The 288,358-nt window shown below is 43.0% G+C and overlaps 11 protein-coding genes across 23 annotated transcripts in view; 6 read left to right on the top strand and 5 right to left on the bottom strand.

Annotated features, from left to right (window-relative positions):
• mecom (MDS1 and EVI1 complex locus) overlaps positions 1-116,781 on the top strand; it is a 131,336-nt gene extending 14,555 nt beyond the window's left edge. The window contains exons 2-18 of one of the 8 annotated variants that reach the window (XM_069668344.1): positions 28,899-29,245; positions 91,209-91,343; positions 97,670-97,772; positions 97,867-97,980; positions 98,604-98,715; positions 98,819-98,966; positions 99,096-99,249; positions 102,316-103,702; positions 103,867-103,954; positions 105,337-105,363; positions 108,843-109,009; positions 109,196-109,273; positions 111,142-111,311; positions 112,169-112,313; positions 114,240-114,482; positions 114,590-114,776; positions 114,876-116,781. In XM_069668344.1, the coding sequence (XP_069524445.1) occupies positions 28,899-29,245; positions 91,209-91,343; positions 97,670-97,772; positions 97,867-97,980; positions 98,604-98,715; positions 98,819-98,966; positions 99,096-99,249; positions 102,316-103,702; positions 103,867-103,954; positions 105,337-105,363; positions 108,843-109,009; positions 109,196-109,273; positions 111,142-111,311; positions 112,169-112,313; positions 114,240-114,482; positions 114,590-114,776; positions 114,876-115,010 (3,740 nt within the window). In that variant the 3' untranslated portion in view covers positions 115,011-116,781. Of the gene's footprint in view, positions 1-28,898; positions 29,246-89,157; positions 89,814-91,208; positions 91,344-97,669; positions 97,773-97,866; positions 97,981-98,603; positions 98,716-98,818; positions 98,967-99,092; positions 99,274-102,315; positions 103,703-103,863; positions 103,955-105,336; positions 105,364-108,842; positions 109,010-109,195; positions 109,274-111,141; positions 111,312-112,168; positions 112,314-114,239; positions 114,483-114,589; positions 114,777-114,875 lie in introns of those variants that run through there. The other 7 variants (XM_069668343.1, XM_069668338.1, XM_069668342.1 and 4 more) reach the window with 7 other exon arrangements.
• A 6,708-nt stretch (positions 116,782-123,489) lies between these two features.
• Positions 123,490-179,181, bottom strand: egfem1 (EGF-like and EMI domain containing 1). The gene is made up of 36 exons (XM_069668623.1): positions 179,105-179,181; positions 177,961-178,095; positions 177,441-177,550; positions 177,180-177,284; positions 156,622-156,744; positions 152,341-152,463; positions 150,695-150,820; positions 150,383-150,505; positions 149,505-149,627; positions 148,232-148,369; positions 148,008-148,130; positions 147,595-147,717; positions 147,247-147,489; positions 146,998-147,126; positions 144,876-145,004; positions 144,325-144,453; positions 139,723-139,857; positions 139,103-139,237; positions 137,923-138,048; positions 137,422-137,553; positions 137,063-137,191; positions 136,802-136,933; positions 136,333-136,461; positions 132,673-132,801; positions 131,862-131,990; positions 131,209-131,337; positions 130,901-131,029; positions 127,936-128,067; positions 127,630-127,758; positions 127,386-127,514; positions 126,386-126,514; positions 126,070-126,198; positions 125,781-125,909; positions 124,276-124,404; positions 124,000-124,128; positions 123,490-123,569 (listed from the first exon to the last, which is right to left on the bottom strand). The coding sequence occupies exons 1-36, from the start codon at positions 179,179-179,181 to the stop codon at positions 123,490-123,492; spliced, it is 4,608 nt and encodes a 1,535-aa protein (XP_069524724.1).
• LOC138597123 (EH domain-containing protein 2-like) lies at positions 140,793-143,627 on the top strand. Its single transcript, XM_069668669.1, has 6 exons — positions 140,793-141,013; positions 141,123-141,299; positions 141,561-141,658; positions 142,087-142,499; positions 142,580-142,744; positions 142,824-143,627. Exons 1-6 carry the CDS (start codon positions 140,793-140,795, stop codon positions 143,379-143,381), a joined length of 1,632 nt encoding a protein of 543 aa, XP_069524770.1. The 3' UTR covers positions 143,382-143,627.
• A 917-nt stretch (positions 179,182-180,098) lies between the features above and the next one.
• On the top strand, positions 180,099-184,804 carry mffa (mitochondrial fission factor a). Of its 2 annotated transcripts, XM_069668454.1 has the most exons (8): positions 180,099-180,265; positions 180,942-181,159; positions 181,526-181,695; positions 181,810-181,901; positions 182,796-182,960; positions 183,783-183,839; positions 184,056-184,140; positions 184,237-184,804. In XM_069668454.1, the coding sequence occupies exons 2-8, from the start codon at positions 180,946-180,948 to the stop codon at positions 184,366-184,368; spliced, it is 915 nt and encodes a 304-aa protein (XP_069524555.1). In that variant the 5' UTR covers positions 180,099-180,265; positions 180,942-180,945; the 3' UTR covers positions 184,369-184,804. The 2 variants fall into 2 exon arrangements, with proteins under 2 accessions (XP_069524555.1, XP_069524556.1); XM_069668455.1 differs by lacking the exons at positions 182,796-182,960; positions 183,783-183,839.
• Positions 184,805-185,028: 224 nt separating this feature from the next.
• On the bottom strand, positions 185,029-186,887 carry dnaaf1 (dynein axonemal assembly factor 1). The gene is made up of 2 exons (XM_069669135.1): positions 185,942-186,887; positions 185,029-185,858 (listed from the first exon to the last, which is right to left on the bottom strand). Exons 1-2 carry the CDS (start codon positions 186,885-186,887, stop codon positions 185,029-185,031), a joined length of 1,776 nt encoding a protein of 591 aa, XP_069525236.1.
• Positions 186,888-187,183: 296 nt separating this feature from the next.
• Positions 187,184-189,367, top strand: mrpl44 (mitochondrial ribosomal protein L44). Its single transcript, XM_069668870.1, has 4 exons — positions 187,184-187,364; positions 187,802-188,270; positions 188,441-188,619; positions 188,856-189,367. The coding sequence occupies exons 1-4, from the start codon at positions 187,189-187,191 to the stop codon at positions 189,028-189,030; spliced, it is 999 nt and encodes a 332-aa protein (XP_069524971.1). The 5' UTR covers positions 187,184-187,188; the 3' UTR covers positions 189,031-189,367.
• A 734-nt stretch (positions 189,368-190,101) lies between these two features.
• On the top strand, positions 190,102-210,183 carry agfg1a (ArfGAP with FG repeats 1a). Of its 4 annotated transcripts, none has more exons than XM_069668652.1 (13): positions 190,102-190,427; positions 196,416-196,509; positions 198,731-198,846; positions 199,635-199,800; positions 200,188-200,350; positions 201,460-201,579; positions 204,853-205,068; positions 205,705-205,876; positions 206,077-206,156; positions 206,267-206,389; positions 208,620-208,772; positions 209,006-209,100; positions 209,330-210,183. In XM_069668652.1, exons 1-13 carry the CDS (start codon positions 190,261-190,263, stop codon positions 209,387-209,389), a joined length of 1,725 nt encoding a protein of 574 aa, XP_069524753.1. In that variant the 5' UTR covers positions 190,102-190,260; the 3' UTR covers positions 209,390-210,183. The 4 variants fall into 4 exon arrangements, with proteins under 4 accessions (XP_069524753.1, XP_069524751.1, XP_069524754.1 ...); XM_069668650.1 differs by having other exon boundaries at positions 206,077-206,168; XM_069668653.1 differs by lacking the exon at positions 204,853-205,068 and having other exon boundaries at positions 206,077-206,168.
• A 193-nt stretch (positions 210,184-210,376) lies between these two features.
• On the bottom strand, positions 210,377-212,704 carry slc19a3a (solute carrier family 19 member 3a). The gene is made up of 7 exons (XM_069668710.1): positions 212,558-212,704; positions 211,989-212,224; positions 211,369-211,891; positions 211,199-211,277; positions 210,867-211,059; positions 210,608-210,749; positions 210,377-210,526 (listed from the first exon to the last, which is right to left on the bottom strand). The coding sequence occupies exons 1-7, from the start codon at positions 212,702-212,704 to the stop codon at positions 210,377-210,379; spliced, it is 1,470 nt and encodes a 489-aa protein (XP_069524811.1).
• A 492-nt stretch (positions 212,705-213,196) lies between these two features.
• slc19a3b (solute carrier family 19 member 3b) lies at positions 213,197-216,877 on the bottom strand. Its single transcript, XM_069668670.1, has 8 exons — positions 216,728-216,877; positions 216,419-216,598; positions 216,039-216,204; positions 215,498-215,813; positions 215,229-215,380; positions 214,121-214,313; positions 213,596-213,737; positions 213,197-213,349 (listed from the first exon to the last, which is right to left on the bottom strand). The coding sequence occupies exons 1-8, from the start codon at positions 216,875-216,877 to the stop codon at positions 213,197-213,199; spliced, it is 1,452 nt and encodes a 483-aa protein (XP_069524771.1).
• A 754-nt stretch (positions 216,878-217,631) lies between these two features.
• daw1 (dynein assembly factor with WDR repeat domains 1) lies at positions 217,632-225,631 on the top strand. The gene is made up of 13 exons (XM_069668847.1): positions 217,632-217,671; positions 217,860-217,932; positions 218,384-218,525; positions 219,313-219,371; positions 219,475-219,597; positions 219,701-219,800; positions 220,096-220,203; positions 220,629-220,735; positions 220,881-220,983; positions 221,448-221,562; positions 221,772-221,848; positions 225,247-225,409; positions 225,597-225,631. The coding sequence occupies exons 1-13, from the start codon at positions 217,632-217,634 to the stop codon at positions 225,629-225,631; spliced, it is 1,245 nt and encodes a 414-aa protein (XP_069524948.1).
• A 1,172-nt stretch (positions 225,632-226,803) lies between these two features.
• On the bottom strand, positions 226,804-257,851 carry sphkap (SPHK1 interactor, AKAP domain containing). 2 transcript variants are annotated; one of them, XM_069668888.1, is made up of 12 exons: positions 257,677-257,851; positions 255,395-255,497; positions 254,096-254,206; positions 241,500-241,559; positions 240,976-241,116; positions 239,360-239,624; positions 235,217-238,607; positions 232,466-232,627; positions 231,434-231,517; positions 228,825-228,874; positions 228,152-228,336; positions 226,804-228,006 (listed from the first exon to the last, which is right to left on the bottom strand). In XM_069668888.1, exons 1-12 carry the CDS (start codon positions 257,709-257,711, stop codon positions 227,860-227,862), a joined length of 4,734 nt encoding a protein of 1,577 aa, XP_069524989.1. In that variant the 5' UTR covers positions 257,712-257,851; the 3' UTR covers positions 226,804-227,859. The 2 variants fall into 2 exon arrangements, with proteins under 2 accessions (XP_069524989.1, XP_069524990.1); XM_069668889.1 differs by lacking the exon at positions 232,466-232,627.
• Between the last annotated feature and the right edge of the window lie 30,507 nt (positions 257,852-288,358).

Below are 288,358 nucleotides of genomic sequence, written 5' to 3'. Positions count from 1 at the left end.
TTTTGGTGTGTTTTATGCACTGCTATCAGAGCGCAGGGGGAGGGAAATGAGGAGAGGAAGAAGGGGGGGCGATGGGGTTTAGAATAAGCAAGATAATGAAGAAGATTAATGTGATTGTTGGAGGAAATAAGAGAAGAAAGACTGAGTAATAGAGAGTGAGAAAGAACTCTTATTCATCTGTGTGTGTTCCTCTACTCCACTCCATACCTGTAAACCAAACAACCTAGTCAGAAAATAGGAAATTGTGGTTAGGTAGAGGATTTTTGAGGATTGAACTGAGCTCAGAGGATGAGGTCCTACAAGTCTCACAGCGCCCTCACCACGGAAGCTGCCGGCGGCATACATGACTGGTGTTTCCTGACGTTAAACACAACATCTCTAAATAAAGTCATTAGGAGCGGTCTAACAGAAGTCCATTCATTCATTCATCCTCTCCTGCTCACTCACACACACAAACTCTCTCTCTCCCTTTCTCTCTTTTTCTCACCGTATCACATACACACACACACATAGTGTACAGACTGCGTGCCAGCATGGGGACATGATACGCTGACATGTGACAGAAAGCAAAGCAGGAGTGTGCGTGCATGTTCAAGTTCAGCCTTAGAGGTCAGAGAGGTGTGTGTGTGTGTGTGTGTGTGTGTGTGTGTGTGTGTGTGTGTGTGTGTGTGTGTCGGGGCGTCAGCTGGGAGCAGTCAGGGGGACACTGGTGATGCAGACTGACATGGGACATAAACACTTAGTCGCACAGTGAAGGGGCCCATTGTCTCAATGGCCGCCATGTCAGCCTCCGTGTGTAATGGAACGATCTGCCTGTGTGTGTTTGCCTAATTGCCCAATCTGTCTCTCTGTCTGTCTGTCCTCTGATATGTCTATCTCACTCTCTGACTGTGTCTTTCTTTTCCTCCTTCACATTGCTTCTTTTGTATATTTACACTTACATTTCGGTCATGAAGCAGATCATCTTATCCCACATGTCTGCTGGACTATCTGCATATTCCTGGATGGCTGAGTCTGTTTCTTGTACGTGCGTGCTCTTAACATGTGTTTGTCTGGATCTCCTTGTTAAGTTAGGTTATGATTCCAATGCACATTCGCACACCAGGTGGCTCAGTGAACCTTAAATTAAAAGAGTATACTGTTAATTAACATCAAAATATTAATGTTACAGCAAACATTACAGCTTGTTCTCTAGATTCTTGCAAACTTTGCTATGTAAAGGTGGAAATATTTCCTCACGTAACGTTTAAATTAAACTATGAATTGCAATGTTTAGACATACCAAAGTAAAGCGTACACAGGCATACACAGGAAAATGTTTTGCCTGGCAAGAGTCCACTTTCAGTCAACATGCAGAGCTAGTTGTGTTGGAGGAGCCAAATGAGTGATTTCATAAACAAAAATAATATAATCTGTTGTCGCTTATTAGTATTTTCCATAGACTGTATAAAAAGGTGGACGACATGAAAGCTCCTTAAAAGTGAAGCCAAAACATCTCTATCGCCCCCTGCTGACTGGCTGCAGTATAGGTCATACAGCCCACCTCCTCCATGTTAACAGATGGGACAACAGTCAAACTATAAAAACAAAATACACAATAAATGTTTCTCACGTGGTTTGTGTCATTATAGTTAGTTCTTATCATGCTGATTTATGTCCAAGTGTTCATTTTTCTGACAAGTTTATTTTTAATTTGTTATTTGATGCTGTTAAAAGGATGATTGACAGTTCTGTTGACAAATACCGCTCCTGCTACCGATCTGCTCCAGCAAAGCAGAGCAGAGAAGGAACGACGAGAGGAGACATGACTAAAACAATCACTACAGTCATTGAAGTTTACATATCTGCGGTAGTTGCTTCAGACCAACACAAGAAGCTGTTCTGCTGTTAAACACACCTGCATGTGGGCTCCTGACTGTTTTTTTTCCGTAATTTAAGTGTGTGTTTTGGTTAGTGGAAGTGGCTGGCGGCTCCATCTGCCGATCTCTACTGCGCAACTGTGGTTCCAAATGACGTCAACATCGCAAGATGGCAGCACCCGTCACAGGGGCTGTTTTGGCATCAATTTCGTACAATGAGAGCAGATGGAGACGCGTCGTCCATCTATATATACAGTCATTGGCATTTACAGATATACAACGCTTGTAGAACTGTTGTATAAAAGCAATATAACACTCAAGGTCGGGCTGCTGTACTGAATATCAACACGGCTGTGACACAGCTGTATACATATAATAAGAAGACAGCATAAATAAATGAACTGGTTTGACATGAGTAAGAAAAGGATAGCACAGGTCTTAATGCATTCTGAGTCTCAGACCTTAGGATAGCAACACATGCAATAGTTAATGGCAGGTGTGGCTGTTAATAAGTCCTGTGGTCCAGAACCTGTACGGTAGTTATTAGCTGTGGGATTTCAGAGCTGTGGCCAGGCCCAGAAAGGAGGTAAAGGTGTGTGGAGGATATGAGATCTTTTGGGGGTGAGGTGCTGGGACCGTGATGAGGTGTGTGAGACTAATGGGAGTAAAGTCGTAAGAGAGGGGAGGCAAGTGAGGGTGAGGTGCTGAGGACGTACCAGATGGCTGTTGAGGATTTGTGTCTCGGTCTCTCTGTAAGCAGAAACTCTCAAAGACATTCCTTTTTCATAGTTTAAGTGATGTTCTCACCCGAATTCAAACTTGACACCCTTAACCCGACGTCTTGTAACATCAACTCAAAACTGTACTGCGTAATCTGAAAAATATATGGTTGTCAAATCCACACTTGGCTGTTTTATGCCTGTTTCATTCAACAGTAGAAACATGTGTATAAAAGTAAGACAGAAAGTATTAGGATGTCAGACTGGAGGGGTTTAAAGGCAAATATGGAGGTGTTTAAAGAAGGCCAGAGTTCATCCACGTCTCTGGGCTGTTATATGTGCTTACCGCCACGCTACATCTTAACACACAGCAGCGAGCACCTTTTTTCTTCTGCTGGTTCGCATTACAATGACGGAGTCACGTTTTTTATTTATACAGTCTTTAGCTTACCATAATTTACGTTTGAAGTAAGTGATTTACATTCTTAAATAGTTGTAAAAGTGACCACATTACTAACAAAATGTATGTAACACCAGTTATGTTTTATGTACACGAGAAATACTTCCAAGTGCTTTTTCACCGGCTGGTACACTTTTACTAAGACTCATTTTTCTTTCCCCTTTTATTTTCTTTCTTCACACAGTTAACAGCTAGAGTTACCGGCACGGCCATGTTTAGAAGCAGAGAGGCATACAGGGGGCTAAACTGTAGTAATAATCCAATTAGAGTAATAAGTAGCCCTGTGATTGACACTTCAGTCAAACACTGAAGGGCTTTAACGGCCATGTCTCTTGAAGGACATGTTTCCGTATGTAGGCCTCCTGTTCACACACACACACACACACACAGTGGTGTCTATTTGGACAGCTTCAGCTTAGCTCTCTCAGTAGTGCACACTGTCTGTTTATTGTAGATGAGGTGTGGATGTTTATACTCTCCTAAGAGCAAAACAAACTCGTCTGGAGTGTGAGGTGATTCTAAAATAATCCACCTACCTCTTTGGCAAATTGACACTGAGTAGTCCTTACTTGTAATATGTGTTACTGTTGGCCCTAGATATGTACATACTTTTCCATGTACTTAGGTAGATCCTCTTTTCCTTTAGATAAAAGCAAAAAAAAGTACAATATTTTTATAAAGGTATATAGACGAGGTTTGTTTTTGCACATTGTCCCAAAAAAGCATGTGCTAAAAACATCAATCCCTTGGTAGCAGGCGTGCATCACACTAAACTAAACGAATAAGTAACTTCATCATCCTGCTATTCACTCATCAATAATAATCAGGGTCCATTCTTCTCAATTTCATAAAAGCTTTTTATTAAATATATCCTGTTTGTCACTGAAGCAGATTCAGTGTGGAAGGTGGCAGAGGTTACGTTGTATCATGAAATCAAAACACACGATTTTGTTTGGATATCTTTTCACACTGTCTAGCTTCTTTTCCCCCATTTGCGCGAGCATTAGCGTTTGTATAAATACATCATAGAAACACACACAATGGCTGAGGAGGGATGGATGTCAGTGGTCAGGGCAGATAAGAATGACAAAGCTCTACACTAAGCCACGTCACCAGCAGGCCTCTCACCTGCCTGTCCGTCACACAGACGCACTCAACCATCACCGAGTGATTGTTTGTGCCCGTGCGTGTGTGTGTGTGTGATTGATGCGCTTTGCCTTCCGTCAACTTTACCTCCCCCTCCCTCCTCCCTCGCTCTTGTCCCACCTCGGTCTGGACTGTCAAGGAAACATGAGGCCTTGGGAGATAGCGGCGCGCTCTCGCGGCCGGCCCTCAGCCCGCTCTGTCTCTTTTTCTCTTCCTTGTGCCAGTCACCTACTGCTGTGGGAAAAGCAGAGGAGATGAGGCCTTAAAAAACAGATCATTGTCCGCCTCCTAGATTAAAGCCAGAGAATGTGAGCATTGTCCACTGAATGGCTAAACCTTCCTGCTGTCACTCAAACGCTGCTCTGAGCGCTACTTCATGTCTAAGAGGCTTATCTGCACTGAAAGGCCCCTAGCTGCTCCGGGGAGAGAGGACGTAATGAAGCGTGTTTTTTTTTCCTCTGTAGGGAGAAACCTGCTGCTGGGGGGGCGGCGGTGGTGTTGGGTGGTTAGGGGATTCAGGGGGTGGACGTGGCCAGTGGGACAGCTGCAGCACCAGACCCCTCCACCCCACCCCTCCCGCTCGCTCCTTCTAACTGCCTCTCTCCAAAGAATTGTCATTTATCTAGTCTCACATGAGAGGGAGTGCCGACTACGCCGCATACAGGCCTGGACTCAGCGCTAGCATGATGGGGGGACATTATGTGGGGACTCGCCCAGGGACCTGCCTGTTGTCCGCGCTCAGCCGTCTGTGGGGACGATCAGCAGGCCACTGATGTGGTCCTCTCTTTGTGCTCCTCTGTTTGAAAAGGGGAAAGTTTAAGTGCTGCACACATTCAGGGCTGAGGGCCGGCCAGGCTGGGAGGGTTAGCTAAGCCCTGAGGCCTCTGTGCGTGCGTGTGTGTATGTGTGTGTGCTTACATTATCATAGCCTGTATAAGAACAACTGTAGATTCCTTGATCAGCATCATAAGTGGTATATGTACAATTTCATCACCAGTTTATCACTTGATCCACGAAAAAGTGCATTTTTAGCAGATAAAATGTTTATTGCATGTCGTCTTATCAAGTATTATTCGTCAAACAAGATCACACAAGAGGGAGTTCTGTTGTACTGAATATCAGCACGGCTGTGCCAAAGATAATCACAGCCGTGCTGATGTTCAGTGCAGCAGCACAACCTCCAGTGTGATATTGCTTTTATGCAGCAGTTATGCAAGCGCCATACATTAGTAAACCCTGATAAGAAAAGGGCCTGAATCACAAACATATTCTTAAGCTAAAACTTTGGAACATTTGTAAGAAAAAATTCACTATTGTTTTCTTAAGAACAGTCTTATTTTGTATGAACTCTATTTTCTTACTTATTAACTTCTTTGATGAGATGAGCTATGTATGTAAATTAGACCTGTCATTACTGACTACAAAGGGCTTCAATTTATTAAAATGTTAACTGTCACAGTTGCTAGCTTAACTTTAGTAGATACGAGATGTACAGCAAAAACAATAGTGACATGCTAACATTCAAAATAAATGTTTAACTAAGTGCCAGCCATTGTAAAACATTGTGAACCTATAAAACAGAAATTCACTGAATTGATTGTCTGAAATATGTTTAAATTAATAAATGTAGAGGCTTACCTTTTCACTGTCACAATTTTAAGACATACGTAAGGTCTTAAAGTTGTGAAGAAACTTGAGAACTTTTAAGAATCTCTTGTTTAAGTTGTATACGTTTTTTCTTATGAAGAAACATACAATGAAAGTTAGGGAAAAAAAACAAGAATTTAATTCAGGAATATCACATTTTCTTAACTTTTTTTCTCATTACTTAAGTTACGAAGAAAATTGCATTTAAGAAGATTTTTTTCCTAAGAATGCTTTGTTAATCCGGCCCCAGATTATTATCTTTTGTTTATTTAATCATTCATTTGGTTCCAACGACACAACATGTTCTGCAATTTACTGGAGCTGGACTGTTGTCAAGCAACATATTATCATTTTTCTGAACACGTTACTTTGTGTATGTCTTAATGTTACAATGTATAGTTTTATTTAAGTGTTACTTTAAAAAATGTACGACACGATGTGAAATTAAACTTAGGAAAGGTTGGATTGTCCGTCTTTGCAGTGCAAACTTGACCACAATCTAGACGACAACCTGTAACTTTTGCTATAATGTTAATTATGTGATGTTAATTAACAGTATTATGAACAACTGAGGTAGAGTGATAAGCATAGATAAAAATCCCATTACACACACACACACACACACGTTCAATGACATGTAAAAGAAGCTTCTGCTTATTGAAATACTCTTTGTTTAATTTTTGGTCAAAGTGCTTTAACCACTCTTTTTTAATATCCTTATCCTTGCCAGTGTTAACACCATCCTCCACTTGTTGTCTTATGGAACATCTGCCTCGATGGCACGTGTGGGTTTCCCCCAGTGGGCCCGCATATTCATATCTGGCTAATTTACAGAAGCCATCAGACCCTGAGCCCTGCTGTCCTGTCTGCCCTCTGCAACTCCGCTAGTCTGTTTCTGTGTCGTGACGGACACACCTGCATCCTCAGCGGCACCCTATAACCCGTAAGCGCTGTCCACTTCCTGTCTGCAGTCGCACTACTTCATTGACACAGACTGTAACATACAGAGACCCAGCTGGACGGCCGCAGCTGGCATTAACACTTTATAAGAGTGTGTTTGAGTTTTCAGAATATCTTTCACACAATATTGTTTTTATCACCTCTCCAAACATGGCTGTTTAAGAGTTTGTTTGCCCACCCCCAACCTCCCACTAGGCGTTCAGTGATCTCTGTGTTGTTAAAGGGATGTTTAATACATGACAGAATGATTCACTTTATGAGCACAGGGATGGTGTTTGCTCTCCCTTATCCCTGTCAGACCACGAGCCTTGCATGCACTCTCCTAATGTGATCTCTGACCTGGGTATCTTGTGGGGTTAGTGCTGCCTGCGCCTATTCTGTGCAGTGTCAGGAGGTCGAGTGGGCTGGAGAGCCTCGGAGAGGACCAGAGGACTTGTCGGCTGGAAGGGGATTGGAGGGGGATGTTAAGTGGTGTAGCCCAGCTGTGACGGGTGGCCCAGTGGTCCATTTAGAGCTCCAACCCCACGCTGGGAGATGGTACATCCCGACAAGCTGAAGGGACCGAACCCTGGTAAAAATGTCAAAATATGAATGTCAAATTGTAGGAACATCACTTCTAGAGCATGTTAAAATGGAAGCTCCGGGTGTCCTCTGTCATGTGAGGCTTCAGGAGCTTCAGAAAAGCATCTAAAGATTAAAATAGTACTTTTATATTTACTATGCTGTCTATACTGCTGATGTTCCCTATATTTCTACACTGTGTAACAAAGTCACAGTATTCTTATCATGCAGTTCATCTCACAAATAGTTTTTGTCCATCTCAAGAGGATGATAATCGGATTCCTGAGCATTTGAATGTTAAATAGAAAAAGATTCATGGGAATGATCGCTTCATATCAATGATTCACATGATACAATGTGTCCACGCACCCAAGAGTGATAGGTGCCACATTGTTTGGGAGACGGAGAGTGGATTTGAAGGTTCTTTTTCAGTAAACATTTAAAAGAGTGGAGAAGTGAACAAAAGCGTTAAGAAGGAGCTGTTTTGTTGCCCCTTTTTTAACCTAAATAGGCGGTCTGTCCGACCGAGGCCTTGGCTTCAAAGTATTATCCCACACACGCAATTACCATTTCTATCAACTGGGGAGAAAGATTATGCTTTTTGGGTGTTCTTCTGCGTTTCTTCCAGTGGATTCACTTGGTGAATGTGACACGTTTTGTGTCTCCCACCCCCTATTGAATTTTAAAGTTCTCTATTCTCTGAGCGAGCTGAGGAGAGTCCTACACGCGGGCTGAATAGACACTAAATCTTTCAAGGTTAGGACTTAACCTTCTCCCACTCTAATTCATCTTCAAACTTTAGTCTGAAACCAATCAATATCAGATGATTGGTAAACAATGTGCAGTGTCTGATAGGCAGGTACCAAGGGCCCTCAATGGGATTGCAAATGCTTTGTGCGTCCTGAGTCGCTTTTGCTCTAAAGCACTGTCACAAAAAGTGAAATTACCATTCGCTTGGAATGATGCCATTCATCTTTGTCAGAGCGCCAAGCTCAGCACGCAAGCCGCTCCCCTCAAATTAATTCCTTGTTTTGCATCAGCTGAATTTGCCCAAATCCAGGAGGATGGCTCCGGCTGCACCTCGCCTGCATTCTTTAATGTGGCAATTCCAGCTGATTTCACTCTGCACAGGGCCCTGTGGCTTTATTTACCGCCTAATTCACAAAGAAAAGGAAATAGATATGAAAATAAGTTGGGAAAATAAGATAAATCTGGTTGTGAAATTCCAGAGGCCCTGCATGTTCCATCCAGGAGAGTCGGAGCAGCATACAAACAGAGCTGGCTCCTGAGAGCCCGGTGCGATGCTATAGTCAATTTGTCATTTCATGTTGCAAGAGCTCCTGTACAAAGGTAATGTCCTCCCAGAGGCTCTTACCCATGTAATATGAAAGGAAAGCAGTGTCGAATGAATGTCTGAGGGATTCATTTGTTATCCTGCGTGAGATATTCCACAATATGTCAGGACAGCTCAAGTATAATTTGGAGGGAAAAGATTATAAACAAAACACAGTCATTTGTTTTCCTGTTTTATCAACTTATTTATTTGCAACAATAAGTCAATTGTGTTTATTTGCATATCACTCACATTTTTTTCAAAGAGCAAAGACTTTTAAACAAGTCAAATAAAACAGTTAAATCTTCCTTCTTCTGAACTGCAAGATTGGGAACTAGTTAAAATATTCCCACTAGGGGGCTTGTGACTTGTTGGTTCCTTCCCTCTCTCATGTGACAGAAGCCCTCTCTGCTGCCGGGTAACCAAGCCCTGCCATCATTGGCCATCCGGCCTTGTGGTCACATCTTTGTTGTTTTCTCTCTCCAGCTCATGTAGATGTTATCCCAGTGTTGTTTCATGGTGCGGAGCCCGCAGTGACAGCAGTGATGAGATTTTAAAGAGCGGGTTGTCCTCTCCTTTCACTGTCCAACTTAGATGCTAAAAATGGTTCCGAGGCTAATTTATGGTTCTGCTGACCGTGACGACTGATTTGTGAGCCCCTATGTTTGTGTTTATGGAACATGGCTTATTTTCTTCATCTTATCTGCCGGCAGATGGACAACATGGTTTGACAGGGTTTATTTAGACGTTTGCTTTTTCCGGCACAAAGTATGATGGAGTGCAATTACCAAGAATTTCGAGTGAAGCCCTGGGGTCAAAGGCCTTTTCCTGTCTCCCTCCCTGGCATGGGTAGACCAAGGTCTCCGTGCCCAAGTCCATGTTTAGGTTAGACAGACATTTGTGGCATTTTAAACATAGCACAGTGAGGTGTATGCCTATTCAACGTGTACATTTTCAGAACGTGAAGAAGCGTTTGTTTGGAGGAATGTGACGAGGGATGGTCACAGTGGAAGAGAGGAAAAGAGAGGAGCTGCTGGAGATAAGTGGGTCTGTCCTGAGAGACCGTTCTTCACCTCAGACACCTGCACCTCTCCACAGATCCCTCATCAAGGACTCACTTTGTCCCCGGGCTGCACCATTGTCTGCTGAAGGGCTCTCCAGACTTTGCTCTGAATGCTTCCCTGTGCTACTCCAAGTGGACTCAGCCCAGCTCTCCCCAAGAGACAGACAAAAAAGTGGATTCCAAACCGCCGGCCCCTTGGCATTCCCCTGCCTCTGGGAGATAAAGAGGGGAACTTCGGCCTGATTCACTCCTCCACTCTTCATCCCACTCCACAGTCCCCCCCCCCTAAAAAAAAGCAGGAGATGAGGAGGAGGTGGAGGAAAAGAGAAGACTTGCAAGTGGATAGTGGAGGGGTGGTCTCAGGGTCACAGAGTGATTAGTGAGGAGCAGAGTGGCGCTCCTTTTCCCCTTTGGTCCTCCTCCTCTGTGGTCACTGAGAAATGACTTCCACTGGGCTTACTGGGGAGTGTGGGTGGAGAGGGAAGTGGAGGAATTATTCCCTTCTGTCTGTCTGTCTGGACTATATTTAACCTGCCTGACAAGATTGATGATTCCAAGGGGATTCTCCCCACAGCATAAATGAAGCCATTATACCCTCCTCTCCTGTCTGCTTCTTTGCTTTTCCTTAGAAACTGACATTCAAAATAGAAACATACAACCTGAGCACAAACCCAGACATGTCGGGTCACAGCAGGTTTCTGTAATAATGTGTATATTAATACTGCAAAGTAGGGATGCACAATAACATTATCGGTACATGGCTTGAAAATGACATATCGGCATCGACAGATATGTCATTTTCTGAGGATAAAACAACGCTTTAATTCTGCCGAAATGCTCGATGATTCCCTAAAAAAGCTAGACGTAATGCTACGACATTAACTCGGCGCAAGTGTGTGCATGCACTGCCTGCGCAAGGTCATCAACAATATACAAATAAAGACCAAAAAGTCACAGAAACTCGAGCCAATGAATAGAAGTTAAACAACTTTAACAACTCTTAACTAGCTAACAGTTAGCTCACATCAAAGCTGACGCTAACAGAGTGTAACATAAACATCAGTGCAAAACTAACTTCATATTACATATGCACATCATGTAAGTTCACACACGATAAAAAGAGTCCGTCAGCGATCACTGATGCCATAGTAGGTGCAGTAAACAAGTCCGGGCATGTCTCCCTCACTGCCGTGTTTTGGGGGGATGCTGCATTCAGGTGCGCTCAGAATCGTGAGTGATCAGACATGTGACCTTTTATACAACGCCTCTTCCGTCAAGCGTGAAGAAGGGTGCAAGACGTTTTTGGCCACTACAATAGGAGTAGGTATGATATCAATTCCACTACAGGGGAGACTTGATGTTCTCTGCAATTAGGTGGACAAAAAACATGTGCCTAATAAATCGGTATCGAAATCGGCAAAAAGGCTTGAAAAATATCGGCATATCGGATATCGGCCAAAAATCCAACATCGTGCATCCCTACTGTAATGTATTTCTTACTTTACAAAGCCAAGTGTAGACCTGCATGCTTATACATACACCAGGCAAAGTAGCCTTTTAAAACAGTACAACAAATGCACAAACTCTCTTAACATGCATAGCTATACTCGCACACATAAACGCATACACATGATTGTGGTGTGGCCAGCACGAGTTGGAAGTGATTAGGGAGAAATATGCCTGTCTCCCTGTAATGTCAGTAATAGGCAGCAGCACATCAAAGTCCAGGCCTGTCAGAATGATCCGGATCAAACCGGCCCCCATCTGGAAGCCATAACGGACTTTTCACTCATTTAAACACTCTTAAAACACACTGAACAGACATGGAGCTCCCGTCTCTGCTCACCACTCACCACCACTCATATCAGCACTCTCTGCCCTCTGCATCTGTGTGTGTTACTTTCTGGCTCCCTGCACATTGTCCGTCTCTGTATGTGTTTTCACAAGTAATGGTAACGCCATATGTTTGCCATTTGTGTATTAGGCTGCTAATTTTTGATGATTAATGTTTTCAGTCACACTTTCAGCCTTTTTTTTGCCGCAGATTTTAGAAGAAATAACGTCTGTGGTCCGCCAATGACCCTTAAGTGATACCTAGACATTGCCAGACAGATATTTTTAAAGCAGCATTTAAACATCTGCTGAAAGATGGAATCAAAGATAACATTGTTCTCTCTTTGGGGAATAAAAATGGGAATGAAGTGCTGGTCTGTTTTTCTGATAAGTATCTTGTCTGCGCGATAATGACGCAGAGCATTCTGAGACAATGATGCAGAGTACTTCCACCGGCTTGCTCGCACTGTGTTGACTGGACTCCTGGACATATATTATCTTTCCAAACACAAGTCGGACACAGCTCTAAGTGTATTTTAATTGGCTTCTAGCCGCCTTCCTAAAGCAAACAGCTGGTGGTGCTGCTGGTGGTGCGGTGTGCTCGGTCTCTGACGGGCGGCCCTGCAGCGCGGTGGGGTGGAGTCCGATTGCCTGTCAGTCCACCGACAATCAGTCCAATACAGGCCTCCATTGTGTCAATGTGTGTACGCGTATGTGCGTTTGTTTAATCTAACAGCATGTCTGCGAGCATGCACAGACCTCACTGTCTGTGTGGGTGAGGCCTATAGTACAGAGAATATCTGTGTAGCTCTCCGGGGTGTTTCACATTTAAGCAGTGCACACTTGCTTCTGTAAAAGATCTTAACGGCTGGCAGATAGCATCTTGAGTTAAAGTGCAAGTGATTTAATACTAACAATTAAAGTAGGCATGTCAGCGGGCAGCCCAGGCTCCTGCTGCGGCCGGACAGGGAGTGGGCCTTCTCTCATATCTCCACCAGACAGCGAGACAGGGGGCCTCCGGCTCCACAAACCACTGATGCTGCTACGCACGCTACTTTTCATTCCTATATTTCAGACTAACACTCGTCTTTCTTTCTTTTTTTAACTATGTAAAAATACAGCGTTCATGCATTTAAAATGCCAGTTCCTACTGACAAAATATGCCGCCTTTCTTTCATCGTCTATTCTATACATTTTGTTTTATCCTTCCTCCTTGACGGCTTCAAAGATTGACACATGCACACAGTGGCTTGCTATTACCGTTAATCTATCATGCCCATGCTGGTTGAAGAGTCAGAAACAAGACTTCTGATTCATGAATTGAGAACCAGTCAGAAACAGAGTGGAGAGGTTTGGAGAAAAGGAAAAAGGGTTTGCAAATAGAAGAAAAAGGTTTGTGTGAGCTCAGCATATGGAGAAAAGCCCTAAAAACGATTCATTTTACAAGAAGCAAGGATTTCACTCCTCACAAGCCAACTCCACTCTCATAAAACCTATAGACATCTATTATAAAACACCCAGGCCCTTATGAGCTGCTTTGCCCAAACCCAGCAACAGGGCCGTCTGCCTCCAAATCCCCTCTGGAAGTGTTTGAAAAACAAAGCGAGGCTTCACTTCAACCTCATTAACTAGTTATAATAAACAAAACAATGTGTTTTTAATGGATGGCGAGTCCCGTCTCCCCCTTCCCCTCCTCGCTCTGGTCCAGAGCGACTGGCCAGTGGTGGGTTTCCCATGACTGCAGCTTGTGGTGTCACGATGATGGATGGGTAAGGTTGGTGGGGGCTGCCTCTTGCCCCTCTCCTTTGGGACGTCCCATGGACTGACAGGCACATTGTGGCGCTCGACCCGCGCTGACGCACTGCTCCGCCCGCTGGCACGGCCACAGAGAGCCCGAGAAAATGCCCGCTTTTCCACTGTCGCGTTTCACGTGATAGAATGAGTGCGGAAGCATGTGCGAGTGTGAATGCAACAGGTCAGTAAAAGTCAAATGTAACATTTAATTTCTACGTTTAGATCATTACACAGAAGATTACGCTACATCGACCAGGTGTCCTGATGATCACTTGTAAATCGTTGAAATATTCAGTTGTGTTAGCGGGTTAGCGTGCAGAAAGACCGCCTGTACCTGAGGAGCCCAGCTGCTTCTCAGTGGGGGAGACATTAGCTTCCTGATGAATAAACACCAACAGAAGCTCAGAAGCCACAACACACACTCCTCAAGGCTGATCCACTAAAAGCGTGCCACACATGTGCGTACATCTCTTGGTCCGTCTGACTCAAACACGCGCCACACCACACAGAGCTCCTCTGGAATCAAATTCTCCCAGCTAGTGTAAAACAATCCAATAACAGGCAGCACCTCTCAAAATAAAACAATAGCTCAGCTCATGCTGGTGTTGTAAAACAGCTCAGCCCATTACATGCACGTACGTGTTACTGTACTGTAAATTTGCCCTTTGGGTAATAACACATTTTTCTTTCATTGGGTGATTTGGGGATTATAGTAAAGGAAAGGTTTGTGTGTGTATGCAAGTTCAGGTGTATGCGCAAATGTTTTTCTTGTGCATGTATGTGCTTCTGTTTCTAGTTGTTGCAGCATAATGTTGCCAAGTGAGAACGGCCTTTTTAGTTATTCTTTCCCCAGGGGAAGCCATGTTGACTTCTTTATTAGGTCAAAGGTCATTTAAATAGAAGGATAAGATATAAGAGCCAGACAGACAGAGTGTAAGGGTGTGAGCGACCGTGACCTCTGCGACACTGTTCAGCGTGTTTGTAAACAGGATGTCATTAACACTGGGAACTGGTCAGGCGCACAATGACTTTTGTCTCCTTCTGTGTGTGTGTGTGTGTGTGTGTGTGTGTGTGTGTGTGTGTGTGTGTTTTGAGAAGAGGTTGGAGCATGGGTGGGGGCCAGAGAGAGACAGAGAAGGCAGTGGGTGTGAGGTTGATAAAATATCAAATAAAGCACTTCGCGTACTTCCACTGATAAATCAGCGCCCTCACAGTTTTCTCGGAGCTGCCAGTGTACTTTTCTGTGCAAACAACATCCAGGTTAACTTTGTCACATCAGATAAGCTGCAGCTAATGTGATGAAATTTATGGCCTGGCGTGGCTGCTGTACTAATACAGCGGTGGATTGTGTGAAGCCGTACTAAGTGCACACAACTGTCAGCTCTCATTGTGGTGTCAGTCCTTCCTTCTAATTAGTGTCCTCAGCAGGCAGGAAGTGGGCCTGGGCTGGACTAATCTGTCAGTGAGGCCAGACCATCCTCGCCCCAGCGACTGTTTCCTTAGATAAACCCAGAGCCCTTTATCTAAAAGAGTCGCTACACTCAGGGGGTCTGGGAAGCCCCTAGCGATTCTGTTATTACTTCTTGGATCGACATTTTATACATTTAATCCAAACATGGGTGGAATTGTACATATAGTTTATTTAATTTTTATCATAGAAGCAGGAAGATTTGTGCACAAAGCTTCTTCAGGCGGTGCGTTCACATCGCCGTGCTGATTGCCGTGGTGACAGGTGTTGATTGAGCATGAGAAGGAGGAAACGTAGTGAAGGACACTTCCTGGCAGACAGTTTTATCAGCGAGGGAGCAGAGGGGTCAGAGAGAGGGTGGATGAGGTTATCGCACTCTGCTAGTCATGTACTGTATATGCGACTGGTGCACCCAGAGCCTTTGGAGGCCTGGCAGCGGCCCAGAGTTGCTGACCAAGGTAACTGTCTCTTTCATATAAACACGGTCGTGAGTTATAGCCACATGTTAGGACTATCAAGCACAGACTGTGTTTGTTTTCTTCTTGGGTTAGACTGTGCAGCCGCGGTTCAATAGGTCATGAAATAGGTGGAAGGGCTTTCTCCGGTATGTCCAAAAGGGGACCTCGGGTTCTCGGTGTATTGTCTAAGGGCACCGACACATCCTGCAGGGAAATCTCGAGCTTGTAAAGATTGCTAGGCTGTCCTTCAGTGACTAATGTGTGAAGCAAACACTCAAACTGGGAAGCAAGACATATAGTTTGAGTCTTTTGGCGCATCGTCAGATTACTCACAAAACAAAGTCAAGTAACGGGCAGGAAAAGAGGAAGTGAGAGAAGTGGAAAGGGAGAGTGATGGCGGTGCTTTTCCTACCCCGCACCTCTCCTCCCTTCATCCTTCTCTCCCTCCTTCCCTCCCTTCCTTCTCTCACCACCAGCGGGATCCAATTCCTCCACTTGAGCGCTCAGGGCCAGCAGCGGGCTGATTAGACCCGCACCCCCAGCCGCGCTTCGCCGAGGACTCTGCAGCGGGACGACTTCAAATGCACCTCGCTCCTGCCACCCTAAATAAAACCTGACTGGTCCTAATGGACACGTTTTAATCTCCCTGGGTTATTTGAAGATTTCTGCAGCCCGCTGCTGGCCACAGCAGAAACAAATTCCTCTCGCTTTGTTGATTAAACCGCTGCCTCTCCACCGTTGCTTATCGTCCAGCAACGAGCCGCTCTTTTTAATTAAAAGTGAGACACCACAAGTGTGCAATTAACAGCTGGTAATTATAGAGCTCTTCAGAAGTGCAACACTCCACCTTCATTTCAATTATATAATGGACAAGTGGCTGTTTGATCTCCAAATTAGTGAACTCTTGTAATATTTGTTTTGTGGCAGATTTGGAGGGTTAATAGTGGCCTATGGTGGCCTCCCTCTTCCATGATTGATGTAAGAGCAGAAAAAGGGATATTAAAAACTGGAACAGTCCATCAGGAAATGCAAATCGCACCTTCATGTTAATGAGCAGGCATTGGGCCGGGCTGGCCAGCCGTGGCGTTTCATGTGGGAAAAACAAGCGCCCACTCTGCTGCAAACTGATTAGTACATTTGAATTTGAAAGTTTAATTAAAAGCTTCTAATACCGATCGTTTTGGAGAGTGACACATAACATTAAATAGTTTGATACTTAATTCGGCTGCCTTTTGATTGCAGAGCAAGCACGGCTACATTTGCAATGCAAGTGTTGAAGCAGTGAGTGGTATCCCAAAGGAGGCAGAAGCATTTAAAACCTTTAACTGATAACTGATGAAAATGTGTTTAATGACCAATGCACTCTTTGAGTGTATAAAGCGGAACACTTGTTCACTTTTAATTACAATTGATTTCCATCTATGTACATGGCTGTGGCTTTGTTAGTTTAACGTTAGCATTCTTTCCCTCAACACAGTCCATCAATATGAGAAAAAGTGGACCTTGATTGATTTCTGGCTGCACGAGTGCATGCAGCAGGTTCAAATGAGGCCGTTATTAATTGGCTGCAGCACTTTCATGTCTTTGGGGGATGCTTTCCATGCTGGCCCTATTTTACTGGATTGTCAATGTTTCAAGACATTCAAAAGAAGTTTAGTCTGCGCGCCGTTGTGATTTGTAATTGCTTTATTTCCCTGGTCAGTACAGTTCTTTAAAAAAACGTTTTTCTTTTACAGTGCTGCTATAGAAGCTCTGCATTATAAGCCACATGCCTATCGCCTCTGCAGGATTCATGTTACAGATTGAAATCTAAACACTGTATTGAAACCAAATCAGTGTTTCTGTCCTCCTCATAAGATGTAAGAGACAATTAATTAGCTGTGGTAAAATAAGGATAACATGAATTAAATGTGCTTGTTCAATGAAATGTAAAGAAATTAGAAAAATAAGCCTCATTAAGTGCAACATACCGACGATTAAAACCCACTTGTAGAAATCATACCATCTCAAATGCACGCGTGTTAGATCTCCTGATAATCTGTTGTATTTAATGCTTAGCATGTTCCTGCTCAGGCAATCTGTCATTAATTCCACAGCCATGCCCCTCCAAATATGTACAAAACAGGAAAACCAAAGTCTTAAGTCACTCAGGCACTTTGGAATTCTTCATTGGTGAATATTGGCAGCTCATCGTGAAATAAACACCAAAGTATTTAAATTCGAACCAGGTCATTATGGACGGTTCTTAAACAAAATGTCAGTCATTAAGGGAGGCCATGTGGCTCTGCTTAGAGTCCCTGTTTGTTTGAATTAGGAAGAAGAAACGGGGCATTTCTCTGATCCCTCTCATCTGTCTGAATGACACACTGAGGACTCGTTACAGCACCGCATTTCCCATCTGCCCCCCACTCCGAGTGCTGAGCAGTACCTGCGATGTGCGTTGGATCCTGTGTGTGATCACAGTCTAATCTGAGTTGCTGTTACTGTCATGTCCCTCTCCTTCGCTCGTTGTCCCTGTGCTTTCCACCTCAATCTCACTGTCATTTGGCAGCTGTCACTCTCCATTTATGTCCACCCCCTACCCTCCTCTGCAAAGTCACACACACATACACACACATACACACACTCCTATTCTCTTACAGGCATTTGTTTGCATTCAGTTTCTAATATCTTTCTTGGTAAAATATCATCTTTGGGAAGCTTTTTTGTAATGAAAACTAAGTGCATAAATATATCAAGTAACCTGATAACATCCAATATTTTTTCCTGTCAGTAACATGTTTATGTTTTTATGATAAAGAAATGAAAGTAAAAACTAAACTAAAAGAAAGTCACAAGCTCTAAACATTCAGCTGTTTGCATAAAACTTTGAAGCGGCAGTCGAGCTGCCTGCTCCTCACAGTCTTGACAATGACCCTCACTGTTTATGTCCAGACTCCCATGCAGAGCTGTGTAGCGCATTACACAAGCAGACAACAATCCCTTCACAAGAGCACAATCCTACTGTATTCCCCACTTAAATCACCTCCTAAATAAAGGGAAATTGACATCCATAACAAATAACATAAACAGCTTCAGTGCTCCGAGGGGGATTTTGTTGCTCGGGGGGCGCTGGGCTGAATGTTAGCCTTCCAACAATCATTAAACAAACATCCTCTCCAGGACCTTTTCCATGCCCGGGTCTATTCCACATGTCGCGCTGTGGTTTGGAAAGCCTCTGCAGCTGCGGACGTTATTGTATGTAACAAGTTCTGTAACAAAGTTAAGGTGGAATTGGCCTGCTGCTGTGGTAGCGCTCGAGGCAAGCGGACCCTGAGAGTGGAAAAGCAACTTGCAGACAAAGTCTATTCACGTCCAGAAATATTAAATGGAGGATGTCAGGTTGGTAGTAGGTGGTCAGCTTGTCACATTAAAAAATACTCCTGCTTTCCAATAGTCAGTTTTTCTTTCTTTACCATACGCAGACCTGGTTTCTGATTGAACGCAGCTTTTTAAAGGCCCGGCTGTGTCGAATCTGTGGAAGACTTTCCTAATTCGCTCTGTGTATGCTCAGGCTTCCGAATAGTGCAGAAGGGGGTTTTTGTCTGAATTCATGTTGCCCATTGTGCATGTTAAACAATGCCAGTATTGATAACCTCTGACCTGACAATGTGGTGTCAGAACAGCAAAATTAAGGGCTCTTTTGTAACAGTTTGAAGAGGCAGCCAAAGGTGAGAGAAAAGATTCATTAACTGAGTCGGAGCTTCGAGCACCTCGACTTTACAATGTCCATATTTAAATTGTTACATTTAAAGATTCCATACGTTGAAAGATTGTGTACACATCTCTGATGCTGCACAGATTATCCACGTGTCTGTGTCTGTTGTTGCCCATGTGTGTGTGTGTGTGTGTTTAAGGTGTCCAAGTGATGAGTTTGAGTTTGTCAGATGCCTCAGCCCTGACTTGAGGGCCATTTGTCATTGGTGGGATTCATTATTCGTGTCCCTAACCCCCCCTATCTGGGCAGTGTGATCACCACTGACCCCCTGTGACAACCACAGCACCTTCATTATGTCACCGCGGCCACCCTGTCACTACAGCAACTCTCTAACTGTCTGGGTGACACCCCTGGGTGGGACTCCAATCTCTCATCTGGAGGCCTGCCTGTCTCTGAGCTTGTCACTGTGTGTGTCTGTGTGTGTGCGTGGGCCATGTGTTTGTTATCTGTGTGTGTGTGTTTACACATTGTTCTTTTCACAGTAAATCAGAATGTTTTTCGAACACTTTGGTGGCTTTGTCGGTCGGTTCAGTTTAGTTTCCTGCGACTAACAGATTGTCTGGCTCAATTATTCTAATATATTCATCCATCTGCTTCCTCAAACAGGTACAAACAACACTTTCCTATTCCAGCTTTTGCTCCGTTTCATGTCCGTAACAATAATTCCAGGAATATAAACTGAGCCCTAAATTAATGACATAATTCCCCAGTAGGTGTTAGCTGCAGTAGATACATGTATATGTTTTGTTACCGGTTCCTGTGCCATATTATCATATTCTCCTTCCCATTGGGATCATTTCAGATAACACACTGGACACTGTTATACTATTACCTTCCCCCGTATTTTCTAATCAGCAATTATTCAATTATGTCCCATTAGTTGGAGGGTGTTGCCAATGTCGCCGCCCTGGGCGTTTAGCCCCTGCTCTCTGTCAAGGGGAGACCCAGAGGGCCCCGCAGAACGCCTGTGATTAGTGTTGCGTCTGCAGAGAGGTGACAGAATCCCTCTTCAAATATTTTGTCTTCATTTTACGGCTCTGAGATGCAATTATGGAGCAGCAGTTCATTACGGCAGCACGGGGCGCTTCATGTTTTATGCATGCTGCCTCATTTAGGGCCTTTATTAACGAGCCAGGTCTGACCAGGCTGCCGGAGACTGCACTGCAGGCTGCGCGGTGGCCGCCACTGCTTGTGTTTGTGCAGGTGTGTGTGTTTGTGAGCCGGCAATATGAGTAAGCAAGAGTGAGTAAAGGAAATGGAGTGAGCAAGAATGAAGGCTAGATGGAAAATAAAAAAAAGGAAAGAAAAATGTGATTGAGAGAAAAGTGAATGAAGCAGAGAGCGTGTGTGGTCAGTGTAGTGGTCACTTCACCGCCGTGCCCTCTTTATCCCAGCAGCCGGCCTCATAACGGAGCTCTATAGTGCTGCGACTGGCGCAGGCTGGCTGGGCTCTAAGGCAGTAGATTGAAGGGGTGGGGGCAGCAGGGGTGACTAACTGCACCTCCCTCAGCAGAAGAAACTCCATCTGCATCCAACATTGAGACAGATGAGGCCAATTTGGCTCCTTAAATTTCTGGGCTGTGATGGATGTGGGGCGGCTGTGCACACCGAGAGGTTGGTAGAAGGGTGTGAAGGGGACAGGGGGGAGAGAGGAGGAAGACAGGTGAGGAAAAGGGAGAAAGGGGGAGACATCCAGGGTGCGAGAGAAAGACAGAATGAAGGGGGAAAGAAGGGTGAAGGAAAGTCATCTCTGAGCATGAGCAGTTTAAATGATTGTTTAAATTGATTATTTACTGTCGGCATTCCTGCTTTACATTTTAATGTATTATTTAAATATACAAGAAGTTAGAAGTAGAAAAGTATAACAATAGACCTTAATAAAGTATGATATGTTTTAAGTGCACACGTGAGTTATGTAGGCCACATGAGGTAAACATTGTGTCCGATGGAATTATCCATCCCTCTGAGTGGACAAATTGAGATATATTTGTTTCAGATGCGAGGAAGTTTGCTGACACGCATTCCAGGTTTGAGCTGAGGCGGATCTTAAAGCGCCAGTACACTGACTTTCAACCTCAGTCCTATCAGGCCATTATGGGGAGCTAATGCCATTATGGTAGGAAAAATAATGCAACTTCGCTCTGTGCCTTTGGAGGACGCTAGCCACTTGTCCAATGGGCCCCGGAAAACCTCCGCTACGACTAAACACGCTACGTAAAACACGTCATCTGGCAGAGGCCAGAGAGCTTGCTAAACTACACTTCCTCAATCTAGAGCATCCGCCTCCGATATTATGCCTCGTTCAAAATCAGGTTTGAAATGTAGACTGCAGACCTGAAGACTTTTTAGGTATATTCTCTGCGTATTTTGGATTTCGGAGTGTAAACGGTAGTATTTCACTCCAGCGTCTCTCGCTGGGCCGTTCCTTTCAGAGGGAGGAGCGCGATGCACGCTGGGTGTTGTAGGAATGTAGGAATGTGTGAAACCAAGAGCTGTTTGTACAACTTTCTCACAATTTCAAATATTATTGCTTCTATCGATTACAGAGAACATCGCTTTGCGAATCGCTCCTTTAATGGGGGTTCAGACTAAAGAGAACATGTACATGATAGCAATCACACTATTGACCATATTCAGCGGGTGGCCGACCTCATATGCTGTTAGTACAAGAATAACGTTGAGTGGCAAAACGTATAAAAGTAGGTAATCCAACGAATCCTAACACCAGCTTTGACTGACAGTGGCTTTTTCCACGGGTGAATTGGTCCTTTAAGCTTGTGTGGCCAAAAAGGTCCTAAATCAACATATTTTCAGTCGGGAGCGATGCCAAAGGAATAATGCGCTGAATGCCCACCATGCTCATTCTTTTTTGTAGCGTTCAGTGTTTGTATTACGCACAATGCAAACATGTGGGGACAAGGTCTCATGCATATGATCTGAATCAGGTGTGCCCGATTATTCATGTCAAACACTTGAATTTACTCAACGCTGGTTGCATGACTTACAAAATAACAATTCTATGTTACAAATAAGAATTTCAAGCAGTCAGCTTCTATTTGCCGACATTTTATCCCAGCTTGAACTGACTGATTGGCCTGCTCACTGCAGACCAGAGCTCCCATCTGTGCTGCAGATCCGCCCCCTCTGATAAGAACTACCATCCTCAGGCCTACATAAATATTTTATCAAGTATAATGGAAATTGTCAAATCCATCTAATTGTGTAATGCATTATGAAGACATCAAACTTAAACAAAGCACATATGCTATCATTTCTTTTAACGACCGGGACAGGCTGGGCCGGGCTGAGCTGGCGGTTTGGTACCCAGGGGGCCCTCCACAGGGCTGGGGGCGGGGAGGGGGCTGGCAACAAGCACTCTGGATATACGTCTCTCTCTGCTCTGCCCAGACCTGCCTCGCTCACATTTCATCAAAGGAATCAATTTCTCAAATGTGCACAACTGTGAGCCATAATTATATTAGGGCCCAATGGCAGTTAGCCATGACATGAAAGCAAAAGAGGGAGAGAGACGGGAGAGGGAGAGAGGGTGCATCTATGCATGTTTGCACTGACATGTATTGTTACTAATTTAAACATCAGGTTTACTTTTAGATTAGGTAGTACATGAGGCATCTCATACAGTCTCTTTTTTTGATGATTATCACGATTTATGTACTGGATTCTCGTCCCAGCTTTGGTGTTGATATATTCTTTGGTGGGAGATACCGCGGTTGTTGCTGTCTGAAAAGATACAGGGATTAGGATGGAGGAACTAAAGATAGATGAAGGTAAAGGCACAGGGGACAAGAACAGACAAATCAAAAGCTTAGGATGTGTGACATGTTTGGGGGGTTGCTGATTTAGGATTAAATCAGAGCTGAAGACGCAAGAGATGATGGGATTAATGACCTTTGTCGACACATTCTCTCTGCGTGTCATTTGGAGGAGAAACAACCAAATCAATACTTTTACAAGTGTGCTAATATGCAGATGATACACACTCGTACATCAGTGACTCAAGCATACGACAAGCCAATCTCTCAAGTGTACTTGCAAAACATAGAAAGGCTGAAATATAGTTAAAGATTGCCGCCCCAAATAAAAGTCCCAACACTGTTTCTTATAGCTTGACAGTCCCACGATCACCGATAGATTTCAAGGCTGAACAGAATATCTTAGATCGTCTTCAATTTTACCTCCCTCTTTCCTTCTCTCCCACTCGTTCCTCTCATCCTCTCAATCCCAGGGTCAGTGTGGGATTCGGAGACCCCTCCCTCTACGTCCCGGCTGATGTATGGCTTGTGGAAACAATGTGAGCGCCTGGGTTGTTATTCTGTTTGCTTTACATTGGACAGGCTTGAGTTAGCGTCCGACTGGGATCCTATCTCATTAGGCCAAACGTGGCGCTAAAACAATCATAAAAATCATTTGGCAACTGGCATCCCACTTAGCAACACCTGTCAACGTACAGGCGGCAGATAAACTCCGCAAATTAGAGTCAGGAGTGAGATTGAATCAGGAAGAGAGATATAACAGAGGGATAGAGATGGATGAGGAGAGAGAGGCCCATATGCTCAGTGTTGTTAAAGAGTTAATGATATGAAGTGGTTGGGTTGACGTGGAGGCTTCCTCCTTGATGATATTGATTGTGGTTTTCGGACATAAACTGAGCGTGTGTGTATGTGTGTGTGTGTGTGTGTGTGTGTGTGTGTGTGTGTGTGTGTGTGTGGCACATCCATCTCTGTGTTCATCAGGACTTCATTCATTTGCATTTCATTAAAAATAAATGTGCTTTGTTAATCCTTCATATTGATTAACCCAAACAACCACACTATTAAAAGCACAGTGATTTGTTGATACTAATGTATTAAGAAGGTACGTTTTTTTCGGACATACTGAATAGTTTGCTCCTGCGTCTGTTTGCATGCGCGTCCTACAGTTATGAATATGTCCATGTCTCCGCTCACTCTCACACTTTATTTTTCTTCCTTTACACAAACACCCACCCACCGCTCGTCTCGTTCACGCTCGCTGCTCTCTTTTTCCTCCCGCTGTATCTTCCCCTCCTCGCCCTGTCCAAACATACATCTTTATCAAGCGCCTGTTGTCAGACAACATTAGATAATTAATAGGCCATTTGTCAGGCCTGTGAGAAACATGTTAAAATCCCCGAGCAGCTCCCCAGATAAATCCTGCCGCGCACACAGACGCCTTTGTTGTGTCAGCCTGCCATCGGAGCTGCGCATTTACCATTAAAGGACCCTCATTATTAATCACAACTAATGCTAATTAATTAGGTGTCTCTGTGTGTGTGCGTGTGTGTGTGTGCACAGAGGGACCAGCTCTAAGTTTCAGTTTGTTGTGCGGTGTTAATTGGTAACTCGGCCCAGGGCCCTTAATGGAGTGTTTTCCATTTGGAACGCGGAGCATTTGACTAACACAGGGGTGAAAAAACACAGACAATGCTCTCATTAATTAAGGCTGTGTAAAGAGCTCTGCTCTTGTTAGTCTTCGGAGTGTGTCTCTGTGTGTGTGTGTGCTTAAACAGTTTGTACAATGATGGCTGTTGGTGAGCATATAAAGGAGATTTGTGACTACAGCTGCAGCTATTGTATTTTAACCGACCCTGCAATACCTGCAGCTGTTTTGTCCCCACTCTTAAGGTGATTTATAAAACTTTTTCTATAAGTTTATTTCTTTAAAAAGTTAGGATAATTTTAGTGATCATTTTACATCTATGCTCTGATGGCTTTTTTACAGAAATGTAAAAGAAAAGACCACAAAGCTGACTGATGGTTTATTTTATTCTGAAGTTTACATCTTTACAATTAATTTCTTATTGGTTGAAGAAACAAATCTTGACAGTGGGCCAAACCTCCGCGTACGCAGCTTACCTGAGGCTGTCAGTGTTTGTGGTTTGTATCACTCGCTTCCACAGTCACCCCAACGGGACCCGCGGACCAAAAGACTCCCCAAAAGCGGCGCTTAGGCCTCCATTAAGCACAAAGACAGAGTTAATTAGGAAGCTTATTGCCTCTCCCGAGGGCATGGGGCTCCAAACACTGTCGATATACACCCTGCTGAGGGAAAGTAGGCAAAAACTGATGCACTGTAATTAACAGTGCTTAGCAAATCAACAGCAGCCATTTTGTGTCTGGCAGTAGCTGTGAGAGCGTTAAAATTAAGCGAATGAAAGATAATTATTTTATTTTGGATTCAGGCACAGTTGTCCCAGATGTCCGCGCCTGCCTCTCCCTCAGGGTGTCCTCATTTTTCCAGCTAATTAATCGATATACAATAACAGCAATGGTTTAACAGCAGTGCAGCAACCATGCTATAACATGTATTATATTTCTGGTTCTTGTGTTTACTGTTGGAACAACACAATGGACATAAACAGCAAGCAGAGGGATGATGAAGGGGGCAGTTTGAGAATGTGGATGTGATGACTAATGGAGGGGATCATGTGTGATTATGTTTGACCTGCAGTACAAGGGTAAGCCCCCCCGTCCAATTTGTCTCTTATCACAGGCAACAAATGATGTGTACAGATAAGCATAAGGGCCGGTCCTCGTGAGGTTAGGAGTTCATTTCCATATTTCAGGATCTCAGATCCCATCGGTCAGCTGTTAGACATCTCTATCTGCTAAGATAAAGGGATCTGTGAATTGCTTGCGGGCTAAGTACATGAATAATGTTCTCACCATGCAGAGTTGGGAATCTGTTCATCATCATGCCTACATTTTACTCACTTAAAAGCCGGAAAGGCTGACATAAAATTATAGGTACAGGTGAATGTATAGGTAGAGGATGAAAGAGAGTAAAATGGGTAAATGTTAGGACGACAGCAATGCAGTTAGAGCGAGAAAGACAGCAGTACAGGAAAAAAAAGGGGGAGGGGGGGTTAACTATGTCCACAGGTAGGTTATTTCTCTCTGTAAACATATGTATCCATTTGTCCCGTGGGTGCGTCCCCTTGCCGTCCCGTCGGCAGTGGCTGGGTCACACCTCCATTAGGGGCTTTGTCACAGTGATTAATAGCTCCTTCTATCATCTTTAATTCACTCCCTGATGATGGCGGCCCTGCTCGCCGCTCGGGGTAATCGTGTGATGTATGAGCCGGCCCAACACCTCGTGGCAGAGGTGAAAATCATTCCACCCATGCAGATAGCGGGCCCGGGAACAAATGTTTTCCCTCTTAATAAAAATTAATGAATTCGGCGTCAAGTGTGAACATTTTAAATACATGGAATAAGCGTGAATATCTGTGTTTATGCAAGTGCTGTGATGCATGTTCCTCTCGTCCTGAGTGATGCTGATAAGCTGATAATTTTGTTTTCTTCATTATTTTGCACTTTATCATCTGTGTTGTCTTTTAAATCCATCAACATCAAAGTTTTTTTTTTTTACGCTTGCTTTCTTCTCCTATCTTGATGTGTCATCTCTGTTAATAAAGCAGCTGAAGTCATGATTCTGCTCCCAGCTGGAGTTCCCCTTCTCTACCCAGAATCCCTTTAGGGCTCCTTCTTGATGAAGGGCGTCAGCTTGCAGTGATGAAGTAATGTCCATAACTGAACAAACAAACAGGACTGTTTGCTTTAAGTAGGCAGAGACGCACAGAAATGCAAACACACACACACACACACACACACACACCCCAACTGATCATCTGTGTTCAGTATCTGCACCGCCCCACACGTCTAAGCACGGCTACGCTCTTTGACTTATCAATCATCTGCACATAAAACCACAATTTTCAGAACTCTGAGCGTAGCATATTTGCTTTCGGCTAACGTTTACCTTACAGAAACATATATGTTTATGAGCTGAAATGCTCTCGCTGAGTCCACTGGACGGGGGGAATTTCTGGTCTAAATCAAATATAAACTTGGAGACCAGCGTGAGGGGGGAAATGTCAGAGGAGAAACAGCTATGGAGGGATACAGTTACCTTTAAAAGCTCTCGTCCCTCCACCATATGGCAAGCCTCACATTCAGGTCTGTAACCGCGTTACCCAGTCTCTGTGCTGAAAATCATTATGTTGACTCCCAGAGCCACATAGGGTTTCATACCCGGCCCGGCTCAGCACAGCCTTTAAAAGACATTTCCCTCCAACACGCTGGGCCCACACAGTGTGTGTGTCAAACACAATAGTTGCGCAGACACTGTGATCAGGTATTGCTGCAGGGAATGACTCTGAGAAATACTTAGTCCTAGATCAGGTTCGACAAAGAAAGGCAGATATCTGACAGCTAATTGAGCACAATGTGTTCATGCACGTTTTTATCTCTGCAGCAAACACACATCCTGACAGCATTTATGATCCTTAACTCTCAGAGGACAACAGCTCATGTACTTCTTGTGCAGTAGTTGACAGTTTAGCATTCCTTGTCACCAGACAATGTGCTTTGTCCCTGCCAGACTGGAAGTTGCAGTTAATCTAAGGACGTCTCCATACAATGCACTTGGCTTGTCTTGTGCTTTAAGTAATGTGTCGACGTTTGCAGCGGTTTAGAGGTGAGAGCACATGAAAAAGTTCACTGCCTCTGTCCAGGTCTTGAGTTAATCTCTCAGGTTAGTTTATGACCACCTGTGGCCAATCACGGTGACCCGTCCAGTCAATCAGAAGCGCTGTTACTTCATGGCCAGTGAACAAGACGTGTGTGTGCGTATCTGTTCGGATCAAAGGTTCCTTGGCTGACAGCGCAGCGGTACAGTGTCACACAGGCAGCCCTTCAGGAATGTTCCTCAGCCCAGGGATGGGTTAGAGCCTCATTAGCGGAGCCCCCTCTCCCCCTGCCCTGTCAGCCTGCGTTAGGCACAGCCCCTCTCAGATGCACGCTGGGGAAGCAGCGGCTTCCTGTGAATCATTTCCGGCTTTGGGTGTCTCTCGGCCTCTCTGTGTGACACCTGGCTGGCTGTTCTTCCTTCTAAATGGCGTCTTCATCAGCTCGCTTGTCTGAAAGCGTATCTCTCTGCGGGCTTTGGTGACCGGTCTTGACTCTCTGGCGTCTGACAGCTTTTGTGAATGTATCTTTCTCTGCTACTTTTCACCTTTTACAGAGACAGATCTATCGCAGCACTAACACTTACACTGCACTGTGTCAACGCTGAATGATTCAATCTCTCTTTCATCAAGATCAACCAGGCACTTGTGCCAACCCAAAGAAGCCCAGTGTGGGTTCAGGGGTCGTACTTCTATGTCCTGTCTCTCTCTATTCACAATTAACCCCAGAATGCTTCCCTGTGTTTTCACTGTGCAGTGCAGAGAGAGTTCAGGAAGAGGAAATATAAAACAGTCAGGGCAGTACAATGCTGAGCAGACCCTGCTTTCACACCTTGGCATTAGCTCAAAAATATGGCAAACAAGCCAAAGTTGCTGCTGTACAGTTTCTTATCTTAACTTGATATTTCAAGACTTGTTATAATTTTAAAGTTGGATTTTCAGTTTTTCCAAGGCCAAGATCAAACCCAATGAATAGAGATGTGAGGCTTTGTCACATGACATGTCTTTAGTTTCATCCATACAGTAGCCGACAGGGGCAATCGCGCGGTGAAAGGCCAAACGATTTCAGTTGTAAGAAACTGACTGCAAATTCAGAAACAATGTAAATTCAACAAATGCAAAGACGGAAACGCGCTGCAAATACAAAACGTGCTGCAACAAGCCAAAACAAATGCATTTTTACCTGTTCGCTTTTGCAGGTCAACTGCTCCTATCAGCCACCGTACATCCAGAATAAAAAGGGCTTCTTTGGAGCTTCCGCTGGCGAGCTCCATCGATCCATCACAAACACGCCACTGAGCATCACCCTCACAAGACTCTCTATCTTTCCACAGATGACGGTGACGATGACTTCCCCCTCTACCCATCTGACATCTTAGACGATGTTTGCGTCTCTGACGGTGACCCTGCACCCTCTTCGGCCCTGGCAGAGGACCCAGCGTCCCCCCCGCTCTCTGACGACGAGGCTTCACCACAGGACCCCCTGTCATTCCGACACCCGGGCATCTTTTTTCCACAAGAAGATCTGAGCGTTCCCCTGGACTTTGAACTGCGAGAGTCTGCAGTTCCAGGTGGAGGTTTGGGCATCTGGAGCAACAGGAGGGTGAACATCGGGGAGCGCTTCGGACCGTATGAAGGAGAGCACAGGCCTTGTCTCCAAGACCCCACACAAGGCTGGGAGGTAGGAGCATGACACATACAGAAGAAGAAGTGCATATTCTTAATCATTGCTTTGCAGAGTCAGTACCTTCATAAACATACATGACTGACACAAATGAATGTTTTATTAAATGCGCTGCAACTGTTTGCTTGCGGTTTTTACAATGCACCATATTTTTCACTGGTGTTGGAAACATTTCATGACAGAAGAGGGAGAGAGCAGCTTAAACTCTGGCTCAAGACTACACAAGAACATTTTCTGCTAACAGCAGTAGCACGCTTTCTGACAAAGGGGGGTTTTCCTTGGCTAATATACACTTCAGCATTCACATCAGTCCTCTTTTTATTTGCTCCCATGGCGTCATGCACACATTTAGCCCAGTGACCACAGGGCTGTTGTTGCCGTTTGTTGCCCAGTGATGTCATGTTAGCTCAGTGCCATCGAAGGAAAGGCAGTCGAGGGTTGCGCTCTTAACTCAATTAAAATGAAAAGCCATAAATCCCCTTTTCATCCTGGTTAGGGACCCAGTGCGGCCATTGGCAAATCACATATTGGTCAGCCGGCACAAAAAATCGAAGGCAGGGTCACAGGACAAGGTCAAAGGTTAGATGTGGCCTCAGTCAGCGTCAGGCTGGTTGGGTTTTATAGAGCAGGAATAAGGGGCCGGCAGAGGATCGGCCTCATTTAGTCGACCAAAATAGATCCTCTAATTTGGATGTGAGGATTTAGCCCTTCAAATTCAAGCCTTTGTCCTTTTGTAGCACAGAACCAAGCTCATTAAGAATCGCTGACCGTGCAGTTCATGAAGTGAAAGTCACAGGTTTAAATAAAACAGGATTAATCACAGAATTCTTAATCTTAGCAGATTTTCACGACCCCTTGGAGTCCAGTTTCATGCTGCAGGCTGACGGAGAACGTGTTGGTCGAGAATCAACATTCGGCTCATATAAATAGTTTTGGATTTGGACTGCGACTCGATGGGTTTGGATCATAGCGGATTACTCCAGCCCATCAGCTCTGACTCAGTGGTTTTGGCTCGGACCAAAACAAAATAAATTTCTTTTTCGCCCCGCAAAACATTTCTCCAGGATACGACTGCTCCCTCATTATCAACTGCCGGGTGAGACCCAATATATAAACGTCTCCTTAATTGAAGTGAGGAAAAACTCTTCCTTTTTGCCCATTTTCATAACACAATGTCTTAATAAAACGGCTCTGTCCCCAAGAAGAGATTTACAGCCGGTTGAACAAGCTCTCTGGGTTATTCTTTTTCCCAGGGAAGGAAATAAAGGAAAAAGAGGTTTCATGAATTTTAATCCGCTGGTAATTTATGGGGAGCTTGAATAATAATATGTATTTAAAAAGCTGAGGAGCTGGGATGTGAGTGTGCATGTGTGTGTGTCAGGGGCAGGCGGGTGGGGGGATCGAGGGGAAAGATGAGATCCCGGCGAGGCAGCACTGTATCACAATGTTTAATTACCAGGCTGACAGCGAGCCATAACTCTTTCCATTAAGTAAATAAGTTGTAAAGAATTTATGATGAAATGCCACATTATTCAGAATGGATATTCAGTGATGACATCCCTCTGCATTAAATATGGTAAACGCCATTAAGCCCTCCTGACCCCCCCCCCTTTTCTCCCATGCCCACCCGTTCACCATCCCTCACCCGTTGCTCACCCCCCCTCTCCCGCCTGCAAACCGTCAATATGCCAATAAGCCTGCCGAGGGTCTGTAAAAATAAAATTGATTTGGCAAATGTGAGTTAAGATAGATATGTTTGCTTTCATCATCAATTCCTTGCCGCGCGGCGAGGTGATGTCACCGACTGGGGAGCGCTAAAGTGGCGCTCCCATCTGGAGCGTTTGATGGAGGGCCCTGAGCGGCCCAGGCCAGTGGTGACAGACTGGGGGAAGTTTGTCACCAGGGAGGCCACCGCTCCTCAGCGCCATCACCATAAATTTGGGGGCTTTATTCATAAAGGGGGAGAGTGAGTTATGGCGCCCATGATGCTTTATGAATACAGGAATGGTGACTTATGGGAAAGATAGCTTCGGTAAATAAGAGGTAGAGAGGCAGCGGTGAGAGGTCTGTCAGGCCGAGGCGCTCACCTACAGCTTCGTATGCAGAACTGCAGTGCTGAGTGTGCCGGGAGTCCTCAACTCACTGGTGTGAGTGTGCATGCGTGCGTTTGTGTTTGTGAGCTGAGACAAGCAGTGAATGCTTTAACTATACGTTTACTATTTTTAATTTGAACTGTGCGTGATATAAGCATGTCCTGTTAAAGCCTGTTATATAGGGCTGCACCTTACAATAATTTTTTTATCGATTAATCTAACAATTATTTTTCCGATTAGACGATTAATCTGACGACTAATTTATCGATTTGTCTCCAATTTGCAGGTGATGTTATTATTATTGTTTTTAATATTAATAATAAACTATTTGTTCCATAACAGAAAAATACTGGACCTCAAATTGAAAAGGATTTATTTAATCATTCGGCCTATATGTCATAGCAACGTGTCCCTGAACTGAAGAATCAGTATTTTGACTTAAGTAGGCTACTTAAATTGAATAGCGTGAGCAAATGAAACGACAGAACGTGCGACTACAAAACATAAATCAACAACACTACTTCTTACCCTCCCCTCTATTAAATGATTGAGTTTGAGTTTTTCCACCTGGACCTGAACGCTCTCACATCTCTCCTCCCCTCTCATGTGTCGGGAAGTGCGCAGCGAGCGAGTGAGTGGTCGAGCAAGTAAGGGAGAGAAAGCGGCAGAGTGACGGCAAACGCGAGTGGAGAAGAGAGAAAGTTAGGCTTATATTTAACATCGTACCGGTGCTTCATTCTCGTTTGGAGGCTCGAGCCAGCACTCTGTAGCTGAAGTTTCTTTGAGAGAGAATCCATGCTTCGACCAAGGCGCAGCCATCTTGTCTTTGCGACGCATCGTCGCACATTATACAAATTGACATATTTCCATAGTCGAACCTAACAACTGATCCATTTATGATATGTAATTGATCGTTGATTTAATTTGTATTGTATTTAAAATGAATGATTAAAAGTTACTAGATATAAGAAGGATGAGAGGTGTGAAATAGATCTAAATAGCTTTGAACATCTTAATGGAAGTTATCTGACCCTTTAACCCTGTTGAGCACCCCCAAATCTCCATGAACTGCCTGAACAAAGCTGGTGACACTTTTTTTTTTTTTTTACCAAAGTTTTATTCAATTCAAATTAATTTATTTTACAGCTCAAACAGTCAATGGTTTAGTGTTTTCTAACAGCAAATTATTGCTTTCCATCTCCAGGTGACAAAATAAGCATGAGGCAGCCTGCACAGTATTTGCATGCGTTTCTCCATGCCTTCCTTGAAAATGCTCTTTAACGCCTGGATGCCCACTAGTCCATATTCTGCTGTCTCTCTCTCTGAGTCGTTAGGCACATTGAAATTCAAACTCCATTTGTGTCCGTCCTCTTCTCAGCAGCGGCAACAATAAGACAGAGAGCCAGAGTCCGGGAGAGAGTTATCCAGCACTCAATGAGCCTTTGGGCTCACCCAAACTCGCAGCCCCACGGGATTATGGGTCCTGGGCTTAGAAAGCTGGGTGCCTCCTGCTGTAGGAGCAATGGGCGGAGCAGGTTAGGGGTGCGAGAAGGGTTGGGATGGTGAGTGGGGCGGGACAGGGGCGCTTAGGGCCTTTGTGCACCTCTTGAGTGAGAGGCGGAGGTGGAGGTGGAGGCGATAGTGTTGGCGGTGGGGAGATGGTGGAGGAGATTAGCAGTGATGGTGAATGGGAGTAGAGGATTAAGTGGCTGGGCAGGGCCTGTCTCCTGAACCTCCTGGTCCTGAGAGGATGGGAGGATGGAAAGAGGAGAGGCAGATGCCGAGCCAGGAGGAGACCCATCATTTAAACTGTTGTCTGCTGGAAAGTTGTACTGCTAATGATCTACTGAGAGGAATTGTTTGTTTCAATGACTAAGTTTTGTATCAGGCACTTGCAAAATAGGATTCTGAAAAGCATTTTAATGATGAACTTAAGCCTGTAGAGTCTGTGGTTAGGGAGCGAGCACGGATTTCTCATATTTACAAAACAGCAAAAACTACAACAAAAATCTAACGAGAAAAGTGATGTCCAACTGTGGTTTCTGCTTTTCCTGTTTTTCTTTCATATATATAGGGACAGTGTGAACTCTAGGAAAGGTCAATCCTAGAATCAGTGTTTTGTGTGTCTCAGTGTCTCTTGTGTGTGCATGCGTGCATGTGTGTGTAACACAGAGTGTGAGAGCGTGGATGGAGGGCGTTTCGAGAGGGCGTGCTTTTTGTGCGCGGATAAGCCGCTGTCCTGAATGAATGCAGATGTCTCTGGCTGGCTGTCCGCCTGTCCCCTGTGCGCTGACGGCCCGTCACCTCTCTCTGTCACAGGGAGAAAGAGCCACTCTCAGTCCCGGCAAAAAAGCCCCCTAATCCCCGAGCCCCTGCCACATCCCATCCACTGTCAGCGGAGATGGCCCTGCCCACAGCAGCGCTTAGAAAGGCAGGCGCTGGGGATGAACCTCTCTGTCACTCACGCACCTCTCAATGGACACACATCTTCACATTTTCTCACACACACACGTACAAGCACACATATAGTTTTTAGAAATTCAAAGTGAAAAAGTCCTGCTTCTGAAAAGGCCATGTGAATGGCGTCTGTCAATGTATTGTGCTGCATGAACACAACGGCTGCGCTGACATCATTGTGGGACCTGTTTTCTCTCATGAGAGGAGCACTAACCGGCTGCTCGGACACTGTGTGTAATAATGAAGGAGCCCTTCGCTAAATACACTTGGGTCTCATTGGAAGCTAATGAATAGTAAGGAAGACAATTAACACCATTAAAATTGTGTGAGACCAGATAGTGTAAAGAGGGAAATGTGTCTCTATGTAGGCAGAAAGATCTGAACAAGAGACGGTTTGACTCTGGTATGTTTGTGCTGCTGATGAAACACATTTAACTTCCTTTCTGCAATTAAATACAACAACGCATGTTGTTGTTAGGGAGACCCAGGGGAGGCTCAAAGTAAATATAGTGATGGGTGTTGGCTAGATTTGGGCTAAGACCGAGGCTTACTAAAGATATTGTACTTGGACTTAGAGGTCTTAGGTTGTAGGAAGGACTTATCAGTGAATGTTTTCAACTTAGTTCAAAATGTTCTCATAAAATCTTAAGCAGTTAGTATCCAGTGGTGCTGTGTCACTGTCCTGCTTAGAAGCTGGCCCGCACACAACAAACTACATTAAGTCATTCTAAGCTATGTCAAGTCCAGCTTTCACTAAGACAGGTCAAAGTGAGAGCAGGGAACTTGCAGTGTCTTGTCTGATCTGTACTCTATACAGTATAAGTCAGTGCAGAGGACAGACGAGGGGACTTTTGGAGAGCGTCTTTTTTTTTTTTTTTTGCCTAACCAGATTTATAACTTGATCATTGTTTTATTTGCTATGATGGCGATCTGCAGCAAGTTCACCTCAAAATCCGTGCTAGATCAAAAATTCAACGTGAGATAAATTCCCTGACACTGTGTCACGGAAGTCCTTCAGCAGTTAGATTTCCCAACTTCCTCGAATGCATCAGAAATGATCGTTCCGACCTCCGTTCAACAAAAGAGCATTTTAAGAAGTAGTTTTCTTCATCTCTTGAGGACAAACCTGACAAAGCTTCTTTTTTACTTTTAACTAATCTGCATCATGATGTCATGTCGGCAAACTTAAGAGCCGTTAATTGAAGTCAATCACGAGAAAATCGGTTTCTTTTTCTTTAAACGATGCAGCACGCGGAAAAGGAAGTCCTGACTGGAAGTCGTTTACGGCTAACCGCTAGCTACACGCCCGACATGTTCACTGTTGTCCCCAGAATCATCGTCAGACTGTAGCCGATGGTATCCGAGTTTGTCAACGCCTCAACCTTTAAAACCTATTAAACAGTGTGCTCAATCTGATACACCTTTACTTACAATGTATTACTTTCTCACATGTCACAACAGCAAGTCAAAGTAAGCCTGTCAGCAGTCATATGCAACTGTTGAACATTTTCTATAAAGTTCTCTATTTAATCAATCCCAGGATTGATTGAATTGAATTGGCCCGGGTCCTGGAGAGTCGATATCGTGTGTCTGAACCTGCTGAGCTACAGAAACTACACGGGCCTCTAACTTCCTCCACATGGTGCAGAGTGTGCAGCCTCCCCTCTGTTAAAACAGCCGCTGTAATGCCTTCAGCCGAGTGTCTGTGTCTGCTTTTGTCTCCCCCGGTGTCTGTGAGAGAGATGAGCTTCCCATTCAGTGTAACTGGAGCTTGATTGTCTTGGACAGGGGCGATGTCCATTCACAATCCCAAAGACAAAACAAGCTGGGGGTCCGTCTCTCCGTCCTCTCAGCTGATTGGTAATCCCTTTCTTTGGGTTAATCTGTTGTTTGTTGTGCTTGTTAAGGCCGGTGTGTCTCTATTTGTGTGTGTTGATGTTCTAATCTCATGTGAGAGGAGTCGTTGTAGCACACTGATAAAGAGAGAGTGAGATGAAGTTAGACATGAGGCCAAAATATGAGTGCAGCTTCAATCAAATATTCCACTTTGCCTCGTCTCCTCCTGTTAAAGAAGAGGCATTCAAATTTCTGATTTCCCCTTCATTCCTCAGCACCAACCCCCCTCTTCCACCACCTTCTCCTCCTCCTCTCCTCCCTCTCTCTCTCTCTGTCTGAGTTCCCAGCAGGGAGGGGAAGCTAGGTTAACTAACTGAACAAAGTCAGAGTGAATTGCAGAAGGACAAAGGCGAGCGTGAGTGGGGGCTATGCCAGTTGGAAGGTGTAGCCGGCAGCACAATGCCAGGTGAAGGAGGCTCTCGTCGGGGGTCCGTCCAAGCAGGGCAAAGGTCACGGGCCTTATTAGATCTGAAGTGAATGGAAGGACTTGGTTGATTGAAAAAGGAGGGATGAGGAAGGAGGAGTTCACCTGTTTGAAAAGCTCAGAGGGGGGGCATGTTTCCCCCCCATCATTATGTCTGACCTGTCGGGATGCAAACAAAAATCAGACTAGCTGTTAACTCACGTTGGGACTCACAACACACACAAAACATTCCGAGATGAAAAAAGGAGGCTGATCTGATCGGAAACACACGCAGGGCAAACTCAATGACACAATGACACATGTCTAGACAGCCACAGATATAATAGAGTTTATATGCAGGTGCATTGACTCATCGGAGGGATATAAGTGCTACTGCCTTGTAACACACATTTACATCTTCGATCCTCAGCTGTTATTGCAAACCGAATACTCTGAGGAAACATTGCTTCAAAGTCGCTCTTAAAGCTACATGGCATTTCTGTGCTGTTAGATGATTTACAGAGGAAAGTAAAAGAGAGAAGAGAAGAGGGCATGTAGCAACGTTTACCAGCTTGAATAAATTTCCACATTAGATTTTGTGGTCCTTAAAGGTATTTTTGTCGGACTGTTCTGAGAGATCCTTTGTGTAAAAATGTGTAACACCCTCCTATTAATTTACAACTCTTTAAGCAGTAAATGTAGTGGAAGTACTGAGGTAACATTGGGGAAGGACTGAGGGGAATGTGCAAGAACTACACCCACGTTAGGAGCACTCGAATCAAAAGCACCTCGTCAGCTGTCACAGAGCTCCCCTGAGCTAAGAATTATACAAAAACAGTACTATTAGCTAGCACACACACACATCAGCACTGCATGTTCAGCATGCACACTCGCAGTTACCTACAAAACGTTTAAACGCACACACACATACCAGCACACAAAATGTGCCCCCTGCACTCTGCACAGATAGGGGTGAAAATGAGGGGACCCCTAAACAGCATGCAGGAAACAAAGGTGATGAATTCCGTGTGCAGGGCCACAGAGCCAGGCTCATAGATACCTTATCTAGGGGGATTGATAGGGGAAGGGCCTTCCTCTAAAACACACTACTGATTGTTTCCAAATGTCTTCCCAATGGGGAGGGTCAGAGGGAGGGAGAGACAGCGACTCAGGGGCAGAGCTCGCAGGCTTTTTATTGGTCCCGTCCAGGGAAACAGAGAGGCAACAGCAACTCTGTCCCAGCTTTCCTGCCCTGTGTTGCCGCTAGTGCTTAACTACCAGTCAGATCGCATTACCCAGGCAGTAAATCTAAGTACCGGTTAACGCAAATAATCAAGAGCTAATACCGCTCTACAAAACCACTTTCTCTGTGTCTGTGGTCAAAGCTATGCTAACAGGCACAAGCCAAGGCCCTGTGTTCTCTTAGCCTCTGCCAGACTCTCACTCGCTCTCTCACGGCTAAAATAACCTACACACACTCACAATCTCACTATACTTATGTATCCATGTATCCCATACGACGTGTGCTGCTCCATGTGTGTAGTGTGCGTGCAGTCATGTTTAAATCCCTCCTCTGCCTGCAGTTCAAAGGGTAATGTGACGGTGCGGTCTGCTTTGAGAGCTTATTACTGGGTTAAGCGCTAAAAAACGCAGGCCGGGCCACATCCAGCCCAGTAACACCGTCCCCCTCTTCCAATTACTCCATATTGCTGCTCCAATTAGAGTGGAGCAGGTCCAAAACCAGAACTGAGAGCTGCCAGGTTTGGAGAGAGAGAAAGCAGAGGCCCCGGGTGGCAGTAATGAGGTCTTAACCCCGACTTTGCTCTATTATGTCATAATGCTTTAATTCGAGCCATATGATAGGCTGCTGTGCACTCTCATGTTATTGGAAAGTCAATATTTGCGAGCTTGCCCTGTCTGTTCACCTCAGATGTGGCCTGGGAGTGAGTGCAAAGAGCCAAAGATGTGTGGGGAGTCAATGATTGACAGGAGGGAAGAGCACATCAGGTTGCTCAGGGAGAGTGTCGCATGTGAGGTGATGACATCTTGCCTCCTGACACAATTACTAAATGAGTGATAAATAAGTGTCACATGTACCCGAGCTGATGGATACTGTAGTCTACACAGCATGTGTCACAAATATAGTAGTATTAAATGGAAAGAGGATAGCACTATTAGCCAATCGTTGAAGACAGTATAATTATTAGCAGCAGTGTTGATTAATTATAGTTCAGTTTCTTGAAGGCAGTTCCTTATTTACCGTGAGATTAAACATGTGTGGTTATGATTCTAATTGTATGTTACTTTACTGTATTTAATTACATTTCAAGTTGGAAAACTGTTCTTTAAACCTTACTGTATTTCTTGAAATGACATAGTTACTAGGGGTGTGAATCGCAGGGTAACTCACAATACGATGATCACACTAATATCACGATACAGCGATTCAGCGATAATTGAATATTGCAAGTCAATCATATAATGATACATCCCGATATCTAATTAATCTTATCTAATATCTAATATTTATCTTAATAAATATTTACCATACAAACACATTATTGGTTTTTACAATATGATACGTTGCTACATGTAAAGCTAAACTTCCCAAAAGAAGAGGGTACATTTAGCTCCTAACCTGCTACCACGTTTTAACTCCTGCTTACACATGAATAAAAAAGTAATCAAATGATTAAAAACTATACTATATTATAGTACTTTCAGTAAATAAAAAACTTGAATTACTTGTACTTGTAAAGCTGTTTTAATTTATATGGTATTACTACATATGCTTTTGATCTGAACGTGTCCTTCCCCATTTGTTTTACTCAACACCGCACACTCGCCCACATTCCTGAGGCCGACCATTTATTGAAGGCATCACTTTGCAATTAAAAGCACTTTTTAGCCTACTGTTCAATCGAGCACCAATTAACTAACAGTGTATTTGTTAATCATTTGTACAGTGTTTGAAGGTCACATTTTAAATGAGTGTGGTTCTTGTATTTAATGGGGTTAATTACCATGGTAATAACCAAGGATCACATCCTGGTCAGTAATTGTTTTGTAATTGCTTTCAGGTTGCATAATAACGAAACAGTCCATCAGTTCCTGTCGTTGCATAATTACACAACAGGGTGTTTAATTACATTCAGACCAAACATGCATTTCTTTTAAATAATGAGAACTAAGTGGTAGATAGTATCTTTTGTAGTAGGGGGAAATTAATGCTCCTCTAATGAATCAGGATTATTTTAAACTATAAAAAACTACTTGTTGAGTCAATTTAGATCAATGGTACAGAACAGCTACAGACCATAATAACTCTCCTGAAAGCGTTACCTATACAATAAACTCTGCCACTGCACTAGAGGCTACATATGCTGCAGATCAGACTGTATTTGAGCTCTGCAGAGTTACATTTATTGTTTACACTCACAGTGACTCCAGGAATGTTATTCTAACTACATTACAGCAGCTTTTGCAGGGTATCTTTTTCATACTCTGCATTGTTCATTGTTTGAAGATGTAAATTGAGCAATAAAAGGGGTATGCTTATGGGATATATTGGATTAGACATCCCGCATACTGTACGCTCATATGTTTTGCATTATATAATTCAAAACTTTAGCGTGGGCTAGGGGATTGAGCGTTGCAGTCACCCTTAAATCCACAGATAAATGCAGCTCACTCATCCGAAGATGGCGGGGAATAGATAGTGTTTCTCCTCCTGGGAGAGAGCGGGGGGGGTAGGGGTGACTGGGATAAAAAAAGAGACTTTAAAACATGCCTTTGCATAGCGACTGAAGGGGTAGTCTGTGAGAAGATAGGATAGGCAAAACTAGACAACTAGACAGGCTGAAAACAAGAGTGATAGATGAGGCAGAAGAGAGACAAAGACGGATAAAGGGGAGAGAAGAGGACAAGAGAGAGAGACTAAATCAGTCAGAGTGAATGAAAGAGAGGCAGAATGAGCTGAGGAGGTGGCGAGAAAACTCCGTGTCCTGTCTCTCGTACGTGCCCAGGGAGACAGATTTCCCGGTGGAGTGTTCCCAAGTGTCCCCCTGCAGTCTGTAATAGGATTTTCCAGGCTACAGCAGGTAGTCTGTGAGGGAACTTTGTTCGTCGGCGCTCACAGATAAGGGTTAATGCAGCCCAAAGGTTCCTCGGCTATACAGGGCGCTCTGGGAGACTGTCGCTCCCTCCTCGTCGGCCTGAGCTGTCCGCACCGATCCGTCACAAAGGATTTCTTCCTGCAAAACTCAGCGGCCATTTCTGACATCTCCAACAAACTAATTGTTGTCTCCAGTCCTGGCCAGGCCTGTGAAGTCCTAACGAGTTAGCGTCTTCTGCACAGATGAAAAAAAATGTGCAAAATCAATTTCTCAGCTGAATTGCGCTTTGTCATCAGTCCAAAATGAGAGAGGAGACGAGAGGAGAGGAGACAAGACAAGGATGCCAAGACAGACCAGGCCAGAGTCCTGAGAGCAGAGTCTGTGTCATCTGTACTCTCTCGTCCAATTGTTCTCTTTCTCCAAGCTGTTTTATTGCTGCTTCCCTCCCTAACAGCCACTTTATGACAGGCATTGTAATGTCTTCAGAGTTCTGGGCAGCCTCTGATTGGGCCATGCAGAGCTTCTCTCTGGCCCTGAGTGACAGTGGGACCAGATCCAACCACCAACCAGGACACAGAGCCATAAATCATCCTGCTGGCATCAGGCTCCACTTCCTGAACAGCTACCCGTTCCTGCAGGGGACAAAAAGGCCTTTGTGGACTTAAAGCAGCCAGAACTTCTTCTCCTCCTCTTTGAGGACTCTGAGTTTTATGAGCGATGCTTAGAGAGAGATTGTAGAGAAAGAGAGAGAGAGAGAGTTTACACACAAACTCTCTCTCTCTCTCTTAAGTGTGTTTAATAAGGCTATGACTAAACTACAGCTAATAGCTACTGAATGGGAACACCTGTTGAACACCAGGGCTAAATCAGATCAGCCACTGTTTGTTTATGTATGTCACCATGGAAACTTCTCATTGACGTTACTTCACTAAGATAAAGTCATCAGCCTTCAGAGTCTGCAGGAGCCCGACTTGGCAATTTCATCACAGTGTAGTGATGTGTGAAGGCTCAGACTGCCAGAGCTGCGGCGGCCCTCGCCAAAGGTGGCCTCCCTCCATCTCTACCTCCCGCCTTTACATTCCTCATTTCCACCAGTCTCCGTCCTCCCCATGTGTTTGGATGGCTCCACCTCACTGTCAGGCTGTGAGGGACGGCTGTTTTCCTTGCAGGCCAGATCAAGACAGGAGAATGGCCCCGGGGGGCCAGAGGATGTGAAGCTTCTGACACGTCCTGTAAATCTAGGGTGTCCCATCTCCAGTGCTCGATCTGTGTGCAGCAATGAGAAGACCAATGAGGCGTGAGGATGAACATTCCTCAGGCCGTTCTCACACACAAACCCTCAGGTTTATGCTCGGGGAATAATACTTTGCTGCCCCTCTTTTTTGACTGGTGAGCTGTCCACCTCAGCAAAAAGTCTGTCTCTCCACCCCTGCTGAAACAAGTCCCCGAACCCCAACCTTTGAGCAATAAAAGTTTTCACAGCAAGGCTGCTTGCTTAGTGTATGCGCTTGTGTTTGTGTTAAATGATGAATATGAAATGGTGTGTTATTCTACTGTCTACGAGAAGCAGTTACCAACTGTATTTGTTGATATTCTTTATTCCTACAATCCTCTGCCCTGCCTGTTCCAAACCTACAATATCGATCAGGCAAAGCTCTGTAAACATAAGCAGAGTAACTCACATATTCACTTACATACATGCACATGTACTATAAGACAACATCATACTCCTATTTCTGGGGCCATGTGTGAGGCAGTATTAGATTTACCCTTTGAACTCTTGTTATATCAATCTTAAAATGTACTTTTACATTTAGTATCAGGTGTGGATGTATTTTTTGGGGCCATCCTGTCGTTTGTGTTCGGGAATTTTGCAGTCCACAGAGGGACTCACACACAACAGTCAGTGGGCAGAGGAAATTGAGACATTTAGACCAAAAAGATGGACGGAAAAGTAGACTGACCAGCAAACATCAGACGATCTGGGCCCCGACCAGCCCCTGTGGCCCCTTTCCCTCCTCACCCACCCGGCCACGTAAGCCACGTTAGCCAGATTTTTCACCCAAATGGAAATGCAGCCTGTCATTTCCACGCAGCCTCCAACCGCTCTGTCTGTCCAATCCGTCACAGCGTGCCGCCGGCCGCGCAAATAGGCCTGCCACTCTCACTGTCATCTGAGTAACGGATGTCCCATCGTTACCACAGGGTGGGACCAGGCAGCACTCAGGTCCACTTTCGCGCCTCCTCATTTTTCCTCCCTCCTGCACCTCTCAGCACCTCATCCCAGTGATGAGCCGTTTGGACCTTACTATGAGCTTAAGGTGAACGTGCGTTTGTGGGTGCTTTCTGAGAACACAGGCATGTGTATTTTTTTTCCCTCTGTACGATGAATGCTTCCCCCAATCTCCCATCAACAGTCAAAAGCAGAGGTATAATAGGAGCAGGGGTGGGTGGATATAAATTGTGTCCTGGACTGGTAACCTAACAGCCATCATAAATAATGTAGACCTATTTGAAGGGGAAGATGGGGCATTAGAAGCTATTTACACTGCAGGAGCTCCACTATCGATCAGCACTGGGCGTCACATAGATAAGAATGGGATGATGTCATGGTTATTTATGGTGATTCCCGATGGTAAGGCTACAAAGGGGATTTGGGGGCGACAGCATCATCAGTTATTTGGGGGTGTAGGGGGTGTGATGCATTCTGTCATCAAGGGAACAATCAGCAGAGTGGTTGAAGGAGGTGAGGTGCAGCAGTAGCCTGCCTCTGACATACACAGAACACACACACACATTCAGACACATGGCCCCCGTGCTTGCAGACATACATGGACAACACAACATGCACACAAGCACACACGCACAATGGTAAGATAAATGCGAGTGGTGCGATTAGGGTCCATAAAAGTAGTGAGAGGAGATGGCTCAGAGGAGATACAGTAGATCTCTGTCTCCCTGCTCCACATACAGCCTCACACGTACATACAAGTGTAATAAAACACTGGTTCTCCTCTGGTGTGCTGTGAAGTGAGCCAATGGCTATATCCAATACGAGTGTCAGACAGAATTACCATTCAGGGATCACTGGGCAGGTCACATGAGTACATGAACCTCACTTGTGTTAGATGAAAATTTAGGAACTGTGAGATACAGAGATTGGCTGAGGTGCGCCTCGGGATTTGACATGATGTCTTACATTCTGTAAGGCGAGAAATACCATGAAGACGTCTCTGAGGTAACTTAATTAGAAATTCAGCTATTGGCATTTCAGACTTAAGCAAGAAAAAAGCTTATACCATTTACACAACTGACACACAAGTGGACTAGCAATTGTGTACATTCTTAGACTTTGAATTGTGCCATAATGATGTTTTAGAATGCAACAAACACACTTCACTCTGCCATAAGCTTTAAAAATGTTTAAAGAGAGAGAGAGAAGGGTAGAACTAAAGAAAGATAGAGTCCCCAGAGCTGAGGGAGGTGTGGAGGGGCAATGGAAAGCGGAGAACAGGAGGAGAGGAAAAGCTGGCACGACTCCACAGTGTTTTCTGTCGCTGGCCCCTCAGAGCAAGAACATTATTGTGAATATTAGTTCAGAACTTCTGGCACCCATCCAGACACCGGCCTCTGCCTGTGCAGGGGGGGGTTTAGCAGCAGGGTTCAAGCCCCATCATACACACACACACACCAATACTGCCATTAACCACCCCCCCGCCCCCCATCTCCTCAGCACACTCTAGACTAGAAAGGCTCCACAACAACAAGATGTGTGGAGCCTAAAGTCCTGCCCAGCCCTGATAACAAGTCCCAGCTTTTTAAAAACAAGCAAACACATGTGGCCGTTTGATGTCCGCCTTATCTCTGCTAACTTTAAATTCTCTGAGAGTTTCTCCAGCGAGATCAAATTCAGTAATTAATCTGCTCGCGTTTTATGAATTATTATTGAGCAAAAGTTTTGCTCGAACTCAAAAGCTCACAGCTGTGTCCCTGTACCAGTGGAGTTTCCGGCAGGCTTCTTTCATGCCGCTAATGAGAAAGTGGCACAGAAGCCTGGAAAAGTCTGCTGAACTCCACAAGGACTTCTTTTGCTTAGAAACACTTAAATTGTGTGGTTATTCTTGGATTAGAGGTTAGGAAGTACACTTAGTGGTGATTTGTGTGTTTGTTATAATATAGCTGAGGGCCAGATCACACATAATATCCTGTGAGAAGAAGAAGACGGAAACAAATAAAGCTCATCAATTTTGAATTCATGGGTGGACAGAAATTCAAAATAACAGAGGCGGAGAGATTGATAATTGGAATCATGATACTTCAGCGGGCCAAAACCAACAATGCCAGTGAACGGGCAGATAGCAGCCTGGCACAGAGTTAAAATAACACAATAAACACAAAGAGACCAAAGCAGAAGAGTTGGGAGCTGTAGAAAGGGCACCTCCCTTACACGGGAGGAGGAGGGTGTAGGGCCTATTCAAGAGGAACAAGGAGACACAATGCAAACAGGGTCAATGCTGGGTCAGCAAAGTCCATGAACTGCAGGGTACAAGTGGTGGCAGGCAGCAGTGAGGCTGCACAAGATAGACAGGTGAGCTGTTTGCATGTTAATGCCACAGGAATGTGAAGCAGAGAGACATTTTCATGCTCAGCCAAGGGAGCCAATGTGGAGATCCATCCATGACAACATATAAGATAGAATTATAGCTGCATTAAAGACACTCTGACTGTGTGTGGTTGTGTATGTACTTAAGACATCTAAAGGGTTTGTTAAGGTCATGTATCTATAAGTATCTCTTTGACCTGTCACCCATGACCCCTCCGCCAGCCATCACAACAATGGGCTTAGAGAGGGGTTACCATGGTGACACGGTACCCGTGGGTCAGTGAGGGGACAGATGTGACACACATGTATGTGTGTATGTACTGATAGTGTTACACTTATATCTCATGTGAATTCCTAAATGCACCTGTATACATGAGAGTGTGTTCTTACAGTATGTGTGTGAGCGTATTTACCTGCTTCATATCTGTCGCCCTCAGCAGTGCACTCATTACGAGAGGGCACATCGAGGTCTCTCCTGCACTTTTGCCCCATAAAAAAACACAGGCGACCCCCCTCCCACCTCGCCGCCAAACGAGCCCGACGAGGATGAGTCGTTGGACTCCCAGGTCTCTATCCCAGCCAGCCATGGGGTGGGAGGGAAGTCGGGGTTTTGTCTCTCGCCCCCCTTTTGTTAGAGTACCCCCCGTAATAAATCTGGATCTGGTAAATAGCCCATGAATAAAGGGAGATTTTATCCTCAGTGGCACAGAGAAGATTTAGTGGGCAGAGGCAGCGTCGCCTCTCTTCTGAACAACTACAAAGTGGTCACTCAGCGAGCCTTAAGAGGCATAAAAAGCCCGCGGTAGTTCATTAAATCTCCAGCATGAAGATGGGACTGCTGCGGCGGTGATTTACGGCAGTCAGGTGCATATAGTGGCAGTGGCACTCAGCCCCACCTCTCATTCTCTGTCCGTCCCAATGAGGAAATAACTAAGCATGCTGCGCTATTTATTGGCAGCGTAGTTGGGAGACACACAGAGAGACACAGGGACGCTGTGAGGAGGGGGGGAAAGGGATGGGATGAGAGGAAGGAGTGATGTTTTTTCAACCCTAGTTTCTTTTTGTCACGGACTGAAGGAGCAAGGGATCATACCTGTGCTTTCTTTGATTGTGGGCCATTATGTGTGTGGCTCCTGGTGGACGTCCCAGATAAAGAGTCAGTTGAGAGTGAACTTTTCACTATGAGGCTGGTATCTAGTATTTAAGTATTTTAGTATTCAACTAGTATTTAATGACATTTGCTACTTGAATTATCACCTTTTATTTGACGCACGCGTGCATGCAAATACACGCCTCCCTCTCTGCCTTTACTCTGACCTTGCTGTAATCACCTCACCTCCTAATTTTCCAGATGAAATACCAAGTCGCACTCTCTCACCTTGAGCCGCTTAAGATGGGGAACATTAAATATTTGTTTCCAGATTCTCCCCGTGAATGATAGGGCCCTTCACTTACTCAGCATTGTGCTTGTATTACTCAGGTATTCACAGAGAACACAGATAGAAAGTGATCTTTCTTCACAGATAGAAAGTGCTGCGTGTATCATTATAATCTAGACCGCAAAGCATTTCTGATAGTGTTGTCATGGAAAGGAGTTATATCTGCCTGTCTGTAGCTTTCAGTATCAAGCCATACCCGTGCACTTTCTCCCAAACACTGAAGACTTGCCCCTTTCAAAGTTATTCCACATAGCTTTCCTGACAGCATGTTTACTTCTCTGCAAATGAGGTAAAAAAAATTACCAAACTCGTACTGTTTATATTTTTTCATTCCCCCTCCGATGCAGAAGGTCAAAGCAAAGCAATCCGTTAATCTCCACACTGAAGGACAGCATAAGGGCAGATAAATGCCATTTACCAGGGGAGTACTGGACTATGACTCTCCAAATAGGATGATTTAGACTTGTATTAATCAAATTCAGAAATGCCAAGTTTCCCTCTCCTTTATAGAGTTCCTCCCTGTTTCTCTCCTCTTTCTTCCTGTCCTCTCCGCTATACCCTTCATCCACCTCTCTTCCTCTCTCTCTGATGTCAGTATAAAGATGTAGGGCCTGATCAGTGGGAGCTGATGTCCTAATAGAGAAGTAATGAGAATAGATCTGCTGGCTGCCCGGCTGTCTGCGTGTCCCGGCGTGCCGCTGTGTTCAACCACTTATGAAAGACACGAGCGGGGAGAGAGCGATGTGCTCTGGCCCTTAGCACAAAGATAATATTCACTGTTTTATCCACCTCTGCCTGACAAATGGCTGTCATTAATCAGCAGCCAGAGAGTCCGCCCTGCGTGAGTGTGCGTGTGTGGGTTTGAGTGGTTAAAAAGAGAGTGAAGAGGTGAATACAGAGCATGTGCCTTCCTGGGTATTTGTGCAAGGAAGAAATGCAAACAGACACACACACCTTACAGATCTCGCTAGATAAGGATAAAGGACATTTGCGTACAGGCCGGTGGGGTTGTATCTCTCGCCTTCAAATTGTGTGTTTTATGTGCTTAACAGAATGGAACAGGATAGAGGAGAAGTTGAGCAGTGAGAGGAGAAACAGGGATAATGAAGTGTTTAGAAAGAAGGATCCAGAGAAAATGCAGAGGGACAAGTGGGAGGGTAAATAAACGCAGAGGTTACCGGGCACAAAGGGCCGGTGTGAGGGCCAGTCGTTGGCCCTCTCAGTAGATGAGGTGGCAGAGAGAGAGAAGGCCCGAGGAGAGCCTTTGTGTGAATGAATGCGTCTCACCCTCCAATGTTATCATGATGGCGAGTCATTAATCACAATCCTGACAAAATACACAGTGACCAAGAATCACACACTTGGCAGCCAAGCGTACACATGAGCGCGCACACACACACACACACACATTATATACAAGGACATACGAGCACCCAGTGCTAACTCATACAAAATGTGCATGTGCACGTCTGTATCGCTCAGTAATTCACCTGCCCTGCTCTGAAACATACTTCTCATCCCCTGTGGGCCTCGGCAGTGATTGCCAGATAAAAAGTAGTACAACAACGAGGCAGAGTAAACACAAAGAGCTGCTGGAAGTGGCCCAAACTGTAGCGTAAAGGAAATGTGCTCATTCTGATTTGTTTTCCATGTATTTTTACCAAAACATCAAAGCATTCTTTATGCTTCTGCCCTGCAACACCTCACCTATACGCAGTAACAAGCTACATAAAATCCTTTACTTAAATCAAATTGCTGTAAGGGAGGTCTAAGCACTCGTCTATGATAGGACTTGGCAGCCAAGAGCTGAGAGCTGTTGGCCTACAGAGCGGGTATCCTACACAGAGGCTCCACTCTCTGAGTTGGCTCTTGGCCCCGGTCCTTCCCTCTGGCCTCAGTCTGGCCTCGGTCTGGGCCTCGTTGTCCCCGGCCCTGCCAAACCTCCACCACATCCCAGAGGAGCATCGCTGCATCTCTGATCTGTGTAACGCTGCTGCGCCCTGCCAAGTACACACTCCAGCTGCCCGACCAAATCCAGGCATGACCTGAGAGGCACACTGCCCTGACTGTGAGCGGAGGCTGACCCCAAACACAACCTACCTCCTCTTGTGACCTTCTTCTTCTTCTTCTTCTTCTTCTGATGCTCATATTTTTTCAGCTCCATCTGTTGCTGCTTCTGACACTGTTTCACACACACATTCGGTCCAAAGTCGTTTGACACTGGCGAGCCCTTTCATATGCACTCATGCCAATAAGAGAACAAATGACTTGATGTTGTGTTGCATGTTGTCATAGTGAAGGCTCTTACGCTGCTCATTTACAGCTCTCTCAGGCTCTTTTTTCTGTGAGCCCCAGCAAGTGAAGAGAGGCATTTATTTTGCTGGTATCCCGGCTGAGGCAAAGGTCCCATCTTTCCCATATTTACTTTTTAATTTGTGACTATTTTTTTAAACTTTTTTTTCCCTGTTAAGAGTTGGTCTGTGGCACAGAGCTGTTGGTCTTCTGTCTTTCAACATTTGGTGTATGGGACTGCATCAACTTTCACTTTTCTCTCCCAGTTTGGTTGAGCATAATATCTAACCTGCATCTCAGGTTGGCTTTTAAAGGGCCTCTCTCCACATCATTCTTCCCCCCTCTCTCCTCTCATCCTGTGACTAACAGTGAGCCCGGAGTGGGAAAGCCCCAGCTGGGATGTGCCCACCAGGGAGCAGCCTGCTGCTGGAACAGTGCTGCAGCAGCTCAGCTTCAGGAGAGCGTTCCTGAGTTCCTGTGGTCATTTACAGGAGGGATCCCAGTCCCAGCTCATGGTCAGGCAGCATAGGTAGCCATTTAAAAAGAGAGAGGAAAAAAGAGCAGGCAAAAAGTGATAGGTGAAGTTGACCTGCAAAGAGATGGGAGCGTAAATGTGACGTTTTGATTTCTAACTTGACCCTTCTTGCTGCTTTCCTGTGACCTGCTCCTATATATGACTTTATGTGCGACTCCTCCTGCCCACTCATCCTCTCCCTCACCTCCGTCTGTGCCAGTGTTTGTGTCCGCCTGTCAGCCATTGTCCTGAGAAGAATGCGCGGCCTCCACATATGAGAGCATTTAACAAGGCTGTAGCCGTCGTGTTTAATAGTTCTGGTGATGATAATTGTGGGCTGCATGACGACTGGCTCGTTAAAGCCGCTGCAGTAAGAGAGGATTTCAGGGCTGTAATTGCAGCTCGTTAGGATAATGCCAATCAGGAGCTTTGGCCCGGCTCGATGCCCGTGTGTACTCACTGTGGCCCTTCATGCAGGCCCTACGTAGAACAGCAGCATGCTAAAATAGACAAAAACATACAGTAGACACATTTTATACAGCATGGTGTTTTGATTTGTTCTGTCATGTGGCACTCATAAAAGCCATTTTTTAATGTTTTTGGCATATTTTGCGATATAATTGTTTCCAGTTTTTATCAATATTCTTAAGAGATTCTTAGAATTGTACTTTATTGACCCACGTAATAAAATACCTCAATTTATTTTCACTTTAAAACATACAGAGGAGATTCATTATATATGTCTCCTCCAATATCAGTTTGCTTAATTTAACAGTTACAAGCAAATAAAAAGCACATATTTCATTCACACTGAGGCAAAATGTGGTTAAAGACCAAATCTTTGATGATTTTTTATTATCTTCAGCTCTGAAAATTGATGAAAATTGCTTCCTCATTAAATTAGGATTTGGCCTCATTGTTTTACGCACTGCGTCATGTGTGAGAGTGTGAGTCAGAGCCAGGTTTAAGGAGGCCTGGAAGCAGAGGCTCTGATGTGGCCTCTGTCCCTGCGTGGGGGTGCCCATGGCTAGTGTATAATTTAAGATTTCTGGTGAGCTAAATAGCACTCTAGCTCAATAGCCATCAATATGGCCGCTTGTAAAATGTGTCTGAGACCAGTTGGTGGCTGGCTGGCTTGTTAGGTGCTGGGAATATTTGAGGCAGGTGGTGGAGGGCCGAGGCCAAGGTCCATATGGATCTGATCACAGAACAGTAGTGGCAGCTTATGGGCTTTTGTTGCTTTATTCCAGCACATGGTGTCCCTCTAGTTCCTTCAGTCTGTGGCTCTGTTTCTCTGCATGTCTGGATATGTCTTTTTGTTTCACTGCGTGTGCACTGTCTTTCTGTTCCTTTCCATCACTTCACAGTCTCTAAATATAATTCTTTATTGTTTCATCCCCTTGAGGTTTATTTTCTATTTAGATATCAAAATATCATTTTGTCTGTTTTGTTTGTGTTAGACCTTTAATAAGCTGCTTGCATATTAAATGTTCCTGAGAACATCTGCAGCTTCACGTCGGCGTAAAGAACGAAACCTTTCCGCCTTCCAGACCGCCTGACTTTTAATCACAATGTCATGTTTTCAAATGAGCTAAATGAATCCCTTCTCCCCTCTTTGTCTCTAACCTCAAATATTTACTGTTGGCGTTGTCTGTTGGCGGCGGCGGCCGAGGGAGGGTTGGAGGAGCACACAACTCTGCAGTGTGCCTTGGCCAGAGCGGCAGAATGTGGGCCTAGCTCAGCCCAGCCCCGAGGGCCTGAGTGTGTAGCCGAGCTGCTTAATTGAGATCTCAACGTGACATTGAGCGCTTGTAAATTGCAATGTGCTCGCCAGACAAGAAGCCTTCATCTCAGCGGCAGCCCCACAAACATATGCTGTGTGTGTTTGTGGTGGTGTGTGTCTTCCTGCGTGTCTGTGAATGTAGTTGGCTACTTTTACTTTTAGGTGCTGTTTTTGAATCATTAGTATCTATTCCTCTTTATTCTATTTGGCTATTAAAAGCATGTGCCAGCCTTTATTACTGCAGCCAAATAAGCCCTCCTTAAACCACCAATCCACTTTTTTCAGTTAAACCTGCCTCAGCAACATCGTCAAATATACCATCTACTTCCTTTCACTGCTCCTCCCTTCTTTACTACTTTGACATTCTCGGATCCCATCGACTATAGTCTGACGACGATGTAGCCTCTGGGGACGCCTGTGAACATGCCGGGGCATGTAGCCGGCGGTTAGCGATAAACAACTTCCTTTTCCGCGTGCTGCACTGTTTACAGAAAAAGAAAGTGTTTTTCTTGTGACTAACTTTAACTAACAGGTCTTTCCTTTGCTGAAATTTCAACATCATGATGCAGATATGTAAAAAGTTAAAATGCAAGCTTTGTCAGGTCTGTCCTCAAGAGGAGAAGAAAACTACTTTTAAAATGGTCCTTTGTTAAACGGAGGTCGAATCGATCATTTCTGATGCATTCGAGGAAGTCAGGAAATCTGAACGCTGAGCGGCTTTCGTGACACCGCGTCAGGGGAATTTATCTCAAGATGAATTTTAGATCTGGTGCAGCAGCTGCAATTTTGGTAACCTCTATTTATGCAGCTTAGTTTACTGTGGATACATGAAGCTTATTAAGCAATGTCCTGTTAAGTTGTACAATAAAAAGTTTAATGAAATAACCGTAATATTCAGAGTCATTGATAGAAGAAAGCAACAATAAATAAGCAAGGGTTAATTAAAGCAATCAGGTAGAGAACGGTCTTAAAGTTGATCTTAGCCCAACCTGACATACATGTGTGGTACGCAGAGCACACACTTCCATGCGCACACTTATACACACTAATCAGGTTACATGAGAACCACAAACACACAGGCACACATGCATGTATACAGACTTGTCACTCAAGCAGTGTGACTGTTTATATTTAGAAGTTGTAATGAGTGTGATGTCATTTCTCCACGCTCCTGAGAACAATCTGGCAATCTGGATCCTGTCAATCACTCTGTGCCTGCAGGCGTTAGCACTCCGAGGTGGCTGCTTGTGTGTGTGTGTGAAGGGAGGGAGGGGTTAACTTTTGAGAATGTGTGTGCATGTGTTAGTTTAGTTTTGAGGTTATGATGAGCAACTCTTTAACAAAGACCCAACATATGAGCTGCACATGGTGCCTCACATGAGGAATGGGCTTCATCATTCTCACCTCATCACCGGAGCGACTGCACCCTCGCACACACTTCAACACACACACCCACACATACCCACTCTGAAACACACACCCTCACACGTCCAGGCTTACTGCTCCACACATACAGGTCCACCCTGTCATTCATACATGCAGCTGCTGCACACGAACAACACACACATTCACTTACCCACAAACACCCGCAGTGATTCTTTCCCTCCGCGACCACTGGAAAGGATAGAAACGTGTTTATTTTGTGCATTTTTCCCATGCTGCAGCAGACAGGAAATGTGTGAAGCAGCTCTTAATGGACGCTGATGACACTGACCCTCTGTGTGTGTGAAAATGGTGTGATGTTCCTCTTTGTTGAACATTATTAAGTAACTTAATGCAGATGCTATTCATTGGATTTGGCCACAACAACCTTGCCTGAAATACCCTGAAAGTACAGTTCCTCGTGTAGTGTAAGTCAAAGCCAATGCACATTAGCATAATTTAACAATTACTGATGACTTTCCTGGAAGTTTCTTGCCGAGTTTGGGGCAGGAAAGAGGAAGGAAGATCGTCGGTGGGGCTGGCGAAGCGGGCAAGACAAGCGGGAGACTACAAAGTGACCAGCCAAGCGACCGCCACTGTGTCTACGTCCTTGCTCTTTTTGTCAAGTGCATGTTAATGTATTAATGAAATGCAAAAGAGGAGGAAGGGGGGTGGGCATCCATATAAACGGCTAATTAAAATAATGAGGAAGGAAAAAGCATGTAGTGCAGTGTCACTATTGATTAATTCATTCATAAAGAACGGGCGGGCACAGCGGGCGTAGCCCCCTGACAGCCCCTCCACTTCACAGTGTTCCCAGAACTGCTCAAAGAAAAGGAGGCTGGCGGGAAACACAGGCAGACAGACAGGTACATTGTACAGTGTTCAACTGTCAATACAGTGCTTTAGTCACCTACACAGTGAGGCCAAGAGACTAACTATGGAGAGCGGATCTAATAGGGCAAAGATGTGAGAGGGAAAGATACCCAGATGGTGTACTCCTGACGTCATATTTGAATTAGCGTTGACAAACTACAGCATTAAAGGGCCAGTTTGCTGATTTTAAACCTCAGTCCTATCATGCTATCATGGGGAGCTAATGCCATTATGGTAGAAAAAAAATGCAATTTCGCTCTGAGCCTTTGGAGGACGCAATCCACTTCTCCAGTGGGCCCCTGGAAAACCTCTGCCAGACTACGTAAAACGCGTCATCTGGTAGAGGCCAGGGAGCTTGCTAAACTACACTTCCTCAATCTAGGACGCCCGCCTCCGATGTCATGTCTCATTGACAATCTTCAGGTTTGAAATGTAGACTGCAGACCTGAAGATTTTTAGACGATCCACCTGTATATTCTCATCGTATTTCGGATTCTGTGCCACTCAGAGCCATTGCCTGCAGCGCTCAATGTGCTTGACTCGAAAACGGTAGTATTTCACTCCAGCGTCTCTCACTGGGCCATACTTTTCAGAGGGAGGGGCGCAATGCATGCTGGGTGTTGTAGGAAAGTAGAATGGGTGAAACCACAAGCTGGTTGTACAACTTTCTCCACAGCTATGGTACCGTCAAATATTATTGCTTCTATCGATTACAGAGAACGCCAGCTTTGACAGTGGCTTTTTCCAGGGGCGAACTGCTCCTTTAAAGGACATATCTGTACAGAATTCCTAATCCAATAACCTTAAATAGCATCACATCAAATAGCAATCATATCATTCGTTTTTGTATTAATTTGACCAGAAAAACTTGTCAGAAATAATTCAGTCTCAGGCAACTGATTAAAGTTGCAGATTGTTCCAACACGGATGCTTTCCCACGCTGCCTGGTGTGTACATGAACGTGGTCTGACCCACAGTTATTTAACATTCAAGCATAGCGATAACGCCTTCCTCTTAAGGTGACTTTGAATGTTAAATGTCTGTTTGAGTGTTTCTATCAGGTCATTTGTATGTATCCTCGCTCTTTGAGTTTCTCCTGCAGACAGATTAGATTCTGATTGCTTTCTCGCTGTTACGTGCCCAGGCGTCTCGTCCCTGCTCCGAACAATGTCTCACCTTACTTCCTCGTTTGGCTCTCTAAAATGCAAACAGCGCAAATGTTTTCTGCCCATATCAGTTCTCTGTGCTCTTATTTGAAGCCTTTTCTCATGCTTCTCCAATGACTGTTTGTTGTTGTGCATGCACTAAATCATTGTGCAATCCTATACAGACAGTGTAAAGGACATTTTTTAAATGATGCATCGTGCACGACATCTTCCTACATATAGCTTTGTTAAAATGGAGCAAACAGGTCTGTAGTTAGAAATAGCTGTCAAACACTAACTCATGTAGCTCTGCGTCCTCTTTTCTTATTTCCTGTGAAAGTCTGAAATGTTTCATATTTCCATTTCCTCCCCTGTAAGTCTCATTCCCGGAGTCTGTCTTTGTGCGTCAGTGTGTGTGCAGGCAGCAGCGGGGCAGCCTGAGAGCAGACAGACGTTCTCTGCTCCCTGCAGAATCAAGGCCCATCAATCATGTTAACATGTTAATTAGTGGGATTTATTTTATTCAGCAGAAATAACAGTGAGGATCCTATTACAGAGACCGGCCTGAGGGCAGAACGTGTGTGCGAATGTGTGAGTGTGAATGTGAGTAAATGTATGAGTTGGGGGGAGGTCCTCTGGGAAAGACCCCCTTCCCTCCTCGTGTAACACCCAATCTCTCTCTGGATGGCACGCTGTGAGAAATAACGACAATGCTGTAATCAATCAAAATATTTAAGTCAATCAATTTTTGAGAAAATCAAACATCATGTAGTGTGATTTGTGTGGCCATTGCGCAACACACTACAGCACATTTCCAATATGTCAAACTCCATTCACTTAATAAAAGCGGAAATGCAAATCGCTGGCTCCGTTTTTATTGAGCCCAGTTAAGTGTGTTAGCAGCAACATGCCTGTGTGCGAAGTGGAGGCCGGCCCAGCTATGCAACTTAAGATTTACACTCCACTGCTCACTTTCAGAGTGTAAATACGATTAGCAAATAATACCCCGCGTTCAGGTTACGCCACCTGACAGTCTATGATAGGTTTCGTGTTGCGTGAATAGAAGGCAGGGACCGTGTTACAGCCGCGCTGAGATGCAGGAGCTGGCTGTGCATGTGCTTGTTCTGTGTGTCTGTTCAGAGGTGAGGGTGATGCCTATAAATGTCATATTAAGTTGATATAAGGATAAGTACCTGTAGACACAGATATGCAATGTGTCTGTCAGGATGTGTGTGAAAACACATAATCACTGCCTATGTCTTCTGCCTTTTTTTTCAATGAATGGATGAAATATTTGAGACACTTAGGCTATAACCCTGTCACTGATTTCATATAAAGTGATATGTGGAAAAAGAAGCTTGTGAGTTACAGTGTTATAAAGGTGTTCATTATAATTACAAAAGCTGCAGCTCATATGAGAGCTCCTTCAACCTCCTGACAGAGACAAACATTGACTCAACAGAGGATTTGGTACTGAATTAAATCCTTTTCCTTGTATGCAAATTAGGGATGCACAATATAAAGTGCTGTTTTATCGGCGGAAAATATCGGCAGAAAAATGTGCCACATCTGCCAATGCCGATATGTCATTTTCAAGCCATTGTCTGCAGATACCGATAACGTGCATCCCTAATGCAAATGTAGTTGTATTCTTTTTCAACGTTTCTGCAACTTAAAGTTGTTAATGTAAAAAGGTAAGTGACTAATTATCCTGTTTTAATTCATCTCTGCGTTTGTAGATATCACATAAAAACACATCAACAGGAAATATCAGTGTAAGAGGATAGCCACGATGTGTTAAAACATGTGTCACGGCTGTTAAAGACACCAGCGAACCCCTTAAGAGCATTTTTTCTCCGTTTAGATATATGACTGTGCACTTTTTTCAATCAGTGCTCCATCACTGCGGCAGGGCGTGTGCCACTGACGCATAAAAAGGAAGCTGCGAGGCCGGAGAGGGAAACAGGAGCTGGGAATCTGATCCACCTTGTCTTTATCTGGCCCTGTAAAACAACACCACGCTCCATAGCAATTCAGCCCGCTGCAGACGTGCACGTGTGTGTGTGTGTGTTTTTGTGTGTGTGTGTTGTGTTGAGTATGTGTGTTTTCCCATATGAATATTTCCATACAAGCCTGTATGCAGTTATGGGCATGAAAGTGTGGCTATGTAAACAGTTCTGCTTGTTGCCATTTTAGTTTTCATGCCTAAGTATTTTTGTGTGTGTGTGCCCTTGTGTGTGTGTGTGTGTGTGTGTGTGGGATAGGAGTGCGAGGCTGTTTGATTGTTTCACCACCTGTGCCCGCCATGTCCACAGATTAGTGCCTCCCACCCTGACACTCAAATCAAACACGGCTCGAGTTTCTCAGCTGTCTTTTGTGTCGAGCGTGTTAAGCGATTTTTAAAGTGGCCCTATCCGGTTTCTCCTCTGGGCTGGAGAGGGGGGGGGGGGGGTGCAAACTCTCACTGCCTCACTCTATCTCTAACTTTCTCCCACTTTTTAGTACATTCAGGTTCAATCTTTTGCTGCTTTCTGAGAATATGAGGACTAAGGATGACACAGTCAAGTGAAAAGAAGGTATAAGATGATTTTTCCAATCAGAAGTTTTCCAATGAGCGATCGGTCCCCCGTCCCATCGCTCCACAGGCGAGTGAAAAGCTCATATCTCACTCCTCATTCAGCATTTAACCGGAGTCTTATTTGCATAGCTGAGACCAGAGGAGGGGGGACAGCGGCATGTGGATGCGGTCGCTAACGAAGTGGCCCTGAGAGTGCACGCATGGATACTTGCCAAGCGGCCCCCTCCTTGCACCCACCGCTTACTCCCAGTCAACGCCGCCCCCCCCTCCACCCCCGGCACATCGATGAGTGTACCCACTTTAAAAGCTCACAAATTCTGCTCCCTGTGACAATGGTTAGGTCAGCCTAGATAAAGCACGTCCATTAGAGGCAATCGAGCCAGGCGGACAGAGAGACGGAGACGGACAGGAGGGCAGAACAGAGAGTGTGGAGGAGTGGAGGGGGGGCTTTGACAAATACCAAAGGTGGCCATAACTCTGCTTGTCTTCCTGGGAAATCTTAGCATTTTTCTTTCTTAGAGCCTGATAAGTGTCTTTGAATCAAATGGGTTTTAATTAGCAGTTGCTAAGTGGTGACGGTCATTAGGAAGTTCATTAGCATACTGCCCGGCTGTTTGGCTGTTTGGCTGTTTGGATGGCGATGCTGTCTGGAGCTCGCTCTGTCTTCTCTGCTTTTATCATGGCGGCTGCGTTTATGTGTCCGTAAAGGAGGCAGAAATACAGATTCTGAAAGAAGGATTAAATGAGAATGAACTGGAGAAAGAAAGAGACCACTTTCTTTCCTCTGCCTCATCCCTTCCTCCCCGGTTTCCCTCTCTCGGCGGTTAGCTTGTGGTTATGTGGTGATGGAATCTGATGGCTGGCGGTCGCTGGTTGTTCTGTCGGAGCTTTTGGAGGAATCCATCTGTGAGCGTGTGGTTGTGGTTTGGTCAGACGGTGCCGACGGGCCCGCTGCGATGGCGTTACAGAGTGGTAGCTGAGATTAAAAACGGGGGACGGGTTATCAATAGACATCTGTGATTTTGTGTGCAGGATGACTTCGCCTAGACATTTTGATGAAGAGAGATTTGCCCTGATAAGTCACTTTACAATTCTGCAAAAATGATGAAAGAAACGGCTGCATGTTGCTATTTTAGCTTATGTTCTGTTCATAGCATACAGGTATATTAGCCTCCATGCTGGCCTTACATCTGGCATTGCAATGTGTAAAAGTCAAACTTGTGATTGAAGCTTTTCTCGGTTGCAATTTAGTGACCACGTATCGATGGAGTTTCCTGTTCTCCCCTCGTGATCATGTTCTCATCAAATGAACTGCGAGGCGGTGACCTCGCCTTGACAAAAGCTTTGACCTCATTCTCAGACTAATGGCCGATAGTATCGACAGATGTATCAGCACCTGTCAATACGTTTAACAGAAACATTACAGTTGGGACATAAAGACATACACCAACACGGCCCCACATTCAAATGCAAGTACACACACACACACACACACACACACACGCTATTGGCCTTTGTTTAAGGAGTGACTGCAAACTACACGAAGGCCTGCACCAATGCACCTGCCCTCCCTCTCTGTGTCTTACTCCTGCACACACACACACACTGAGTAAGATAAGTAGTGCCTAAGGAATATATTTGTTGTGATTTGAATTGCGTATGTGAGCACTGTGAGAGATCAATAGCTCTATATGGAATGGCGGGAGATGTCGATGCCTCAGCGACAAGGACTGACTAATGAGCAAGGGGTCTAATGGCAAAGAAAGAGGGGGGCACATTGTGTTTTCCTTCCCTATCACCTACATCTTACTCCACAGCACCTTCTTTTTCCTTAAATCTTTTAACATTCAATCACTCACTCCTGCTTTTATCTGTCTTCCACTGACTTTTTCCTTCCTTCTGTCCTGCCCTTCCTCCTTCATTTCCTCCCTTCCTTGTGTCTTCTTTCTTTTCTATCCCTGTCTCCATACTGACGTCACTCCCTCCCTGTGTGGTAATGTGTAATGTTCTAAAGTTGGCCCGGCTCATGGCAGACTGCTGCCGATACAGAGTGATTAGCTATAAATCTGGCTGCAGTGACCAGTTACCTCATAGGGGTCACACGCGCGTAGAAAGACACACACGAGAGGAGGCTGAGAGAGCGCGTGTATTTGTGTTAGCTTGCATGTGGATACCGCAGAGGAATCCACGCTCCGTCTGACTTACAGGCCTTATTAATACAGCGATGACTGATAACACTCACTTTCAATCCATCTCGCTCCCAGTTTAAATATTAAGCCATAACTGAAAGCCGGGTGGTGACCTGAGCTTTTCTAAGGATCTGCTCTGTTTGAATGGGAAACACTTGATGAAATCTAATAGACTTTTGACTAATCCTAAAGGAATGTGCGTTCATATGTGTGTGTGTGTGTGTGTGTGTGTGTGTGTGTGTTTGTGTGTGTGCTGTTCTCACTGATTCAGATGTGTCAACATCATAAACTTTATCATATTGTTTGAGTCCACACCAATGCTAACATACACATCAACACTAGTCTGATGCAGATTTGCAATTTATAATGAAACGTTTTCATTAACTGAACTTTATTAAATGCTATGATGTACACACTTATACTGAGCAGATCTCACTTACTCTTTTTGAACCATTTGTGTCTATACTTAGAATCAGGGTTAGGAGGGTTACTTTAAAAAAGGAATTCCAAAGTAACGTAACTGATTATTTTCAGTTACTTTTGGATTCCTTTAATACTAACTCAGCGAATAAGAAATGTCAGTACTTTTGTGTGAATGTGTGAATGCCCGTTTAAAGTAATAGTGGTTATTATGCGCATCTAAATGTACTTTATTAAGTATGCTATTCACACTGCTTCACACTCAAACTTCAAGTAAACTGCCGTAAACTTATTCCAGTCTGCAGCTTGTGTTTTTACCCACACCATCCTGCCGTGGCCATCACCGGAGTCACAAACTATTTTTCAGTAGTAGCAGTAGAAGACGACAGGTTAGCTAATACATTTAACTGTAATTCCGAGCAGCTAACGTTAGCTATTGGTCTTACCTGTAAATGTTTCTTTAAATTAGAAGTCGAGTCTTGGATAATGACAGGCAGAAGGCAGAACTTACTCTGTACTGAGATGTTGACCCAGTGACAGCATTTTTTTCACCACAGGCCAGGGCAACTTTGGGGAGCAGTGTTGTGACACTTGTGTGTCGTGAAGTGTCGTGAAGTGTCGGAAAGTGTGCGCACAGGTGCATGGTATTATCAGAGACGGTCAGACAGACAGTTTAGAAATGAGGCGCCAGATGTTATAGAGCATCTTTGGTATTATATCGTCTTCATTTTAAAATGTATTTCAAATTGTAATCCTGCTAGTAATCCCCATTTTTAATAAATGTATTTGTGATCTAATTACCTCTTTTTTCCTGTTATTGTAACAGAATACAGTTGCCTCTTTTTGTATCCTAATTACGTAACGTCGTTACTCCCCAAGCCTGCTTAGATCACAGTACTTAGTGTGTAAAGTAGTGTGTAAAAAACTTAACAACTAAACAATTATGAGGGACATTAATATTGCAACTCTCCATTGGACTCTCTTAAATCTGAGCACTTTAAAGTAAGATGGATTATGTGACCAGTTTGTTAGCTGTTAAAGAATGTAGTGAAGTTAAAAAATCATGATCAAAAAAATAATTTCTTTATTTAATGGTCGTAAATGAGTTGATTTAGTTTGGTTACTTGCTGCTGGTTGTTTCATGACTATTCATAGGTTAAATGATTACTCAATCAATCAAAAACATTTGATGGGTTCATCAATAACCACACCATGTGACCCGCACTCACATTCATTACAATGCACCGTTTAAAATATTAAGTGAGCGACACATCTGTGGACTGTGGGAGGAAAGTGGAGCACCCAAAGGGAAACCTCTGTGAAAACGCAGAGGCCGTCCAAACTCCACACTCGCAGGCCAGCGTTTAAATCTGCAATTGTGGACTGACCCATATGGAAGCTCTCCGAAGGAGCTATGCAAATTCACAAGACAGAAACATGAAACTTTTAGAGAGTACTCATCATTAAATTTGGCTTTTTGCTCTTTAATTTTTTAAAATATTACAGATGAGTTTTGTGTTGACAGAAGGGAGGTGGAGATGAGAGGTATGGAGAGACAGTTTGACCGTGGCGCTCTGACTCCGGTTCTGCTCTGGTGAGCCCAGAGAATGGCCTGAAGCTGCTCCCACAAAGTGTTCAGCGCATGTCGAAGACAGCCCGGGAATCTGCTTTAATCTGGACTTTGATCACATCACATCTCCATGTATCACTCTGCAAATTAATATCTGGTGTGCATGTTTTTCTGCACGTCTTTTTGTGTGTGCATCATGCATAACTCACTGCTTTGTAGTGTTCTCGCCAGGATTGTGTCCATGGTTGCTCTGAGAAGAGAGCGCTACACGCTACAATCAAAGAAGTACTCATCCAGCTCCTTATAAACATACATGCACACACACACACGCAGGCTATCAGTATTAGCTGTCAGTTAATTGGGGGCGGCTGTGGCTCAGCGGTAGAGTCAGTCAGTTGTCTTTCAATCGGAAGGTCGGAGGTTCAATGCCCAGCTCGCTCAGTCTACATGTCGAAGTGTCCTTGGGCAAGACACTGAACCCCAAATCGGGCCCTTTACGTAGCAGCCTCTGCCATCAGTGTAAAAAGCAGCTTTGAGCATTTGCAAAGACTAGAAAAACATTATATGAATGACTATTAATGTTCACAAATAGACCAAATCTATGTTCTCGCCTGCAGGAAACTTACACCTAGTTTTAAAAAAGTGATGAGCAACAAAAAATAGAAGCTACTTAGTTTGAAAAAGCAGCCTGCAAACCTCAAGTTCCATGCGAAAAATACAGATAAAATAAAGTAAGTGCAACTATTGTGCCAGACCCATGCAAAATCATATATCATACTTGAAACCTCGCGGTAAATTGACAATGTATGAAGAGGTACGGTCTGAGGTATGCAGTCTTGCACGAGTCTTGCGGGTTGGAGGCGCGTCCGCACTGTGAGAGCCTGCTGTTCCATTCAGCACAGACGAGCCCCTCTTCACCCAGTGTGTCTCCATGTCTGTTTCTTTTTCAAATTGCATTAATATTAACACATGATAATGAAGGTCCAGACACAGACAGAGAGGCCTTTTCTCCCTCTCACTCACACTCACTCGCTCCCTCTGTGCGTCTCTGTCTCTCTCTTCCTGTGACAATCTAAACCAGATGCCACGGGTCACGGAGTTAAGGAAGAAGGTGATGGTGGTAGTGAAGTGTGTGTGTGTGTGTGTGTGTGTGTGTGTCAATGTCCAGATACGTGTGTGTGCATGTGTGATGTCGGAAAGGGATCAAAAGTCAAGACAGAAGGGGAGAGAGGGAGAGGAGAGGAGAGAAGGGGAGGGAGGTGCCAAGCCAGGAGTCAATCGTCAGGGGCCGGGGTTTGAGGGTGAGGCTGGGGAGGGGGGCACGGGTCATTAATTTGCTGTCCTTTGTTTTGTCAGTTTGTTTTCACGAGACCCTGGTCGGGCCGAAAGTAAAAGCAGTCAGCCTGAAAATTGTCTGCCTGCTCTGCAGCATGTTCTCCCCTCAGGGCTGACCAAGCCACCCCTGGGATGAGGGGGGGTGGGGGGTGCTCAGACAAGGAAGGAGGTGTAGAGGGAAGAAGGGGGCCGGGGTGGGGGGGGGACACAGGGGTCGACCCCACTTCCCTCTCGTACCAGCCACTTCGGCCAAGATTGATCACAGATTACAGATAGCGATCCTGCCCCAGTCCAGCGCTCCTCTGTGTCTCACTCTGTCGCTCGTGTCTCTGCTTCACTTCGCCTTCAGACAGGAGATCAGCCCGAGATAAGACCTCACTCCTCCAATTAATATCAGGAAATGAGTGCAAGCAGTAAAGCGCTCATCAATGCACACTCATGAACACACAAAGTTACTCTTTGGCTTGGCCAGCAAAGGAAACGATGCTTTGTGTTGTCTTTGTGTTGTGCAACGTCCTGCAGGACTTTAGAATGAACTTTCTTACAACACAGTGATGCTGATTGAGTGAAGTTTTTTTCCTCACACTTTCAGCTAAAAAAATAGTTTCTAAATGACTCTCTGGTTAGACTAACTGGCTCACTCTTTACTTAGATGTTTCACGACACAGTATTCAGACATGTTGGCAGGATTATCAATCACAGTTAGTCTAAATACTCTGGCCTGGCATGAGCAACATCAACAATCAACATATTTCACCGTTTAATGCATCATTAAAACCAGTGTTGGGGTCCTTACTCACAAAAACTTACTTACTTTTACTACTTTTTTAAAAAGTAATGCATTACTTTACTTAATTACTCCCTGTGGAAAGTAATTTGTTCCATTATTTTTGCGTCCAAGAGTCATCACTGTGATTGTGTCCGAATGATTGCACGTGACGAATGGAAACTTAAATGAGATGCATTGTCGCATAATTACCAGTTAACAATATAACGTTAAACCTTACATATGCCCACGTATCAGCACAAATCCCTATCCTAATAAATCCCCTCTTCTAAACGGTGCTACAAGCCTGTTAAACTCTGCGTTTGATACCTGTTGAAAAGCAAGCTTTGGCTGCTTGGTTAGGGTTGGCAAACACTCGAGCTTGAGCATCACTCTGGTTCCGGGGTCTTTCGATACCAGCTTTGTGTTCGCATGTTGCTTTGGCAGGTGCTTGATTATATTCCATGTTGTGTTCACAGCAGTGAATAGGTGCTCCTGGCCTGGACACATTTTGAACTTTACCGCAACATTATTGTCCTTTCGTGCAACAAATTCAAAGTAAAGTCGATATCTCCATCCCTCAAAAGTTGTAGGTCGCTCTGCTGTTTTGTCTGATTCCTGTTTGGACTCTAGTGACATGACGTGAGGTCAAGCGATTGTTGCGCGCAGCATGCACTGGGAGACATGTGCATGAAAGGCAGAAGAACTTCTATAGCGCAAGTAACGAGTAACGAACTGTTTGGTTAGTAACGGTAATGTGATTACTGAATTTAACACAGTAATGTGTTACATTACTCTTCACAGACAAAAGTAATGTGATTACACCCAACACTGATTCAAACTACACTTTATTTAAGAACATACGTGAACAAGAATTAATTGCTCACTAAAATCTAAATGGCAGAAGAAAGGATGAAAAGTCAGTATTTTTAGGCATTTAAAAACAACAATGCACTTTTTTGCAAACATTGATGCATTTCATGCATTTGTTACAGTAAGTGAATATGAAATGTGACTAAGTGTGTGCATGTGTGAGAGCCTGTGCATGTGTGTGTGAGCTCAAGCAGTGGGCTCGCTGGCCCGCTGCACGCTGAACCAATAAAACAGAAAATCTGTGGAGTAAAACACTTTCCTTCTCTGGTTTCACCCCCCCGTGGTTTTCTGCTGCCTGCTGGAATTCCCACCTCCGCACCCCAGGGTCCACCTGGATTTCCCACAATGCATTGCTCTTGGGGCAGAATCCCCCTGACACTCTGTCACAGGATAAAAAGTGAGAGCATCAGAGAGGCAAAGAGAAAGGCAGGCAGGATTAAAGATGGCGATGGAGTAAAGGAGGGCGAGACAGGAGCAGAGAGGACGAGATGGAGGCGAGAGAGATTTAGAAGGTGTTGGTGCAGCTCGGGGTGGGACTGGAGGTCGCGGGGCAGGTATGCTGAGCTGGGCAGAGTACATGTGTGTGGGGGGGAAACTTTCCAACACACACAGTCACATACAAACCCACAATGGCCTCAGAGTGAGTCAAAGCCTTCAGAGCTATGAAGTGTCGGCGTGTAAAAGAGCTGCGTGTGCGTGCGCTGTATGTGTGTGGCTAGTGTGTGTTTCAAACAATTTAGGTCTCAGGGTTGTTTAATGCAGCCTCATGGCTACAGAAGCTGTGTGTGTATGTTAAAGAGAGGTGTGTGTATGTGTGTGCATGTGGGGGGGGGGTTACCAGATTGTGGATGGAGGATATTAAGAGAAGGAGGGGAGGGTGCAGAGGGGCATATTTCACAGAGGCACCCCTGCTGAGTGCTGTGTACCCACATTGTTATGAGTGCACAGATCTTTAGGCCTGTAAAAATACCAGTGCTCCACTCAGCAGCGGCGTACAAAGGCGAGCCCTCGCGCTTTGTTACTCTCCCTCAAAAAACGCCAAGTGACATCAGCCTCCCTTCCTTCTCTCGTCAGTTCCCCCCCTCCCCACACGTCTCCGTCCTTCTCTCGCCCTTCTCTTCTTTTCTCGCTTTCTGTCTCTTTTCAAGTGTGTGTGTAATGGTGTTGTAATTTCTCTGTCTGTCTGTGCTCCGGGAGGCCCAGTGCAGCCGGATGACTGTGAGCCGCCTAAAGTTTCACAACATGTAATTAGGGCCTAAGTAGCGAGGTCAGCGCTGCCTGGCCCTGCGGCCGGCCCTCTCGCCCCTCCTGCCCTGCCCTGCCCCTGTGCAGCTATCTCTCCCTCTCTCTCCATCTCTCCTTTTCATTCACTTTTTAATTACATCTCTCTGCTCCCTCCATGCCTCTTTCTCTCGTATCTTTCTCTCCTCCCTTCCCTTCCCTCCCTCCCTTCTTTCTTCCCCTTAAATGAGGCACCCTGCTCCAGCTGTTTCACATATCCACACCATCTCATTTAGATAAAGCCATCTTCCAAAAAAGAATGGAAATGATGTGACTGCCTCTTTATAGAAACTTTTAATTTAATTGCAGTTTCTCCTTTATAAATGGTTAATTGAAATGCCGGAGGGTAGCCTGGCTTGAAAGTCAATAAAAAAGTCCCCAGAATAGAAGTTTATAGGGGTTGTCTATGTACATAATTAAACCCTTCAGGCGCTTAGGGAAGAAAAAAAAGATCTGTAAAATAAATGGTTATGCAAGAGCGGCCTGCTGAGGGAAGGGATCGGGAGAGACAGAAGAAGACAGATAAAGAGAGAACAAGAGACAGAGGCTATTAGGACAGTGGAACTCACAAATCAGTGGCCCTCCTGACACCTCGGGGATGCCTTCACGGTGGCTGACAAGAGCAATACTGCACAGCGCTCTGCCTCCCCGCAAAAACAACAAGGGAAGGGGGAGAAAGCGGCCATTGATGTTTATAAGGCAAAGGGGTGATGAGGGTGTTTTTTTTCTTTGGAGAAGACTAATATTTTTAACGATATATGTGCAAAAAGTGATCCTCAGTAATCTTTGTTCTGAAGGTGTCCACGTTTCTGGTTCTCCCAGGTTAATAGGTTGAAACGGTGCGCGCTACGTTAGGCAGTTTAGGGTTACACACGCTCACACCTACACATCCAAAAACAAAACTTATAGTTTTATGGTTACAGCATACTTCAGGGAACGTGGGGGAAACCGTAAAGACACTTTCGGGGCTGTAGGGCCGATGCAGGGAGGTCCTGACGATCACCACTTTGTTTGCGTGTGCTCGCAAGCCTATATTTCATTCCACATGGCTTTTATGACTTTTTTTGTGTCTCTTTTAATGACATGCCTAAATCCACCACATTTAGTCTACCCCTGCACATGTGTTTGTTTTTTATGCTCCTGTTGCCATTTTTGAACCTATGCGAGCACGCCAACGTGTTGTATTTGGATGTGCATGGGTGTATGTGTTTGCATTGTCTTTGCACATCTGTGTGTTCTTCTTATACATCTGTTAGTGTGTGTGAGTCTTTATATGTCGACCCCGTTGGCCAAAGAGGTGGCCCGGCTTCTCCTGACTGATGATAAATGACAGCGCCAGGAGCAGATAACCCTCCAGGAGTTTTTCGCTCTGGAGAACAGCGGTGGAGAACATTCTGGAACTCCCCGCTGACCTGACACACACTGCAGCCTCTGTCCTGTTTGTTTTTTCTACCTCGCTCTCTCTCTCTTTCTAACATCTCTCCCTCTCCCCCTCTCTCCTTCTCTCTCTCCCTCCGCTCTGGTCAGTGATAGAGGAAGGGCCCAGAGCGACCTGCTCACTGTGGGCAGCACACCGTTCTTGGCGCCAGCCAGTCGCAGGAGCCCCCCTTGCTGCTGATTTGGGAGGGGAGGGGGGCTTCTGCTGCTTCTCTTTCGCCACTGTCCTGTACAGAGGAGAGAGGGGAAAGCTAACAAAGTGGGGTTGATTTGTTATCAGGTAGCTGTGGCGTGGGTCGTGCCAGAGCTCCTGTCGTCTCACTGTACATTGGGGTCTTTGTTCAGATGTGTGCCATCTGTGTGTGCGTACAGCAGATAGTGGATTCATGCAACGTAGCCCGAAGCTGGAGACCAAAAAAAAACCGATACCACCGCCTGTTAAATCAAATGCTTAAATACATCTACTGGGGAATGAAGAGGAGTGTGGAAGGCTGCAGGCCAGGGTTTAAAGGGGGGTATGGAGGGGGGAGTGTTGAGTGGAGGACGAAGAGAAGGAAGAGGAGGGGAGGCGGGCTGCTTTTACAGCCGGGCAGCAGCAGCAGGCTCTGTTTAATATGAAGTAAAGAACAGATCCAACTGCGTCATTAACTCTCAATTACAGCCATGAGGCTAGCAGGCCGGGCTGAGCTGGGCACTGTGTAATATGTGTGTGTTTATGTCTGTGTGTGCAGGGACAGATAGGAGCACACAAGTGCATTGTGATTGAGAACATACTGCCTGGCTTGGTGTTAAATCGAGGCTGAATACACTCAGACATAGCGAGCATATTAAATTCTGCTTTACAGTGTTTGTGCACAATAAATATGGGCCGTTTTTGTGTGGTTCACTTCATCTTAAACCTTTTTTAAAAGACGTAATTCAATATTATTTAACATTCTCTTGATATTACTGTGGTGCAGCCGGTGGGTTCTTTATAACTTCAGAATCTTTGGTTTCTCACTTTTAACGTATTCCCTGCGAGAAACATTGGAAAATAGAGTTTTCACACCCTACAATATCTTTTCCTTAGCATTTTTCTCTGCAGTAAATCTAACCAGTTGATGAAGAGTTACAATTTCGAGTTTAAACATCGCCGTTGAGCTCCGCAACTGTCAGCCAAGCCGCTGGCAGAAGTCATAGGAAGTGCTGAGTGTATGAGGAGACAATTGTAAAATCTATAAATCTGAGCCAGCCTGAATAAAGTGGAAATGGATTTCCCACACGCAATAAAGGCAATTGCGAGAGGGGGAAGCACAGCTGTAGCCTGTTAGGATCATTTTGCTTAATTAAATGTTTCTATTAAAACAAAAAGCAGATTATGTTTCCTCAGGATGCTGTCGTTTAGAAAGTCAAAAACACTCTTAACACTGTATTTCTCGTTCTATCTCTTTCTGTCCCTCTTTCCTTGCTCTACCTTTCCATTCTTGGCGATGATTAAATGTTATAAAAGTAGCTGATCCAGTTGAGGTCCATTGCCCACATGAGACTGTGAAACGTGTGTGTGTTTGTGTGTGTGGTTTTATATAGAGTTTTTTCCACTTTGCAATAAAGTCAATGACAGCATGTCCAAATCAGCAGACAGAGAAGCCACCAGTGAGAGTTACTTTCTCGTTTATTAGAGGAGCACTGGAGGACTTGTGTAGCTTTTGATTACATGATTTTACCACTTTTTTTGTTTTTTTCGGAGCTGCGTGATGACAGACAGGTACCTTGACTGACAGACAGACAGCTGGCGAGAAAAACAGATGCTTAAATAGCCAGAAATGACAGGAAAGACGTTTAGAGCACAGATAAACAAGATAAATATACAGACAGACCGGACTCGTTGGGGTTTCAAAACAGTTGCGTGGTATTTTTGGATTATCTTTGCATGCGCTGCAAACCATCTAATTCAGCAGATGCAAACACTACAAAGTGGATTTTAAAAGACCTTCCTGAACTGTCTGGTCTCTGGGATGCCACAATGACAGTCTTGTTTTATTGGTTTTCTTTGAGGACATTCACATTGGGACTGGCTCCCTGTCAGTGTTTTGGGTTACATGGAGTTCTTCTTGGCACCCAAAAAGGGAGGTTGGACCTGACTCACATTATGCTCTCCTCTGGCGTGCCAGGAAGGGTTACAACGCGGGCAGTTTTTGGCTTGGCACAGCGCAGCTTGGCTTGGCACAGCTCGGACTGGCGTTTCCATCAATACTGCATTTTAATGAATGGCAGCTACATGAGCAGTGCTCATCAGCAGCTACAGTGAGGATGATCTTAAAAACTGGTCATAGTTTGATACTGATTCAGAGACAAAGAAGAAGAATAAAGAAGATAATACACTTATTAAATTCTCTTTAATGAACACAAAAAACGCACCAGTTTTAAGTGCGCATCCCTCAAACCCTGTGAACTCCGACCCAGCAGCTGCCGTGACCATTATCAGTTAGTGACAACGGACGCTCTCTCACCACAATGTCTGAAGTATTCAGTGTCTCATGTTCTCTCATTTTCACACTGTCCTTCAGAGCTTCCCTCTGTTCCCTCTATTGTAGCTCTCCCTGTCCCATCCTCTCATCCTCCCACTGTGTTTGTGTGAAGAAGCTTGTCTCCCTGCTGGGCCGGGGTGCATGGATGCCAGGCTGAAAAGCCCCAGGGGAGAACGCTTTTTGAACCCCTCTTGTCCTCCTGGTTTGATGCAGTGCATCTCTCTGTTGTAGGGTGTCTTTGTCCGGCACTCCAGGAGGTCCATTACTTCAGACCCCTCCAACGAACGACAGTGTTTGAGCCTCCCACCCTCCTTAAATTCCCCTCATCCTCTAAGTGCTGCTATCCTGTCCTCCTGGGTACAGCAACAGGGACATTGAGTGTTCCCAAGTGTCTTGTGTTGGTGATCAGAGACAACTGTCATGCAAGCTTTTATTCAGTCATATTGGAGCACACTTCAAAATCTTTGTCGTGTTATAGTGATTCACTCAACTGGTGTTGTGCAAAAGTTGGTCTTCATGGAGACACTGAACTAGAACAGTTAGAGGGGCTGTTTTATAGGAAGAGACTGAGCCCCAGATGTAGAAATATCATTCTTACAAGCATCTGGTCCTCAGAATGACTGGACCTCAGACTCCTCCTTCAAATCCTTCAGTGTAACAAGGACATGCAACACAGACTGGTCCTCACTTTGTAATTCAGCATTCAAACATTTCCAAGTGATAGCATCAAAAGTGCACTCCAGTCTGTGCAAGGGCAGCTACTCAGGAGCAGTGTGTAGGCCTGCCCTGAGGCCATGTGTGTGTGTGGAGGTTTCAGAGGGACCGTGCAGGCCTGAGAACCGGGGCAGCAGTTAGAGGGGTTCGCCGTGCAGACCCTCTCCCGGGGTATTTACTGGGGGATCTGACTGTTTGGATTGGTGATTTAGGATGTTCACCGGGTCAGAGGGCACAATTACACACCGAGGCCGGGGTCAGCTATGGATTGCCTTTCTACCAGGTCTTCTCAGTTTACCCATGACGCCAGGCCCCCAGTGCAACCTCTGAATCACACCACCCACATCACACAGAGCTCCATTGACTGTGCTGATAATGTGATAATCGCAACATTGTTGATGTATCCGAAATTCTGAACCTTTTCAGGCCTTTTTTATGGCAATTACATGCAAATAGAACTCATTAATTTACAGTTTCTAAGCAATGTCGGTTGTCATATTGTATCCCAACATCTTGACCTACAGGAACATTTTGCCACCCATCTTCCTCTAAACTTGCAGGGCACTTTTTTCATGCCATTCCTCCGGAGTTGAGGGTCTTCCCCCTGCGTGACCGCTGACAGGCCTTTACGGTAAAGAGCTGGAGAAGCTGAAAGGACGTGTGTGTGCGAGAACACCCTGACTCCCCTGCCCTCCTCGTGTGAATACATTAATTCATTTACCACTTCGAGGTCGCCAAACCCAAATATTTGCCTCTGCACATATTTAATATTTATGATGACGAAAGCAAATATTGCCTGCTGGATTGAGTGACACGGAGAGGTCAAGCTCTGGGCTTGGCCGGAGGGGGCAAGAGGGAATGCTATTGGTGTGTGCGGGTGGGTGTGAATGTGTGTGCGTGCTCTCCTGAGAGAGCCAGTCCACATCTTAGGAGCGGCGCGCACAGCTCTGTTTGCCCTGAAACACACATGCAAATATGACACGGTTCAGCAAACAATTTACATGAATTTGTGTATTATGGATTCATGAGCTTAAATCTCAACTTGTCTTCTCAGAAGGACAGCTGTGTTGATGAAAGGGTGTTAAAGTGTGCATGTGGGGATTAGACCAAGGGGGGTGTGATGGCTTTTGGTTATATGCCTTTACCAAAGTTTACATTCATTTACATCTGTGTGAGTATGAGTCCACATGATTGTGCGTGTACGTGCTGTTTGAGCGTACGTGGCCCAACGAGGTGATCCATTAGGGGGGACAGCTTTACGATCTGGTCCCAGATCTGGATCAGCTCAGATGAGATCCTGTTTCCTTTGGACAGATCTCCCTCACCGCTGATTCCGGCTCAGGAGCTGCATGACTAAATGACGCATACCTAATCTCCTTTGAACTGCAGCCCAAAAGAAGCAGCCTTAAATTGTAATATCAAGTTTACTGACAAGCTCTACTTTCAGATTGAGTTGCACGTAGCTTTTGTTAATTTATAGCCCCTTGCTTAAGAGAGACACTGTGTTGTGAACAAGACGGAAATAAAAAGAGACTTCAGGTACACATTTGTCTAAAAACAAGGCCCAAAAATGAGAACACACATGCATTGATATGTGTGTGGTGTTAAAATGACATTGACATGCACACGAGCTTTGTTGACATCTGCCTCCCACCCACCATTCAAGCAACCTCACCATGACCTCCGAGCCTGAAAGGGTTTAGGAAGCAAACTCAGGAGATCTCTTATACACACAGATCACCTCCTCACCTCCCGGCCCCTATCTCCACACATTTCTCCTTTTATCCTTTCTTTCATACGAGCTATCTTTCTTTTAGCCCTTCCTCCTTTCACCTCTGATAAGTTATTGTGCAGTGTTTGTGGAATGTACACAGGCCAAGGATCTCGATGAAGTGTCATTGTTCCGTTTGTTGAAAGGCACTCGGCTCTCTTTCTTCTCCTCCTTCGGATATGAGCGAGGGAAGAAAAGGCCTTCATGGCAGAATGATAAAGAGTCTTTCATTGAAAGAGACACAAAAAGATGAGGAAAGAAAGGGAGAAAATCCTGAGACAATATTTGACAGTGATTCACCCACAGTTGACACCACTCAGGAGAGATATGGACATAGTGACCTAGTCAAGGGGAAAGCAGGTATGAGTGTGTTTGTGCATGTGTGTATAAGAGTCTGACAAAGAGATAAAGAGAGCTCATGCATTTTTTATTTATTTAGTCACTTAGTGATAATTTCAACACACTTACCTCACTCGTGTGCAATTTGCTAGCAGATATATCAGACCCTTATGACAGAAGCAGAGGATTCAAACAGAAACAACGCCACACTTTCCTCATGCCACTGACAGCAAGTTATTCAAAAAAAGAGGGAAAAAATCCTCCCAACAGGCCAATTAGAGTCTTTCTGCAACAAATGTGACAACCCAGGGGACCAATAGCTTCGAATACTGGAGAAAGAGAGAGCCTATGACAGAGTCTGGCTGTGACTCCAAGGACTCATCATATTAAGACCCTCTTAAGGTTGGGGAAGATGGATGGATGGATGGATGGATGGATGGATGGGTGGATGGGTGGATGGATGATGGGTGGGCGGCAGGATGGTTGGATGGGTTGTCGGTGAGTGGATGGATGGAAGGATGGATGGATAGACGGGTGGATGGATGGATGGGTGGGAGGATGGTTGGATGGGTGGGTCGGTGGGTGGATGTATGGATGGATGAATGGATGATGGGTGGGCGGCAGGATGGTTGGATGGATTGTCGGTGGGTGGGTGGGTGGTTGCGTGGATGGATGGATGGGTGGGAGGATGGTTGGATGGGTGGGTCGGTGGGTGGATGGATGGATGGATGGGTGAGTGGGTATGTGTGGGTGAGTTGGCATTGCAGTTGCTATGATATACACAACATTGGTTTCATCAGCAAAGTAATGCTTTTGATGGAGACAAGCAATGATCATTTGCATTAATTAGAAAGTCAAGGGTCCTATGCTTGTTCCCTGTGGAACTCCATGGGATTTTGCTCTATAGCAGGGGAAATGTGGAGCAAGTCAATATTTCTGATATACGTATGTCTAGTGGGTATAATGAAATCTACAGGTCAATTTTAACAAGTATAGTATAGTGGGTTATTATGTACCACCATCCCTCGTATGCACTTTTGCCCTTGGTATTTTATAGTTTAAGAATTCAACATACTGGTTGTAACACCAGACTCGCTGTAACGTGAATTTAAAAGGCACCAATCCCCACAGTGCATCAAAGGATTGAGGGTGATGAAATGAATGTCTTTGGACGCGTCTAGTGGGCAATTGTAAAACGACAAGAGGAGTTACTTTTTGTAAATTAGTAGAATAAAGTAATTGTTGTGAAGTAGATGAGGTCAAGGCCATGTTCATGGTAGTAGGGTGAAAGCAAAAGCAAGAGCCTGTGTGGGAATGACCTCACTGGGGCAGCTGGCAGCACTCCCTCTCTTCTTTTGTCAACTCCAACCATTTGATGCCATTGAAACAGAGCACGGCAGAGAGATTGAGAGAGCAAAGGCGAGCGCGAGTGTGAAGGTGCAGAGCGGCGTGATGCAATGTGAGATAGCAGCTGAGTGAGCGCTCTCTGTGTGTAAGTGTGTGCGTGTACTTGTGCATGCATGAGAGTGTGAAGAAATGACTAAATTCCCGCTAATCGCACAAACCACTCTATTATAATTCTCTCTCCATTATTAGCTCTCACTCATCCCATACCCTCCTCCTCCTCTTCATCTGTCCATCTTTCAAGCCCATTCTTTCATTTTGCCAGAAAGCGGAGGAGGAGGAGGTGGCAGTGGTGGTGGTAGTGCTACTAGTGGTGGTGGTGGCATGGGGCGGGGAGCAAGGTGATGTTTTGAAGGCTTTGAGAGTTCCACACCTGTGGGTGTAAGGACAGTTTGTAACCTTATCTCCGATGCTTTGTGTGTCTCCCTTTTCTTTGGCGCTGGATGTGAACAAATTGAGCATTGTGTTTAGCCAGGGGCCAGGAGGATTTTGAAGGAAGGAAGCCAGCGAGTCCAGGCTCTGCACAGCAGTAGCCTGAGACGGGAGAGATCAGGAGTGATTCCATGTGTAAGATTCCTTCCTTCTCACGGACAGTGCTAATGAAGTGTGTGCACCCTTTGTTAGACAGTCTCCTCACGCAGGGCCAAGCGCTCTTTCAGACACTCCAGACATGACTGTATATTCACAATACTCATTGCAAATGTTTTTGCGTCTTTGGGGTTACCGCAAGCAGTTACTCCACTGAAACTTTGCCAGAAAGTTACAGTGCTTTAAAATATGTGCTTAAACTCAAATTTGCATGTCTCTCTGTTGTTATGCAATTTTTGAATTAATGTTTTGTATGTGCATATGAGGGGCATAGCTGCATAGAGCTATTGGGGTCTGTATTCCCTGTCACGCTCTCTTGTCTCTGCTCTGCTGAATGCAGATGAGGGGGGAAATTAGCCAGTGTGGGAATATCAGAAGAGACAGATACCCGTGTCACTATGCATCCTAATAAAAAGACTCCTGTTTCCAATTATAGCCAACAGTAATGATAACGAGATGTGAGCAGCAAGACAATAGTACAACTGCGTGTCTGCGTAGTCCCAGTCTTGTGCCTGTGAGAGAGGGTGCAGAAGGGGGAGGAAGGTGTTGAGTTGAAGAGTGAAAGAGGAGCAGGACGGGGGCAAAGATGAACCGCAGGAGTAGAGCAGCAAACCATGACAGTGAACCAAAGAGAGAAGGAACTTTTTGGATATTTTTAGCTTCGTCTAGTCCAAGAATATTCACAAACTGTCATGTTTGAAGACGTAAGAGCACAAACCAAGATAAAACAAACACATGTGTCCAAATGATAGCTTAAAGTATTTATAATGTGCTGTTGCTGTATCTCGCAAGACAGACCTTGGACGGACATGTCGATAAATAAAGCACTCCAGCTGGTGCTTTTTGTTTTCTTATTTCAATTGGACTCTTTTAACCTCTGCTTCTATTCATAACGTGGCCAAAGTCCTCATCCTGGTGCTCCTCAAGACTGGAGAAGCTACAGAGAAACTTCCAGGACTACAACTCGTGCTCCCTCAACCTTATTTTACTCCCAGTCCACACTCTATCTGTCTTTGCTCACCCTAGCGTGACCCAAACATGCGGCTAGTGAATCCAATGTGTTTTCTATGGACATACAGGGAAGGTATGGAGGCTCCAAACCAAACCTCAGCCATGCCAGGCCTATGAGGGAAGGACGGGCCCCTTTTTGAGGAAGTCATCACAGAGTCCAAATAACAGGGCCGTCCCCGCCTGGGGCCCGCTGTCAGGCCAATGATCGATGGTTTAAGTCTCAGATGCCTGCCCCAACTGGCCAGTGGTGAACAAAGAGGGGCAAATATAGAGACAGAGAAGGGGTCATCCCTGCCATGGCGGGAATGACAGTCGGCCAGAGAGAAGGATGGAGGGAGGAAGAGAGCAAAGCGGGGAGGGAGGTAGTGTAAACCCCAGCATGTTGATTGCTAGTCTCTTCTTTGATTCGAAAAACAGACATGTCGTGCTGTTTTATTTCGTTTGTAACATGTCCAGAAATTGCCGGCATTGAGACAGCGCTACGTTTTAGTGATTGCAGCTCCCGCAGCTGTGGCCACAGGAATGCAGCCTGCCTTCCTCGCCTCCTTCCTCTCCTCTCTCCGTCTACCCGTCTATCTCTCATTCAAGTCTTCTCTCGTTTCCTCACCTCTGTGCCTACCCTTCGCTCTCCCACTCTCTCTGCCCTGAGGCGATGACTCCGGCTCTTCTGGGAAATCTCTGATTAACACTGAGGCCTCTTTTATACCAAGAAGGCCGTCGTCTCTTTCCCCTCCCTTTCCTTGTCTCTCCTTTTTCTAGCATTCAACACGCTCCTGAGGTTTAGCAAGCATCAGTCAGACCACTGCTTGGCCTAAGAGGGAGGTACAAGACAGACTTTCTGTTGTACTAAAATGGTTGGTGATGACACACATTATCCACCTTCAGCAGGCATATCGAGTTAACTTGTCTGCCCCCAAAATATGGCTTTGAACTCAGCTGAAAGATGTTATTATTGGAGCAATTTTATGGAGTGTCCAAGGAAAGTGGTGTCCAATGCTTGAATATAACTGTAAAGCCCTTTGTTGTTCAGTTGTGATTTATAATTATGAGCTATACGACACAAAGGATGAACAGCTCAACATCTTTCTCATTAGCCACTTTCCCACAGCTATGCCAAGTACGATATTACAAGACCCAAGGCTGACTGTGCATGTGTTTCATTGGAAATGGACAATGTTATTTGGCTGTTTGAATATTTTAATCAGCTTTTAAACTGTTCCTCTAGCAGACAAACTCTGAAGAGCATCAGTAAAATGTAGCTTTAGGAGAAACCAGGCTGATGTTGATAAGTGAGCTCAGACCAGGCCGTGCTCAGCCCTGAAGAGGGAAGGAGGCCATTGTGAGAGCAGAAGAGCTTTGCTGCCTTCAAGTCCCTGACACACAAGTACTTATTGTTGTCTCCACTCTCCATATAAGTCAAACTAAGCTGACTGAATGTACTTGACCCTTCACCCACTCCCTCTTTTCTCTCGCACTCCTCCACTCTTCCTCTTCTCGGCTTCTCTCCTCGTCTGCGTGTGGTCTCGCTTTAACCACCTGTCTCCATTACTGTTGGATTGTCCTATATCTAGACTAACGTATAATTGAATGTGTTGTCACGCACTTGAACCAACACACAAAAGTGTGTTTCTCCCCCAAGACTCCAGAATTAATGTCGCTATTCTTCAGGCCTGTCTTCTTGAGATTCCTCAACTGAGCGGGAATACAACCCCCTATTCTCAAGGCCAAGGTGATCATCTTTATCAAGATGTAAGTTAGGATGTAAAGAACGGGCAGGAGTCTGTCTTGGATAACGGGACAAAAAAATAAACCCCTTTCCCACCAAAATTAGCATGTTGACTCAGGTTTTTCAGACCCGATAAAACCCGCTAATAAATGCCGTTTGTCTCTGTTCCCATTGCCAGTGGAGTATACTCCTGTCACCGCCTGATGTCACAAACACGCCAGAAACAGGGTTAGTAAACAGTGAAGATGTAACAGTGGTTAGGTCTTTATAGTATCTATTACTCATTCAGTCTGTGTAATAAACTCAGCGCTGACAAATTTGGAACACTGTTCAAGCACTGCTTGGACGGAGACGGGTGGAATTTGTAGCTGAGATGACGAGGAGTCACAGAAGTTACTGACGGAGCATAGCATCGCACCGGAAAGGGGGCGGAGATTAGCGTGCCGAGGCGATAATGCTCAGGTCTACTGCAGAGTCATTTGACCTGGGTCTGAATGCCGATTGTAGCCTTTCAAAAGCAAAAAAGTCAGGTGTTAGCAGGTGTTAGCAGGTTCTTTGACCAGTGGGAAAGGGGCTATAGATGGGACTCGAGGGGGCATTTCACAGAGGATCCACTGTGTTCAAATATGACTTCTTGATTCTTGATTAAATTGTATTACAATGAATCAATGAATCAAAGTTATCCTACAATACTCTTTTCTCAAGCAGAACTGATTACAGTTCATATTTTAATTGAGTTCTGCCAGCAGGGATTAAAAACATACAACAAATCAACATGTTATAGAAAAACTGCTCGTGCAGTCAAGCATCAGAAATGGCATTTGATAAGCCTGAAGACGGAGTCAGCTGAAAAAACAAATCACTCATCAGTGTAAAGTACGTAATGATAAATGAATCAATCACTGGTTCTTTTACTCTTCAGTTTAGACACTCTGAAGTGGCACCTTAAGGACTTCAGCTTTAATTGTCCTCCGGGGGGGTGACAGGGGGGCAGTCGATAACGGCAGCTGCCTTCCTCACCATGTGCCTGACAAAGATTTCAATCAGCTGTCCCCTGCTAGTGCCAGCAACCATACGTACTGTTTTCACTAAGCCTGCAGTGTTTTACTCGTTTTTTTTTTCATACTGTGTAATACCAAGCCAGGCTACACAAGTCAAATATAACGTAGCTGTCATTTTGCCGTTCAGATTTGATACCCACCTCAGCTAACAAAGCTGCGAAGCCAAAGATACTTTACTCAGTTTTTCATGTGGTACTTCCAAGAGGCTGTGTTTGTTGCCGCTTGTAGATAGTTCTGCTCACACATGTCGTGGTGTCTATATGTGGAGTATGACTATATTTCAGTGTGTCGTCTTCCCTTCCTCAAAGGGCCAGACAGAGCTAATTAGCAGACAGGAAATGAGTCAAGTCTGTGCTGCAGTGAGGATGATGTTTAGAGGAAATGACCAGAGATGACCAACTGAAGAAGAGTGATGACTGAATCTGGGAGAGTGCGTACGTGTTTGTGATCCTGCTGCTGACCATGTATGGCCACATGGAAACATTGCTTCCTCAGAAATGTGATGAGATGAAACAGTGCACTGTCTCTGAAGCATTTTCATGAGTCAGTCAGAGAATTATGTGATGCCCATAAGAACTTTTAGGACGTCAGAGAAAAATGGGTTCTGCAGCTGTGGTTGATAATAGAGCGTACCTGCACCACTGGGACTGTGCAGTTGTTTTTTATATGAAAAAAAGTCATTTTGCCTGACTTATTGTTGAAACTAATGCACAAGTAATCAAATATATGCTCCAGTTCTGCACTTTGTGACATTTTGTTATGATAAAACTCACCAGCATGCTTACAGGCTGTTTACTGCTTACATTGTGTCCACCAGCAGCCATGCAGGTGGGCAGCTTTAGAGCTGAAGTAGGAATGCTGATCAGATGAGATATGGTGGTGGGTATATGCATGCATCAGTGTGAGAGTATGTGGGTGTTTGTGTTATTCCTATAACGCGAGGCGGATCATTTGGTCTGCTGCTTTAAAACAAAGGCGCTCTGGTCCAGTTTACTCCCATGGGGAGGCTACCTTTGGCCAGGAGAGAGAGGGAGGGAGAGAGTGTAAGCACGTAGCTTGTTGGGTCCTCGAACGCTCACTCCTCCACACTGCTTTATGTGAGGGTCAAGGTAGTTAACTAGTGGCAGGCGTTCAGATGGGTTTGCTCTGACTTCAAACAGAGCACATTATGGCCGTGCGCACTCACAGGATATTGCACTGTAAGGCCACTGAACACAGTCGGGTTAGAGAGAGGAGGCTTTGTATCGAGCCCATTAGAGCCCTAAACCGATACTAATGAAGCTGTTTCCTGTACAAACGGAGCGGCTCAGGGGAAACTGGCTCTAGCCTTTAATAAGGCCCTCTCCAATCCCAGTTAAGATCCGAGGATCTTTTATCTGGGCACTGAGTGGGTTACCACTGGTTCCAAGCAGAACCTCCGTTTGGAAAAGTTAATTACGCATGATTAATGGAGCGTTTTCCTTCCAATGATATCTGTGACAGCACAAAGCTGTCGTAAGGCTTGTCAGGCCCAATTCGAGCTGAATAAGTATTTATGTGATCGCATGTGATGGGCCTCCTCTCACCAGCACCAGCCCTCATCAATCAAGCCCTACTGCTCGCAGTAGTGGGAAATTGGTCTATCAGTGCGGCTGCCTCCACCCCCCCCAACCCCCCCTGCTGCCACCTCCACCACCACTGCCACCTCCCTCCCTCCCCATTCAATCAGGCCCGGGGCTACAATGCTTCTTTAGCTCTTACTTCTGACCAACGCAGGGGTCACGGGGGGGAAAGTGGGAGCCAGAGCTGAGCCCATCCATTACAGCTCTTGTTTCTCTCGGTGGCAGCCGGACGACGGGATTCTATTAAGAGCTCCGTCTATTCAGCACTGAGATTACACCAGGGCCCTCTCTCCGAGCACACCTCGCCACCAACCCCCAAGCCCTCACCAAAACCCGTTACCCACCCTGGGGGCCTTATAGCCCCCCACCGCCGCCACCGACAGCCCACCTCAGCTTGGTCGTGCTTCCCCTCCCTTTTTTTTTTTACACTTCCCACTGGTAGTGTTGTTTTTTTCAGCAGCCAGAACAACAATAATCACAGAGAGAGCGACAGAGAGAGAGAGTGAGACGGACAGACAGGAGGAAGAGAATGAGAGCAGACACTCTAACCTGAAAACTGTTTCGGGTTGGATGTGGACACATTTACTGTCTGCCTGTCTGGACAGCATTTGCCCTAGAAGAACCACCACACACAGGCTCCTGGGATTTAACACTCACACACACACTGTCCTAAGCCATGAGCGTACTCTCTCTCTCAAACAGAAGACAAACAGCTTCAGCACCTGGCCAAGAGACCATCTCCACCACAGTATAAACACGCTCAGACGGGTAACATCACAAACACATGTCTGCCGCAGTTACGTCGTAAACACAGATCAAACCGCCACTCCTCGGACGTTTAAGAAGCTCGTTTGTCTCCTGCCAGCCTGAAGAGACTCTTCATTTACTTAATATGTGTTAGCACTCGAGAGAGAGAGAGAGACAGAGAGGGGAGTGCTGCTGGGGTCGCGCCCCCTGCTTGGATTGATGGGGGTCTTCCCGTCAAGGAGAAGGAGAGAGACAGAGCTTATGTCAAACAAACAGGAATTTAATACCTTGCCTTCTATCAGGATGTCCACAGTGTGTACATACTCTCTTAGGCATGATTATGAATAAGCCGCTCTATCTTCTAAACAGGGATGGAGAGGTAGGGGTGTGAAGAAGGTGGACCGTTCTCTTCTGCAAAGAGAGCCTGCTGTTTCTGTGCGGAGGGGACGATGTTGGAGAGGGGAGGAAAAACAAAGCAGAAGATGAATGATAGGACAGGAAGAATACAGAAGGGAGAGGGAAGAAGAGATGAGAAAAAGAAGAGAAAGTAAAGGAGGGGAAGAGACGGCCCTTGCTTGTCCCGGGCAGGCAGAGGGCACTCAGGGTGGGGCTGTGTGAGGTTTACTCTCCCAGTGTTTTGCTGCATGGTTTGGAGTTGGCAGCCAGCGTGCGGGTTAACAGGAACGGAATGCTTCTTCAGGGGCAGCGTAATCAGCACCAACTTCCTCTGATTCAGAAAGCATAGGCCCCGCTCTCCGCCTCTTTTGTTTCAGCCAGGCTCCGCTGACAGCGCGGAGGAAGCAGCCGTCTGACGGTCGGGAGAGAGGGTGAATGTGTATAAACAGCATATCTAAGGAGGGAGAAAGGGAGAAAGAAGCTGACAAACTCCAGTGCGACTAATGTGTCTGTGCGTTGATATGCGCTCGTGCCATCTGTGCGCACAGATGCACACACTTGTTTGTGCGTCTTGGCCGTGTGTTGCACCCACATCGCCCGGCCTCTCCCAGTGGAAAACACGCAACACATGAGTGAAAGAGGTTGTCTGCGGGATACTCTGCACACTAGCTTTGTGCTCTGTCAGGCCAGTCATCTCTAGCTTTTGTCTTTGTTAAATGTTGTGTGACAATGAGATTTTCCAAAGTGCCATCGAGATAAAGAAGTGGATTGAGAGAGCGGGAGGAGGAGGAGAAGGGGGAGTCTCGGAGAGAAGTCGAGATGGTCTGGTCATAGTCCAGCGGCCCTTCATCACCGCTGCAGCCTCAGATATATCTCCTCTCTGTCTCTGAAGCACTCACATACACACCTTCATCACTTTGTCCTCACAAACTCATACACACACTTCTACGACTGCACCCACTCTCACACAAGCACACCTCTATTCCATCACCACAGCGCTAGATCCTCAATCGATCCTCACAGCACTCCCCCCCCCCGGCAGACACCTGCAGGTGATTGATCCCCAAATCAGTCCCTCACAAACCCGGTGCCGTAAAAACCATAACAACCCATCATAAAAGCTGATTTATCTTCAGCCAGCCCAGGGCCTCACAGTTAGAATATTAACCCAAAAGTGTATGACACCACAATGATTGGTTTGGAATTGAATAAACCTTGGGAGTATTGACGCACATGTCTGATGGTTCATATCAAGTCTGACTGCTGAAATGTGCCAAGTGAGATTGCATTGTCTCAGGACAGAGTGCAGAAACAGGGTGCAGAAATACACACACACTGCACATGGAGAACTTTTGTTCAGGTACCTGCATCCGTTCTTCTCTTGCCTCAAGCCTGTGTGCACCAGTACGACGGAGAATTAGGGCCACGTTAAAGAAATAAAAAACACTGAGATTACGAGAAAAATAAAAAATCGTAATATAACGAAAATTAAGATGTAATTTTAGTCTGTGGTTAGCTTAAATCTGAATTTGAAGGGTCATATCAGAAGAGCAGCCACACGCCTGCACTGAAATGACTAAAATCACAAGTCGTTTTCAAATAAAATCACTTTTCAGTCCTCATAGTTGACAAAGTGGTGCTGATTTCGTATTTGTGAAACCTATACTAATGTATTGATAGCTGTTTAGTGTGCTTGTACATTACTCGGTAGGAGATCCCGCATGTTCTCGCGAGGTACATGCATGCTACCGAGTGGGTTCAATGAATATAGCTCTGGCTAAAGTTGTATTAAGTCTCCTGTGCAACCATTTACACGCATTACTTCACAGATGTAAATATTAATTATATTTAGGCTAACAATAGTCTAAAGTTACAACCTTATTCTCATATTTGTACAACTTTTTTCTCATAATATTACCACTTTCTTCTCTTATGACTTTCTTCTCATAATATTACCTCTTTTTATCTAAATCTCTGATTTTATTTTCCTTTAATGTGGCCCTTATACGCCATCGTACACCAGAGATGTGGGATAATCCATAGTATAGTTCACCAACTTTCAGCAGAATCATTTGGGATGTTTGTGGAGCCCTATTAAAAAGTAAATTAAACTAGTTTCCCAAATGTGACAGTGATGTTCTTATGTGGTTGCATAACTGCAGAAAAACATGGGTTTGATTGTTTTTATGTGATTGTGCTCACGTTTGTCATAAAATCCTATCTGATATTTTGCATATATTTGTCATATTGTGATACACTTTTTGTTAGTTGTTGGTAATATTGTCACATTTGCAAATACTTTCTATTATATCACCTACCTCTAGCATACACAAATAGTAAATACTTTGTATAATGAATTATAGATGAGTGAATATGGTTAGGAGTTTATAGAAACACCTCACACCTATTACATAGTTTGTTTTAAGCTGAAAAAAATGCATACAATTCAATATAACCCTGAATTAATTCTAAAGTCGCCATAGTAATTTCACTTTTGTTTTGTTGTGTTGTTGTGTCTCCGTGTGTGCCCATGCATGTGTGTGTTCCTGTAGGAAACGGTGCCAAAGCCACATTTTAATGAGAGCGTTGGTCTGAAAGCCAGAAGCATGGCGCACTGGCAGCAGCATCAGCATGTGCCCTGTACTCAGCGGAGCAACGAGCTCCCGGGTTAAATATAATCCCAGCCTAACTCAGGGGCCTCTTTGATGCTACTGAAAGCCAGTGAAGCCTTTAATGGGAGCCACTCCGTGTCCCTGTGTTGTGTGCGAGCGGCTCGGCTCTGCTTCATTTTAGGGTTGTTGCAGCTGATTTGTTGTTTTGCGAGTTAATTCTGACTTTAATCACGCCGGCATACACTGAGCTGACCTGTGCCGGGGAACAAATACCTGTAGGTGTGTTTGTGTGTGTGTGTGTGTGTGTGTGTGTGTGTGTGTGTAGGCCTGAACACACCTACTGAACACACTTCCACAATCAGCTTACACTTTGCACTTACTCAAGAACACTTTCTCACTTTCTCACACTGCAGTTTTTTGTCCATTGTGGATATGAAATACCTCTTAGTCTACTTGTCGTGCATTTTTAGTTTTTTCTCCTTAGTGCAAAAATAAAAGCCTTTTCTTTATTTGCAAAACTGGAAAACACTCAATAAAAGTAAACATATAAAAGGGTCTGTATATTTGTGAGCTTTCAGCAGCTCATTGCTCGCTCCAAGAAATACATTCACTGCTTTTTTAAGTTGTTCCATTTTCCAGTTTAGATTAATTGTAAACATAATACTATTACAGCTGTTCTGTATGTCTAATAAGCTTCTATAAAAGTCTAGTATGTTCTCATCCTTCCATAATATGGTACTAGTTGCCTTTCCCTTTAAGATTCTGTTTCTTTCTTTGCTGGCTATTCGATATCTACCTGACATGGCAGCATTTTCTACGCTCACGCTGAACAAGTACTACGTCTGTCTGATATCCGCCAACATTAAAATATTAGCCTTCCAGTTGGACACGGTGTATGAAAAGCAGGTTGGCATGCTGCAGCAGAGCGCTGACTTTAAACGTGAGAGGAGAGCTCAATAAACGTAATGAATGTGTGATACTTGAACATCTGAAGTGGCGTGTTCAGTTGCACACCGCTTTCCCTCTCGTACATAAAAAGCTCTTTTAAAGATGATATCTATGAGCGTTTTAGAGCCGATTTGTTCGCCCTGCGGCCGCAGCAACATGCTCTAATTACCTCCCCCCCCTTTCTCTCTCTGCGCTGGGCTGCAGTGGAGTGGAGTGGAGAGGGTTGTTTAAGTTTCCAGTGTGTCCCATGCGTATAGGAGCTGCGTGCCCGCTGAATTTATGCTCGGAAAACGTGACCTTTGACCCCTGTGCAGCTTTATCGCACCCCGTGGCCCACATACAGTGTGGCCCTGTATGCTGGGGCTCTGCAGAGGAAGTGTCTGCGATTACAACAGCCTGTACTACTTTCTGTACATCGCTGCCACCCCCCCTTACTCACCTCTCCTCCCCCCATCACCCTCTCGAAGGCCCTGCACTCACTTCAGCCACATTCCAGGCCCTGCTCCTCTAAAAAGCAGGCTGCTTAACACCAATTATCTTCAAATTAACTTATGAATGTTGCATCTCCATTTTTAATTGATGCTTAAAGGATTTTTTATAGAAGTTTACTCTTCAGTTTAAAATCCAGGGAGTGTGTCTGTCCATCTCTGCTGTCAGCACATGAAGCTATTTGTCATTCACACTTTGGAACCGTTAAGTAGCACATTTATTCAAATGAAAAGCTACATAGAAGACTAATTTTAATCTATTATAATTATATTATGTGGATTCTGTGCAAAATAATTTCTCTCCCTGCCTTTATTCTTCTGCAGCTTAGGTTAACAAATGCATTTTAGTGGTAGAAAGGAAACACATTATCCCTTTGTAAAAAAAAACCTCTCTCACACCTTCCTCTCTAAAGATGAGCTCATTTACCTGCACATAAATCCTGTGATGCCCTGCCTCTTTCAACACCTGTCTCTATAAAACTGATGTACAATATCTCTGTCCTTCTATAAGTGAAATAATTCCCCCACTGGTAGAACTATATAAAATACAATTATTATTGTATATCAAATAAAGATTTCTTAATAAAGCCATGTAAGCAGTGCTGTTACTGGCCTGTCAGAGCAACAAGCTGTCACATACAATCACAGTCCGGGCCCAAACAGAATGATCTGGTGCTAATTCAGCAAACACTCCGGGCCTGCTCCTCACAGGCCGCAGCATTTGTCAGAGAAATCATCCCTCTCTCTTTCTCTCTCTGTCGGAATGCCTGGCTGACCCCCGGCAAATGAAAATAATCCAAAGTAATTAGAAGTGAGCTGCTCTGGTCCTGAGAGCCCCCGGGCGGCCGGGTAAACATGGCGGAGGGGCCGGGAGGTGGAGGAAGAGGAGGGGGGTGGTGCTGACCTTGTCCACATAAAGCAGTGATTTATGAAGTGCAGGGCACAGCAGCAGGGCTTCTGTCTTCTCCCGCACAACCAAATTACTGAGGTGGAGATTAACACGCCGCTCACAACGGGCCTACTTCCAGACCCAGGGAAATTTTGTATTTACATTTTCTCCCTTCATTTCCTCCTCTCTGTTTTAATGCTAATTGGTCTATATGGACACCAGGTCTATCCTTGAATATGGGGACTTCAAGCTGCACACAGGCAATGAATTGTGCACTAATCTTGGCTGATGGATGTCTTAATTAGAGCAAAAAAAGTTGCAGAGTGTTGCGCAAACTGCAGGCTAACCGTTCGTTTGAGCTTCAAATGAGGTTTTACCACTTGATTGAATCGCCCACATTTAAGCAAAATAAAATGCGCAGGGGGGCTGTGTGTATACAGAGCCATGATGGAGACTTAATGCAGCCTTTCGCCGGTGTCAATGGGAGGTCTCGCCGTGAATGGTGGGACTATTTCATGTGGATTTGGCTGCTATATTTTCTTTCTCTCCTCTCTTACTCTTTTTTTTTCGTGCTTTCCGCTCTCCTGGAGGATGTGCTGGAATGCAGCACACAGGCCTACACACTGTTTCCATGTGGCCCCTCGGCTGCAGCAGCAGCAGAAGAGGCTCGCTCTGCAGCGCGCGAGCTAGCTGGAGTCAGTTTGCAACCCGCGCGGGAATCCCCCCCTCCTCTTCTCCAGCATGTCCCATCTGACTTCACGGCTGTAGATGGAGCAACAAAAATCCCAATCACTTTTTTTTTTTTTACACCACAATATTATTACTGCAAAGTTATTCAAAGGACTACAAAAAGAGCGCGCCAGTGTTACATCCATGAAGCTGAACATCAGATCAAGTAAAATATAAGGCTATTTGATCATAAAAAATCTCTACATTCATTTGTGAATTGCTTTTTTGCGTGACTTCACTCCTAAAACAAACAAGAAAGCCGCAAGCAAAATAAGCATGAGCCCATTTAAGCAATTTAACCTCCTTTCAAGAATTTCACCGCGCTTTAAAGCCTCGGCTCTGCACATTACGCGCGTGCTGTATGTTCTAAACAAGTATGAAATGCTGTGTGCCATGATATAGTCGGAACTAACATACCCTGCAGCCTGCGCGTGTTTGGTTTGTAATTTGTTGATAAACAGCTTTTCCACACCGCTATTTAGCAGCTATGTCCAAATCATTGTGACAAAGGCATGGCATAATTCAGATAAAACACATCTATTTCATCTCAGCACATCACAACACTGTTTACGGCGGATTGGAGGAATAGATATAAATTAGAACCGTGCCTTGCAAATCGCTCTCTTGGTTTATTAACAAATGAACAAGTGTTTTAAATTCACCCCCATCGGTCTTTTTTTCCAGTAGATTCAGGAACTTTACGTGCGCTCGTTCAGGTGATTATATATTCAAACCCATACTGCTGAATCTTTCATGCCTCCATCTGGCAATTTGACGCCTTAATGTAGATGTTTTGTGCCGCAGTTCACGCGCACGGGAAAGAAATGACCCCCATCTTCCAATAAGTCAAAAGGCTGCCCGATGGGGCAGACTGTTACAGAGAGAGATGGAAGCTGCAGCGCTTTCAACATCAAGTGAAATCCACAGCGAGGAAATAAAGGCCAACACGTGACCCATGCAGAAAAGTTGGATTGATTTTTTTTTTCTTCATTTCCTTTTCGAGTCAATTTACGCACGCCTGTTCCAAAAAGTTCGGTCATTATAACACCTCCGATACGGCTCATTTGTTGAGATAAAATAGTGCCACTGCTGATGTCTGACAAGTGGCATTGATAGACAGTTAAGTTGCCAAATTATATTTCACAGATGCACACAGTTACAAATTAATGTTATTATTTTATGCACCTTTTGATGGCAAACCCCCCCCCCCCCCCCCCCTCGCTTTACATCCTCTGATGCTCATAATTATGTGCAACTGTCATTTAGTCATCGGAAATGTTCAGAGATGTTTCAAAGTTCCGTCCAGTTGAGCGCGCCCTCTCCTGTCAGGGGAAAAAAGTACAACGCTTCCTCACTCTACCAGGCTTTCGGGGTCCTGTTACTGTTAACCCAATTTAGCCCCGGTGATACCACAAAGCCCGCGTGTTTATCCTCCTCTTTTCAGACATTTCCTCCTTTTCAGAAAGGAGCTCGGACCCCTCTCTCTATCAGGATCCTCGATCAGAGCCGGAGAGGCCGTGAAGCAATCACTTTCCCAGATTACTTGTATTTAATACACAATGCATCATAAAACAAATCCCTCATCCTGACAGGAAGAAAATAGAACAGCTCATTCGACTTGAGCTTTCCCAATTTATGGCTAAATTAAAAAGGCTTCCAACAATGGACAAGTCGAGGGGAGGCAGGAAATCAATGACCGGGCGGACCGGGGTCCCTCCTCGGTTCTCAAGGAGCGCGAGACGATGGGAATCGGTGGCGGGGTCCTGCCTTATTTACACATGATTTTTCCTGTCCTTCCTGCACATTTGCTCCGCGATTTCGCAAAAACAATAGGCATTATCTGGGATGGAAGGTCAATGTCACAGTGCGGGGCGTTATCCATCATCATCTGCTCTCATCAGCCAGAGCCCTGTCCTCTGCAGCTTTATGAGCTGACTAATAAACCGCGCTCACTGACAACGAGGACGTTTCTTTATTATCCCATACCCGTTAATTCGCAGCGTAGAGATCAGCTATAAAGTTAAAACTCTCTAAAAGAATGCTTTGAGCTTTCAGTAAAGCAGGTGCGCAGAGGCCAGAGCGCTGAGCCAGCCACAGACTCAGGAAGTAAATAAATAATGTTACATTTTAAAATGTATTAAAGCATGAACTGCTGCTCCCTGTCTTTGTTACAAAATAATTTTATGATCATTTTAAAATCGTCCATACTTTGCTTTTTGTGCGCGCGCGCGTGTAGAAGAGGGGGAGATTTGGGAGGAGAGAGCACAACCTAAAAACCGCGAGCTTCTTTTTTTTTTTTACAAGTCAGAGAAAAGCAGGTGATTAGGTCAATGTTTTCCAAATTGTGGCACAGGGACTTCCAATGGTCCTTATGGAGCTTCCTGGAGGTCCCCAGGAGGAACACTGAGTTGTTACATTACTACCCCAACACCAGAGCAAGGTGTTTTTTATTCTACTTCTCACTTGTCTTATTTTTGCGACGCGCATCCTCGAATAAATGCTACTTAAACACTAAAAGAGAAAAGAGTTCGGATCATCAGGTTAATAATGTCATAAAATGCTCCATGAACTGACGCGTCGTGTTGTGAAAAAGTTAAGGAACACGCAGATAATAGCACGCGCTTTGATGCTTATGTTGCTTCATTAAAGTGTGCTGCCTGTGTGTGTAGTTCATCCCTTTTAGAAGCCCCATCCCGACCTCTCACTGACCCCGCTCACCCTCTCCAACCCCGGGCCCCTGTCACTTTAAAATTTACTGCGGAGAGGAGTCGCTTCCGACCCGGGGACAGGGGCGCAGACAGTCCCGTGCTCTGAGCGTCAGGGATGGACGCGCTGGGTCCTTCTGTATGAGACAATGCGTAAAAAGAGAAACATGTCCGGGACGCGTATAAAGTAGGGGGCGATGCTTGAAGCCACAGCCCCCCCCTACTCTGAATCTCTCTGCTATCATCTAGACGACACATCCCGAGTGGCTGAGGAGGGGGGAGAGGAAGAGAAAAATGAAAAGTTGAATGGCTACTAGAGGACACCTGGGTGCGTCAGGACAGGAGGGGTGACAAGAGAGGAGCGGACGAGCCAAGCGAAGCGCACACACGGAAAAGTTGGGAGCAAGTTGATGTTCCGGAGGTGATTTAGTTCCGAGCAGCGATGTCTGTAAGACAGTGAGAGGAGATTTACAGATTCAGCGGTGTCTGTAAGACAATATAGTGAAAGAGGATCTACTTTTTTAACCGAGCGCGCACGGCGTCTGAGGGACAGTCGCACCGGAGAGAAGTCGACTCGTCCTGCTGCTCGGAGACCTGAAGAGACACCGGCACGGGAAAAACACAGCACAACACTGGTTTCTTTTTAACGCTAAAAATCTGGAAAGCGCGCCGAAGTAAAAACATTTTGTAGCTTTTTTGAACAGTTGAGTTTTGGTCGTTCACAGCTTTATTTTGTTTGTTTTATAAAACCGGAGTTTTCATCACTTTTCCTCCGTTATAAAACGCACTTCTTATCCCAAGAGGTTTAATCCGTCTCACGCCGAAGCGAAAGAGTTTTAACGGTAAGAGAAAACAGACTTTAGGAATAAATACGACATGTTTGTTTTTATCAAACAGTTTGCATGGAAAGCAAAATATTGTTCATTGTTCGTTTCGTTGTAAACTACGTTTAAAGATTAAATTCCTTTAAAGCTGGAGAGTATTTTTGCAGGGTGAATGGGCAGATCCAGTGTTAGTGCAGACAAAGGGCTTTATGCAAGCTAAATATTTATTCAGTGTCCGCTTATACAAAAGGCAGAAAGACACATTTGTGACCCGGAGAGAGAGTCCGCTCTGCATCGCAACAATCGGCTCCGGCTTCATCATTCTTATCGCTCGCGGTTTCCTGCAATTGATTTGTTTCCCTGTAAAGTTTACAGCTGCAGCAGAATAAATATTAACACATTAAAACACGTTACACAGGTTACTGTTCGCTGGCAGAAAAGCTGTATGAATGTTTGGAATAAACGATACAAGTTCAACGATCGTAATTTGCATAATAATTCACGTCATTTATTGTTATTTTCTTCTTCAGATGCTGAAGGTTGTGGATGTGTAGGAGAGTAAAACAATTGTTTCCTTCGTTTAATTATTTTATTATTGTTGTTTTTTATTATTAACTATTACTATTATTAGTGTCGTTTCGTTTTATAAATATAATTTAAAATGGCTGTTTATTTTTAAAAAATCGATAATTTCGATAAATTTGCGGATTTATTCGATTAATCCACATTTTTAAAAACATATTTAATCGTCAGATGAAGTCAGTTTCAATGGACAATAATTCAGCAGCATATAATTAAATTCGTTTTTATTGACTTAATTATAACAGGTTTGATTTGTAAGAATTCGTTCAGTCACATATTTGCTGCAATCTTTTTCAAATGTTATTATATAATTGCTTTATGTCTGGTGGATTTAAAGCGTTTTACTGGCACTGGTTTATTTTTGCTGAACAATATTTCAACATAATTTACTTTTTTTTAATTTGCACTGGAAATTACACAATTCATTGAGACCACCCTCAAGGGTAAAAAAAAAATCTCAAGACATTTCATACTTTTTCTTCTGTTTTATTCCATTTATTGTTTTTATTTTGTGGTTGTAATAAAGTTACCAGAATGTCCTTTTAAATGTCTGTGAAATAAGAACAAAAAAAATGCACAAAACCATTTTTATATTACAAGGAATTTTTAAGACATAGATTTGTGTGTGTGTGTGTGTGTGTGTGTGTGTGTGTGTGTGTGTGTGTGTGTGTGTATTGCGCCACAGACCAGCTCCTGACATGTGGGAGGTATGTGGTTAGTCAGTGTTTGGTCACAGTAACCTGGACTGATACTGATCAAAGTCTGATCTCTCTCTCTCCTTCTCTCTCTCTCTCTCTCTCCCTCTCCCTCTCTCTCTCCCTCTCCCTGCAGATCTTGGACGGGTCAGGCCATGTAAAATTCTGCGTGGATGCCAGCAAGCCAGATATCGGGAGCTGGCTGAAGCACGTCCAGTTTGCCCCTGCGGCCACGCAGCACAACCTGACAGCGTGCCAGATAGATGATCAGGTACGTGGAGACACTCGCAGGCCGCCTGGCAGGACAACCTCAGCTAAAAATAAGACGCACATGATCTGAAGACAAGAAAAAAAACAGAGAGAGAGAGAAAAAAAACGTGGATGACTTGATTTTGAACTCCCACATGGTGATGTATCTGAATCTGGCCGTCTGGCTGCATGAATCAAGTGTAACTGAGAGTCATTTAGATCTGTGAAGCAGCTTTTTTTAATGCCAGAAGGCTTCCCTGCATTTTCCGACGTCTGTCCTGTCTGCGTGCTGTTGTGTTAAAAGGTGTTATTGTGATCCAAGTCAGATAGTCCCAGGAGCGGCTGGCCCACCCTGCCTTCACTTCACACACACTCACAGATCTCCCCCACGCTGCACCGCAACAGCCTCCTCGCTATCTGTGTGTGTTTTCTTTCTGTAATTGTGCTCTGGCTTCTGCCGTGCGAGGACCACAGGGCAGGATCAGAGGCGGCCCCGCCGAGATGATAGTTCCACACACTTCCCGGTCACGCTTAGCGATATAAACTCTTAGATATGCCAGGAATGTCACAGTCCTTTTGCTGCTCACCTGGCTGTGCAGAGAGGTGCGTGCTGCACACATGGGGGCCGTTCACCTCGGTAATCCTGTGGCCCTCTTACTCAGACACAGGGAGACAAGAGGCTCAACTTTATTTGACATGCTTAGGGAGCATACTATAGTTTGACCCGAATAAAACAACATAATCCAGCCTGCATGTGTGTCATCACTTCTCACTGGTGGTCCAGCCAGATTACTTGTTGAGTGTCACCCATTGAAATTACAGCGAAAAGTACATGACAGCAATAAATCAATTAAAATACAGCAGCAGCAGCAGCAGCCATGTAACTGCAGGTAAAGAAGAACATTTTCATACTGTGGAAATCTTCTCACAAACAAACATCATGCTCTTCCTTCATATGTTTCTCACACTCAGCTCTAAGGAAGAGAGAGTGGCTAGTCTGTGCTGTTTGCTTTAATGGGCAAGCAGAAGAAGAGAGGCCTTCCATAAGTGCTTCTTCCTCACTCTCTTTAAAAGACAGAGCGAGACAAACAAGCAAGAGAGCGCTTTCCCCCGAGCTGCCCTCTCCCCGAGGTGTGACTCGCTGTCAACGCTGTGGTTCTGCTCGGGTGGCTGTGTAAGGCTCCGACAGGTCACGGACATGGCTATGATGAGGCGATTGTTAAGTATTACACACTGTCACAACAGAGCACAATGTGCCGTCTTTAAGCCTTCCGGCCAACATTGGGTGTTTTTGAAAACACACTGTAGCGTCTCACAATGCCTGTCTGTACGTGGAAAATGAATAGACTGAAGAGGGTGGTCTTGTAAAGCGGCTGTCAGTTTCTGGTAGTGTGAGAGTAAGTGTGTGTGTGTGTGTGTGTGTGTGTGTGTGCTTATGAGGGGGTTTTATCTGCATGTGTGCGCAGACTTTTATGTGCATTGACTTGTTGTGAGTGTGTGAAGTGTTTCATTGTGTCGTTGGAGCGTGTGCACACACCTGTAACTGCCTGTATTTCTTCATGTATGCATGTGTGAGCCTAATAGTGTGTGTGTGTGTGTGTGTGTGTGTGTGTGTGTGTCTGTGTGTGTGTGTGTGTGTGTGTGTGTGTGTGTGTGTGTGTGTGCACGCTCTGCAGGACTGTGAATTGTTCACTGCGGTTCAGATGGCTCCCCGTGCTCCTCATTGCGAGCTGGAAATGTTAAAACACACATTACCTGATTCCAGCAGGTTTTTACAGCCACAGAGAAGTGCTGAGTCTAAACCCAGCCTGAAACCACACATTACACACTCGCCGCACAGCGCGCAGCATCACCAGGTTTCCACAGAAGGGCCTGACCGAGCTGCCCAGGGCTTACACTTAGCCACTCTGCTAAATCCTCCCTCAGAACCAAATTTAAGCTCACCTCTCAGAGATGACTTGCTACGTGATTTATTCGCAGACAATGTCGTATGACAGCAATTTCCAGGTGTGTCGGTCGTTATTCGGCCCTGGTTCTTTTCAAGCACCAATTTACTCCTTCCAGTGTGAGGGTAAAACTGGCCCCCGTCCTCTTATTTCTGACCCAGTTCTGTTTATCATAAAACTTTATGAGCAATCTCAGGCGGGTGAGGGAGGGCGAGAGGAATGAATGAGTGAGGAGAGAGAGAGAGGAAAAGGCCTGTTTTGTCTTACTGTAGGAACTAATCCCACTTCTCCTTTTCCTCTCTCTTTAGTTCTTTCTTGCATTCATTTATTTCTCATTAGCTCTGACAGATGTAATGTGAAAACATCTGCAGACAACATAACCTTATTTATTGTGAAGTCTCTACCAGCGTAACAACTGCAATTTCACAATGAAAGAGCATGTTAAAATCCATCCTCTTTAGCTTCTTATATATATGGATTTTTTCTACTTTCAAAAGGAAATATTGAATAAAATAATGTAAAAAAAAATGTATTTGGAAAGTAAATAGCTCCAAAACTCTGTCACTGTAGATGTCCAGCTATTTAAATTTAATGGGTCTAAAGCTATTCTATAATTAGCTGCACATGCAGTATTTAAACTAAATTCAACAAGAGCAGCTTTATATTTATGACCTTTCAGGTTTTTACTGCTTTATATATTTGACACTGCAGAGCGGAGAGCAACAGGAAAGAACAGGGAGGAAGGAGATGGCAGGTGTCGCAGTTTGTGAGTCACACTGAGTCTGAAATTCACTCAACGTGCTGCAACTTGCAGGTTTGACTTCAGGCCTTTACAAATAAAAACAGCTCTCTGAAGAGATTGCGTGTTTTGTTTTTGTTTTCAAGTTACTGACAAAATGAAAAAAGAAAAACAATCCAAATCTAAATAATTCATGAGTTCTTAATTGTTAAATCTTTAACTTCACTCTGCGTGTGTTCAACTCCAGCCTTTTACTATCCACAGCACAATGCTTAAGCTGTCCTCATATCCTCGTACAGCTACTCGCACAGATCCCTCCACGATCAGCACGTTTTGTCGTTCAGATAATTAGGGCAATTAGCGCCTGAAAAAACCCCTCCGCCGCTCTCCTCACTCTACTGATTCAACTGAAAGCAAAATGGATTAAAGTGTAATTAACATCATCCAACGAGGCCCAGAAGAGCCTTTCATAAGACAGTGCGGACGGATATGAGCGTTAATCTCTTTCGCTCTATTGATTCTCACTCAGTATTGAGTGGGATGAAGTGGCTGAGGGGCATATTAGCAAAACACTGACAGTCATTCACTGTGTAAATACGCTGGGGGTGGAATCATGGAGGGATTGTAACTCGCTGAGATAACAGACGAGACCTGATTCAGTTATGGAAACGGCTTAAGAATTAATTTTAGAAAGAGGTCAGGCTATAAAAAACTTATTGAGACCCTAGAAGACTAAAACACCTAGTGTCTGCTTCTTTGTACCTTATACCAACTGGCCCATTCTAAAATAAGCATAGCCATGATTGCCCTCTTACATATTCATCCAGTTTGCTGGATCCATGGTCCTTATAGCTGCAGGGAGGTCATGTCTTCGGTTGGAAATAAGGAATAAGTGGATTTTTTGGTGAAGCATTATTGACAGTGCTGCATCTCCTGTCTTTGTTGCAGCATAAAACCTTGCTTGTGGGTCAGGTGCATGTTCCTTCACCGTAGTTTTTAGGTGTTGAATTGGTTTGTGTCTTGAAGTTTTTTTGCACCAAAAAGCAGCGTCCAGACTGAGAGTGCATTGTGGCCGGACAACGTCAGCGAGTGGCATACCTGTCCAATGAGCACTGTGTGAGCGAGGAGTCGGCCAACAGGGTGTGAGCGAGGAAAATGTGACTGTGTTTACTCTGCTAATGACTAATGGTGTCAAGGTAACAAAGTAGTCCGATTATAGCCTCTTATCCCCTCGTGGTTGTAACCTTTGACAGAGAGGGGAAAGAAAGAAAGGCAAATAGGGAATCCATAAATTATTTTACATAGAGACATTTTACATTAAATATTTATATGAGAATGATTAACTAGCATATCGGAGACAGTAAAATAAAGTCTCACTGGCTTCTACAAGCCTGTGCAGAGCAGCCTTTGTGTTAACGTGAAAGCTTGATTCAGGTCATGTGTGCTTCTAAAAAAGCAGCAGTTGGAGTAGAAATGGCCTTGATGCTGAGGCGGCTGGCTTTCTCAGTGTGAACTCAGACACCCTGCCTATCTTATCTACAGACTAACCTGTTATTTTAAGCCACTGTTAGACTGGGGGCGCCTAGTGTGTGTTGGTTAATGTGTCCGTGTCATGCTCAGGGTGACCAATCAAACACTGCGTCGGCTGTTCTGGAGGGAGTCTCTGCTTTTCTGTTTGTGTGTGTTTTCACTGTTTATCTGCGGCGGCCCTCAGGGGGGCGGGGGTGGATGAAGCTGTTGGGGGAATTCCCCTCTTATTGGTAAGCACCCTCCTGTGCCTGCTTGTGTGTGCACTTACGCTACCTCAAAAACATCTTGTGCAGCGAGCGCAGAGACACGGGGCTACAGAAATGTTTATTGATCCCTACAAGAGGAGGAGGTCAGAGGTCAGGCTCAGAGTAAAGTGGATGTTCTTCGCTGCTGGTTTCAAAGACTCACCTGGCTTTCCTTAATTGTCTCATGTTAGCTGTAAAACATACGAAAATTACAGACTCATGGTTGCACTTTACCGTGAACTTGTACTCTTGTATTTATGGACAAAGTGGTTTCGACAGTGTCTATTAACTTTTATGTTCCGAGGCCCTTCGTCCGCGCCCTGGTAGCTTTCCAAAGAGCCTCCCTTTTCAGCCTCGGTATCAGTCTCTCAGAGCGGAATCCCCACACGCTCGCATGTCTGTTTGAACTGCTGTCTGATTGTTTCTAAATCACAATATTTTTGTGGCCTCACGGAGGTGACGGACACAGGAAAGAGTGTGTCTGCTTGTGTATGCGTGCATGTATGCTCTATGCAGTTCCATGCACGTGTGTGTTTATGGTGTAGACAGCGGTTAGAGAGGGCATGACAGGGACCCTCACAGCTCAGTTCCCTTTGTTCTTTCTTTGAAACAATGGGGTGCTGCACTGCTGTTGCTGGTTGGGGCAGAATTTATCTTCAAGGAGACAACAAAACTACAAATAAAGTTGGCTGTATCAGTTATAAATAGGAACAAGTTAAATTAAGAAACTACTTTAAAAAACACTTATTTTAGCTCTTCTCTGACTTTCAGTCTTGGAACTTCCTGTGCTTTAGTGACTCACAGTGCAGCCCAAAAAAAATCTGTATTGTCATATTTAATATTATATCATTTCCCAGAAGTCAACAATGACAACATGACACAAACAATTATGGCATAGAACACATCATGATCTCTTATTGTGACAAAGATATTCATCATAAGTCTCAGCGGAGCCGAGTCCTGCTAACCAGGAATTCCGTCCGTGAGCGGGGTGTACCTGTGACCCTTTCCTTCCCAGAAGCACCCCCCCCCCCCCGCAATCCCTGTCGCATTTCTAATAAATCCCCCCCATCGTCATTGTCACTCCGATGCAGCAGAGGAAGTTAATATGTCAAACCTCTAAAGCATGCCAAAAATAACGGCATGTCTGATTGTTTCACAGAGAAAGGCCATTGTATTGTCCATGGGAAGCACCTCAGTCCCAGGGTCTCTCAGCTGATTCTTTAACATGACTGACCCCCTCCAAACACACACAGTATGTTTAGCAGGGACAGGCTTCCATCAATATGGATTGTTGATTAGAGTGATTAAAGAAAACCTCTATCATGAAGCTTTGGAAAGAAGTGGCTCTAGGTGGAATTGTGCTATATAAATGAGCCCACAGAGGTGGTGTTAGTGCTTAATTACACTCACTGTTTGGAAGTTGCATTAATCACTGAAAACTCAATTAACTCAATGCATTCTCAGTATTTATCGTCAAACATTAGGAGGACTCTCCATACTTGTATTTGTCACTTCCTGCAGGCATTACAGGAAAATCCATTAAGTGTGCGTGCGTATGTGTATTTATTCTACATTATAGTTTCATTTGCTTTACTTTTTCACATTAAGTTGGATGACTTACATGATGATGAATTACAAGTTAATGACTGTGTGTGTTTACATGTATAACACTCCTCTGTGTGTGTGGTGGTGGTACAAATCTGCAGGAGTGTGTGTGAACCAAGAGCTACTCCAAGTGACCTCTGCTGGTGTAACAATCTTGTAGCTAAGCCCGCTTTGCAGAGCTGCAACATTTTTACATCAGCAAAACAAAATATGTTGATCGATAAAGCTTTGTTTGAATTGTGTAATAAAGTGTTGTCCGCCCTGTGTGTGTGTGTTGCAGATCTTCTACAAAGTCACCAGAGAGATTTTCCCCGGTGAGGAGCTGCTACTTTTCATGAAGGCTGAGGAGTATTCATGTGACACCATGGCTCCTGATATTCATGGTTAGCACCACACACGTTGTCTGTTGCAAAGATCTGAACATCTACCTCACTCACATGCATGACATTCTAATGTGCCTCTATCTCCACTTTGTAGAGGAGAGACAGTACCGCTGTGAGGACTGTGACCAGCACTTTGAGTCCCGCAACGAGCTGCTGGACCACCAGAAGCAGCCGTGTGGGATGCCCCCCGCCTCCTTCCTCAACCCAGGTTTGACTTATTTTTTAATAGGTGGGCCATTGTAAACTGTGGACACTGAAGAGTGATGGGTAGAACTGGGATATGATGACACATATGAAGTGAAGCTTTGTTGCCACAGAAGCAAAACTTCTATTTTATACAAGCTGAGAGAAAAAAGTATGTCATGTGAAAATGTTTAAATCCAGATCCCCTCGCCAAAATGACCACTGCTGCACAGTTAATGCAGTGAATAATTGATTCCTCCCACATTGTTTGTCCAAGACTTCAGAGAGTTATATATGTATTACCATGAGATTCAGTGTGATTTGTATGAGACTGGACCACAGACACAGTAATTGACCAGAGCCTGTGGCAATGCAAGTCATTACATTTCCCCCATAAGATCTATGTAATGGAATAGATGGCTATTGAAGACCGCAACCATACCTCGAGACTGCACCACTCTCCAACATGCTGTTACACCCAAACACGTCATTCCCATATGACTTAAATTTGAAGTTGCAGTGCTTGTAGGCTGTGCTTAGACTTTTTGGATTATATCTGTCATATGAACAGAAGGTAAACACAAAGTCCACAACATTTTTTCACCTCAGGATACATTTTAAAGTCTTCCTGCGTTACTTTGTTTCTAGGAGGCGACAGTGACCTGAAAGCCCAGGAACCTCAAGACCTGCGACCCCTCCACATGTCCCATGGTCTGCACGAGTGTAAGGAGTGTGACCAGGTCTTTCCTGATGTCCAGAGGTGAATAAGGGACAGCTGATAAACTCAACCCTATAAAATATTAAACAGATTTTCATCTCCATTTTACGGCTTTCCTAATCGTCATATGTTGTGTTTCCTGCAGTCTGGAGGCCCACACTCTGTCCCACTCTGAGGAGAGGGAATATAAGTGTGACCAGTGTCCCAAGGCCTTCAACTGGAAATCAAACCTGATCCGACATCAGATGTCGCATGACAGTGGCAAGCACTACGAATGTGAAAACTGCTCAAAGGTAAAGTGATGACTTTTGAAGGAGATATTGAATTAATGAGCGCTTTGCGTTTGTCTGCTTTTGTTGATTGTATGTGTAGAAGCAGATAGTAACTCCCCCGTGTGTCTGTGTGGTTGCTTCCCCCAGCAGGTGTTCACAGACCCCAGTAACCTGCAGAGGCACATCCGCTCGCAGCACGTCGGGGCGCGGGCCCACGCCTGCTCTGACTGCGGCAAGACGTTTGCTACGTCTTCGGGCCTCAAGCAGCATAAGCACATCCACAGCAGTGTCAAGCCCTTCATGTGTAAGTCACTAAGACCCTACCTATGTAAGTCTACTCAGTACGTTATAATAATAACAACAATATGCTTGTGATTTGCCTTTAATAGAAAAACTGTGATGTTATTGCAAAAACAAATCTTTATCCTTTCTCAGCTCCTCTCATAAGAGTCAGTCATGTTCTACAGGAAGTACTCGTGGGATAATGTAGTCGCTGTGTTTAGAGTGGCAGAACTATTTCTTTTAAGACAAGAGTCATGCAGTTTCATCTACATCAGCACTCTCACACAGTGCTGATATGTGATAACAGCATTTAAACAAGCGTGTTATTTGACTCAATCCCACTTGGTCTAACCTTACTCCTGCCTCTCACAGTGATCCAGCCTCACCTACTGTTGACGCCACAGCTAACAACCTTCTTTTTCCCATGCACACACACTTTTTTGTCCCCGCTCTTCACTAAACCTTAACTCCTGCGGGACCCAAACACATTTTGACCTTTCACAGCTTCGCCGCCTCACACCGCAGATCTGATCTCCATTCCCCTTAAGCATTATGACCTTCACCCTTTGCCCAGCCTCTCTTTCCCTGACCCTCACATTTACAAATACACACTCCTTCTCCCCCTCTCAAACAAACACACACTCACACGTAATATTCATAGGCCTGAATGACTGCATCTCAACTGCAGACCTCTTGACTCCCCTCTCTCCTCCACTCTCCCTCCGCACTCCACATTCACCATTCCTCACAAATGGCAACCACATGTACGGCCCTCTTCCCTGTGCTCCTTCTGAAAAGGAGTCCATTTGCTGTAATCAGCACAAAATATGCAGGTTTAAAAACAACTAATGGCTGTGTAAAAAAGACAGAGCTGCCCTCAAACATGACGTCTGCCTGGTAGAGACTGTTTGTGTTTGTCTAAAGCGTTTTTATTTTGTGCGACTGCTTTTGAAAGGCTTGTACATGAAAGTGTTGTACTGTATGCACTCATGATTCTGTTTGTATTTTAGCGCACGCAATGTGTCAAGGATGTGTGCGCATGTGTCTCAGAGCTATTGAAGCACTCAGGCCTGCTGGGTTATTAATTTAGACACTCAGCGAGCCAACACTTAGCCACCGCTCTCCTCTTTGGAATGTGTTTATAATATTTTGTGTCAGTTTATTAAGAGCTGACGAATAGTCGTGTGTAGTGAATAAGATCTCACACTCGGGGTGTCGCGCGTGTGTGCTGTTAGTCTGTAAATGTCAGTACTACATGATTTATGGCGCAGGGCTGTTTCTTCTTCTGTGGCTTTACTTGTAAAAACTCACACACTCAAAGAGAAAGCGACAGCAGCAGCTATCCCTTATACACACTGACTGGATGGATTTGATAACTACTTATTTACTATTAGAAACAACTGTGTGGACAATACAATCCATTATGTGACAAAAAATACTTAACTAAATATTAAAGTAGACATGCTACCTACGTCATTGTGAATGTCTACAAACCAGGCTCAAACATGGTTCTTAAAATCAGTCGAAAACATTAGGATACTGTTTCCAAATTTCTTCATCTGTGTTGCAAGACACATGCGCAGCTTCTTGAGAGGAAACATCATGTGCAAAATCAAAGGAATCAGGCAGTCTTCCCATTTTCCCAGATGTTTTTTAAAATGTTTACAACTACCTTTCAATCCTAATTGTGTCAGCCAAAGCCAAGCCGCAAATACTCTTTATTTAAATTTAGTTCTCTGCGTCTATTCATTAAAACAGACTTTTTTATAAGATTACATTCGCTCTTGGCTCCAGCGTTCCCATTTGGCGTTCCTCTGGGATGTTTATTCAAATCTGTTTCCACAGTACTTTTCCCGCTCTTCCTCTCAATCCTCTTAAATTGCCTCTTGTGCACCTTGTGGCTGGAAGGCATCCAAAGTATGCAGAAGTGTAATCACTGTGTGAGCCTAACCGCTTCCTTATCCTCATTTCGAAAATCAAATAACAATGTGAGCAAAATCAATCATCCAGAGCTGCTTCTAACTGCTCACTGATATTATCAGATGATCAAAGTCTTTACATCAACTGTATTGTAGCTGATCTGCAAAATATCCTCCTCTGTGGGAGGGGGCCAACAAAGAGGAACATCTCCCCCCTTTCATAAACTGCATTCTTGACTTTTATTACAAAAGCAAGAGAATGGAGCATGGGAAACAATAAGTATTTGGCGACAATGCCCCCTTTTTAAACTCAGCAAATCATCCATTAGGTAGTGGATAATGGCGACAGACTCATAGTGGGGACAGATAATGTCAGTCGATGAGGTTATGTCTCAGGGGCCGGGTGTTGCCACTGTACATCTCCAAGGGTCAGACAGAGCGACAGACAGGCACACAGAAGTCCACTGTGGGAAGGTCACTTAGCACAGGACGACAGGGACCCAGATATGGGGGCAAGGTGAGGGGGTGACAGGAGAGGCCCGGGGGGGAAGAGGGAAGAGGGGCAGTAGAGGACGTGAGACCTGTCCCTGGGAACCGGACTGCAGGATAGGATTCATTCAACTCCGCTTCCTTCACAAACTTAAAATAGAGCCATTGTGCTGCATGTGGCTGAGAATGTGTGTGTGTGTGTGTGTGTGTCTGTATGTCTCTATGCTTGTGTGCGCTTGTGTGTATTACTAGGTTTCTCTGTGTTATGTGAATATTTAGTGAATGTGCCCGCATGTTTGTGTGTGTGTCTGTGTGTGATTGTTTATGGACTCCCTGGGAGCGTCCCTGGGAGGACAATGGGGCTGGAGATGCCTGGGAATTTGGTTTGATGTGCAGGTGATGAGTGGCAGCAGCTGACTCACACCATCAACCAAACGGATTCTCTTACAATGCCAGGATTTGGACACACAGCTCCGCCTTATTTTGCTGGGAAACTGTTGTCAGAGTATTGATGGAAACACAAGCTTACCGTTCATACTGCATTTCCTCTGCCTTAGACTGAGTCAGTCTGAAACATGTTAACTAGAGGTGTCATGTCATGCAATGTTATGTTGTGTTTGTGTGGTGTCTGTGTGTGCTGCATACTGATACGTTCCATATCTGTCATTGTGTCCCTGCAGGCGAAGTATGCCACAAGTCCTACACCCAGTTCTCTAACCTGTGCCGCCACAAACGCATGCATGCTGACTGCCGCACGCAGATTAAGTGCAAGGACTGCGGGCAGATGTTTAGCACCACATCCTCCCTCAACAAGCACCGGCGCTTCTGTGAAGGGAAAAACCATTTCACAGCAGGGGGACTGTTTGCCCAGGGTATGCCACTCCCTGGCGCCCCTGGCTTGGACAAATCAGCTCTGGCGATGGGCCATGGCAGTGCTGGGTTGGCTGATTACTTTGGGGCCAGTCGCCACCATGGCGGGCTTACATTCCCCGCTGCCCCGGCATTCCCCTTCAGCTTCCCTGGCCTCTTCCCCTCTGGACTCTACCACCGGCCTCCGCTCATTCCTGCCACCTCTCCTGTCAGACAAGCAGCCCATGCACCTGTTGGGCCTGGTGGAGAGCTGAATAAGAGTCCACTGCTGCCTCCGAGCCCTGGAATTCAGGAGTCCAGAGAGCTCCTTAAGGCTCTTCGTAAAGATGGAGGCTTACCTGTTAACCAGATGGGTTCAGAGCTCCATGCCCAGAGTTCCTCATCCTCCATGAAGCAGCGGAACAAGCAGAGTGACCAGTCAGAGAGCAGCGACCTGGATGATGTCAGCACACCCAGTGGAAGTGATCTGGAGAGCACATCCGGCTCTGAGATGGAGAGTGACATGGACAGTGAGAGGGAAAGGGGGGCTGCGAGAGAAAATGGGAAAGGCCCAAAGAGAAAGGCCAGTGAAGGAGGCCCCCAGAGCCCCAGCTTGACAGGAGGCAGTGCTGCTAAAGACTTTCCGGGTCCTTCCCTAATCCCATCCTCGCTGGACGAGCACACAGCCGTTACAGGTGCTGTAAATGACTCTATTAAGGCCATTGCCTCCATTGCTGAGAAGTATTTTGGCTCTACAGGGCTGGCTGGCCTGCAGGACAAGAAGGTCGGCTCTCTGCCCTACCCATCTATGTTCCCACTGCCTTTCTTCCCAGCTTTCTCTCCTCCAGTTTACCCTTTTCCAGACAGGGACCTCAGACCTCAAGGCCTAAAGGGCGAGCCACAGTCTCCAGCAGATGACAGCAAGAAGGCCCAGGGCAAATCTTCAGCCGAGTCACCGTTTGACCTCACTACTAAGCGGAAGGAGGAGAAGTCTGCCACATTTGCCCCCTCCAAACCAGGAGCCTCCAATTCCAGTGGTCAGGATCAACCACTGGACCTGAGCCTTGGGTCAAGAGGCCGTGGACGCAACCCAAGAGAGGAGGAGACAAAGAATAACTTGGGGTATGAGGAGGAGAAAGCAGTGGTGGAGATCCCAAAAGCTGACACTTCCTTACAGCATGCCAGGCCAACCCCTTTCTTCATGGACCCCATCTACAGGTATTGTTATTCCCAGTAGCTTACATCCCCATTATACACGTCACTGCTGCTATTTTATCTTATGTATACCAGTACAACATACTTAAACTGCTGGTTAAGTATAAGTAAACTAATATTTATGTCCGTGCCTGCGTTAAGAGCTAACAGAAATCTACTATTAGCAGGGTTGAGAAGAGGAGAATGAGCGATCCGTTCGAGACTCTGAAAGACAAGTACATGCGACCAGCTCCAGGCTTCCTCTTCCATCCACAGGTAAGGTCTGACGGGGGCATCAGTGAATTGGGACATCTTGGGGCTTTAAGAGGAATATGAGGTGGAACACACCTAGTTTGCATGGATATTTGATCTTAAATATGACCCTTGATTGTATGAGTAGACTGCCCAGCCTAAACTGGTAGCTCTTGGGCAGTCCCGCATATTAGAATTCACAGTGGTTGTGATTTATCGACGACCGATAATCACGTAGCCTTGGCAATAACACTGTTACAAGTCAGATGTTAGCAGCATGGCATTAGATCAGTTGAGATATATTGTGATTTTTTCCATAAGGATCTCTAAGTCTGGATGGTTGTCCTAGGCTGATCAAACTGGATTGATGAGGATTAGTATGCGGCTCCAGTCTTGTCCGAGCTACTGCCTGTTAAGCCCGTTGTTGGCAATCAGATCAGAAACAGATGTGGAAGAAAGAAAGGGCACACTCTGACACGTCTTCCCATAACATATCTTTGATTACAATATAAAAAATGATATGCTTTTAAAGCAATGATTTCTGCCCCTGGGTTCAGTAACTCCAGTGTGAGACTCCGTACTTGTGTGCGTGCGCGCATGCACTTGGGTGTATGTGTCTATGACGTGTTGCGTTGACGTTCATTTGTTCAATCTTCCCCTGCGGGTGAGAACGGTCCGTCGGAAAGTGAAAACACCACTTTCTCAGGCATATGATTTTTTTTCCTCTTTTCTGGCCGTTTCAGGTCTGGTTTTTACAGGCTGTTTCATTTGTCTGATTTATGTCCCCTGTCCAGACTGCTGCATGGGCCCAGCCTGCAGCAGCCACATGGCCGTCCCACATGCCTTAATGAGGTGTCCTATCAGTAGAAACACTAACAGAGTGCTTAGGCCATCTTTATGACTTTATGATGTCTGGACACACAAATCATTCCCAGAAACACCAGACCCGGGTAGGTCTAAGCCAGACCAGGCAAGGGGCCCTTCTGTATACTTTCGAGGGGGTTTGTTTTCAGTCACCTGACTCACTCTTGAGACATATATCCAAAAAGAGGTTGCAAAGCTGAGGGGATTGGAACTTTTTTCATCCTTTAGTGATTCAGCTTTTTATTTCCTGGCAGGAAATTTTACTGCCAAGCAATACTGGTTTAGATTACATGACTGGAAATGTATTTGAAGCCTGCTATAATGAGCTTATTGAACACCAGGAAGTGTTGGGAACTATTAGAGCCTCCTATAATTCCAGCGCCATGACGCTGCCAATAGGCAGCTCATTCTTTATTCAAAGTGAATCACACAGAGAACCATCATTCCCTCTGTACCCATATGTGTCCAATAAAAAGCTGTTGATTCATACGTCACTTCCTGGTTCTGACTGCTGTCTCTTCTCCTTCTGTTCCGCCCCTCAGTTTCGTTTGCCAGATCAGAGAACTTGGGTAAGTTCCTCTACCTGTTACACAACGCCATCCCCTAATTAATGCATGGGCTGCAACAGTTTACAACTGACATCACCCAGCATTCGCATGGCTTAAGCCCATCACCCTCACGCACTGACTGAACTGGTGTCCATTTCTGGCCTTAGAAGCACTTTTCCATGTGTTAATGCAAAAAAAAATGTAATCTTAAATGCTTATATTGTACATCGTATTGTATTGTTTCGTAGTGATTCAACTTGAGTATTTGAGCCTTACTCTTTGATTAGACCTTCACATGTAGACATATCCCCTCTCTGATTCACATGAAAGGCTTTAAGCGGGGATTTCCAGCCGAGCTACACCCTGTCCATCCAGCGGCTCTGAATATATGTTTGCTTATTTGGGGAGTGAAGCAGGGCTTTTGCAAATGGGCATTGGTGGGGGGATGAGTGGAAGGTGGGGTGGAGGGTGGTGTTTAGGGGGGCTGCCTTACATCAGTGCGAGGGTAACAGTCTCTTTGGGACACTGGCGGGGGGAGTGGGGGGGTTAGTTCCTCCCTCCAAACATCTGGTTCCCGATAAAGATCAACAATTGAGAATGCATCTTGCTAATTAAGGCCCTCACAGCATCACTGACATCTGAAGATAGCCAATCAACTGCTGGTCCCAGAGCGACGCTACAGCAACAAGCAAGTTCACATATACACACATACTGCCCCGGGGGGGGAAGACAAGGGGGTTTTGGGACATGTGTGTGTGTGCGGGTTGGGGGGGGTCTCCTATACAAAGGAGTAAAGGGGTTATAAAACCTTTGAAAAATCGCTTTAGAGCAAAATGTGGAGACGTTTATCCTCTTGTCCTTTTAGCCGAACATTTCACACACACAGCATTGTCAAACAGTGGCCTAATGAACCTGGATCACCATCCATAAAAGCAGCTCAATGGCCGCAGGTTTGTGAAGTGTAATCTGGGGCAGAATGAGACATCATACATACAGGCAGATAAATACCAATATATTTTATAACAAAGACTGTGCCTTTAATTTAACACCTATAAAGGCAAAGGTTGACCACAGGTTCGAGATTGAACTTTTAATAGAGTGCAGCAATATGAGTGTGATGAGATGGAGTCAGAATGCCCCGGTAGACGGAGCAGGGATGGAGCAGTTTCAGCTCGAAAAAGTGTCTTATCGGAAAGGCTCGATACTGCAGACAGCTTTAGGGGCCCTAATGTTCCAAAGATTTATGGGCTCTTGTTGAGCAAGGCAGACAAACCGGCATTCACTCCATAGCCTGAAAAGAGCCCAATGAAATACACGGTGCACATTCAAAAGAAATATGAAAGAATTTCTTCTCCCTCTTCCCAAAAACTCCTTGCCTATCTTTCAATCTATTGCCTTCCTTCTTTTTCTTGTTCTTTTTCTCTTCCTCTGTTGCCTCCCCTCTCTGTCGCTGCCTTGCCTTTGATTCATGGCATGCAGCATTGGCATATTCATAATCAAGCAGACCTGACACTCCACATCCTCCCTCAGTGGGAACGTCGACGGCTGCGGCAGGAACTTTACACTCAGCCGTCACTCCTAATCAGCTGCTCCTAACACCGGGCTCCACCACCATCCATCAGACCTTCTCTCTCCAGGCTCTGCTCACTCTTTCTTTCTTTTTCACTTGCTTGTTTCTTTCTATCTATCTTTTATTCCTTCTTTCTTTATTTTTTACTTTCTTTCTTTCTTTCTTTCCTCTTCCTTCCCACTCCTCTCCCCTATCGTCTAGTCCTTCATCATGTTTCTTCCCCGATTCCCGTCCTCTGTGTCTCTCCCCTCGGTCTTCTCCATCTTGGCGTAAAGCCTGAGAGTGACAGGGGGTGAAAGCAGGAGATGAAATGTCAGAGTCGGAGCAGGGCTCTGGTGGAGGACCTGAATCACCATTGATTTGTTGCCTTATTGAAATAAGAATAAGGAACAGGCTGAAAATTCAATACACGCAAAATAATGCAAATTTGTGTGGCCTCTTTAAAGCAAAATCCTGTGTGTGTGTGTGTGTGTGTGTGAGATGGGCTGACAGGCCCTGCGGCCTTCTGGGACCCCCTCCACCCACCCCTCCCTCTCCTCCCCCCTCTAGTTCTCCCTTCACTCCCCCTGCAGCCCCCGCTCCTCCCCCATCCCGCCCCTCTCAGCACAGCGATATCATTATTACCCGTGTCTGGCCCTTGATCAGTAATGTCAACATCTTTCATATTGACGAATGTGCTGTCTGCCCGCATTGTGCACAGAATAGTTTACAGCCCAGCAGTGGACATGAATCACTCCTCTGCCACACACATACACACACACACACACACACACACACACGCACACACACGGACATGTATCTGACAACACACAGACACATACGAAGCACGTACAATCAAGCTCACATACTACACACATGTAAGCGCACGTTGTGTGCACACACACACACACACACACAAATGCATTACAAATACATTCTTCTCTTTCACACATATATTTTCTCTTTCACACACATTGATGGCAATTAATCAACTACGGCCACCATGCAGCACATAGTTTGTCATTCATATCCATACACACACACACACACACACACACACACACACACACACACACGAACTGACAGGTACACATATCTCCTCTGAGAGTATCTGATGAAAGTAAATGTTCAGCTTCATTAGTAGATTGGCTGCAGTCCTTTATCCTGTGTGTATGTGTGTGTGTATATGTTTCTACTCTACATGTCTATGTGTATTTATACAGGAACTAAAGCTGGCTGAATTTAACATTCAGACGTTCACACCTGCTCTCCGCTGACCATGAAGGAGAACACACTGCTTTTTATTTAACAACAAAGTTATGAATCAGTATCAGATGTACTTGTCATGCTCATATGGAGGGGATTTGACCTTGTGATTCGTGAATCATTGATGACCGTCATAATAAGAATTCACTCAGTTCCTGTTTCACTTCATTTCACCTGCTGCCCAGAAGCCTGCAAACAACTTGCGTCAGTCAAATAAGATATAAACAAATCTATAAATAAAGCATTCTTTATAGTATGATCAGTAAGAAGCAATTAACAGTAAATCAGGATCAAATATGTAAATAGGAGGCATGTGTTACTTATAGTTGGCACAGCAAATTTCTAAATGTTTGCAGGTAAAAAATCCATGTTGGTATGCCCCTACTGCCATATTAATGCTAATTATCAGTGCATTTGGCTTTTTGCATTGTATTACATTGCATTCCTGCTATTCAAAATACTATATGAGTATCAAGCCACATTCTGCAGCATAATTGCACAGCTTTCTATAGTTGCCAGGCTGCGAAATTAATTTAATTTTTTTGACCCAACTGCTTTTCCTCAAACATACATTCACACACTTACAATATGTTGCATGTTGCTCTTGGAATGCTGAACAAGCATTCTGTATGTTTTTTGTGAGCTCAAAGCTAACCCATCACCTTCCTCTCTTCTGTCTCCTCAGATGTCGGCCATCGAGAACATGGCAGAGAAGCTGGAGACATTTGGCTCCTTGAAGCCAGAGTCTGGTGACCTGCTGCGCTCCGTCCCCTCCATGTTCGACTTCAGAGCCCCACCGTCTGCACTTCCAGAGACGCTGCTGCGCAAGGGCAAGGAGCGCTACACATGCAGGTAACTGTGGCAACTGGTTTGGCATGTAATTTTAATTTTTAACTTCCATGTTGGTCACATTACTCTATGGAAAACATTTTTCTGAAGCAATATATTACTGAAGATGAGTTACAGTAGAAGTAAAATTTCTTGTGTTTTTTTGCATATTAGAATAATAGTAATAAAACGTGTGTTTATTCCATGTAGATATTGTGGGAAAATATTCCCACGCTCTGCTAACCTGACCCGCCACCTCAGGACTCACACAGGAGAGCAACCATATAGGTAAGACTGCTGAAGCAAAAGCTTGAGCCATCAACTAGCTTGGTCCTACCAAAGGCGTCCATCAGGACAACGTCCCTAAGCTTAACTTTCAAAGTTGTGACCAAATGGCTATCTGAGTGACCATCACAAAACCCTGACCTGAATTCTTATACAGGATTTGTGAACTGAAGTTTATGTCGGTGTAACGAGGCCCACAAACCTGCCTGACTAACACATATTCTGTCACAAGAAATGGGACAGAATTTTGGCACAGTATTTCAAAAAACGTATGGAAGGATATCCTACGCGTTTGACTACAGTTAAGCTGTGAATCAGTAACTTTTGACCCACAGAAAATCTGTTTAAGTCAACAAAACCTGAAAAAAAAGTATTTTATTTTGAAATTCTCTCTCATGTCAATAGTAAAGATATCCTATTGAGTTAACACAAGAATTACATGGGAACAGGAAGGTAAGGGAAAATTGAGATTGAGGTCTTGAGCCAAGGTGTATTTAAATATGTTTAAGAGGTAAGTGGGTGTTATATAAGCAATTTGTCGTCTAGTCAGGAATCAGATTTACACAATAGCCCTTTAACTCCCTGGTCAAGAATAGTTTTACTGTCCCCACAAACATAAGTGAAAGCAGCGAGCACACTTTCACACAGTGTACTCTCACTCAGACAGAGAGACGCAGCTCGTTTGTTAACAGCCCATGTGTGTTTTCTTATCCTGGAATAATTATCCTACTGCTAAATAATTTGCCTGATGAGAAATGGCGTCCGTCGCCAGGGTGACAGGAAAAAAGGGGGGTTATTTGAAGCAGTGCCGGTAGAGGAGCAGAGGAGAGGAAGGCAGGAAGTTTGGTGAAAAATTGGGGTGATGAGGAGCGCGGGCAGATGTCCAGGCCCGGCAGCTGTGGTCATTTCTCTTGTGCGTACGAAGCCAGACTCCCAGTGATCTGCAGTCCTCCTGGCTACTTGCCGCCCCATGCGATGCTTTCTTGCCAACTTAAAAGGTTATCACAAGATTAAGATCTTGTTCTAGGGAGTCTAATGTTGTCAAATAAGGCAAAAAGGATGCACAAAGTTTCCTAGCATTTTCTTTCATGGGAAACTTTGTTGTAAAAGTCTCTGCTGTCCTGCGTCAACACTGCAGAGCTTTCCAGGTGCTGCTGAGGTACAAGAAACAATGCAGCAGCAGTTCAGTACTCATGTAAAAATGAATCTCGCACATTTACTACATTTGGATAATGAGTAAGCCCTGGCTAGCTCTGCTCTGCTTTGTAGTTACTAAGGTAGTGGAATGTTGGCCCAAAGCTTGCAGGAGGCCTGCTGACCACAGGGGAGAGAGAGAGACAGACGCAGGCCTCTACTGCCCCAGCCTGATAGCCTGCACTCCACACGCTGGCATGCTATTAAAGATCACCGCTGTTTATTGTAATTTTTTGTGGAGATAACCGGGGGGTTTCCTGAGGGACAGCCAATCGAGCGAGCTAATTCCAGCAGAAGAAAAGATGTAATCTTCTCGTATAATTTTGCATGAAGAAACTTGGCAAGCGGCTCTAATTTTGCAGGGCTACAACCAAATCTGTTGCGTGCTTATTTTGTGAGAGAAGAATGCAATTTTATTGCGCTGGCTGGAGATAAGAGGCAGAGCTGTTTCACCTTAAACAAGCTCCTCCATCATGTCTGGGACTGTGGGACTGCTGGGACTGTCTGTATGCATGTGTGTGTGTGTCCCACATTATGTATCCCATTATGTTTCCCACAGAACAAACCATTCATTGTGTAGCACAGTTGTACTTATGACTTGTGTATGCAGCTCTTGTGTTTTGCTTCCCTTGTCATTTTGTCCTTGTCTAAGCAAAAGGCCTCTACTTTTCCTGCAGGTGTAAATACTGCGACCGCTCCTTCAGCATCTCCTCCAACCTGCAGCGTCACATTCGCAACATCCACAACAAGGAAAAGCCCTTCAAGTGCCACTTGTGTGATCGTTGCTTCGGTCAGCAGACCAACCTGGACCGTCACCTCAAGAAGCACGAGAACGGCAACCTGTCAGGTGAAAACCCTGCATATACGCTTTGTGTTCTATAGAGTGTGGAAAGATTACTACTATTATTATTACACGCCTTTTCCCCCCCATATTTTATCAGAGAGAATGAGAGCTACTTTGCTGATTGGTGATAGCATTACTCATGATTGGAAACATTTTTAGAAGCTGAGAAATTAAACGACATAAATCTGTCACCTTCCTCTGCAACTGCATAAAAATATTTTTCGAATGAGCAGCTTTCTTCAGCTCAGCTTATGGGTTGGATAGTTTGCATCTCTGCTCTGACTCTGAATCAGCAGAATAAGCTGTGACACTTGGCCAGCAGCTGAGAGCAACAGTCCTCAGAGGAGGCTTTCACTTAATCAGACACAATGTTCACTCCTTCAACTGCAGATTCAATTACCTACTAAAGTTTCTATTTGCTTTATAAATCAATATATCATCAATCGACAACACAAAGATGATAGTTTGAGAATTGTTAAGTAGAAAAATAGTCAGACACTTTGGCAGGTCCATTATTACAAATGCGCTCTGTGTGGCCGGGCATTGTCCAAGCTCACATCATTTCAAGTCTCATAAGAAATTCCACTGAAAGTGCACAACATAATGCATAATCCAATTCCTATAATATAATGGCTCAACAATTACATAGTAAAAAAATGATTTGAAAGTGTACTCACTGTAATTCAGTAAAGCATTTGAACCAGCGTATAACATGTCACACTGTGATAGAGTCACCACAGTTGAATTTACAATTAAAACATGTCCATCATCACTTAAATGTATTCTGGGACATAATGGTCCAACATACCAGGCATTTGCAATATTGATGATAAACCATAATATTTTCTCTCTCTCTGCAGGCACTGCAATGTCGTCCCCACAGTCTGAACTGGACAGTGGCAGTGCCATATTGGATGACAAAGAAGACTCTTATTTTAATGAAATAAGAAATTTCATCAGCAACGCAGGCCAGAACCAGACATCACCGGACCCCTCTGAAGAAGGGTAAGAGCAGCTTTATGTGTTCATCTCTGTTTTTTCCTGATCAGATCTATAGCTACGCTAGAGGCAAGTATCAGTGAGCGCTTGGCACATCCAGGCTTCTCACTCCACGTGAGGGCCTCCTGAAAACATTCACATACAGGATAACATGATCATTTAGTTATCTGAAACTACACCTGCTAACCTACATGACTGCATGTTGAACTCTTACAGTAATTGTGCCTACATTAAGATTGCTGGACACACAAAGGGCTTGAATAGGTATGAATAATGGGTCAGCTGCTATCGGCCCATTTTAGACCTGCATTTTCATACCACCCAGCCAGCCCTTGCTAATTATCACATCATGCTCCGAGGGTCTAGAGTACAGAGCAATTATCTGTGATGACATTTAAGATAATCGCAGGTTTTGGAACCGTGCATGAGACCCTTATATCTGTTGCCTTTCGGCCACACGTACGACCAGATATCTGTGTGCATGCAACTACGTCTGAGCTTTATGCAAATAAATTCTTGGGGCTGCGATCAGGTTGGATAGCAGTTGAGAGGTCTGCTCAGGTCTCCGAGTTTGTTTTCATGTGCCTCACGTTGGAGCGATCACAGGGCAGATTGCAGGTCCAGATAGAGATCTGCAGACTGCTGTATGATTGTGCAGAAGGCCTGTGAGAGCAGGACCCGGCGGTAGAGCGTCAGAGGGAAGGAGAGAGAAGACAGGAGGGGGAGCGCAGCAGTTAGCCCACCACATCTGGAACCAACATGTCTGCCTACAGGAAGAGGGTAGAGGGGGTGGGGTCAAAGGGTCGGCCCGTGTTTCCTTTCAAAGTGCTGTGCTCCTGACTACTTCTGATAGATACTTTATCCCCTGCAAATTACCACGTTTGAAAGCGTAATTAGCGAATCTGTTTTCTTAATCACAGAGCTCTCGCTCTCTTTTTGGGAGCTGGTCCCGTTTCTCGGCCCTCCGAGCTCGCACGGCATGAACACCACCTCGTCAGCCTCCAACTCTCAGTCCCAGCGGGAGCTCTGTCGAAAGCGTTCTATTATCAGCTGCTGATAAAAGAGACAAGAAGATGGGGATCCTGCAGTTCCCATAATAATGTGCAATAGTTCCCCTTCTATAGTCCCTGCAAACTCAAATGCTTCAGTTTAAAATCGAGTCTAGGTGTCCTGTTTATGAGCGTCCTATGATTAAGTGCTGATGTGTTTGACGTGTTTTGTTTCTTATCTACTTCTTCTACTGCGCCCCATTCTAAGTCCTCATCTCTGAATCCTTTGTGCGAGAAGTGGCATTTTTGGGAGCTGACGAAAGACGTCCAGGAGTGTAATTAGTGAATCAGTCTTAATGTGGTTCCAGATGATTTACCAAATGGTGGTTTCCTGTGGCGCTGAGACAGAGGGACAGATTAAGACTCAGGCAGTTTGGATAGCTTGCCCTCTCTCCCTCCGCAGGGAAAGAGGAACGGGCCGGTTGGCAACGCTCTCATTACTCTCCCACCAAATGGGGCTGTCAGCTAAATATTTTGCCTATTAGATGAATACGAGATAGTCGAGAAAATAAACAAGGAGAGAGGCGAAGCACTCCGGTTAAGTGCTGCAATGATCTACCCAGTGCTGCTGTGCCCGAAGGGGCCCCAGAGCCTCGATGACAAACGAGATTCCGGCTCTCTCCATCCCAGCTGCCACAGATCCACCGCGCTCTGTTCTTTATCCCGTACGATATGTTGTTTTTGTATTTAGAGGGAAGTTATTCTCACAAGAATCTGAAGGAAAACAAAGAACGGAAGAAAAAAGGCAACATCCATTACATGTACTAAATGTAATTAATTGAACAAGCACCAAAAGAGTTCTCCTTTGTTTTTTTATCCTTAGTTATGTAGAATGTCTTCTTTATCCAGCTCTGCTAATATCATTGATGTTCCTGGTCTGCAGGTTAAATGGTGGTCCATTTGAAGAAGAGAAGCCACTGATGGCCAGCCAACGGTCACATGACCTGGAAGATGAGGAGGCGGAGGAGCTTGGTGCTGATGAAGAAGAAGGAGAAGAGCGTAGCAACACCCCAGGGAAAGCAGAAGGCGAGATGCGTCCTAGCAGCCTTAGTGATGACATCATGCATGATGAAATGGACTTCAGTGGGCCCAACGACTTAAACCTCAACTGCAAAACCTCTCCTAGGTAAATTAAAGACAGGCTAATAACCTAAATAAAGTTAAACATAATTTCAAATGGTTTTTAAAAGTATCTTGAAATGGCCTCATATTTATTTTTTGTTAAATCTCCAGGTACAAGGATGAGGAGGAGCAGAGCGGCTACTCAGCCTTGGATCATATTCGGCACTTTTCGGACATGCGTAAGCTGGATGAGAGTGAGCTGAGTGACGGGGACGGAGACGAGGACGATGGATCGTTTGGCTCGCCCTCTCTGACTGAAGCAGTCAAACAGCCACTCTTTAGAAAATCAAAGTCTCAGGTAAATAAAACATTCAATTTACATGCATCCGGTTTACCTGTATAATGTAAACACATAAGCGCATTTAAGCTAAATGTAATCCTTCTCCCTCCCCCTCAGGCGTATGCCATGATGCTGTCTCTGGCTGAGAAGGACTCTCTCCACCCAGCCTCCCACAACCCAGCCACCATGTGGCACAGTCTGGCACGGGCTGCTGCTGAATCCAGTGCCATCCAGTCCCTCAGCCATGTATGATGACTGAGCACTTACCCTTTCACCTTTCAACCCCCCAAACCTGACCTATGGCACTGGGAGCCCATTGCGGGGGGGGCCTATGTGCAGTGGCCCCTGATCATCCACAGAGTGACTGCTGAGCAGAACCACGGCCCATCTGACTGCTGAGCGGAGCCTCTCACACACACAGCAGGGTCACTGTCCCTGCAGAGCTCAGCGCAGCCCCAGCCCCTAAGACCCCCTACAGATAGAGAACAAAACGTCCCTCTGAGACCTTAAAATTGATTTCTTAATTAAGTCCAATGATAGCAATTGAGGATTGTGGTGAAAATAATAATGCTAAAGTAATAATAGCTGTATTTATTCTGCTGAATTTCTCTGTTTTGCACAGCAAAGGCAGCTGGTGGACATGGAAGAAGGATGTGCTGATGTATCATTGCTAGACTGCATTTATAGCTGAGCACATACAAAGCAAGGAGAACATTCTGGTTGTGTCTCTAAGACAGTTTCAGCCTTGTATGTTTCACTGTGTGTAAAGCATTAGAAGCCCGGTTTATCTAAGATATCATGAATTTCCTGTAACCCCCAGAGAGCTACAGGTGTTTCTCATAAGTTTATGTACTTGATGATACAAATGAAGGGTGGGGTTAGCAGCCTCGGTGCAAATGAAAACCGCTCCATGTAAGGACAGCGCTAGCTGCGCTTCAATATCTCTGAAGTCATTGAAGAACAAATAAAAAAATGAATTGTTGTAATCAGGCCAGTTTCCCACCTGCGTTTCCATGGCTGCGCGTGTGTGTGTGTGCACAATCATAGCACTGTACACAAGTGTCTACCAACTGTTCTCCACTGCACTCCATCCTGCCCGCCTGCTCTATCTGTGAAAGGATATAAATAGATTGTCTTTTAGTGGAAGAGAAGAAAACACAATGTTTTTTTTGTTTGTTTGTTTTTTTACTGAGATAAGTAGCCAGTGCTGAAGTTAATTGTTGTTCTGTAAAGGGCATATGTCTTTTTTCAAACCCCTTGAATCCATCCTAGTCAGCCAACAATACCACTAAATAGCCTGAATGCTAGTCGTTAGCTACTCCATGCTCGTGTGTCTTTCATTTTTAGACAATCATGATTTTGTTTTCATTTTTTTTGTTGGTGTTGTTGTTGTTATTTGCTGTTGTATGTTGAGAACTGTATTTATTTCTTGGCAAACTGTAGTTTGTTTACTGAATAGCACTGCTCTTAGCCCAGGTGAAGGGGAGATTCCTCGCCGGGCCTATCCCAGAGTTCAATGGGGTTTGTAGATTGCATTTGAGTGCCGGATAGTATTAAACATACAATTCACTCCTTATTCTTCTAATGAAACCCGGTCGATGAATAGATATTACGTAGGTTTTTTTTCTATGACAATTTAATGATTCAATTGTAAAAAATGAAAAACAATATAAAGAATGAGTAATAAAAAAAACGCAGGTATAATTTCTTCATAAACGCATGATTGGTCTGGTAAGATCTGTATCTGACATTTTCTACGGTTGTCTGCAAGCTTGTGTGGCGTTCGGTTCATGTTAATCCCTTGTGCCAAACTTATGATAAATAACAGATTACTTTCATTTATTCTCCCGTTTTGAGGGACCAGATTTCTGTTTGTTTTTGTCGTTGTTTTGTTTATAATCGATTTTAAAAAGTAATCAGCAAGTTGAGGTACTTTGTTTTAATGCTTTCTACAATGTAACTGTTATGCATTTCAATTCAATACTGTGGGAGGAACAACTAAGAAATAAAGGACTACAATGTGGATTGACACGTCTTCCTCTCTGTCTTTATTCCTCCTTAAGCGTTTAACTCACCCTTTGTCTCCCATCTCCCTCACACCTCCCTACTCCATACAGTCCTTCTGGCTGCCCATCATTTCAGCCCAAACAGGATTTAAACTAAGAGACATGAGTCAGAAAACCACCTGGCGCTTTCTTCTGGCGCTCCCATGGCCTCCAAGAGCGAGGGAGAGCCTGAACTCTGGTCCTCTTTTTTTCTCCGGGCTTTGGCTCGCATAGAGCGAGGGAAGGAGGAGAGAAAAGGCTGGAGAGGGCCTGAATGTGGTAGTGGGAGCGGAGGCAGGAATGTGTCCTCTTTATTTGTGTCCGTTTGTGGGGCATGATGGATGAGTTTGGTAGATGTGATGACCTGGCTCATCGCTCAAACGCTCAATAAGAGTCCCATCCTGCAGCAGGCCTCCCCATCCGGCACCCCCCTCCGTCACTGCTGCCAGCCGACGTGGGCGGACATTGTGGCTGGGAGGGCTGGAGGTTCAGCGGCTCCATTGTCCGCGGGCCGGCTCGGGTGGGGGGTTGGAGAATTGGGCATGACAGTGAAGATGGCTGGCGCTGACACTCCACATTTACAGTGCTCCTGGCACCCTAATGGATGGGGTGTTTTCTTAGGGCCTGTCGTCAGCCCTCAGGGCTCCATGGGGCGTCCAGCTTTGATGAGGTCACAGGGGGTCACGCAGTGTTGATGAGGTCAGCACGGGTCGTCCAGCTTTGATGAGGTCAGCTGCAGTGATGGTGGTGATGGCGTAGGCCGGGGCCGTAATGGAGTGGAAGTGATAATGGTCCTGAGTGTGAGTTTTGGCACCTGTACTGTTGTTGACTAATTGAAGCCAAAATGATTATGTAAACGTGTCAGTAGTCATGCAACAGCGTCGCCTTTGTGTCTGATTGTTCAGTAACTACAGTAAATCTGTTAACATGCAATTAGGGATGTTTTTGGCCACTTGAGAACAATGGAAAGAAGCTGTATACACAACACAGATTTTAACACATTATAAGTTGATTTGTTGAGCATGTTAGCATACAGGTGCCTAGCATACACAGCATAACATTAGCTTTTATTACAGTGCTCACTAGCTAGCAGCTACACAAGTTGTGAAATGGGTGCCTGTTGTGACCAAAAATGATACTTTGAGAGTGAACCAAAGTAGAAAAGCTGCTGGCAGAAAAACAAAACAATGTTATTACTCCAAAGAGCTGAGTGAAACTGCAGAGTCAGGTGGTTTTGGAACTACAAGCCACACCTTTTGCATTGCATATGGTCCAGTGATCCATTGCTGTGATGAAAAATACATCTAAATCAGCTTTAACTTTTGTTTTTGTGGTGCATGTCCTTCTTCCATGATATTGATGTTATTGTTGCAACTGTGAGGCCAAATATGAATTTAAAAGATTAAAGTGAGTCTTTCTACCTTACAGTGATACAGAGGGTTATCCAGATGGAAACATGTCCTCATAATGCAGGAGCGACTAAAACAATGCAGAAGGAACTTTAGCCTTTAACAAACAGGAATCATACCTTGAGTACATCTGGGAACTCACTTGGCAGCAGGATTTTGCCACCACCCCTCCATGGCCCCGCCCCCTCTGCAGTTCAAATTGCCCATGTAATTACATCACCTACATAAAAAACTTCCCCCAGACAAAGGTCCAGAGGCTCTGCTTGCTGAAAGAACACCAAAATATCATGAATAGACAGCAGTGTGTATCATGCTTTTGTGCGTGGGCAGTGGAGTGGTACGAGGAGGGCACCCGGTCGAGTTTGGCAGCTTCATATTAACTGTAGTGTGTGTGCTGGTTTGATCAGCGTTGATTAGCAGATGCCAGTGTCACCCGTGTATCCTCTCACACTTAATCAACACGCTGGGACGAGTTATTGCCATCATTAACCCACCGCTTTTCATAAAGGGCTCAGTGTGTATTGAAGTGTGGCTGGCAAGGCCGCGGATGAGTGTGTGTGTGTGTGTGTTTTTAAGGAGCTGAGGAAGTCGGACAGAAGAGTGTGCATTAGTCAGTGCAATCTGTTTTAGGTAAATGTGAAGTGTGTGTCAAAGGGGCTGGATCCCCAAGCTGCTGTGTCCCGACACTGTGTGAGTGTGTGTGGACGGGTGGGCACACTGTGGGCACAGCTCGGAGGGGCTAGGAGCCACTCAGCTAATGGGGCAGCTGGCACAGCCTCAGAATCCATCAGCCCTCATTATAGCTGCTGTTCAGCCACTGTCCTCTCTCTCATTCCTCCCCTCCTTCTTTCCTTTTCCTCTGCCACCCGTTCAAACAGCCAACCCTGTGTGACATGTTACTGAACATACATCACACCCCCTCAGAGTGAGAGGGAGAGAGAGGGAGGACATCACAGCTGGCAGCTCTCACACTGATTGACTTGGCACCGTGCTGACTCAGACGCCAGGGGAAACATTTTCGGAGAGGGAGGCATGGATGGGTGAGGAATTGTAGCCTATAAGGGAGGGTGAGGGGGTTAGAGAGGCTGGTATGGAGTGGCGCTGGCTGACACTTGGCACAAGTAGGAAGTGTGTTTGGGTGTGGAGACTCCACAAATCATCACATCAAGTTTTTGTTGTGTTTACAATACTGGTAGCACCTCCTCTTATGATGTCCTCCCTTCTGTGAGTGTGTGTGTTGCCCTGCTCCTTCTTTTTCTCTCCTTCTCTTCTTGTCTCCTCCCCGCCCCGGCCCTCTCCCTCTTAGAAAGCAGCAGAGCTTAAGGTTGCGGTTTCATTACACTGTTTGTTTTTCTCCCTGGAGGCTGCGGGTCATTAGTGTTATTGATGGACACTCAGCACAGTCCCAGGAACAGAGCGGGACAGAGCGGAGCAGTTGGGCACATGGTTTTAATATGACGAGTGTAATCAGGACAGGCGTGGTGGCAGAACCACTTGGAGCCTGCTGCTGAAATCATCTCATTCTTTGCTCATGGAGAAGATTAGAAAGAAGCTCATCAAGAGGAAGAAGATTAGGGTTTTGGTGAAGCTGGAGCAATAAAAATAAAATGTATGAGTCAGAATCAGGCATCCTCTGAAAATATGAACTTTATTATGCTCATTATATTCTACTTTGGGCCTCTCATTCATGTGTACTCCCTCCAGTTAAAGGTAAACTCAGTGGCTTCATGCTTTCTTCCATATTGAGCGCCCTCCAGTGGTGACTTTACTCATGTGCACCTAGCAACATGTAGTCAAATTTCTAACTAAATAAATTTAAAAAATCAATACACTTATAGTTTCTTCTCAGAACAAGCTGTGAGATCACTTCTGCTGAACTGCGCACACATGCTGACACATCATAACTGAAGATGCCTTCAGACTGAGAGTGTGGGAGAGTTCCTCGATACGCATCTTTTTGCAGCCTTCACATTTATTTTTCCAGCCAACGACCGAACAAATGGTGCAGGACGTGTTGAAATGATTTCCCCCCTTCAGTCTTTTTATCTGATCCGACAGCTTTGTCAGCAGGAGTTCAAAACAGTGTGGCCTTCTGGGAGATGCGGTTCAACGCAGAGGGGGGCAGAAATTATCCCTGGGACGTGAAGCTTTGGCCGTAAAGTGATAGAATCTCTGTTGCAAAGAGTGCTGATGCATAATTACGGCGAAAAGTACCCATGATGCAATCTTACCTTTTACGGGCTATTTCATCGCTAGTTTCCTGCAGCCTTCTCTCTCTCTGCTGATAAGCCAGCATGCATAGCCTACAACAGAAGGCCTTTTCCCTGCCTTGTAGCACAAAGAGCATCTTTGTTTCTACGCTTCTAATAAAACCTTTTAAGGCCTGAGATCATTTTAAGTTAGCCAAATAATGTCTGACTCAGCTCCTTTTCCCTTGAGCTTGCCTGTTCTACACAAGTGGCACCCATGTCTGCTGTGGCACCCACCTTTATGTGTCCAAGGACTGACACAGCGGTGCAGTGGCCACCCAGAGCTCGGTGGATGGATGTCCTCTCCGGGCCTGTTTGACTGGAAACAGGTGTGTGTCATCCGAAGATGAAGGCCCGGCCGATAAACATTATTGGAGAACATCTGCTGCTTGTCACAACACAGGGCGAGCGGGAGCGGCCCCCCATCCATCAGCCACACCGGAGCGTGGGTGTTGGGGGTCTCCATCCTCCGCTGCCGGGCTTGTTCACCCATCACTCACCCCGGGGATGCTGGATGTGGGGGGGGGGGGTGCATGTTCGGTCCAGGCACCTGCCTGCCTCTGCCAGACCAGAGCCGCCTTTGGCCGATAGCAGAGAAAATGCTCCAGCGCACTTGAAAAATGCCTCAGGGCTGACACCTTACACACACACACACACACACACACACACACCCTTACACCACCAGTGCACCTTTCTCAGGTGCCTCCAACACCCCCACCCACGTTCGACTACTGTCAGCGAGGCAGGCGTGGCCTTAATGCTTGACCCTCTCTGGCTGATGTGAGACGCCTGGTTGTAGCCTCGCACGAAAACACACACACACTGACATTTAGACAAACACACACACAGGACCCAATAGGTCTTGAAGACAGCTAAAACCCCTCTCCCCTATTTCCTACCTTCATACCTTACTGCCCCCTCTGCTCCCACCATGCAACACTGCATTCAACTAGCTGAAAGAAAGAAATAGTCCAGGTTTTTTTTTAAATTGGCCTTTTTACTTCTTGTTTAAGTCGAAAAACAACCACAAATGATTAAGACGCTTGGGAGGCATAAAACACAATGGAAAAGATAACATTTTCTTCTTTTACAGATAAATTGTGACCATGTAGCACCACTGACATTGGTTTGCCAGGAAATGAGCACAATAGATCATGACCTATATTAATAAGTGATAGTGACCTGAGATAAAATACAATTAGAGTTCTGATAAGAAAAGAAAAACACTTATTCAAATCAAATACACATGTACGGCAAATGATAGCAGTGGTGATATGAGAGTTGTAATCCTCTGATAGGTGCTGCAGCGAAACTGTTAATATAAACTTTATCAATTTCTATAACCCTCCAATCCTCTGTATCAGCTGCTGACTCAGTAAACACACGTCTGAAAGAAGTGCAATGTGTGCAAGTTTCCCCTGCAGTGTGTAGCGACCGGCTCACTCATGATCAATGCCAATAACAGGAGAGTGTTTGTGATGCTTGTAAATGAAGTCTTCTCATGTCATATTCAGATTCCATGTGCTATGTTGTAATAACTTATAAACAGACAATATTTCTACAGGTTACTGTAAAACGTGTATGGAGAGTTAAACAGATGCCAGTCGATTCTCATGAACCAGTCTCATAGCTGGAAAACATCAAACACAATTTTCGTAGTTTACCAAAGAATAACAGGCAAACATCCCTCCATCCATCCAGGTCTGGAGCCTATCCCAGCTGCCTTTGGGCGAGAGCTGAGTTCACCCTGGTCTGATCACCAGTCAATCACAGGGCAGACAACCTTTCATGCTCACACCCACTCTAATGGGCAATGAACCTAGCGAGCATGTCTTTGGACTGTGTTAGGAAGCTGGAGTACCAAGAGGGAACCCACACATGCACGGGGAGAACATGCAAACTCCACACAGAAAGGCCCACTTCCTCCGAACTGGGGTTTGAACCAGGAACCTGCTAGCTGTGGGGCAACAGCGCTAACCACTGCACAACCGTGCAGCCCCTAAAAGGCAAACATGTACAATAAAAACATAACATTTTATACACAAATTACAACAAAGGGCATAAACACACATATATAACAAGTATGTAAGTATGGAGATTCCCTCTGTGTATGACAGGAACAGAAAGCCATCTCAGTTCTGTGGGTTAATATGATGGAGTGAGCTACATAATGGTTTGAGGATGTGCTGGATTTACATTTACACACATTTCTGTTACCAGTAAGAGGACTGAAAAAAAAAATCATAATAAAATAATAATTAAAAGAATCCATTGTATTGATTTTGTTTTATTCCTTATATCAAAGGAGGTTGGGATGTTTCTCTGTGCTCACCTCAAAACTGAATTTAAGGCCTGTAGGTTTATGACATCATAACTAGTTTAGAAGCCAGTTTACAGTTTACACATAAAATCCCTGCTTCAAAATTCATGGCTGTTTTGTTGGACCATATTTTTGTAGCTCATATGCCTGTTTCTCTACAATGCATGTGGATTTACTTTTCTTGTAAATAAGTCACTCAAATATTTCTAAATCTGTTTAGAGGCATTTAATTTTCACCCGACATATTCAAGGCATTCAGTTATGCTGAATATAAAGTTTTATGTAGAGACACACAGAACCTAATGATGGCAGTGGTTGTAAAGGCTCGCCGCTCACAAAAAAGGTTCAGAATCACACATCTTATCCAAATGCCCTTAAGAAAGAAACATACCAACTCATTAAATGTCACACTGGAGTGAAAATTAACCGCTTCCAATCAGCAATAGTCTCAAATGTGCTGCAGGTATCTGTGCGTATTGCTCTGTGTATCCCTGGTGGATTCAGGGGTTTATGCTCCTCTGCAGCCCCTCACGTGTCAGGTTCACAGGTGATAATCTCCAGCTGCAGGCTCAGTGATGGAGCGCCAGTTTCTGACAGCTGAGTTCCACATACAAACACACAGCTTCACCAGGATGATCTGTGTAAAGCTTCACACAGCCAAACCCCTGTGTTTGAACGCCCAGACAGGAGTCTGCACCTCTGCTTGGGTTATGTGGTTTTGCTGCCTGCTCTTCTCTTTCTCTGGGACGTGGAGAAGTTCAGCGGGCCCGGTGTTTGGTGCAGCGCGGCTGAAAAGGAGAAGAAGAAAACAAGTAAGAAGACATCAGCACTATTTGAAAATCAAAAGCAAATGTTCTGGGGTTTTTTGGAAGAGAAGTAACTGGTACGTAGTCTCCCGTGTGCTTGGCTTTGAGGAGGTAAAACGAAGACAGCCTGGAGGCCGGCTCCATGCTGGGTGCAGATTAAAATAACTGTCAGGAGACAGGAGCAGCTATTGAGGGAGACAGGGTGACACACGGAGTGATGGGGCTCAGCCTCGCACACTTCACGACACAGTATTTCACTAAAGCTGCTTCAGCTTTACAGCCTGTGACCTTGTGCGTGTGTGTGTGTGTGTGTGTGTCGGTGTGTGTGATGTTTTGCTTTTGCCTGACAACCCTAGTCGTGTGCGTGTGCCTGTGTAAGTGTGTGTGTGTGTCTATGAAAGCTCAGGTTTACCTTCACCACAGGTGGGACCCAGCCAGGTGAGTGGGCACAGGCATCGCCCACTCAGCCCATCACAGCGGGCCCTGTTGGAGCACTGACACGGCAGGGAGCAGTCAGGACCAAACTGGTTTCCTCCACAGTCTGAGACAGAAAAGTATGGAAAGAGTGGAAAAGGGGGAGGGATTACAAATGGGTAAGAGTTTCTACATAACACTCACACATAGATAGAAGGTGTTTTTTTCTGTCAATCATCCTAATAAAGTGTGGTTTCCTCAAGGAGATGTCTACCTTTTTCACATCTCTGTCCCATAGTTCCTGAGGGACAGAAGCACCGTCCAGATGTTGGGTCACATGGGGCTTCACCAGCACAGTCACATGACTGTCCACAGCCTAATCCAAACCTACCAGCATCACAACCTGGAACAAAATCACAGATACACACACACACACAGAGTGTTATATATTACTCTAGTTTTATTACTCTAGAGCAATTTAACTGTCTTTATTAATAGCATAACCCTTCTTAACACTTTTTAGAATGGAGAAGGACAAAGGATCAAAATTTATGAGCCACATAAAGTCTAAGTAAAGAAGTAAAGTAAACAAAGTAAACAAAATGGACAATGTCCAAGTTAATTGTAATCCCTCAGATTGTGATGAGGCGATGTGATTGTGAGGATACCACATTCCAATATTTCTGTCAGTATGAACATTTGGGTCTCAAACATATTAAAATTCAAGACCACTCGTATGTGACTGTGCACAAACTCAAGTAATGCTGCATTCACATGCATTAAGGCAGACAGTATATGGCAAAACAGATGTAACTTTAGTGGATGAGAGCAGGAGTGATGTCGGCAGAGAACACTTTTAATAGAAATGGCATTGGTGTGAAAATACTTCACCTTTTTACTGCCCTCCTAAACAGATTTTACAAGCAGTTGTCACATCGCTTCCTCACACAACGAGAAACGCACGGCAACAGATTGTCTCTTTCTTAAACCATTTTATTAAATATATTGTTTTCCCTTCTTTGTTAACAATATGACATCATCATATCAGCATGTTGGCATGTGTGTTTTGCTGTCCTGCCCTTCCCTCTGACTGTTTGTCTGTTTTATCTGTGGCATCCCGAAGGTTTTATCTGTCTGCTGTCTACGGTCTGCCTGAATCCATGTGAATGCAGCATTATGTACAAAATAAATACACCCCCACAAACAAGCGCAAGTGCATAAAGTTACGAAAACAGATTCCCTCACATTCACAAGTGCATTTATTGATAAGAAAATGTGCATACACACTCTCTCACGCAGACACACAGATAGAGTCTGGTCCTTCTGAGGAGCCTGTGGCTGCCTTACAGCTGCTCTGCAATGCTCGCTCATATCTCCTGCTGAGACTGAAGTGGCCATTTAGGCGCTCACACTGCGGCTGAGAGCCCCGCGAGCAGGCAGGAGGGCACGAGGATGTAACAGGAATGCATTAAGCAGTCAGGAAACACCTGTCTCTCATCAAATAACCAGCCTGCTTTCCTGCCCACCTACCTGCTATAGCCTGTCTGTCTGCCTGCCAGAGCACACTCTCACCAAATCCATTATTCATGTAGGCTCATGTCTGCCTGTGTCCTGCTGCAGCCGGGCACCCAGGTGGTTGTTTACAGATGCGCAACAACATAGTATAACTCAAGAATCTTTCAAATACTAGAAAGACTAGATATCTATTTTTTAAGGGACTTTAATTTTATTACACATCATGCCTCTCTGGAAGCCCAATTAGGAGTCAGATATACTCACGTCTTTGGCATTGAGGGCCATGGTAGCCTGGTGGACACACACATTGGCCTGTCTCATGGTCACATGTCTGCCCCACTTTGCAGTCACACGTCTGGGCACAGTTTAGTCCAAAAAACCCAGAAGGGCAACCTAGGAGAGATTATAGGAAAGAAAATTATATGAAGGTAAGTTGTTTCAGGGTTCGAAATGGTGACAAAATCACATTGTGTTAAGGTGATGCAAGTCACAGAGACCACTGGTAACCTTATCATCGAGTTTCTTTTAGTATTATGACTGAGTGTTTGCATACTGTGTTGACAGGAGTGTCCGTAGTATCCAGCAGTACAGCTGCAGGAGCCAGTAAAACGGTCACAGGTCCCATTGTTGAGGCATGGACAGTCGTGTGCACAATCAGACCCATATTTTCCCTGTGAACAGGCTGCGCACAAACAGATTTACATTTTTAATTGCAACTTTGCTATATTCAAGAATAGAATTGTTATGATTAAGTAAAAAAAATAGTCCAACATATAAAATAGTTTCTTTGCTACTTATGTTTGTTGTTCTGTTCACAGGACACTAACAACATAACATTTTGTTTAATTCTTGTTCTCTGAATATTGTACCTGTGTTACAACGCAGTCCGTTCCATCCTAGTCCACACTTGCAAGACCCCTCCACAGGGTCACACAAACCCCCATTCTGACAGCTGCACGTGTGTCTGCACTGCAGGCCGTAGCGGCCCCTAGGACATGCTGGAGAAATATTTAAGGAGAAAATAAGGACCACAGGCCCTACTTTTTTTATCCAGCAATCACACAAATAAGTGTAACACAGAGTAGACACAGTTCACTGCGTGTGCTCTGTCTATCTGTCTCTTTCACACACACAAACACATATACACAAGATTGCACTAACCACATTGATGTTTATTTAAGCAACAGCTCATTAAAGAGATGGCGGTGTAGTCTCATTTGGCACTGATATAAAAGAATAATCATGTTTCCCTGGGTAATTTAGATTGAGAAAACAATAAGCAAGCCGTCTTTGATTTGCCTGTTTATTTATTTGCTTCTTTGCCAAATCCATCGACACGGAACACAGAGAACGAGCTACTTATAGGTCTCTGTAAACATTCAACAAGAGGAACTTAAGAGGTGGTATGTCCAAGTACATGCAGGAGGCTGAAGAAGAGAACATTTAGCACAAGCGGCGGTGGAAATCCCCGCTTGCAATCTAGCTTAGCTGATGATAAAGGGAGAGATAAAGAAAACCCAACGCTGCCTCTGTTTTCCTGGGAAAACAGGCCTGTGATCATCAGAGGCCTCGCACTGAGGAAATGGAGAATTTGTTACTTAAATATACAGCGTAATTTTCCTCGTTGGTTTTCACTTTGCAGTTAAGCCTCCTATGTTTGAAGTATTTATTAGGGTCAGTGGTTCTCACTGTTGGTAACCTATACTCTTATTAATAAGCCTACTACTGCACATCTTAACTACTGCACTTATTATTTTTTTTTAAATCAATTATTTAAACTTTATTAAAACACAAGTATGGTGTGTTCAGTATTCCCATTGTAAGCTAATAAACCAAAAGAAACAAGCAAAGACATCAGTTTATGGTCACCTTGTTGGCAGGTCTGTCCCATCCTACCAGCAGCACAGACACACTTCCCTGTTGCTCTGTGGCATCGCCCTCCTTCCCCACAGGAGCACAGCTTCGCACAGTCCTTCCCATAGTACCCACTGGGGCAACCTGAAGGGAATAAACACATCTTCATTCACACACAAAAAATACAATTCACAAATGCAGCAAAACCAGACTCTTTTTTAGTTCTAAAGTACAAGCAGGAGCTGGTTTCTTGACTAACTTGAGCTGCAGTTGGCTCCAATGAAGCCTGGAGGACAGTAGCAAGCCCCCGTCCTGAAGTCACAGCGACCCCCATTGATGCAGCTGCATCTGGACTTACAGTTTGGCCCGAAGGTCCCTGCTCGACATCCTGGAGGCAAAACCACAGCGCAAGAAAAGATGTAATACGTTTTTTCTGTTTTTATTATTTTACTTGCAGGATACAGCAGACAGGTTATAATATAATATGAAAAATCATACTGTCAAACATTAATGCAAGCCTCACTATAAGTCCACACTGACCGTAGAAAATGAACACTTTACTTACGCAGCTCACAGCGAGCCCCGTAGTAACCCGGTAAGCAGCTACATTTCCCCGTCACAGGATGGCACTGCTCCTGGTCTCCTGAACATCGGCACAGCTGGCTGCAGTTCTGGCCGAACATACCAGCAGGACAGGCTGAAAGGAAACATGCAGAAACATTTCACATAAACACAACAGTGGGAGGATTGCTTCAAATATACAAACAGTTGGGAATATGATTTACACCTGGAATTTTCCTGCAGCCTTAGACTCAGAGATCATGGGAATGCACACTCTTCACAAGAGGAGTACAATCATTGATTCTCTCTGTATTCTATCAGTCTGTCATTTACCATTATTTTGGTCAAATTGAGTATATGAATTGCACAACAACATTATTCAAGCTTATTCACATGAGTGTAATCAAATTGTAAATAGCGAGATGCCTTCCAAAAAACAAATACACATTTTAAATGATTTAAAATTGCATATTTTATCCATTATTGTTAAAATATATACAAAATTAGTAGTTTACATTAGTATTAGTAGTACATTTTAAACCATGCAAATAACAAATGTGTCATCAGTTTTCTCTTTTTATTATCTACAGTGTCACTTGCAGAAGGTCCATTTACAGCAGAACTGGAAACACACTGACATGTGCACGAAGGTAGGCAAATTTTCAGCAAACCAACTAAATTAAGTATCGAGTAGCTTTAGGTCAGTAGGAGCAGGAGGCCAGCGGAGGCGGAGAGGCTCTACTAAGTTATGCAAAAAGACTCTCAGCACTGACTTATACGGAAGATAAATACAGATTGCGACTAAACGTGGAAAATCTCCGAGTGGCCATTTCCCAGAATAGACTTGCTCTGCTCCGTGCATTGTGTCCATTGCAAGTAATGGGTAAAAAAATCCTAACATGTAAGTTTGCACTTGACAGCAATAATGTTCGTGTCTGCTGCTTTTTATGCACACAGACCCACACATACATCACCTGTGCATCTGCTTATTAAATATTGTGTGCCCACTTCGTGCCAAGTCTGTACATGGAGACTTGTATTCTGCTTAAATTACTCTAAAATAATATTATGGTTGTTAGGCTGTTGTGTTCTTTTGTGTTGTTCTAGTGCCCGTGTTTGGATAGGCCTTGCTTTAACCACCTCCAGGGACAGTGGGGGTCGCCAGCCTCTGGCAATCTTATTTTGGGAGTCACAGGCTGAAAAGTTTGGGAACCCCTGAGATAACTCACTAACTATGAGTAAGTTATCAGGTCTTAGAATGTAAAGCCATGCAGATTAATGGCAGGGGTTAGATAGGTACATTTAAAAACAAAGCAAAACCTAAAAAGCACTATTTCTATATCTATAATACATTTTTGTACACATAAAGAAATATTGAATGAATGATCTATGCTTAATCCTTACATTGTGCAGCTAAAGACAACATGTATATGCACACATTTAGTGTTTTGTGGGAACAGAAACACTTCCCTTCCCTCCCTCAGCTCTCTCCGTGGACACACTGGGACATTCAGCATTGACTGGTAACAAAACCAAAACTCCCAACAACTTTCCCTTGTGCCCGAACCCAGATGGGCACAGAGGGACATTCTTTCACACACCCTCTCTGCATACATACGTATACGCTCATCACAATAATGAATGGAGTCCACGGACAATCAGTCATAGCGAACAAGATGAATCTGTGAACCGAACATGTTTTGGGGCGAGACCGCAGCACTCGGATACTCAGTCAGGCAGCAGCAGGCAGCGCGGGGGACAGATAAGAAAGAACTCCAGACTAAAGAGGCAATTACGCTGCTGTCATTATGCATGTCTGCCTTCCAAAAGCCCTTATCCGCCGCCGAGGAGACAAAAACAATGCCTTCTGTTTTACTTGGCAACTGGTGTGTAACGTTTATCAGATGTCTGGGGAGTGTATGAGGAGAGGAAGGGAGCGGGGGGTGTAGTTGTGTTGAGTTGAGTGGTGAAGCTGCTTGTACACAGTCCTAAATCGTACCAGCTAAATAATAATACATTAGCATAAAGTCCTGTGACAGTCGGGGAAGAGTGCACTTCCTGGAATGGAATAAACGCTTATCTTTCCCAGGAGGACAAGAGGGGAAAATGTAATCAGGATTAATAGAATGCATCGTGGTGATCACTTCACTCCCATGATGCTTTGCCTGACAGTGTTTCTATCAACAAGGCACATAGTTTTATATGCAGGGCAGTGATGCAAACCATGTGCCAAGGCTTTCTCAATAAACAGAAATACATTCGGGACATCTGTGAGACTAAAAACGTAAACCAGGCCCTGCAAAATCCAGCTAATAAACGTTTTATTCAAACTTTATTTTTATTACGTTTAATTTTTCTTTTCATTCCTACCTTTCTCGCAGCCAGGCCCTGTGAGTCCAGCTGGGCACCCACAACTCCCCGTCTCATGGTGACACGACACACCAGCCTGGCAATCACACCGTTGGGCACAGGAAGCTCCGTAGGACCCCGGAAGGCAGGCTGAACGTTGACGTACACAAAATCAGTTTACTCCCATGATCAAAGCTTCTCTATTCCCAGTTTCATTCCGTTTGCAATTTCCTCTGTCCTATACACACTCACGTTTGTCACACCTGGCTCCCCTCCAGCCTGGCTTGCACTCACAGCGGCCAGTCTCAGGGTGGCAACTCGTACTATGGACACAGTCACACTGTTGCTCACAGCCCTCGCCAAAGAATCCCTCAGAACAGGCTTCAGAAGAAACACATAATAGTTTGTGGTCAGTGTAATAACAAAGTGTTTTAAAAGGTGCTGATGCTAACTGCACAAACTGTTTTATGATTCTACTCCATGTTTTTTTAAGACACATCACAGACAGAGAGATTGCTGGATGGCACATTTAGCTATAAAACTATACAGATAACACTGTGTGTGCTATGCCATGCAGAAGCTAAAGATGCTAAGTGCTGATGTGAAGTTCAGGAAGTCACCTGTCTGACAGAGCTCTCCTATCCAACCAGGCATACACACACATCCTCCGGTCACTCCGTCACATCGGCCTCTGTTCACACAGCTGCAGGCCTGTGTGCAGTTCTCTCCATAACGTCCCTCCTCACACTCTAGGAGAGAGGGAGAGGGAGAGGAAACCTCAGATAGAAGTTACATTAAAAAGTTACATATCTTAGAATACAGAAGGGTTTTAACTGGATTTAGAAATGTGAACATATATAATTATAAAAGAGTTACACTAGTTTCTCTCCTTACAGTGTGACACAAACTGTAGCTCTTCAGGACTCACCTAACTCACAGGCGGCTCCCGTCCAGCCGGGCGGGCAGGAACACTTTCCAGTCACGCTGTCACAAGAGCCTCCGTTTTGACACAGACATTGTCCGAAACAGTGTTCTCCATATTGTCCTGCAGCACAGGCTGAACTCACAGACACACATAAAGAGTTAATGTGAGTGAGTGAGAAGGAAACAAATCTAGGTTAACCTGTATCTGCAGCCATCATTAACATTCTTTCAGAGGTGTTTGTTGTGGCAACTGTATACCTATGCAAGAAACCACAAGGGTTTGCTTTTAAATGACCATACCAGTGCATTTACAAATGTTGGCTTCTTGATTACAAATTGATCATTTTAATAAAGGCTTAAACAGGAAGTCATTATAACCCATTAATTTCAAATGCATTTTAGATTAGACTCTTGAGACTCTCTTTTTCAGTAAACTGTAACATCAAGTCTGCAAGATTTTTCAAACACTCAATGACAATGGTTAAAGTCAGCTCATTGATATTCATATTGCAGAGAAAAAAGAATGAAAATCAACAGATGCCTATCGACAAAATACATCAACATTTCCATGATGTTGAGTAGTGTGTAAATGAGCTAAAACTGGTTTTATCTTTGAAGAAAAAAGGGGTTTGTCATGCTGAGTGATGAGCTACTCACGCAGTTGGCAGCTGACCCCGGTCCAGCCGGCCGCGCAGCTGCATCGCCCGCTGACGTGGTCACACCTGGCTCCATTGTGACACCCACAGGTCTGACTGCACTGTTCCCCAAAGTGACCCTGTGGGCATTCTGCACAACACAAACCATGCAACACATTTATATACACTAAAAACAGCTTCAGTATAAACTTAAGATATAACTGCAGCTATTTCTGCAGCAGAAAAAAGACATCTTGAGACACCATGGTTAGCATCACATATATTGTAAACTTTCCTTAGTGATCAAAGTCCAAGATGACATTTGGAGTCTAAGTAGGAGGAAAATGCGCTAATGATAGAGATGCATCATTAAGTCATGCAAGTGGCTTTCTGCTGACTCTGGCTCTGGTCGTAGGGACCACAAAATGGCTGTGGGAAGAGGAAAGTCCTGAATAAGACTGCAGAATGACAGACTAAGAGCTTCAGTGGGCATTTCACTGGATTCATTAAAACAACGGCATGAAGACATTTTAGCATGAGAGCTCTGATTGGCTCCCTACTAAAGAGTCTTTCTGCTCCTAATGTTGATCGCCATAAACACGTGGGTGCATTTATCCAGAATAGACCTCAATTAAACCATGTATGCCTGAGGGCACTCTTATCCCCCCTCCTCCCTCCACCCGTACCCATCCCTAAAACAGTCATCGGCAGAGTCTCCTTATAGAGATAATTGTTCACAAACACATCCTAGTTGTGTTTTAGGAGAGGATGTCGTGATGGGCTGCAGCGAGGGCCTCCCTCACACCCCGTTTTAATGATGTGGCTTCCATTACCCAGAATGCAGTGTGGTCCTGCCCAGCCGGCGGTGCATAGGCAGGCTCCTGTGATGTGGTGGCAGCGGGCACCGTTCCTGCACTCGCACATCTGGCCACAGTCAAGACCGTAAAAGCCGTCCGGGCACACTGTGGGCCGAGATAAAACATCCGACTGGTTAGAACTGGCAGCTTCGTAAAAAAGGAGAGGAAAAGGTTTAGATGCTAGCTACTTTAAAAAAAAACTTCTTTCTCTTCCCCATCTCTCCCCTACTTTCCCTCTCTGTCTTACCACCTACTGAAAATACCAATATCAAATTGCAGCCCCACGCTGCGGCTGTTCATTTGCAGAGGGTCTGCGTTCGTTAAGTGAGCTCATGTCCCACATGTGTGGTGGATCTGCGCCACATCAAAGTGCACGGCGGCTCGGAGGCCGTTCCCTTTTTTGGGGGGGTAGAGGGGGCACAGAGAGCTGGTAATTAGAGCACCTGCTGAGTCCACAGGCCTCACCGATACACTGCAAAACAAAGCCAGGTTACTGTGTCGCCCTAACACACAAACACATGCATACCTACAGTGTGGCTGCTGCTTCAAGAAGACGCAAGTATAGGAGTCTGTTTCTTATTCCCAAGGTTAGCCGGAGAGATTGTTTAAGTGTGTTTAGAAACAATTGACACTGAGAGAGTTTGGTTAACTCCAGTATACAAGAACCGAGCATGAGGCAACAGGAGGATTGATTCCCACCACTGAGATGTAAATATTGTCTTCATCAGAGAGGGAAAGTATGACTCTGTTTATTCACCGTCCATGTTTTGATCGCTCAATTTGTCACTGAAAAACACATCCAAGCTCAAGAATTATAGCTGTATTTTGTGTATATGTATTTACAGGATCTCTGCCAAAGTTTGACTGATTGACAGACATTCTGTTTTTGTTTGCAGCAGTAAGTGAGAAAACTCGAGCCTGGTGAGGATTTGGCTCCCAATTAGTGCAGCAGCCAGCCTTTAATTTATATCCTACCTCTTCTATCTTTAAGGAAAGCAGTGGGCCGTGTTACCAAAGGAAGCCACAAATTGGAACTGCAACAGCAATGTGTAACTCGGTGGTTTTGTGTTTTGTAAATGCCGCAGCACTCGGGGCTTATGCATCACTCCCTCCTTCTCCTGCTCAAATTGATGATGCTGTCCGCTCCTCCTGTTATTTTTTGCCTCCAGGCCTCAAATTGGGGAAAGTATCCTTCCTGCTCAGCACTTTTTCTGGCATGGCCGTCGCTGTGTTCCCACGCTGACAGCATGACGTCTTCGCCTGCCTCTGTAGTGGTTAAGGCTGCGATGTTATTAAAGCCAACCCACTGAGGATGCTGTCATTTTAATCCAGCTGTACATTAGGTCTGTGGCGGTGCTGCGGCTAAATCACTGCTTAATTGTCTGTTTGTTATTATGATAGCTTAGCTGACACCATGGTAACATCTTTCTGTGCTGCTGGAAAAATGTGTCAGGGCTGTGATAAATCATTTTTGATCAATAAAAAGGGGTTAAAAAATAAACATCTTGATTGATGAGTCATGTTTATTTTTCAATACGGTTTTAGAACCAGACACAGTAATCGCCTCAATATGTTTAAACACATTTCCTCTTTTCTAACGCAGAACACAAAGTTTGCAGCAGCACACACTCTTCCATAAATCTTCCAGGGTTATACTGACACTTCTGTATGACAGTTTATTATATGTTTATGCCAGCAGGGGGCGACTGGTGTCCATATTAACCACAGAGCAGCAATCTGTCATCTGATAATAGCACAGAGTCTGAAAGTGTTTGTAAGTGAAGACTCTTCTCTCTTTCTCTTTGTTTATAGGAAGACAGAGGGATTCAGTCCACACACACACACACACACACACACACACACTGTGCCATCGTTGAAAGACTCCATCTCTACACTAAATGAGCTCTTTAAGACAGCAGGATTATTTCCAGATCCCTGGTTGTGTAAGAGCCGCTGCTGTCAGCCCATAAAGCAGGTCCAGGGACCACACAGCCGGGGAGAGCGGGCCACAGAAATAGAGCGGATAGAGAGAACATAATAGAATAGAACTTCCTGGTGCTATTCAGGGTCTATACACTGAGAGAGGTCAACACAACAACAACAAAACAACCCGGTTCTTTGGACAATAACGCGGATGTTCGATGCCAACTGAGCCAGAGTTCTTTTTACTGCGACCAAACGAGCTATTTTGATGCAAACATCAAAGCTGCAGAGCAGAAACGGAGCACGGTCCACTTTAATTGAAGAAGCGGACCAGCCGTGTCAGCACAATGGCTCGTTTCCTCTGACAAAGCTTGACTGAAATGTTTAGCATCAACCTCAGTGCCACAAGAACGCCCATTCAAACTGCACATTTTGCCATAGAAACAAGCTCACCACTTCTTGTAGCTCCAGTCATTTCCCCGAATAACGTTACAAAAACCAGCATGAGGACGTAAATCGCCCACGTAGAATCACACACACTAAAGTGGAAAGTCATCTCTTTCCATTTTAATTCTGTGAAACAGATGCACCAGAGAGATCTGGTCCTTCTCACAGCGCAGGCCTCTCCCTGACGTCTCCTGAAGGAAGAGGCCCAGCAGAAGACGGAGAAACTGGACACCTCTGTTTGAGGAGAACTGGCCCTCAGAAAACAGAATCTGGTCAGACCGATGGACCTATTTCCACAGCGACGTCCAATCAGAGTGACGTCTACGTCTGAGGCCATTAGACTGTTATGACTGGGGATGTGAAGCTCTGTTCTAGTGTGACACGGCCGTGATTTACGACGCCCCGTGCGCTACGGAGGTGGTATGAATTTCTGGCCCTGTTATTACTCTCACACTAAATCTTACACTTTGCAATAACATGAGGCCACTTTGAGCCAAAAGACTATAATCAAGAACAAATCTATTACACTGTAAGACTCTTGGACGACTTGTACGTCTAGCAGTTCAGTAAAAATATCCCAATGATGAGAAAAATATTAGTTACATGAAGGGTTTGCGACGGCAGGATGCATGAAAAGACTGAGCAGCCTATGAAATACAGTCGATCTGTCCCAGAGTGACTCAGACAAATTATATCCTGGGATTTGTGTGGTTTTAAAATGGTTTTGCTTATGACATTACACGGACAATGTGATGATTCATTGAATCTGTGTGGTGGTGATTCACTGAAACTGGGGAACAGATGAGGAAATCAGAAGAATGTCCTGTGGCGCCCTCTAGTGGACAAATAATTAACGACTATTGTTGTAGAGCAACCAGGATTGGAGAGGAACCATGCTGCCTTCAGTAGGGAAAAGGTTAACACATTGTCCGACCACCAGCCCTGAACTCCAGCATGTTCCTTCCAAATCATCCTTATGTTTTGTTGTGTGAAGGTGACAGACAGAAGGAGTAGATGTGCTAGTAAGGGATAATCTTGGATCGCCTGTGTCCTAACCTTTAAGAAAATATAAGCAAAACTATGTATTCCTAAGGTTTAATACTTAATGGAATCAAAGATAAACAGAAAATATACTCTCATGTGCATCAATATTAACTATATATTCAGAAAGTCTTCTCTACTCTTCAAGTATCTGTTCACTTTTCTTACTAAGTACCATCAAAAAATAGAATAATAGTCACTTTTCAGAAACAAAATGAAACGTACTTTTTTCACAGTAAGTTCCAGCGTATCCAGGTGAGCATGTGCAGGCTCCGCTCACGTGGTCACACAGGGCTCCACTCTGACACTCGCACTGCTGGGTGCATCCCAGCCCGTAGCTGCCATTCACACACTCTAACAGTGAACACATGGGGGAGGGAAGTTATAAGAGAGTTAGTAGAACAATATTTGAAAGCTAAAAACGTCAGTCTAATTTCAAAGGCAATACGTTTTTTATGTCATGTTTGGTGCTAAAGGAGTTACATCTCAGAAGTGAAGTAGCTTTATGTCAAATATTCAAATCTATAAATTCTAAAAGTGTTTGGAGAAAAAAAGCAATAGTCACTTAAGTAAAATAAACTTACGATACAATGAAATATCCAGGTTACTACTCTCACTGTTGTAACTATGCTCAATAAATGTTATGAGGAACAATCACCCCTAGGTGGCAGCATCATTTAAGAAGTTAACTCACTCTTCTCACAGAGGTCTCCAATGAAGCCGGCCTCACACAAACACCAACCGCCGACGGGGTCACAGCCCAGAGACGTGTCTTTGCACTGACATTTACTGAGGCAGCCTCGGCCCCAGAAACCAGACTCACAGGCTGTAAAGGTCAACAAGTGATACAGTGAAAGTTAGGCGATAAGTTTGGATAAGTTCACTGTTTAGCTTTTGCTGTAGTTATGTTACATTTCCCTCTGCAACTCTATAAGTGTGTCATGGTAGTTCTTACACGTTGCACAGTCATGGCCTTTTTTGCCAGGTGGGCAGACACAGCTTCCGGTCTGTGGGTCACAGGTAGCATCAGGGGGGCATAAACACAACATCGAACAGCCTGGTCCATGAAAACCTGGGGGACACGCTGCAAACAACACATTTGTAAGATCATGCTTTATTAATCTGACTTTTAGTGAATAGATTTTGTGTAAAGCTAAGCAAATGACAGAAATCCAATGGGCTCGGTTCAATCAACTGTTGATCTATTGTTAAATAATGTCTTTATTGAGGCAAGGTTTTGAATTAATTGTTAAGATAGTCCTTAAAAGACAACAAAATCACATTGTAAATAATCTCTATCACCTTAAAACTCACCATGTTGGCAGAGGTTCCCCGTGAATCCTGGTTTACAGTCACACGCACCCGTCTGCTTGTTACAGGAGCCTCCATTCTCACAGCTAGGACAAGATGACTGGCACTTCAACCCCCAGAATCCATCAGGGCAGTCTGGGGAACATCAAGAATCTTTCAGATTAAGTGAGCAGTAAGCCACTTACGTTAGTGATTTCTCTGTAAAGCCCTAAAGCTACTTATGCTTGAATAATTCGGGGGAGAAATGAATGAAATAGCGAGTAAGCTGCAGAGCAAAGGACAAGTTTCTAATTGTTCTGGTTTAAAGAGGCAGCAAAGAGCTCAAACATCCAAATGGTTCAGTGTGCATAAGATCATACTGCATGCTTACAATGTCAGTGAGTTCGAAGAGGTCGTCAATGTCATCACATTTCCTATATTCTATCACAATTCGGCGAAACGTCCAAAACACAGAAAGAACGGCCAAAATGGAACATAAAAACAGAAGAGGCAAAATAAATATACCTTTATTACACGAGTGTCCGGTTTTCCCAGCGGGACAGACACACTGTCCGGTTACAGGATCACAAGCAGCTCCTCCACAGTCACAGATCAGACGACAGCTCTCACCATATCTCCAGGATGGGCAGGCTAGCAATACATAACAGAAAAAACAGAGACAAACAACACAACACTCTGAGTTTAACATACACATCACAAAAACACACGACAGGAATGTGCAACACTGCAGAAACTGCCAAAAAAAGTGAGTGAAATTTTAGAATTACTCAATCATATACTGTTTATTTATTCAGCCTGTGCCAACAGCCTCTGCAGTAGTAACAGAAGTAAATCACCCAGTCATGACCCGCCCTGCAACTGAAGCTTAACATCAAGAAAATGTGGATTTTTTCTCTTTTCTCTGAGGAACACAGCCAGCCAGGACCTGGCCTGCGCACTAGTGCTGACATACTGTAACTCTGCTCTGTTATCTTACTCCACTCCACAGAGACACACAGTCATGTTTTTACCAGAGGCTCCTGCACAAGATTCAGTATCACTTCAGATCACAACACAGAGGGTTGAACTTTCCATCAACCTGCAGAGTAAACAGCCAGAGGACACCCTGCTGTGGAGGAACATTCACGTTTTCAGTTGCACAGTTTAGCAATAAAAAGAACACCTGCACTGACCAGGTGAAGAAAGCCTTATTTATTTCATCTACTAAATCCACTCGATCCATCAAATGCAGCCGATATTGAATAGAAAAGAACAGAATAAAGATTTACCAGTGAAATGAAAAGGTTCAGAAAGTCATTAATAACAGTTTGTGTTGACATAGTTCGTATCGGATTGGGCGACATTCATACACATGCAGTATGCAAACAATAACTGCACATGTAGACACATGTATGCAAGCCCACACACTTCACTTGTTCACACGTATACTTGTGAGTGTATCTACTCTACAATGATCATTTACTTGGAAAGATAAGGCCACATGAGGGCGCTATGGAGTCGGCCTTTGAGCGGAAAGACTTCTGTTTAAAATATTGAAAAAGTTTGAAAAAATCTTTTAATGACAAACCTTAAAGCTACTCGCCCGTGTTTCTTGCAGTTGTCCTCCTTATTCCTTTTGTTTGTGAAGAATATGTGTAATTTATGTCATTTAATGCTGCTCAATTTAAACAACTTTTTGTCTCACCCAGCTGACATTTTTCTCCATGAAGGCCTGCAGGACATCGCTGGCCGCACTCTCCAGTCCTGGGGTCACATGACCCTCCACCTGGACAGTCACATGGCTGCTCACAGCCTGCACCGAAGAAGCCCTGCTCACAATCTGCATTTGGACAGATACACACACACACACACACACACACACACACATACACAGAAAAGAGGGATGATCAACAAAGGATCTTAAAAGCATTTCCAAACATTGTGTGAAATCAAGTAACATAGTTCCCTCTATGTCATTGACTTGAATCTGTGATAACTTTAGGCTGGACAATCACAGACACCTCTTCAACCTTTCCATTTTGGATACCTAATCTGCATTGCAAGGAAACAGCATGGCTCCAAGTGCATTTCCCCTCAGCTTACGGCATTACAGCAACTATGCCCTATTATTGAAACAGGACACAACGCTGATCTCTTGTGGATGTTTGAAGCAGCTAAACAGTCAGAAACGTAAAATATCCACTAAACAGACGTGTGGCTGAGAAGAGCAAGTTAGGCAGTTGCCTTGCAAATATTTTCGATATGGATAAAATGATCTAACATGCTGATGTTGAATGAGTTGTCATTTTGGGGAAGTGCTAATACCTTTCTCACACTGTGGGCCATGGTATGCGGCCTTACAGAAACAGCTCCCTGTTTTGGGGTCACAGCCAGTGGAATGTTCTTGAACGCAGTCACATTCCTTGGAGCAGCCGGCACCGTGCGTCCACCTGGGACACGCTGAGGAGCAAACGAGAGCAGTTTAAAAAAGAGAGAGAAAGCACGAGTTAGGTTGATGCACTGTATGAGGAAGAATGTTTCATCATGTTTTCAGGTTTTTTGATGCTGCACAAAAAATATGTACATGTGAATTACATTTATATACTTGAGATAAGCAGGCTGCACAACCTACAGAATTGCTGCACTAACACAACTTCAGATAAGTTGTTTTAAAGGTCAAGCAAAGAAAACAAATTCTCTTAGCACTTTGTGTTCGTTAAAGTTAAGGTGGTCTTGATTAATTGACAAAACAGTGTTGAAATGAAACTTCCTCTGCTATCAGATTACATTTTTATAATAGCCAAACGACACACCCAGCCTCTATGTTATCATAATGTCTGACTTCTGCAAGTTTGAGTCATGTGACCGACTCCTCCTATTACACTGGATTTATTGAACTTCACACAAAATCATGTTGCATCATTCATCCTTTCTACCGTATGAACACTTAGCTAATTTGAAGCAGGCTGGCTATTTGAGCATGCAATTTCCTGCAGAGTTTGTTCTGTTATCTCTCGGCCTTTGCACACATTAACTGAAGCATTAAACAAATAGATAACATGTGTATCTCTGAGTGTTTTAACTGAAGCTCTGCCACATCGTCACAGTGTTCAAAAACAGTCAATCTGCATGAAATCTGCCAAGACTGTCCCTGCTCAGCAACAAAAAACTGAACTCCGCTCCACCCTGTCCCTCTCCACATTGGCTTTATGTTAGGTGCAGCTGCAGGCTCTGGTTACACCCTCTCCACCCTCTTAATGTCCCGCTGCAGGATGGAGCAGACAGCTGTGAGAATCTGATAATATTCCTCGAGCACATTCTTCCATCATTCGGTTTGGTGTTAGCAGAGCGAGCAGCTTCCACACTGAGAAATTAAGAGCAGAAAATTCATCGCCATGTCCATGCGGAGGTTCAGGAGCAACCCTAAGACACTGGGGGATGTTAACATGGTGACAGAGGAGCTGAAGAACCTTTATTATAAGAGGCTGCTGCCGATAGAGAAATATTATTCTTTCCATCACTTCCATTCTCCGAGCTATGAGGATGCAGACTTTGACAACAAACCGATGGTCTTAGTGATGGGACAGTACTCAACTGGGAAGACGACTTTTATCAGGTATGAAGAACAACTTCTACACTCCTAAAACTGCAGATTAATGCATGCTTTCTGGTGAATGTATTGGGGGTGATAATGATGGAAATGGTTTGGATTTTTTGGGCCTTAGGTATCTGGTAGAACAAGATTTTCCAGGAAGCAGAGTCGGCCCAGAGCCAACCACCGACTGCTTCACCGCCCTCATGCACGGAGAGACAGAAGGAATCATCCCTGGAAATGCCCTCACAGTGGATCCCAAAAAGCCCTTTCGAAACCTCGACCCTTTCGGAAACGCTTTTCTAAACAGGTGATACAAGTCAACACAAAAAAGAAGGGAAGAAAGAGGTGGAGGGAGAGTGAAAAACAAGAGACAAATGATTGTTCCATCTACTTTTTTTCATCCGATTTTTTATTTGGGGTCATTTTTGTCAAGCACTTTCTTCATAAGAATGGAAGTGCTGGGACAAACATTGCCGTTTGAAGCTATGCCAATTTTTGCCTCATCTAAAAAAAAGAACAGTGACAAATAAAGACCTTTCTGTGCTCTTTATGTTGCATGTTTTTGCAGGTTTCAGTGTGCTCAGATGCCGAATAAAGTCCTTGAGAGTATCAGCATTATCGACACACCGGGCATCTTAACAGCTGCTAAGAGAAAGCTGAGTCGAGGTGAGACGAAATACTTTTTTACTTTCCTTTTTAATGTCTATCAGCAGTTTTTAATTCCAGTTTTTTACTTTTAAACCTTTAAAGATGGAAGGCATTACTGCTGTCAGGAGGATTTAAGTTGCTCATAAGAAAAGAGTGAGAGGAGATGTTATGAAATAGGAACAACCCGACATAATTCAACCATTTGAAGACAGAAGCCCAGCAGATGAAATTAATCCCACAGTGAGCTGGGAGGAGACAGGCAGTTAGAATCTCAGCAGTCTGTCTTTTGTCTTAAGGGTGCTTTATCTGTGGGTGTAACTGAAATGGCTCGAAACCAGTCATGACCACTGGGATATGTTATATGTTCCTCGCTCGTCAGGCAGTTAGGCTGGCCCCATTACATAGAGCGTTAATGAAAACCCTGTGTTTATGTTCCTCATCCCCAGGCTACGACTTCCCAGCAGTGCTGCGCTGGTTCGCAGAGCGTGTGGACAGAATCATCCTGCTGTTCGATGCACATAAACTGGAGTTCTCTGATGAGCTCACTCGGGCCTTTGGGGCTCTGCTGGGCTACGAGGACAAGTTACGTGTGGTTCTCAACAAGGCTGACAGGGTGGACTCGCAGCAGCTGATGAGAGTGTACGGTGCCCTCATGTGGTCGCTGGGGAAAGTGTTTCGGACCCCTGAGATTTTAAGAGTTTACATCGGGTCTTTCTGGTCAGAGCCGAGGCAGACGTGTGACCACTACCAGCTGATCGAGCTGGAGGAGGAGGATCTGCTGACCGACATAAGGAACCTGCCGCGCAATGCTGCAGTCCGCAGGCTGAACGATCTGGTGAAGAGGGCACGCTTAGTGAGGGTAAGAGATCCATACTTTTATACAAGCTAATGTGCATTTATGGTGACTTTAGGTTTCATTTGAGCTTTGTCTCCTGCCAGGCTCACGCCCACATCATCAGCTACCTGAAGCAGGAGATGCCAACAATCTTTTGCAAAGAAAGCAAGAAGCACAATCTGATTTACCAGCTACCTGTAATCTTCACAAAGATCCAGCAACAGCAGAGAGTCCCAGCTGGAGACTTCCCCGACTGCACCAAGATGCAGGTCGAACATCACTTTTAAATTCCTCATTTAGACGCTAAATATTTTCTGTGAGCTTTACATGTGATTTCTTACTTTTCAGGAGAAGCTTTTGGGTCAAGATTTCTCAAAGTTCAAGACACTGAAACCGAGCCTCATGGCTTCCTTGGATAAACTCCTGAGCACTGACATAGCAACCTTGGTGCCTTTACTCCAGCAGCAAGAGCTGAGGAAGAAATCCCTCCATGGTATGTTGGACGGGGAATTTTTGGGGACATTCAGGCCTGAGCATTTCAGGAGAGACCCTTTCAAAGAATTCAGAGACGATGAGAGCTGTGAGGCCGATTTTGATGAGTGGGCGGTGGAGAAATACAAGCCCAAATACGATGAGATTTTCTACAACCTCAGTCCAAACGAGGGCAAACTGAGCGGCACCAAAGTCAGAGAGTGGATGACCAGCACCTTGCTGCCCAACTCTGTGCTCGCTCAAGTCTGGAGGCTGTCGGATGTAGATGGGGACGGCATGCTGGACAATGAGGAGTTTGCTTTGGCTGTCCACCTTATTGAGGGAAAACTGGAGGGTCACTGGCTCCCCCGAGAGCTGCCTGCTCACCTGGTGCCACCATCAAAACGGCTGAGTTCAGCCAGCGACGACGAGTGAAAAAGAAGGCAGCTGAGGCGAGAAGATTATTGTACACATTTTCTCAAATATAACTTAATCTGGTGGGAGCAGTTTGTTGTCTAAAAATTAACAAGAGTACAGTGCCTGTTAGTTTATTTGGTTGTTATACAGAATTTTTCCATGTTAATCATCACAACACCAAAGACCTTATGGTTAATGGCAAAATATCTGGGAGTAAGAAATATACAGCAACAATTATCTTCAATTAATTGGATTTTTCCTTTACGTTGTATTATACAGAAATACTTACTCATATCTTATGTGATCATTTTGTATTTTCTATCAATGGTATTAAACTTTATATTTAAAATTCATTGTTTGTAATATGATCACTATCATCACTTTTAAAGTGATAATCTTGAAGATCTGAGTTTCATTCTCTTTGGCAGCACCAAAGGTGATGAATGGTAATTGTGGGAGCACACTTTCAATGTGTGACATCCTCAGTTGGCTCTGGTTGTAACTCTTGATTTTGCTCACTGACTGTCACTTTCCTTTTTAGACTGTTTGCCTTCATCTGAGCGTCGAATTTGTATTCTTTTCTTTGGATTTTCACTTATTTTTGAAGTTGTATCTGTAGGTTTGTTCAGCCACACAACACTTGTAGAGACCAGAAAAGTAGCTGCTTAGCTCCGCCTACCCTCTCTGGCAGACCAACCACTGCTGGGTGATGGAAAACGCATCACTTACTGTGCGCTAACTGTCATTCTTTTACCGCAAAAGTCGCACCCGACACCCAGTCCATAATAATACTATATACAGCAAATGCAAAGGCTTTCATCAGTGGGCCATAGGCTCAATCACCATTGGGTTACCTCATTCGGCGATAGATAGTCGCTTAACAGACATTTATTTAAATGAAAATCTTCGAGATTATTACTTAGTAATGGGTATTACGCTATTAAGTCAGGTTGGTACTCACGCAGGTGGCAGAAGCGGCCATATAGTCCTGGAGAGCACAGGCAGGCTCCGTACAGACGATGGCAGTGTCCATTGTTGGGACAGTTGCACTTTCTTCTGCAGTCCTTCCCAAAGTAACCTCTTGGACAACCTGTAAACATAAATAAGGTAACTTTAGGATAGGATGCCCTTTTATATATAGTATATTCTACCGTGAAAGTGAGCAAATCACAGTTTACATAAAAAATGTGGATGTTGAAATTGTAAGACAACATTTGTGTTTGTGTCAGTATCCAACCTTGGGCTCCCTGTAAGGGGTCGCAATATGAATCTAATAGGTCCCAAGATGATTGCCCAGAAAAATAATATATATATATAATATATATAAAAATATAAAGACTTTTCTGACAAATTTGTCAATGTTTCTTAAGATAATTATCTTCCCTGGAACTTCTCACACCTTACAGACATTGTTTCATATTCAGGGGCCACAAGGGGTCAGCGCCTGGTTGTGCTAATTGCACCTATGTGTGCACACTGTGTGAGTGTGTCTGCAGTAATGTGAATACAAACCATCCTCGCAGAGCAGACCCTGTACCCCAGGGGGGCACAAACACTTCCCAGTCACGGGGTCACACGAGCCTCCATTCTGACATCGGCACAGGCTGTTGCAGGCCTGCCCATAGGTTCCCTGTGAACAAGCTGCAGAGGGGAGAGGAGGTAAGAGAAAAAGAGGAAAGCAATGACAGCTTTATAGTTGATAATGAATTAAACTGAGTGGAATGTGTTCCTTTGACACTGACACACATTATGTGAGAAAAGAGAAAGGAAATGCAGCCAAAGAAAGGGTTATGTTTGACAGTTTAGAAGTCAACACCTTCCATCCTGTTTGTCCCCCATGGTGTGCACCCTCCCGACACTGCTAATCTCTCTGGCCTTGTTAGCAATTACAACATGAACCAGCTGGCTGTGTGAGATGTGTTAAAGTGTTACAATCCATCAAGTTAATGTCTACTTACATTCCAAAACAGCAGCTTTCACTCCATGGGAATATTAACCAGTTTAAATTAGCTGTTTGAGCTAACGGAGCTAGTGACACCTAACAACTTAGGTAAGACGAAGGTAATCCACACACCTTTCCCCCCCCCTTATATACCACTATGTTATTACCTGCTTTTATAATTCCCATATCTGATCTCCAGGCAGTAAAAAGGCTCATCTTCTCCACCTGAGAATGTCCAGACCCATCACCTCCAGGCTGTGCATCTAAATACTGCCACCTCAGGAGCGTGCTTCTACCTATGACAGATTGCTCCTAATGGACTTGTCCCACGTGGCTCTCCTCTTATGATTACCAGCCTGACTCAGGTTCAGACCAAAGACAGCCATTAATCACGGAGCTGGATGGGAACAATGGAGCCTTGCTTCCTAACCCAGTAGTGGACATCCTTGGCCTCAGGCTGTGTTCTTGCTGTGGGCCCTGGCCTCGCTCCAGCAGTAGACAGATTGATTCCCCCCGGTGCTCCTGTGTTCTGGAGCCCATAAACAAGCCAGCCTCCCACGCAGAGCAGCGGACAGGTTATGATACATGGCCCTGAATCAGGGAGAAACAGGGAGCTATCTCATCTCTCTCTAAAACTAGAGCACATTGCTAGAGTCCAAATAGACCTAGAAGAGGATGTGCCCTGTGGGAAAACCAGGTTGTGTGTACAGTATGTGTGTGTGTGCGCACTTGTCATGTATAAGTATTTTCTTTTTTCATTCTTAGGGCCTGTGTCCACTAACGCCGATTTTTGTGGCAGTGCCTATTTTCAATACAAAACCAATGCAGTTCAGCATTTTCAGCGCTCAGCATCCTCAGCACAAAAACGCCCTTGGTGTCAGCTGTTTTTTGTTGCTGCGCTCACAGCGCTCTCAGTTGAAAATAGTTCAACTTCTGGAACACTGCCACACTTGTCAATGTCACTTCTCCGTCACCGACCAATCAGATCAAGCAGGGGCGTCACATACGATATCAATTTTGTCAACAACAATGGCGGAGGAGAAACTAATCCTTTCGTTTACTCGTGGGTACATCTTCCAGGTTTAGAGCTGCTACTAATGCCAGGACACTACCTAAAATGTTAAAATGAATTAAAGCAAATATGAAGCATACAGAGCAATTTAAACAGGCCTAACAATCACTATTGAGTGGAGCTGAAGTGCCGCCAGATAACTTTTGTAACCTAGCAACAGTAAGCACCGGCAAGAAGGGCTCTGAAATTGGGGTTGTGTTCAAGTCCCCAAACTTTAAAAGAAATGGTTTGACATTTTGAGAAATACGTATTCCCATTCTATATAAAAGTTCAGCTATATACACATTAAACATACAGCTAGAGCAAACAGCCACCTAGCTTAGCAGAAAGACTGTACTGGGAAGCGGCTAGCCGTACCTCGAGCGCTAACTAATAAATGTGGCTATTGACTATTCCTTCAAATAGTCACATGACCTCCTGGGGGAAACCTATTGTAAGTGTGTGGGCACTAAAAGGAAAACTCAACAGCCAAGAATTTTGAGGGGATTAATGAATGTGAGGTTGCCTAAAGTTTTGATCACTTCAGCGCTTCACAAATTGCAGCACAATTTGTGTTGCAAAGAAAACACAATACACAGGATGCACAGATGTAACTCTACAATGTCCTGCTCACTACTTACTCTCATTGCAGATGATCCCAGTCCATCCAGGTGAACATTCACATCTGTCGTTGTTTCTGCTACAGCCTCCGTTCACACAGTCTTCACAGCTCACACTACAGTCCTCCCCAAACGAGCCATCGAGACACACTGAAAAAGAAACTTCTTTTCATAACTGCTCAAAAGATTTAATGTGAAAACAATAAAATAAGATCCATTTGATTTCTAACCAGGCACACAACTGAGTGTCAACACTCTGCTTTTCTGTACCTATGCTGCTGTCCAGTCTGAGCTCTCCTCGACGCTCCCTCTGGATCTCTAATTCTTTTCCGCTGTCACCACCTTCGCTGTCATCATCATCATCAGAGTCATAACGGGAGCGCAAGGCTGCAGTGTACTGCAGGAGCTGAGGAGCTTTGCGGAACAGCAGGTCTGGTAATCTGTGGACCTCTAGCTGCTCATCCTCTTCATCCTCCTCCTCTTCTTCTTCCTCCAGTTCTCTGCCATACAGGGCTAAACACAGCCAGCACAAAGTTCAAGAGGCCAATGATTATAGGTGGCAGAAACACTTAATTGTACTTTATTTTAGAGAATAAATGTTATATAAATGTCACTCACAGATGCAGGAGTGCTGGTCCTGATCCAAGCGGAAGCCCAGTCGACAGAAACACTCGTACGTTCCCACTGTGTTGACGCAGTAGTGTTCGCAGCCTGAGGTCTCTGCTAGGCACTCATCAATGTCTGGCAATAGAAAAAATACAGAACCAAGAGAATGAATGGAAAATAATTGAAAAACTTTGATGACAGAAAGGCTTTGCTGTTTTCCATCAGTTTCTCTCGAACATACGGAAGGTTTTCTCTTTGATAAGCAAATTGTTCTGTTTATGTTTTCTGCTCGCAAATGCCCTTGAAAAGTGTAATTTCTGATCAATCAGTTGACAGGTCTGCACTGGGAATTTGCGTGCACAACTGTGCCACAACATAGAACAGTGTAAAGCCCCAGATGAGGTAACAAACCAGCGCACTCTTACCATCACAGCCGCAGCCGTCTGGGTTCAGTCTGTGACCAGCTCTGCAGCTGCACTCGTAGCCACCCGGGTAGTTTCTGCAGAAGTGATCGCAGCAGGACTCCCCACTGGCACATTCATCACTATCTAAGGAAGGTACGCAGGAAATCAAATTAAAAAAAAGGAATAAAGAAACAAAGCCACAGAGCTTCACATTAAAAGACAATGTCACATAGAGATATTCTTACCTACGCAGGTCTTCCTGTCCCGGTCCAGCTGGTAGCCGTGGTTGCAGGAGCAGCGCGGGCCGTTGGTGGTGTGTTCACAGTGATGAGAGCATCCTCCATTGTTCTTCTCACAGCTGTTGACAATCTCCATCTCAATGCCTGGAGGAGAGAGGACCCAAACCACAATCAAAGTGGATAACCCAAGCTGAAACATAAGGATAATGTTATGGAGATTTCATCAGGACTATTTTGGTTTGTTCCAGTCTTGTAATTAGTAGCTACAGATGGGGGGAAGGGAAAAAAAGTCCAATCTTAACCACAGATATAGTTTACATTAGAGTGGAATTAGAAAGCCATGACTTCAGAGTGGGCATTTTTCTGATTATTTTATACCGTGTATCATTCCATATGCTTCCTAAACTCCTTGTGTTTCAAGAAAAGAAGTATTTCTGCACTGTAAGCATGCATACAAGCTTAAATGCAATGTGCTTATGTCTTTCAGAATTCTATCTAGCTGTTTTTTTGCAGTCATAAAACAAATAATCACTCAAGACTGTCAACCTTTAAATGTGAATCTGATAACCAAGTCTACATGGCCTTTTTTTATTTGCTCTGGCTGATGTTTCTGATCCATCAGACCATTTTAGGCCACTTAGCACTGTTTATAATGAAAGCTTTGTACACAACAAAGATGGCTGCTGATGATACGGACTGTTCCAAATCTGCTAATGCTTCAGTATGATTTGGATTCATGTTATGTACAAATGCTTCTGTGTAAAGTGTTGGCAACTGAATCACATCATGGCAACCGCCATGTTTATGCTGACATGCTATGACAACTATGCCATATGTATTGATGTAAGAACTACATAGTAATTTCATACTTTTGTTGCTATGATTGGTTGTGGTTCAAGAAGCATGCAGTCTGTGCAAGTTAATAACTCCCCTTGGGAATCAAGAATGAACTGAGAGGTTCCAGACTTAAGTGCATTTGCAAATTGGTTTAGCTAGTCCAGGCTTTGAATCTGCTCCATCCAGTTCTATCTGTTTGAGGCAGTTTGCTGTGCATCAGACACATTCAAGACAAAGACACTTAATAGACTTCTGGGTTTGTGACAATCTGCCATCAAGTTTAGCTGTAGTGTGCAAAAGGTTACTGAACAAAAAAGATTAAAAACAGATTTTTAGTTTAAGATAAAAATGCAGCATTTAAGGTGGATTGATATTTGCACAAATAAACATTTTAAATAGTAGCTGTAGTTAGGGGAAGCCTGATTGAATGAACTTGACTTACGGTAGCACTGTTTGCCATCAGCACCCAGTTCAAAGCCTGGATGACACACACAGCTGAAGGAGCCCAGCATGTTGACACAACCATGGGAACACTTGGCACGGCCTGAACTGCACTCATCAATGTCTGTAAGGGAAAGGTGATAACCCACACAGATGTGCATGTTTACACAGAGAATAAATATATATCAAAGTCATATTGAGACAATGCCAGTGTCCAGAGCAGTTTGGAGTTTAAACATGTCTTCTTGTAACAGTTTACTCTCAGGACCAGACAGGCCTGGGTTATTATGGTTCAGAATGAAACAGAAACACAGTGTTTGAAAGAAACATGCTCATACATTGACAAAATACAACAACTCTTTACCAATAGTAACAATTTCAGGCTCTTGAGGGGTCAGAAGGGGGCTCAGTTAAAGGGGACTTAACAGTGCTTTTGTTTGGAGCTGGATTTGAGACACTAAAGGTTAATGACCCAGCACAAAGGCAGTCGAATTGTTGCGCAAGCATTACAAAACAACATTCCCACATGTCCCTAAAAAGTCTGGAAGTGTAAAAAATATCAAAAACAACGAAGCAAATACTTCCTCTAGCAGGAAGGCTTTGTCAGGTGTCAGATTTCTCTGGCTTCTCGTCCCCGCCATGGTTTGAGCAGAAACATTTGTTAGAGACATGGACTGTGAAAATTTTCCAACATCAGCCTCTCAAATCTAAACCGCTCTGTTGTGGTGCACATTTGCTTCCAACAGGAGTTTAAGTGTGGCCGTAAGTTGTGGAAAAATCATAAATGCCATTCTTTTAAGCTCTTCAACTGATATAGCCGCTCTCGGATTTGTTGTGTGCATATGCAGCATACCTGTGTGTGTGTGTGCTACTCCTCACCTTCACATTTCTTGCCATCTCCCGCCAGTGTAAAACCAGGTCTGCAGCTGCAGCGAACCCGGCCGTCGTCTGAGAGACACAGCTGGGAGCAGCCTCCATTCCTCTCCTCACAGGGGTCCCTCACTGACGCACACAAACACAGAGAGATACACACGTACACAAAAATGAAGCCCAGCAGGACATTTTCTGACCTTTCTGTTTGGTTCATGAGCACATATTTAATTCAAAACTCTATCGATGGCCTCACAAATCCTTATTCTTGCAGTAGAAGTAGAACAGTAGGAGCATTATCTGTTGGCAGAAATCTCTTACATTCACAGTGCCTCCCATCTCTCTTCAGCTGGTAGTTCTTCCGACATTCACATTTGTAGTGGTTGTTCCCCATGTCCAAACACTTATGCTCACATCCACCGTTCAATACAGAGCAGGAGTTCACAGCTGAAAAGGAAGAGAGACACAGTAATATCGATGGTAAATAGCATAACAACACCTCAGCTTTGGTATCTAATATCAGAATTAATGGAGTGAAACCTTCACTCACAGCGGTCGACAGATCTAATAGAATTTGTTGGCGATCTAAAATAGCTTTCACACCTCAAAACTCTGCAGCCCTGTAATTATGGAGAACACTCGGTCGGGTGAAGGATGGAGAAACTGGAGAATGCTATTCAAGCTGGGTACCCCTGGTTACTTCTTAATGATCTTTCCATCCCATTACTCCTGTGATTTAATGATGTGCCAAATATGAATATCAGCCGTGTGCCTTGTGGGTGCTCTAAACACAGACATGATGACACAGAAGGGCCGTAAAACTGAGAGAACGACCGACTTTAAACTCTGATTACTTTAACAGACACAATTAGCAATCCCTCTGCCTCCATCTCTACCCTTCACCGCTAAGCTGCGGTCAGAATATTGGAGTATTCTGAATGAAAAATAAAACCAAAAGCAACAAAGGAGTGCTGATTTTCAGCAAGTCACAAATTCTCTCATTACTTGCAGGTTTTATGGTGCTAAAACAGGAACAAGTACTTTACCATCTTATATTTCTCCTTGCATATCATGTAAGAATGTCGCCCCAGACACGGCCGCTCAGCACTTTCATTTTAAAGTGTGAGAGCATTCATTTAAACACAAAGATGGGGACGTTCTTATGTTTTCACACAGAAGACATGGTTGTAATAATCTTGAAGATTTTCATTTAGATAAATGTCTGTTAAGTCACTATCTATCGTTGAATGAGGTAACACAATGGTGATTATGCTTGTGGCCCACTGACGAAAGCGTTTGCATTTGCAGTATATAGTATTAATACAGATCGGGTGTCTGTAGCGACATTCACAGAAAAAAATCACAAACGGCGCTCAGTTAGCAATGCGTTTTCCATCACCCAGTAGTGGTTGGTCTGCCAGAAAGGATAGGTGGAGCTAAGCGGCTGCTTTTCTAGTCTCTGCAATGGTTGTGTGGCTAAACAAACAAAGAAAAGATTGATGACTACAGATACAACTTCAAATATGAGTGAAAATCCAAAGAAAAAGAATAAAGAATAAATTCGATGCTCAGATAAAGGCAAACAGTCTAAATAGGTAAGCAACCGTCAGCGAGGAAAATCAAGAGTTACAACCTTAACAAAGGGAGCCTACCATGGACATTTGGTTATTTGGGACGTACGCATCCGTAATTTCTTTTTATGGCCATTAGGTGCCGCCAAATAGAACAAAACTGAGAACTTTGAATATCTATTAAAAATATATATCTATTTTATATATTACATTTTTTTTTTCTATATTGTACCACTATTTGATCCCAAAGGAACGTAGATATTTTGGAAAAAGTCAGTATTGGGAAAAGACACAGCAGTAAGAAAACCCAAACTAACCCAGAAACAGCTGTTTTTGAATAGAAGGAATTTAATATGGTTACCACAAGTGCAATAAATACCTGTGTTTACTACTCACCGATGCAGGTCCGACCATCAGAGTGCATGCGGAAACCTTCGCTGCACTCGCATTGATAAGAGCCCAGTGTGTTGACACATGTTTGCTGGCATCCTCCATTGAGCTCCTCACACTCATTTTCATCTAAACACACACATAATACATAACAACACATATATAAGCTTGTACAGGCAAGTGTAACAGAAAACAGCCATAAACCACAAGAATAAGATCCACTTAGGCAGACATTTAAAAATGGTTAGAAATGTAAGTCCTCTTTTACAAGACCATATATATAGACCATGGCACAATTAGAAGGCCATATAAATGTAGGAAAATAATGCTTTAATGAATATGAGCTGAAATTGAGCTTTTTTTTAAGAAATAAGACATTTATTGCATCCTTAATAAAATCTGACATCCAACTTTGGAGCGGTCTAATTAAACATTCCGTCCGCAGTGAGCCAGAAAAAGGAAAATGGAAAGCACATTTTTGGTATTACAGATATGACTCTGAGCAGACCTCACATTTCTCATCTTTTTACTGTCATCTGCAGACCTTTGAGCATTACATGAACACGTCAAATTCAATTTAGAAGCCCTCTATAACAGCTTCCCATTTAATAGTGTAGGAAAATGCAGAAAAGCTTATTTTCAAAGATTTTTCCTCCTTTGTATCACCACCTGTATCACCAGCAAAACACCACTGCGCTGTGCTCTGACTCCCCGATGTAGAGACATTCGTGTAAAGTTTTATGTCTCCTGGTTGAATGATGACTTATCATGCTGCTTGTGCAGTAGCATGCGTGCAATCAATTTGTTTCCTGCACGGGAGAGCACTGCATATGGCTGCACTTGTGTCAGACTGAAGCTCCACAGAGACAGAAGCAGCAACATACCTGAACACTCAACTCAAGGACAACCAGGCTCTACCACACATCTGGACAACACATCACACGTCCTTCTCACCTCCTCCCGGTTGTCATGTCTGACTCACACAAGCTTTTAAAGCTCAGACTGGCGATGACAGAGAAGATGTGTGGAAGAAGGGGAAATAATGCTGCTATTTTAATTTTAATTTTGGTGCAGGGGGGTTATAAAAATTTGCATCATGTGGTTCCTAAAATATATTAAGACTATTTAATTAGCCTTACACCAGCAAAAGAATCCTTTTCATACCCTGCTCGTAGACTAGAGTGATCAGGTTAGAGGGATTCTCACTCGTTTGTAAAACCTATTTAGATGTCTGAAACAAATTATAGACCACACAACCGCCTGTGAATAATCACATATTCATGAACCGTCCTATCACTCCGCTCTCTTTTGTAGTTTAACACATTGCCAGCTATTGTAAAGGAAGCCGAACATGCAAAACAATCGAAACAGGGGGAGGTTTTCCAAGGTTAATATACTTATTGGTCTCCTCATGTGAGAGGATTTCAATGGGAGACGCACAATGGCTGCTTTTCACCAGCCAGTGAGGAGGTGTGTGTGGCAGCAGCAGTGGCGGTGTCAGAGGTCGAGGGGCACGAGGTCTGAATGGTATCGTGTGACACCGTCTGGAGTTGCTGAGCTGGCATCTACAAGCAGACAATGTAGCGGAGCAAACATTTGTAGCGCTGCTTTGGTGGCAGAAAGAAACGAACAGGTGGTTTCAGAATGAGCACCACAGGAAGGCAATTTACTACGGACAAAAGGGGAAGTCTGGTGTGAGAGCAAACAGTTTTATGTGTTAGCTTATATAATAGTTTTTTTTCGTACGTGTTTGCTTTTCATTATTAGTATGAGTAGCCTCATCAAATTATTCAAATGTGACCATATGTTATCTTTGTTAAAGTTAAAACAGCTGTTCAGAGGGGCAACTCAGATGACTCAAGAGAAGTGAGCTCACACATCTCTGCAGAGTGGAATACAAATTTTGAAAGTCCAAAAAACTTCTTAAAACAACTCCTCATGAATTCACCGTCTATCCCTATAAACAGGACCACACATACAATTCACACAAAGTCCAGTAAAAGAAGAACTTCCCAGCTGCTGAAGCTTGTCTTCTCCGCTGGTTAACCCTGCTCAGACTTTAAATTATTAAATGACAAAATCCTGTCTTAGAGGTCAAAGGTCAGGGGCATTTGTTCACACCTGTAGCTCTTTAGAACAAATGGGCCTTGGTGCCCGACATTAACTCGGTGTATTTCTGTCCGATGACTCGGCAAAACTGAGAAAGCGTGCAGTCTGAGAGGAGAGAGTTATTAGAAAGCAGAGCTGCCTGTGTGGAGTGGTGGGCTTAGCTCTTTACAGCCTTAAGTCTACACAAGTAGTTTTAGTCACTGACCTAGAGCAACTAAATATTTCTGCATAATGGTAAAGGACATTGGGTAAATTCAGATAGACAACTTTTTATTATACAAGATAGGCAGACATGAGCTGTGTCCCAATTCAGGGGCTGCATCCTTCGAAGGACATTTTTGAATACCTATTGCGTCACAGTGGCACGTCGAAGGCTGTCCCATTTTGAAGGCTCCTTTAGATGCGGCGACCGATGCATCCTCCTTTTCCCAGGCTGCATCCTTCACGGGCCAACATATCCCAAGATTCATTGTATGCTAATTAAAACGAGATAGCGGACTCTTAATCGGCCGAGGAATACACTTAAAAATAAAAAAACTTTTAGACCAGGCTGCCTTATTTCAGTTCAGCCTAAGCGGTCTACACAGGCTACGAATGACTCTTCCTCTGTAGACCGCGTCCTGCGAAGGATGCAGCCCCTGAATTGAGACATTGTTACTCATTTTTTGCATCTTAAAATATGGAAATCAACACGTGTTACTTATTGGTGATATGTAGAAAAATGAAATTCCAATAGCTAGACAGTTCACTTCCTAAAATGAAGAAGAAGAAGTAAATTAAATGTTTGTTTTGTTTTTAACTAAAGCAATGTTTTTAGATGACTGAGTCTCCATATTGTTTATGGGAGACTCATGAGGGACCTCTACGACCTGCAAAGTCAGGGTCACTTGACCGATGGAGACAGCAGGAGGCGTCAGTAGGTCACTTTTTGCTGTCCCTGGCAGCTTATCTACTTGTACTGTAGAAAATGTAACCAGTGAAGAAACACTGTCTTTGGAAAGTTAGTATAAAACTCTATAAAGCAAAAAGGAAAAATCAGTAAAGCTTGTTAAACAACAAAAAGGTGTGACGTGATAAACATTTAAGGCAGGAAACAGAAGAGTGCATTTATAGCTGGTTGGGGCCATAAAAAGCAGCAATGTACCAATGAAAAGAAGAAGCACATATAAACAGTGCATGATTCAGAACACTATAAGAATAAATAACTAAATAAATAAAAAACACTTTGGGAACGTTTATTAGGTGATAAATGCAGAAAAGGCCTTAAAGATATGCTTCATTTATTTTGGTGAGAAACACTGAATGTAAACAAAACCATGTTTCTTTGTAACGACAGCTTCACATGACACCTTTAACTTTGCAATTTACTCCATATGTACTGTACCACACATGCCACACATGTTGGAGAATAAACTGTGGAATGCATATGACTAAGTACCAAAAGGAACTTGAAGCATGGACTGGGATGTATGAGGTGAAATGGATGAAGTTTCTTTTTTTTCCGAGCAAAAAGAAATGTGGAAAAAAGAGATTCCTTAATCAATACATAAACTGACTAAAATGTGTAGTGATCAGTATCTTGTCAGTGATTTTATTATATAATTTAAGCAAGATTAAGAGAGAACACTGAGAACAGCTGGATTTCCACCCTTTAGCTAAGCAGTTAATGGATGAAGGATCGGCATCTAAATACAACTGTGTCATTTAATTTGGAGAGTGCTTTTAATTTAAAGCAAATTAAGACTTATGTTAGTGCGCTGCTAGTACAGATACATAAAATTGTACCTTAAAATGTCATTACTTTTAATCTTTTTCATATTTTATGCTCTAAATCACTCTGGAAACTTACACCTATACTGCACATATCATTCAAGATTTGCTCAGGATACAGAGTGGATAAAAGGAATTGAACCTAGCCCAAAAATGTGGGCCTTAACTCAATACTGAGCTCCAAAAGCATTAATCCCACATTGAAGACATGTTACAGTATGCATCATGTTTTGCATGTTGTGCGTCTTTTGAACCATAAAAGCCATATTTTACACCAGGTTAATTCATTATCAATCCTACATTGAAAAAAACATCTTATGACAATAGAGGAAGGCCCAGCTGGGCAGAGATCCTGCTACGGTCTGTCTGTGTTTGTCCACACCAGCTACATCCAGATGTCCATCTTACCTTGACATGCTTTGCCATCTGGCCCCAGTTTACTGCCTTCAGGACACTTGCAGTAGAAGCTGCCAATGGTGTTGCAGCAGTAGCCCTCACAGCCGCCGTCATCTCCTTCACATTCGTTTACATCTAAAAAACAAGGATTTACAGGACAGTTTAACTAACATAATGCACAGCTCACAAAGGTTTATAGCCACCTTTTAGCTAACCACCTCCTCCTCCATTGTATCACCTTATAGGACATGTGCCAGTACTTCTACTCTGTCATTAGTGTGTATCTATTATCAGCAATAGTAAAAGCTAATGCATGATAAAATGCTAAGCCCTATGTCGACCTCATCTGTCCACCATAAAAACTCTAAGGTCTTCCAATGTTTCCCGTGTTTGTATTTCTGTCAGAGGGTGAAATGTGTTCCAGGTTTGTTCCTTGTTTAGCTCTCAGGCTCTTTGTTCAGGTGCTGTATGATGATTCCTATCAACACTGTAGCATCACAACTAAAGAAATGAAGCACATCACAATTAGCTATACGAGCAACCGTAACAACAGAACAATCAATGTTCGACATTATGGTTTAAACACAATCACTCAGGATCTCCCTTGATACATAAGATATGGAAATGGTATATATACTAAGGAGAAATCTGTAACCCTTTTCACACATGCACTCCTGATAATTCCAACATTGTCCAGGTGAGGTGCATGTAAGAACGTCAGTGTCCAAGTCCGATCACCAGAACTTTAAGCAGACTTTTCCTGCTACCCCCCCTTCACCTCGAGCGACTGGGCGGGATGATGATGTCATTTAAGTTAACGCCTCTCACTGTTTTGCTGCTTTTTTACACTTTTATGCTCGTCTCAGTTGCCGGTATTGTCTATCCATCCATCCATCCATCCATTTTCTTCCTCTTATCCGGGGTTGGGTTGCAGTGGCAACAGGCTAAGCAAGTTAGCCCAGACATCCCTCTACCTAGCAACATTTCCCAGCTCCTCCTTTGGGATCCCAACGCATTCCCAGGCCAGATTACTATTTTACAATCTCATTTAGCAGACGCTTTTGTCCAAAGCGACGCACATCTGAGAGTTTTATGGTGGGATATAAGCCAACTTATTTCCACTCTCTGAGTCTAACCTAGGGTCTCCCTCCAGTAGAATGTGCCGGGCAACTAATAAGATGCCCGATCCACCACAACTGACTCATTTCGCTGCAAAGGAGCTCCCTCCGGATGTCTGAGCTCCTTACCCTATCTCTAAGGCTGAGCCCAGCCACCCTTCAGAGGAAACTTATTTAGGCCGCTAGTATCCTTGACAGCATTCTTCGTGCGTTCACTACCCAAAGCTCATGACCATAGGTGAAGGGGGGAACCTAGATGAACTGGTAAATTTAGAGCTTTGCCTTATGGGTCAGCTCCGTCTTTGCCACGACGGTCTGGTACGAGGCCCGCGATACTGCTGACGCTGCACCAACCTGTCAATCTCATGATCCATTTTACCCTAACTCATGAACAGGACCCTGAGATACTTGGGGCAGTACCTCTCTTCCAACCTGAAGGGAGCAATCCAACATTTTCTGCAAGTATTATGTTTTCTACTATTGTGTTTGTAGCCCCCAGCTAAACCAAACACAAGTTGTGAGAGCCCAGCAATCTCCTGCTGTGTGTTACATGTGGGAAAGGCCCTGGAAAATGTCAGGGCCTGAATGTCCTGAAATTGTCAGGACATTCTGTGTGAAAGTTCTTCTGATGCCTGGCAGAATTAGTACTTCCAAAAATGATTTTAGATAGAGATTATTAATGTCTTGTGTGACATTAATGATGTTCCTGGACACAGTGTTCCATTCAATGTCCAAAGATCTTTGTATAAACTTTTGCCGATGGTTGTAGAAACCGATTTATCTGCTGCCATTTCCACTGTATTTCTGATCAATGTGTCAGCAACATAGACTTTAAATAAACCTTTTCACAGATGATGCAGTGTTTTATGTTTGCTTTAGAAACAGGAGATTGTGACAGAAGCCCTTCCACTGACTTCCCCTGTCAAAGAGAAACACTAAAGAGACAGAAAGGAAAGGAAAAGTCATTTAGTACTTTGTCCCCTTCTGTAGAAACACTTAATGGGACCTCTTAGTTTTGCATTGAGCAATCGGTTGTTTATCTTTGAACAACAGGAAATTTCAGAAGCAAAACTTGGAGAAACAATTTGGCAGGGAAGGGACAGCGAGTGGAGAGCTACAAGCTTTACAGTGAAAAAGTCTGGAAGCTTTATCAAAAGCACATGACAAATGGAGTCTGCCTGTATAATCATGGAGTATAAACTGCAGATAGTTTCTCACCCACAGTTGCCCTCGGCTCTTCTTTAATAAACACGGATGTGCGTGTGGTTATTAACAAGCTTGTAATTAACAGTTGTTTATGCTTTGAATCCCCTGGTGTTTGGGTATTTATGCAAAGGTTAATCTAAAGCACTTACAACCTAAAAGCAAAAGCCGACATAGATTCTTTCCTAAGGCCCCTCTGGTAAAAAACCTGAAAACAATTTCTGTTTTAGGTTTCAGCATGCTAAACCAGTAAACTTATTACCAGTGTTTTCCTGGTTCACTTGGGGTCTTAAGTCTTAACTTAACTGTATTTCATCTGTCACTCTAGCCAGGACACCATGGAGCATGGACAACTTGGCCAGTGTCGCACAAAGACAACAGGGTTTGATAAACAGCCCTTATTGCTCAGATAAAAAGTCCCTGCCACCATCTGTGCACATAAATAAACATGTTCAAACAAATGCAATGAAAAAAGCAGAATATGAAAAAGATACGGAATGAGATACTGCCTGAAAACAACGGCATAAGGACCAAACTGTCTCCAGTTGACCATGTGAGATGCATTACATTTGATAATACATTTAGATCATGTTAATCGACGGGATGCAAAGCCCAAAAGGAGCAGAATCATAACAACCACATGCATTTTCCATAAATGTGCCCTGCAGACAGGAACAGATATGAACTGATTTGTTGCAGACGGTAAAATGAACCAGAGACAAGAGCAGCTGAGGTGAACCAGCTCACGGAACAAATGTTTCTCTGTGACAATAGTTAAACCAGCTCCAGTCATGTTTTAAGACATATAAAATTCTCTGCTTGAAATAATAAATTGTGTCTGATATGTTTTTTCTGTAAAATACATTTAATTACCTTTAAAAAAAAATCCCAAGACATCTCCTCCTTCTCCCTCATTGAAAATTCCTGAATTTGCATCGTCCCCCCCCACTATGCACATTTCCAACCGCCCCCTCCGTCGCCAAAACAAAACACGTCTCTGCCATCGTTTAGTGGCAACTTGTTGAAACTTAGCTAGCTCGAAATGTAGTAATTAGCAGTAGTAAGGTTAATGTCAGTAGTCAGTAGTGAGTTTGCAAAACTAACGATGACGGTTACATCTGGCTCACACATCGCCGAAGTGGTTGCCATAGGTTACACATAATGACATGCATAGCGTCACCTTGTACATTAACGGGATTGGCTCCTTAGGTTTGTTGAGTTCTGTAGGACCTCAGAAACTAAGGATGGGTCGCCATATTTGTTTTTCAGGCCACACCCACACTTGGTTTCTTAGGTCAGGCAGTGTAGGGTCATAGAGACAACTTGTTATAGGAATTTCCATAAAAAATTATCGATTGAGCAGAAAAATTTCACAGATTGAGGATAATGTGTCCTTCTGTGTCCAGTCTTTGTAATTTAAGTTTTAAAAACTATGCGGTAATTGCCTTGTTAGGATTATAAGCATGCAATTTCAGGAATGTGCATTGCTTTTCTCTGCATAGGTGGCCTGCTTGGCTTCATTGCCCTGCCTTGGCCTTTACAAGCCTTTAGTGACACAGTAGTCCAGCATTCAGCACATTCCCCTTCTCTATAGGGGGGAGACTTAAGAATCCTTCTGTCGTCATAGTTGGACACTCAGAAACAACCCTGCTCTGCATTTTTCATTTACTCATCAGGAGGGAAGTCGGAAGCGTAACCGCAGGGCTCTGCCCCGTACACATCGCCACTTTGATCCTTGCCTTAATGAGCTCTCCATATCAACTCGGGGTCATTTGCCGCCATCATCAAGCTGCCAAGCTGAGACTGAAACTCAATAAGAGCAAACTACCATTAAATGTAAGTCGGAAAGATTTGGGATGCCGACCAACTGTGCTGCCAGAACTCATCGCCATCTCTAATTACAACCCTTGTTTTAACTGTAACCTCAAATATAACTTACTTGCCTGAGTAAAACCTCAAACAAAGAATGAAATTCAATTTCATGATCAAGACTTCAGAATTATGCTATTTTTGGCTTGTTGCTGGACCTTTCACAAGACTCATCAGTAACATGGCTCTGGCCTAACAGTTATCACATTAACATTAAGAAAAAGATCTTTAACATGAAAATAAGAATAGCTGACTTGTTAGGAAATCTTTAACCAAACCTTCAGGAAAAGATCTACTATAGAATGTATCATCATTTGTGAGACTTTAGGGATTGAGCTATAAAGATGTAATGAAACATTAGTAGACCTACAGAACATAAGTCTGCTGTGCATGCAGCCAGAAAATACCCAAGTGCTTTGTAAAGCAAGCTGTCTGAGGGAGGTGAAGAACAGAAGTTATTAGAAGCATAAAATAGATTTATAGCAGGGCAAATGTTACTTTTCTCTGTGTGTAGACATTTTGGGGGCGCATATTCTTTTTAATAATAACAAAAAACGATATTTCCTTGGGGGAAAGGGCTGCAGCAAAATAGAATTGAAGAAGTCTTTCGGATGAGAGGTGAAATGTCTTCAAGAACTTCAAGTCCACTTGACTTTTAGATTAAGCTTAGAATAAATTGCTAGAGCAGAAAAGTCATCATAAAAAGATCCAGATGGAGCACCGTGTGAAACCTTCCCATCATGCATAACAGCACCTCTTAGATGCTCTCTGTGAACCATGGCCTTGAGTGGTTTATTGCGTTATTAACCCAGTATATCTGATTACACATGTACCTGCAAACAGCCCCTTGCTGTCTCAATCAGATTAACTGTGACCCACACACAGCTGTAGGATTGCATATTCGGAACCAATCCTATCTGACTTTGAATCTGAATAGTGTTACTCTTGGCACATGTTGGCATAAAGACTATTTCTGCCCTGGTTCAGTTGTTGTGCACTTGGATGTTTTCCACCAGCTACACAATGAGGAAACAACACAAACCCATGCATGCAATTTTTCCAAATGAGTCTATGCAGTGTTCAATCATTTACCACATATGCCGTTATTGCTAAGTTTTCTTGGTAGCATTTGTGACCCAGTATTGTTTTGCTATATGTCCACCAAATGCTTAAAAATGCTGTGAAGCACTGTGATCCCCTTCTGACCTAACGTACAGCACTCCCCTTAGCTTCAAATCCCCTGATACCCAAACACCTGCAGCCTTTTCCTGGATACTCAACAGTCTTGACTCCCTCATGTGGCCTCTGAGCCTTGTACGTACAAATCTGGATCATCAATCTTTATTTCCGAGACAGACTGACGGGAGAGATGACACATCACTTACCTCAACACAGAGTCATTCATTGATAAATTTTGGAAACACAACCATATGTCTTAAACTTGAAGCTACAGGGCTCAACACTCTGAAACACACTTTATTAGTGTTGTCTCATGTATAATTAAGTCCAACATAGCAATTGCAATGTTTTATATAATGCACATTTCCTTACAGGTAAGCTCGTTGTGCTTTACATTGGGGGTAAAAATATAGGAATACAAAAAAAAACATGTAAACTATAAACTATTCGTACGCTCGAGAGAATAAATAAGTCTTGAGTTTAGTTCTAAAAGTAGACACAGTTGTGATGGACCTCAGATCTGTCTGTCATCACCTGATACAATTATTTGTGGCATCCCTCATGGCTCAACTTTAGGGCCTCTTACATTTTTATTAAATGTTCCCTCTTGACTCTGTTTCTAAAAAATATAACCTCTTAAACCACTTCTATGCTGATGACATCAGCTATAATAACTATTAAGTTTTTAACTTGTTATCAAATGCTGGATGGCAATGAAATTCCTTCAGCTTAACAAACATAAAACTGAATGAATCATGTTTGGCCATCCTAGCTTGGTCACCAGCATAATACACTTGCCTGCTTATTGGCTCAATGGACTGTATTTATATAGCACTTTTCAAGTGTTCCGACCCCTCACAGCGCTTTTACACTATTACCCATTCACAGACACGCTGATGGCACATAGACATTCATACCTGATAGTTATGCATTCGGGAGCAATTTGGGGTTCAGTGTCTTGCCCAGGTATCAAACCTCCAACCTAACTCCCAATTGAGATACGACCAACTCTACCACTGAACTACAGCCGCCCCGATGAGGTCAATGAGGTCAAAAATCTTGGTATAATATTAGATGCTTCATTATATGTTTACAAACAGGTTAGTTCCATTGTAAAGAGAAGCTTTATCAGCTGAAAACTAAATCTTGGCTTAATTATTGTAATTCCATTAATATGGGGTTGACCGGTTCCACTCTTTCTCCAATCCAGATGGTTTAAATCAGAGCTGCTAGACTTTTAACTGGAAAAAAGAAAGGACCACACACCACTCCTGTTGGTGGTAGGTCTGCATTGGTTACTAGAGAAATGCAGAATGGATTTTAAGATCTTACTATTTGTTTTTAAAAGTTTTAAATGGATTAGCCCCACAATACATCCCTGATCTGCCAAATCCATACCCTGCCCCCAGGCCAGGCCTAACAATACAGCTCCTCTCAGTCCCTTACTCACACTTAAAAACCAAAAGCCAAAACCTTTCAGTGGCTGCTGCTGGGCTCTGGAATATTCTCCTAAATTTTAAATCACACCTATTTTCTCTCGCTTCTAAATTAGTCTGATGGGTTAAAACGATTTCCTCTAGCTTTTTACACTGTCGGTTTTATTTATTTCTCCCTACTTCCTATTTTATCACTCTGTTTCTGATTTTATCGTTATATGTTATATTAGTGTTATTACACTATGTTTATGTTTTTATTGATTTTCTCCTTTTATCATATACACCTGCATTGACAGTGAAGCATTTCCCTTTAACCCCTGTTGTTTTTTAATGTGTTCTATAAAAAAGTGACTTGACCCGACGACAGATGTATTCATTTTAAAAGATCAGTTGAGGAAATAATTGATTGTTCAGAAACAAATGGAAACTGTTGGCCTCCCATAGGTTTATGAATGGCGGTGATAATGGTTTCCCATCATGTAACGGAGAGAACCGACAGCTGCTTGAATGGTCTTGTGTTCTCTGAAGACAAACATTGGCCACCGAGTCCTGATTCCTGCCTTTCTCGTTATGTGTTTTGGACATTACTTGTCCTCTCCAGTACAGTACCTCCGCTTTCAGTATTCTCAAAGGATCGACACTCTTCCTCCCTTAAAAAATAAAACTATTTGAAGTACTTTGACATTGCATAAATCATCAAATCTGCAACCATGTGTCCATTTTCCCCATGTTAAAAACATTACACAGAAAGTGAAGATCGATAACTGAATCAGCAGGCCTCAGCTGCGTGGCAGGTCTCCCACCGCTGTTCAATGAAAGTGGAAGGCTTAGATGTCAGACCTCAGCGGTCGGAACTGATACTCGAACCTCAAGTGATTTAAAGTTTCTTCCTCACTAGATGGAATTTAAGTAACTGGCAGGAATGATTTGTATGTCCTACATTTTCTTAGTTCTAATTCCCACATTTCTATTGTGACAAATGGACACAGGAAAGGAGTGCAGCTTACCAAACAGCTTGTTTAGCCTATAAACGAAACTGTTCTAACATAGTCTTAACAAATGATTCAGAAAGCTCTCTTAGAAAGGTTTTTAGGACAATGACCCATTACCAAAAAAAAAGATCAAATATTTGATATTGCAACACCCACCCACACTCTTCAAATAAACCAAAGGGGAATAAAAGAGAACTCATAAAATGTTTTGCTTCTCTTTTTAACACCAGACAGACTCTTGCAGCAAAGAATCACTGCAGTATAATATCTTAACCACGAGACGTACCACCTGAAGATTTATTTTTGGCCTCATCACAAACACTGATGCATCTATTATTCCAATATGGAAGCTGAAAAATGCAGGGAAACATCATGATTATTTATTATTCAGTGGCTCTGTGGAACTATATTTCTGTAGCTGCACTGCTGCTGTGTTGTGTGCATTTACTGTTTTCTTTCTATGTCTTAGCAACAGCCTTGGGGAGCACTAGGAGACACAAGGTTTGATGTTGTGTGTTTTTGGCTTAAATCTTATTATCTAATCAGACACTGCTCTCAGTTCACTCATGTTAATGTGGATGCGGGTCAATCTTGGGATGGCCTTGTCTTGTCTGGCATGCTGTCCACAACTTTGTTCTAGACTAAATTTCTCATCGACATTAGGAAATATTTTTAATACACATTCATGTTCCTCAGAGGATGGATACTTCTAACGTTGATGGTCCCTTGACATTTTCTTAAGTGCCAAGTAGTATGAAATTTGGGGCGAGATATGAATGATTTTTCTTAATGACTTTTTCTGTAGCGCCACCATGAGGTAGATGTTGAAGTTTTTATTAAACTGTCTCAACAATTATGGGACAGATGGCCATAAAAAGTGGATCAATTTTGTGCTTTCCTGAATGTCATAGCTCCACAATGACTTTGACGCGAATATTTGTCTAGTTCTACCTGCAAAACCGACATTCTCATCACCAAAAGCCTTAAATTGTTTTGCTTATAAGCAAAAGTAAGTAAGTTACCAAGATGAACTAAGATGTTAAACCATGTCTGCAAAACATGTGCATGTTATCCCTGTCAATGTGAGCATGCAACTTTACAATTACGCTTAAAGCACCTTGAACACAAATCAGTTACAACCTAAAGAAATTGCTAGACAACTTTATTACATGGCTTTGTTAAATACTTGATTCTGATTGGCTAATCTAGGCATTCTGAGGTCTACTATTTCTCGATAACAGAATGTTGCTACACAGAACAGACCGTTGCTAGGGATGCAGCTCTAATCACACAATCTGCAGGACTAACTGTAATCATATCAATCCGCTGAGACAAAGAGACAAAAACAGTGGAGAGAAAGCAATAAAGGTTAAACGATACAAAAACTGAAGGCTATGACAGAGAGATCTGCTCACCCTGTCAGGGTTCCATTCTGCGATAACAACCTGCTCACTGTACATTATCCCTTATGTAGACTCTTTCGTCTTTTATTTTGGAAGGCCACCAAATAGCCCATAGTGTATTTCTATGTCCATACAACAAATTACAAAGACTAACATTGTAACTTTGCTCTATGCCATACTCTATTGGTGGTGGTGGTAGCGGGGGTTAAGAGTTAACTTCAAAATTGCTCATTTATATGAAGTTACTTAAACCAATAACACACTGCTTCCATGTTGGTTGCCTACCATGACAAAGAATTACTTGCACTTTTTGGTTACTTTAAAGAGCATTTAAGCAAAAGGAAACAAAGGTCAATCAAGTGCTGTTTGAAAAAACTCAAGATCCTGTGAACTGGACTAAAGGTCAGAGGTCACCCACAGACAGCTGAGGAGCTTTAAGGAACCTGTCACAGACAGGAAAGTAATCGTCAACAATCACCTCAGTAGCAACTACAGATGAGACAAAAGTGGGATTGTTTTTGCATTGAAAGAAAATGAACAGCTAGCTTGAGAAAGGGATACAATCAATCATGGCTTTCACCACTGGGGAAGTTTTTATGAGGCCCTCATTCAACCACGCAATAATAGAGTGAAGACACATAAAGCATTTGATGGTGCAGAGTCACGTCTTAAGTGTTTTATGAGCTGTTTGATGTGTTAAAATGACTGATCAAAGTGAGACTAGCATTTTAAAAAACTAAATGTATTTCTCACTCTTTTGTCTGAATGCAGTGTCTGTGTGAAGAACTCGTAAGTAACCCTGTGCATTTTGGACCACATGGTTGCCTTCTTCTACCACTTCAGCACAGCAGCTCACATGTTTCCCATTTGTCCCTTGAACATAGAATTTATGCTCTAATATAATAGGGATTTTCAGCAACTATATAGTTTATGTTTGAATCAGATGGGACAGTCTGAGTGGGGCACAGTTTCTTTACTTGAACATGTATTTTTCCTCTTTCGCTTGTTTGAAGCCTAAATAAAAATGAAACTTTCAAGTGGCATGAACTGATAATAATGAATTGATAACAATACAATGAACTATAAGCAAAGCTCCAAGCACGACCTCAGACAGCTTTCCATTCTAGGCCTTCACTGTGTTTTACAGAAAGTGCAAGAAAGTGTGAGAGAAAGTCACTGGGGTGGTCATGTTAGTCTGCACAGCTATTAATCACACAGTCTTGCCCTTTATTCTGAAGCTACATTTTTGCCTACTAGTCCCTAAAAGCCTCTCTCACCTTGGTCCTTCTACATCTGGAGAAGCCGTTGGTTTCCAACAGATAGGACAGAAAATGTTTTCCACAGAAAGGCTGAAACGTGGCCGTAGATTTATGTTCAGCAGGTTTGGAACTTCTTGGCATCTCCCAGCAAAATAAAAACCCTAAAGGCTGATTTCACAGACAAAGATGAAGCAGTATTTGCGCTTTCAATAAAAAATTACCATTGAAAATTGATTTTAGTCCTTCACTTGATTTTATCTATGTCTGAAGTTTATCATGAAAAACATCTTGACAAATAAAAGTCACTTTTGTTCCTAAGAAACATCATGAATCGCATGTTGGTTACACAAATTCAAAACAGTTTTCTATTGTCATATATTACTTTTAACCAATTCCCAGTCTCATGAATGATAGCATATTCCGTACTGGAAACAGTTATCGTCTTCACTCCCTTGTCCTGTAGCCATGCAGCTGCCTCAGGGTCTAAAAGTCAGACATGAATCCAGAGTTTGGACTGATGAAGGTTTGTAAGAAGTATATTTTTTAGCTTCCTTGCTCAGAGGCCATTTTTAGTAGCCTCTAGTTAAGTGCACTGTAAAAATGGATTGTTGACCCGGTCAAGTCATCTAGTAGATTTGGCAACTTAAGTTATGTAAATGGTAAGTGGACTGTACTTATATAGCGCTTTTCTGGTCTTTGCGACCACTCAAAGCTGCTTTTACACTACATATCACATTCACCCATTCATACACTGATGGCAGAGGCTGCTATGTAAAGTGCCCAACTGTCAATCAGGTATCACATTCATAGCCACCGGGAGCAATTTGGGGTTCAGTGTCTTGCCCAAGGACACTTCGACATGTAGCCTGAGGGAGCTGGGGATCGAGCCTCCAACCTTCCGATTGAAGGACGACCGACTCTACCACTGAGCCACAGCCGCCCCGCAATGTCAACATGAGAATTTAATCACATTTAAATGAAGTAGTTAAGATTGCACACATCATATTGTATCAGCTTCCTGTGTCAGACAATTTGGACTGGGAATGATTAGTTAAGAGAACTGAAAAAGACTTTGTTGGAGCTTATTTCATCAAGTCCTAAAAGAGTGATTCAAGTCAGCTCAACAGAATGAATACATATCTTTTTTAGATTTACAGATGGTCACAGGTATATGGCCACTCACCCACGTGATCCCTACCAGACCTAATGCTAACACTACAGGGGCAAAGCCAAGCCAAGTTCAATGCAGATGAACTCCTTTAATCTGAATGAGCTCCACTGCTACTGTTGGAATCTCACAGTGAGCTTTGGGAGCACATGGTCAATCACACAGACCATTAGCTCCGACCCGCTCAGCATTAACCTGGTAAACAACGGCGCCGTAATGCATCTGGAGAGATGAGGGTGTGCTTGTTTAGTGTGTGAGAACTTCCCTGCCATATGGCAGCCATTAGGGCTCTAATGAGCTTCTTCCTGATGGCTCTGCTAACCATGGAGCACTCGCATTGCCCAGTCTGTCCTTCTTGTCAGGCCTGCTACCCTAAAGCCTGTGACTTGGTATGTGATTCCTACGTCCACAGAGTTAATGGCAGACTTGAGGAATGAAAACAGGAAGGGGAGGTATGCAGGGCTTAAACAGAAATATACAGAAATATTAGCAAATGACAAGTGTAGACTACCATCTTAGTATCAATGTTTTTCGATAGACAGAGTCACACAAGACCTTGGAATAAATGTTTTAGACTCTAAAGAGAGTAACTACTTCTTGTTCATGATGATGCGTTTATCACATTTATCACAGCAGCCTTGATTAAAACAATGAGCCACCTGGTCTTTTCAGTCATCCTAGAGGAAAAGTCAGTACTTAGATCTGTGCCTGCCTTTTCATTATAGTGGATAATCATTGTAATATAGGGAGAAAACATATGACACGCATTTTTTGCTGCTTTGCTGGAAATGTCATTTTTCAAACAAGTTTTCTTAACTGAAAACTCAAAGGAGGGCTCTATGATTAAGACAAGCTTGTCTCTGTCACTGGAAAGTCTGATGCAAAGAGGCTGCAGGGGATTTTAAATCAGTTTTCCTTAACTGATTATTTCCACAAATGACTGCCTTCAGTCATATCTTCACATAGTTTAGGTCTAGTACCTTTTCAAGGGTGTAAAGTAGTGATTACTCAGGGATTATGTCCATATTACAGCACACTTTAAAGGGATCTGTTCATCTCCAAAGGCCTAAATTGTTAACATAGTTTTATGTCAACCTTTTCAGTAACCACAATAAACCTAAAGAGAAAACTGCTAGCCAAAGCAAAGACCAACCTGTCACAGGAAATCATGAGGTATGAGCTGCAGTCCTTTAAAAAAACAAAGAACATCATGACGTCCACGCCTCAAAAAACAAATTTTGGTTAAAGACACTTTTGAAATGAGACCAAAACAAACAACAAGGCCTGCCGTCATTACCACCACATGGTTCCCTTTATGATTTAATTCAAAACATAGCCTGCAAAACACTTTTAACACAATTCAAGCTATCGTTCAAGGGCTAAATCTGAGATGAGGACATAATCTGGTTGCAATGAAACTTAGGCTGCAAACTCTAGTGGATTTCACATTGGTACACACTGGATACTGGACCTTAATCTGCAAGCAGTTGACAGATTAAAGAGCTACGCAGCTACAGAAGAGATGTTCCTATGCTATTTTTTCCTTACTGACACTAATTCCGATACAAAGACATGAGGATTGGCTGACAATGAGTATTCCTCTAATAATGCGATTAAAAGAATATACATACTATTTGTGGATAAACACTGATTGCTGACATTTAGCTAGCTATGTATGCTGATGTTTGTTATCACACAATCATTTACCTTAGACCAGTTTATTTTGACGAGTGGCTTATTGGTTATTGAATTGGAAGTGTGCATTGACTGGCTTACAAAACCAGATACCGCATTTTAGGCTGTATTGGAGGATAATACCGCAACAGTATTGGAACATCGTGGGGAAGCTGTGGTTGAGGTTGAGGGTTCGATCCCTGACTACTAGAGTCACATGTCAAAGTGTCTTTTGGGCAAAGGCCTGGCCTTCGCTGTATGCGCTGTCTCCTGGTTGGAGATTGGCATAGCAGCCTTGCCATCAGTGTGTGAATGTAAGTGTGAAAGGCTGAATGTGACATGCAGTGTAAAAGCGCTTTGAATGGTTGGAAGACTAGAAAAGCGCTATATAAGTACAATCCATTTAACTCAAATAGAAATACCTTCTGTAATACTGCCAGAGACATACTAACAAAATGCTCCTCATTAGCCTGGAGCTCAGCGGTGGAACGAACTGCATGGAAACACTCAGAGAGGATGAACTCATTGCATGGTATGTTAGTTAACTTATGGTGAAAGGATCATTCCAGGCCTGTAAAAGACATCACTGTTCTCTTCAGCTGTGAGAACAACCACAGAAGTAACTGAGACATCATCTCCCTATTTTTCATAACTTCAATGGGTTCAACACCGCAGGTCTAGATTTATTTTTCAAGTTGTTGACACATTAAAATTCTGACTGGACTGCATCTTTCAGAAATCTGTAAGAAAATATACTCTAAGCTCTAAGTAGATTTTTCCTTCTGTCCAAGAGAGACTTTCATGCAGGGATGAATGATATTGCTCCCTATGAAAGCAATGGAAGAATGGGGGTCAAACACTGGCTAGGAATCCATTAAGGACATCAGATCTATAATTTACAATTCCATCTGAGGACTTTGCCAGATCTTTTTCCAGAGTTTTCTCCAAGATTGGACAACTGAACTGTACACAAACAACTAATGTCCTTCAAGTATCAAACCATTAGCTCCAGCAGGAGATGGGTATTATAGCCTTACAGAGCAAGAAGAAGAAAGGTCTTTGAAACACGTCCACTGAGACTTTCAAAGCTGACGCACAAATAAACAACACCTGTCCAGAGCATGTTCTTCACAGGAACAGGAACAGAGACCAAATGCCCTGAGGAGTTTAAATAAAGAACCCTGAGTCAGCATCTTCAGTCTACAGTGTTCTACTCGCCTCCGTCTCCCTCTTAATGCCAACAAGGCCACTCACTCTGCATGTGGCCATTAATGTGAACATTAATGCTGTCACAGAAACTGCTGTTGTACTAAAACCAGTTTAACTCTCAAAAAGGACAAACACTATTTGAACATTAAAGTAGGACATGATACACAACAACACAAGCATATGTTCAGAGGTTTACATACATGCACATACACACACACACACACAAACACACACACAGGTGTGTTTAATCTAAAAGGGAAGGAAACCAGTCCTGTCCAGACATGAGCTCAGTGATTGAGGTGAGATCTGAGCCTAAGGGAGACAGCCCAAGGTCCTGGGGATTAGGCACGAGAGTTCATATGAAGAAAGACGATTCCCGTGTGTGAAATTACTGCAACTGTAAAGCTTTCTGCAGAGTTCCCCAGAGTGGATGCTTACTCTTAGTCAAAAGATTGCTTTATGGCTGCCTGAAGTATGACACTTAAACAAGCCCTTTACCTCTTTGAAAGGTGAGAAATCCGTAATGCGGGGTGACGTTGTTAGCTGTCTTATTACATATCTAGAACCTGCAGTACAACAGGATCCAGGTCTCAGGCAGTGTCCATATTAACTCCTCTATAAAGTGCTCTGAAGGCAGCCAGGCATCTTTAGTGAGGACCAGATGGTTTCTGTCCTCACACTGTTATGTGCCTGTGCTCTCTTAATTTCATGCAGACCTCTGCACCAATTATACCAAAGCGAAGCCAAATCCAAGCCCTAATACAGTGAGACAGAATGGCATTCACTAGGGGGGTGAGGGGTAAATACAACGATTAAAGAGCAGACTCCAATGTCTCAGCACATGCTTGGGCTCTGTCCAGGCTGTTTATTACCTCACACTGTCAACACCACGGCCTTGGTGTCAGGAGCTGACACACATTGCCACAGACGGTGCCTTCTGTCTCATATCAGAGATTGAAAGCAGGTGCCCCCACAACACACAGTGGGCTCTACCACCACTACTTGGCAGCAGAACCAAAGAGAGTAACGTTCAAGAGGCCAATTCATGACGAGTGCTGAAAAGAGGAAAGAGGGAGCACAGTACGGATTCTTGCTTGAACTATTACAAGAGCCAGACTGTTCTTTAACACCACTCTCGATTTATGTTCTTCCTCTACTGAAGTGCTGTTGAAGTGAAATTGAATCTGAAAGTTCAGGCTTATATGGTGTTTCTGCTGCCACCCCTCTCATCTTTATCCTCATGATTTATCTATCTGAAGCACTGTAAGTGTTTTTAATTGTGATCATTTGCAACACACATACAGTGATCCAAAATATGGTGGATCTCCTCAGTGCCAAACTCATTTCATATCTATATTTGAAGTTTAGGCCAAGCGTCATGCATCATTTCTGCCTCAAGAAGAAACATGTTATTTAAAGCTGCAGTAACTGATTTTTGGTCACTCGGGGGCAGCAGAAAGAAGCTGTAAACAAAACAGTTCTATCATCTTATATCTATTAAGTTAATATGACACTTGTTGGCACACAGCTGCCAACGAACACACCCAGCATATACCTGTCAACATTAGCATTCATTTGGACTCTTGTTTCAGTCGAACTGGCAAATGAAGGTGCAATTCTTTTGGCTCAGTTTTGGTCTCAACCAACTCCTTGGAGAAATATCTGGCTCATTAGCTGCTGAATGCTTTATTATAAAAACAACTATTGGCTAGTGTTGAGGGCCAGAAAACAAACAAGATGCTGAAAGGCTGCGAGCTACAGGGAGCTGCAGAGTCAAGTGAAAATTCTTTGAGGGTTTGCTCGCAGCTTCCTTCACATCCAAGCAGACATATCTATTATGGTTAATTTCGGATTGCATACACCACATGCACACAGAAATTAACAAGCCCGCTTAAACCTATGCTTTACAACATGGATCAACAAAAAAAAAGGCCTCGAAAAATAAAGACAGCTGGATTGGCAGTTGGAACAACAACCAGAAAATCAATGGCAGGGCAGAACACATACAGAAATATGCAAAGAGATGCCAAACACGCACACACTACAATACAACAGGCATAGTAGGATTTAATGCACATGGGAGAGGATAAGACCATGGAGGAAACACTATATCATAAATGTGAGGAAGCTTTGTGAAACATCTTCATGACCAAACAAGTCCAGTTTTCTTTAACATAATACTCCAGGATAAATCCACACAGGTCAACATTTCTGCCTCTGTCTACTTAACTGCTTTCCCTCCATCCTACATGAATCACGTAAAGGACAGTAATAAGTATGTCATTGTGGAATGTAAAGCTCACAACACAAATCTAATAATGGAAAGGATTCCCTTGTGAAACCTTGGTTGGTCAGAGTGCACATAAAGATATATAATTCAGGTTCCCAGGATGACCTGTAGCTGAAGCCATTCACACAAACAGCAAGTTTCCTTTTCTAGCTGGTATTGATATTATGTTACAAAACAGTTTGTTTTTGAATCTACTCTTTAGTACAAAGTGTTTAGAACCAAGTCATGCTTGAGAGCAGCTCATTTTATTGTTTGTGCCCAAATTTCACTGCATGTCCTCAAGCTTCCACCCTAGTTCTAGTCCAGTCCAGTTTGTAGTGAAATGCACCACTGGACTGGTTCGTCAACCACCATTATCAGATCGTGTCGGCTATAGTCTGACAATAGCCTCTGAGAACAACGGCCAACTTTTCGAGGCTTCTGGGGTAGCCATAATAATGGACATCCGGCCAAAACTTCCCCTTCCCGAAGTTGCCATTCCTTACAGTCCGACTAGCAACTTGAGAAGCAAGAATGTTGGAGTTGAGAGACAATAGCTATGTCCAAATTCAGGGGCTGCATCCTTCGAATTATGTATTTGAAGGCTGATTGCATCACAGCGGTTTGTCGAAGGCCGTCCCAATTTGAAGGCTCCTTCGGATGCGGCCGACAATTGCGTCCTCCTTTTCACGGGCCACGAAGGGTCCATCGGGGGCATCCTTTGCGGACGTATTCACATACACCCAACATATCCCGAGCGCGCCAATTCAAACGAGATGCTGGACTCTTATGCAGCTGGAATAAACTTTTAAATGTAAATGTTTTTGTTTTCAACTCATTCAAATAGCTAGCGTTACACATGTTAAAAAAAACGAAAGGGCCCTTGAAACAAATTATCTTTAAAATAAATGGTTAAGTTGTGTCACGTTAGTTGTGTTAGCTAGTTAACCTAAAAAGCTACCTGTTGCTAGGTAACAAGAGCGGCGTTTGGTGACGCATGGGTAATGGCAAGACCAGCTGGAGAGGCAAACAAGAAATCCTCCGTAGACCAGACTGTCTCATTTCAGTTTGGCTTTAGCGGTCTACACAGGCTATGAATGGCGCATCCTCCATAGACCGCATTCTTCAAAAGCTGCAGCCCCTGAATTGAGACACAGCTAACGTCTAAGAACGGATTGTTAGCTGCACTTATAGGCAGATGTCGGGTTATAGACAGCAAAAGAGGCCTACAACCAATGCCTGCAGGAACTTACATGTGTAATGTGTACAATACTAATCAGAGAACAAACGGAAACCAGAAATATTTCTTGACAAAAAATAGTGCCACTTGCCTACGCACTGTGAATTTATATGTAGATATCTGTTAAGAGATAAGCCAACCACAAATTATCACACCAGAGTAGGAGGAAATGACCTTAGTTGTGGTAAAATAGAGCTTTACAAACAAAATATTCCCAGCACTTCTTGCAGGTAATTCTGTCCAGCAATAAATCACAGTTTTTGGGAATGGCCCATTGTTCAATTTACCAGTTAAGTGGTTGGATGTAGTTTTACTCCAAAGCTATATTCAGTCAACGATATATCTTTATATGGAAGCAAAATATTAACTCTTCCTCTATAAAATACATGATTGCTTCAAATGAGTGCTCTCACTATTGATGACTTTTTTGGGGGGATTCCTGAAAGCTCTTTTTTTCTGTAATTGTTTTAGCAGTCAAGGAACAAGCTTTAACTGTTCACACCCCGATAACTCCTCTTTACATAACATTGTAATCAGCTTAAGTTTTACATATGATACTTACTGAATACCTCCAGTGTTATCATGCAAAGCAAAAGGACATTTTGCTTTAACACGACAATGAACGCGAGACATCTGAGAAGTATAACAAGGATTCCAAAACATTATTTTTGGGATGAGAAAATATAATGAAATGCTCTTAAATAACCTGGGCTTAAACCCGTACAACACAGGATTATTGGTGCATATGCGTCTGCACGCAGCGCAGGTTCAGTGAAGATACCTGGCTGAACTCAGAACTTGGCTGGCTCCCTCCTTGTATAATGATTCTGGCAGATGAGTGAGGAAATATCTGTCTCGAGAGATGCTGGAAGGAAAAACGCTTTACGAAAAGAGAGCAGCAAGAGGAGTTCTCACTGAGGAGGATCGATGGAGAGGATGTGCATGAGAGAAAGAGAAACCAGGAGGAATTCAGGATTAGATCTAATATCTCTATCTGTACCCAATCTGTCACTCCGCTGTGTGAAAACCAAAGAGCCCGTGTCAAAACAAACGCACGGGAGAGGTACCTCCAACAAACAACGACACGTTCCTGTGAAATGTCTGAGCAAGAGGAGGAACTTTTTAAAACCTCTGGCAGGCAGGCCCTCTCTCCTGGGAAAGCCAAGGAATCAAACGGGAAAGCCTCTTCAGCGTGTGTGTTTGTGTGTTTGCGAGCATGTGGGGGGTAGGAACTAAATATCCTCTGTTCTCCTCTCTGTCTCAGCGGGACTTTTCCAAAACACTAACAACCATCCTCCTGTTTGCATGTTTACACAGACCGCAGGGGTCTGACAGTAGAAAGAACAGACGCTGACTGTAACAAGACAAAGCTCAGTGACAAGAGGGACATAAAGCTTTTGTACAAGCTTACAGTAAATGTTTACCATTTAATGATGACAGATCCCTGGTTTTATCTGTAAAGGTGAAGACGGTTCAGTTGCAGTGCAGCTGGACTGAGACTGAAAATACTGGGGCATAACTTTTTCTGATGTCCTTAAATCTTTCAACATGGTCTTTTCTTTATTTCTTTCTCTTGTAATAATGACATAATATTACAGGAATAGTTTGATATTTATGTTAAACAGTACTGTTATTATAAGGCTACAGCTTGCAGCCAGATAGCTTAGCTTAGCTAAAAGACTGAAGCAAAGAAACTGTTCGACTGGCTGGGTAACAAAATCCACTTACCAGCGGATCTTAATCTATCTTCACAAAAGTGTTGTATCTCATTTGTTTGTTCCTTTAAGCAGTTGCCAGATAACTAGTAAAGACTATAGGAATACAGCTAATTGTCCTTTGTAAACTTTTTTTCACTCGTTTTGTACAGAGATTAAATACATGAGATTGTCTGTCTTAATTATTGAGCTCTGACAGAGCCAGACTAGCTGTTTCCTCTGTTTTTAGTCTGTATGCTAAGCTAAACTAACAGCTGGCTTGAGCTTTATCATTAAGTACTGTACGGGCCCATTAATGTCTCTCTATTACAAAAAAGTTGACCTATTCCTTTATGTTGGTTGTTACGGCAAAATAAAACTAAGTGATCTATTAAAGAAAAGTTAAGCTATGATTCCTGAAAAAATTAGTTCTACTTTCTTAACCGTATGAAACCGGAGCTGCATACACCCTCATTAAGATACAGTTTTTTTATAGAGTGGAAGCTCAGCTGGGTTATCCACAGCACTCCAGGCTCTAGCCTTCAAAGGAAACCATTCCTCCCAGAGAGCACTGCTTCTACCTTTAACTACCCAGAGACCCCCGCAGACTAGCCTCAACCAATCACAGCTACACTACAGACACAGTCTGCGTCTGCAAAGTGAAAGCATAAGGTCTGAGCTGGTCCCATTAAAGCTTTAACAACATTTTGTCCTCTGAAGATGTAGGTTCACTGACTCACTAAGCTGCACTCAGCCTGCTGCTGTTTACTTTATATGCAACCATGCACTGTAGTGAATGGAGTATACAGGTTTAAAAGCATGACCAACTTTTTTATCACATGATAATTAGAACTTACCATATTGGCACCGCGTCCCTTTGAAGCCTAGTGGACATCGGCATATTTGGTCTCCAGTCTCTGCACATCGGCCTCCGTTGAAACATGTATTGGTACCACAAACCCCTGTAGATAACACGTCATAAACCATAATGCTGCAGATGTATCAATGTTTGTGTGCAGTATGGATGATCTCCATCTACTAAGTAGTTAGTAGTTGTACAAAGTTTAATAGCAATATCAAAACTAGCCCTATGTGATACGTAAAATGCTAACACTCACTATGCAGACAGCCTGCTTCTTCATCCTTCTGAGTCCAGCCAGGGCAGCACTTATAGACTGTGTGCAAATCCATGCTGTACACCTGCCTGTACACTGTGTAGTATGCTGTCCTGAGGAGGAGAAAATCTGTTATAGTCACATTTATTATTTCCTAATTCTTTTCAAAATGTTACATTACAAATATTGTGAATTTATCAATGAAGATAAGGAGTGGCTATTTTCAGAGTGAGGCCTGTTATTTCACATTCGAAGCTGCAATGTTTCATATTCATATGCAGGTGAATGAGCTTTGTTACTTTATCTCAAACTATATTCATATTCAGACAAAGAGAGGCCTCAGTGATTCCAGTGGAGCTGATAACTTGCGTATACATGACAAAGGCACTTGACCAGAAACACTTAGACTAAGGCAGTGGGTCAATGTGAGTAAAACCTCCATCCAGACCAAGCCTGTGAATGGAATGTCTTCACTGAATGGTCTGTGATAAAGTCGTCTTTGGGGAAGTATTTTTGCTCTTACCTTCTCTCGTAGCCCACACACCATCTGTGGCTGTTGCAGCCCTGTTTCCACACTTTAACAGTGCGAGTAAAAGCCTGGACACAAGGCTGACGGCCTCCTAACATGGACATCTCCTGGTCAGCACAGACATTTGGCCTGTGCATGGAAAACACACAAAACGAGAAAGAGATGGACAGATGCAATCATGAATTCTGTTTTAGAAATAACAATCAGAATTAATATTTAAAGAACATTATATGTTGTGAGTCCTTTATTTCAAATGTTGTCTGAAGTATGTTGAGGTGCCTGTGTTTGGCTATAGAGCTTCCAATGGTGGCCTAAGCCTCCTGCAGAGCAAATGTATGTATTGTTACAGACATGAATTTACACATGTTCTACACATGTTCATAGTCATCATACACCCTGTCAAACAATTATAAAGCTTCCTGGTTGTTGCAATCTGCTTGATTAAGGTCCAGGAAAAAAAGCCCATGGTATGGACATGCAATAAACAACCAATGAAATTTCACTGCACTTTTTCCCCCCATAATTGTTTGCATGTTCACGTGCATGCAGGCATGTACTGATATGTACATTTTCATTATGTATGTACATTGTACTATGCTGCACTCTGTTTTGTCAGTGCAGGTATCCTAAATTATCCGGAGCTGTCCTTCTCCATAAACCATCTGGCTTCAATACAAAGCAGCCAGAAGTTCATTAGAGGAAGTATTCAGCTTCTCCAGTAATGAGAACTAGCCTTCAGTCATGTCCAGCACAGTGTATTTAAATTCGGAAACCTCTGGTAGAGTATAATATCCACAAAACGAATCACGTTCCAAGCTATTATGCAGAAGCAAGTTATGGCAGTGCAATAAAACACACATCTATCCTCATGGGGACCAGAAAGAGCGACTCCTAGAGGATACTGAACACAATAAATTACAACACACTAACAGAGAAACGAAAGGATATAGGCTATTATTTGTAAAAGTTGGGCTGTGTAAATACCTGCCTTAAAATGAAGGCTGTAAGGAACGTTACTTCTGTCTCATTAAAAGAATGCAAACGGAAAACTTTGTCTTTAAAATGATTATTTAGCTGCAATCTAATAAGAACCAGTTAAAAACACAGGACACGAATTTATTTAAAACACGTCACTTACATGCCAAGCTGCAGCTCCAAAGGTGATGCCACGTGCATGATGCTGAAAAATATCACACACAAAATATCTGGGAACATAATTTCAGCCAGTTACAGACACGGAGAGAAGTATTCAATCGGCGTTGCCTCTGTGTCCATCAAATGAAGAGCATCCTGATATTTAGGGAAGTCCGCTTCAAGTCATGACTCAAAAGTTGACTATTTTTCTTGCATTAGTATTTCCCACGTTCCGAACGTTATTTACCGTTTACTGGTTAGGCAGAGTGAGGACTCGTCTCATGTCAATCGCAGCAGAATGACTCCCGAGTTAATGCACCACCCACAGTCGCTAAGGGGCCACCTCCCAAAACCCGACGAGAGGGACCTGTGCATGGCCATCATCGACTTTTAGTTTTAATAAACACATAATGTGGTAGAAAAGCTTGGTATAAAAATAAATCTAGCCCAAAGCTTTCTTATAAATATATCATATCATACTCCCATGTGTACGAAAATGAGAGTGGACTAGGCATTAAAGAAATACAAGAAAAACATCAACCTGCATAATTTATATAATAAAATACCCTATTATGTATTTAACAAAAAATATTAGAATAGATGCAAATCCAGTTTAATGATCCATCTCAGAAAAAAGTTTCACAGCAGCAAAAAAAGGACAGCAAATGCTAGGTTGTATAAATAAATAAGGATAAAAAAAATGGAATAATATATAGGCCTACTAGTAGCCTGTATAAACCGTTAAAACAAAACAAAATATAAATTATCAAACTTAATTGATAATGAACTTAGTATTGTTTAGAAATGTATGAATTGGGTACATTTGATTACATCAAAATAATTTGTCACCGTCATTGTTGACATATCGAAACAAAAAATGAATTTAACTTAACAAAATTAAACAATTAATCTCATGTTTGTGCTTTTAATTTAGGCGCTTGGTGCAAGTGCTGTCACTTCCTCCCGAGCTGTTACTTCACTTCCTGTTAGTACAGACAGAGGAAGAAGAGAGGAGGTTCCCCTCTCATATCAACACAAGGAGATGCCTGACAGCTACATCATCTGTAATACCTACACTTAATTGTACTATCTAGTATATTTAGGTGTTTTATTTTGGATTTGATAAATAATTCATCTTAGACTACGAAGCTATCCAAACCAAACGGTAAGAAACCGAAACTAACGCGCTAACGTTAGCTTGAAATGGCGCTAATGTGTTTTCTAGCTGTCAAACCTAAACTAACATGTTAGCTTCAGGATTTTATTAAGATATCCTAATGGTAATTTAACCACTGAACTAGACAGGAGGAGTTTACTGATAACTGCAAACACTGGTGAATGTTACTTTGAAAGGTAATCATGTATTAGCTTCACTGGTGTTACTTCAGTGTATCCTCGTCGGTATATTAGCATAATGTTAGCATTCATGTTAAATAAAGGCATATCTTGTAATGCGAGCTGCAACTTCCGCAGCTCTTATCTGACACAGTGTTACTATCAACCTTTCCTTTTGTCCGTTGGCAAAGTCAGAAGACACAAAGTTATCATCATATGATAGTGTCACGGGAGTCTTCATCTCCTTCTCCTGCCTACAGCTCACCAGCTGAACCAATATTTCCATTAGGAGATCATTGAAAGGATGGGTGTTTCTGTATCCATAAGTAGCAGGTGTAGTTTGAAATCACTTGCCAACAGGTATGCAGTCTAACATGTTAAACTGGACTGAAAAAGAAAGTGAAATCAGAACACAGGGATTTCTCATGTTGGCATGTTTTCTGCCCTTGTTGACCTTTTTGTTGCTAACAATAAGCTTGTGTCGTTGAACAAATCATTCCACACAGCCAAATGAACGGAGCAGCATTCCCCTCCCCCACGGCAGAGATGGCGGAGATGAACCGTATCCAGTATGAGCTGGAGTACACTGAAGGTATCAGCCAGAGGATGCGCATCCCTGAGATGCTCAAAGTGGCTCCTCAAAGCCACGAGGATCCTAATCTTGGATCTCAGGAGGTCCCTCACAGTGTCATCATGCAAGTCCCAGAGAGGATTGTGATCTCAGGTCAGTATGCTGTTAATCATTTTGCAACACACTGAACATCAGTGACTGTCGGCTGACTGTAAACCTATTTATTATTATGTGGCTTTATTACAGCCATTGACAGATACTAGATGTGCCTCTATCAGTGGCCCTGGACTTTGTCCATTTCCTGCATTAATGTCATGTCGATTATTTTAAAGCAGGTTTTTTAAGACTGAAAATTAAACAAATTCAACAGGCACAGTGGCATGTTGGTTAACTACACTTGTACAGCAAGAAGAATTATTCAACTTACCTTTTCATATCACAGTTTAATGTTTTAATGAAGTGAAGTAAAAATGTATCAAACGTTCATTTAAAACTCCACTTCACACTTGTATCTGTTAGGAGACAATAGTGACCCCCAGTTCCCCAGACCCAGAGACCTGGACCTCATCCAGTCAACACCCCTAGAGAGCCTGTCACTGAAGACTCCCCCCAGAGTCCTAACCCTCAGTGACCGGCCCCTGGATTTTATGGAAGAGGAGCAGCGGCCAGCCCCAGACAGCGAGGAGGGGGTAAGTGATAAAGCTATATATATATATATATTGTCACTTAGGACACTCCATGAAATCCACTCATTCTCTTACAGCAAAACACATTTGAATGTATGTTATTATTACTTTTTGTAGTTGCGGCCCCAAGGACGATCAAGGCGGGAACGCTCGGCCAGTGAGAATGCTGCCGCTCGCCACAGCAGCCAGCTGGTGCACAACGACTCAGCGTGAGTACTGGCCTGAATATACCACCATTAGCTTGGTACCAGCTCTATTTTAACTCATATATGCATACACCAGCATGATGCATCTTTCTTTTACGTCCCTTTTTCTTTGTGATGCTGCTGGTGATCTGTTGTCTGTGGCGTTCTAAAGTTTGTTTCCTCTTGGAGCTTCTGATGTGAATGCACAATTTATCTGTTTTGTTGCTGACAATAATCCATTAACACCAGGATTTTGAAGTTTTGATGCACTAATCTTGATTTGATCATCATCACCGTTGTAAAATACATTCAGGATGACTGGAAAAGGATGGAAATAATTGCCATTTAGTGTATGTACAAACTGAAAGGCCACATTCCCTAATTTGCAACACTGCAGGACACAAAACAAAACACATTCAAATACTTTTAAAGGATAATTGTCATGCAAAGCTATTTTTGATTTCAAGCATACAAGCAATGTTAGCATATACTATAAACAGATTTTCACAGATCTGGGCAAATGCTTTTCCTAAGTACAGCTGCATGTGATGTCTTTGAACTACTCATGAGGTTGCCACCTATTGCAAGGCTTGAACTATGAACAAGATGTTGATCTGTCCTGAGTAATATAATCCAGATTGGTTTCTCAAAGTAAATACATTCACGTCCTTCCTGTTTTTGTTGGGTGCATTACATGTGAGTACAGCATTGTTAATGGTTGGCAGGTTAAATCTTTGTATGTCATTGCAACTTTAATTTTTAATTACTTTCACTCAGTTGCAATCTTTAACAAAGTCAGAAGTTGAGAACAGTTCCTTTTCCTTATTCCTCTCCCTTCTCCTTCCTTTCTTTCTTCTTTTATCCTTTTCTTCCCCCTTTCCTCTGAATTGGCTGCTCTTAATGGTGGGCACTGAGCAGTGCGACCCTCTCCCCCCCAGCCACTCTCCACCCCTGTCCCCCTCTCACCGTGACTGAAGAAGAACACAACCTGTACAGCGCTAGTGGTGTTCTATCTTTCCTCCAGTCCACTACACGTCGGGCCTACCAGCAGGTCCTGGAGGTTTTGGATGAGAACCCTCGCAGGTGACCTTGCAATCGTCCAGTCATTTATATTTTGTTTTACTTTGGCTCATTAGGTATTGGTCAGAGAGGGCTGTATCACATTTTCTTCAAAGTCACTTAAAACCCCTTGTTTTCGGACAGTGATTGGTGTTTCTGAAATGTTGGGCGGCTTTAGTAATGCTGGAATAGTTTGATGTGTGTGAGTGGAAAGCTCAAGCAACATATAACCATTTTCTAACGGAGTATTTGTAACATTCAGTAACAATATTAATCCAGCATCTAATCATCAGAATGTTGCGATTTTTGCCTATTGTGCCATTTGAGTCTGTGGGAGGCCATTACCACGGCTCAGTGTATTGGTTGTTATTGAACAAGTAAATTATGAAAATGGTGGCTGACTGGTTTGTTTAGATTGTACTAAGCATTGACTCTTCTAAAATGTATCTTTTACTTTGGAAGAATGTTAATGTTCCCCTTTCGGAAAATAAGTTTCAATCAGGAAAAACATCTGCAGGGCATATGGATCTAGTTCAAAGGCCTTTATCTGAGCAGACAGAAAAATACCGACAGAAACACTTCAGCTCAAGCCTTCTTTAGGGTTTCCAATCATTTGAATCTTGAGGACTATTTGTCCTATATGTCTTTTAATAAATAAAATTACAAATTTTACATTGTTAAAGTCCTAGAAAGATTAGCCTGTTGATTTCCAGGACAGTACAAAAGGTGCAGTTTTAAGAAGTACATGTGATGCGTGTGCATCTTTGCAACACAGTACCATATGTATCTTTCTCTATCTTTCTTATTTTCCCCTTCTCCCACCCCTATCTTTCCCCACCTCTGTAGCAAACCATCACTTCGAGGGGGGTCGGCCTCAAGCTCCAACCCCCTGCATGAATCCAGGTAATCTCACCTGGCAAACTTCCGTCTGATCCTTTGTCCTTTTCTTCATCCTTTCCTACCTTCCATTCTCACTTCAGACAGAGAATTAAGATCCTGCTTGAAAACATCTATTAAAATAATGTTGTGGTTAAGTTGCGCGATAATTATGCTACCTTAATAATACACTCTGAGGTGGTGAAATTGTGTGATTCCCAAACCAACTGTTGCCTTTTCCAGGCTTGCATTGTCAACATATGAAGCGTCAATGGATGGAGGGCCCGATGACATGACCGTGGTCGATGCAACCACACTTCGACGTCAGGTTAGTTCATAACATATGCTTCATCTCCATCTTGTGGTGTAAAACCTACTTGGTGAAAAACCTAAGCCTGAAAAACATGTTTGTTTTTATCTTCAGCTCATCAAGTTAAACCGGAGACTCCAACATTTGGAAGAGGAGAACAAGGAGCGAGCGAAGCGAGAGATGATCCTGTACTCGGTCACCGTAGCTTTCTGGCTCGTCAACACCTGGGTGTGGTTGCGGCGTTAGAGCCGACCCGTATTTCTGTCTGGACAGAAGAACGTATTATTCCCTTATTCTATGTGTCAAATATTAGCTTTGCGCTGCACTCAGTCCCTGTGTGAGGAAAACCTTGACACACATGCACTAGCCTGTTGCGCACAGGGCTGATATTTTGATTTTGTTTATTTAAAACATGTACAGTTTTATTTTTTTACTCTTATTTGGTCCGGTCTCAAGTGTTCTCATGTTTTGGTTTTATTCGAAATCTTCTTGCTCAATGCTAAGCATGACTTGTTGTAAATATTTGCTCATGTCACTCCAGAGATACAGTATAGAATTGTTTACCAATATAGAAAAACTGAGCTGCAATGTGGAGATGTAACATGTTGAATATTTATTGCAGAGAGAGTGATATGTGACTTAAACTGGGATATGTATACATTTAGTAAAACTATACATCTGATGTGTTGTCCTGTATTTTTATTGTGTTTAATGTAATGCACACATCACTATAATGTTCCTGGTACAACCACATAAACAGAACAGACCGACATCTTTAAAATATCCTAGACATCAAATTGCCTTTCTATATATTTTAACAACTCAGTAATCATTTTGATAATTAATGCTGTGCCCTGACTGGATTTATCGTGGTCTAACACAGCCGATCTACTGCCTGTCATAGAGTCAGTCTAGCTCCTCAATCAAACAGCGTGGTGGAAAGTAGGCTGGAGCTTTTTTGGCCTCTTCCTCTGGTTCAAAAATCAGTGGCTCAAATGCCTCCCCATCCTCTTGATACACCAGTGATGAAGAACTGCTAGATACCCCAGCTGTTCTGTTGCAGCCTCTCATTAAGAACAATGAATTTTTGATGCTCTCACTCTGTTTCCCCGTTGGCTCATCCTCTTCATTGCCTCCTGATATGACCTCTATCTTTGGTTTGATCGCTTGCTGAGAAGAGAACATCTCTGTGAAGTCTTCTGTGTCCACATCCTCCAGATCAGGAAGGTCATCAATACACAGTGAGTGATGTAATGGAAGGTGAATGGTTTCCAGCTGCTCTTCATCTTCTAGCTCTGTAACCAACGGTCCAGGACCATGAGCTGGTACGTGCTCGTCTGCTTCAGGTGGAGCTGCCCTGATGAGAGAGGGCTGTTTCTTTTCAAAATGCTCTCTCTCTTCTTCGTTTGTCAAGCACAGGATTCCACGTGACTGGTTTTGTTGTCTTTTCTCTTGCTCTGTATGTTCTGGCTCTAACATCTCTCCTGCAAGGCTTTCTAGATCTTTTGCTGATTGCTCTGGATTTTCTCTTTCTTCCAACTGCTCTTCTTCTACATGTTCGCTGTCTGGTTGATGTTCATAGTCGCACTCTGTTGATTGACTCTGCAAGAACTCTTCATGGGCATCCAGGCTGTCCTGCAGAAAGGCTTGGATCTTCTCTCCTCGTGATGAACTCAAAATCTGAGTGTCCTTTTCTTCACATGGAGTGTCTGGAGGGGAAGAAGCCTCAGCCATCCCTGAGATGAAAGAAAATATAATTTTTACAATGCAAATTCACTTCACTTGTGTATATGTGTAGTAAATGTTGAAAACAGTTCACCTTTCTCCTGAAGCTCTCGAAGGTGCTGTCTCTCCCGGGCGTCCTTCCTTATCTTGGCCATGCTATCCAAGCTGTCCTGAATTTTCCTCCTCTCTCGTGTTTCCCATTGCTCCCTCTCTTTGCGCTCCCCATCCAGCCCTCCAACCGCCCATGCCTCTGCGCAGGCCCTGTCTTTGGGGAACACGGGGCGATCATCCAGGAAAGTGAGCTGCTTAAGGCGCACAATCATGGTCTTCCTGTAGTTTGGGATTTTTTTTACTATGTCATTTCCCATTAGATTTAACACTCGTAGTTCTGGCATGGCCTCGAGTACATTCAGGATCTCAGGGTCATATAACATATTGTGAGACAAGTCCAGCACACTGATTGCCTTACACTGACTCAGATGCTCTATGTCTCCCACAGTCTCCAGCTTGTTATGGGCTATCTGCAGAGTGCTCAGGTCAGGAAGGCAGGAGATGTTCTCTATGATGTGAATGTAGTTGTTGGAGATATTCAAGGTGCAAAGCTTTTTCAGGGGTTCAAGGTTTTCTAGCTTGTGTATGAGGTTCTGCTGAAGGAACAAGCAGCGCAGGTCAGTCTGGGTGTCCAGGTTCTCAATACGCTGAAGACCATTGCTTTCCAGCCAGAGACACCTCAGTCCTGTGTACTCCTCTAAGTTCTCAATGTTGGAGAAGCCTTTGAAATGCAGATACAATGTGTCATTTAGGCAAGGTGTTGAGTAGAGTTTGTTCTGCTTACAGTGGTCTTTGAGGAATTTCTTGGTCATTCTTGGTCCTGAATATTTTTCTTTTTTCTCTTGAAGTGGGCTTTGAGTTTTTTCGTCATTTTCCTTGTTTTCTTGAGCTTCATCCTTTGTCATGGCATCCACTCCCTCTTTGATTAGGGAACTGATTTCGGCATCTCCGCTTTCCATTTGGGTCGCTGTCAACATTTGATCTCCCATCATTTCATGGACTGCAGCAGTGGACATCACAAAAATATATCAAATCAACGAGCAGGACAAATAGAAATAATCTACACTAACTTTTAGTATATATTATAGCAGTATAGCAGTTCGTAAGATGTGTTGTCAATAGAATCTCTCGCAGCAGTCCGCTTTGTTAGCCAACGTTGGTTAACGTTTATGTTTGTTACCATGGTTACGCTTGGTCATTTGAGGTTAGGACCTCTCCGGCTTGCCGGATGTTGTTTCTTGTTCTTAGTCGGACAGCTTTGGCTGTTGCACTGCGCTGTCAGTGGTCAACATGGCGTCCGGGTACATACTAAATCGTGGTGTGCTTACATTAGGAATTCACTGTCAGCGTGTTTGCAGGAACATAACATTATCGCAGGTTAGAGAGAAGAAGCGATGGATGAAAGCGTACACATACCTCATGGCAAGGAAGTTAAAGCTCGAAGGACCTCCAGCGCCGAAGCCACGGTAAGGCTAACGCCAGTTAGCTAACACAAGAGTTCACCAGAGAGCATCTCAAGGCCATTAATGTATATGATACATAGGACAGTGTGGTTTTAATGACCTTAGCCGAATGAGTAGACTAGACACTGAAAGCAGTATAGTTGCATTGCACACATTGGCAGTGCAGATAAGTGGTTTATAATCACTAGGTAGCTAGGTAGCATGGCTCCTTCGAACAGTTCCTATTTGTATCTAATTTAATCTGTGATTATAATTTATTGTTCATGATAACATTTAAACCGTAAAGTCTCTGATCCTCAAAGTCAGTTTTTTTTCCTGCAAATAAAAAAAAGTATGAATTCTAGTGATCATTAGGGAGGTATGTCTGCTCAGCTCAAACACAGTATTTGTAGAGAAAGTCAGGACTCCATAGTTTAATTATTTTTTTTACTGTCTTTCAGCTCTCTACAGCCACACTGGGATTATCATGCTGAGGTCCAGGCTTTCAGCACTCGCCTCCAAGAGAACTTCTCCCTTGAGCTGCTGAAAACAGCATTTGTCAATCCTTGTTACCTGCAGGCGGAGCAAGAGAGGAGACAGGAGTTAGGCGTGGACTCTGAGACCACCGCTCTTGTTTTGAAAGACAACATCCATCTGAGTAAAAATGGAGCGGAATTCACCAAAAGCTTCTTGACCGACTGGTGCAGGGCCAGCTTTCCGAGCCTGCCAACTGAGGGAGTGGAGAGTATTGTAGGGCACCTCACCAGTTCAGCAGTCATAGCCCATGTAGCAAGAAATCTCGGCATTGAAGACCTAACAATGAGTGCAGAGTGTCCTGTTCCTGATGATGTGCTATATTCTACGCTCATGGCAGTGACCGGAGCTCTACAAGAGAGCAGTGGTGCAGAGCGAACTGGATTTTTCCTCAGGGTAAGAAGCTCAAGGCAGAGCATTGTTGTTAATTATATTAACAATAATATTAACAATAATGTTTTCTTAAAGAAATGATCATGCATCCAACTAATGACACTCAAATGGGAAGAAGTATGACTTTGTTCTTTTTTTTCCTCCTTCACCTTCATCTGCTCCCCTGTCTTTAGGACTTCCTGGTCACTCAGCTGATAGGGAAGGACCTGTTTGATATGTGGACAATTGTCAACCCCATGGGACAACTGATGAAGGAGCTTACTGACAGGAACATTCCTCTGCCAGAGCCTCGCCTTATCAGGTCTGCTGGAGCCAGCACCGTCCTGCCGCTGTACTTTGTGGGCTTGTACAGGTATGTGGGCTGTCCTGAATGCTGTTAACCCAAATTACAGTTAAGGAAGATTGAAAAATCTGTAACTGTAAAATCAAAGGGTTGAAGTCAGAGCTGACCTGCCCAAACGCTTAGTTATACTTTGAAGTTTGAGTGAGATTCATATATTCACAACAGACTAAATGATTAAAAGTTATTTGTGTCTAATCTGCCTATTTTACCAATTTTTGTATTTGTTTTCCTGTGTGTTCATTTAGCGACAAGAAGCTTCTGGCTCAGGGTCCAGGAGAGACACTTCTAGCAGCCGAGGAAGAAGCAGCACGTGTTGCTCTTAGGAAACTCTACGGATATACTGAGAACCACAGGCCGTTTGACTTCTCTCCACCACAGCAACATCAACAGCCTTTAATTCAGTCTGTCATTACCAATTAAAAAAGTAACAACCATCTTGCTGCAGCAATAAGTCATTTAATGGGAGTGCATCTAGTACATCTGGTTTGCAGACATTAAAAACCTTCAAGAGTCTGTTGGTCTCATAGTTTACCTTGGCTGTTACCTATAGGTTTAGCAGTCCATGGCACAAAATATACTTGATATCTGGTTGTCCTTGTAAATAATACAGTTGGAAATTGGAGTTACTTACATGTGTATCTATAATAAATCTTATGTACAAGTATGTGTATTTGTACATCATATTTTTTTTCATGCATTTTGAATCATGTTTTCTTCCATACTAAAATGTTTCCTGAAACATTAAAAATGTTCCCATTGTGGCATCAATAAATGTTTATTTCATATTCTTATAACAGATTAATGTGTTGAGATACAGTTTATACTTACATCGTTTGTGGTGTATTACGTATGTTTACTTTGCGGGTTTTTTGGCTAAAGGATTCGAATAGGAATTTCCATTTTAAATTTTAAATAGGTAATCTCCCCTCTTTCCATAGTCTGACAGTGGCAATACCAATCCGCATAGTGGCGCTAATGTGTTAAAGAGACAAGTAGCGTGCTGTAGACTGTACAACCAAGGAAATCACATTTAAGGGACAAGATAGTTCACGTCTTTTTTTAACCTTCGCACTTTGTAATGAAGTGAGGATATTCTTTGAATAAGTTATCTTGTGTAAGCTCTGTTTGCATTAGTGTTTCAATGAAGTCAAAACCACAGATGAATTTACACACAGTAACCAAGAGAATATAAACAAATGTTGGTCTTCGACACCGGTCAAAACTGCGTAGTACGCAGTGCGTTACACGACATCGGAGCAACATGCTGTAGCCCATGATGAAGTAATACCGGCACCTTAGTTGTATCTGGATAAAAAAAATAGTTGCAAACATCTTATTCGCAAGGAATATGAGACACTCATATTTGTCCCTGCCCCAAAAAAGAGGCGATGTGGTCTGCGTAGCGGGATTTAAACGAAAGCGGAAGTCGACAGCAGGAAGCCGCTTGTTCCGTTAGAAGCCGCGATCCAACGCCTCAAACTCCTTGTTCGAGGAGACGCGAGGCCCCCCTGACAACGAGCTACCTACCCATTCCCTCCCTGTCTTTAGCACGGGCCGGCAACCGTTAAAAAAGCACAGACCTTTGTTTTAGTTGTAGCAACCCCCTCTAGTCTTCCCCAGTTTATTTAATCCTGCTGTACATCCCTCACCATGGCGGCGAGTGCGAAACGAAAACAGGAGGAGAAACACCTGAAGATGCTGAGAGAAATGACGAGTTTGCCTCACAACAGAAAGTGCTTTGACTGCGACCAGCGCGGCCCAACCTATGCCAACATGACTGTGGGCTCCTTCGTATGTACCTCCTGCTCTGGCATCCTGTAAGTTTTAAGTTGCTGAGTGACCTTAGCTCAGACATGGCGCACACAATAAAACATTTTGGTTTCCTCTCAGCTACATAAGGAAACCTCAGCCGGTCGGGCACATTGCGCTAGCTAACGGTACAAAGGCATCCAGTTGTGTCAGTGTGAGTTTAGCTGTTTTGACATTGTCTTGCTGTGCTGTGTTGGGCGGGGTACATAGAGGTGTCAGTGTTTAGCAGAGCAAGCTAACTTAGCAACCACCCAAGAGACTAGCTAACCTTAGCTTCCAATGCTAGCCTGTGAATTTATCTGACACTTGCAAGCTAGGTCTGCAGATAAGTCTGTGGCCAGCAGCTACTAACTACCAGTTGCTGCTGGCAACGTCTGGAAGCACCACCTTGTAAATGATCATCTATTGATGTGATGTGATGTGGTTATAGTTACCCCCCCACATTCAAAGGCACATGGACACATGTATTAATATGTTATTGTGCGAGGTTTCTTGTTATATCCTCAATTTTGTGTTATGTACTTAGATAAATTATCAAACGATTAATTTAATTTGAATAATAATGTGCTTTAGTTGTTAAATGTTAAATGGTGCTAGTCACCTGCAGGGAGTGGGATAGCCCCAACATTACCTAGATTCATCCCATCACCAGTTGTATTTTGTCCAGTCATCTACTATCGGATTTTAAAATATTACACTAGTCAGTCTCTTACAGATGTACACCGTCAAGCCAGTTCTTTGACAATGGTGACCAAAAACATATGGCCATAGTTAATCTCTACCATCAGTATAATAATATGTACAGAGCATTGACAGTTTCACTGTGGCTCGATGATGCGACTTCAGATAGCATTTGCCTGACTGACTTAAAGCTTTGCTGTGCAGTTGTGTAACCAAGCATCTGTAGCTTGTGATTTGGGATTAGTGAAGCATTCCATTTCTTCTTATTCAGCTAAAGATATCCCACCTCAATTCTGCTGTCAAATGTTGCATGCTAAAGAGGTTTTTGTTTTGTTGGTGTGAGTGATGTTTAAAAAGAAATCCAAAGTGGCCTAATGAAAAATTGTTGCATTACTTTCTAAAGATTTAAAGATCTGTTGCACCATGAATATCCAATTGACATACAGTCTTAAGGACTTATTTGCCTTTGATTACCGATATTGCTTGACATTGTACTATAGTGCTCATAATAACTCTCTGAAGCATTTTATGGATTACAGTGCTCTGTTGTGAGTATAATGACATCTGGTTCTCAGGAAATTTAATATGCCCTCGTAGATTAATTGCTGAAACCTTACAGCTTAGTTTTCATCCTGTACAGCAAGCTTGCAAGAAGGAATTTTTATGCACGTTTTTTTAATTGTTTAGAGGTCCTCTCTTTGCTCAAAATTGTTCTTTGGTTTTTGCATACCTATAAAGTATATTTACCCATCACAAGCCTTTGTGAATGAAAACATTTGAGAAGAGCAAAGTGGCAGTTTGTTGTTAACCGGTAACTCAATAAACTGTTCATTCTTCCATCCTGTTCTGCTCACTCATGCAGTAAGCAGTCTACGCAGGTCCCTCTAAATGCTTTATCGAAATCAATCTGCCACATGAGTAACGAGTATCCTAATAATGTTGCAGGGGAAAGGGAAAGTATTTGTTGCACAGTAATTCCCCACTGCTGACCTTTTAGTCGTCAGTGGAACAGATGTCAACTTTGATGCAATTTCACACTGCTTGTCCCTCAGAGCTCCGCCTCATATACAACCCTTGTTTGACCAGGTTTGTGCACTTTATCTGCACAAACTGCTTTTCTCCACTTAAAACATGATGGTTGTTAAATATATTGTTGAAATGAATGAGATTAGCTTTGTTTTTGCTGATGGGCAGGGTATGCCCTCTATTTCACTTCACCAGTGGCTCTGCTGGGACTCCACTGTGAATTTCCCATCTGCTCACCCTATGGTATTAAAGTCTTTTATGCGAGTTAATTGAGTTCTTTTATAGCATGAGATCACAATTCTCCTGTGCTGTCGTTCCCACTCACATTTTATTAAGACAAATCGTGTTGTTGGAATTTAATTTGCACAAATGTTTCCAGCAGAAGAGTGTGGGTTTGAAAGGATTGATATATACAGGAAGCCTGGTGTGATTGTAGGCTCAGGAAGTGGTATGGCCCCACTGTGCTGCTACATCAGCAGCATGTGCTGTTAGATGTGCTACAGGAAGTGGCAGAGAGTTCACTGTCTGCTCGCTCTTTCCTTTTAGTTCAAGTTAGGCAAAGACTCTGGTATTAGGAGAGTGAGTCGAGAGATTCGTGCCCAGACTTGATATGTTGTTTTGGCTACTGTCTTGACTGTAACTACTTTGACTCCTTTGACTCTTGCAATGTTTTTTCCTTTCAAAGAAAAGAAGAGCAAAACCCATCAACAAATGTACTCACTTTAAACAGTTTAGATACATTTATACTGAAAGAGCAGGTTGCTGGTTTTTAAGTCCTAAACAGAACACGACAGGTAGGGACATTACAAAGACAATGTGTTTTCTCATTTGCAATTCAGGCAGTAACAGTGTGGAATTGTTAAAAAGTGATGGCACGACTACCCACCACATAACCCCCCCCCCCACCCCCCACCACCCCATAGTTGTGGTTGTTTAATGGGTGGAGTTGGAATCTCCAATGTAAACACATTCCTCATGAAGGTGGAGGCGTTCCCAGGAGGAACACCACTCACAATGTTTCTTTCTAGAGAATTGCTCAGGGCAGGAAGTAACCCCACTTGGCCTGTGTGTTCCTGGGTAAGCAGGACTCGAGGAAAGACCAAAGCATAACAGAGAGGTCGGGAAGTGTCACTGGCACCAACTGTCTAGGATAATATTAATCATTGGCAAGTTAGCAGATATGACTTGAACTAATAAACACAGCATGTTTGGTTGCCCCCTTGCCCCTGACTTTTGATTTCCTGAATGGATGACTGAGAGGCTGCATCAGTAGGACAGTTAGCCATGAAAATCAATACTTTGTGTTTTCTGTGATTAAAAACTAAAACAAGTGTTGAAGAATGACTAAGGCCTTTGTAGGCTCTTAGAGTGGAAGAGGATGGTGGTGCGTTGCCTCTCTTCTATTTGAGACTCACCATTGCCAGTTTCTGTCACCCTGGAGCTGTTACAGTATGCAAATGAGCTGAGTTTTCCCCGGCTGAGCTGGTCTGATGCACAGTAGCGACTAGGTCATAATTATTTTACTGTGCAATATGTGCTACTGTCCTCTGACACACTATGCTACCCAGTTGACATGTGAATGTAGGTGAACTTTGCAACTAGTGCTGTGCAAGGGTTTAATTAAAACATAAATGTTTCTGTCGCAGATAATGTTGATGTATACAATATCGTAACGCAAGAAGCAGTTTGAGTTTGAGTTATTTATTTTATTGAATTGATATTACTGCTGTCATTTATTTCTCCCTACAGATAAAATCCTCCTGTGACTGAGCAAACTCACACTTGTTTGGAGAATGGACTGTAGGACCGCTGGCTTGGTAGTCCAGAACAGTAACTTAACAGAAACAAAAAAGTCAGTATCGGTTTACTAAAATTGAAAAACTGTGCAGTGAACCAGCTTTCATTTTAGACCTTAAGGGCTTGGGAGCTTTCTCACTGTATCTGACCTAGTTTCATCTTCATGAGACTACTGTAGGATCTCATCACTTACCTACCGCAGGGCGCTGAGAAATACTCACTCACGCCATCTTCTGTTTTCATACAGATACATTTTATTGAGAATCTTTGGAAAAAACGGACTACAGCAGCGTGTAATAATCTTAAAATTATCTCTTTTTAAATGTATTTATCATTCAGACTTTTGAGTCATTTGGTGATTGAGCTGTGTTTAATTTCCAGGGTGGATCCTGTAAAATATAGCTGTAATATCCAGGTGTGTTTTCTGTTTGTGACTTCACCCATCTTCTCAGAAAGTGCGATGATCACGACAAACTGGGCACAAGTTGATACATTGTTACCTTTAGTAACAGCCCTACAAGATCCCATGGATCTACTCCTTGTTTAGGAAATCGACTGTATGGACAGCTTTGTGACGCACCCAGCTTTTCTGATGCACCCTGGCTCTTGTCATATGTATCTATACTTTACTGAACAGCCACCTGATTGGTGGGTGGATGGATAAAGAATGGGTGGAGATAAGAACAAGTTCTGTTAGGGGCAACAGTAGTAAATAATTTAGCAGTCCTGTCTAGTATTTCACTGCCTCTGGGATCTGACTCCTTTATGTGTATGACATTGTGTTTGTAATTGTGACACTGTGGATCTTATTTCCCAGAGCAGTGGCTCTGCAGCACCTGGGGGTGCCTTGAGGACGAGGGTGCTGCAAGACTGCAAACGTGTCACGATAGGAAAAAAAATGTTCTGTCTCAGCTTATAGACAAGTCTCGTTGAGGAGTTCTCTGTAATAGGCTTAATATCAGAACAAATTACAGTTAAGTGATAAATCATAGTGCTTTATCCTGCAGGTCCAACCATTTGCCAGAAGAGCATAATCAGGAAACACAAGTGAAGTTTCACAGTTACAGTGAGAGAGCATATTTAAATATGTGGAAAGAACAGCTGCTTGTTCAAAGAGCTTGGCAAAAGAGCCAAATAGTTTAAGAAAAGCTTTGAAAGAAAAGTTTGGAGAAACTGGGGTATTTGATTGCCAACAGTATGTTCTTGTTGACGACGTCCCAAAACTGCTACTACAAGCTCACTTCATGGAGGATGGATAACATATTTGATGCCCTACTTTAACATGTTTTGGACTATTTTACATGTTGGTGCTAAATCTTACAATTGTAAGCTAAACTGATAAATCAGCCTGGCCTATATATCTGCTTATATAAGTAGGTAATCAAGTGTCATTCTGGCTATATATGAACCCAGTGTGTATGTGTGTGTTTTTAGTTACAGTTTAGATATGACGTTGAGAGAGGTTGGGGTGTGTTATGTGCAGTGTGCTTTCTTCCTATGCACATTAAAGCAGAGTTATTGGGCTATGAGTGCTGACAGAATGCTCTGAGTGCTGTGAAAGACACTGATGGAGGAATGCAGCTGCTGCCATTATGCTGCTGACATGCATTCGCTACAAGGCGGATATGAATAATAAGTAAAAAGACACTTAAGGTCACCTTTGATGTTAAATGAATCTTAATGATATTTGACTGATGACTCACATTTGAAGCTGTTGACTGATTTGCTTTGTCATTGCTGTAGAAAGTACAAACTTAAAGTTACTGTCGGAGTTGGTTTCAGTTCAGTGGATGTATTAATGACTTTGGTTATCAAAAGGTTCAATGACCCTATATCAGAATTAATTCCATATTACAATGAGCAGCAATAAGTTGTCTTAAATTCTTCTAGTGGCTGTGTGCTTCGCAAACACACTCTGGTCGCGGTTAAAATAATCTGCTTGCAAGCTGCCTGCTGATTGGTCACCTTCACAGACAAAACATGTGGCGACCTTGAAGCCAGCTTTACACTTTAACTCACAAGCAGGCCTGCAGCTTAATATAACCTCCTAATGCTGGCTCTCTTCAACTATTATAGCTACCAGGCATTTTTAATTTGGGCCGCTCTGGCAGAAGCTGTGACCTTCTGAGGAATATGAGCAAGGCTTGTGTGGCCTAATGGGTGTTGCTCCATAATGGAAGTTTCTATATTAAGGGAAATCACTCGTTCTGCCACTGTGCTGACAGCCTCAGCTCAGTCAATGGCAATTATGAGCGAGTTTCACCCACCTCCTTTGTTCCTCTATCCCTTTCTTGTTCTGTCAGTATTTGTCTCTGTCACTTCTCTCTGTAAGGCTGTCATCTTCGCCCCAGTTACAAACATCACCCAGTCAGCGTGTTGCTAATTAAACGGCCCCATCCTGAGAGGTGGGATCTGGAATATGTCCAGATGCAGTTGTCATGTACAGCGTCTTCAAATTAAATTGACCCCTGTTTCCATGTCTCCACCTACAGACGAGGACTGAATCCACCCCACAGAGTTAAGTCCATCTCCATGACAACCTTCACGCAACAGGAAATCGAGTTCCTACAGAAACATGGAAATGAGGTGAGCATGGCGGCTGTCCGCCCTGTCACAGTTGTTAAGGTTGAGGTGAACTCTCCCACAGCTTTCACAGGTGTGCTTTACAGCATGGTATCACTGCTTTCTCCTATATTTGCTGTCCATGTAAGCCAGTAAATATAACAAGACAAAATATTTCAAGTTTTACAGTTTAAAAATGGATGAACAGTAATACTATAGTCCAGTAATATTATTTGAACTTTAGTTCCATTTGGTCATCTTTTATTTTTTATAATAATGTTATTAATTTTTTTTTATTTTTAAATAAATACCCTGTTTATTACAGTGGAAAGTAATAAAAAATGGGCATTAAAATCAATTCTTTGTTTGCAGTAATATTAAAGGGCCAGTTTGCAGACTTTCAACCTCAGTCCTATCATGCTTTTATGGGGAGCTAATACCATTATGGTGGGACAAAATTGCAATTTCGCTCTGTGGCTTTGGAGGACGCTTCTCCAATGGGCCCTGGAAAACCTCCGGGGAGCTTGCTAAACTACACTTAATCAATCTAGGACGCCCGCCTCCAATGTCATGTGTCGTTCAAAATCGTCAGGTTTGAAATGTAGACTGCAGACCTGAAGTTTTTTTCGATGATCCACTGGTATATTCTCGTCGTATTTCAGATTCTGTACCGCTCTGAGCCATTGCCTGCAGCGATAAATGTCCTTGACTGGAAAACGGTAGTTTTTCACGCCGTCGTCTCTCGCTGGGCCGTTCCTTTAAGAGGGAGTGGCACAATGCACGCTGGGTGTTGTAGGAATGTAGAATGGACGAAACCACGAGCTGTTTGTACAACTTTCTCCACAGCTATGGCGCCAATTTCAAATATAATTGTTTCTATCGATTACAGAGAACACCAGCTTTGAGTGACAGTGGCTTTTCCAGGGGCCAATTGCTTCTTTAAGGAGATGTGTAATTTAAGTTAATTGTTATTCAACTCTGCAGTTCTGGTGAGCGATTTAGAAGCTTTTAGTGTTTTTCATTTGGTTTCAACTTAGTTTTTTTTATTATTTTTTTTAGACTAAACATTAATTACAACACCATACCTTTTCACAGAAGCTTTGTATGCATTATAGTATTTCATACCTACTTTTGCACATTGCAAACAATAAACAATTTGTTGTGCAAGTTGACCATAAAGTTGTTTCCAACTGGATTTCATCAGGCCGCTGCAATTTCAGGTTCTTAGTTCTTTAGGGCCAATTCTGTATGACACGCCTATTTCATTTTTTTAAATTATACGAATGTAAAAAAAAAAAAAGAACAGGAAATGACACGATAAGGCAACGTATTAATAGATTATATTGATAAGTAAAAGGTCAGGTTGAAACTGTCTGTAATTTAAATTCTGCAGCTCCAGAGTGGCATTACATATCTGTCCTGTACAGAGAAACCAAAGTGCCTGATCATTCAAGAGCCAGTTCTAATAAACCGAGGATGAAATGGAGCAATGCCACCTGGGAAGCACAGCTTATTAAAAACTGTAGCAAAGTGTCCGGGCAGGCAGACATGCAGGAGGGTCAAGGCTGGAGATGATGCATAAATCCTTCAAGGCTGCTAAAAAAATATTGCTTCCCTGAAGTTATTTATTTTTTCCATGGAGAGCACTTGATACTGGAAACACTGCTGGAACACAATGCTCCTTTACAGTTCTTACAGTAGCAGTTTAATCAATCAATCAATCAAATCAAATTTTTAAAAAGTAATTCAAAACTAAGGTGAGCTTACATGTGTTTTTAGTGGCATTGCACATGTGTACCAAAACCAGCATACAGAACATAGGTTTAGCAGCACTATCGATGCCTCTGTAGTGCAGCACATGCATGAAGCCTATAAATCTCTCTTACAAGATAAGACAAATACAATGCTGTCTTAAACCCACTGCCAGACGAAGGTAAGGCTTAGACTGATTTTTTTTACCAAGCAACCTATTCAGCCTGTGTTTTCCAAACAGGAGGCCAGCTCATGTTTGACTCCTCTACACAACATATGGCAAAGCACTCAACATTAGTGAACGCTCTTTTGAACTCAACCTGCACTTAATGGCTTTAAGGGGATTAACCATATCATCACTATATTTACCCATACCCTGTCATTTCCGTGTGCCTTGTACCACTATATCACTTCACCCCATGAAGGTAAAGTAGCCTTGCACTCATTTTTAGCAATATGTCCTACAGAAATGTTGCTTATCTTTCGGTTCCAGGTGTGTAAGCAGATCTGGCTGGGCCTTTATGATGACAGGACCTCCTCAATACCAGACTTCAGGGAACCGCAGAAAGTCAAGGAGTTCCTTCAAGAGAAATATGAGAAGAAGAGATGGTAAGTCAGTTTTACAAACTGGCAGTGCAAAAATATGAACACTCCTCTGGATGTGTGCACTGCGCAGACACGTAGCTTTCCTTTGAGTTTTTCTTCTCTCCGGCTTGGAATGTCTCACAGGCGGCTCATAGCAGTTAGCCTCCAGCAAGCCGCTAGATATCCGTCTTTAAATGCAAAGAATTTAGGTCATGACAGTCAAGCTGCTTTATGTGCAACATGTAGTTGTTCCATAAGGTTATAGGTTAATTAAGTTCAACTATGTATTTGGTTTAGCATAGTTGTTACTTGTGCAGGGTGACTGTTTGTGTGATGAGTATTTGGAGCAGTCTGAAAATTTAAACTTTAACTAATGGCAAACATAGCCAAACAAGATTCCGTCATATTAGTAGTTGCATATTAGGGATCGCTCACCTTAAGTAAATATTAATTTAATGAAACGTTTCATGAATTTAATGTTGTTTTATACAGTTGGACTTTTTCCATTAAAAACTTTGATGCATTATTCACAGAAATGTTGTTCTTTAAATCAACCATTAGATCATGACACCTGTTAGTCAAGGTTTTAGTTCTCCTGTTTGCTTAATGTTAATGAGAGCAATGAACAGTACATGCCTAGACATGCCAGGATTTGCTGCACACAGGTACTTTCACTCACATTGGCCTCTCCTGTAACACACTAATAGACACACAAACCAATATAGGTTTATTGGTTTTGGTCGTTGATGTATTTTTCAAAGCTGATTCGCATGTTGTGCAATGTAACCCATGATATGTGAATTGTTTGCTAGGTACGTACCTCCTGAGCAGGCAAAGGTAGTGGCATCCGTCCATGCTTCAATCTCTGGCTCCTCAAACAGCAGCACCAGCAGCACCCCCGAGGTTAGACCTCTCAAATCCCTGCTGGGGGAGTCGGCCCCCTCCCTACACCTCAACAAGAACACCCCACCTAATCAGGTAGATTTTATTTGGTGTGTGCACATAGTGTTTTTTTTTATTGCAGCCAAGGTTTAACTAATTAATTGCTGGAAGACTTTTTAACATCCAAAAAACATGAAGGACGAGCATTATTATCACAATAGGCCTATATCTCTTAACCTCATTTTATTAGATACTATTAACTTCATTTTATTAGATACTATTATTATATACTACCCACTGCTTTTTACAAAACAAATTGTAGACACAGAGTGACAGATATAATCAGTTCTTGGCTTGTTTCTTTTCTTCCTTAGTCATTGTGTTAAGGTTGTTCAAGGACTCATACACATATTTATATATTTATGTATGCTGATCAACACATGCCAGCAGTTTTTTCTCAAACCCTTATCTTGTCTTCACCAGTCTCCAGTGGTGAGCCGTGGACAAACCCACCAGCAGCAGTTCCATGACAAGAGGTTTGACCTCCTCAGTGACTTGGGTGGAGACATCTTTGCTGCCCCGCCCAACATGAACGCAGGCGCCAGCTCCAGTTTTGCTAACTTTGCACATTTCAACAGCCACACAAGTAAGGAGGACACAAATTTATGATTAAGCAATATGTCTAAGGCAAGAGGGAATTTCAACAGTTGATAGGACAGAAAAAATATCTCAACTTTGCAAAAACACAGGAAAGAGACATGATGACACAGAAAGAAGTGATGACATGCAGGAAATGAGCAATCACCGCAGTAATGTCCTTTTTTAAATGTGGGAATTGTCTCAGTCACATTATTTCAAATGCGGAACCACCACAATCATTAAATCATATGCAATAGGGGGCTGCATGCATGCTTTCATACAGCAGTTTTGGATTTGCTTACTAATCAAAGGCAGTGGTGAAATAACTGCAAATAAGAATGTGACGTGTGTATCGGCGTGTGTCTCTTTTTGTTGGTGAGAGCATGCAAATGCTGGAACAGTATGTGTCAAGTAATGTTGAAGCCGTTTTAAATGCCTAAGGTGTTTAAAGAGACAGCTTCATGCTGATCGACATTGCATACTAATTACTATCTCTGATAGAAAGTGGCAGGAGTTCAGGATCGTGCAGAATCTGTTAAATGTCAGCGGCCATGTACCTCCATGTTTGCAAAACATAGCCATACATTATCGAATAGTACCGGTGTTGCTACAGACAAACACATCTCCATGGTTAATAATGCCTGTAACATAGGGCTATTAGTGTTTGCCTCCCATGGTGGATAATGTCCTCTCATTTCCCCCTCAAAGAGCCATCAAGACTCACGCTTAGTGCAGTGAATGTGAACATAGCATCCACACATTTTCCACATCGCAAACATGAGCACAGATTTACAGCCCTGCGATGACCGGTGTGTGTAGTGCTTTGCACACACAATGCTCTGTGCTCGACAAGGAGTCCTGACAGTACCTCATGGAGAGGGTGAACAACAGACTGTCTTGCCTGCCTTTTAAGCCGCCGTGCACTTTATTATATTACATCACTCAATGATTATATCTCATATTTAGCACATAATCCATTGCATTTGTTTTGTAGTCCATGCCTTATTTCATTATATGTATAAATCAATTTTATTATTATCTCATCCATTGTTTTCCTCTCATTGTGATTTTTTTGTTCATCTGTCTGTCTGAACATCATCCTGACTCCACCTCCAGCGACACAGAATGCCAACGCAAATGCAGACTTTGCTAATTTTGATGCATTCGGGAGCACGTCTGGGTCGACAGGTGGTTTTCCCTCCGCACCCCAAGCCCCATTCCATCCCTCAAATACAGGTAGAGCAACTTCTCTTCACTGGTCAACTGACACACATCCAAATCACTCTTACATATGAACATGAGCTTATATAATATGTACACATGTGCATTGAGAATTTACATAAAGGCAACAAAAAACAACCTATTCCAATGCAGCATATGGTCTGCTGTGTTAGTTCAGATCTCTGTGCACCAAATGGTCCCATGAATAGTCATCTAAATGTAGATTTCCTCAATAAAAAGCTCGTTTTCAAAAATAAAGTTATGCATGGCTGCAGTTTAACACAATGACTGTATGTTTCTATAGTATGTGCCACAGGCCAAAAAGTCAGAGGACACAGAACATGAAGTACTTAAACATTGGGATCACTCACTCTAAGCCGGCCTTGTAACAGGGCTATTTTAACTTTGAAAAATTCATTTTACACTGATAACTGTTTTTAAGAGGCTTACCACTTATAGGTACAATCTGAGGTACAAAGTAATGTACATGTACTACAACTAATGATTTAGTCTAGAATTAACTGTTGTTATATAAGAATAATATGTCTTAAATACATGGTTGATGGTCTTTTTTATTGGATAAAATTACAATTAAAATGAGTAAGGATAATTTTGCATTAATGGGACAGATAATTTTAGTAATAAAAAATCTAAAAGACACAAAATGTTTTACTGCTGTAGTACTCTAAACAGTAAGCACACAGAATATTAAAGGGTTTGCTTGCTTAGCCTGATAAAGCTGGCATTTTAATTAAATATGTTGCAGTTATTAAAATAGAATAATTGAGGTATATTATTGTCCTCATCTTACCTCTGTCCTAATTTCCCTTTCTGAACCTTCATGCAGTTTCACTTAACATGTGCAGTGTACAACTTGTATTTGCTCTGCAGTAATTGTCTGCCTTTTTACCTTAACACTTTGCCTTCCCTCTCAAGTGCTCATACAAAAACAGTGACTGGAATACACAAACATGCAGTTATGCACGTCAAATAAATGTTGTGCACTATAGTGCCCTCTGCTGGGGGCAACTATCTTTGTGTAATGCAGCACAGTGCTGCTGTGATCTCTTTAGTATGCTTACTGCTTGATGGATAAAGCTTTCTCTCTCGTGGCTTTGTAAGATAATCCTTTTCTCACAGACGCTGTCTGTGCTATCTGGCCTAAGCTCTCCATTCTGTGTCACATATATTTCATCATTTTGCATCAGCAGCAGTCGGTTTGCTTTGTCTTCACGCTTTTTTAATTTTTACCTCTGGTTTCGTTGACGTCTGTTCTTTTGTTTCTCCGCCCTGTCTTACATCGCTCATTGCCCCATTTCTCCCCTCCCTTCTTTGATTTTTGGCTGCCAGCGTTCACTGTGCTCTCATCCAGTCGCAGTGTGGGTGAGTTTGCCACTGCCCTGCCTCTCCAGGGTGCACACAGTAAGTCTCTCTCTGGGCTTGTCCTCTTAACAGCTTTCACCCTTTTCACTGTCTCTAATGTGTAGTTATTTTGATCCTCCTCTCTCTGGATGTACTGTGAGTCTCAGCATGATGCTCTTTTTTTGTGTGTAACTCTGAATCACTGAGAATCCTACTGGTTGAAAACAGGGATTATATGGTTTAGTTGTTGTTGTCATTTATGAGAACAACTCTGCAGAATAGACCAAGTTAAAAGACATGATAACATAGCAATGTAAAATATAAAAGGGTAAGAGAGAAGAAAAAAAGCAGGCTAGTCGCTGTACTTATTTTAAGGTATCCTTAAAAAAAATGAACTGATTACCAATATGGTGGCCCGTATAGTACATTTTTGAGCTGGAATGTAAATAGACAGCAACTTGGTCAACTTGGAACACATCAGCTATTATCTGATGGCAATATAGCCTCTTACAGCAAAGCCAGTTTTTCGCTGCTTCTGGTGCAGCCAGCCGTTATTCAGATAAGCGATACATTCTTTCAAGGCCAAGACCTCTTTTTCATGCGCTCATCGTTCTTATCAGTCCAACCAGCAGCAAGTTGAAACAAGTGAAATGAGTTAAAGATAAGAAACATACGTTACGATAGCATTGTTAGCTGCACTTATAAGCAGATGTGTGTCATGGAGATGAATAAAAAGCTCTATATTTTGGTCAAAGGATAACCGCATTACAGCAAATGCGTTCCACATTTTTTACTCTCCACACAGACTCTTTTCCTGCATCCAACTAATGCCCGCTGAAAGGTTAGTGGAGGATACTAGTCTGACCACAAATACACCAGAACAATTCCGTCCCTCACTTACAAGTTCTGTATTCATACGCAGAATCTGATGCATATTCTTTAATAAAGAAGAAAGCCCCCTTTTGTGTTATTTCTGTAATATAATTACATTATGTGAACCAAGTGTAGTATAAACCTTCTCTAAACTGTGTTTTGACGGTTGCATGTGAGATTGTACCTGCCCCTTTGCTCTGATAGATCTTTAACTGTTTGCCTTTTCCCTGTCCTTAAGATGTTTTATACAAACAATAATCCATAGAATGCAAATCAACCAGTGGTTGAGACTCAACTGGTGTGGTGGTTTCACTGACAATACTAAAATGAGCTTCTCTTTCCTGTAGGGTCACAAAGACTTTGCTGTGTCTAAGTTAGCCTTTGTAGATTGATACATTTGTTGCATTCAAATGTATTAGTTCTCTGTGAGTTCTTAGCATGCTTGAGAAGCTAATTGTGTCTCGACTTAAATTGATGACAATGCGTGTTCTGAAAAACAAGTTGAATTTTCACCTGCTAGCATACCCGGAGATATAAGCGGGGAGTGTCTGAATTAGCACTGATGTCAAACAAAACAACGTTAGAAAAAAAAAAGAAACATTTTTACTCTAAAAAAGTCATGACTAATGTGTCCTAGTTTTTTGCTTTCCTGGTCACAGTGATAATATCTTACAGTGATGACTACAGAGTGGTTGGCAGACAAAATACTTTTTTTTATTGAACTATTATCAAGTTGATTTAAATGTATTTGTAATACATATTGGGTTGTCTGTAAATTCCTAACAGATCTGTAGTGCTGAACAAAGGTGTAACCCCAGCACTCATGAAAGTGTTATGCATTTTTTGGGTTCATAGGCTCATGGAGAGCCATTAAAGTGCGTTGATGCAGAATATATGGTTTGGAAGAGATGCTCTGTGTCCCACAGAAAATGACTCCACCCCAAGTTAAATGTCCATGCAGCTTCTCGTCTCCCTCTCCACCCTGTTAATGCTTTTTTCAAACCAACAATTAGGGTCCCCCTTATGACCTTTTAATCTCTCTCTTTCATACAGGTAGCACCTCAGGGGGACTAGCAAATGCCAATTTTGCAAATTTTGACAACTTCCCCAAATCGTGTAGTGCTGACTTGGGATCCTTCAGTTCTTCCTCCCAGAGTAACTCCACAGGAGCTGGCAGAGATGTTGTACAGAGTACTAGCGTCCATGCCGATAAATATGCAGCCCTGGCTGACCTGGATAACGTGTTAAGCTCTGCCAAAACAGAGCAAGGTAAACTTCTCCTGCCTAGCCCGTTGCATAGATCTCAGTTGTAGGGAAAGAGGAAGACCAAAAAAAGATCAAGGGAAACATTATGTAATCAGGCCCAGAGATTTAAGTCCCTTTGAGTCATTTTCCCAGTGCAGGGACAGCGATAGTCTCTCTTAAAAATCCAAACTGATTCAAAATTTCTAGTGAATGTACAATTCCTTAAAAAGGCTTCATATTTATATTTCTAAAATCAGTTCCCCGGCCCAAATGCTACTGAACCAGCCTCCCTAAAGGCGGCAGGCCACTGGATACGATAGCAACACCTCCTTGCTCGAAAAAAACAAACTTGCTATATGTATTCATTTAATTTGTGAATTTGAATGTGATCATCTTAACATGATCACAGTTCTGACACTGCATCTGTGAATACTGGGCTGGTACTATTTTCTTTGGTTCATATTACTAACTGTATTTCTGTTGTAGAAAATGCATATTTCCTAACAATTACACATTTATTCCCCGTTATTTTTAATAGGTTGATATGGCAGCTATCTCCAGACCTTTTGTTTGTTTCTTTTGAAATTAGAATTTTCCTCCTGCATTAATTGAGTTTAACTGGACTTAAGCTGGCTTGCCTGTTATGTGCTTCTATTTCAGGAGGTGGTATTCCTGGTGGGCCGAGCTCAGCTGCAGCGGCTGGAGTAGGCGGTTTGCCTCAGAAGCTGCCAACAGGGGGAGACCGCTATGCTGCTCTTGCTGAGCTTGATACCGTCTTCAGCCCTTCGCCTCCTGCAACCAGTGTTTACAACACCTCCAGCACCCCACAAGGGTGAGACACTACACTAAACACACTCACCACATTAAACTCCTTGCCAGGGTGAGTTCCAACAGTTTTAATCTATACCTAAATATAATATTATCCAAAGCAACTTGGCCTACAAACATACAGTGAAGCTCCTTCTACCACACTGTTTGGTGGACTCTGGTCTTTTTTGCTGGTAAGACTGTCTTAACATTGTTTCACTGCAGGGTTGTGTTTGGCCAAGAGACTGGGGTGTCAGCAGCACAAGCACAACAGGCCCTACCTGGCATGGCTCAAGGGTTTGGTGGTGAGCAATGGGGTATTCCACGCTTTTGTTTTTAAACAATTTTAGTTAATGCTCTATATTCTGTTTCACACTGTAGTCTTGGTTGGTGACTGGATATCTCTTTCCAACAGGTCAGTCCACCAATCCGTTTGTAGCTGCTGGAGTTGCCCCGGCAGCAGCTCCCACCAATCCATTCCAGAGCAACGGCAGAACAGCAAATATGGCAGCAGCTGCAGCAGCAGCAGCAGCAGCAGGTGTGTCTCTGAGTTTGTTTGTTTGTGTGTGTTCGTGAATGTTTGACACATATATTACACCAATCAATCAACTTAATCAGTTATTGCAATAGTGCTGTAAATCGTTTTGGCTGAAATCAGGTGTGTGCACTTCATGTACTGTATGCAAGATTTCCTCTCACACCCAAAGTGGCAACCTTTGCTCAAGCTGCCTCAGCAGAGAATAAGCCTCAGGCCACTCTGCCAAATTCAGAGGCAACCAATCAGGGAAGAAGATGAGATAATTAGAATATATAAGAAGAAAAAGTGCTGAATATGAATTATTTTCACTTTGTTGCCATTTAGTGGTGTGCTCAATGAAAGATGAAAGCTGCAGTAAGGTGCTTAATTTGAGATTCAGTTGTCTGTCTGATTGCTCTTGCCATGCTGAACAGGCTTGATGAGGGTTCTTCATGGGCAGGATTACCCTCCCACCTTCGGTAGGTTCCCTTGTGCTCTGTGCTTCCCCTGTGCTCTGGCTGTGCCTTCTTGTTTAGTGAATCTATCAGGAAAATGTTGTAGAGATGAAATGAATGACAACACTCAGAAATGAAGGGTTGACAATGTACATCTGGATCTGTTTAGCCAAAGTATAACATGAATGCCCCTCCTCTGAAAAATGTGTGTAATCATGGATTAGGCAATAATAACAATCCTAATTAATTTCCTTTGAGAGCGACAGAGAGATAAGAGTAATGCAATTTCATTATGATTTAAGTTCATTATTGTTCCATCTATCTTCATGATAGCTCTCATTTTGTTGAGAAGTAGGGGAGTTCCCACTATTGGGTTCCTGTAAATTCACTGATAATGGCTCCCTCAACATTTTCCATTTATTAGTTTGGAAATAGCATAAACTCTCTTTTGTCTTTTTGAATAGATTTAATTATAAAAACTAATTATGCACATGTTATTTACACCAATAATCAAGGAATCACCCAGTCATGGCTTGTTAAGATATTCTAATACAATGCTTCATTCAAGAATAAATCCTGTCACCCATTGAAAATTGTTGAGTCAAAGCCTTAAAGATATAATCTCGAAGATTTTCATGTAAATAAATGTCTGTTAAGTTGCTATTTATCGCTGAATGAGGTAACACAATGGTGATTGAGCTCATGGCCCACTGATGAAAGCCTTTGCATTTGCAGTATATAGTATTATTACGGACTGGGTGTACGTGGCGACATTCTCTGAATAAATCACAAGCAGCGCCCAGTTAGTGACACGTTTTCCATCAGCCAGCAGTGGTTGGTCTACCAGAGAGGGTAGGTGGAGCTAAGCGGCTGCTTTTCCGGTCTCTGCAAGTGTTGTGAGTAAACAGTAATCTACTATGGCTGAACACACAAAGAAAAGATCGATGACTACAGATACAACCTCAAAATACGTGAAAATCCAAAGAAAAAGAAACAAATTCGACGCTCAGATGAAGGCAAACAGTCTAAAAAGGAAAGCGACTGTCAGCGAGGAAAATCAAGAGTTAACCGTTTGAAAGGGAGCCAACTGTAGATGTCTAGTTATCTGGGAAGTGTGCTCCTGCAATTACCGTTAATTGCCATAAGGTGCCGCCAAATAGAATGAAACTGAGATCTTAGTGGTTATCACTTTAACCTTGTATTTTCGTACATATTTCAATATGTGTTGGTGCACCAGAGTTAATTTAACATGTTTCATTGAGGGGATGTTGTGGGCCTGTACGGCCTTCATGGCATTGGCAGCCACACTAATGATCACAGAATCATGTGCAGTTTTTTTACCTGCTAATTTGACCGGTGACCGAACATACTGCGCAGTATTATTGATATATTCCTAATTAGTGAAGCATTATGCTTTTTTGTTTCTTGTTGACTGTTCTGCAATCCCAAGTTGTTCATTTTACTCATTTAAGTTCACTTCTGTTATACTGCCTTCTAACCAACTGCTGATATTAATAACATCCTAATACTTTCATTTGTTTGTATTATGCTGATGTCTGCCAGCTCCCTTCTAGCATTTTTTTTATAGGTGTGTGTGTGTGTGTGTGTGTGTGTGTGTGTGTGTGTGTGTGTGTGTGTGTGTGTGTGTGTGTGTGTGTGTGTGTGTGTGTGTGTGTGTGTGTGTTTTTGTCATTTTAAAGTAAAATGAAGGTATTTTTGGGTCTGTTAAATTGTCGTTTCCCTGTAAATGTCTTGTGCAGGCTTCATTAACCAGTCGCTCTCCTGCTGTGTTGCAGCATCTTTTGGCACAGGTTCCATGAGTATGCCAGCTGGATTTGGGAACGCTGCAGCCTACAACCTCCCGACCAGCTTTAGTGGAACCTTCCAGCAACCCTTTCCTGGCCAGGGGCCCTTCCCCCAGCCTCCTGCATATCCCCAGCAACCCAATGGTGTGTGTCAGTTAGTAGATCATGTAGATGTAAATATAACTGCTTTAATAATCATGATGAAGAATAAGTGCAACAACATGACGATTACTCAGTTTGGAGACAGGCTATTCTGCTCTGGTGCAGGATTAGGTTTACTCACATTTTAACACGAGTTGGATGTTTGTTTTGATTTGTTGTCGGTATATATTGAATTTTGCATCACATCTCTAAATGACAATGACCATGTCTGTCAGGTGGTGGATATCCAGCCTATGGCCAGGCAAAGCCTGTTGTGACTCCTTTCGGACAGGCCATGGCTGGACCAATGGTCTCTAGCAACCCTTTCCTGGTAAGTAAAAGGGGCTACATGGCATGATGTTACACAGCCCCATGTGCAGAAATTATTGTTGAATATGACCGTGAAATGTGTGTGAGTGAGTTGTGTCAGTTGTAAAAATTGAACAAGTAAATCAAAGCTAGACATCATTTTATATAAATTATTAGTGTTCTTTTATCCCCAACTTAGAGTTAATGGATAGTAACTACTTTTTCTGATTGTGTATCTGTTTTCCCTTAAGGGTGCTGGTCCATCTGCACAATATCCTGCAGGAGGTTCCTCAACGAATCCCTTCTTATAGCGATCCATCCAATCAGCTCCACTACAGGGTCAACAACTGGCGCGCTTGCACCTATTGCACTGTTTTTGTTTCACAAGTAGCTTTAAAACACAATGTTTGTAAGGATTTGTATTTTCTATCGCAGTTTGTCACAGATGGAACAATATGACAGACAGTCCTGCTGACACTGTCTATGGCTACAAAACAAAGTGATGGTGTGTGCAGAGGGAGAGGTTGATCCCTTCTTCTCTATTTAACCTGTGAACTGGCCTGGCCTCTACTGAACCACAATGTATAATCAAACTGGCTGAAAACTAAGTTATTGCATACAGTGTATCTCATTCATTATGCTGCAATTGTGTACATATTATTTTTCTTTTAGGAAATGAGCTCTTTGTGCATATCAGTATTTGTATCTACCACACAAGATTTGTTAAGACAGAACTATTGCTTGGAAAAGCTAATGGGTACTGCCACTTACTGTATTTGTGAAGAACCAAACTGTTTATTTGTGCAGGATACTTTTTAGGCAAATTTATTCTCACTTAAGAAAAAAAAAAAAAGCCTATCGTGTTGGTAGGAGATGAAAGATGGAGTGACTGCTGCCTCGAGAGGAAGGGGACTTGTTCTCTGTTAAACCCTGCCCTGCTGACAGAGTCCCGGACACAACGCTTCTGAACTACAGTCGCCACATCCATTAAAGGGTAACATGAATGGCTGATGAACTGAAAACCACTTGCATTGGGTATTAGAGAATTTTAAGTTAATATGTAAATATATACAGTATATATATTAAAATGAATTTTACGTAAGAACTGACCAAACCATTCATTCATATGGATTTATAAAAAATCTTGTATATTTGTTTTGTATAAAAAAAAAAGAAGCATATTAACGGTGTTGCAGTCAGTATTTTGAAGCTTTTCCGCTTTAAAACCAGCATGCGGCCACTTGGGCACCAAAAAGCACAAGTGATTATCTCGGCTGGGAGCATCAAATCCTCTGCATTCAGAATCTGTGTTCTTCAAAGCCTGGAGGATCGTTTTTGACTGGAGGTGTGGAGTCTCTCCTGCTTCTCTGCCTTGTCAAAATGGTGAACAGTCCCCGAATTGAAAAAACGACAGCGATGACTGAGAAGTAGCTGGCATATACGGTGAACTGCAAAGCAAACACAACACATTTAAACACATTTGCAGTAGTAAGTAGACATAACGCATCTGCTACATCAACACGGCTCACCTGAGGAATGATGCTAAGGCCCAGTCCCCCGTTGTCCACCACTACAGAAGTCATGATGGTCTGTAGAGCCGATGCTCCAAAGTTGTTCGCTCCAAAGACCAGTGCATATCTTTCCATTGTCAGGTCAGCTGCAATCTGATACCTAAGAAAAGTCATGTATTTTCTTTATAAAACTGCTATTTTTCCTGTCCGGTCTGAAATAAAATTAGGTCTGAATATGAGGTTAAAAACAACCCATATTAACATGTAACACTCTTACATGGCTATTGTTATCAGCAGCATGTACAGGCACTTGAAAATGATGTAACAGACGTAGCAGACCCAGATGTTGCCGATGAAGGTCATGAGGAAGAGTGATGCTGCCCCAAGTCCAGAGAAACCACCCAGGGCCAGCTCTCCCCACTGTTCCCATCTCACTTCAGTGAAGCCTATCCCGTAGGCTGCGGTTGCACCTGCAAAACACGAGGATTTAAGGTTATTGTAGTAGAGGTGACAATACAATACACACTTGCATACAGTGACCACAACATCAGGGCACTCTTTCCCCTTATCTGTTTTCTGCAGTGGTTTGCTTTCTATCATGCTGCTTACTCAACAGGCCGGAAACAGCCTCCACGCCTCCATTGTAGATGCTGAAGTTCTGAGAAGGCTGCACGTGCTCCCACAGCACCTGCAGGGTTTATTGCTGTGATAAGTCTTGGTGATTTGGAAGTACTTATTAATCACACCAATACTTTGTTTATGGTGCCATCACAACTGACCTGCACATAGTTGGCAGTCTGCAGGTAGCCGCAGGTGGCCATCGCCCACCAAAGGGACCAGTAGAACAGTTGTCTGGAGGAATAGCACAGGCGGAAGTCCCTCCACAGATGGAGGAGGACTTTGCTGCAGCTCTCAGCACCAACTGACTCCTCAAGCTCCTCAGCTGCAGGCCCTTTTTCATCCTCTGTTTCTCCTCTTTTCTCCAGTCTTTGGTCAAGGGATACCTTTGATCCACTTTCGTGCTCTTTTACATCCCCAGACCCTTCTACATGCCCCACTGTACCCTCTGTCACTCTTTTCTGCCTGCGGTGAAAGAACATGCTCTGCTGTGGCATTGGCAGGAGGCAAGAAAAGAGGAAAGCAATGGCGGTGAGGACTAGAGTAAACACCAGGATGTTGTTGTAGGACATGAGGTCGAAGCTGACGAGCAGCTGGCCCAGGACGGAGCCCACCGTGTACCCCAGGAGCTGGATGCTGCGGCAGTAAGAGGTGGCCTTCCGGTACCTCTTCAGATCTACCACACTGTAAAAAAAAAAAGAACATAATCAAAATGTCATGTCTGTTCCAAAACTTCTAACACCTGCTAGTACTGGTGCATTTGCCCTTTGAGCTACATGACCTGTAGATGTAGGCGAAATAGGCCACCTCGCTGGCTGTCACCACCCCATAGAAGAACTGCATGGCCTGCATGGCTGGCACAGTTTTTGTCCAGAGTATCATTGATGTGGTGATGAAAAGGACAGTAGACTGGAACACCACCACAGGCTTGTAACGCAGGCAATCCGTCAGGAGGAACACAGGAACCAGCACACATAGGTAGGAGTATGTCGACACTGGAAAAATTTGATTGTTTACCTGAGGAGGAGAGACCAAGAGATAAATAAATGATAATAAAAAGTAATTGCATGTAAGGCATATTGCTTAATGATAATAAAGGTTTTATAACCCTGAATGGATATTTACCACTTAAGTTATAAAGATTGTATTTTAATTAACCAACTTGGTTGTTTTGTGTTGATGTAACGTGAATGTTATTTCAGCAAGTCCAAAAAGTAGACCCAAGTAAGCGCCTAAAGCGTAAGATGTTGGTCTTAAAGCCACAAATCTAAGACTGTAAATACAAATCAATGGTTATATTATGATACCGGTATGTTTCGGAAGTCATTCCGTTAAACCTTTTGTCTGTACCTCTTCTGCTGTCAGATTCTTGTCCGGTCCTGTCAAGTACGGGATCAGGAAAGGCTCCAGTGGTTTAACTGTGCTGAAGAATCCGTACATGCACAGCAGCGTAGTGGGATACCCCCAGTTTGCCCTCCACCTCCTCACTGCCTCCATCTTCTTCTGTTCTTCTACCTGTGTAAGGTGCGTGTATATCTCCCTTGTTGTGCTGTTCTGGCTGTCTTGCCTCCTTGTGCCAAAGCACCTGAAGTCGCCTGAGTGTTGAGCTTGGTTTGTAAATCAACAACCCGGTCAAAGAGCAGCACGCCTCAGGCCAACACGTGTCGCAAATGAAACAGGAAATCAAACAAATCGCTGGACTTAATCTAAAATAAATGTCACTAATGTGCAGTGATAGCAGGATATTGTGCTTTTATTGTGCTGAATGACCTTCTGTGTGGATTCTTGTAGAGGTACAGTGTAGGGATACAAGGTCAGTTACAGAAGGCAAACGTTGCTGTTTTTAGATGCTCAGTTTTACACTCATTAGAGAACAATGACATTGATGTCTGAGTATTTTATTCTCCATAGACAATCTTAACAATCACCTGCTCTTTTATATTATATCCATTAAGTATTGTAAAGACTATAAGAGTTTGTTGACCTTGTTCAGAAATGTTCAGCAGAGATCACCTCCACACTGGACTCCTTCTCATTGGTTTCTGTGTGTTCAGGACTGCTTTGACTTACACAGGCTGTGTAGGTCCCTCGAATCAGAAAGAGCACCGAGATGGCAGCGTAGTAGCTTCCGTAGATTATGAACTGCAGAGAAAAGCCTCAGTTAGCCTTGACACTCTTATTTTAATTTTGCTAGGGCACAGTCTTCATTAAACGTGTCCGTGAACAGCCACCAGGTGTCACCCTCTCCTCGTGTTTCAGTGATGGTTATCAGACAGACAGCTTATTCAGAGTGAGCTCCCCAAGGACAATTAGTGTTAAATACCTTTGAGTTGCTATTAAAAAACTAATTAAATACTATAATAATACATAAGCCTGTGAACAACATACCTGTGTCGCTATGTCCAATCCCAGCGCAGCTTCATCAACAACTATGCCTGTAATGACGGCCTGCAGTGACAGGGCTACAAAAGTGTTGATGCCAAATGTCAAAGCGTAGCACTCCATGGAGAGGTTGGATGCAATCTGAAATCTAAAACAATATGCGTATAAGTTCTGAGAGGACATTACTAAATGCTTAAAAGCAATATAAATAATCAAAGGTGAAAAAAAACTTTTCATGCAGACAGCAGCTTCCTCAGTGAGAAGCTAGTACTCTCTCTGTATCATTGTTACTTTAATATATTAGGTTCTTGAAATATTTTTCAAACACAGGAACAATTTAAATATGTCATTTTTTCATTTAAAAGACAAAAAAAATTAACAGGTGACTGTAGAAAACCGGCCGACTGGATAATAATAATGTGTAGCTGTGGCCCTAATCTTCCTGTGTTCCCTCCATTAACAGAGAGGAACTATTTCACAATAAAAGTGCAGCATAAAAGTTTGGTTGGAGGAGGTTTAAAGAGAACTTACGTTGTGATGGTGATGAGTAACATGTAGCAGGACTTAAATATGGCATAACCAGCATAGCATGCCCAGATGCTGCTCGTGAACGCCATGAGAAACACGGCCCCCGTCCCTACAGCCGAGAACAACCCTAACGCCAGCTCTCCCCACACGTTCCAGGTCACCTTGATGTGGCCCACAGAGAAGGCTGCTGCAGCACCTGGCCCAATGGAAGAGAAAGATACAGCAATGGATCTGTCATTGCAGTGTGTGTTAATTTTTGTTGTGTTTATCTCTAACAACATTTCTCTCCTTGACAGTTGGTATTAAGATGTTATGCGCACACATGCCTTGGCTGCCCTCCACAGCTGCTGCCTTTTGTGATGAACAACTTCCAACCAACTCTTGGAATCAACTATCAGCAATAATCACAGAATCCATTACCTCCTAACTCTATCTCCTTAATTGAAGCAATTACTCTTCTTCTTCTTCCTCTTACTCTGAGCCAGTTTGAGCATGAGCCAGCAGAACCATGGTGCTGCTGTTCCCTTTCTAGATCAATACATATTTTCCATTTAATCAAGCATCACATTAAAACAAGGATTGCACGGTTGTTTTCTTTTAACTGCAAGATTTTATAGGCCGATGTGCCATCAGACATCTCAGCTTTTAATAACATTGTTACATTTTATTTTGCACCATATAATGTGATGTGCTGCAAACTTCTGCATCTCCCACCTGTTTTTAATTAAAATGGTTCCCGATCACAAAGTAGTGGAAATAGTTGAATCCTCTCTCTGGTAAAAGTTCTGTTGTTCAGTCAGATTAGATGCAACTTTCACTCCTTTGTTAAAAGTGCTTTTGTAAACATAATTCTCATTTTTAATGTCCTGTTGAAGGATAATGCTTTTGTAAGATAATATTAATTTTGAAGGCTCACATTGTCAATAAATTCTATGAATAGATTAAAACAAACAATATGTTAGTGCTTATTATTTCAATACTAACTGATTTCTTTACCCATTCTTTCCTTATAGCTAATCTTAAAAAAATGGTTATAAATATATTTTCTACTTTAACAGTCTCTAATCTCTTTCATACAGACACACACAAACACACCCACAGCCAGTCTTACCCACAAGAGAGCATGCAGCCTCTACACCTCCATTGTAGATGGATGATGTGGCAGATGGTTCTATATGGTCCCACATTAGCTGGATATAGTTGAAAATCTGCACGTAGCCAGCTGTGGCCAGAGCCCACCACAGGGACCAGTAGATTAAATGCCTGCATGGTGGTCATTATTAAACAGATTATAATCAAGATTAAATCATCATCATCTCATTTTTTCATTTGCTGCAATAAAATAAATACAACTATGATATGAAAAAAAAAAGACAATGCCTGGAAGAATACGACTCCCTGAAGCTGTGCCAAAGTAGATGGCCCGCAGTGGCTACATTTTCCCCGCTGCACCAGCCAGCACTACCATTATGCTCCATCTTCTCTTTCCCCGAGCCAACAACCTCCGTATCCGTCACTAGCTCCCCAGGCCCGTCTGCTCCCAGCGGCCCCTCCTGCTGGGACTGCGAGCCCACAGCTGCAGCCCTTTTCCCTTTGAAGAAGATGCTCCTCTGCGGCATGGGCAACCAGAAGGAGACGAGAAAAGCCACACTCACAATCCCCAGAGTGATGGCATTGATGTAGAAGTAGTCCAATCCTGTTGATTGCAGTACATACTTTATCAGCTCAAGTTTGGAAGTAGAGTTCAATTTATTTCTTTCATTAATTAATTTTGTTATGCATGCATGCCAAGCAGATTTTGAGACTTTTATATGAGGACTTATTTTGTATTTGTCTTGAAGAGTACTCTTCATCCTAATGTAGAGAAAATGAATTACAATATTGACCTTTTTTTTCATCATTAAAGTGCAAATATTCTTACCTGCCAGGGAGATGAGCATTTGTCCCAGGCTGGCACCAATTGTATATCCAGCCAGCATGGCACTGCGAAGGTAGCCAGTGGCTCTTTGGTAATTCTCAACTGGAATCACACTGTAAATGTAGGAAAAGTAGGCCACCTCTGTGGAAGTCACTACGGCATAGTTGACCTGTTAATGAGACAGAAGAGTTTTACAGAGACTTTTGAAGCACATTGTACAAGTAATGCATAACATAATGCAATTTGTTTTTAATGGCCTTTTATGCCAGGACCCCCAACACCAACAATAAAAGGTCAGCAGTGTCAATATTACATGATACATGAGGAAAGTAATAACTATTTTGATGTTTTTTTTAATCATTCATATGAATGTTTAAGAGGACCTGAAGGAAGATCATAGCAGGCAGACCCGGGGCAAAGCAGAGCAGAACGTAGTTGGTGACCAGGAAGAAGCCCTGCATCATTATGAGGGGCTTATACCTCAGGAAGTCAGTCAGGAGGAAGATGGGGAAGAGGAAGGCAAGGTAGGAGTACGTCCAGATAGGGAACAGGTAGTTTGTCACCTGTGGTAAACAACAAGCACCAGAGAACAATTAAGTTAGTCACTAGCCCATGGTTTATGTCAGATAAATGAAGAACAACTGTGCGTTCATAGGTTTAAATAACAGCATGTTTTTGTCTGCCATTCTTACCACTTCTCCAGAGATGTTCTTGTGTGGTCCTATCAGGTATGGTGTGAGGAAGGGTTCGGCTACTCTGCAGTTAGCAAAAAACCCATAGAGTGACAGGACGGCAGTTGGATAAGCCCAGCCAGAGGACTTCAGCCTGGACCAAAAGCCCATACTGTTACCACAGCAAGATTTCCCAGAGATCCTCTTGGGTTTGAAAGAGCCTTTCCCCTCTACCTGAGCAACTTCGTCTTTGTTTAAAAGCTGAATACTTAAACTATCTTTAATGTGCATTGAGAGTGTGAAGCCCTCTGTCTTCATCAGTAGCCAGAATATACACACATAATCTTTATGATCTACACGTGCCTTAGTCACAGTTTATGAGCCATAGACTTTGAGCTGTAAGGAAACAGCTGAGAGGATCAACTGAGACTTCCTTTAGATTTTGCTATCAGTACAAGATCTTAATAGATCATATCAAACATGAAATTAGAAAGTTTAACAGAGAGAATAAAACTTGCGGGGATTAAATATGACTTGCCTGGTTGAACATGAGGGCAAAGTTAGTAAAAGGTAGGCCAGTTGGGAAGTGATAAAGCAATTATTTAACTGTTTAAGGGTTATGTAAACATCCATAAAAAAGCAGTGATATAACAGTCATGTGCAAATATATGTTATTTTTTCACCATACACAGCTGGAACATAAGTTTTAAGGGAGTTTGTACTAACCTTGTCATGAGAAATGTGAGGGGAAAGTGCTGTTTTTGTGAAAATAAGTTCATATAGAGGCATCCTAGCTTGGTTAATTTGCCTGTTTATGTTCCTACTACGCATGCGTAGTAAGTGAATGCGGACATGTGCTGCGAGTCGGTCGCCACAGCAACGGTTTGTTGACAGGGGATGTTAAGCGCTCCAAATAGATGGTAAAATGAAACTCAAGCGGTTCTATCTCAGATATTATCCACCAGGTAAATTACTTTTTTGTCAAAATTGTAACGTTAGTTAGTCAGGGGAATATGCCACTGCTGAAGATCAGCTATATGCTAACATTACTCTAGCAATAATTTTGTTCCAAAATCACTAACGATAAGTTAACACTAGCGTTTGTTACCGTTGTTGTGCTCTGTAAGCCGGGTTTTCGTTTTTCTGCTATCAGGTATAATCTTGGAATATGAGAAGAAAGGAAATTTGAAGGTGAAATCCATCGACCTTTTTGATTTGACTCCAAAGTAAGTGAGTTTTACCCTAAACATTCACAAAGGTAGCTAACACCACTGTAGCTAACTGAACTCCCCCAAGTATAAGTGATGATGCTTGCCATCTCTCATTTGTGTAATATTTATTTGTAATTAATGTGACATATTTTCAAATGGGAAAGTTTTATACAAATCCACATTACAAACCACAGTTTAGTTGACATCAAAGTTAACTCATAAGTGTCCTTACATCAGTAAGAGTAGAAGAGTTATTTCCAAGCATATTTTCACTTAATTAATTATTTTAGTGAATTTAATGCCTGTTTATCTATATTTCATTTCCCAAAGTCTGTCATTTGTACACATAAAATCTGACCTATAAGATGTACCGAAATGTCAGTCAATATTTTGCCTGTAATTTTTCTCATGTTGTCATTTTCTTCAGTGTAAACATCTATAAAAACTGTATTTTCCTACAATGCAGAACAAACCCAGAGGAGTTGGTGGCAGAAATCAGGCAGTCAGAGCCTCTGATCACAGAGTCCCGGGCTGATCAGGTCAAACAGTTGATCATTCGACTTCAGCAGAAACAAAGCCAGAAGAACCACAGGTTCTGTTTCTTCAAGGTCAGACACTGGACTCATTCTACATGTATATTACAAGTGGCAATTAATACACAAATGAAGACAGTTAAGTGATTTCTAGATTTATTAAAAAGAAATACATAAATTCCTTTATTTTAAATTACAGTGTATTGCTCTTCAGGTTCTCAGGACAGGCTGTAAAATCAGTTGTATCAGTTTGTAAAATATGTCCAGAAAGCTCTTTGTCCTTTCAAACAGTATGAAGATTTCTGTCACCTATATTGTGCTTCAGATTGAGGGACTAAAATAAACGCTAGTGCCTTGTGGAAATCTTTGTTACTGTATTTTACACAGACAGTTGAAAGATTTCTATAACACCGGTTAATAACAGCAGTAAATTCGTTTCCCTATTTTTGGTCTTTGTGAATGTTACATCCGTAGACAGTTAGAAGTTTGAGTGGTGAATTTAGCCAGTGCTACAAAGAGGCACTAGGGAGCAGTAGCGGTTAGGTTTCTAAGACTTAGAATAAGAAACCAAGTAAGCATGCAAACATGTATAATAACATGACAACAATAGTTGTCATCAGTGTCTAAGTGTGTTAACAAATACGCAAGACAAAAATGGTGAAAGGTCAGTGCTATTATGTGGCTGGAGGTCTTTTATAGTTAAGTTTTCCATCTGTGTTTAAAACTGGTGAGTGACTCTACATAAGGACAGAATATCTTTCTATCATTTGAAGGCTAGGTGGTATAAAGGGGATAATGTTACAGATCAATAAAGTACATTTATCTTAGTTATATTTTCTAATTTTTCTGTGTTCTATTTTAGGAGCTTAAGGCACACATCCTGCCACTGACAAATGTCGCCTTTGACAAATCAGGATCAAGGTGAGTTAATCATCAACACACAAAAGTTTGGTACTTAAGATTTTAGGTAAAGCTGTTTTTATGTTTGTTGTATTTGTTTACTGTTTCTGCTTACACTCTGCAGGTTTATAACCGGGAGCTATGACAGGACATGTCGAGTTTGGGACACAGCCTCAGGCACAGAGCTGCATACGCTGGAGGGTCACAGAAACGTGGTGTATGCAATTGCATTCAACAACCCCTATGGGTAATGAGCTGTTTCAAGAACATTTTGATTGCATCTGTGAAGGTTGCTCCATTTGACATTGAAATTACAATTTTTCTATTTGCTGTGCTTGATCCACATTTAGAGACAAGATTGCCACCGGCTCCTTTGATAAGACCTGCAAACTTTGGTGTGCTGAGACGGGCAAATGTTTTCATACCTTTCGCGGACACATGGCTGAAATAGTATGTACTACAATCTGTGTTAAATGTAAATTATATTTTTACGGTTGTTTTTTAGTTAATTGCTGCACCATATTTTATTAGCTACTGTACATAGTCGGTATTAATGCACATTTTTACCTGCCGGACCAAGTGCCTTAAGTAGAACTCAAGGTCATTTGAGCTTTAAAAAAGTTTTACTTCACTGGTTTTACTTTTGCATTATATGCAGCACTTTGATAATAAATATGTCACATTCTGTTTGGCCTTGAAGCAGAATCAACCACTTGTGGTCGTAAAAGAGTTTTGTATTGTGTAGGTGTGCTTGGCATTCAACCCCCAGAGTACACTGGTGGCCACAGGCAGCATGGATTGTAGTGCCAAACTGTGGGACGTGGAGACTGGAGAGGAGGTGGCCACTCTCATTGTGAGTTATCTTGACTTTATTTATATATCCCAAAGCTTCTCTTGTTTTTATGTCTTTTATCAGGACTCACATTTAGTCATTAATAATGCATTAATTAACTTGTAGTTCACTTCTAAAAGTAATTATTCTAAACTCTAAAGGTTTACTCTCGCTGACGGCCAAATCTTTTCTGCCACCAAATATTAGACAGGGGATGTGACAGTAACTCTTTCATAAGGCTCCTATAACTGATTCTGGGGGGAGTCGTGAGCCCTTTTTGATGTGTAGACTGAAAGTGGGTCCGTTGTGTGATGGGCTGGTTCGCTGGCTACGTTTTTGATGTTTTTTCATCCACACAGGGACACAGAGGGAGAAAAGAGATGGAGTTTAAAAGAGAAACAAAATCTGACAGTGAGGGATAATGCTTTCTTTCTGATTTCATTCAGGGTCACACTGCAGAGGTCATCTCTCTGTGCTTTAACACAGTGGGAAATCAACTTGTCACCGGCTCCTTTGACCACACAGTTGCTATATGGGATGTTGCTTCAGGAAGGTCAGACATTGTCATAGTTATTGCATTGTATCAATGATTTGTGCATGTGTTCAATGCTTTATTATGTACATTAAACATGCATAACACATAAAGAATCTGCATACATGAGTGCACAACTGTAGCTGTTTTTTTCTGTTTTGTTCAGGCGTGTCCACACTCTGATTGGTCACAGGGGGGAAATCAGCAACGTTCAGTTTAACTGGGATTGCTCCCTTATAGTCACAGGCTCCATGGACAAAACCTGCAAGGTAAACTGCATCACTTAAACACTTTCAATTGTTTGTGCCATTCAAACAGGAATTAGATTTTGTACCCACATCATTAGTTTATGTCTTCATTTAGCCCCATAAATCACTGCGATGGAGCTTCTCATTCATAGCCACCCTTCTCCATTCCCCACTCTCCTACTCTCTCCACCTCCTGTCTCTAAGGTCTCCATCATTTCAAGTACGAAACCTAATTCCTTATTCGTTAATTATGCCAAGATGAGTCATGCTCACATGTAAGAATTATCCAGCTCACCGCATTCCTCCAGGGGAGATGATGTTTCAAGTCACATAAGACAGCTAACAGCTACATCCAAGCATTCCTCACGGGACTGATTATGTGCTTGTTTACATGTATGGAGATGGTTTTGTGCCATTTTTTTCCTGCTAGTGTCTACATAAAATAATGTCAGTGACTGTTTTGTTTTATATGCATGTATTTGCAGTTGTGGGAGGCAGTGACTGGGACGTGTGTAGCCACGCTGGTTGAACACAAAGAAGAGGTGCTAGATGTATGTTTTGATTTGAGTGGCCAGCTCATTGCTACAGCTTCTGCCGACGGTAAGACCATTCATACACTTAAAGCTCACATTACTAATAAAGTATAAACCATACATAATATTAAACTATACATAAATAAACTCTGACTGTGTGTATTTGGAATTACAAATAATCTCTAAATATATCATTTTAAATCCTCCAGATTGCTTGCTTTTTGTATCTATGCTGTTTATATAAGTACTCTGCTAACAAGTCCCTCTCTCTAACAGGTACAGCTTGTGTGTTCAGTGCAACCACACATCAGTGTCTTGTGACCCTGGAGGGCCACGACGGGGAGATATCCAAGGTAAATCACTCGAATTGCTATTCTGCCATAGCCTGAGAAACTTTATTTTAGGGGGAATAAATCTCAAGCTTTATAATGACACGATGGACCCCTTACAGGGCAGAGCATTTTTCAAGGACCCCCTCATAATCGTAACAAAGATTAAGCATATGATTACTACCATTTGCACTCTTCGATGCCACTGGAACAATATGTATTGTAAAACTTACCAACCTAAATACTTCAGACCTGTTTGAATCATGTTAATACCACTTATATACGTTAAGACAGAGGGTCATTTTATTCAAATTGCTTGTGGACTCAACTTGACAGCATTTATACTTTCAGAAAATCAGCAGTAGCAAGACAGCCTCAGGAACGGTTCATTGTGACCTAAGTGAGTTGAGTGATTCATGACAGATTGACGTGATGTGTGACAATCATCAGTTTCTATTGGTCCAAAGCTAACGTGGATGGGAGTAATGGACACAATATGCTTGTTTCATCTGAGCAAATGGTCCTCATCTGTAGATATGCAGTTTTTAATCAGCACAATTTTATCATTTTTAAATGTAACCCATCCCAGGGGTCCCAAGACCCCACTTTGAGACCACTGCCATAGAGAGCCAAAGCCCCTATCTGAATGGATAAGTAGCTTTTGTTTCACAGGCCTCCATTCCACAGTGTATTGTAGTATTGACTCCTCTTTTGGAGAGCTAAAACCTGATTATTTTGTCTGTTTGATAAGTCAATTGGGCATTTTTATTGTTCTAACTTGTAAAATTAAAACCCATTTTTATTCTTACAATCATACAACAATTAGCACAATCACGACCATGTGGATGTACCAATCAACCTGCAGATGTGAATGAGCTTTAGTTTTCGTACAAAATCAGCCCTCAGTCTCCGGTTCTAGCTATAGTTCTCCTTTCCCATTCTGGAAGTAGGTTATTGCCTCTACTTTCCCTGTTTACTAGAGATAAAGCTCATTCTGAAGAGAAGGGACAGAATCCGGGCTTCAGGCTGTTTGTTGTTACTGTGTCACATGGTAAAGCTCAGCAAGTAGGACAAAGGAGTGCAGTGACGCTTATTGTTGATGTGAATAGAAGAATCTTAGGGTTCCAAACTAGAGCACAGTCTTTTCCAGTGAGATTTAAAAATAACATGTGCCATCTCAGACCATAAGAGAGCATGGTCTGACCTTGTGGCCTTATCAATTGAACACACACACGCTATCACATCCAATCACACACCCTCAAATCAAACCTTTAACCCAGCGGAACATTGCCTGACATTAGTTTGGTCATAAACAAATACTTTGACCTAAGCTGTGTTTTTGTTTGACCCTGCCTTAACCTTGTACTTTAATAGGAGTCATTTCACCCATGTACCGTGTTCAAGGTGTGTTGTTATTGTGTGTATCCTGGCTCAGAGGGTTTCTGTGTACCAGGGGCAGGCACGTTTCTGAAACTCATCAGGCAGTCAGTAATAAAAAGGCTGGTTGGGGGATCATTCCAGAGGATTATGAAACTAATCTCTACCTTACAGGACACCTCTCCCCCTTCCTGTCATGCTTCTTAACCATGACCATATTATTTTTTTTACATTGCTCCCTCTGCTCTGTATGCTTTGACTTTTTTTTAAAAGTGGCACTTGATAAAAGGTTACTTCTGCTCCTAGAATCGTTACCTTTGAGCACCTAACCCAGTTAGATCTAGATCTAGATTAGATCTTACAAAAGTCGACAAGACCTTTTTTCTTTTACAAATTATTTTACAAACAGCTTTAGAGGTGGGGTATTGTGCTAATTTCAAGCTTCATATTTCAGTCTGTGATACCTGTGAAGTACCTTAGCATAATTTGCAGTTAAAAAACTGGTGCTCTGTGCAGGCCCTCATACAGAGTCCGCCTGAAACAACTTAGTCACCTCTGTCTCTTTAAGAAAACCCACCCCTACAAGCTAGCTTTTTTCTGATTGGCCAGCTCTCCGAAGCCTGCCAAGGGGCAGAACTCAGTGTTATCTACCCTGTGGCCATGTTACAGATTTGTCGGTCCCTTCACCTTTTTGAATGTCTGGTGCTCTTGTCCTTTGGAAAAGTAAACACTGATATCTTTCCTTCATAGCCAAAGAAAAACTTTCTCCAAGACATTCTTTACCAACTTGACGAGCAGAGCCGTTGAGCAGAGTGGTGGAGTGAAAAAAGTGTCCGAGACAGACTGAGCTGCTGGCTGGGCGTGTACTTGAACTTTGCCAGGGGCATGAAGTTCTGCTGTGTCTCGTGCAGATGTCCATATAGAGTTCCTCCACTTTGTGAAGTCACAAAGTGAAGCGTTTGGAGAAGTCTGTCTGAAAGCAAGCGTTCACAGCAGCCTGCAGACTGAGACTTTCTTAGCAGGGGATTTCTCCAACCTACTTTTATCTACAGATTTGAAACTTCACCCATGTTTAGTTTGGACATCCAACATTGTAACATTATATATATGTCTTAAAATGTGAAACAGCATAATACCCCCTCTTTAAGAACCTTGTGGCATACCACGTGGCTATGACTACAACCTAGTGGCCATGAGGTGAAGAAGAGACTCAAATGATGTTGGATAAAGCCTAGTTTATCCATCCTTTTTCTATAGTTACTCAATTTCAATGAAAAAAAAGCACTGCATTTTGTGTTGCTTTACTATTAATATACATACATTTGTAACTTCTGTAGTGTGAACCCTTTATTTAGAAAGCGAGGTTAGAATTTGTATGCATAAGGAACCGGGATGCAGCTTTGTCTTGTTTATTTATATCTCTTTCCTGATGTTTAATTTCTTTGTCCATTTGAAACTGTTTTATCTATTTCTGTACCTGTCATTTCCTCCACTCTCATCTTCTTCCTCAGGTCTTTTTAAACTTCTTCTCTAGTCTGTTTCCATTTCCTGTTTAGGGTCGCCCCTTTGTGCTAAGTTTAGAGTTTTAATAAAAACATACTTTATTTTCATGGCCATCAAGAGCCAGCTTCATTTAATCATCTCTTCCTTTCCTTTTCTGTGGGGATGCGAAACCATTCAGGGAACAATGAACTGGGGATATAACACAATCAGCTTCAGCCATGATTTTCATAATACTCTGAAAAAGTAGCTGTAAAAAAAGCTCTTCACTTAGTAGTTCCACTAAAAAAAAGCTCTTCACTTAGTAGTTCCACTGGTGCCTTTATCCTCCTTAAGTACTAGCTGGAATGACCTCTGTGGAATAATGCTGCTGATGTGGTGAAATTGTGCTAAACTCACTCATTTTACCCTCCCAACGTCATTAAAACCACTTCTGGCATAATCTCTTATTCAGCACTCTCTCTTACTCACTCCATCACTCCAGCAACACACACGCACACATTTCTGAATTAGACCAGCTCTCCTGACTCGGCCTCTCTTGGTAGATCTGTTTCAGCCCCCAGGGCAGCAGGATCCTGACTGCCAGCTCAGACAAGACAGCCCGTCTGTGGGATGTTCAGTCTGGAGTCTGCCTACAAGTCCTGGACGGCCACACCGATGAGATCTTCTCCTGTGTCTTCAACTATGAGGGCGATACTATCATTACAGGTATACACTGTGCCCACACACACACAGTCAACACCTGACATCCACACACTGTTAAAATGTAGCCCTGAGCGGTGAATAAACTGCTCCTAGCTAGCTGTGTCAAAATTTTTAATTGCACATTTTTGATGAAAACATGCAGCTGTGTCCGTCTGTGCAGCCACCTGTTCCTGTTTGTGCTCTCCTGCAGGAAGCAAGGATAACACATGCCGCATCTGGTACTGATCCCTTCCCTCGACCATTTAGGGCCAGGCGGGCAAATACCTGGACACAGCAATCAATTTGTGTACCACGTGTGACCCCCTGTATGTCTTTCTACTTGTGGATGACCAGCTGAAAAACCTGCTGCCACATTGTGGAAAGGTTAAAGTGGTGTCCCAAATCCCTGTCCATGAACTACACAATTTGTCTCTCTAATGATCCTCCTGTTCCTCAATCTGTTTGATGCTGATCTTGCTCCATGGCTGTGTCATTTTTTACCAGGCTTGACCTGTAGACCTAGATTTTTCTTTAATTAAAAGCACAATAACTTTGCTCATTAAATGTCCTAATAAGTGACGAGAATTCTACAATTTTGGACATATGCTTAATTGCTTTCTTGCTGTGAGTTTTATGAGAACCTTGAACCAGGAGAACATTTGTTTAGCTTAGCATACAGACTGGAAGCAGTGGGACACATCTAGCCTGCCTGTGTTTAGTTCTTAATACACTTACCAGTCCTTCTCAAGCTAACACTTGACATTATTAAAGCACATAATGTCAAAAACTCTAAGTGGATTTTTTTTACACAAAGCCAGACTGATTCACCCTGCATCTAGTTTTTATGCTAGGCTAAGCTAAAACCTTAATGCTTCCTATGTAACAGACCTTTCTCAAAGTAGTCTCAATCTTCTCATTGAACACCAGGAAAAAGAAGAAGTAAGCATGTTTCACAAAATGCTGGTCTAGTCTTAACATGATTTGTAAATAATACTGGTCAAGTCAATTCTAGCTAGTGCAAGCTAGACTCTGAACATCCATAATATTGTTTCTGTTTAACACAACATGCTGCAGCACTAAAACCCTTTACAACATTCATGCATTCGCATAACTGTACTGTCAGCCTTCATGTCATGTTCCTGCTTCATGAGCCCGTTATCTGCTTACAATGGTAATCTGATATGATTCTTCTTACTGCCTTGTTCATTTCTATGATGTGTACATAGTTTGCATTTGTCTACAGGCACAATACACTGATGAATGTTTATTCAGTAGGTTTATAGCAGGTATTATATGAGATGAACATCCCATTATATGGCTGTTGTTCTACAGTCGAACATGCGATACAGTGTAATACTGATGTGGATAAACAGTGTTCATTTCCATTTCTGTTGCATGTTATGAATAACAAAGACTGCTTGAATTTCACATCACAGGAATTTATTGATGTCAAAAGATAAATACATTCAGTTCTACCGTGACAGAGTTTACAGTTGAATCGTGTGCTTTTTTTCCTCAATGCTGATGTAACACTAGAGAACCACTAAGTAGAGAAATAAACAGACCAAATTCACATACAAATTCAACATTACAAACCTTACTCTGTCTTCCTGACACAGTAAAAGCTAAAGAGAGCAGTCCACTACTCCAAGGTGCAGCAGTTCCAAATCTACAGTATATACAGTACAGCTATTCAAAATAATCAGTTCTCAAGTAACATTAACAAGATAACACACTGACTTAGAACCCAATTTTTCAAGGTCACAACAGAGGTGGTATGTTGGCCGATGAACACAACAAAGACATGGACATTTTGCTTACTTTAAGCAAATGTGCACTTCTAAGTGGCTATCACAAGAGAGTGAAAGAGCTTTTTCTGGGCTTATATATTCTCACTCAGCCTCTTTTACAAAGTAGTTCTGATACAAAAGGTTTAAGCATGTCGAGTTGTGGGAAGAGTTTCACCTGATTTTCCTATTTTCTATTGGTACTATGCTTCATGTGTGTTCAATAGGAATAAATAAATAAATAAACACATAATTTGGTAGTGTGAATCTGTAAATATATATATATATATATTTATATATAATCTGGAGCAGTTAAAACCTGCTGACTATCATCTCTTAAAGGCTAGTTCATCCCTTTCAGGAGTCCCCAACCCAAACATCAGTTTGCTCTGTGTTTGTGTCGCGCTAGAGAGGTGAACCTGAAAACAAAAACATGCTTTTATTAAAGGGAGACTTTCAGTCCATTCATGTCTAGGAAAAGACAAAAAACACAACTGCATGGACGGATTGAGGTGTATGAATTTCTCACGTATGCTTGTTGCATCTGGCTTCCAGCTTGCCGTAGGAGACACTTGGTGTGATGAGACAGGACGGGACAAACGGATAAGAACACGTTAGAAGTGTGTGCGTGTGTGAATGAGTGAGCGTGTGTGTTTCTGTTTGCAGTATGAGGAAGCTGGTCCGACACTACAGGGTGTCCAACAGCCAGTCAAACAGGCTGGACAGAGACTGGCCCTCCTCTTTCTCGTGTAGCTTACAGAACTGCAGCACAGCGCTGAACAAGTCCGCAATCCGCCATGACTTCTGGGACATCAGATGGACCACCCTCTGGAACTGGGAGGAAACACGCAGGTAATGAATCCAACAAGAAGTATCTGGTCATCAAATTTGCTGAGAAATGAAGGAATTTAATGTTTGTTTTTGTAAGACAAAAGTAAATTCCCCTGCTTTTGTGTTTTTGGTTTTACACTATGCCTACCTTTGCAACCCTCTTCTCTCTGGACTTTCTGAAGTAGAGAGCGGGAAGGCCCAGCTCGGAGGCAGCAATCCACTGCAGGGCCACTCTCAGCTCAGCGTCCACGCACTCTGACTCGAGGTCGCAGTTAACCACCAACAGCATCCTGAGGTTCCCACTGCCGCCTGCTGTCCTCGCTGGACTGCTCTCTGAAAAATCAAAGGTGACAGGACACATTGTAGAAGGAGGGCATTCCCAGAGTACACACCGTGTATGTTCACTGTGTGTTCCTCACCTTGAAGGCACTGCAGGACTTCACGAACAAATCATTCTTTTCTAGACTTTTACACGCGATCATGCACCATGTTCAGCTACGTTAAAAAGAATTGTCCTTGGCTCAGTTTTGCTTTGAGATCATCTTTGTTGGAGTGTAAGCCATTAAACAAAGATGAACTTTGTGTTGAGACACTTCTGGAAATATGGGCCCTCTTTAATTATTGATAGCCATCTATATTTCAGAGAGAAGGATCACTTTGATTCATCCATTTGTGGGACTAATTGTACACAGAGCAAGCACTGAACCTCAAGCCACCCAAGAGCTCTCAGTAAGAAGAAAGATATGCAAGCAGAAGATGGAGGTGAATAATTGAGAAGTTGATAAAACACCAATGACATGACAGTCCATCAATACACTTACCAAAGGCATTCTCCTTGGTTCCTGCCACATGGCCTTTCTCTGTCTCCTCGCTGTGAGGAAAAAAAACAGTTACAGAAAAATACATTTTAAGGATAAGTTTAAAAATTTGAGATAAAGTTATTCACCAAAAACACTTCTAAAATATGAAACAACTGATTAGCTTAGCTAAAGTCTGAAAACTCAACAGCTGGCCTTGCTCTGTCCAGAGGTAATAAATCTGTCAATACAGCAGTAGTAGCGTGCACAACTCCAAACTTTGATTCAAAATAGTGTTTCGGGTGCACAGTAGAAAATCAAATCTTCAAAAACAAAAGCTCCGGCACTCACAGGATCATGGATGATTCAGTTTAATGTGGGTAACAAACGCGTTTCGTCTCTATGCTGTCTTCAGCATACTGAGGAGAACAAAGGAAATGATTTATATGCCCAGGGGAGATAAGTGAAAGGACCACCCAGCAAGAAGGAATGCGGGAGGTGTGTCCATACGACGACAAAAAAACATTTCACTTTCTTCAAATAACATGGACAAACTTTTTACATAGGCCAAATACATGGCAGAAAAACTAACAAAATGTCCTTGCTTCTACAGACAGAGTCAGTATATAAATAGGGGGTTACAACTGCCCGTTAAATAGAATAAATTAGAAATTGTTTTATAAATATATACCACAGTGCGTATAATAATCCGTAAGGACAAGTAGCATATATAATTAGATTAAGAGCTGCATGTCCCTACCAAATAGTGTAAAAACAGTGTGAAGAATTATATAGAATATAGAGAATTAGAATTTAAAAAATATATAGAATAAATATATATACTAGAGAGAACGTGATTACACAGGGGAACTTAATCTGCAGCACAAGTGCAGTGAAAAGTAACAGACAAATGTTTGGCTAATCTTATTTTAAATTAATATATAGAAATATAAATTTATACACATATACATACATAAATATATACATGTATATCCATATATACATACACACGTACAAATACATACACACATAACTACATCACACTGCACAATCTTAATAGGCATATATAATATAATGGTGCATGCCATAACTCATAAATACTAATTACAAGAAGCAACCAAGCAGCAGTTCTTCATTCAGGCCTTTAGGGCTCTCAGCTTGTAAAGAAAGAATCCAAAAAGCTTCACTCTGCAATAAACATCTGTTCACATCTCCACCCCAAAGAATGACCCTTTTCAATGCCCTGAAATTTGAGAGAACATACATTGTGGCCTGCTGCATTAAAATGTCTGGTGGAATGTCAGTGGTGTCTTTCAAGTAAAAAAGAAGCATATATACCAGTTGTTTAATGTGTGAATCAATAAATTGCGAAATAGGTTCCATGAGGGACTGGTTGCCAGCCACAATGGGACGTCCAGGGACTGGTTCAACGCATGATTTGTGAATTTTGGGCAAAGTATAAAAAATAGGGCGTACTGGGTGTTGCTGCAACATGAAATCAAATTTGTGTTTTAGAGACAAGTTGATCTTCTAGAGCTTTATTCAGAAAACAATTTATCTCCAGAGAAAATTTAATAGTGGGGTCATAACTAAATAAATCATTTCCTTTGTTCTCCTCAGTGTGCAGAAGACGGCATAGAGCCGAAACGCGTTCGTTACCCACATTAAACTGAGTCATCCATGATCCTGTGAGTGCCGGAGCTTTTGTTTTTCTCAATAAATCTGTCAACCCTGCAGCTCTAGGTCCACTACTTAAAGTAATAATCTCGAAGATTTTAATGTAAATAAATGTCTGTAATTCTGTTAATCTATCGCCAAATGAGGTTACACAATGGGGATTTAGCCTATGGCCTACTGATGATGAATGCCTTTGAATTTGCAGTATATAGTATTATTATGGACTGGGTGTCTGTGGTGATTTTCACAGAAAAAATCACAAGCGGTGCCCAGTTAGTGACACGTTTTCCATCAAGGTTGGTCTGCCAGAGAGGGTAGGCGGAGCTAAGTGGCTGCTTTTCCGGTCTCTGCAAGTGTTGTGAGTAAACAGTGATCTACTATGGCTGAACAAAGAAAAGATCGATGACTACAGATACAACTTCAAAAATAAGTGAAAATCCAAAGAAAAAGAAACAAATTTGACCCTCAAATGAAGGCAAACAGTCTAAAAAGGAAAGCGACTGTCAGCGTGGAAAATCAAGAGTTACAACCGGAGCCAACCGTGGACGTCACACATGCGACACTGTCTGGATATCTGGGAAGTGTGCTCCGGCAATTACCGTTTATCGCCATAGATGCAGCCAAAGAGAACAAAACTGAGATCTTCGAGATTACCACTTTAACACGTTGCACCTTGTTTGTTCAATACGGGCTTTTATGTCTATTAAACTTAAGCATAATTATCCATGCTATAACAGCAACAGAACACATAATTAGCAATAATCTTTCTTCTGCATGAGTGTTAAACCAGCAGCCGCTCAAATGACGATTGATTGCTGCGCTCTTCGTAACAAAATGAGAAAAGGCAATATTCTGTCTGACTAACATCTTGTCGTATAGAAAATTGCCATTATAGGCTTCAGAATGACACATTAATGAGAAATGTTTCAGCCCCGCGTTGTGACACTGACAGTTACCTGATTAATGTGCTCTGAGTGGGCACATCAGAAAAAGCATCCAGGTCCGCCACGCCTAGGCTGGATGCGCTGCTGGTCCCATTCCTGTTAACCAATACAAAAACAAGAGACGGCGTCATCCGCATGTTGTCTCAAGACACTCAACATGATCACTGACGTGTGAAGGGAACAATAACCAGGCGCAGCGATGCAGGTCATGTTGTTCATTAGCTGGTGATTAACATATAAATAGAAGCTGCAGCGGAATCGGAGGTTCAAGGTGGGAGAGCTGGTGATTTTTGTACAGCAGCAGCAAGCCTATCTGCATATGAAGATGAGCAGAGTTGGGTGTAGTTTAGGCGGGTAGGGTGGACAGGCAGGGCTGGCAGCCATGCCCATGTGTCACAACATGGATCAAGGGAATGAGGTGAGGCTAAGGTAAGCAGGTAGATGGCGAGTTTGCGAGGAGCAGCGAGTGTTATGGTGGTGCATACAACTTCCCCTGCAGTTAATTAAGTACAAAACAAGTATCTTAAATCATTGCATCATTAAACACATGGAGCCTTTCAGCCTCCCCTTTCATCTTTAATTCATATGTCACCATCTTTAGAAAAAAGTGCATTTAAATATTAAGTTTAAAATGTTAACTGTGGTGTTATAGTTGGTCCAAAATGTCTGTATATTAGTTGTTTTAAAGGCAAGTAAAAAAGGGGACCGTTTCTTAGAAAGCATAGCATGGTGCAGTGACTCAAGGCTATTAGTTTAGCTATTAGCGAAAGGTGTAGCAAAGGTCCGGACACATAGGCTTGTACAACTGGGCTGCAGGTAGGTGTGTGCCTGTGGTGCAGGCATGGTTCTGTATGCAAGCTATGGAGAGGGCTTTGGAGACTGAGCACTCTGCCATACACCACCTGAGCAGGTGTGGATATAGCAGCCGCAGGGGGAAAACTGGAATTGGAGAGCACAGGTGTCAGTAGCAATGGGCCAATGAGAGTGGGGTGAGGGTGGGAGTAGCAGCGTTTGGAGCAGCATCAAGTAGATACGGTTACTGACCCCTCGCTCAGCTGGATAAAACTACTGGTCTCCTCGTGGGGGTCATCCTCAGGGGTTATATGGGACCAGCTCCCCATGCTCTCTTCACTGCTAGCACTCATAGAACGCTTGTCCCGCTTCACTACTGCAGCCACCGCCACAGCTGGCCTGTCCCTCTCACTGCTGGGGAGAGCAAACCGCAAAGATGGTGGGAATGTCCGTCGACTAGATGTGCACAATATCTGCTGCTATGTGTGGTCACTGTTGTTCCAAAGTTCCTCTGTTCATTATTTATAGCAACATTGAGCTTTGTTTCAACTACAATACAATTCAAGAGGCAGAATCGGGACAGTTTACTCTTTAAAAATTATACAGTACAATACAAATCAAGGCTTAGGGAACTTGAAATAACTTTCCATTACATTAAAAGAAAGCTAATTAATTTGAATATCTTTAATGCATCAGCAAACTGCTTTACCCTGGAGATACTGTTGGATTTCCAGTTGTTTTTTCAGGAACTCATTTAATTAAGTCATAATCAGATGATTGAGGCCTGCCATCCTTGACAAGTCCAAAGGGAAATCATGTTTTATTGACTAGGTGAGTGATTGAGTTCCACTGTTACACAAGGGGCACACAGATTCACTCCACTTGTTCCAGGATTGCATGTATTGTCAAGAGAAAGGGAGCGTGTCTTGTGACTCTCTTGTGGCTTGGGAGCCTTTCAGCCGTTGCACTCTCATTCACTTGTAAACAAGTCATTTTTGAGCAGCTACATTTGTTTAAGACACTCAGTAAAAGACAAACAGAACACAAATGACTCCCCGCATCCAGGTAATGTATTTTCACTTTCTTCTATATAACTCTGTTGCACATTAGCTGCTCTTTCCACTTGCGCATTTTAAGCAGGTTCATTTGATTCCACACTGAGACGCACTATGAACTGCTCCTGTCTTCACTACCCTCAGAATATCCACTAAAATGTCTTCTGGGAGAGTCTACAGTCTGCTGCCTCTCTTGAAAGGCCACCCAGACTTTGAGTTTTTAGAATTGTAGCAAATCTTACTGAGTCCTTATCTTGCTAAAATGTCAGTCTGGGTTGAATAAGAAATGCAATGCTGGGACAGAATGCCTACCTCTACCTGTGCATGACAGACACAGAACTACTGGGCTTGGTGCTGCTACTGCCAGCCCAATTCTTCTACATGGAGTTTGCATTTAAGGCTATTTTTATATTCAGTTTAATAATATTTGATTTAAGCAGAAAAACATTAGGAAGTATGTCCTTGATTGGGTGTAGTAAAAGGTGCACTATCGCTGATATGATTTCAATGTGACTGTGAGGTTGCTCTAACTTGTTAACATCAATATAAAGCATAAAGCTTTGCAATGCAAACACACTCCTCAGTCAGGCATAAGAAATAAGACTGACTGTCTTTAACAATGTAACAATCAGAGGGACCCTTGACCTCAACACCATTCTTGTGCTGCCAAAGAACTTAAAGAGTATACTTTGGATTTTTTGAAGTGGTGTTTTATGAAGTCTTTATCAATAGTCAGTGTTACCTATAGTAGATGACAGTCAGCCAGGACCATGTTTGGAGAAGCCGGTCGGAGTATTGACTCAGAAGCTAAGCTTTGTACCACTGGGGATGGCATCTGCACCAAACATACTTTGCCCCCCAAAAAAGGTCAACCTAAAAAAAATTCTATATCTAAGTTTCACCACTTTGATTCCTTTGGCTCTACATATTCTCAACCCTAGAACTTTCATTACCGACGGATGTCACGCTCTGTGTTAGGCCTCAGATTAGCTTTGGAGACAAGGATAACTTTACAAACCAGAAAATAAAAAAACACTAAGTTTAGCAAATGGAGACAGACCGACAGAGAGAACTTTTGTGGGTTTTTTTTGTTAAGTTTTTGTATTTAATTATTTATTTAGCACTATCTTTCATCTTGGTTGGGTACAGCTGTGCACTTCAGTGTCTCCCTGGCATTTTTGCCAGTGGTTTTAACAAATCATCTATAGCAAAATTCCTTTGTTTGATCAAGCAGAAAAAGCAAATGCATGCACCTTATTTGAGATCTTCAGAAAAGTTAAGTTTGATTTCAGTCTGAGTTCGCAAGGGCAATTGCTGACACAACCTCTAATAATCATCATAATCTGGGTTGCCCCTGTCCACAGCGTAACATTGCTTAGCCTGCACATCAGCACTCCGGCCAGTTTGTCATAAAAGGGGGTCACACTGACTGCCACCACTGCAGGTTATACACTGGCTACTTGTCATTACCTCATCCCTTTTGATCTCTTGTGGCACCAAGCTCCTGAATATCTTAGTTCTGTAAATGTGACCTGATTATCTATGGTTGTCTTGTTGATTTAGTGTGTTAGCCATGTGAGAGTGCCGTTTCTACTGAACAAGGTGATTTAAAAATCCTCAGTGGATAAAAGATGAAGCCACTAAACGCTTTCTGCACACACAGTACATCACCCAGACAGTCACAGCCTAGCCAAAGGTTTGTCAAACCTCACACACGGCTAAAATAGATTAGCTTTCCCAGTGAATGGATCCTCTGTTAGCCTGCCAATCTGTGGTCAAATATCAAAAAAGCTTTTGTATGCTTGGACAGTTTCACGGGCTGGTTGTAATTTGTTTAATGCCTTTTTTTTAATCATAAATAATTATAATAATTCTGCTGTTGGGCTATAAAAAACTTTCTGCCATGGGGTGAGACCCTCACAAAGAACGACTATGAGCAGTATAATACCTGCTGCTGTTGGTTGTAGCTCTCTCTGTACGCTTGGTAGCTGACACCTCTGGAGTTGTTTCCTGCAGTCCTCCTGCTGTCCTTTCCGATTTTAAAAGAGAATCCTCATCCCTCTGATCTCCCTCAATGTGGATCAATGGCACATCTCTTGGGCCCATCAGGCGTGGTGCAATGCTGTCACTACTCCCGGACCCTACTCCAGTCCCAGTTTTGTCCCGGCTAGACCTACTTCGACCACAACTTAGATGGGATTGTTTGAACCCCCTCCTTCTTTCATCGACAGGCATGTGCGGCTGTGGATGCGCCCCGCATGTGCCCCCAGCTACATCTTGCTGGCTCCCCATCGCAGACCTGCCAATATCTACAATGTCCGCTGCAAGGCGATTGGCAAACTGCTGCACATGGGGTTGGGAGTCTCCTGCAGCCTCCAAGTCAATACTGTCCTCTGGATCAGCAATGATCTTGTTTTTTCTCATCAAGGACTCAATAGAGCTTGACCAGGTCTCATGAATCAGCATGTCAGTAATCTGGTCAGACTTGCCCCTTTGATAGAGGCAGGAGTCTGACTTGCAGAGTCCCATGGCGGACACCGAGTTGGTGGGAAAGATGTTCAGCGTGTCTCCATGCACATTGCGGGCAAATCCATCAAAAGAATTGGCCTTAATGGGTGAGTTGACAGTAAGTCTCGAGTCTGAGGAGCGCCGGTCTGGAACAGAGGACTGTCTTATACAGAAGGGTGTTCTGGGTGAAGGGGGGAACAGGCTATTGCTCCACTCTTTAGTCTTGGCGATCCCATACTCCTTGTTTTCCTTATCCATGTCCCGAAGCATAAACCTGTAGAACTCCTCTGTGATACTCTCTGTGCTAGACTGTTTGGAAAGGCAGGATGTGGTCCTGACATTAAGGTGACCATTTTTCTTTGAGGCAGCCTGTTGCACAGCTGCAGCCAGAATGCTGCTGGCATTTTTCCCTGCGTAGTAGTCCAGCAGAAGGTCAAAGCCCCTGCCCTCTGTCTCCATCTGGTTAACCATGAAACGTGAGAACTCATCTGTGATGCTCTCACAGCTTGACTGCTTAGAGATTGAGCTTCCACGGCTCAAGTTCTGTCCTAACCGACTGCCAGGGCCCAGGGTGTTGGGAGTGCCTGTAGGGTCTGCATCTTCCTCTGGAATGCTCTCATAACTAGATGCCTTCCCTCGGCTCCACCTCTCACACTGTAACCTGCTACGTGGCTGGCCTGTTTTGGAGGTATCTATCACATTTAGCTCGGGGCAATTCATGATCCTGGCAGTCACTTCAGATGCAAAGAGTGCAAATGGGTCCTGTAGTTCCTCAGGGTTGACTGATTCATCCACTACCCTGTTCACCAACCGCTCCATCAACTCCGGTTGCTCCTCAGTTTTCCTTTTGATCTCACTGAGACGTGGTGCCCGATGTTTCTTGGAGGCAGCATTTACACTTTGACCCTCTTTTCGCCTGAGCACTGAGCGGCAAGCAGGTATCAAGTAGGCTTCTGGCCCTTCATTAGATGTCCCTTTTAGGGCACAGAACCAGGGTTGTTTCCCAGTAGAGTTCTCCAGGCAGATGGCTGCTAGTTCTGTGGCCATAGACACCACTGTAGCAGCCAAATCATCAGCATAGCAAGTAATAGGTGTCTTTGACTCGGAATCCATTCTGAAATAGAGCAGGGAACTGCAAGAATTGAGGGAGGACTGGGGTGTTAGGGAGGCCTGTCTGCTGTCACTGCTTGTCCCAAGTCTTCCCCTCCTCTCTGTGCTATGAGCTGGGATTTCACTCCAAGGTTCTCTAATGGCACCACTGCTTTGCTGGATCTGATGGTGGTCAGAAAAGTCCCTGTTAGGCAAGGAGGCAGATTTAAATATATTTTGTCTGCATGTAGACTGTTGCTGTTGGTCTTTCCCATGGGCTGTGGAGGAAGATGCCATTTGACCACCTTCCTCAAGAACATGTTTCTCTTCCCGCCCAGGAACCCTGTTCAACTTATCTGTGCAGTTAAGGGTCCAGCTGTGGTTCTCTCTATTAGAGGACTGGCTATGGCCAACTAGGCACTGTAATTGATTTAATGGATCCTTGCTCTCTTTAGTGGTAGCAGGCTCCCTAGCACAGGTACTACCCTCTTGTGTCTCAAATGACCCTTGGTCACATCTAGAGATGTGACTGATTTTCTGCTGTGTCAGGCAAAGGATATCAAACAGCAAATTGTTTACACTGTCCTGCAGAAAAACTTGAAGATTTGGTGCATCTTTTCCAGTACCCTCCAGTTCTTTTTTCTTTTTTGCCTTCTCTAAAGCATGTTTGAATAGGCTGTCTGCCACCTCATTTATTAAATCATCAACTTCCCTTTCATCCATGTAGGATTTTTTTGGACAAGTAATGCCATCTACTATCTTGTTATGTGTGGCTTCTAGTAGTTGGGCTACACTCCTGTAACCTTGTGGCTGAGTCAGGACCTCAGCTGCCTCCCTGTGTAGAACTTCAGCAATATTGGCACGAAATGCTTCAACGCTGGTTCCCTCGGCCACACTGCAGTGCAGTGTGATAGCTGTGGAGGCCTCTGCAGCGGACATCAAACCACGGGAAGCTGTATAGGTTTCAGCAGAATCTGCGTCAGAATTGCAGCATTCCCCTGATTCCTCTGTAAGCTCCACAGCTGCTACAGCACCAGCTACCTGAGCCATGCCACACATTGCTGAGGAGAAGGAGTAGTCAGGTCTCTCCTCTGGTCCCTGCAGCTCCTCCTCTACTTCTTCCTCTGAAGCTGACTCCATGGTAAGTTTTTCTGTCAGCTGTGGGGTGGTTATGGTTCCAATGACACTGGCAGCACAGGCCAAAGCCACCTCTACATGTTTGGATGGGTGTTCCCCATTGTGATGTGGAATATGGGCCTGTGTCCCATTCTCCGGCACCTCTCTGGCTTTGGCAGTGACATCCTGATCAGGCACATGAGACACCTGGGTCTCTTGCCATTCTACAGCCCCGTCAGAACTGTCTGGGCTTTGAACTATAACAATCTTGGGGAGTTCAAAAGAGCAGGTGCGCTGTTGGGAAGGCTGTTTAGTCTTAGAGAGAGCAGTGGAGTTGGACGGGCGACTAGAGAGGGACACACTGACAGCAGCCTCAGAGACAAAGGAGGTTTCATCTTGAGAGAGGCGTATGAAGGCATCTTGCAGTACTGACTCGGCTAGATTGGTGGCGTAGTGACCAGCTGATTCCTTCGTATGAAGGCTGGCCTGCTGATGCCCTTCCTTTTTCAACTCAGCATCCTCCCTGTTCTGATGATTGGCCAGCTGTCCCCTCTGACATGCAAGTCTGACGCAGTGTTTCTGTGCCACCTCTACTAAGCTCTCTGCCAGGTCACCAGTCTCTGGTTCTGTGAAGAGACAGGAAACAGAAACACAGGGAATGAAAAATATGTCCTCATATATTCGGAGGTTGCTCCATTAGTTCCTAAAGTGTTACAGCAAAAGTAGAATATTACTCTCTTTTACCCTTTACTGAATATTGGAGCTTGTTTTTGTCTTGTGTGACCCATTAAATTTCCCTTTGGACAAAATTCCAGAGATTTATTTTCATTTATTACATTTCATTCATCATCAGGGTAACACAATGGCAATTATTACATACCACTCCCCTGAGTTATATATTTTCAGTCACACACAGTTTCTGTGCTTACAAAACAACTGCCTTGATAGTGCTGCCGCAAACAACAGGAATTACAGCATGTAATTCTACTCAATATGCTTTATTCATTTTATATACCTAACACCTGCTAAAAAAACCCAAATACAGCTAGAATACTGTTTACAATATTAAATTGTGAGTTTTAGTTTTAAGTCAACAATATTGTCAGAATAGTTCACACATTTTTGAACACCTTACTTTGCAATGAAGTTTTTTTATACCTCAACACTACAACCACTGCTGCACCACCCACAACTGCTGAAAGAACTATACGGACATCATATTGATTCAGGATAGAGTTGGCGGTGTTGCATCTTATTTTTGATAAGGGCCAGGTATAGACTAAATTTGTAAGGAATTTAACAAACTATCCAAATAGTTGGACAATTTAACACACACAAAAAAAAAAAAAAACTCTACAGAAGAGATGATGAGATTCACCATTTCTGAATCCATCATCCTCGCTGTCATCACCGAGGTGTTCTGAGGCAGTCTGGAAGTCCTCTTCTATAGACGAGATGGAGCGATTGGTGTCGTCATCGATCCGCTGCATTGCTGCTCGGCCCTGCTGAAGCTGTCGCTCCTTTCCCCACTGCAGACCAATCAGGAACTTGTTGATATCGAAAATGATGCTGCTAGGTTGGTTGTATCGTCTCTGCCCTGAACACTGAACCAGGCACACGCCTGTACTTTTCTGCTGCCCGACCTGAATGAAACATGCACAGATACCTATTATGCTTGCACACCAAGAGACACATAAATTCTCACACATCATGTGTATACCAAGATCTACATGCATACACAGGTAGTGCACACAAACAAAGGTACACACCAATGATGCCGAAACAAACAAATGACAATAACATGATAGATAAACATTTTAAAACTTCAGACGCACAGAGTCCTTGTAGTTCTCATACATGCTTTTATTCATTTAATCAATACACTATTAGCTTATTTGGCCTGTTCCTGCAAGTTTAATTGTCAATGCAGGGCTCCATTGGGTTGTGTATCGAGTCTAACAGGTGTTTTTGACATTTATGTATTTTCTAAGAGTCAAAAACTTCAATATGTTCAATAGCTATATTGAAGAGTTGACCTTTATTAGTCCTTCAGCATGTCTATGTTGACTTCCTAGCACTTGCTCTCAGGGGAATTCCTGTGGCCATGACGCCCGAGATCCATCAAAGTGCATCGCAGTTTCTCATCATTTTCCCTAACAGGTCAATGAGCTCCTGATTTACAGTATTTAAAAATCCTCAACCTCATAGGAATAAAAAGAAAGAATGTCTGAGCAAACAATCGTATGTATAAGTAACAATATCCAAATAATCAATGTAATAATGCCGAACTTCAAATTAAGTCATATTATGGAATTACTTCCCAAGTAAATTACAATTCCCTGAAATTTGCGTGCCGATGTAACGCAATCATTCAAAGGAAATGCTGTCATTGACAGGCCTCGGCAGTTATTGTGAAGTACCTGCAAGGTACAATCAAGCACTGCACACATATTTGGCCGTTGATCCACCATGAATGCTGACTACAAGGGCAAGTGCATTCCATTTAAATCACCAGCTCAATTTCCTTCTGCTCTCCAGGTTGTCTTTGTGCAATATCAGGAATATAATTTCAAGGGGGTAAGTGAAGGAAATGAGGATAAATTGAACCAATGAAACATAGCTTCTATTTATCGATACCTTTAAAAGCAGAAATAATATTAGTGAGTAAAAGTCGTACGACTGTTTGAATGATCAATTGCTCCGTACCTGCAATCCATAAATGCAAATGGTAGTCTAATCAAACACATGTTCATTTGCCTGAGTAGATGAGGAAGTGTTTGTATTGGAGTGTATGGGGGAGAACTGCTGGAGAACTGCTAGATAAAATGATTGCACTTCCTCCTGTGGATTTTTCATGGCACAAAAAGTTCAAATCTAATCACACAAAATTGCAGCACAAAAGAACAGCTTGCACTCTCTACTTCACTCTCCAGGCCGGTTCATTCAAAGGCTGAAAAGCCTTGCAAGGATTTGAGGACATCACTGCAAACTCACCTGAGAGGGGGAGTGTGGGTGTGTTTGGCAAGTGTCTGAGGCATCTAGGCCACCGAGCAGTAGGATCTCATTTTCTTTCGGCTGGTGGACAGTCAGTAATTCAACAAGCTTTGGCAGGTCTGGAGACACTGATGCCAATTTCTGCAGGAGACATGCCAAGCACAGAGACACAATGGTCGATGATTATTTAAAAAAAAGCTTTTCTCCGGGCAACCTCAAAACTGAACATGTGTTCACTGTTGTTCCAATTCAGAGACACATAATTATAAAATCCTTCCTGTGAGAAGGCCCGGGCGACACAGAATGCTTTTTAAACCCTGCCACCGCTGACGGCTAAATCTGCATATTAACTACACAAAATCAACCCTCTAATTCTGGTTAATGATTCTGAATCCATGGCAACGGAGCCAATGTTGTTACGTGACATACAATGACCAGAGTTACTGGTAGATAAAAAGTGGGTGTGAAAGAAGCAGGGCTCACAAGTTAAGAAAAGAATGAGTGTGGATGAAGATTCTGCTCACCTTGATGCTTTTTTCATCACGGTAGTCCGTTTTCTTGGGGTCCAGGTTTACAAAACAGATCTGAAAAAGACAATAAGACAAAACCTTAGACTGGAAATGTATACTGGAGGATTAAACAACAGCTGAGCTGGAGGAGTAGAGAAAAGTGTCCCAGTTGTCAGATGTGAGAGTGCTGTCATAGTGAAGTCACTGCATCGCCTTTCCTACTGCCATTTCTTTGTCAACACTTCTGCAAACCAGACATCTTTCCTCTTAGTGACTCACTGTTTAAAACTACAGCAGCTGTCTTCCCTGTCTGAGTAACCATTGTATGAGAATGTCTCTGATTGGCAGAACCCTTCCTAAAAAGACGTTCTTGTCTCTCAGGGGTGGCAAGCAGCAGGTGTAAATCAGCAATGATTTCCAATCCGTCTCTGTCACTCCTTTTCCGCTTTCCTCTTCCTCTGTTTCAACTCTCCCTCTCTCTTTGCTTCTGTCACACTCTCTGCCCCCTCCTCTCCCCATCTCACCCACCTTCGCCTCCGGCTGCACGTTTAATGGTGTGTGATGGAGTCTACATGTCAGTGCAGGGAGTCTGGGACAGTCCGCCGGCTGCTGTTTGATTCCACAGCACACAGCCTCAGATCTAAGCTGGCATAGCCGTGTTAGTCCTGTGTGGCTAAATGGATAACGCACGACACAAACAGCACTTGGGGTTTGGGGTGGGAGGGGGTTAGTCTCTTTGAGCACCCAAACTCAGAGTGTGCGCGTGCAGGGTGCTGTGAGTTGCTTTGGGAGAAGTGGTATAGTTCCATCTCGGTCACGAACACATACACTTCTATAGCACCGTCGACATCCCACCATGCTTGTCATTGCTAATCAAACCCAGTCGTAATGTGAGTCACTGAGGCAGTCTCGATCTTTTCAATTCAATACACGCACAGGTGGGATCCTGCTGGCTGCCTTTTACCTCTGCCATCTCCATATCCGCTCTGCCTGCTGCTATCTTCCCCTCTTCTCCCCTCTCTAGAACCTGCCAAAAATATATATCGTCTCAAATAATCACATCTTGACACAAACCGGCGTTTGAAATCATTCCCCTTGAACAGCCTCAGCGCTTGTGAGTATATATTTTCCATGATTTCCATCTTTCTTCCATTTATCTGGGTTGTATTTCTCAAGATTTATTCCCACAGAGTCATGTCAAGGTATAGAAGAAGCCGAGATCAAGGTCTATGCTTACTATTTATTATTCCTTCTTTTAAAATGTTCTCTGTCTGTTTTCTTGCAGCAGATTGGAAGTAAAACAGAAAACTGGTCAAATAAATAGGTGAATATAATGACGTGTGTGTTTATGTTTCAAAATAAGGCTGCAATTCTGCTACAGTTTGCATACTTCCCCTCCGTTGGAAAACAGCCAAAATGTCCTTCAGCTGACGCGGTAATGCGGCACATTCAGAACAGGCCAATTTCCCCCTCTCCTCCAACCTGGTGTCCTCAAGTCAAACATATTTTCCAAACTATTAGTTCTAATGTGGTGAAAATTGCCGTCAGTCAAGTATGAAAAACGTGAAGTCAGTGAGAGCTGACAATGACAGCATATTTAAAAAGGTTTTCCATTCTGTGTAACCTATCGCATTTATCTAGATACCACGAGATTGGGCCTTTTGTTACCTTTCCCTCAAAATAACAACAATCTATTCACTGATGAACATAAACAGCTTGTTCATTCACTTGTCTGTTGTTCTGATCAGTTTTTTGCGAGTGTGATGAGAACCTATTTGTCAGAAAAGCAGTTAAATGTCAAACGCATAAACACAGAAACCTGAGATTATCCTGCGCCCTTTTACTGAAAACAAAGACAATAGCTTGATTTTTATCACTAAATGACCCTAGTTTCAATGTTTTTAATATTCAGCAGAGTGTTTTCATACTTTTGTTTCAGCTGCTGAAAATATGCTTGGAATAATGGCTTTGAATTTTAACTTGATCTTCTGTATCTGATGGCAGACACATGCTCTTTATCTTATCTGACTTATAGCACTAGCATGCAGAGATCCAATTTGGTACCAAACTCAATTTTAAATTCTTATCCAAAGTACAAACATGTAAAGAGGAATGGTGTCCTTGTTGGGAGCACATTGGTATTATTCACTTGTGCTGATACTGGAAATCATCCCAGAAACGCAGCCACAACACCTTCCCCTGCCTGCTAACACATCGCCCACAGATAGCACACAGTTAAAGGAAAAGCGAGGCAAGTGATCCATGATTTGACCTTCAGACGGGTTAAAGCAATTTAACCCTAGACGGATAAAGCCAAGAGGCATTTGTTCTAAATTTGGGATTCAGAGAACCACATAGTCATATCTCAGTGTCCATGTGTGATACGAGCCCAGGGACATGCTCTGATTCCATCAGATTTTCACAGACTTAGCAGACAACACGCGCCTACCTCATACTGTCTCTGAAGGTCTGACCACATAAACAACAGCTGAGGAATATAAAGAGGGAGAGGAAGAAAAAATACAGTTACAGAAAGGTTTAAAGTAATATTTTGTTATGTGGATAAATTGATACCACAGAGGTCTAGCTTTGATCGGTGCTCCAATTAGGAGCAACAGCAAATCATAACACTGTTCGGAGAAGTAGTGATTACTGACACATCACTGATTTTCTTTATTAGCATTCATTTGGAAGCTCTGGCCACATGAAGCATCTAAGATAAAGATGTACTCTCGCTCATTTGGTCTCCACCAACTCCTGAGGGAAATACCTAGCTTTGTAGCACCAAAGTGCTCTGTTATTTTCACCAGCTAGTTGCTAACTTTCTCTGTTAGCTATGTGGTTCTGAGCTGCTAGCATAAGGCTATATTTTAGGGGTTTCCTGGCAAAACAATGACCTGCTGCATCTTGAAAAAAGGCTATGAGAGCCATATGAATTAACCAAAATTGTAAAGTCATGTCTAGTCTGGCCAGCTAATAAGATAAATGCTGACTCTCACCTGTTTGGTCTCTGCCAACTCCTGAGAGAAATACCTAATAGCGGCTAGAAGTATTTTCCCAAGCTAGTTGCTAATTTTGTTTGTTACCTGTGTGGTTCTGAGCTGCTAGCATATGGCTAATTTTAAGGGGTTTCCTGGTAAAACAACTAGCCTACCTATTGCTGCATCTTGAAAAAAGGCTATAAGAGCCATGTGAATTAACCAAAATAGTAAAGTCATATCTCTGGCCACTTGATAAATCTAAGATAAATGCTCACTCTAGCTTGTTTGGTCCCTGCCAACTCCTGAGGGAAATACCTAGCATAATAGCAGCTAAATGTCCTTTTATTTTCACAAGCTAGTTGCTAACTTTGTCTGTTACTGAGCTAACATATATGCTATATGTTAGGGATTTCCTGGCAAAACAACGACCTGCTGCTTCTTGAAAAAAGACATTGTCTCTGCTGGGAGAGACAAATGCTTATGACATCCACCCAACCAAACAGTCTTACTATGACATGTTGCAGCAGTACTGCTTTGCTATTGAATGCATATTAGCCTAAATATATCATTAAGCAGTGTAAATAAACAGCCTTTAAATTTTCCTGTATAATGACATATCTAGGCTGTGTCTGAACCCTGGCTGCAGCAGAGATCTGGGTGTCTCACCACATCTTCTCGCTTCACTAGGTGCTCAACCCTCGTAAATCTACAGCTGGGTGCATCGGTCCAGCCAACCAGAGTGAAACTCAGGGTGACTCTGACCACCTGTGCTGATGGACCAAACTGGACATTAATAACCCAACAGGAAGTAGCTCTGGAAGCAGCCTCAGGGAGTGCTGGCAGCAGTGAAATGGAGCATGTTTCGGTTCACTTTGAGGAAAATGTTTATGATTGTATCAGTGCGTTTGGAGCTTGAAGGGCATCTCGACTTGTTCTACTTTGTAAGTCAGCATTATTGTTCCTTGGAGTATAGACTAAAGAGGTCACATGCTGCAGTTTTGTCCTTCCTATGTGAGGCTATATGTTTTCTGATTAACCTTGGAGAGAAGTTCATTCCTGACCTTGGACACAGTAGGCAACTAAACTATCTCACCTGCTAGCTTGCAAGCTTTCAACCGTATCACACTGTTGTCATGAGCAGATAGGGTTTGCTCAAATGTCATGTAAGTGGTTAAGGTGAAAAGCGAGCTCAGTAGCAGTTTAAGTTGTTTTTCAGCTACTTTTAAAGCAGGAAAGGCGAGTGACTGGACCTTGATCTGTGACAGCTTTGTTAAACTACTCTTTCAACTCCAATTTAACTCCTCTGCTTTGACATGGAAGGACTGCATGGTGTGTATTTGTGTGAGTTTGTAATCCACTCAACACAGACAAATTGGTGTAAAACGTTAAATGCAATTTAATATTTATGTAGGAATGGACTTTAACAGGGCTACAGATGAAAAATTCTCAACAGCCAAAATCAATTACAGTGTGTTTGCTTATTGTTCGAGGCGCAGTGTGTGTGTGCCTGTGTGTGTTACTCTAACAATGCACACACAAGGGTACAATTGTCCCAACTTATTTATGCATAAAATCTCATTTAGCCCTGGACATTCAAAACTGTCAGGCAGGCACATTTCTTTCTTTCTTTCTTTCCTTCCTCAACACTACACACATGAACACATACACATAGTAATACAGCTTATGCAGAAGCTAAACAGCAGAATACAATATTATGTGGACAGACGTGGTCAATATAACAAACCACTAAAAACATTTTGGTCTCCTTTGTCCATCAAAGCTTCCTTCCTCCTCAGCACCCTCCATCTCTGCTCTGATCCTCCCACACACAGCTGCTGCTCTTCGTCCTTCTGTCTCCTTTTTCTCTTTAACTGTGGCTCTTTTTTCTTTTGCTCTTTTTCTTGACTTCAAACACAGAAATATTTGTATTTTACTGAATATTTAGTCCTTCATATATTGTATTTGTGTTTTGGCTGTGGTGTTTCCTCCCAAAGGAAACATAAGTATGGCTACTTAATGGATTTGGCAACAAAAATTGGGGTAAATTGTAAACCCCCAACCAGTGCTGCATGGGAAACGTAAAAGTATTCATTCTTACATTCCCCTATTTGTTGTTAGGACTTCTCTCAGTGGCCTGCAAATTTAATCCTTTTAAAGTTTCATTTAAATCAAATTAGGTTCTAGGGAAATAACATTAAGGCTCCATGACTATTTCATTTCAATTTTTCCATACGACTCACAAGCTGCACAGTGCTGCTGTAGAGACCAGACATGCTGATCTCGCACACTGGTGACTATAAACAGCCTTAGTCTGTGCGCATAAATTTGAGTACATGATAAAAATGCAAAACAGTAGCTGTTCAAGAAGCAAATCAGGAAATAGGATGACAGTCCGCATGCTACACATCAAAGTTGTCCAGGCTTGTTTTTCCCGCTGACTCAGCTGCTTTTATTTATCTGCTTTTTAGCTTCAACTCTTTTATCTACAAGTAAAACATTGAAGGATGCAGCATCATTGAGAACAGATGTAAAAATAGAGTGTACTGCCTTTTGACTGGTTATATGCAGTAATATGAGTAGTGAAAATCAATTGTGCATGCACAGAGAGAGAGAGAGAGAGAGAGAGAGAGAGATACAATTAGTGTTTGGCTGAGAGTTGCTCTGCTTCGTGCCCTGGGCTAAAGAGAGCATCAAGAAGCTGGGGCTGTCATGGTTCTTCTCACAACATGATAATATGGATATGTGATGGGGAAAAGGGAGATATATAGCATCTCTGTGGAATGTGTATATCTCCCTGTGAGGTGGCAAATGTATACATTCACCTAAGGACCGTATATTAATCAGTAAAAACAGACACAAACATGTTAAAAGGTTTTTGTAATTGAACAGAAAACCCTTAAAAGGCCAGGACGGAAATTTGGAACAGCAGTTTGTGCATCTTTGAAATTAATAAATTGTAATGCGTTGTTTTCACGCTTGGAGAAGTGCTAAGACGTGTTTTCATCACAATTTTTTTATGCCAAGTGTTATCGTCTGAATAATTTCCTGTTAAATCATCAGAGAAGTGCATATGAAATGAGATGTGCTTGTTTTAAGAGAAACTTAACACTGAATTGACTTTGATGGGAAAGTAAATAACATGTACACACTTTGTTACACATGCCTGATCACAGTTTATGTAATGCAACACAAGAGATTCTTCTTTTTTCAGAGATTCTGTGCACTTCTGAAAGTTTAACAAGGCAAAAAAGAAAAAGGCAAACGTAAACGCAAGACAGGGATGAAGAGTTACAAGAAGGCTTGTCTATACAGATGAGTTTTAAACTGCTTCTTAAAACTGCCCAAAGTTTCAGCAGATCTGATGGATTGTGGAAGATGATTCCAGAGAGTCGGGGCTAAAACAGCAAAGGCTGTCACCTTTTGTTTTGGTATAAGAGCGTTTGGAATGGATAGAAGGCCGAGACTAGATGATCGGAGTGGACGACAAGTAGAAAATAGAACAAGAGGGTCTGAAATGCAACCGGGCGCGAGGTCATGCAGTGTTGACAGGAAGCCAATGGAGGGACACAAGACCAGGGGAGATATGGGAGCGACGGCTGGTTCTAGTTAATAATCTGGCAGCTGCATTTTGAACTGACTGTAAACGATTGAGAGATGATTGGCTGAGGCATGTGTAAAGGGAATTACAATAATCTAGGCGGGAGAAAATAAAAGTGTTAATTAAGAGCTCGAGATCTGAAGAGGAGATGATGGTCTGATTTCTTAGCTGCAGGAAACAGGACTGAACAAGCTTAGTGTTATGATGGTCAAAAGTCAAACACTGCTGTAGAAAATACTGAGATAGTAATTCAGTGCATTGGCCAGTTATAGTGTTTGTATGTAATCTTTGTTTAAAGCTGTCCTGTCTATAGTAACTTGGGCCTACAGTGCACCACCAACAGCTAACATGCACACATTGAGGCCCCAGTTTCACAGCATCCCAGTAAGTAAAAGGTTATTTGATTACAGGCAAACTTGTTTGGTAAACCTTTATCTAAACCCTGTCTGCACTGTGTATCTAAAGCTGTAGTTTTTCAACATGTCAGATGCACAGTGAGAGTAAACGATGAAAAGAAGAGTTTCAGGTTTAGAGTAAAAAGAAGGTTGGTGTTCGTGCTCTGACCCTGCTGTAAGTCAGCGCTGCTGCTGCTGCGGCCGGTGGCGTATTTGCTCTGTTCTCCCTCTCTGCAGGCCGTAAAGGGGACAGGTCAGGACGCTACACACTACCCCAGTGTGAAGTGTTTGAATCTTGTGATGAATGGATCGCTCTCCTCTGGGGTCTGCAGGTTCAAAGCAGGTAGACAGATAGCCAGAGGAATGGACAGAGTGTTTCTGCATTGGAACATTTTTGGCAACTGCGAGCATGAAGTTGAATCCTGCACGGTGACTTTAGCTCTCCCTGTTTGATTTCGATTGTCAAGTTTTTACTGGAAAGTTTTTCTCTGACCAACTTTTGTCATTATGTCTCAGAGTTAGTGTTTACTCCAATAAACACACTGATCAGTGTAAAGGAAATACAACATGCAAATCAGATGCACAGTAAACATTTGCCTTGCAAAGGTGCCATCGTCTTAAAAAACGCTCACCCAGTCGGATCTCCCCGGGGTGTGATGGGATTCAGTGTGACTATCACAGCAACATAACACTTCTCTGTGGCCTCATGCATTAAAACATGAGCGAGTGATCAAAGGTGACAACATGATGCAGCCAGAGGTGGATGATGGAGCCAAATACAGCCAATCCCGAGCTTTTATCTGTTATTTAGCGCACAGTTTTTGGACTTTTGCGCTCACTGTTTCAGATTGATATCCTCGACTCTCAAAAGAACTATTGGACTCATTTTGTTAAGTTTGGACGTAAAAGTAAAATCAAATTAGGCTGTTTTAACCTTCCTAAACTCAATTCAATTCTATAATTGCTTTGGTCCATTAAAACTAAAAGACGAGACAATTTAAATTTCTCTCTTCATTACCCTCGTTTGTGTTCTTAAGTATCCAGTAACGCCAATGTCATTTGTGGACTCTTCTCATTCTGTTTGGATCAGCGTTCATCGTCTCACCCAATTCTTTCACTGTTTTCACCCCCCTTCCTTCTCTCTGCCTCCCTGTACAGTTCAGGCTGGGGCAGAAGAATTTATTTCCCACCCGGCGTCATCAATCGTAAGCTGCCGTTTGATTGATTGGCCGCAGAAAACCACGGAAGAGCCAAACGTGGAATTGAGAGCCGGACGAGCAATCCGTCACGTCAGGGTCCGAGAGCGATGCTGCAAGGGGACGGGCTGCATCTGCTCGCACTCGCATTAAAGTTCCCTCTTGATTCATAGGAAACAGACACAAAGTGAGGAAAACAAACGGCCATTGTCTCATTTAAACAAACCAGTGAAGATGAAGCTGTGTTGTTTTTCTGTTCACAAGAGAACAATGAAGATAAAGCTGTTCGCATAATCCCAAACTCAGGTAGGAGCTGGAGGAGAGGCGGCCTGTTCTGCGGAGACAAGGACGGCACAGGTGATGTCTTTGTTTTCTGCTTGGCAGCCATCATAAATAGAAAATTCCGGATGAAAAATCAGGAGGCAGAAGAAGAGACATGGTGGATGCATAAATCTACTTCCTGGAACTCTATGTTATGGTCAGCAGAGCATGTTCAGGCCACTAAACCGCCAGGAATGGATAAAATACTGAAAGCTGCATTAAATATGAACCAACTCTGAAACTTCTCTGATAAAACTCTCACACGGTTGTTTGAATCATGTGTGCATGTTGTCCTACATAACACAGCTGCTGTCTGGGGGTTTCAGGAACATTCAATTCAGCACACGTCTGCTCACACTTACAGAGTGTGACATGAGTGTGAGAGAACGCTGCTCTTTGCTAAATTACTGCTATTCCTGTTACCGTGGCAATGATTAAACACTCGAGGCATGTTTCAGTAGGAAGTATGGAGGAAAATAATGTCAAAACACTTACTGCTGCTGCTACTGGCATTTATTCTGCTTAAAACGGACCAGCTACAGCCCGCGATGGAGGAAGTAAAAATAAAAAGTAACACCTGCTCGTGGAATGACTGAGTGGTTAAGAGAAACTGCAAAAAGTTTTAATGGCTTTAGATGAGGCGTGAAAAAGGTGTTTCAACTGTGTTGAATCATCCTTTTATTATTTTGAATTCCTGATGATGACCCCCCTCTACCTCCATTAAAACATTGACTGTGCTGAGAACTGAGAGAGAGCGCAGAAGCAGCACTAAACAAGACTACAAGTCTTCAACAAGGCTGCTAGCTGTGTGAGGCTGAACAGGATTATCCCTATGTTCCCAGGGTGCTATGATGAGTAACATTTCAACCTACATACGCAGGGTTAAGTATTGCTGAAAATGAAAACCCTTTGAAAGGCTTCCTTAATGTGTTATACTGTATAGTTAGAGAAGACTGAGCTGGGGAACATGGGACCCTGGGAGCAGAGACGCTCTCGCAGCTGCATAGCAACGCTAATGTCAACATGCTTTTCGTAAAGGCCTGCCATCAGTTGCCTAATATGCATAACAATTATTCATTATCCCCTTTGCGATCTGAATAAACAACCTAGTGCTATCAATCTACATGCTGAAACGGAATGGAAAGTTTTGACAAAGATTGGGATTGTGCAACAAGGCAGGCCTCAGATCACCATCTAACCGTCTTTTAATGATTATGATGGCCATTTGTTTTGTAGGAATTTAGCCAGCACACACCTCACCATGTGCTAAATGTTCTTCCAAAACAAGTCCCCACCCTAAACTATTAAGCAAGGGCACCGTCACTGCATTCTGGGCTTTGCACGGCTCAACATGAGAGTAATTGGTTTAAATTAAACAAATGACCCAGGGCCGAAAATTTGGGTTAAAACTGACCTGTCTGCAGCGCTCAGAGATATGGAGAGTCTCACATTGCAAGACCTATTAGTATTGTAACAAATGCAAAGCTAATATGTTGATGTTTAGCTGGCCTAATGTTTGTCAAGTTCACAAACAAAGTTTAGCATGTTAGCATTCTATCCATCCATCCATTATCTATACCGCTTATCCTGTTTAGACTGGACTGATCGCCAGTCAATCACCGGGCTGACACACAAAGACAGACAAGCTTTCACGCTCACTCTCACACCTACTGGCAATTTAGAGTCACCAATGAACCTAACGAGCATGTCTTTGGACTGTGAGAGGAGGCAGGAATACCTGAAGGGAACCCACACAAGCACGGGGAGAACATGCAAACTCGACACACAAAGGCCCACTTCGTCAGCTCAGGGAATCCATCTAGGAACCTTCTAGCTGTGAGCCGACAGCGCTAACCACTGCACCACCGTGCAAATTTGCTAAACACATCTATCTAAAAACTCATTTGAGAATGAGTATGTTTTGAATTTCAAGGCAATCCATCCAGGAGTAGTAGATTGATGGAGAGTTACATCAGTTGCATGGCTTTAGCCGATTAAACTTCTTTCAAATCTTGTTTCAACATCTCTTCAGTGAAAGATGTTTGTTGGAGATATTTTGCAGCTGCAGATATTCATGCAATGTTGAGGCTATTTATAGAAGGCCATGCCTGTAGTGAAATTGAATTAATACACTTTAAGAATCAAACATCTGTTTGCCCTCCTAACAAAAGCCTGCCTTTGAGCCACTGACAGATGTAAACCCTGAATGCGATTCATGCTTAACTTCCAATTTCAGCTGAACGAGTGATCAAAGGTGACGCGTCAGAATTGGGTGACAGAGGGGATTAAGCATGTGCGTCCTCTGCAGCTAAAAGCTTTTCTCTTTTTTGCTCTGTCTTGATGTGTTTTTGAAAATCCCATGTCCTTGTTTAAACCACCAACAATGTCCCTCGTAATAAAAACACAGACTGTGTCCTGAATATCCTCAATAAACATCAGGTTCTGCAGAAAATGTGCAGCAGAGATACAGATGAGTTATATTTCCTGACAATACTATTCTAACACCATGTCTCACATTTGCACATTTATGGTATGTTGTCTATGTTGTCTCCATATGATATAATTAATGACAACATTAAAGAATCAAATGTGCACTGATGCTCCATGCATCCAAAATGGTTCACTTCCTGTTGTCAGCCAAACCCACATCAGCAAGGTAAAGCAGACGTACGACTTGAGGCCAGTAAGAGTTTTGTTCTCTTGATCCAAGGAGAGAGTGAAACTACTCAGGGTTACAGCAGAGATTAACAGTCCTTTTTTCACTTGTAGCCAAACAGTGAGATCAAATCAACACAACAAGGACGCATTTGCTCTACAGAACCATCTTCCTATAATGAATCGCCTGCTGATACTAGATGTAGCTTTTAACTCTATTGCAGCAAGATAAAACAGCTTGCATTGTCTACTCCAAGAACAAAAATGCAGGTATATTTCCAGTGATATAACACACTGTATTCCATTAGCAGAAACAAATAGAAATGTAGTTTTCTGACTCGTTTTCAGGAATGCAAAATACAAGCCGAACCCTCCTTTCATTCACAGAGCTGGTACCAATGCAAACATGTCTCTCAGAGTTGACACATGATTCAAAATTTAAACATAAACACCAGCTGAATGGCTTTTTCATTTTTTTCTTTTTAACTGATTAATGGGCTTGTTTCACAGCAGACATTTTTACATCCAGCAGGAGGCAAAGCACAGGTGTTAATAATAACTTTAACAACGGTTCTGTTGTATTCAGGTAGCTGAAAAAGCCATGACAGGCAGTCAGCGTGCACACAGCCAGGACCATGAAATCGAAGCAGCTAAATGGAATACAGCCATCGTTAATGCTATTATGAACACCTGCGCTTTTCCTCCTGTTGGATGTAAAACTGCCCGCTGTGAAAAAGGCCTCTAGTTATTTCTTCCACAATTAACTCATGAGAAAGGTATTTATAGAAAAATTTTATACCAGGCAGAAATGCGTTGGTTCCCTCAATTTTGCATGTCAAAGTTTCACATCCCTCACAGTGGTTTGCATATTCATGCATGAGGTTTGCATGAGATGATGCATACATGCAAACAAATCTTAGATGGACTTTTGTCTGTAAATGGCCGTTTCTCAGTCCTGCAAAGCTGCATGGTGATTATAGTACAGTATATTCACTGGACCTAAAGAAAAAGCTTAACAGGAAATGTCGTGTTAATATATTAAAAATATCACTTTATTGTTAGATGTTAAAAATATTTCTTAGGAAAAGATAAAGGAGAACAAAATCTTACGGTTGCACTGCTTAATGCATCCACTGCATGAACCAAAAACATGTCCCTTTCATCTCACCACACTGGATGTGACACATCAGACCTCAAGAACAAGAACTGTCTACTACAAAGCAGCAAGTGAGCACCAAAAACCTGCTGCGAAAACACATTTCTCCACCCTCTCCATGCCCACGAGCAGCACAGAGGAGGCAGACGGAGGAGAGAGCAGTTCACCTCATTTCTGCCTTAAAAATTCAAACGGTTTCCTCGCTGTCATTTCAGGCCACAAACCTGCTCCCCGCTGCTTCCGAACTCTACTCCAGAAATGACTCACTTCAGCTTTGTTGTGTTTCATCACCCACAGCATGCTACTCACCATGGTGCAGCTGCCCTCCGCGTCGTCGTCCAGCAGGCCCAGTCTGCACAGAGCCTTCTCGTTCCTCAGCCAGTACTCGGACGAGTCGAGCACACTGTTGCTGCACAGCACCTGCAGCACACAGATAGACCATGCTCAGGTACAGCAGCGGAGAAAGCACACTGAGTCACACGTTCACTCTCACCCCCCCAAGGCCTCTGTGTTTCCCCATCTGGTCGTTGGGATCAATTGACCTTTCTCCAGGACCTTCATTTCAGGATAAGTGTCCGCGACACAGGATCAATAATGTGTCAGATAAGCAGACTCTGCTCAGTGTACATACGACGTTATTGTGTCCCCCCTGGAGCGACATTTTAATGACCTACAGTTATAAAGCTGTCTCCGTCCTATTGACTGATGCACTCATTTGTCATGAAATATTGACTTTGCTTTTTTAAAAAGCACCAATTACAATGCCAATTAATTAACGTGAGGAATTAAAGATTCCCTTTACTCCAGCACTAATCACAGCGATCCAGTTTGACAAAATACTATGTGTATATTTTACATTTTATATATTCATATTAGAAAAATTTTTTTGGAATCTTAAATAATCAAGTTTCCAGGGCCAATACGGCAGATAAATGATTACAATGTAAGTAATTCTTATGTAATATCTATGACATAAGACAGATATTGCGTATGTGTTCTCACTGTGTATTTTTAGTCACAAATCACGCCCCCCCTCCTCATGCTTGCACCATCAGGAACAGGCCATCTGTGCAGGCCTTCAGCCAGGTAAAGGTGACGTAGTCTCAGCTGATCCTTGCAAAGGCCTCTGGCACAGGTCAGCAGAGCACACAGCCCATAAATAAGAAAGACATGATCTCACAGGACAGTGGAGGGGAAGTCCGTTAAGATTATGAGCCAATTAGAAACAAACACCAGCGACTTAACCTGCGCATAGTGACACACAAATAGAGCAACACACTTTAAAACAGAATTCAATTGAAGCTCCACCTCAGCCCACTGATCTGTACGATTTACCCCTCCTGTCTCTTTGATGCTGGGAGGGGATAAATCTACTGCGCTGACCCAAGGGTCCTGGCTGTTCCTCTTATTAAACAACCCCTGGGTGTCAGCGGCACCCCGGAGGAGGTAATGAAAATCACTGCACTGCACTGCTGGAATCACACAAACAGATATCAGGAGGGGGGCCAGATTTGATGGACAGGTGCACAGGATGAGAGGCAAAGACAAAAAGAAGAGGTCACACAGCGGACAGACAGAGGGACACACAGGTGGATGGATGGTCTTTACCTTCTTGCAGGCGCTGATGGACGAGGCCACGGTGCTCTCCGTGCTGCCTCCCTCCACCTCCACAGACTCAGAGCCTTCAAACATGGCAGACGACTGGAAGTTACTGCAAGGCAAAAGGGCACAGAGTCGACTTTGTCAGAGCACGTTCCTGTCAAGTGCAAAACACTTCCCTTACAAAAAAATCTAAGATGAGCGAGGATGTTTTATCTTCTCTCGGACTGGAGCAGTCCATCGTCTGTCACATTTGTTCAGACTGTACAGCTTTGGCACTCTTCCAATGAATTTATCAGACAGCTATTGTCGGAAAGGATGATAATTCGATAATCTGAGCTGAATAGTTAATTCCTTCACCGAGTTTCTTCCCAGGCTGCCATGGCCATCCAAGGGGACATCTCCCAGAAATTACTGGAGCCTGCACAGACTTCTGGGTGTTGTTATTTTAATGCCAAGAACTTTTAATCACATTATTATTGAAGAGGAACCATTGTTGCAGAACTTTCTTTAGGGATTTCTGTAATGTCTTAACTCTTTCTAGCATGAAGTGCTACTCGAACCCATTAGTGACTTGTAGCTTTCTGCAGCCAGTCTCCAATTTCTGTATGAGAAACACCCACACAGGCCTGCTGGTCCCAACCAAGTACAAAGTGTCCAAAATTCATGGCACGTGGCTGTCGTTTTGCACACAAGTCGGAACTAATAAAGAATCCTTAGAGACGGGAATGTCGGTCAAACACAGCAAACTCAAAAATCCCAGAAATGCATCATTATCCTGCGTGCATGCTTTCACTGAGATAAGCCAAATCGAAGCTTATCTGGAATGCATTAATGAGGATCAATTTGCAAAATAAAGAGGCTGGGGATGCATATTTAAATAGAGCAGCTGCTTTTTTTCTTCTGTAATCCACATATTTCAAAGCAAATTAAAAGCATTTCATTCTGAAAGCCCCCGAGGGATCACACAACTGTATCTATTTGTAGTTAATGAACGTGCCTGATGTAAATAATGGTGTCAGAGGAAAAGTGAGTTGGACACGTGAAGAAAAAGATGATGTTCTGGAGATAAGTGGATGTGATGGTGTGCTTTAAATAGGCTGCTGTATCTGCAGGCACACATCAAAACACGCATCCAACACACACACAGGCACACACACACAGGCACCGACTCTGCAGCGAATGTGTTGGATCCATGCAGAAAATTGGCATCGAACGACACTGTAAAAAATGGAGGTTAAAAACACTGTAAAAGAAGAAGAAGCTCCAGAGCCTGGTGTGTGTGTGGTGTTCATGCAAATCTTCAGTAATTTTCTCAGAGAGCTAAAAAAAAAAAAAAAAAAAAAAGACCGGCGGGAGAGTTTTGTCACGCACGACCTCCTTTTTAATCTGTGCGCTTTTCCATCACGACACGCTGATGATTGACAGATCGGTGCGCTCTCGTGCGCCGGGGCGCCAGGTATCCAGCAGGCATCCCCCAGATGTGAGGAGACAATTAACCCCTGAAATGTCTGGCTTTCAAGGACAGCCCCCGGACCGCTGTTTTAATTCACTGTGACGGATGGTGTGGTTGAGGATTTCGCCAGACTTCACAGACCTGAAGGCCAGTTTAACGGTGAAAAAACAGGCAACTTCGGACTTCATTGCTTTGGAGAGCGTTCAGCTGCGCAAAATAATCAATTGGGCAAGTTTCTGTCCTGAAGACTGCAGATACCTTTAATTAAAGCTCTAGTTTTGTCAATTACCCCGGAGGAAAAACAGATTAATGACCAAAGCTCATTAGGAAGCATACTCCAGTGTGTAAATTCAACATTTTAATTCTAAATGAGACTGCTGTCCACTTTCTTTACAGCCACACATGTCCATCAGTCAGGCTGAGACATCTTGTTTACCGCACGAGCTCTGACAGTCGAGCGTGAAAGAGGCTTTGCTGCACCACTCTGCGTGGATTTTAGTGCGCTTTTTCAACACTTAAACACACACTGGCACACTTTGGACAGAAAACTAAAATCACTGCGCTTGATTCAGTACAATGAAAAAAGACAAGTGACATCTCACAGCATATATTCCCGGTGCTTGTGGAAAAATATCAAAAGCACTCTTTTAAATAGAATATATTACAGTAAATCCATCTGTGAAATGCTGTGGGAAAAGATGAAATGCAACAACACTCTATAAAGTCGATGTTTACTACCATTCAAGCAGGGAGACATTCTGTATTTTGTTTTGAAATATGCGCCAATGTCTATCGTTTTTTAATCCCAGGATATGATGCATAAAGAGTCTCTTACCTCGGCGTTTTCAGAAGGCACTTTGCGCCTGCCATTCTGTCAAAAATAGACAAACTATCCTCAACCGGTGCGATTATTTCCTGTGTGGGGGCAGGGGGGCGGAGAGAGGTTCAGCGCAGCGCCTCGACGCGTAATTGTCCCCGGAACGCTCTCCGGTCCAGATACGCATCCCCGACCGATCACTGAAGGAATCCAGGACTGTTTCACAGTGGAGGAGGGGGACTGTGATAAACTGAAACCTGCGGTACCACCACCATCAGCAGCAGCAGCAGAAGAAGAAGACCTCTGCCTGCCCTGCGCGTCTGTCCGCCAAGTGCCGAATGCAGGCGCAGGAGCCCCGCGTGGATCAAACGTAATGAGTAGCTCGACGCAGGCAAGGGCATGGATATGGACCGTGCGCGCGCATGTTGACGCACATGCATTTGTACAATCAGACGCGCACACAAACGTTTTTTTTTTGCTTCCCAAACACCATGTAAACACAAGTTAACCTCTTAACATATGTTTGTCAAGATATACTGAAGACGCATTAATGCAAAGACGGGAATGCTTTAATGGAGGGAGAAGCACGAACAGCAATGCAGCAACACACATAATAAATAAAATAAGTTTAGGCCACTTAAAAAGTAAATAAAACTCAAATTAAACAAATGATTCTAATGTTCAGCTGCATGTCCTTTCTGTTTCCAGCGTTTCTCTTGTTTTCCAGGCAGGCGCTTTATCTCTTGTTACAACACAACACAACGACTTTTTCTATCAACTGGCACAGATACACTTCCATCCATGATCACAGATGAAGTGCTTATTGTCCATCAAAGCGGTGGCAGACCCACCTGCTGTTGCTGTGTTAATGTGTGACCAGTTAAAGGGGATAAACTAAGACTGTTGAACTCAGCAGTATCCATGGAAATATTCAAATCTTCTGTGTATCTTCTATAAATATTCATATCATCTCACTGGTGGTAACTGAGTGAAAGTAATTAGAACCTAACTGACTATAGAAGAACCACACTGATGTTTAACAGTATTGATAACATAGACACATAACTTTTCCAAACATTTGAGATGAACTTATCTTTAGAGTATCTTTAAGTGGACGAACTTAGTCGTAACTGATTCCATTTTACTACAATTTCTTACATCTACGACGAAGGTTAACCTTTCCTGCTTCATCGCCGAACAGTCAGGACGCACAGGGGAGACTTATTGCTCCGCTCCAGGGCCGAAGTTGTAGTGAGGTGTGGAGCGAACCCCCTTTACTCTAACATGCCAGCAACAAGCAGCAAGCAAGACATGTGTCACTTTAGGAGTGTAGCCTTTATTATTTACACTCACAGCCTAAACTGTACATTCGTCTTAACTCGCACACACCCTTCCTTTCTCTCACTCACTCGCTCGCTCTACCACCCACACTCACGCACTGAGCTATTCCCAAAACAGACTACGCTTGTAGTATAACAATAGAAACAGAAGGCAGTATCAGTCACGTGGATGTGTTGTCAGGGTGTAGTTATTGAGTGATTTTTACGTGTTTGGAATTGATATTTCATTTGACCACTTCCAACTGCAATCATTTATTTTTGTCCACCTTGAAGCAGCTCAATGACAAACACAACTCTGGCATTGAATCAGCAAACAATCGCATATTAACACACTTTAATAGTCATTTGGAGTCATGTTTGAGGGGACAATAAGTCCAATATCCACTCCTCCGAGCTCTGTGTTTGGTCTCCACCAACTCCTGCTTATTTTGTCTGTTTGCTTTCTATTGGTGCTGAGCAGGTAGTGTACAGTTTTTTAGAGTTACTTTGCCATCTAGTGCCTGTTGCATCTGTAAACCAGGCTGATGAGATCCTCAAAAGTGAACCAAAATAGAAAACTGAGCTTAAAGACACGAAAAAAACTCCATCGGACTGGGGGGAACAGCTTTGAAGGTCCTAATTCTGTCAGTGAGTGACTTATATTATTTCTGCAGGGTTATAATTAGGTCAGTTGCTTGGTAGAATTTTACCGGTAAAGAATTTGAATAAAACACAAGATACTTGTGCCCTATAAGGTTAAGGATAAGCGCTCAGTGAAGAAACCCCTCCCCTTGTGCCCTCATCCTTATACTTATACTTAACCTACCACATGACCCTTAGTGGTCACCGCAACCCAAGCAGCATTGCCAACATCAACAAGCTCCAGGTATTGACAACGCCGATACTACAATACTGTATTAAGCACAAAAGAGAAAAATAGAGAGAAAAGGACAGAGAGAAGAGTTTGTAGAGAGAGGTTTGTTAGAAAGAGGACAAGGAAGGTAGAGCCAGGGTGAGGTGCCCTGTCTGGGGCTAGCACTCACCCCCACTGGACCAGGCTGTACGCGCTACCTTCCTCTACTCCCTCAGTTTCATGAGGGAAGAGAGAGCAAGGAATATGGGGGTTAAGGTTAGGGTAACCCCAAGCCGATACTACCTTCCCGAGCTTCTAATGGCCCCCACATCTCAAACTTGTAGTTAGATGGGCAGCGAGAGGCAGCACATCACCAGGGTTTTCACGTGGGCACCTCCCTTCACCGGTGTTTCGTAAAGTTAGGCCCACGACACCTCAGGGAGGCTCAACAGTTAGCTCATGTGTCCCGGCCCCCCTGCTAGCTCTCACCGCCCACCAAAACTGTGTGCAATCAAATCCTTTTGAAAAACTACTCCTGGTGCCAACTCCAAATAGCTGCCATGAAGAAAATGTTATATCTTTTAAAATATCTGATACAGTAACATGAACCGCATACATCATTACACTGCACCCAATATAAAATATAAGCAATGCATCAAACCAACATGCACACACACATGCACTGTTTCCAATTGCCACTTGAGACAGCCATCATCTCCATCTCCCCAGCAGCAATAAGAGCGTCTGAGAGTAATATCTACGTTCTCTGTATCTGATGGTTGGGCTAAAATTCTCCTCTGTGGTCCATTAGGGAGGTCAGCACATAATCAGGAGGGGGTAAAAGGAGCCGTGACCTTCGCTTCTGTATCATCCCACTGAGACCGTGGCGGGGGGATGGAGTCGTGGGAAGAGAGTGAAGAAAATGGTGGATATTCAGAGAAAGCAGGGGTCCTGATGAGATGATTTGTGTGTGCGTGAGAGAGAGATGATGATGATGCTTTTGCGGATTCGTACAGTTGCCAAAGTGTGCGTCTTCACTCTGCTGAGAGGATCATTTCTGCAGAGGGAATGATTATTTTCAGCATGCCCTCTACCTCAAAGAACACAGAGTTGTACATGCTGTTATCGGCTGCCGTGTTATTCACTCCACCCAGATAACATCTGCTTTAATTCAACAATTCGACAACATCCAAACCCAATTTCTGCCATGCTAATCTCGGTGCACGAGTGAAACCAACAGGGAACACGTTTGCAAAAGGCCTTGCCTAAGAAAACATTAAACATTTAAAGAATATACACATACTTCTCTTGTTCATACACATGTAGATGAGCATTTTTAATTAAGAAACCAAAGTCCTCATTAGATCTATATCTCCTACACAGAGCCTGATATAAAAGCAGAACTCCTGCATCAGACAGCTGTTGAAGCCCTCTGTGGTTGTGTGCTGCACTATCTAATTTCATGCTTCTCAGCTGAGGAAAATAGCTTTTCCCTCTCAGTATTTCCTAAAATAATCATAATAATAAGGCGCTAAAGAAGAAAAATGTATTCTGTACTAGTTTTAATATCTTAAAAACATAAAAGTGAGATACTCACACAGCTACATGCAGCTAACAAACAGAGAATAACTTGTATCAGAGCGATGGAAAAAGAGACATCATTGTGTGAGCAGAAGTGTAAACAGCAAATACAGCATGTAACACTGAATCATCCACATTTTCACTTTCTCAGAAGCTGCTGGAAGTCTGAGAAGCCTTTTCAGACGAGATGAATAGAGTGTCATCACCCTCGATCACCCTCTTTTACTCGCTGTGTGAAAATAAACACTAAAACCACCTTAAACACAAGAACACCGGTGAGATGTTCCTGCCAGTAAACAAGCGTGTGTGAACACACTGTACTGTATCCACACGGATTTCTGCAGCATGGCTAAAATCTCGATGAAACAACATCAGTGTGTCTGAGACTGGAAGGAATATGAAGAACGGGGCTGTATTTTAGTTTTGGCAGGAGACGAACTCCCACATCATCTCTCAGATTTTGCTGCTCAGCGACCTTAAAAAGGTGACCCAAGTAGAATATCAGCACAATCCCCTTTATCAACTCCAGCGTCTAAATATAGACGTCGGATCACAGTTAAAGAGCTGGAAGTAAACCAGCAGCATCACAAAGCCAAAGATTTTTATGGGCAGATGTGTTGAGGTTTAAGCTGTTTGAACAGGTTTGCAGAGGGACCCTACAGTTAGATGAAGACATATAAAACATTTACATTCAGTGCACAGTAAATAATAGTATGTGTAGTGGACATGCTGGAAGTATACTTTTTTTTTTACACTTCTAAAAATGCATTCATCGCTGCTTATCGTTCACCCCCAGGTTAAGTCAACACCAATGATTAGGAGACCTACAGTGAAACTTAATGGACATACAGTATCTAAAGCAAAAGCTGATCTAACAACAGGTTAGACTACTCCTGTCTGTATCACATTGCAGCTCATATTCCCTGTTAAAATGATCATTGCCATTCACGTGTAATTACTTGGCAAGTTACTGAACCACTACTAACTAATTTGTGTTTTCTGAAACGTATTTAAATGCAACATAATGTGAGTATGGAGTGCTGGAGTGTGTCTGAGATGAATAAGCCCCGTTGCACATGTGCTGCGTCAATTCATCAAACAAATTCAGATTTGAAGATGTAGTCATGAAGTAGTGAAGCAGAATGTAGTCATCACAAGCTGAAGATATTTCTAAGTTTTCTCAAATGCACTTGTTAATTTTTAAGGTTTAATGTCTCCTGAAGAAGGCAGGGACATATCACTAAGCTCTGTGGAGGTGCCAATTATATCATGCATCAGTGTTGCAGTTTGTTTATAGCCTAATGATAGCTTTTGTGGCGTTCTTCTTTTAAGGTCTTGCTGAAAAGAGCCTGCAACTATCATAAACGTTTGTTTGCGATGAAGCTTATTTTCTGCAATAATCCACCAGAAAAAAACTTTTTGCCATTGTCGGAAATGCATCCTAGCAGAACGTGTCAGACTGAGCGCTCGCGCTTGTTTAATCGTCTAACAGCATCTGAAGACCTGTTTTGACGGCATTATCAGAGAAGTTGCAACTATTTTTAGACTTTTAAAGGGATGGGCGCACTTACATTATGTCGAGATTGGCCTGGTATGCTGAGCAGTGTTAAAGTATGTGAACATGTATGCCATTACCCTCGTTATACTATTCAGCGTTTCTCTCCACTGTCGTTAACAGCAGGCCTTTGGCCACATCTTTGGGGATGGAAACCATAGACTGTATAAAAAGATGGACGACATGACAGCTCCCTAATAGTGAAGCCAAAACATTTCGGGCGCCCCCTGCTGACTGGCTGCAGTGTTTCTGTCATTATAGCTAGTTATTATCATGCTGATTTTACGTCCAAGTGTTAATTTTTCTGTTAAAAAGTTTATTTTTAATTAATTATTTGATGCTGTCAAAATGATGATTGACAGCTCTGTTGACAAATTCGGCTCCTGCAGCCAATCAGTTCCGGGTGAGCAGAGCAGAGGACGATCCGCGAGTGGAAACGTAACTAAAGCAATCACTGCAGTCATTGAAGTTTCCATACCTGTGAACTTTAACCTTAGACCAACACAGAGAAGCTATTCTGCTGTTAAACAGGCCGGCGTGCGGGATCCTTGCTGTTTTTTCGGTAAGTTAAGTGTGTTTTTGTTCTCAGCCCACCACTGAGTCTGGTTCTGCTGGAGGTTTCTGCCTGTTAAAAGGAAGTGTTTACTGTTGCCAAGTACTTGCTCATTGTGGATTAATGTTTGATCTCTGTAATAATATTATAAAAAGGTACAGTTAACGCCTGCCCTACATGTAAAGTGTCTTAAGAAAACTATGTAAATAAAGAGGTATTGATTTATTGATTGATATATTTCCTTAACATCCACAGTTTGAATCACTTGCCTCATTTACACCTAGTATGTGATCTTTATCTGGATTCATTATCCTTGTTCAGTCAGAGACATAGCATGTGTGCTGGCGTCTAGGCTCCCACCTCATCACTCCTCGCTGATTTATTGTACATGCAGAAACTTGAGGAGTGATGAGACAATATCTCGAACCCCCGAGCCGGAGCCTGCAGGTGGATGCCGAGTTGGTGGCGGGGCTGAAAGTATGAGCACAGTACTGGTGCAAGGCTGCGATGGCAATGACAGAGTGGAGGGATAATAGACGGCCAAATTGGGAGGAAGTGTTTGTCAGGTGACTATGGAGAATGACGCATGTCAAGTGTGAAATCAGTTCACGTCCAGTTGCCTGCTTTAACTGTCTCGCAGGCTGATCCACCAAACTTTGAATTAACACCGGGGTTAATGTGTTTTATATTATCCACATTATGTATTCAGATACAGACAGCATCTTAGTGACAGGTCATGCTGTGATGTCACCACTAATAGGTATAAATGACAGATAAACATACCTAAACAGCTCACAAAGAAGTTCCCTGCAAACCAGCTGCTTTTCTAACCTTTTATTTCTAACAATAAAGTCAACGTGTGCTGACAGCTCTGTGTGATGTTCATGCTTTTAGCGTCAGCCTCAGCATGCAAGCCTGATGATGCTTCTGAAGATCGCTTCTGAAGATTTCAAAATTAAATCATTCCAGCGAAAGATCGCAGGGCTTCAAACTGGTCCGAAACTGTTTCAGATAGTCGCATAGCAACAGTGAGTTTTTGTGTTTTTCTAAGGAGCCAACAGACGGATAATAAACAAGAAAGTAACAGCCAAGCAAGACGAAACACAACACAAACTGTTGCGCATGCAGCCGCACAATGTTGAATACCAAACACAGACAGGAGTTTAACCTCACTGATGCAAACATACGCACACTTAATATGATGCTGTCTCTGCTCCTTCAGTGTTTTCCCCCTACAGCTCATCACATCACTTCCTCTCCTCTTAATCGTGTCTTTCTCTTCCTCCCTCTGCTATTCTTTTTATTCTCTCTTTCTTCTCTTCATCATCTTCTCTGTTTCCCTCCACACATCTTAATCCAAAAGACTTTTCAAAGAGGAGAGGCGGGGGGGACTAATCCATTGCACACGTTCTTAAAATACAAGATGGAAGGACAACTAAAGTGGAGATGAAAGCGCAGACGGCTCTCATCAGCAGAGAGGAGACATCTGAGGGAGAGGGGAAGAAAAAAAAACCCTATAAAGAGAGAATCAGCTGGAGACATGGCTCTCTCACTGTCAGAAACTCAGTCTCTTTGGGGCTATTTATAATTTAGTGACTCGACTACAAACTGAAATACGTCACGTGAGATGAGAAAGGAGACGTTGAGGAGAAGATGTGAGGATTGATGTTTGTGGTTTTCAAGTGAAAAGATAGTTGCAGAACATCAGGAGGGCAAAGAGGTCAACCTTGTCCTCGGGGGTCGGGGAGTTCACAGGGAGGGTTCAGACGGTAAATAAGTAAACAGGTTATAAAATGAAAGTAAGGCATGAAGCTTGGATTCGGCATGTAATTCTACCGGCAGTTCACGAAGAGTTCTTGTAGCTCTGCTTTGAAGTCGAGATCACAAAAGCTCAGGTGCTCAGAAAAAATAGACCTGGTTCACATGACTAAAGACAGGCAGTGTTCTGATCACATTATAGCAATAAAGTCTCAAATTAGACTAATTTCAGAAAGAATGCTTTTCAAAGAGATCAAACAGACTTTTAACAGACTTTCTGAGTTATTTTGAATAAACCACAGTGAATCGTGAGCTGTCGAGCCAATTCTCCAAACTTTGACTGAGGTCATACTCATCAAATTGATATTCCAAAGTGACTGCAGTCTGAGAGGTCGTGTGTGTGTGCGCGCTCGTGTGTGTGTGAGGATAAAACCAACTGAATATTACATTATAGGATTGAAAAGCCAATCCTGTCTTCTGGCTGGCATTAAGAGCAACATCAACTGGCTTTATATTAAACTACAATTTACCTCAGTCAGAAGTTTGGGAAAGTACGGAGGACATGGGATCAAGCTGCTCACTTTTATAGCAGAAGTTAAATGAGAACTTAACTTTTTAAGCAATACATTTAAAGTATCTACCCCCTGCTGCTACCTTTGTACTGTAGCAGAGTCTTCCTGTACCATGCTCGCACAGCAGCCTTCTTCCTCTGAGGTCAAAGATCAGGATGGGAAGCTCAAATGCTGCAATCAAAAGGATAATGTCTTACCTCTTGTAGCGGTCGCTGGCTAGCTGGGTCAGAGGGTTCCTCTGACAAAATAATAAAGTTAACATTTAATACCAGCAACCCGACAAAGGAGTTGACAGAGCCTTAACCACTTTCCCCAAACAATGGTACACAGCAACCTAAGCAAGCCAAAAGAACACACACTTCAATTTCCCAAAGTGTATTAGACAATAAGTGCAGCAAACAACCAACAATAGTCCGGAAAAAAAAACAATCCCCAAAACTCGCCAGTCAATTTCTCAGTCCCAATAATGCATGAAGACAATAGAGGTGACACAGAACACTGTTCAGAGTGAGACCTCCTGTCTCCACACAACCTCTATGTAATCGCCCGGCACGCCAGCATTACCTCCACTTCCGCAGCTCCCGTGGGGAGGAGACGGCAGCAAGCCGACAGTTACAGGGAGTGAATGATTTAACGGTAGGAAGTCTGACAAAATACAACAATTTTGCAGCTTTCCAATTAAAAAGCAAGTGAAAAAGACACCATGTAGTAAAAAATCCAGAGGGCCATCAGGCCGTATATCAGGTTGCTGTATTTCATCCTCGTTTTTTCAGATGATGATCAACCCTAAATGATACGAGTTCGTCTGATTCCCTCCGTTTACATGCACCTTGGAACAGAGCAGTGCGACTTCATGACGGCAATTTAGCTTCCAAGGAAAATTGTGGGTGTGTGAATATGATGGTTTTTTTACTTACTGTTTCGAAGAAGTTTTGCCAAATAAACCGGACTATCTAAACTAACTATCTCATGTTTTGGTAACCTGTAGAATAAATAGTATAAATGTCTTCATGTTTTCTCTCTGAAGTCGGAGGCCACTGTTTGTTTCCACTTTCTTACTGAGAGTCTGTGTTTCTTTAAATTCATGACCACAATCGTTAAATTCATGACCACAATTGTTCACTATTTTAACCATGACGACAGAGGTACACAAATGTTAACGTAGTAGCCATTTTAACCCAAACCTTAACTTAACCCCTGTCTTTTTGTTGCCCACACAAAACCAAACTTAAATAAAAATGTATCAACCATTTGGCTATCCAGACCAGGTCAGAACACTCCTTCAGCTATCTGGTCAAAGATCGGTACAAATCATCAATGTGTCAGACTTCTCTCATATCAAGGGCTCAACGGAGGCAACAGAATTAGCATTTTTCTCACACAACTCAAACACTTGAGACACACACACACACATACAAGCCTACTGGACAGTGCAGAGTGCCTGTAAACAGGGCCCACAGTATTCAGTAGCTGACACTCAGTTCTTGGAAGCAATTAGAGCTAATGGCCTTGTTAATCAGCGTAATCACAGCCCACGCACACTTTTCACATTTATTTTTGTTTAACCTTTCCATCTATCTCCCTTTCCACCTGTGCTCTCATCATAATGGAAACGTATGATTATGTGACCTGATCATTACAACCGCATGAAAAGGTTAATGATGGCTAGTCATTGGTTTTATTGCTTATTAATAGAGTTTTGCTTCTCTCTTCAGTAATGTACTAAATAAAGAGGACCACATCATGCAGAGGGTTTGGGGTTACATTTGTCTTTGTGCATTATAATATTTTTCACTTTTAGCTTTTAGTTGCTCAGCCTGTCCATTAAATATGTTATTACTTACAATTCATACTTCTTTTTTTTGGCTCCATTTTTTTTTTTTTTTTTTACGATTTTGGAGCTACAGACCAATTATTTGCAAACCAGCTGCCTCTTTTCTGAGAGAGAAAAACTCTTCCCAAAGTCAAAATAAATGCCTCGAGAGATATCCCTGCAGACTGTGTTGATGTTTGTATACTAATGGCTCTTTGTCTACTAATGGCTCTATTTGTTTCGCACTGGCACCGCCTATTTTCTATACATAATCAATGCAGTTCAGTGTTTCAAGCGCTCAGCACCCAAACGCAAAAAGTGCCTTGTTTGCTTTGGCTCGTGACATCAGGCTGTGCGCCATTATCTCCATGGTGACGTGTCACTAATGACGGACTTGACAAAAACAGTCATAACTTTTTACATGTTACACATATATGTACAGTCTCTCGTCTACTATATTGAGGAACAAAGGCGTCAGGATAGATTTTTTAAGACTTTTGACAGGCCGCGATTCTTCTACTTCTTCTTTGCATGACCTGGTTAAATCGCCGCCTGTTGGTGTGGGATTCTCATGACAGCGTTTTTGTTGTGTTTTTGTGTTTTCGTTTCGACTGGGATTTTTTTATCACCATGCGTGTGTGGACAGGATTTTTTCTGCAAGTGAAGGAGGCAAAAAATCTGTTTTCAATATTACACGTGTACATGTAGACATGGCCTACGAACGGTCGGGATTTACAATATTAACTTTGTAAACAACAATGGCGGGGGAGAAGCTCTAGGTTCCAGCTCTAGAGCTGCTGCTGTGATTCCTTTTCATTGGTTTTAGTTTTTCTTTGCAAAATTTCCTCCAATAAAAGTAAATATCAGGCATACAGAGCAATTTAAAACAGACTTAACGGTCACTACAAAGGGACCAGAAGTGCCCCCAGACAACTTCCGTAACATAGCAACAGTAAGCGCAGGTTATAAACGCTCTGAAGAAAATGTCTACAGACCTAAGTCCCAATCACACATGTACTGCTTTACTGGACTTGGAGCTGCTTGTCAGAATGCAAATATTTGAATCAGATGAACCACAAAACTCAGGGATCACGTCAGCCCATACAGTATGTGTGGTCGCGGATTGGGCCAATGTGTGAACAGCAAGCAAGACGTGTGTGGATGCCGTTGAAATTGTTGTACACAGTATAGCTGCTTTGACTTTTTTCTGCTTGCCTTCTTTTTCCTTCAATGACATGCAGATGAGGTCAGTTCCGGTTGTTTTGTTGTCATATTCCTCTTCTTCCTGCACGCTCAACCCCTCGCCTAGACCAAACAGGTTAGGGAATGCGATTGAAACGGAAAAATCTCCGACTACGTTCTACATGTTTGGAAAATGTCTGGACCTGGTTTTCTGGATTGAACAGCGTTAAAAACTATTTAGCATTATTAAAAAATATATATATTTAGCCCATCATTGTCCCCGCAGCATTTTTAAAGCAATACTCCAGAATGTGCATAAAACACATTTAAGGAAACATGAGTAATGTCATTAACGCTCCAGGCTTCGCTGTGTTGCTGAGTCTGTTCTTTCACACCAAAAGATGGTTAGTTTTTTAGTTTTTCATTTTAAAAGTGTCACTGTTATTAAACTATAGCACCAGAAGCAGCCCTGACTTTTTAAAGGGATTATGGTAATTCTACTGTAAATGTTACGCTCACTGCTGAGTAGGTAAATAATGTAGGGAGTGACAGATGGTGGAGGCTGTAGAGTACATAGTGTTAGGGAGACAGGATTATGGGGATGGATGGAGGGTTGGAGGACAGGGTGGTGGAGCTGTTGGGTGAAGGTTGTGGGAGGGATTGATGAAGGCGGGTGAGAGATGGAGGATGGCAGGAGAGGTGGTGACAGCGACGCAGAGCTGCGCTGTACTACAGCTCGAGTCGCTGGTGGTGACAGATTGTGGTTCCGGTCTGCTGCTGGGAGGAGGCCGGCAGGTTTTGGCCGGACACAGGCAGGGGTCTTGTAGGAGCCAAGTCAGTGACAGGCATGCTGGGTAATAATATAATAGGTTGTATTTAACGCTGATGAGGTTATCATGGAAAATCTGACTGACCTTGACTTGACCTTGGTGAAGAAGAATATCATATAACGCTAGAAGCTGGATGACAATGTCTACTTGTGGTTTTAAATTGAGTGTTTGGCGACGAGTCCAGACTTCACTGTCAGATCACTAAGCTGCAAAGCTCATTGAAAACCTGGGCAGCAGGTTGAATTGATTTCCTAAACACTCGCTATAATCTCTCCTCCTCTCTATCTGAGTATCTCTGGCTCCTTCTCTCTTCCCGTCTTCCTGCCCTCGCCCCACTCTTCCTCCCTCCTCTCACTCTGGATGCATCACTCTCTCCATCCATCACCTTGGGCTCCCTTGGCAGTTGATTAGCGTCTGTCCACCCTAATCTTCCCCGTATGGAGGAGAAATGGGCTTCTCAATGTTTTTTGTTTTTTAAATCTTGTAGGTAGAAAAGGTCTGCAGAAAAAGATGAGCGCACACATTTACACTATAAGACGTATCAATTTAATGGTAATGGTTCCAATTTGGGCTTTTATACAATCTGCTAGTCATGTGTCCTTTAGTGTATCCTCCTTATTTGCCACACTCTCTTTATTCAAATTACCACCACATATGTTAACCATGCATGTAAAGAATTTAGTTCAAGAATGACATTTTTCATTCTCTGTTTGTGTGCACATACTGGTTGCTCAAATTAAACCGATCATTACATTACGACCAACTGCCTGATATTGTGTAGGGCCACCTTTTGCTGCCAAAACAGCCCTAAGCCAATGCATGGACTCCACTAGACCCCTGAAGGTGTGCTGAGGTTCCTAGCACCAAGACATTAGCAGCAGATCCTTCAGGTCCCATAAGTTGCAAGGTGGTTCCTCCATGGATCTGACTTGCTTGTCCAGCACATCCCACAGATGCTCGGTTGGCCATTCACATGATGTAAATGAAAAGGTGATTCATCAGACCAGGCCACCTTCTTCCATTGCTCCGTGGTCCAGTTCTGATGCTCACGTGACCGGGGTCAGCATGGACAACCTGACTGGTCTGTGGCTATGCAGCCCCATGCTCAACAAACTGTGATGCACTGTGTGTTTTGACACCTTTCTATCAGAACCAGCATTCACTTTTTCAGTAATTTGAGCTACAGTAGCTCTTCTGTTGGACCACACGGGCCAGCTTTGCTCCCCACGTGCATCAAAGAGCCTTGGTGGCCCATGACCTTGTCACAAGCTAACCGGTTTTCCTTCCTTGGACCACTTTTGGTCGGTACTGACCACTGCAGACCGGGAACACCCCACAAAAACTGCACTTTTGGAGATGCTCTGATGCACTCACCGAGCCGTCACAATTTAGCCCTTGTCAAAGTCGCTCACATCCTTACGCTTGCCCGCTTTTCCTGCTTCCAAAACATCAACTTCGAGGACAAAATGTTCACTTGCTGCCTAACATATCCCACCCACTAGCAAGTGCCATTATAAAGAGATAATCAATGTTATTCACTTCACCTGTCAGTGGTCATAATGTTATGGCTGATCGGTGTATCATGACAACCAATGCAAAAGTAATGCAATGAATATATAATATAGATGCCATTATAATGCAATTTGTTGGTTTGTATTTTGTACACCTAATTACCTCAAACAGTCAACAATTCAACACCGCTAACTCAAAATTGAACATTTTCCTTTTTAAGTTGCTGACTTCATTTTTAATTTCTAAAGAGCCAGAATGAGGATCTGTTTGGTCATTATTTGTTTTCATTAATTGTCTGACTCCCCTGTAAGGCATACGTCAGCAGCCGTTTGCTGTAAGGATACAACAGAAGAGGAAATACTGCCGACATCAAGAGAGAATTTAATTAACATTCACAATTAACATGAAAAACAAATGAACTACCAGGTGCTTTGACTCCTCAATTCAATTACTGCTTCTTACTGGCAAGGGGCTCAGTGAAGGTCGAAGCCGTGCCACAATTACAGAATGCTATGCAGTATAACAGCACTGAGCGTTATTGAGCGACAAAGGGCTCTCTTTAAAAGGTTAACTACGTCCGTCTGTGCTTGTGTTTAATAAGCACAGTAAAAGAAGGCAGCATTTGTCTAATTAAGAGACTGTAAAACGTCAGCTGCTAAACATGAGGGAAATGTGGCACTGATGAGATAATTACTGTGAAGTAGCTACTGGTTCTCTCTGAGCTAACAGGACGCTAAACAAAAGTCCCATTCCTTACAGTGGCTCTCAGATATCATCAAATACCGTTCTATACCGTAATTCTAAATATTACTCTTTGGGTTACGTGATGATTGATCAGCATGCATTATCATTTGGCCCTGCTAGCAGCCAAGCTTGACATTCACAGTGTTTGATGCTAATTAGCAAAAGAAACATACAAACTTTCTCAGTTAAGATGGAGAAAATGGTAAATATTACATGTGCTTAATGTCGACTTTGAGTACAGCTTGTTTCTTCTAATGGAAATGTTTTCACAACATTTCAGAGTGATTGCCCTTGTCCGCCACCGTAGATGAGCATGTTATTCAAAGCCAGTGTAGGGAAGTAACGGCACTACAAATAGCAGCGTTAGTAGTTTAACTTCATTTCTCGGTATTTATTTATTTTTTAAGTAGTGCGCTAGCTTCCACAAAAGCTACATTCTCTGACTACAAAGTTACAGCCATGGTGCTCTCTGCTGCAGTCTGAAGTATATCTATCAAGGATCAGTTGATGACTTCACCGCACTGATGTCACCATCCTTCAGATGCCTGCGATGTCTCTGCCGCTGGACAGCTTGCGAGTTTACCTAACAGAGGAACACTCACTCAGATGATTTCCAGTCTATAAGCTAACACAGCCAACCCCTACTAAGGTTACCATCATCAGTGTTGTCTGCCAACACACTTAGCAACTTATCAAGAGCTAATCACAGAACATATAGTGGAGAAGAGGTGCAAAAAAACTGAGGCAAAACTAGAAAAGCTGAAATGTTTGGATTGGGGGAGAGTGGGGCAATGGGTATTGACCCACTTTTTGTCATTTAAGCATACTTTCAGGAAGCTCTTATCATTTCCTTCTGGTAATGACGAAGAGAGACATGTGGGAGAAAGGCTTAGTATTATTTAGGCCTACACACAATTTATTTTTTGGTTGGTAAAGAAACATTTTAGTTTCAGTTAAATGACATGTATGTTAACTATCTGGGTCGAAAATGCTGTTGTTGATTGATCAATTTAGCTTTTTTAAGTTTTTTGTCTAAAACTGTGGCTATGGGAGGGCCAAATGCTGTGGGTTAAATTGAGGCAGTTGTTCAACCTACACTAGCATAAGGCAATGAATTTAAGTTTCTCTCTTTTGCAAAATTAGTATTTGTTTGTATGTAGCTATAGCTATTATTTTTGTACAGAACAGTCCAAATAAAAATACCATAATGAAAATAGCTTCAAAGTAGCTAGCTACTTTTGCTGTACAGTAGCTTAGCTTGCTACATTTCTCTGAGTGGTAGCTTCATTGTACTGAAGCTAAATTGAAATGTAGAGTAACTGGTAGCGTAGCTCACTACATGTCAAGTATCTTGCCCAACACTGTTCATAGTACTGCTCTGTATCACTATAGCCTCAAAAAGCAGCTAACATAGCTGTTTTAGTATTAATTCATACTTCAAAATGTCGTATATTGATACAAGAAGCAGATCAGTGCTAATAATTTATGGTTGGATATCTGCGTTACTGTCTTTTCATACCTCTCACTGTCTCTGTGTAAAATCTCCAAAATACTGTTGCTAAAAATGAGCCTTTGATTGATGCCGATGTCCTTGGCAATGATGTTAAATTGCAGTTCAATTTCTCTTGAAGGCACTGAGTAAAAATAGCACCGGTATGCAAGGCTGTTTAGCTGTCGATTTGCAAGTGCTAGATAAAAGACTTTCCAACCTGAAATGCATAAAAAAAAAAGGCTAATGGCAAAATCCCAAAACGTGTTACTTGAGCTAAATATGTCACATGAGTCACAGCCATTTGTCACAGTTTCAAGCACTTTGCTGGGAAAGGGACAAGTGACAACAAAACCTCCCACTTTGTTAGAAGAGGTAATTAGCTGGGTAAAATTAAAAACACAACCCTGGTAAGAGGGGTTGGTGAGGTAGAATACAAACAAGGAGGGGAACAAAGAGAAGCATCACTACTAGTAGGAGAGAGAAGCCAGTGTGGGTCGAAGGTTAGAACAAGAACTGGATTTGGATTTACAGGATAATTATCCCACGCAAGGTAATCCATTTGTGTTTGAGGAGTCCATTGTCCAGTCTGAAAGGACAGAGGCTAAAGATTAAACTGAGATTGCTCTGTCTTACTTTTCCAAAAGCACAGACACATAGATGTATCGAGTGGACGCAGTCGCAGGCCTGAAATTTGACCAACCATTCACAAGCTAGTAATTGACCTCCAGTAGATCAATATCATGGACCCATGCCTTATTTCTAAAGCCAACTCAATTACCTGTGCACTGAGAAAAGGACACAGTACTCCACCTTCAGACGTAGGTGGAAACTTATTCATAATTCATCCCCACCTAGCAAATCTGTGATCATTTAAGACCACAGTGAATGGGGGCAGCTGTAATGACTGGTAGCTGCTGCCTTTAGCACAGAACAATGTGTCGACAAATGGCTATGAGTGAATTATGACTGACTGGTTTCCACTGTTTAAAAATTCATGAAGAAATGGAAAAGCTATGAATGGCGAGGGAGGGGCCTAAACAGGGTGATCAATGCTTGCTGTTCTTGGGGCTAAATTTAGCCCAACCTTACACTCCGTCCCACAAGCCCAGTTTATCAGTATCATTCATCAAAATCTGTGACAGGCCGGACATGGCGGAGGCAATAAAAAGGGGTCCTTTCTGGCTGCTCAGGAGGCATGAAATCACCTGGTGAGGGTGGGGATAACAGATGAATAAACTTTGAGTGGGAATATTAATCTTAGGGAAACATCCGTCCTTAGAGAGCGAGGGAGCGAAAGCTACCGCCGCTGACTCATTTTCTCTTTCTGTCCCCTACCTCACACGTCCGCCCTCTTTGCGCGGCTCCATTTGTTTTACCTTTTTGGAATTCCTTTTTTCTTATGTTCCCATCTGACACGGCCGGGTAACAGGCTTTCATGTCTCAGTAAACAGTTATTGCATATACAATATTCTCATCTCTGCCACAGAAGTGAGACAAGGGTAAACCTTGGAGACCTCTTCCTATTATAATGATGATGACATTCATTCTGCTGCAGGTTTTTATGGTCATAACTCAGCCATCAAGATTCAAAACATAGTAAATGTAAGGGATCACCTGTTTTATGCTCTAGACCTGGAAAAATTCTGAAAGACATTATCCTGGACTGTCCTTCAACTCAGACAGAATCCTTGTAAACATTGGTAGATTGGGAATATAACAGAAACATATTGGTGCAGGTATTTTTTTTCATTATTTTACCTCAGACACATATTAGCACTTTGAAACTGGACATAATTAAAGACAAAACTAATGATGTAGAATTAATGAAAACCTTGAATACAAGTTAAAACTAATGCACAACAACATGCATACTGCACATTTTGGTGTGAATAACTTTCATGTATATCAAAAAGCATCACCAAAGTCCCAATTATAAATAGATGCCAGATAGATTAAAACCACAGGACCACCTACAAAGGATGAGAGTGAATCTCTGAATAATTCAGGTGCACCAAAGCTTGACGGGTGCCCAGAACACACAAGGGATTATGGATAATATTGTGCGGCTGCAGGGGGGTCAGAATGTAAAGCTGTGTCTCCACATGATCAGGCTTTTAGTGACTTTATTAAGAGAGACTTGATCAGGTTGTCTTTAAAGAGTGGGTATTATGCTGTTTCACATTTTAAGACATATCTATAATGTTACAATGTTGGATGTCCATACTAAATGTGGGGGAAGTTTCAGATCTGTAGGTAAAAGTATGTTGAAGTAATCCCCTGCTAAAAAAGTCTCAGTCTGCAGGCTGCTGTGAACGCTTGCTTTCAGACAGATTTCTCCAGACGCTTCGCTTTGATGTCACAAAGTGGAGGAGCTCTATATTTGGGCATCTGCCCGAGAGACACAGCAGAACTTCCTGCCCCTGGCACAGTTCAAGGACACGCCCACCCAGCAGCTCAGTCTGCTGCCGAAATTCACTCCAACACTCTGCTCAACAGCTCTGCTCGTCAAGTCTTGGAGAAAGTGTTTCTTTGGCTGTGAAGGAAAGACATCAGTGTTTATTTTTCCAAAGGACAAGACCACCAGGCATTCATTTCAAATCGAAAAAACTAAGTTTACTCTTTGCTGACAACTCTGTTACATGGCCACAGGGTAGGTAACACTGAGTTCGGCCCCTCAGCAGGCTTCGGTGAATCAGAAGAAAGTGGGCTTGCAGGTCGGGGGTTTCTTAAAGGGACAGAGCTGACTGAGTCGTTTCAGAACAGAGTTTTTTTTAACTGTAAATTATGCTCAGCTACTCCACAGGTATCACAGAGTGAAATATGAAGCTTAAAATTTGCATAATAGCCCACCTTTAATGTTTTTTGTGCAACAAAAATGCACCACACTTTTTGTCCAGTGTGACATGCTTCAATCCTGGTTCAATCTTTGGTAATTTATGGTAAAATAGTAAATGGACTGCACTTATATAACACTTTTCTAGTCTTAAGACCACTCAAAGCGCTTTTACACTACATGTCACATTCAACCTTTCACACACGCATTCACACACTGAAGGCATAGGCCGATCTCCAATCAGGATGTCACCATTTACTCCTTTGGGAGCAATGGGTTCAGTGTTATGCCCAAGGACACTTTGACATGTAGCAGGTAGCGATCAAACTGACAACTTTTCAATTGAAAGACAGTGGACTCTACCACTGAGCCAGAGCTGCTCAAAACTTCCCATATAAGTCACTTTGATATGTACACACCCTTAATCTATACTATTGTCAGTTAATTTAAATTTCTCTGCAGGGAAAGGTGTATATACTAGCCATAACCCACCCTTAATCTGTCAGCCATCATCCTGAAAACTGTGATCTACTGAGACAATTTCAGACGGTCATTGTGCAGCACAGATAGTGGGAAAATCCCTGACACTGAAACTGTCAGTGTTTGCTGAAGACACACTTTTAACTGAGTGACTGATGCTTTTCTATCAGCAGTGTGTGTGTTCAGCCCAGTGGAAATACTGCAAACACTGAATGAAAATACTCACTGTACACACTGTTGTTTAGATAGGAGGGCCCTCCTCCATCTCCCCTCCCGCTCTCCCTGCTGCCTGTTTCTCCTCGCTGGAGGCGACTGAGTGCTCCTAATCAGCAATCATTTTGAAGGTCATGAATGAGCCGACTGTGGGAGAGGCTGCGGGCTGTAAGCTAACAGTTTGTCTCAGTCAACTGCTGCACTGAGCTGCCACTTCCTGAGCCGTGTTCAACTAAATTGGCATGAGAACCCTTCACTGTAAGGGTCCTTCTTTTTTTTTTTTCCCTTTCTGACTTTGTAATGACCATTTTTGAAGTTTTTAATGTTATTAAAAGTGGGGAGACTATTATATCTTTTTTGTTACATCTCTTCATCTAGTAATCAGTCTTCAAGGCTTTTTTCACACATTTTGACATGTGGTGCTTTTGCTAGTATCAGATGAGTCAAAATATCTCCAGTGAAAAAAAGTTACGACTCTAGTAATGTTTTATGCTGCCACATGCACTAATTTAAATGCTGCCAAATATGCTTTTGCTTTCTTGCCAAGAGATAAAAATATTGAGACTGCTCTTGTGTCTACATGCTAATTATCAAGCTTCATCAAAGAGCTGGTTAGCTAGCTAGCACTAAAGAGACTAAAAGCAATGGGAGACAGCTAGCCAAAAAAACACTGTTTCAGAGGTTAAAAGTTTAGTAGCTACCAGCTCCTCTTAAACCTTCTTTTTAACAAAATATATCTCATAAGTTTGATAGAGTTCATAGACGAGTTGAGGTTTTACTTTGGGTTGTGTTTGACCATTTCTTGGTTTGTTAGCAGGGTCCGTGATGACAACAAACAGTGACAACAAGATAAAACAAACAAGAAATAACACATGAATTAGTGAGCATCATGGGTGCTGGTATTTTAAAATTTTAAAATAGAGCCAAGCTAGCTATTCTTCAAGTCTTTATGCTAAGATAAGCTAACCGCCTACTAGCTGTAGCTTCATGTCTGTTTTATTCAGACCTCAGAGTTCAGTCATCACATCTTACTGTTTAACCGCACTCAAGTTGCTTCAAATTGAACCCTTTAAAAAATACTCTGACTTTGTTGACTCTGTTTTTTCATCGTGCTCTACACTTGTATAATCATTGGCCATGTGCAGAATGGTCTCAGAGACAGTCTGTGTGCTTGGACAGATGGCCGACGCCAGATTTACTCAGGCGTCCTACAGTCTACAACCACAACGCTGTCTCCTTCCGTACAGATACAACAGTGTCCATCTGATCCCTACAACCACACAGCATCTGCTCCAGCATTCTGCTCCGTGTCTCTGTGTGTGGGTCTCTCTCTATGCAGTGTCTCCTCGGATCTGCTTTGTGTTGCATGTGAATGAGTGTATCTATGCTGTTTATGAAGTATGCCAATATTTATGTATACGAGAACATATGTTCCTTGCTGCTCTTCTTGTTGAAAGGCAGCAGCGCCTAACAGAGAGAGAGAGAGAGAGAGAGAGAGAGAGAGAGAGAGGGAGATAGTGATGTGAAGGAGCGGCAAGTGAACATAGCAGAAAAAAAGGAAGCTGAAAGTGAGTTGAAAACAGTTGATGGAAAAACTTCTAAAAAAAAAGTCTGTCAGAACAGCACAACAATCACCCAGTGAACTAATGAACTTACTCTTCTATAAAAAAACAACAATCCTGCCAAAAATAAACACAATGTTAAAACTAAGGGCCCATCCCTGAACACAACCCTGCACAAACATTTGTGGGCAAAATTTCAGTCTATCAGTCAATCTCTAATGACCCTCAGCTTTGCCTCTCATTATTCCTGCTTGTCCATGTGGCAAGCCTGGCCTGCCCTGCCGCTGAGCAGACACTCCTACAAATGCTATCACTGTTCATTATATATACAGACATCTATATTTCCCTCAGGATAAACTGTTATCCCTTTGGTGATCCCTCAAGCCAGAGATATATTTGCTTTTTGATCTTGCATTTCTTTCAAAAGTAATCTACGAGGATTGAGTGCGAGCTTGTAGCTGGTTAGCCAGCAAAGTGGTGCATGACTCTATACAATTATATACAATAATATAAACCATTGCTACTGTTACCATTCATATTACAAACCTGATTCCACATGTGTCTGTTCCAGCCAGTGAGACAGTTTGCCCATCCTCAGCCTCCTCCATCAAACCTGGTGATCATTGCCTCACTCCAAACTGGCTGTTTGTGACACTGTGATAGATGAGTGACGATTGTGAAATGAGAGCACTTGCAACATTCTGTTGACAAGGCAAGATACCTGATGACAGTAAATGGAAGACTATTGCAGCATCACTCCCTTCACCTCCTTTAAAAATGAAACCTATTCTGTTCTTTTTTCCCTGAAAGACTCAGCATCACGACTGTATCACAACTTTTCTATAGACAAACAATCACACGGTGCGTGCTGCTCCAGTTTCCAAACAGTTCCCTTGACCCCGGAGGCAAACTGAGAGGTGTGAGGCTGGCACAACACCCATAAATGAGCCTTTCTCGCCTCCCACCATCGGCTTGAAAAGTCAAAGTCACTCTTTTTTTTGTCCGTCTGCTGAAAATCAATTTTTTTTTAGCTCTACAGAAGAAAACATTTTACAGTATGGAGGGTAGACATGAGTGCAGAAATACACTCTGTGAAGCTCAGAGCCAAGACAAAACGGCCCACTTCCTACAGGGAAACACAAAATGTCCAGCCGTCATGCACTGACCCTTTTGTTTGACTCACTAACCTGGCTAACTTACCTTTCATGCATCTATTAGATCTGCCTGGTTCATTAAATCCGAGCTGGGAGAGAAGATATGAGGTAAAGCCGGAGCCCAGAGAGGGCATCATGGTTGGAAGGCCTCAGCCCATTAGCATTGTTCCGCCTAATGCTGAGCTCATTCATGCAAAGAGAGAAACACAGAGCGGCTGAGAAGGATTGGAAAGAGAGACAGTGAGAGAATAATTGCTGATTTACACCTGCAGTTAGGAGCCCCATCTTCCCTCTGATTAGTGCACTCCAGACGTAGCCCCCTGAGCACAGCTCCACACACCTGCACACCGAGCCACAGCTACACCCTCTGCTTTCCATACGTGCATGAAGAGCTCCTGATTCCTTTGGAGACAGTTTTTTGTGTCCCTCAAGGCAAAGAAAGCACACTACCTTTAAGTCTGATACTAGTAGCCATTAAGCAACATTACCATCTCTTTAAAAACCCAATTGGAGTCTTATGCAATATAGGAACACATCAGGGTACCACCCAGGGTTTACGTTAGCCGGTATGTACCAACTTTTTGTTGTTGTCTGGCACATTAAGATATCAATAGCTAAAATGTCCGGTTGGAAAATATTCCAAAAAAATAAATACATTTAAAAATAGTAATGGCATATTAAATAGGCTATTGTGTTTATTAAAATAAGTTAAATATAGACTTATACAGCATTTGCCTCCACTGTTAAAAGATCAAGAGATGGACAGGTGGAGACAGACAACGGAAACCTACGCCGACTGGATTGCCAGCACAATTCCCGTAACGAGTGTGGCTGCAGAGCGAGGATTCACGCTCCAGAACGTGATGAAAATGAAGCTGCCTAACTGAGGAAAAAGGTTCGTAACTTGCAAGTTGTCCCAATGGGTTGGATGGCCTCAACTTTGCAAAAGCAGCAAAGCAGTTCTGTTCAAACAAGCCCCGCCGCAACCTGACCTAAACGTCAATTTGACAAACGCGAATTTGATGAGGCTATTTTTTTTTTAGACCTATATTGGCTTCTTCATGTAGATTATTTTAAAGTTATTTTATTCAACGTTAATGAAATGCAAAGACACATTTAGCACGATGTCTAATTAATTAATTCATGTCGAATAAATTAATTAATTAGGCATATACAGCTATTCAAAGCATATGTCTGAATTCTGGAATATTAACAGCCGACAAAAAAACCCTGCTTCCACCGCTGTCTTTTTGTGTAGCTTGAAGCTGGACTGTGTGGAGTGCTTGAATATGCTCAAAAATCTCAGCATGTATACAGAAACAAATGCTGCCTCTTGTGTAGCTGGCAGCATTGCTACAGATAGCGCTGGTACCTCAGTTTTTCAGTCTCTAATAGACAGTTTTGAATTTCACAGGTTAGACTTTTACCATATATTATTTACTCAGCAAGTGCATCATAATGTTTTACAGCTGCTGTAATGGAGGATGGGTGATGGGTACCTGAGTCATACATTCATTATAAGAAATGAGATTAATAAATGTTGGATGGATTGAGGTGAAATTCTGCTCAGGCATCTTGATCTCCCTAGAATGTATTTCAATAATTAGGTTGATTTCATAATTTGTCATTTCGAGCTATCAACAGGTAAAAATGCCTCATTAGTGTAATACGTTTAATTTACAACCAAATACGTGCACGCTAAGACTAGGATGGTGGACATGGTAAAAAATTATATATGCTTAACAGCTGGGAATCAAACCGCCAACCTTCTAAATATAAGGCAACCCACTCCCCACCTCTGGGCCACATACGCGATATGACCGTTTAAGGAGATGTACCGTGAACAACACATTAGCAGGGCAGCTGCAGCAGCTTCTCCATCTATGTCTCTATACACAGGATGCATTTAGGCACAGTGTTGAGTGTAGGTCACGCATGTTTTCGCAGCGCTCAGAGCCCACCACACTATCACTATCAATAAGTGTATAACCAGAGGAAAATTCACTTGAAGGGTAAGAATACACCTGGGGTTGCTTTTATACACATGATGAAACGAGAACCCTTCTGCTGCTTGTGTCGACAGCTGGATTGATCAAAATAGAAACACATCTGTTCCTTCAGACACACGTGAGAGAGACGGATAAGAAACGTGACTGAGAGGCCTCCTGTGTCAACACACTGAAGACTTTTTATGTGACAGCTTTACAATCAGAAAGAAGTTCCATTTCTTTTTGCTCCATTCATTCATTATTGTAATTGATTAAAAGATAAAATAGATGGAAAACTTATCCAATTAAAAGTTTAGAAAAAGATCTACCTGAACTCTGCGGTACACCAAATGTATTTGTCTTGGTTAGAAGAGTTATTAATGTGATATCCTCGATTTTCTTTTGCCCAACGATTCATGAAGAAGAATTTTCTTTAGTTATTGCAGATGACTGATTACAGCCATAACACTGTGTATTCACCCAACACTGTCCACACACATTAAGACCAGTGATGACAAATTAAGTACATTCGAGCACCTGTGCAGACGTACACGTCCAAGTTGTTCATCTCCCAAAGCACATCTTGACCTACAATTATCTTCTGCCCCACTTCCGTTTGTCCCACATGATTCAGCCAAAATAATCTCAGTGCATCTGAAGCAGGTGTTTCTGCTGCCCTGCACCATTTATCACCTCTGTCCTTTAAAGCGCTCCCCTGATGTTGGATCTGCACATACGCATGAAGCTGCTGCTCATGCTGACAGTATATCGTCCAATGGAAGGTCAAGGTTGTGAATAGGACAAGTATTACTTTCGGACAATATTACTTTTATTCTTAACTGTAATTGGAATCAGCATGGGTGATGTGTCCTATGGACACGAAATGGAAACCAAGAGAGAAAGCTGTTTATCCAGTGCTCATTGGAAAAGTTTATATTGCCCTCTTTCTTACTATTAGCTGCATTTGTTATACATTTGGGTCTTTCTCTCTGAATGCCAGCCTACATAAATTACAAAAAAGCTGAAAAAAATGCACTGCACCTCCCTGAAATGCTAAAAACCAATCCCAGACGACGGCCCAAGCTCCAGCACATTATATCAACCTCAGCAGCTGCAGATGTTAAGTTACCAACAACAAAACATCCCATCCTGCTCATCACCTTCCTTCTTATATTACATAAAAACGCACAATGCTCCCATTCTTCTCCCCATCTGTCCCAGTTGTTCGTCTGTCAGCCTCCAGGATTGTCGCACCTGTTACGCAGGCCGTTCTGCTGAGACATCGCCACTGTTGCTGATGATGTGTTGACTCTCTGAGGCCTGTGCTCTCTCAGCAGCCCGGCAGCCATTAGTGCTTTATGACCAGCTCTCTGCCTCAGCAGTCCCAGTGCACGCACAAGTGTTTGCCTTTTCATTTTCCCCCCTCTCTCCCTCCCTAACCTGAGCCCCCGGGGGGAACGCCGGCTCAGGCCCTGATGATATATTACGACAATTAAGCGTTGTAATCATCCCCAGACTAGAGACAGGAGTTAATGGGGTGGAGCAACAAAGTGTGCCCCCATGTGGTGGGGAGGGATAATGCTTTAGTAGTGAAGCTACAGATAGCCTTTTAAATCAGGATGGGTTTAGAAAATAAAACCTAATGATCCATGTTGATAGTGTGTGTAGGAGAAATAGAGAGAATCAATCAAAATGAATACACAGAATGTAAGGGATTTGGCAAATATTAGGTCGGCAAATAAGGTGCATCCCAGCATTGATAGTCTAAATATTAGGCTTAGATATTAGACACATCTCAGTGATATTCAGGGTCATATTAAGGGAAGTTCTTCTTGGACAACCTAAAGGGAGCACTCAGCATTATGCTGCTAACAAAACTGCTCAGAAAGCACAGGCTTGTAGTAACATTTGTCACGTGACAAGAATAAATAATGATTATATTTCGATTGGTAGAATACATCTGGTTAAATTAAGGATTAAAGTTTAAAAATGAAGATTTGAAATTATTCCCTTTTAAAGTATTAGGGCCTGATCAGACAGAGAGTTTTACAGCCTACAAAACTCGAGGCGCACCGCACTGCCTTTTTTGTTGAAGCCTAGGGTTAAAAAAAGAGCAGCTCACTGCGCCTTCTTTTTCTACTGTTGTTAAGGCAACCACCGAATCATTAGCTGTCATTAACCTAACCGTTATATTGTAAACTGTCAGCTTCATCCGATTGGAGAATGAGAAGAAACGAGAAAGACAAGGCGCTCAGAGTGTTTCCTCAATAACGCGAGGCGCACAAAGCGAAAAAAACACGAGGCGCTCTGCAGTGCAAAAGCAGCCCGCAAAAAGCCCTCTCATTGAAAACAATGACAAAAAAGCCGTCCCCAGCTGCTAAAACGCGTTCCATCTGATTGGGCCCTTACACTTAAATTATAGAGTTGGGTTTGGTAAGTTAAACAAAGGCTGACATAGCATGCATAGTAAGCATGTAGGCATTATATAAATTATAACCATTTGACAGTTGAACATGCAGTTTGCATAAGCTATGTAGGCCTCTGCCAGTGTGCTTTATTGTCACTTAGACATTTGTTTACTCATGTTTTTCCTCGTCCAATGACACCTTCTATGAATTATGGGATTGTTTATTGCTTTCACTAAACTGGAGATTAAGCTTTTTGGAAAATGTATGGAAATACGGCCCCCACTCCTTACAGATAATCATACTTTAACTCTGTGTTCTATACAGAGGAATAGCATGACAGCTTCTAGATTTGGCTCAGATAGCAGTAAAATAAGTTAGCTTAGCATTGGCTAATGAGTTAGCTTAGCATTTCTTAAAATGTCAACACAGAGTGCTTGCCATTTTTCAAAGTGATCAGGCTTTGAAAAGCGAGAATAGTTGATACTTTTTGTAACTCTTTTAATTAAATAACAAAAGAACAGAGCACTTTTAGAAGTGTTATAATTCAATCATGAATATACATCCACAACATGGCATAACAGAGTTAAGGTTTAGTTCTTACAGCTCAGTGAAGGTCCGCAGCACCGTGAGCAATGACGACAGCATCTTGGCTTTTTATTGTCCGGCTACGTTCCAAACTTGTTAGTCCAGGTTGTTGACCTGAAAAACACAAACGAAAATCACTTAATGGCTAAACACACACACAAACACACACACACACACACACACACACACACACACACACACACACACACACTAGATCAGTGTCAGAAGGTAGGAACAGATGGCCGCCTCCCTTTAAGGTCCAGCAGTTTTTCTCCGCATCATCTGGCACATGTTGTGGATGTAAGCAATTTAAAGCACAGCAGTTTGTCTTCAGCTCTCCTACACACAAACACACACATTCATGCACACATAGACACAAGAAGGTGAGCAATGAACAAACATACAGGCTATTTAAGAGGAAGGAACAGATATAGCTGATCCCAGGTGAGAACAACAGGTCCTGCTTGTTGTGTTTGTTACAGGTTAAAAAAGTGAACTTGAATACTGGGGCCCACAAACACAGTGAAAAAGTAATATCATGCAGATATTTGACTTTGCGGTGTAAATTTGTAGCTTCTTGCTGCTTGGAAGTCTTAAAGATCAAAGTCTCCCTCTCCAACATTAGCCCTCTGACAGACTGATGCAAGACATTGTGCTTCGTTGCTGGAAAGTTGTTGCTTGTTACCACATTGGCTCAAGTTTCTCATCAAAGCAGTCACACTAGATATTCTGTGAGTTTTTTCATTGGTTTGTTCTTAATAAATCTTCCTATTATAGCTGTATTTATTGACTAAATGATAATGTAATGGCATCTATCATCCTAATACACCTGCTACAGTAGCTTACACCGTGACCTTTTAACTTTCTGGCTTTAACAGTGAGGGAGCTGGGGATTGTACCTCCGACCTTCTGATTGAAAGATGACCGACTCTACCACCGAGCCACACCCAAGATGGGGGACTACATACAGCAGGTAACAGTCAGCTCGGGCCCTGTTAGGAGAAGCCAGTTACACACAGAACTGGGAGTAATCTATAAGGTAACCAGGACTCTCTTTGTCTGTGCTAGCCGCGGCACTTTCTGAGCCAAACAGCTGACACACAGCATAATACACTTCATGGCATGCGTAGGAAAACAATGTCCTCCAATCCCCTCCCTGAACGGCACTTTGTCGTTTCCACACTATTGTTTTTACTTTTATTTGTTGTCTCTTCTACAAGCCGCTGACCCAAACAGCTGATCCGATACCGTGCGCTGCATGCGTAGGTATAGAGCTGTTGTGCGGAGTAAGGCCGAGGGTAAGGGCTGTCTGACGTCACTGTGAAGCAGTGACAAAAAAATGAAATACAGCGTACTCTTAAATTGAAATGTTTGTCCGCAAATTTATAGAAAAACGGACTGATTTTCGTAAAACTTGGTAGTTAGTTCAATAAAAAAAATATCCCGTTGATGTCAAACATGAAAATAAATCAATAAACTACTCCTACTTGCTCTTACTTATGCTCTTTTAGATATAATAAGAAAAAAAGTCTATTTGTAATTTCAGTGTTGGGCGGATTCATTTTAAAACCAAAATGTGCAATTTTTCAGGTTACTGTAGATTTGTCTTGTTTTACTTTTTCTTTGCACAAATGAAGAACATATAGAACAAATGTTCAGTATGTATAAGTTGGAAGACAGGCACAATATAATATTTTGACAAAATTGTTATACTCTTGGAAATATATCCAGATATATATAGTGGTTGAGTTTGCAGATTTGCATATCACCCTTCTGTTTGTTATGATGTTGTAAATGTACAGTGAACTGCAAAACAAACAGCTTCAGTAACTTATCTGCTTCAGTTCATCAGCATGAGTCCAGATTATACAGTCGTGCACGGCTGTCACTGGGCTGTGATGAGGTCATGGCAGATTGTAATGAGGTTGGCGCACACATTAATGAAGTTATTGGGGGTTTTAATGAGGTCAGAGCATACAATGATGAAGTCATTAGACTAGTGTTGATGCTTAAGTTAATCCCGTATACACACACATGAACATTAATTGCTTCCTGTAACACGAGGAGGCCACATCCTCTCCGTGATTGCTGAAGTTGGATGCAAACTTGATTAATTCTCATTAATGCATTTTATGCAACAGCACAGTGTATTAGCATAACACACAGCAGGATCTGAACTGAGTCACTTTGTAGAGTCAGAAGGTGAGAATATATTATTTTTATTGGTGTAACAGAGGGAGAAGTTAAGACTTTCCATGCTTATCATTTAGGTTACATGTGCTGTGTGTTAAAGGGCACTAAATTGTCTCTTCTCTGGGGAAGCCAAATGTTTGTCAACTGTTTCCAACAAACAGGCAACTTTTCTTTTAACCATAATCGTTCCATCAGCTTAAACACATTTATTTTTGTAACCATGCCAACAAAGGGACCTTAACCATAAAGAAGTCATATGAACCCAAACAAGAGGTTATTCTAGCTTTATTACACGGCTGTGTGAAATAATTGATTCTGATTGGTAAATTACGGCATTCTGAGGTCTGCTATTTCTCGATAGCAGACCGTTGCTATGAAGAATGGACCGTTGCTAGGGAGTCGGCTTCGCGTCAGGGTCCTACATCTGGGTTCTATTCTGCTATAACACCCTGCTCACTATATATTATCGCTGTCTTTACAAGTATGTCATGTCAAAGTATGTCAGAGTAAGGGTTTCTGGGAGTGATGGCCAACTTTTTTAGCGGCTAGCGATACAGGACTACCTACCAGACTTTCTTTTCCATGTGCTGCATTGTTTACAGTCTTACTACAAACTTGAGAAGCAAGAATGGAGTTGGAGTGTAGATATGACAGCTAAAAGTGGACTGTTAGATGCACTTGCTTGCAGATGTCGATGGGACAGGTACTAATACTTGCTGATTCATGATTGGTCAATATTATTTGAACTACAAATGCACTACAAACAGAAACTTTATCACTTATGAGACCAAAATCCAGTCCCGTGCCTACAGATTCTGCATGAAAATGTGGAATCTGGTCGAGGTCAAGCTGGGAAGGATACATCCTTCTTTTTAGCACACATGTTCACTCCTGAGTTAATTTGTGTTCAAATTACAGCACATCATTTATAGTCCAGCTAATATTCCAGCACTAACAAACTGTAAATAATGAATAGAGAGCGGGAGGGACAGAAAATTAATCAGGGTGAAGAAGTAAATGTTTGTCACGGGGCCTCCTTTGATGGTTTAATCCGACCCTGAGTAGAACAACATGCTTTGAAGCTTTGAACACAGAGCAAGCACACACGTTACATCATCCGTGTCTCTTCCTTCAAATGACCGCTATTGAAAACAGTATTGCACCCTCTAACATCACCACCAACAGTCAAGGTACACAGAGAACCAACTTCTTTCATTCCAAAATAAACCTAGTTCCACTTTATCAACACTGGATGATGGTGTTACATTACATCTATACACTCTCAGCAGCAAATCACTACTGCTGCAGTCAAGCTTTTAACAAGTCAAGCTTTCTGCTAAATCAAAAAGCACACCGACAAATAGGCTGTTATTGGCCCCCTCAGCCGGTCACACAAGCCAATCTACAGCACTGCCTTCCCAACTACCCTTTGTACTTCAAATAATGCACACCTGAAAGGAAATAAAAATTGATGAGCATTGCTGTTTTAGGCCCCTGCAGCCCAAGAACAACAAGCCCTC

This window comes from Semicossyphus pulcher, unplaced genomic scaffold (genome assembly GCF_022749685.1).
Source record: "Semicossyphus pulcher isolate SPU_LCO1_2020_fin unplaced genomic scaffold, fSemPul1.0.p SCAF_19, whole genome shotgun sequence".
NCBI classification, from domain to species: domain Eukaryota; kingdom Metazoa; phylum Chordata; class Actinopteri; order Labriformes; family Labridae; genus Semicossyphus; species Semicossyphus pulcher.
The sequence above is the reverse complement of the archived record's forward strand: the minus strand, read 5'-3'. Positions and strand labels throughout refer to the sequence as shown.

Excerpts from the sequence above, each read along its gene's own strand:
- egfem1 (XM_069668623.1), bottom strand. The coding sequence starts at position 179,181 with ATGTTCCCAGATATTTTGTGTGTGATATTTTTCAGCATCATGCACGTG. Across the intron at positions 156,745-177,179 it reads AGGGACGCGGTGCCAATATG|ATGTAAACGAATGTGAAGGA; the intron begins GTAAGTTCTAAT and ends CTTGTTTTTTAG. Across the intron at positions 139,858-144,324 it reads TGGCCGCTTCTGCCACCTGC|CGTGTCCCAGGTGGACGCAC; the intron begins GTGAGTACCAAC and ends TTTGCTCCTCAG.
- sphkap (XM_069668888.1), bottom strand. The coding sequence starts at position 257,711 with ATGGCAGGCGCAAAGTGCCTTCTGAAAACGCCGAG. Across the intron at positions 232,628-235,216 it reads GCTACAACCAACAGCAGCAG|CAGTGAGAGGGACAGGCCAG; the intron begins GTATTATACTGC and ends TGCTCTCCCCAG. Across the intron at positions 228,337-228,824 it reads AACCAAGGAGAATGCCTTTG|AGAGCAGTCCAGCGAGGACA; the intron begins GTAAGTGTATTG and ends TTGATTTTTCAG.
- mffa (XM_069668454.1), top strand. The coding sequence starts at position 180,946 with ATGAACGGAGCAGCATTCCCCTCCCCCACGGCAGAGATGGCGGAGATG. Across the intron at positions 181,160-181,525 it reads AGAGAGGATTGTGATCTCAG|GAGACAATAGTGACCCCCAG; the intron begins GTCAGTATGCTG and ends TGTATCTGTTAG. Across the intron at positions 184,141-184,236 it reads CAACCACACTTCGACGTCAG|CTCATCAAGTTAAACCGGAG; the intron begins GTTAGTTCATAA and ends TTTTATCTTCAG.
- LOC138597123 (XM_069668669.1), top strand. The coding sequence starts at position 140,793 with ATGTCCATGCGGAGGTTCAGGAGCAACCCTAAGACACTGGGGGATGTT. Across the intron at positions 141,014-141,122 it reads GGGAAGACGACTTTTATCAG|GTATCTGGTAGAACAAGATT; the intron begins GTATGAAGAACA and ends TTTGGGCCTTAG. Across the intron at positions 141,659-142,086 it reads TAAGAGAAAGCTGAGTCGAG|GCTACGACTTCCCAGCAGTG; the intron begins GTGAGACGAAAT and ends CCTCATCCCCAG.
- agfg1a (XM_069668650.1), top strand. The coding sequence starts at position 190,261 with ATGGCGGCGAGTGCGAAACGAAAACAGGAGGAGAAACACCTGAAGATG. Across the intron at positions 190,428-196,415 it reads ACCTCCTGCTCTGGCATCCT|ACGAGGACTGAATCCACCCC; the intron begins GTAAGTTTTAAG and ends CTCCACCTACAG. Across the intron at positions 200,351-201,459 it reads ACATTTCAACAGCCACACAA|CGACACAGAATGCCAACGCA; the intron begins GTAAGGAGGACA and ends CTCCACCTCCAG.
- mrpl44 (XM_069668870.1), top strand. The coding sequence starts at position 187,189 with ATGGCGTCCGGGTACATACTAAATCGTGGTGTGCTTACATTAGGAATT. Across the intron at positions 187,365-187,801 it reads CCTCCAGCGCCGAAGCCACG|CTCTCTACAGCCACACTGGG; the intron begins GTAAGGCTAACG and ends ACTGTCTTTCAG. Across the intron at positions 188,271-188,440 it reads GAACTGGATTTTTCCTCAGG|GACTTCCTGGTCACTCAGCT; the intron begins GTAAGAAGCTCA and ends CCCTGTCTTTAG.
- daw1 (XM_069668847.1), top strand. The coding sequence starts at position 217,632 with ATGAAACTCAAGCGGTTCTATCTCAGATATTATCCACCAG. Across the intron at positions 217,672-217,859 it reads TCTCAGATATTATCCACCAG|GTATAATCTTGGAATATGAG; the intron begins GTAAATTACTTT and ends TTCTGCTATCAG. Across the intron at positions 221,563-221,771 it reads TGCTACAGCTTCTGCCGACG|GTACAGCTTGTGTGTTCAGT; the intron begins GTAAGACCATTC and ends TCTCTCTAACAG.
- slc19a3a (XM_069668710.1), bottom strand. The coding sequence starts at position 212,704 with ATGGAGGCAGTGAGGAGGTGGAGGGCAAACTGGGGGTATCCCACTACG. Across the intron at positions 212,225-212,557 it reads AGAATCTGACAGCAGAAGAG|GTAAACAATCAAATTTTTCC; the intron begins GTACAGACAAAA and ends TCTCCTCCTCAG. Across the intron at positions 211,060-211,198 it reads GGCTGTTTCCGGCCTGTTGA|GTGCAACCGCAGCCTACGGG; the intron begins GTAAGCAGCATG and ends CGTGTTTTGCAG.
- dnaaf1 (XM_069669135.1), bottom strand. The coding sequence starts at position 186,887 with ATGGGAGATCAAATGTTGACAGCGACCCAAATGGAAAGCGGAGATGCC. Across the intron at positions 185,859-185,941 it reads TCGAGAGCTTCAGGAGAAAG|GGATGGCTGAGGCTTCTTCC; the intron begins GTGAACTGTTTT and ends CTTTCATCTCAG.
- slc19a3b (XM_069668670.1), bottom strand. The coding sequence starts at position 216,877 with ATGGGCTTTTGGTCCAGGCTGAAGTCCTCTGGCTGGGCTTATCCAACT. Across the intron at positions 216,599-216,727 it reads AGAACATCTCTGGAGAAGTG|GTGACAAACTACCTGTTCCC; the intron begins GTAAGAATGGCA and ends TGTTTACCACAG. Across the intron at positions 216,205-216,418 it reads CTGCTATGATCTTCCTTCAG|GTCAACTATGCCGTAGTGAC; the intron begins GTCCTCTTAAAC and ends TCTCATTAACAG.